The sequence below is a fragment of the Heterocephalus glaber genome, unplaced genomic scaffold (assembly GCF_053883595.1).
Source record: "Heterocephalus glaber isolate CG9 unplaced genomic scaffold, H.glaber_assembly_v1.0 deba00001497, whole genome shotgun sequence".
Taxonomy (NCBI): Eukaryota; Metazoa; Chordata; class Mammalia; order Rodentia; family Bathyergidae; genus Heterocephalus; species Heterocephalus glaber.
In genome coordinates, this window is record NW_028258320.1 from 15,547,108 (window position 1) to 15,763,596 (window position 216,489).

The 216,489-nt window shown below is 37.6% G+C and overlaps 1 protein-coding gene, 2 long non-coding RNA genes, 1 other non-coding gene and 5 pseudogenes across 13 annotated transcripts; 4 read left to right on the forward strand and 5 right to left on the reverse strand.

Moving 5' to 3' along the window:
* Positions 1-1,913: 1,913 nt before the first annotated feature.
* On the forward strand, positions 1,914-3,793 carry LOC110349534 (uncharacterized). The gene is made up of 3 exons (XR_002395554.2): positions 1,914-2,151; positions 2,389-2,526; positions 3,189-3,793. It is a non-coding gene; the product is annotated as an uncharacterized LOC110349534 (long non-coding RNA).
* Positions 3,794-4,448: 655 nt separating this feature from the next.
* On the forward strand, positions 4,449-5,125 carry LOC101724182 (AP-3 complex subunit sigma-1 pseudogene; annotated as a pseudogene).
* A 6,917-nt stretch (positions 5,126-12,042) lies between these two features.
* Positions 12,043-214,042, forward strand: Micu1 (mitochondrial calcium uptake 1). 10 transcript variants are annotated; one of them, XM_087185432.1, is made up of 14 exons: positions 12,043-12,226; positions 50,008-50,169; positions 65,461-65,635; positions 65,721-65,774; positions 73,207-73,369; positions 86,267-86,310; positions 86,873-87,049; positions 111,070-111,184; positions 135,507-135,589; positions 137,769-137,966; positions 170,748-170,885; positions 182,809-182,917; positions 211,842-211,931; positions 213,090-214,042. In XM_087185432.1, exons 2-14 carry the CDS (start codon positions 50,009-50,011, stop codon positions 213,245-213,247), a joined length of 1,665 nt encoding a protein of 554 aa, XP_087041558.1. In that variant the 5' UTR covers positions 12,043-12,226; position 50,008; the 3' UTR covers positions 213,248-214,042. The 10 variants fall into 10 exon arrangements, with proteins under 10 accessions (XP_087041558.1, XP_021115260.1, XP_087041560.1 ...); XM_087185433.1 differs by lacking the exon at positions 12,043-12,226 and adding an exon at positions 53,511-53,617; XM_087185434.1 differs by lacking the exon at positions 86,873-87,049 and having other exon boundaries at positions 12,044-12,226.
* Positions 74,381-74,833, reverse strand: LOC106009499 (large ribosomal subunit protein eL33 pseudogene; annotated as a pseudogene).
* LOC147825572 (uncharacterized) lies at positions 92,374-100,225 on the reverse strand. The gene is made up of 3 exons (XR_015440527.1): positions 99,631-100,225; positions 98,054-98,115; positions 92,374-92,467 (listed from the first exon to the last, which is right to left on the reverse strand). It is a non-coding gene; the product is annotated as an uncharacterized LOC147825572 (long non-coding RNA).
* Positions 97,479-97,585, forward strand: LOC147825573 (U6 spliceosomal RNA). Its single transcript, XR_015440619.1, has one exon. It is a non-coding gene; the product is annotated as a U6 spliceosomal RNA (small nuclear RNA).
* Positions 128,215-132,641, reverse strand: LOC110349547 (sorting nexin-19 pseudogene; annotated as a pseudogene).
* LOC106009498 (55 kDa erythrocyte membrane protein pseudogene) lies at positions 179,097-179,912 on the reverse strand (annotated as a pseudogene).
* Positions 179,910-181,593, reverse strand: LOC147825574 (55 kDa erythrocyte membrane protein pseudogene; annotated as a pseudogene).
* Positions 214,043-216,489: the final 2,447 nt, after the last annotated feature.

Genomic DNA, 216,489 nt, shown 5'->3' on the forward strand with positions numbered 1-216,489 from the left:
GTTGACTGGTTCAATTTTATCAAATCATGCTGACACAAAAAAGTCTAAGTTTCATTTATGTTTAGAGCTGACATTTTTTGGGAAATCAGGACATTTTAAGTTTCTGACATAGGGAGTTAGATTATAGGTATATCCAAACGAGGCCTCCATTTTAAATTTTCTTTAATATTTCAAACCCCTTGCCTTGTACAACATCCAATCAAAAAACTTTACCTACATTATATCGTCTACAACGTTAAAATGATATTTAAATGTTGCAATATAAAAAATTATTCTCTGTATTGTAGTAAAATAGTTCCCTTTTTCCTAGAGTGATTGTTATTTGTGAGTCCAGGTTAACAGGGAAACAAGCATGATGAAAATATAAATATTAGATAGATCTTTAGTTTAAGTGATAAAGATAAGGGATTTTCTTTATTTTTTTTGGTACTGGGGATGAAACTTGGGACCTTGTGCGTGCAAGGCAGGCACCTGAACCACTGAGCTAAACCCCTGGCCCAGGACTTTCTAAAGAATGCTACTTGGTGTGTGTGTGTGTGTGTGTGTGTGCGTGTGCGTGTTTGTGAGTGCACGCAGTGTTTGCATTCTATTATCTAATTAATATATTTAAGGAAAATATTTGTGAAGGAGATTCATTCTTTCAATTAATTTACCAAGTTCCCACAATGTGCTGGGCACTAGTATAAGTTGCAGAGTAACTGATGATCCTTAAACTGAGAAATGACACCAATTTGTTCTCACAAACCCCTTTAGTTCAGCTTTTCTTAGAAAGTGACAGCCTACTCATTTTGCCTGTTTTTTAAATTTTGTGACTCCTTCTCTCTTTTGGCTGCTTGATGAAAAATTTGTATGTGTTATTAAATCCTAGAACATGCTGTTTCCTTCTTTTTTGTGTTGCTGGGGATCAAATCCAGGGATTCACACATGCTAAGCAAGTGTTCTACCACTGAGCTACATCTCCAGCCCCATGTGTTGTTTCTTTTCATTCTTTTTGGGTATTATTGTGTAAATTATGCCTAATAAATAACACTTGGGACAGAAACCTGCTGAGTGCTTTTTGAAGAGGTGCCACATATGAAGAAATTCTAGAAAGCGCAAACAACCAGGTGAAAGTTACTATAGAAATAAACTGGTTTCCTAGAACCAAAGGATATAAGTCCCCTCCCTGAGGACCCATTGAGGGGCCATCACATTAAGCAAGAAAAAGGCTGGCAACATAGCACATGTACTGGGGGGAAAATGGAGAAGACCCTAAGAACTTTCAGAGAAAACAAACAAACAACACACAAAAGATCAAGAATCAAAATTACATCACATATGAGACCAACACTAGAAGCTAGAAGATAGTAATGCAATATCTTAAAATTCCTCAAGCAAAAGGATTGCTAATTAGACTTCTATACCAAGTCATACTATCAATTAAGCATACAGCTGGCCTAAAGAAAATTCCAGATGTATGAGAGCTCAAAAACTTTGCATTCTTCCTTAAGAGGCTACTACCAAAAGGAAAGAATAATAAAAAATAAATGTTCATTGAAAAACAAGGGAAAAAGCAAAAACAAGGCAAAGAGTTCAGGTACTAAGAGATCCATAGGAGGAAGGTGAAAGGAATTCCCCAATTGATAATGAGGGCCAGGTCATGATGAGAGCAAATAACAGGCCAAGAAAACAAATGGCAGGGATTGGGACAAAAAGATAGGGGTTCTGAGTGGGATAAAAGTTGGAAACTTTTCTGATGAGTGCAGACATTTTAAGAGAAAGGATATTCATTCACAATAAATATTTATTGAGTACCTGTTTGAGCCACACATGTGAAGCTACTTTCACAGACTCTTCATTTTGACAGAGGAAGATAATAAATTGTGTAATGTATTAGAAGGCAATAAAGGGGAAGAAAAAAAGAAAAAGTAAATTAAGGGAAAGAGGATTGAAATTGTTCTAGGTGTGCAAAGAGTAAAAAGTACGTATTACAATTTTCAATAGGGTAGTCAGTGTAGATGTGTAGACCTCATTGTGACATCTCAGCCAAGACATAAAGGAACTCTGGGAATTAGGCATGTGGCTCTGTGGCAGAAGATTTTCCAGGTGGAGAGAACTGCCAGTGAGGGTAGAGAATGTGAGAGATGGCGAGGAGAAGCAGTAGGTAGTGAGGTCAGAGAGGTACAGGGTGGGTGGATATGTTAGATCTGGCAGGGCCCCATAGAGTAACTCACTGTTACTCTAAAAAGAATTGAGTCATTGTTGGGAGGAAATCACTGGGTTACATTTTAAACGGATCACTTGCTGTCATTTGAGAATAAACTATAGGCAGACAATGGTAGAAAGGGGGGGGATAATAAGGAGGCCATTGTCTTGCCTAGTAAAGAAGCAATTATTCCAATAATTCAGGCAAGAGATGTTGCTAGAAGAGAATATTGTGGTACAACTGTTGAAGAATTGGAGGAAGAATTTGTGATAAACACAGGAAAAGAACTAAGCAAAAAAGAAAAAAAAAAGTCAAGAGCCAATTATTAACCCAAGGAAAAGGTAACTATAGTAGTCTATGTTACTCTTTTGTGAATAACATTTACACAGTCATAGCCATGTAAACACAAAATGTTAATTTAACAAAGTATGATCATATGGCTATGTTGGAAAGTTATGTGACGAAAGTTTGGCTAATTTACCCAACAAAGAGTTCCCACCTATCACTTTTTAAAAATTCAATTCAATAGGAAAATGTACAAAGCATATAAATAATAGACAATTCAGAGAAAAAGACAAATGGGTCTTAAACATATAAAAAGAAACTAAACGTCCCTCAAAATGAAAAAAAAATTATTGATCAATTGATTGTTTTTTGAGCGGGAGCACACAAGGTCTTGCTATATAGTTGAGGCTGGGCTTGAAAACACTACATACCCCAGTCTGACCTTAAACTCACAGTGATCCTCCTGCCTCTGCATGCACCACCATGCCCAGAAAAAAAAATTGTAAAGGAAAATCAAACTAGACTGAGATGTCACATTTCACTAATCAGACTGGCAAATACACAGAAGTTTGATAACACATTATGTTGGGAGGGCAATGGGCAGACATTTTCATACACTGCTTGTAGAGTGTAAATTGGTATGCCAACTTGGTGAACTCTATTAAAATGAAAAAAATATAGATATTCTTTTCAGACAGGTCTTGTTGCCCCACTGCAGGCAATCTTCAAATGTCAGCCCGTCAGCTGCAAAGAGTGGCTTCACTGGACATGTTTTTCCAGGGCAGCCTACATCGTACGACTGATATAAAGGCCTTGCCACATTCACCCAGCACAGGACAACTCTGATGAGTCATTTCAGCTCCACACCTTCCCTGTGGGGTTCATGAGGCTGTACGGGTGCACTACAGGTCAACTTCAGCCTCTGCCTAATTCCTCTTCCTCTTCCTCCTTTCTACAGCCGTTGGACCCAAGGGAACTCTCTAAAAAACATACTGAACTCAACATTTCTATCACAAAATCTGCTTCCTAGAGAAAGCTATCTGTGACACCTTTGACCTCACAATTCCACTTCTAGGGGTTTACTCCACAGACTCACACAAAGGCAAAGTGATGTATCTTCAAGATTATTCACCATAGGTTATTTGTAGGAGCAAGAACTGGAAACCACCTAATTGTCTGATTTCATAAATCAGGTGACTGATTAAATAAAGGCATATATACACAATGGAATAGTAGGTACCAATATAAAAAATGAAAAAAGCTTTTTACATAGTTATATGAAAAGATATTCAAAGTGCGTATGTGTGAGTAGATTTGGGTGTCTCAGGGACAAAAGCGGAAGGGAAATGTTTATATCTTGTACTTTTTCAATTTTAAACCATGTGAATGTGTTACATAATGAATGTACTAAATAATGATGAACAAAATTTTTACTAGTTGAATTATTTAACTTTTAAAGTACATATAAAAGTACATATGCACAGCTTTCATAAAATAAACATAAATTAACCTGTCAAAAAGAAACAACTATGTTGGACAGAATTATTTCCAACTAAAAAGACCTCTGGGGCCGGGGATTTAGCTCAGTGGTTTCACCACCCGCTGCTCAAACGCAAGGACCCGAGTTCGATCCCTAGTACCAAAAAAAAAAAAGACCTATGTATACATATACATAAAGTTTAAACTGTTTTTATAAAGAAAAACAATTAAGGGTTAAGGGTTCCCCAGTTTCTCTCTTGTACTTCATTTTAAAATGGGCAAGGATGTTCATTAACCTTTTGTTTTTACCTATTTTATTTCCACTTTCACAGTCAGCTGCTTCTTACCTTTTGTAATTTTAGTTGATTAAACACTGCCAATAAGAAGAAAAGCAGGCTGCTCGTGGGCGCGGGCGCGTGCTTCCGGGAGGGGGCGGGTGGGGTGCTTGCGGGAGGGGGCGGGTGGGAAGGGCCGCTGGCTAGATCCCTAGGCGAGGCTCGCGTGCCGCCCCTGACCCGGCCCCAGCGCCCACCAAGTTGGCCCGGCCCAGCCATGATCAAGGCGATCCTCATTTTCAACAACCACGGCAAGCCGTGGCTCTCCAAGTTCTACCAGCCCTACAGTGAAGATACACAACAACAAATCATCAGGGAGACTTTCCATTTGGTATCTAAGAGAGATGAAAATGTTTGTAATTTCCTAGAAGGAGGATTATTAATTGGAGGATCTGACAACAAACTGATTTATAGACATTATGCAACACTATATTTTGTCTTCTGTGTGGGTTCTTCAGAAAGTGAACTTGGCATTTTAGATTTAATTCAAGTGTTTGTGGAAACATTAGACAAATGTTTTGAAAATGTCTGTGAACTGGATTTAATTTTCCATGTAGACAAGGTTCACAATATTCTTGCGGAAATGGTGATGGGAGGGATGGTATTGGAGACCAACATGAATGAAATTGTTACACAAATTGATGCACAAAATAAACTGGAGAAATCTGAGGCTGGCTTAGCAGGAGCTCCAGCCCATGCTGTATCAGCTGTAAAAAATATGAATCTTCCTGAGATACCAAGGAATATTAACATTGGTGACATCAGTATACAAGTGCCAAACCTGCCCTCTTTTAAGCAAAATATAAAACAGGCCACTCCCAGGTAAAATCCAGGGGGAAAAGTCATCTAAGTTTACCATACAGTTGCTTACCAAAAATAGAGGAGGAGAGTCTTAACTTTTGCTCTTGGATTTAAGTCAAGGTACTGTATAGAAGTTGTGTAAAATCAGTATGAAAGTTCAATTTTGCTTTTCTTGCTCAGTGATTTTAAAGAAATTGTATAGTTCCGGTGTGATTTTTTTTTTCTTTTCTAAACTGCATTCCTATGCCCACCTAAAGCATGCCTCTATGTATTGGCTATTACAGTATTTTGAAAGTGAGGTATTTCTTTAATTATGTACAACCCAAAATGTTGGTGTTTTGTATGGATCACAAGTGTATCAGTCGTTTCTTTTTTTGGTACCAGGGATCGAATTTGGGTCCTTGGGCTTTCGAGGCAGGCAGCGGAACCACTGAGCTAAATACCCGGCAAAAGGAGAGTAGGCCCAGCAATTTGTGGTTTGTTTTTTTTTGGTACTGGGGATTGAACTTGGGACCTTGTGCTTGCAAGTTAGGCAGCAGAACCACTGAGCTAAATCCCCAGCCCTATCAGTCCTTAATTCTTTCTGCTGTTTGTCACAATTGTTATTTAAAGAACCAAGTATGTATTGCATGAAAACATTATGACCTTTTCCTCTTAGTTTAAATAAATTCAAAGGTAACTGGATTTCTAAAGCACCTGTTTGCCTCCTACCTACTTTAACAATAATTGTTTTTACTACCCTCTGACTCAAAAAAGTAAATAAAGGTATATTTTATCACTGTTAAAAAAAGAAAGAAGAAAAGCAGCAGAATTTACAAATGGCAAAAACGTTGTATTGCTAGAGTAGCAGTGAATTATAATCCGCTGAAGAATATTTATACCAGATTTGGCCAATGAGAAGACCTTCAAGCTGGCTCCTTTTGACAAGGATGAGCACAGTCTTACTTTTGGCCACAATAAGATGTTCCAGGTCACCTTGTACCATTCTGCCCTAGCCCTGAAATCAGCCAGTTCTCCAAAAAGCTGTGGTTCCTTTTGGTGGTGACATGATTATAAACAAAAATCTGGATGGAGATTCTTTAATTTTGAAATAAGCTTCAATCATAAAATGAATATATTTAAATTTGTATAAACCATCATGTTTATAGCTGATTTAGCCCCCGTTTCTCTTTGTGGTAAAAAGAAAGAAGATATTTAAGCTTTAAAAATTATTTTTTCTTATTTAAGTGAATATAATTAATTCTGGCCACAATTATTAGGAAAGAACATTCACCGCAACAGCTAAGTTAGCTACTATAGTATAATATATTAGCTAGTTAGCTACTATAGTATAATATATTCTCAAAAGAAATTTATAGTCTGGGCTCTGCTGTAAAGAAGGATAAATTTGAATCATTTGTAGGAAGATGGATGCACCTTGAGACCATAATGTTTTGTGTTTTTTTTGGCATTGGGGAGCGAACTCAGGACCTTGCACTTGCGAGGCAGGCGCTGGAACCACTGAGCTAAATCCCCGGCCCTGAGACCATAATGTTAAGTGAAATAAATCAGACACACATGCTTAAATATCACATGGTTTCTCTTAGATGAGAAACCGAAAGTATAAATAAAGAGCAAAATAAAAGACAGATAATAGAAAACAAGGACATAGGTCTTTTGCAAGTGGGAAAGAACTAAGAGATGGAGGGAGGAGAGAAGTGAATGTAAAAAGAATTAAGATGCACATGTACCAACTCCCCATGAGGAATGCATTCATTATGTACTGCAAGCATGTGGTAATAAGAATAAAAATTTAAAAGAAAAAAAAAATTTGTGGGCGGGGGATGTAGCTCAGTGGTCTAGCACTCACCTAGTATGCACAAAGCTCTGGGTTCAATCTCTAGCACTGTGGGAAAAAAAAAGGAATTTGTGATGAAAGACTGCATAGGTTTTGAAGGAATATAATCTACAGAACCCTGAAGATAAATATAATAAAATATAGGATATTGCATTGAATTCATTTCTTTTTTTTTTTTTTTGTGGTACCGGGGATCGAACTCGGGACCTTGTGCTTGCGAGGCAGGTGGCGGCACCACTGAGCTAAATCCCTGGCCCCAAATATTTCCCTCATCTTTTTTTTTTTTAATTCATTTCAAAGAAATAGAATCTTAGCTTTATGAAATTACATTTTTTTGAAGTCAGATATGAGTCACAAAAGAGATTTTTCTTTTTACAGGTGTAATGTGTTGGAGAATGCTGTGGTAACTCCTCACATCATTTTTATGTATGTGATAAAGGTAGATGAACTAGAAAATATTTGAAATAAGAATAACAATTTCTATCTTAACTGAATGAAATAAAATGCTGTCTCGATAACAGATGGTTTAACACAATACACCTTTGAAATACTGAATGTAAAATAAATAGAGATGATATTCTATGTGATGGAACTGGGGATAAAGACCTATTCCATTTCTTTGTCTCACACATGGTATTTAGTATTCATTCTCAATCCCATCATTGCATGGGAATCACCTGGGACTTTTATAATTCAGGTTCCTGAACACCATTCTGGTTCACTGAAACAGTGTACAGTATCATATGATTCAGGATTCAGTAATTTGTATTTTTAAAATATTCCCAGATAATTCTGAGGCATTTGATTATCAAACTGGTTTGGGAACTATTGGACTTGGCAAAAACATCTATCTATCTATCTATCTATCTATCTATCTATCTATCTATCTATCTATATTTTTTAAAGTTTCTTTCTTCTCTCTTTCCTTCCTTCCTTCTTTCTTTCTCTCTCTCTCCCTTTCTTTCTTTCCCTCTCTCTCTCTCTCTCTCTTTCTTTCTTTCTTCTTTCTTTCTCTTTTTGAGACAGGGTCACACTGTATAGTCCAGGCTGGCTTCAAACTCATGGCAAACCTCCTGCCTCAGCCTCCATACTGCTGGGATTACAGGTGTGTGCCATCACACCCAGAAAAAAGATACAGTATATTTTTACTTAAGTGGGAGTCTTATTAGAGGCAGTTGGTCCTCTATATCTGTGGGTTCTGAATCTGCAGATTCAACCAACCAAGTATTAAAAATATTGTGACTGCCCTCAACTTCTGCAGACTATTTTTCTTTCCATTATTCCCTAAACTAGTGAAGGTGATGATTGCCCACATGACCACCCAAAACCCACTTATTTATCACAAAGTACCAACACTGCAATTAAACTGGAATACTGAGGTTTTAGTTTAGAAACAATTCATACATTAACATCCTTTGTCCTACAAGAAAAACAAATAATATGCGTGCCATAGGTTGACCACCACTGCCTAAACAATACAGTACAGTAACTATTCACATAGCTTTTAGATTGTATTGAGTATTATAGAGATGATTTAACATATACCGGGGTATAGTCACATATCATATGCAAATGCTATGCTATTTAATATAAGGAACTTGAGTATCTGCAGATTTTGGTGCACAAGAGGTCCTGAGAGCATCCTCCCATGGATACTGAAGGAAGGCTGTATATAAGCTACCCAAGGGCCGGAACTGAGCTTATACATTTTTGCAAGTCCACCACTTTTTATGAGACTTGTGTACAGTAGGTATTCAATGTATGCTAGTGAAAAGAATTTTGACTTCAAATTTTACTGGTCATGAGAGGAGTTTGTATACATTAGTTTGTATACATTAGTTTGGATAGGGGACATAAACCCTGGTTAGTGATATTATACATTCACATGATAGAAAATCACCTTGCACAGAAATCTGAAAGACAATATTGGATTAATGGACTGATTTCTAGTATGGAATGTTGGGACGGGGATTTAGCTCAGTGATTCCACCACCTGGCTCGAAAACACAAGGACCCGAGTTTGATCCCCAGTACCAAAAACAAAAACAAACAAACTAGTATGGAATGTAGCTGTATTTGGTTATGTCTTGTGATTTTTTTTTTTTGGTACTAGGAATCGAACTCAGGACCTTGCACTTTCAAGGCAAGCAGCGGCACCACTGAGCTAAATCCCTGGCCCGGTGTTCGGTTATGATCCTGAATTCTGCTAGCTTTCTCTATGCTCTTGAAAAAAGAATATTCAGATTTATGAGATTGGTCTAGTCTATAGATTAGCTTTCCACCAAATGTTCTACTTGATATCACAATGACTAGACAAAAATTATAACAGCAAAGAAAAAAATTACAATAGCATCTAACATTTGTATGGCTTAAAAAAATAGTGGTTCGCGCCGGGGATTTAGCTCAGTGTTTCCGCTGCCTGCCTCAAAAGCGCAAGGTCCTGAGGTCAAAACAGTGGTTCTCAAAATGTGGTTAGAGGACTCCTGGGGTTCCTGAAAGCTTTTCCGGTGATCTATAGGGTCAAGACTGTTTTCTTTTTTTTTTGGTACTGGTGATCGAACTCAGGTCCTTGCGCTTGCGCAGCAGGCGGCGAAACCACTGAGCTAAATCCCTGGCCCCCAAGACTATTTTCTTAATAGTAAGCTTGTATTTACTTTTATCACTTCATTTTCTTCATGACTGTACAGTAGTTTGTAGAGACTATCTACTGTGTGAAACATTTAATTCAGAAAAGATAATCAGTTTCCTTCTATTAAGCCAGATATTGAAGAAATTTGCAAGAGTGTAAAACCGAGCCCTCCTCCTCTCTTTGTGGCCCTGGGGATTGAACCCAGGGACTTTGAAGTGAACTACAACCCCAACCCCTTTTTATTTTTTATTTTGAGAAGAGGTCTCACTAGGTCACTAAATTGCCCAGGCTGGGCTGGAATTTACAATCTTCCTGCCTCAGCCTCCCAGAGTGCTGGCTTTACAGGCATGTGCCTCTATCCTTGGTGCTACTCTTTTTTAAAAGTTATTTTTCATAAAAAATATAATGGGTTATTATTATTTTTAAATTACTAAGTAAACATTAGCAATTTTAAATTTTAATTTTCAATATGGTAAATACTGATAGAAACCTATAAAAGTTCTTTGGAGTCCTTAATAATTTTTAAGAGTGTGAAGTGGTCCTGAGACCAAAAGATTGAATAACTAGTGACTATATTTTTACATGTATTTAGTAATTAGCTCAATTGGTTATTTAGTTTTTAATTTGTTTGTTTGTTTTTTGAGCCAGGGTCTCACTATGTAGTTCAAGCTGGCCCTGAACTCCCTATGAATCCCAGGCTGTCCTTAAAGGAAATCCTTCTCCTTCAGCTTCCTGAGCGCTGGGGTTATAGGCTTGCGCCACCACACCCAGCTGGCTATTTAGTTTTATATAGACAATTTTGGCCTAAAATCAAGAATAAATTTTACCAATTCTTAAAAGTTGATTTTTGTTCAATATTTATATATTGATTTAACTTTCTTTTTTCCTCATTCTGAGAAAGTTAACTTAGTTACTACTTGAGGCTCCATGAGCCTCCAAAGTATTCTATAGTAATTTATGACACAACTTGAAATTCCCATCATCAGAGTTAGTGGAATGCTGTCAAGGATAACATGCTAAATTTCTATTAATATATAGAGAAAAAAAATTTTCATACCAGACTTCTCACTTCAGAGAGAGCAGAGTCTCAGAAAAGGTACATCTTGATAGCTACAAATCAGTAAAGATTCCTAACTTCGAAGCAGGTAGATTCAGAAGACAATAGATTGAAGCACACTGCTTTGGATCAGGAGTGCCAGGCTCCAGCATTTACTGCATTACATAGGGGACTTAGCCTATTTCCTCACCTGTAAAGGAACAATTTGTATCCATTCCACAAGCTGGTTGTAAACCAACATTGGATTGTATGTAAAGTGCTAGCAGAGTGCCATGAACATGATAAAACATCTGCTCTTCTTAGGTCTCTGGGAAGAATCATTTCAGAAGAAATGGAGAAAATATTTTGCTTACTTCACAATTTAACACCAGTGACAGTTGCTTTAAAATTTTATTTTTAGTGCAGAAGCTTTTTTTTTGCTTTTGCTTTTTTGGGTATCAGGGATCAAACTCGGGACCTTGCCCTTGCAAGGCAGGTGGCAGAACCACTGTGCTAAATCCCCAGCCCTTAAAGTTTTATTTTTAGAATGGTGTGTCACTGCTCCCCAGGCTGGCCTTGAACCCCTGGCCTCAAGAGATCTTCCTGCTTCAGCCTTCCCAGCCCAGGGCTGAGATTACAGGCACAAGCCACCAAGCCCAGCTCAAGTTTCTTTCTCTACAGCTGTTAAACAGAGTAACTGTTTAACTTTTATTTTAAAATTCTGTTATGACCATATTTTCATTTTATTTCTGTAGCAGGAGAATTCATCCTCATCCTCACTTCTCACAGAAACACTTTCCTGAGTGAAAAATGTTATTAGTAGCTTAAGGGGATAAATTTTGCAATAGTAAGGGAAGTGGTGAGAGGGTTTCTAAATCCAAAACTGCTTCAAAATTATGAAATGGGGCTTCCTCTTATATGAGAAACCCAAAATATAAATAAAGCACAAAGTCAAAGATAGATAATAGGAAACTGGGAGCTAAATCTTGCGCAAAAGGGAAGGCAACCAAGAGACAGAGGGGAGGGGAAAGGGATGAAAAAAAAGATGTGTATGTATATGTACCAACTCCCCACGTGGAATGTGATCATTATGTACTGCAAACACGTACGTAATAAAAAAATAAAATTCAAAAAATCCAACATGAGTTTTGGTCAAAAAAAGAAAAAGATTATGAAATGGAGAAATTTTACTAGAAGTTTAAACTGAAAGGCAGTTCGAAACAATTCCCCACCTTACTATGGTCCAGTTTTCTTTTCACTCACGGATTTTTGCTTAGTCAACACTAAAACTGATACCAAGCCGAGGGGGCCGAGCCCAACACACTACACCTCTGCGCCTACAGCCGCGGAAAAGCAGAAGAAGCGCCTGAGGGCTTCTGGGAAGCCTCGCGCTTTCCCGCCTAAAGAGGGACGGGGCGAGGCCGAGTTAGGGGCGTGGCTAGTTGCCCCACCCCTCCCCTCTTCTCCTAAGTCTCTCCGCCCCGTTCGTTTAGCTAAAATCCCGACAGGCCCAGCGACTAGGAGAGTCACGTGAGGGTGTGAGGTGGAGGGTGAGGCCGGCCTCTTGGCTCTTCGTCTCTATGGTTGTCAGAGGTGGGCGGCTTCTACCCAGGACCTGCTGAAACTCCAGCGTGAACGGGTGAGTCCAGAACTCTGAAGGGTGTAGTGGGAGAGCCATTTAGGGAAGGCGAAGAGGATTGCAGAACAGGTTTAGGGACCTGGCCTCCGGGCCAGTCTTTTGTCTGGTCCGGGGATTCGGGGACTTCTCGGTACCAGCGGGATAGCTGTCTGTCCCTGACACACTCAGCTCGGGGTGCTGAGAGGAGTCCGTAGTCCTGCCTGCTTCCCATTCCCGGCTTTCCTTTACCCCACCCGGTCCTCTGTCCCTGTCCCGGAGAACTTCTCCCAGTGCCGGGTTCCCAGTCGCAGAGTTCCCTGGGCCCCGACGTCCCTGTGCTCGCTGGCAATTAGGGGCATAGGCCCCTTGACTGTTCCCCGGGAATTTGTGGATGTGGTCGGAAGCGGGCGCGGGAGTTTACAATTGGATCTCCAGTAGAGAACTATAAATCACTGACTCAAAAAAGTGGAAAATCACTAGCACTTTGAAGGAGCAAAACGAAGTGTAGGTTTCTCGGATTGTTCAGTTTTTGTTTTCCAGCGCCTCTGGGTTCTCGTTCTCTCATCCCTTTGTGTGGGTGCGTGTCTGTCTCTCCACTTCTCAACCCTTCTTTCTCTGAAGTTTGCTTCTCACCGTCTCATACTGGACCTTACGATGTTTTGAGAATAAGCCAGGTATTATTGGCTTTATGTGAATATTGAAAGATTTTAAGACAGACTGGGCTTGCCATCTCTGTGATCTTAGAGTTTATAGATTTCTTTTTTAGTTACCCGAAAAATATTGTAAATATAAGTGGAATAAACATTTTATCGCGAAGAGATAAAAGTAAAATGTTTTATCCTCCCTGGCATACCTTGGAAAGACACATTTTCTCCCATTATTTTGTAAGTCCATGTTGTTATCACATCTTTAGGGTGGCTTCTTTGACATCTACGCCTTTGTTTACATTAAAACATCCTTTTGGGTCAAGTGTAGACTTGATCTGGTTATATTAGAAAGGAGTTGACAGATAAGGTGAAACAAGTTTGGGTTTGATAGTTTAGGAGAGTTTAGGTTTCATTGAACCATATGACAAATTAGTAAGATTTCAGCATCTTGAGACAAAAATGTTGACCAGGATGACTAACTTGGTGGATTTCTGGTGTAGATAAGGTAATACATTTGTTGAATATTGCCTTATCCTAAAAATTTTAGAATGTACTGCCACTTGCCCGGGAGCTAATCTTTTCCTCCTTGCTTGATAAGTCTCTGATTATCTCTTCTGCTTACAGGACATTACACTGGCCATCTGCTTATGTGAAGAAAGTGTCATTGATACCTGGATATCCTACTGAGGGTCACAAGATACAAAATAATATTAACAAAAAGCACAGATTCAGAAATAGCTTGTGTGCTAGGGATAAAAGGGAATGAGTGATAGGAACCAATAAAAGCAAGAGAACAGTGTTGTACTCTATAGAATATATAGGAATACACCAACAAAGATAGCCTTTATCACTCTCTTCCTATATGGTCTATAAAGAGTTTACTAAATTCAGTAAACTTTTTATGTGTTTTTTTTTTTCTGGTACCAGGGGTCGAACTCAGAACCTTGCACTTGCAAGGCAGGCAAGGTGCCACTGAGCTAAATCCCCAGCCCTAAATTCAGTAAACATTTTTTTTTTTTGGTACACCAGGATTGAATTTGGGTCTTTGTGCTTTCCAGGCAGGCGGTGGAACCACTGAGCTAAATCCCCTGCCGAAACTTTTTGTTTTTGAGACTAGGTCACACTGTGCTGTCCAGGCTGGCCTCGAACTCCTAGACTCAAGCAATTCCCCTGCTTAAGCTTCCAGATTAGCTGAGAATACAGGTGCCTGTCACTATGCCCCACTTTATTCAGTAGATCTTTTTATTCCTCCAAAGTGTGCATCTTGAGACTGATTTTTCTATATTTAAAAAACCAATGACATGGTAATTTCTCCCATAATTCAATTTTATGTAAAATAATTATAAATGAAATATTTAACTGACCAACGTCTTCAGAACTGGGGCTTGAACCCAGGGCCTCATTATTGCTTGGCAAGTGTTCTATACTGAGCAACATCCTCAGCCCTTTTTATTTTGAATCAGGGTCTCACTAAGTTGCCATCAGGCTGGCTTTGAAGTTGTAATCCTGCAACCTCAGCTTCCTTAGTAGCTGGGATTATAGGTGTGCACCACCATCCTGGGATAGGACTAATGTAATTGATAATTTTTTTTAAATACAATTTTTCCACTTTTAAACTTTAAAGTTAGTTTAACCTCTTGAGTGATTTTCTGATGGCTGCAGCACTTGGTAAACATTAACCGTTTTCCCCATATATAGAGTTTTAAACTATATTCTTTTTTTTTTTTTGGTACCAGGGATCGAACTCAGGGCCTTAGGTTTGTGAGTCAGGCTGTGGAACCACTGAGCTAAATCTCCAGTCCCTATATTCTTTTTTATACGTGAAATAGTTTTTTAAAAAAGATTTAACATTCACAACTTTTTCCCCCACTCAAAATAAAAATAACTATATTTTGTCCCAAAGGAAAAGGGTACTTCTTTCTTTTTTTTTGGTACTGGGGATTGAACTGGACCTTACACTTGCGAGGCAGGTGCCAGAACCACTGAGCTAAATCACCAGCCCAGTACTTCTTTTTAGATAGAACTTCTATTTGATTTGGTAAGTTATAAGAAAATTGGTAATACTTTTAGACATTAAATATTATAATCAGTATATTTGAGAAGAAAACACAGGGATAATATCTTTAAATGTTTTATAATTCCTATTATAAGACTAATATGTGCTTATTTAAAAAAAAAAAGGAAGCCAGGCATAGTGGCGCATGCCTGTAGTCCCAGAACTTGGGAGGCTGAGGCAGGAGGATTGTTGTGGGTTTGAGGCCAGTCTGCTACATAGTGAGATCTTGTCTCAAAAAAAGAAAAAAAAAGAAGGAACATTATAGAAATATAACATTGAAAGTCACATCCTAATTTATCTTTTCCTCTCCCAGCAGGGAATCACATTCCTTTTTCATATTTGGGAATCGGTGTGGAAAAGTAGTCTGTGGTATCAGATTTGCTGGGAAGGTTTGTAGCAAAAGCACCAGGCTTACATCCTTAACCTCAGAAGCCCCAGAAGAAAAACAACTTCCCTTTTTCTACAATTCTAGCAAACTCCAGTAAGGTAGTCTCATTGGCTTGAGCTGGGTCTTTGCCTATCCTAGAAGCAGTTCCAGTGGCCAGGATGATGGAATGCTTTGTGTAGCCAGGCTTGGATTTTGTTCTACTGTGGACTGGGGCAAAGAGGAACATGGTTTCAAACCATGTGATATAAGGGTGGGAGATACTTAGTTCCTCAAGGAAAAGTCAGGTGTTATTTCCTGGCAGGGTTGCCGGATAAACAAAAACAACATATGTTTACATGCATTTGTTTTTTTGTGTTTTTTTTGGTACCGGGGATCGAACTTGGGACCTCTCACTTGCCAGGCAGGTGCAGTGCCACTGAGCTATATCCCCGGCCCTGCATTGTATTTTTAATTCAGAGAACTTTTTTTTGTTATATAAATTAATTTATAGTTTCTGAGTTGATTTTTCATTTTTAAGTGTCTTACAGAACTTGAAATTTAAACTCTTTAGTGTCTGTATTTGTATTGTCATTGCATGTATAGTGCCTTTGTAGTTTAAGCTCTTATATTGCAAATACTTGTATTGTTTCTACATGTCTAGTACTGTACCTTTGCTCTGGAGTATTCAGGTTATTATGTATTTATGCAGCACTGGGGATTGAACCAGGGCCTTGCTCTGAGTACATTCCCGGCCCTTTATATTTTTTATTTCCAAATCGCCCAAGCTGGCTTTGAACTTGTAGTCCTCTGTCACAGCCTCTTCAATAGCTAGGATTACAGGGATGTGCCATGGTATCCAGCTGGTTTTGTTTTTTGTTGTTTTTTTTTTGCTGTGCTGATGATTACACACAGGGCCATGTATATGCTAGAAAGAACTCTAACCCTAAGCTACAACCCTCAGCCAAATAGTCCAGGTTTTATAACTAACTATATTGCATATCTGGCAGTTTGTTAAAATTGAACATTGGTTTTCTATTTTGTTTTGTCTTATTATCTTTTTTGGTGCTGATAATTGAACCCAGGGACTCATACATGCACTGTACCTCTGAACTATAACCCTAGCCCTATGATTATTGGCATTTTTACTACTGTGAGTGAACTTGACTAAGAAACTGTAGTTTTAACCATAAATAAAATGTTTTAAATATTTAAAATATGTAGTTGATATGATTAAATGCTTGATTCTTTTAATTATTTTATGCTTAATTAATTAATTAATTGTTTGGGTTTTTTGAGACAAGATCTCACTGTGTAGTTCAGGGTGGCCTTGAAATATATCCCAGGGTGGCCTCAAACTCATGGCAATCCTCCTGCCTCAATCTCCCAAGTGCTGGTATTATGGGAGTGTGCCACCACACTCGGCTTATTTTCTTTTTATATTATTATTATTATTATATGTATTGTTTTTTATTTTTTGAGACAGAGTCTCTCTATGTAGTTCAGGTGGCCTTGAACTCACTCTGTAGCCCAGGCTGGCCTCAAACTCAGGGCAATCCTCCTGCCTCAGCCTACCGAGTGGTGGGATTGCAGGCATGCACCACCATGCCTTTCAATTATTTTATGTTTAAAAGTCAGTATAGAAACCGCATCATCTTGAGCACTGTATGAAAAATAAATCACTATTAACTGTCACTAATGAATGTTTCTGGGTATTAACTTTAAAACTATAATTAACATTAATGTCTGGTTTTGTATCTTTATGTATTATTCTGATGGCTCATTATGTTTTAAGAGAAAATATAATTAAGGCAGCATACTGTTTATTCCACTATCTTTTTTTTTTTTTTTTTTTTGCTACTGGGGAACGAACTCGGGTCCTTGCACTTGCAAGGCAGGCGGCAGAACCACTGAGCTAAATCCCCAGCCCTACTGCCATTTTTGATTGAAAGAAATGTCAGCAGCTCAATTCAGTGGATATTTGAACTTTAATTGTTAACTCTAGCACAGGCTAGAGTTTAGGCAAACAGATCTGTATTCTAAAACCCAACTCTATCATTGAGCAAGATACTTGTTCTTTGAACCTGTGTTTTTTCCAGTTGCAAATGTAAATAATGCTTATCTTCTAGGGGTGGTGTGAAGATTAAGTTAATTAGGATATGCCAAGTGCCTAGGATGTAAAAGGTTCTTACTAAATGTAATTGTTAGTGATAACAACTAAAACAAATAATGCCTTAAGTGAGTATATTTTCCCAGTTTTAAAATGTTTAGTCCCAGCCTTTTCCTACCTTTTGAAAAAGAAATGTCAATACCTTACTTGCCTACTATCCTAGTAGGATTGAGTTAGTACCCTAACATGGCACAGAGAGTCGTTAGAATCTCCTTTGAATGTATGTTCTAGTTTAGCTCTTTTGTCTGTGCTTTCCCTTTCTATCTCCTCTCCCACATTCAAGTCATAAAGAAATACTTTTTGTTCCCCCTATAAGCCATGTCTTGTGCTTTTTTGTTTGTTTGTTTGTTTTTTGTTGTTGTTTTTAGAGACAGGGTCTCATTATGTAGTTCATGCCGGCCTTGAACTCACTATGCAGCCCGGACAAATTTGCAGCGATCCACCTGCTTCAGCCTCCCAAGTGCTGGGGTTACAGGCATGTGCCACCATGCCCAGCACCATGGCTTGTGTCTTTATGTCTTTGTATATACTGTATGTTGTACTTGGAATGCCTTTTCACCTTCTTGTCATCGTTCAGGTGGTGAGCTGCTATTCATCTTTCAACCAGATTAATGAGTTGTTCAGTATGTAAAACCTCTTTCCACCCTCAGGTGATTATCTTCCATGCTGGTTTGCATCATTTATTTTACCAGTTTAAAATAGTCTTTGTAGAGTAATTGTATGTATTTTCTATGAAATTGAGTGATTCTTGACATCAGAAAGTGGGTCTTACTTTTCATTATATCCTGAGATCTGAGTAGTTGAGGTATCTTCAAGCTCAGAACATATTTGGTGAGTAAATAAGTAGAAATTTCATTTGTTTTATAAATCAAAATAGAAAAAAGGATACATTCCACTGGTCTGTAGTGTGTAACTTTATCAATTTGAGATATTTAGAATCTAAAAAATTCTACAAACACATTCTACCTCATATCCATGACCTGTGTGTAAGTACCAGGGATCTGGAGATGGAGATGAAAAATGTATTCCCTTCTTCAGTGAACTCTCAGTCTAGTCATGGAGATAGTCAGATTAATTATTATAATTAAATTATTACAATATAAATTATTACAATAAAAATTAAAGAAAAAATTAATCTTCTCAGTTTCACCAGACACATTTCATGTACTCAGTAGTAACATATGATTTACTGTCTACTGCATTGGATAGCACAGGTATAAGATATTTCTACTTGATAGGTAGTGTAGAACATTGTGTATTATTCATTATGTGGATTTTGCAAAATTGCATCCTGTAATTTGAGATTATCAATTTATATTTTGCCCATGTTTCTTACTTTTCAAATAAAATTTACTTTTAGGTTAGAAAATCATATTTTAAAAAATAAATTTTCTCAGGTCTTTACCCTGTGATAGCATTTAAATTAAGCATTGATATCATATGACTTCATATGTTGATAATTCCTGAAAGGATTTGGAAGCATAATAGATAAGAGCAGTACCTTTGGTGTGTTGTATACCTACAATGTACCAATAAAAGAATTTAATACACACACACAAAAAAAGAGCAGTACCTTTGGGATTAGAGAGACCCACATTTGCTGTCTACTAAAGCTTTGAACTCAGCACAATGGGAGTATTAATAATAATAATACTTAAAGCATTACTGAGTCTGTACAGTAATAAATGTCAAACACTTAGCATAGTACCCCTCACAGAATAGTGTCCATTAAAATCTAGCATTGAAGAGAATTTTTTAGAAAAAAAGTTTTAGAAAGTGGAGAAATTGTAATATGGACTGGGTAGTAGATCATATCAAGGAATTATTTATCATTAAGTTTATTATGTATGAAAGTTACATAATTACGTGGGGAAACAGTCTGTATTTTTGGACAGACGTACTGAAATATATGTCAGTTAAACACTGTGTTATCTGAGAGTTGCTTTAAAATAATTCAGAAAAACAGAGGAATAGAACCCCCCCAAAAAACTGGTCCTCTATTTCTGATGAAAGAGTAACAGGGACCAGATTTACCTTCTTGCTGAGAACATCTAAAAAAGCAAATAAAATATACAAAACAGTGGTTTTCTAGATTTGGACATTGTATAACAAAGGAGAATGATACCTAAGTGATGGGAAACAAATAAGGTAAACTCTGTGATTGCCTTGGCTTGCTGCCTAGAGTTTCCCAGCTGCAGAGAAGGAAGGGAGAATCCAGACAGAGCTGTGGTTTCCCTCAATTGAGGGAGGCTGGTTATTGTGTGGTCTCCCATCCCTGGGACTGGGGTTTGAACCCAGAGGTGTGTACCTTCTAGGTAAGTCCTCTACCACTGAGCTGCATTCCCAGCCCTCTTTAAAAATTTTGTTTTGAAACAAAGTGTTGCTAAGTTGTCCAGGCTGGCTTTGAACTTAGCCCTTCTTGCCTCAGCCTTCCAAGTAGCTGAGATTACAGGCTTGTGCCACCTGGTCTGACTTCTGAAGGGCCTTGTCCTAGTAGCATGGTAAATGAGCCATAAACTAAATGGTGCTCTGGCCCAGTTTGATAAAGCTAAAAAGCAAGACCTGAAAAGGTCAGACTATTTCTAAGTAACTTAAGCATGTCCCAGAAGAAAGCTTAGGAGTATTTTCAGGAATACGGAATTCTCAATGTCTGATGTCCAGTAAGAAATTACTAGGCATACAAAGAGGTAGGGAAATGTAGCTCATAATGAGGGGAAGAAAAACAAAACCAAAACAAAAGTGCCACATGATATAATTAAGAGAGCACAATGTTAACCAATTTTATAACTATAAAATTTACCCACATTTACTGAAATTTTTACTGCAACAAAACAAAAAGACAGGACATGTTAAGCAGAACAAGAACATAGAACAACAAGAGACATAGACAAAATTTTAAAAAGACCCTCATTGAACTACTAAAGATGGAAATTACAGGGCCTGAGATGAAAAAAAATTTTTTTGTTTTTTGTTTTTTATTGTTTGTTTTTTGAGACGGGGTCTTGCTGTGTGGTTCAAGCTGGCCTTGAAATCACTACGTAGCCCAGGTTGGCCTTGAACTCATGGTAATCTTCCTGGCTCAGCCTTCCAAGTGCTGGAATTACAGGTGTGTGATAGCACACCTGGCTGAAAAATATATTTGATGAGATTAATGGCAGATTAGACACAAGAGAAGAAAGTCTAAACCAAGGCTCATGTATATAAAATAACCTATGCAGAATTCTTAAAAAAACTCATCCATACTCTGATCAAACTTTTAGGTGTAATTCCTGTTTATAGAAAGTAAATGGGATAGAGAAACAATTTAATGTCACAATGAAGCAGACAAATCCAGAATGTGAGACGTGCTGCAACATAATTGCTCTCTTCTTTTCAGAAATTAGTATTATATTGTGATGCACATCATGGTCAGTGTACATAATGCCACTGAATTGTATGCTTAAATGGTTAAAATGGCAAATTTTATATTTTGTAGGTTTTACCATAATTTTTAAAAAATTACTATGTTAGTAATGTATAAGTGTACAGTAGCATTAAGTACATCCACATTTTCATTTAACCACACTGCCAGTAATTTCCAGAACTTTCTCTTTTTTCCACCTTGAAACTCTGTACTAATTATACACTAGCTCCCCACTTTCTCTTCTTCCCACACCTGGCAGCCTCTGTTCTGTCTCTTTGACATCACTACCCCAAGTACCTCATATAAGTCACACAGTATCTGTATTTTTGTTAACTGGCTTATTTCACTTAGTATAACGTCCTCAAGGTTCATTCATGTTATAGAATATGCCAGAATTTCCTTCCTTCTAAAGGGTGAATAATACTCCTTTTATATATTACATTTTGCTTATTCATGCACCTTTTCTTTTTTCTTCAATACAGTGGATTGGACCCAGGGCCTTTGCAGTGAACTACTTCTTTAGCCCAGTTTTTTCTTTTTTCTTTTGAGAGGGTCTCACTAAATTGCTAAATTGCCCAAGCTGGGTTAGAACTCAGTCCTCCTGCCTCAGCCTCCCAGAATTACAGAGGGTGTGCCACCATGCCCAGCTTTACCCATTGATGGACACTTAGATTGTTTCTGCTTTATGGCCATTGTGAATAATGCTGCTTTGAGCATGACTATATAAATATCTGTCCTAGTCCCTGTATTTAATTCCTTTGAATACCTACCTAAAAGTGGAATTGCTGAATCACATGGTAATTCTGTATTTGAGGAACTACCATGTTTTCCATAGTGGCTGACCATTTTACATTCTCACCAGTAGTGAACAGAGTTCCAGTTTCTCCACATTCTTGTCAATATAGTAGTTGTTATTTATTTTTCTTTTTTTAAATAGCTATTCTAATGAGTGTAGGTAAATTTTATATTAAGTGTATTTTAACATACAAAACAAGGTTGTGAGGAAGAAAAAGATTGTATGTGGAATAACTATTGTAGATTAACAGAGATAACAAAGGTAATGCATGATATTTATGTGGACCTGAAAAATCAGCTGTATGTTTTGGGGAATTTGAATATATCCTAATACTAGAAGATATTAGGAAATTACTGTTGATTTGAGCAAATTTGATAATGGTGTTATAGTTATATAGGAAAATATATCTTTACAAGTAAAGTGTCCTGATACCTATGATTTATCTTGAAAGGGTTCAGCAGAAAAATATAGCCTGATTGAAAAATAGATGAAGTACATATGGAAAAATGTTAATTGTTCAATCTAAGTAGGGCACTTATGATGTTCATAATATTTTCTGAAATTTATATTTAGAAGTTTTAAAATAAGTTATAAAGGTTTGGTATTAATCTCTTATGAAAAAGAAGCTATTTAGAAAAATTTGCTTTTACTTTTATAAATAATTTATTCTAATCCTTAATAGCACCACTCCCACCCCCCAATTAGGGCTTGAACTCAGGCCTTCTCTCAGAGCTACATCTCTAGCCCTTTTTATTTTTTGAGACAGGGTCTCTCTAACTTGCTAAGTTGCCCAGGCTGGGCTTGAACTTGCCATCCCCTGCTTCAGCCTGTCATTGTGCTGGGGTTATAGGCCTGTGCCACCATGCCTCACTTAATTGCTCCTCTTTATAATTAATCTTATGGATTTTGCCTTCCAGATACTGTAGCTTTAAATTTTTTCACTCTTTTGTGTGTAATTACAAGTCTGAATTTTAAGAAGTGAGTCTTGTGTCATCTTGACCAGTGGAGTATGCATTCTTCATGTATATCTGAGCTTTTAAAGAAGCAATTCAACTCTGAAGACTTTTTCATGCCTACTATTCCTCTTTTAGCCTAGAGCTTTTAATTTCATGCTCCATAGAAAAATGCTGCTAACTCATTAATAATTCTTTTCTTGATTGAATATTTTCTTTATACTCAGATTAAAGTCTCTGGTGAACTCCTAAATACTGTATATTCTATATTAAGATTAATGAAGTGTTTATTTTTTTCTGGTTATGAAGGTACACGGCAGAATCTTTAGTGTTACAGGAAATCTGGGATTTTACTATAAGAAATTATACATTCTAGCCTTATGAGTCTCGACTTTTTTTAAGCCTGTTCACTGGTTTAAAAAGCATACCCAGATTTATTTCTGCAGCGTAATATGATAAGAAGACAGTCATACCAGGAGTTTTTAGATCTGGTTTCTGTTTCCCAGTTTACCACTAACTAGCTTTGTGTTCTTGATGAAGTTCTCTCTGACTTGTTCCTTTCATGTTGAAATTTTGAAAATTTCTAAGATCTAAATCTCTTTCTATTCTAATCTTTTTTTTTTTTTTAACTCAGTGTTTGGGAGTTTTGGGGCTTGTAATGAATCCTCTTGTCAAAAGTGTATGGGTTTCTTCGCTTTTTTAAAAGAACAACAAAAATCTTTATCTTTTTAACCTGGTTACTGCTCTGCTTTTTTGTGGCAACAGGAACTTTTCTTTGTACGGAAATATAATTCTTTTGACTAGTAAAATAGAAATATGAACTAAAGTAATATGTTTTACTAGATACTGTCTACTTGTCCTTCTATATTCACCTTTTAACCTTCTCTACCCTGTTTTATGCCCCTGGAAGCTGATGTTTATATTCTACATCCACAGGCTCTTTTCCCTCTTCCTCCATATCCAGGAGGCTTGGGGCAATCTGGAAGGTGAGAAGAGAGTAAGGCCTGGGTATTTATTTCCCTGACTCTGTGTTGGTTGGTTGGTAATTGTTGTAGTCCTCTGCTGAAGGGCACGCTGCTCTTGTTAGGTAGCTCTCTCTCAAAGCTGTAGCTACAGTTGATTGAGTTTGGATGAATTACTGTCATCCTTGGCTCATTAAAACCTAGTGGCTTCCTACTGTTCTTATGTCCAGTGGCTTCCCACTATTATTTTTTTTTTCAGTTTTTATTTTTTATTAGTACATGTTTATAGTGCACGATAGCTTTCCGTGTGGGGAGTTGGTACATATATATTACACATATTAATTCTTTTTAAATTTACTTCTCTTAAAGTAAAACTCAAGTTTGTCCTTTTTGGCAGAGTAGTACTCCATTCTGTATAAATACCACATTTTCTTTATTCATTCATCTGTTAATAGACATATGGGCTGCTTCCAAGATTTATGCTATGAATTGTGCTGCTATAAACATGGGTATGCATGTAATATTATGTCTAACTCTTTTGGGAGAATACCTAGAAAGATTAGAATAGCTGGGCTGAATGGAATTTCCCATTTTAGTTTTTTGAGGCATCCCTATACTGATTTCCATAGTGGTTGTATTAGTTTACATTCTCACTGACAACGCAGAAGAACCTCCACCCCACCTGTACCACCACACACACCTGCATCCTCACCAGCATTTGTTATTTGATTTCCTGGTGATGGTCATTTTTTTTCTGGGTAAGATACATAGGGGTTTTTTTAGTCAAAATACAAAATTTCTCAGAAATGGCAAAGTGATTCCATGGGGTTGAAATGCTACTAAGGTTAGGAGAAAAGGTTCAAAATGTTTATTTCCTTAATTAAAATAGATAAAACAAACAAACCAAAACTGTATGGGAAAAGCTTACATACTCTCACAGACAATATTTCACTTCTGACACCGTATTTGTGGATATATTGGAGTAGAATTCTCAATCCCATCAGACTTGAAGGAAATTTAAACTTCTCAGAGTATTATTTTGAATCTAATGATAGGAGCAGTTATTCTAAGGAACACTAATGAATAGTAGGTATGTGAAACATTAACATGGTTCTAAGAGTCAGAGAAGTGTTATTCCTGTGGAACCCCATCTACCACACCATAATCTCTCAAGTCTTTGTAAAAAATGTTCCTCCCAACTCCTTGTAGGTAATCAATCTCCATTAGGTATTTTTTTAAATAATTGTAAGATACATACAACATAAAGTTGCCAAGTGAGTGCCCCCTTGCTTTTGTGTTGGAAATTGAACTCAGGGCCTCACATGGGGTCTCACACAGGGTCTCACATGTGCTATACGAGTGCTCTACCATGGATCCACACCTTTGGCCTCATGTCAGCTACTTTTAAATGAATAGTGTAGTGCTATTAAATACGTTCATAACATGCAGTCATCACCATCATCCATCTCCATAACTTAGTTATTTTATGAAACTGAACCTTTATGCCCATTACACAACAATTTTCCATTCCTGCGTCCCCCTAGCCCCAGAACACCATCATTCTGTTTTCCCTCTCTAATTATGACTACTATGAGTACCTCATATGAGTGGAATCCTACAGTGAATCTTTTTTGTGACAGCTTTATTTTCTTTAGTATAATGCCCTTAAGCCTCCTCGTGTTATGGTATATGTCAGAATGAATTTCCTTGTTAAGGCTGCTTTATATTCCATTGTTTATCCATTCATCCATCAAAGTGTTTCTATTTTGCAGCTATTGTGAATAATGCTATTATAAACATGGGTGTATAAAGACTTTGCTTTCAGTTCATTTGAATATATATTATATATATATTTATATATTTATATATATCTCCAGAAGTGGAATTGCTGAATCATATGATAATTCTATTTCTGACTTTTTGAGGCACCCCCACGTTATTTTCTATATAGCTACATCATTTTACATTCATCCTTACCAACTGTGCACAAAGGTTCCAGTTTTTCTGCATCCCCTGTAACACCTGTTGTTTTATTTTCTTGATGTTTATCCACCCTAGTGGGTGTGGTATGGTATGTTATTACAGTTTTGATTTGTATCTCCCAAGTGATTAGTAATGTGAGTACTTGTTCAGATGCTTATTGGCCATTTATGTATCTTTGGAAAAATATCTATTCAAAACTTTTGCCCATTGTGAGTATGGTACTTTTAAAAACTAAGTTCTTTCTATATATTGGATGTTAATTCCTTATCAGAAATATAATCTGGAAATATTTCCTGCCATTCTGTGGGTTGTCCTTTTAGTCTTTTGACAATTCCTAGCAGCATTCAACCACTGAGCTACATCCCTGAGCTTTTTAGTTTTTTTGTTTTGTTTTGTTTTTTGGGACAGGTTCTTTGCTAAGTTGGCAGGCTTGCCTCAAACTTGAGATTCTCTTCCTCAGCATCCCTAATAGCTGGAATCACAAATGTGCACCACTTTGTCTGGCTCTGACAGTGTCTTTTAATACACAAAATTTTAAAAATTTTTATGAAATCCAGTTTATCTATTTTTATTGCCTATGCCTTTGTTGTCATATCCAAGAAATCATTGCCAAGTCCAGTTGTCATAAAGCTTTTGCCCTATTTTACTTATAAGAGTTTTATGACTTTGCTTCTTATATTTAAGTTTTTGCTTCATTTTGAGTTTTTAAAAAAATCTGTTAGATAAGGATCCAACTTCATTCTTTTGCATATACATATGAGTTTGTTCAGCACCTTTTGTGGAAAAGATCGTCCTTTCTCCATTGAATGTTTTAGCATCCAAAAATCACCTGAGTGTATATGTAAGGGCTTGTTTCAGAGCTCTGTATTCTGTTCCATTGGTCTGTATGTCTGGCTTTATGCCAGTACTACACCGATTACTCCAGCTTTATAGTAAGTTTTGAAACCAGGAAGTGTGAATCTTCTTGCATTGTTCTTTTTCAAGATTATTTTAGCTATTCAGTCTTTTGAGATTCTGTATGAATTTTAGGATGGCTTTTTCTGTTTCTTCAAAAAAATGTCATTGGTGTTTTGATGGGATTGTAGATCACTTTGGCTAATATATCTTACCAATATTAAGCCTCCAATCTGCGAGGATGGAATGTGTTTCCATTTATTTATATCTTATTTTTTTCAGCAGTGCTTTAAAGTCTTCATGGTCTACAAGTCATTCACCGCCTTAGTTAATCCTTTTGGTGCTATCATAAATGAAACTATTTTTGTAATTTCTGTTTCAGATTGTTCATTCCTAGTGCATAGAAATACAATTAATTTTTGTCTTTTGACTTTGTATCTGGCTACTTTGCTGAATTCATTCATTAGTTTTAACAGTATATATTTGTGTGTGTAGCAGTAGTCACTTTCTGGTTGCTGGGACAAAATACTTGCAGCTTAAAGGAGGAAAGGTTTATTTTGTTTAAAAGTTTCAGCAGGTTCAGTTCATGATCAGTAGGTTCCAAGGCAGAAACAGCATGGCAGAACACTTAGTGGAGAAAAACCGTTCACCATACGGTGACTAGAAAGCAGAGAGAGAAAGGAGCATGGGCTCAGAGCACACATCCCAGTGACCCATCTCTTCTGACCAGGCCCCACCCTCAAACAGGAGACTTTTGGGACCTTTTAGACCTAAACCATAACTGTGTGAGTGTGAGTGTGTGTGTGTGTGTGTGTGTGTCTAATTCTCAAGGTTTTCCAAATATAAGACCATGTCATCTATGAACAAAAGTGATTTTATGTTATCCTTTCTGATTTAGATAACTGTGGGTTTTTTTCTTGACTAATTGCTCATTTGAACTTCTAGTACTACAGTATGTTGAATAGAAGTGGTGAAGTCTTTTTCAGCATTTATGGAAATGATCATAAGATTATTTTCTGAGATCTACTAATGTGTATATTATTAAAAATATTCCTAATTTTGGAGAAGGTATGGCTTCCTGAAATATATCCCACTTTGTTATAGTTTATTATTTTTAAATTTTGATGTTAGATTCTGTTTACTGACTTTTTTTCATATCTTTGCATTAATGTTCATGAATGACGTCTACATTTTTTTTCTCTATATTTATGAGGGTAAGGTATAAATATTATATTTCCTTTATGGAAGGAATCAGGAAGTTTTCTTTCATTTTGATTAATTTGGCACTATTTTGACTTCAAGAATTTGTTAGAATTGTCCTGTGAAACCTTAATGGCCTTTTGATTTTTTTAACTGGATAGTTCTGTAATTGTGTGTTAATCTTCTCTATGGAAATTCATCTATTTAAGTTTTCTAACACTAATGAGGTCGGTGTTGTTCATCTTTGTTTCTCTAGGTAATTTCTATTTACCTAGGTTTTATTTATTTATGTATTTAGATGTTAAAGTTTATTTGCAAAGATCTGTAAAGTAGTCTTGTGTGCTTGTTTATTTATTTATGAATGATGGGGTGTCAGACTCCCAGGCTCAAGTAATGTTACTGCATAAGCCTCCCAAGTAGCTGGTACTATAGGCACATGCCACCCCACTGGCTCTCAAAATATTTAAATTTTCTTCCTTTTCTTTTTCTTTCTTTTTCTTTTTTGGTCCTGGGGATCAAACTCTGGTCCTTGTGCTTGCGCAGCAGGCGGCAAAACCACTGAGCTAAATCCCTGGCCCTTCCGTTTCAAAGATTATTTCACCTTTATATATCTGAGCTTCCCCCCCTCCTTTTTCTTGTTAGCTAATAGTGTGTTAACTTTTTTAAAATGAGATTTTAGCTGGGCATCGTGTCGCACACCTGTAATCCCAGTACTTGGGAGACTGAGGCAGGAGGATCACTTGGAGTTTGAGGCCAGCCTGGACTACTTAGTGAGTTTAAGGTTAGCCTGAACTACATAGTGAGACCCTGTCTCAAAAAGAAAAAGAAAAAAGAAAATGGGATTTTAATTTATTAATTAAGCTTACCATTTTTGTCTTCATTTATTTGGGCTTTTATCTTTATTTTTCCTTTCTTGAGACTTCTTTTGGATTCTTTTTTGGTCTGGAGTTTAGTTCATTAATTTTTATTCTTTCAGTTACAACGATAATATTCAGTTCTATGTATTTTCCCCTAATTACTGCTTCACATGTATCCAATGGATTCTGATAATTGATATCTTCATTATTTATTTATTTATTTTCATTTTTGGTACTGGGTATCAAACTCAGGACCTTGTGCTTGCGAGGCAGGCGGCAGCACTACTGAGCTAAATCCCTGGCCCCCATCATTATTTTAAAAGGGAATTCTTTAATTTTAGTTTATATTTTTCCTATTTCTCTAGTGTTGTTAATAATTGTTTTCATTTCTAGGTGATTGGACCTTTTTGTTATTAATTTCTGGTTTTACTGTATTTCTGGATAATGTTGTTTGTAATATTTCCTGTGTCTTAATATATAATCTGTTTTTGTTGATGTTTAATGGACATTGGAAGAAAGGTACATTCTGTATTACCAACTTGTATTATTTGGCATATATTTATAAGGTATACTTTACCAATTAGGTTGTTATATTGTTTTCTTCCCTTAAAAATTGCAAATTTTGAAGGCAGCTTTTCCAAATTACGTGCACTTTTTAAGTCCCCTCCTTGGTGTAGTCCAGTGATGGCAAACCTTTTAGAGCTTTCAAAGATACAGCCTTCTGTGGCTTTTGTGATGTAGGTTCACCACCACGGCTAGTCTATCCACTTTTTAAAAAAAAAGTATTTTCCTTGTGGTAATTCTGGAGTAACCTTAAATCCTATTGCTAATTATCTTCTTCATTCTTTATGACTATTTCTCTGTTTTTTTCTCACCCTAGAGCCTTAAGGTAGGAGAGGGATTGGAGAGGAGGATGAGAATTCATGTAGTGGGATTTGGTGCTTTTCTCTTCTTAATACTATTTGCAGTTTAGGTGTTCTGTCTTCAAATTATGCTGAGGGTATGTTTTTCATGCAATGTTATTTTTCCTTTTTTTTTTCTTTGGATTGTTTTTTGGAAAAAATATTGGGAGCTAGGAACATGAGCGTATGACATTATTTTCAGTTAAGCCCATTGTTTTAAAATCACATTTATACAGTGTAAAGCCACACACACACATCTCATAGCAAATCTCAGCCTAACAAATTAACTTCATATTTGGTTTGATGATAAAGATTAAGGTTAATATTCTAGTATTCTAGGAGAGTGAAGTTTAGGAATCCCATGTGAATAATCAAATACTGGCAGTATCCTATTAGACTAAACCTAATTAAGAATTGTTTAACAGAAGCTTTTTTTTTTTTGGTACTGGGGATCGAACTCGGGACATTGCACTTGCAAGGCAGGCACTGGAACCACTGAACTAAATCCCCGGCCCTTTATTTGTGGTTTTTTTTTGGTACCAGGGATCGAACTTGGGACCCTAACAGAAACATTTTAAATGAAATTTTTTATTGCTTTAAGATTCTGTTATTGCCAGTTTTGCTACAAAATATAGCAATATGATAAATAAATATTTGAATCTTAGATAATCTAAGGGCTTGATATTAAAATGTATCATAATTTTAGATAGAAAAATTATTATAAGCCAAAGATTGGGAGAGAAGGAGAGCAAAAATAGGTTTCCATCAATGCTTCTTCTGGATCAGTGGTGGCGAATCTATAGGCAGGCATGCTGCAGCAGACTGTTTGTATCATTGAAAGTTCTAAAAGGTTCGCCATCACCCTTCTACATTATTCTTCCTTTTCATTTCTACTCATCCTGACCTTTTTCTTATACAAATCAGTACTTTCTGGGCACTAATTTTCTTTGGAGCAATGTTTAAACTTTCCTTGTTTGATAGCTAATTTTTTTCATCCTGAAGTTTTCTATTGGTTTTTAAGTACTTTAAAAGTACTTATTAATCACGAAAACTCTAGCTACCTAGTTTCCTCTGCATTGAAAATTACCTTGGAGATAATGTTTTGTGGGAATTTTAAACACTGAATGCATATTCATGATTTCAGTATATTAGCGCGTTCTGCAGGTTTTAGAAAATTTATATTGATCATCATTTTTTTTTCTGTAACTTCCTGGATGGTGGTTTGTTTTTGTTTGAAATAGACTGTTTTTGTTGGTTGATTTGTATTTTTTCTTTTTTCACACTTGATTCTTTGTGCAGTTACTTGGGGAAATTGTCACACTTCTTCCTTTATCATCCACAAGTTCTATATTTTATTGCAGCAACAAAATTCCATTTTGTATGTGTGTGTGTGTGTGTGCACATGTGTGTATGTGTGTGTGTGCATGTGAAAAAACAAGTAAACTACGGAGGTACTTGAAGGTCTGTTTCAGAGAGTATACCAAGGTGAAATACCATAGAATGTTGACTTGATTTCAGTAGCAAGAACATGTACAGAACTTCTGTGTTAAACCTAACATTTTTGTGAAATGATTCGTGTTTCTGCAATTATTGTTTTATACCGTTAGAGAGATGGATGACTTAAATTAACTTTACAATCTCATCCAGATCATTTAAAATAGCTCTTTCTCTGCTGTTGAAAAATATTTTTCAGAACAGGCACAGCTGAAGTGCGAGCTTTCCTCGTTTACTCTTTAATGAGCTTTGAAAATTCATGTTTGCTAGATGTGAACATTAATCTGTATTGTATTTGGCAGTCATGGTGGTACCTTCAATGCAGACCTTTGACTGATTCATTTTATCTAAAAGAAATATATGAAGATATTTAAATATTATTTGACATAGTCAAAGTCTAATATAGGGCTGTATTTTGAGCAGTATCATAGTTGTGCAATAAACATTATATTTATGATAGCTTCCCATTCTTCAGATAATTTCATTTGTTATCATCTGTGCTAAAGTGACAGCTAAATGCGTTCAGCCATACTCTTTTGTAAAGTATGCTTATTTAGCTTTTTCCTACTTTAAGCAATTGAATCTTTTTTTCTTTTTGTTACCAAGGATTGAACTCAGAACCTTGTGCTTGCGAGGCAGGCGCAGTGCCACTGAGCTAAACTGAATCTTCTTTCTAGACGCCTTTCTTGAGCACTTTTTACTTTCTAACCTAATGTAATTCAAGCCATGCTAATATGTTCTTGTAGTCTTTACATTTTTTCCTGCTTTATATTGTGGTTATCTTAATAGGTTTTTTTTCACTATGAAATTACAAGATGTCTGTGGGCAGGATCTGTGTTTTGTTCATTTTTATGCCTCTTGCAATGCCCTCATAATGTCTTACTCAGTTTATAGCTAATGATCTGAATGAAATAATAACAGTTTAGAGTGTGTGAAATTTGCTCAAATTGGTAAAACTAATGTCAAGTGTTATTATATATAGCCATTCAGGATGGTCTTGTTCCTCCAAAACATAAAAAATACATTCACATTTTATTTTTCTGAAACAATCTTTTAAAACCAGAAAAAGCTTACAAATAGGTATTGCTAGTAGCCTGCATCTTCCAAAATTTAGTCTCAGGAATAAGACGGCTTTTGCTGGTCACATAGTCAGTAGGGCTAGAAGGTGAGCCTAAGTTTTCTGTGTCTACTCTAGTGTAATTGAACAGTAATACTTGCTATTACTATTGTTAAAAACTTGAAATGCATTAATTGACACTGCGGATACTTTAAGCTTAAAACATACTTCATGTCTTTAGGTTTTCAATCATCTTGGCAAATCAGGTTTATTTAAAAAATGACTTCATAAAAAAAGGCACCATAATAATGGTACACAATATTAATTTTATGGAAATTGAGAGGAAAAAAATCAAGAGTGGCAATTTTATGTTTTTTATGGATGAGGTGGGTTTTCAGTTGAACCTTAAAAAGGGCTGATCCAAGGAATAGTATAAAAAAGTAATAGTGTTTGTTATGTTGCATGGCTAAGACGTGCATCTAGAAATGGCGATAAAACCAAGCCAAAAACTTGACTATACTCATTTACAGACTAACATTCTACTGTATTGTCATTTGAAATTGTTTGGCATTATTCAGCTTACTGTGTTTTTATTTCTATCAATAATCATTTGAGTATGTTTAATACCTAAAGTATTGTACTAGATTTTGTGCCTTGCCACAGTATTCATATCTCAGCTTTCTTGCAGTTACACAAGCCTTGTTTAGTGAGCTGGACAGGTATATAAACTGAATCTGAAGTCAGTTATTAAAATATGTTAATTATAGTAATTCTTGTAGCCTTCACAAGGAATAACTTGGCTGACTAACTGAAAGCTCCTTAAGTCTGCTCTCATAATCTCATAAACCTTAAATACAGCCATACCAGATGCACATTTTAAATTGTCATTTGTTCTAGGTTTATAGCAACTATTGTTTACATTGATTGCACATGTTTGAAGGATAACATATACTGTTTGCAAAGAAGAATAGCAAGTATCAGTGAAATAAATGCACTTGTTTATATTTGCACTACAGCCTTATGTGAATTTAATGACTTTTTCTAGGTTCCACTTTTGTATAATAAATTAACAAAAAGTACATTCATCCATGTGATATGAAACACTTAAGTAATTATGTCACTATGCCTCAGCTGAATTGAATTACTATAATTTTTAGTATGGCATTTGGCATCTTGTTTACCATTGTAATTCCTTCAGATTTTCAGTTGTCTCTTTTTTTTTAAATATAGCAAAAAATTTATTCGTACATTTTACGCATATATAATGATAACACTCATAGGAAATGTACACCTGTATATGGTACATTCCACCCCTTTTTTCCCATGCCCCCCCAAATCCCTCTGCTCCCTGTGTACAAAAGCTTTGTTTCCATTTTTTCTTCTATTTTCACTTTTTTTCTTATCCCTTCTTTTCTCTCTCCCTTCTCCCTTGTTTCTTTTCCCATTTGAACTTTTTCTTTCCATTTCCCAATATCTATTATACATTTTTTTTTTGGTACCAGCGATCGAACTCAGGACCTTGTGCTTGAGAGGCAGGTGACGGAACCACTGAGCTAAATCCCGGCCCATCTATTATACATTTTAGTCCTTGTTTCCACTTTCGGTTTCTCACACAATGCAGTATTTAAACATGGGGGTCTGACTTATTTCACTTAAGAGTATGACTTCAAGGTCCATCCATTTAGCTATAAATGTCTGACGCTCGTCCTTCTTTACGGCAGAGTAGTACTCCATTGTATAAAAAACCCCACATCTTTATCCATTTGTCAGTTGATGGGCATTTGAGCTATCTCCAAGATGTAGCTATTACAAACTGTGCTGCCATAAACACGGGTGTACATATATCACTGTGGCGTGATGGTTTTAATTTTGGGGATAAGATACCAAGAAGGAGAATAGTGGTGTCAAATGGAACCTCTAGTTTAACTTTTTTGAGAAATCTCCATACTGATTTGCACAGTGGTGTACCAGTCTACACTCCCACCAACAGTGGAGAAGGGTTCCTTTTTCCCCATAGCCTCTCTAGCATTTGTTATTGGTTGATTTCTGATAGCAGCCATTCTTTCTGGAGTGAGATGGAATCTCAGCATTGTTTTAATTTGCATTTCATGAATGACCAATGATGTTGAACATTTTTTTCATATATTTGCTTCTACTTCTTCATCTGAGAAATGTCTTTTCATTTCAGGTGCCCATTTTTTGATTCAGTCTTTAAATTTGAGGGGTCTGATTTTTTTGAGTTCTTTATATGTTCTAGAATAGTAGTCCTTTGTCTGATGAATAGGTGGTAAAATTTTTTTCCCTTGCTGTGGCTTGTGTCTTCACTCTGTTGGTGGTTTCTCTTGCTGTGCAAAAGCTTTTTAATAAGATGAGGTCCCCGTTGTTGATCTTTTGTAGTATTTCCTGTTCGGTCTGGGTTTTGTTCATGACGTCTTTGCCTACTCCTGTGTCCTCAAGTGTTTTACCCATTCTCTCTTCCAGCAGATTTTAATGTTTTTGTTTTAATATTTAGATCTTTGCCAGGGATTTAGCTTAGTGGTTCCAGTGCTTGCCTCGCAGGCGCAAGGTCCTGAGTTCAATCCCTGGTACCAAAAAAAAAAAAAAAATTTAGATCTTTGATCCATTTTGGTTTTAGATTAGTGCATGATGAATGATATGGATCTAGTTTCAATCTTCACCATGTGGAAAGGCAGTTTTCCCAGCACCATTTATTAAAGGGCTATCTTTCTTCCAGTGAAGGTGTTTGGCCCCTTTGTCAAAGATTAGGTGGCTGAGCATGTCTGGAGTTCCTCAGGTCAGTACCATGCTGGTTTTTTGGGGTTTTTTTGGGGGGGAGGGTACTGGGGATTGAACTCAGGTCCTTGTGCTTGTGAGGCATGCAGCAGAACCACTGAGCTAAATCCCCAGCCCTGCCATGCTGTTTTTATCACAGTAGCTTTGCAGTATAATTTCAAGTCAGGGATTGTGATACCCCGTGCCTTGCCTTTGTTGCCCAGAATTGCCTTTGCTATTCTAGGTCTCTTTTGGTTCCAAATGAATTTTAGGATTGCTTTTTCTAATTTTGTGAGATAAGCTGTTGGAATTTTGATTGAGATTGCATTAAATCTGTATAACAATTTTAGAAGTATGGCCATTTTCACTATATTGGTTCATCCTATCCAAGAACAAGGGATACCTTTACATTTTCTGATATCCTCTTTGATTTCCTTTTTCACAGTAGTGTAGTTTTCAATGTAGAGTCTTTTATTTCCTTCATTTAATTGGTTCCTTGGTATTTCATTTTTTGGATGCTATTATGAAAGGGGTTCTTCCTCTATTTCTCTCTTAGTGAGTTTGTTATTCATGTACAGGAAGGAAGGCTATTGATTTTTGAGTGTTGACTTTGTATCTAGCTATGCCATTGAATTTGGTTATCAAATGTAGAAGTCTTTTTGGTGGAGTTTTTGTAGTCTTCTATGTAGAGTATCATGTCATCTGCAAATAATGATAATTTAACTTCTTCCTTTCCTGTCCTTATTCCTTTTCTTTCTCTTGTCTAATTGCTCTGGCTAGTGGTTCCAGAAAAAAATATATATATGGTTTTGTTTGTTTATTTGTTTTTGTACTGGGGATTGAACTCAAGACCTTGCATTTGCCGGGGAGGCACTGTACCACTGAGCTAAATCCCTGTCCCTCCAGAACTATATTGAACAAGAGTGGTAACAGTGGACATCCTTGTCTTGTTCCTGATTTTAGAGTGAAAGCTTTTAGTTTTTGTCCATTGAGTATGATGTTGTCTGTTGTTTTATCATAGATGGCTTTTATCAGATTGAGATAAAGACCATTTCTATCAATTTTCTGTAGGATTTTTACCATGAATGGGTGTTGTACCTTGTCAAATGCTTTTTCTGCATCTATTGAGAGGATCATATAGTTTTTGTCCTTGGCTCAGTTAATACAGTATATTACATTTACTGATTTGTGTATGTTGAACCATCCCTGCATCCCTGGGATGAATCCAACTTGGTCATGGTCATCATCACCTTCCTGATGATTTTGCTGCATTCTGTTTGCCAGTATCTTACTGAGGATTTTTGCATCCATATTCATTAGGGAGTTTGGCCTGTAATTCTCTTTTTTGGTTGGATCCTTCTCTGATTTTGGAGTCAGGGTAATACTTGCTTCTGGGAATGAATTTGGGAGTATTGCTTCCCTTTCAATTTCATTAAAGAGTTTGAAGAGTAGTGGCATTAGGTCTTCTCTAAATTTCTTACAGAATACAGCAGTAACTCCATCAGAGCCTGGGCTCGTTTTTTGTTGGTAGGTTTTTAATTACATCTTCAATTTTATTGGCTGATATTGGTTTATTTAGAATATTTATATCTTTTATTCTGTTTTGGTAATTCATATGTATCTAGGAATCTGTCCATTTCTTCTCTATTTTCCATCTTATTAGAATACAGGTTATTGAAGTAGGTGTTGATGATCTTCTGGGTTTCTTCAGGGTCTATTGTGATTTCACCCTTTTCATTGCTAATTGGATGGATTTGAGTCTCTTCCTTTTTGTTTATAAGGTTGGCTAAGGTTTTGTAAGTTTTATTTAATCTTTGATTCGTTGATTATTTGTGTTGAGTTTTAGTCTCCATTGAATTAATTTCTGCTCTGATTTAATTCACCATTTTATTTATTTTTCTTTTTTGAAAATAAATTTTATTTTGTCCCATTCCCCCCTCCAGCCCCCTCCCTCCCTATTTGCTCTGATTTTTAAATTTCCTCCCTTGTACAAATTTTAGGCTTGACTTGCTTTTCTGTTCTAGAAATTTGAGATTCAACATTAGGTTATTTGAGGCTGCTCTATTTTCCTGATGTAGGTATTCCCTCACAGGACTGCTTTCATTGCATCCCATAAGTTCCAGTATGGTGTATTGTCATTATTTTTTAATTGTAGGAACTGTCTGAGTTCTTCTTTAATTTCATCTGTGACCCACTGGTTGTTCAGGAGTGTGTTATTTAATTTCCATGTGTTTATGAAGTTCTTGTGGTTTATTTTGCCATTGATTTCCAGTTTCATTGCACTATGGTCTGATAATATACATGGAATAATTTCAATTCCTTTGCATTTCCTTAAGCATGTTCTATGAGCTAGTAAGTGGTCTATTCTGGAGAATCTCTCATGTGCAGCTGAAAAGAATGTGTATTCTGATGTTGTGGGAACAGTCTGTAGACATCTACTAAATCCATTTGTTCAAAAAGTTTGGTTCAGTTCTAATATTTCATTGTTATTTTTTGTCTAGTTGATCTGTCTATTTGTGACAGTGAGGTATTGAGGTTCCCCTGTTACAACTGCATTAAGGTTTATATGATTTTTCAAGTCCATTAATATTTGTTTTATATAATTGGGTGCACTGTTATTTGATGCATATATATTTGATTGTTATCTCTTCCTCTTGGATTATTGCGTTTACAAGGTTGTAGTGACCTTATTTGTCTCTTTTAATCAGTCTTGGCTTGAAATCCACTTTGTCTTCAAATAGAATAGCTACCCCTGCTTTTTTCCAGGTTCCTGTTGCATGGAATATTGTTTTCCATCCCTTGACTTTCAGTCTATGAAATTGTTTTTTAGTATATGTGCTGCTGAAGCAAGCACTATGAATTTGTTTTTAAATTAAATGTGTTTCTTCTTTTTTTTTTTTTGTACTAAGGATCGAACTCAGGACCTTGCACTTGTGAGGCAGGCACGGTACCACTGAGCTAAATCCCCTGCCCTTAAATGTGTTTCTTGTATGCAGCATGCTGTTGGATCTTGCTTTTAGATCCATTCTGCCAGTCTGTTTCTTTTAATTGGTGAACTGAGATCTTTTAACACTGATGGTTATAAGTGATATGTATTGTCTTATCTCTGTCATGTTATTTTCCTGTTGTTGGCTTCCTTCTTTCCTTTTCTATTTAATTTCTTGCCTTGCCTGGTGGATTCATTCTGTTGGGGTTCATGAAGTTGTAATCCTTGTTGTCTCTTTCTGGAATATCCTTCAGAACACTTTGGATTGCTGGTTTGGTGGTCATGAATTTCTTCAGGTGTTCTTTGTCATGGAAGTAACGTACTTCTCCATCAATTTTTAAAGATAATTTTTCAGGGTACATCAGTCTGGGTTGGAAGTTGTTTTCCTTTGGGGCTTGAAATACTTCACTTCAGGCTCTCTTTGACTTGAAAGTTTGTTTTGAGAAGTCTGCTGTGATTCTGATGGGCTTTCCTTTATAGGTGATTGTTTTTCTCTCTTAACAGCTTTTAATATTCTGTCCTTGCATTGAATTTCTGGAATCTGTGATAACTATTAATTTGCTACCTTTAACTGTATGAACTAGATTTGTGGCTATATAACAAAATCTAGAATGAATCTAAAAGTTGTGTCCAACAAATAAGCCCTTAAAATGGCAATTTTACCCTTAGAAGAGAAGATTGAAAAGGGGTTGGGGAAAAAAACAGGAAGAGAAGAAGAGGAAGAGATCAGAAGCAAGGCTGGAGGACAAAATTTAGTAAACTGAAGAAGGCAGCTGGGAAAGAGAAGAGGAAAAAATAAGAACAGAACAACAACAAAAACTAGAAACTGTGTTCAAACAATCAAGAAAAAACAAAACAAAACAAGAACCAGAAAGGAGGAAAAACGAAGAAAAAAGGGAAAAAAAAGAAAGAGAATAAAAAGTCCAATTCAAGATGTGTCTCTGCTGTCCCTGGTAGTCAACGTGAGCAGAGTCCAGAGCCAAATTGATTAATACCAGCAAACCAGTTGCAGCTTCACAGAGAAATAGTGGATAATCCTAGTCAGTCTGCCCATTTAGTTCCTCTGAAATTCAGGCTGGTTTCTGGCTATGAGGCTCTAACCAGATTCCTTGAGCCTATAACAGTCTTTGTGCCTCCTGTCAGTTTGAACTCTGTTCCCTGACCTCCTGCTGACTTGAACTCAGCACCTGCACCAAGACACCAGGACCACTAGAAGGGGTCTGCCTGTAGCTGTTCTGAGTTCTGAGCTCAGTTGGGCCCTCTCCAAAATAGCTATCAGCCAATCCCCCTCTCCTGGGTGAAGTCTGAACCTGGAAAACTTACCAGCTGCTGCTGTCCCATGCATCCACTGCTCCATTCCACTGGTGCAGTTCCCCATGGAGGTCTCTGGGGTCCCAGTAGTCACCATGTGTCTGCAGGTTTGACCCGCCATTCCCATGCAGTGAGTCTGGGCTCTGGGCTAATGCGCTGCTTGCCACCTCCCTCCTCTTTGTTAGAGTCTCTCTGTTCACTGTCCCTGTGGACTTTAATTCTTGCCTCAGATCCTTCCTGGGTCCCAGGGACCCACTTTCCTCCTCCTTCTCCTCCTTACATGGCTATATTCCAGAGTCAGGACACCAAATCTTAGAGAGGCTCTTTCTCGGCTGCTTACCACTCTACCATCTTCCCAAAAGTCCTCCAATTGTCTCTTTTCTTTTTCTGTTTTGAAAGATAAATATGGCAAGAATCATGTGTAATCTTGTCATCCAGTAGTGTGTGAAGGTGAAATATTTGTGGACTATTTTTGAGACCTTTTTTGCTGTTTAGATGAACTTATTCTTTTTAGTAATGTAATGAATGATAGTCTATTCAGGTGTTTTGAGCATATAAGGAGCCATTAGAAAACAAAACTTTGGATGGAAAAACAATCTTCCTATTCAGTACTGGTGTTCCTTTATCAGATTGACTCAGAAAAGTATTGAAATGGTTCACATTGAAAAAATTTCAGCCCTTTTAGGTTGGTGGTATAGGATTGTTTAATAAAAATAACATTACTTGGTAGTGTGATAGTACACATCTGGTGGCCCAGGGCTATAATCCCAGGGGTGTAGCTCAGTGGCAAATTCAGGGCCCTGGGTATAATCCTCAGACACACACACAAAAACACACACATGTATTTCAAATTTTAAAAATATATGTGTGTGTGTGTGTATATATATATATGTATATGTGTGTGTATATATATATGTGAAGTTTTCCTTGTTCCATACAAAACTTCTATCATGTCCAGCAAATCACTATTTTAAAAATTATTTCTCAATCTTTAGATTCTTCATTTATTGTCCTCCACAAGCCTGATTATTATCAGGCCAAAAGGAAAATGAATGTGGTTCCCCATATAAAACTTTGGGGGAAAATATCATTGCTATCTGTCCAAGGATAGAAGTTGGGGTGAAGTGGCAAGGCAGAGGGTGAGATGTCACAATCCAGGGTCTGACTCTTCAACCTTGGCAGTTCCAGAGAAGCTTCTTTAGACTAATTCTCTGGGAGACTAAAATTAAAAAACAGGTTGCTGATTTACTACTTTGCCACAAGCTGTCATGAAAGATAGATATTCTCATCTCCTGGTCAGCATATTTTCCCTCTGAAGGGAGTCTACATAGGGACCTACATTAAAATCATAAAGTTACTTAGTGAGGATGGAAAGAGAATAAAAGAGAGTTAAGTATATAATTCAGATACTTAATAGCTGAAGCCCTGCTAGACTACTGAATCCAGTTCTTTCTCTGTGATGGATAGGTAGAGCCCTTGTCTCAGCACACCCCAGAGCTGATTTTACAATTCAGTTCTCAGAGAGCAACCATGTTTCCAGGTACACAGGGCACCCTGAACTGTTCACAGCCTATATATGAGCCAGATGCTCTTTTCCTAGAAATAGAGATATAAAGGATATTTGGTCCTCCTTTTTTCAGTCTCTTTGTTCATGTAAATTAAACACTGGAACCTTGCTCTTTTATTTAACTGAGATCTAGGTTTTGTTGATGGCCATATTTGGGTAGAAGTCAGAAAAGTATCTTGGCCTCTAAAAGTTAGCAAATGTTCCAGTAGTAGTAATAGTATAACGGGTTTATTTATGCCTGTGCTAGGTTTGGAAGAGACAAGCAGCCCTCCTTCAAATGTACAGTTGTCAGAGGTCAGAAAAGTATAAGCAAGTATTATAAGTCAGGAGGAGGATGTGGTGTGGAATTCTAATACTTTGGTAAATTAAATTAAGATGCATTGATAATCAGAGAGTTGGATATGAACTCTATTTCAATAAGGCTTTTTCTCAGTAGGGAAACAACATAATATGAGTGGATGGCTAAGGCATTGTTGGGCCTGATTTTAATAGTAGGGCAGTAGTAAATGAGAGTACTTGGTTGAAAAGAATGCAACATCAGCCGTGTGGGCCTGCCTTTATTTTTATTACTTTTTTTTTAAACAAAAAAGCAGCACATTTTATTTGCATCGTGTAAACTTTCTTAATAAAAGAACACGTGCATATATATTATTAATGTTATATACTTCTCATTTTTAATATTTATAAACTATTATGTTGTTATATCATTGTTTATCTTTCTATAGTTGGACATTTGATCTTTTTGTTGTTTTGTTTTGTTGGATTTTTGTTTTGTTTTATTTCGTTTTTGAGTTGCTGAAACCCAGGGCCTTGTGCATTCTAAACAAGTGCCCTGTCACTGGCCTGCACCTTCAGCCCCTTAATCTTTTACAGAGTGACTATTCTGCTAAGAACAGTTATTAAAAGGTTATTTCTTGTTTTATTTTTGGGAAGTTAAACATTGTAAGATCTATTGTATTTTTTTAACTTAGTAGCTGTGAGCAAACCACATACCTTACCTGGATCTTAATTCCTTCTTCTAAAAAAATGAGAATATATATTGAATTAAATGTGTTCCTGGTACTGCTACCCTTCGAAATATACCAAAAGCAATAAGTTAAGTTTAATAGTCTTAACATAATAGATATGGATACATATCAGTGATACACTGTTACAGGTTTTAAATAATCTTGTTTCAACAGTTTCTTGTTGGATACATAATACTTTTCTTGGGTAGCAAAATTATCTTTCAGTTGCCTGTCTTGACATTTCTTAGAAATATTTCTTTATTGAGAACTACAGACCAATCTCCCTAATGAACATAGATGCAAAAATCCTCAACAAGATACTGGCAAACAGAATACAGAGTGTCATCAAGAAGATCATACACCCTGACCAGGTTGGATTTATCCCAGGGATGCAAGGATGGTTCAACATCCGTAAATCAGTAAATGTAATACACTATATCAACAGAGTCAAGGACAAAAACCACATGATCATCTCAGTAGATGCAGAAAAAGCATTTGACAGAATCCAACACCCATTCATGATAAAAACACTACAGAAAATTGGGATAGGAGGTCTTTATCTCAACCTGGTTAAGGCTATCTATGAAAAACCAACAGCCAACATCATACTAAATGGTCAAAAACTGAAAACTTTCACGCTAAAATCAGGAACAAGACAAGGATGCCCACTATCACCACTCCTGTTCAATATTGTTCTGGAAACATTAGCCATAGCAATTAGAAAAGAGAAAGAAATAAAAGGAATAGATAGGAAAGGAAGAAGTTAAACTGTCATTATTTGCTGATGATATGATACTTTACATAGAAGACCTACAAAACTCAGTCAAAAGTCTTCTAGACCTAATTGACAGATTCAGTAGAGTAGCTCGATACAAGGTCAACACTCAAAAAACAATAGCCTTCTTATACGCAAATAGCAGACCCATTGAGAGAGAAATTCGGGAAATAATTCCTTTTACAATAGCATCTAAAAAAATGAAATATCTAGGAATCAACCTAACAAAGGAAGCAAAAGACCTCTACACTGAAAACCACAGCACTCTGAAGAAGGAGATCAAAGAGGATATAAGAAAATGGAAAGATATCCCTTGTTCCTGGGTAGGAAGAACCAATATAGTGAAAATGGCCATACTTCCAAAACTACTATATAGATTCAGTGGAATGCCAATTGAAATTCCAACAATATACTTCACAGAACTAGAGAAAACAATCCAAAAATTCATTTGGAAACAAAAGAAACCTAGAATAGCAAAAGCAGTTCTAGACAACAGAGACATGGCTGGGGGCATCACAATCCCCAACTTGAAACTATACTACAAAGCTACTGTGATAAAAACAGCATGGTACTGGCAAAGAAACAGACCTGAAGATCAGTGGAATAGATTAGAAGATGCGGAAATAACTCCAGACATACTCAGCCACCTCATCGTTGACAAAGGAGCCAACCACCCTCATTGGAGGAAAGATAGCCTATTTAATAAATGGTGTTGGAAAAACTGGATTTCAACCTGTCAGAGATTAAAACTAGACCCATACCTATCACCATGCACTAAACTAAGATCGAAGTGGATTAAAGATCTAAATATTAAGACAGAAACACTAAACTTGCTGGAAGATAAGTTAGGTAGAACTCTTGAAGACATTGGCATAGGAAAAACTTTATGAACAAATCTTCAGTAGCAGGAGAGCTAGCACAAAGACAACTGGGATCTCATCCTATTAAAAAGCTTCTGCACTGCAAGAGAAACTACCAACAGAGCTAAGGGACAACCTGCAATGTGGGAAGAAATATTTAGCAGCTGTAGCTCAGACAAAGGTCTACTATCGAGAATATATAAAGAACTGAAAAAAATCAGACCCCCCAAATTCAAAGACCCAGTTCAAATTGGGCATCCGAAATGAACAGACATTTCTCAGACAAAGAAGTAAAAACAACAAATAAATATATGAAAAAATGTTCAACATCACTGGTCATTCGAGAGATGCAGATGAAAACAACACTGAGATTCCACCTAACCCCACAAGGAATGGCTGCTATTAAGAAATCAACCAATAACAAATGCTGGCGGGGGTGTGGAGAGAAAGGAACCCTTCTCCATTGTTGGTGGGAATGTAGTTTGGTGCAACCACTGTGGAAATCAGTATGGAGATACCTCAAAGAACTAGGACTACAGGTCCCATTTGACCCAACTATTCCCCTACTGGGAATCTTCCCCAAAGAATTAAAAGAATCATACCACAGCGATATATGTGCACCTATGTTTATAGCGGCACAGTTTGTAATAGCTAAAGCTTGGAAACAGCCCACGTGCCCATCGACTGTAAACTGGATAAAGAAGATGTGGGTTTTTTATAAAATGGAGTACTGCTCAGCCATAAAGAATGAGAAACTAGAGACATTTATAGCTAAATGGATGCATATTGAGGCCACACTCTTAAGTGAAATAAATAGGACACACGTGTAAATACCGAATAGTTTCTCTAGTGTGAGAAACTGAAAGTGTAAATAAGGATGAAAATGATTAAAATGAATAATTGATAATTTGAAATAAGAAAAGATCCAAGGGTTTGGGGATGGTAGAAGGGAAAGGGGAAAGGGAAGAAGGGAAAGGAAAAATTATGAGAAAAATAAATGGAATCAAACTGTGTAAATAGGGAAGGGTGGAAGGGGTGAAGGGTGCACAGGTAATGGGAGAAAAAATAAAAACTAAGATACAGCATGTTCTGGTACAAATACCCAATGATAAATGTAAATGTATTTTATACCTAAAATGTACCAATAAATATATATATTAAAAAAAGAAATATCTCTTTATCATTTTTCAATTTATATCAAAGATATTTCTTAAGAGACATGCCTTTTCTAGGGAGGGGGATTGAGAGCAACTTGAGGGAGAGTGGCAGGGTGTTGGGGAAGAAAAATGCACAGCTGTTGACTTAATTTATCCCATGTCATTAAATGTGTATGTTAATCTTCATTACTCCAGAACGGTTGCAAATTGACCTAGTCAATTTTCCAGGCTCTGTTGGAAAACTGATTTCCTTAAATTTGTTTCTCATCAAAACTTAACACGTCAACCAGTTATGCTATTTCTTCACCACAGCCTTTTATCAGTGGATTTTTACTTACTTGGCATCTATGAAAATTCCACTAGAGAAGATATTTAGGTACATCTTTTGGTGTATACATTGAGGAATGGTATTAAAACCAGCAGTGAGCCGGAGATTTAGCTCAGTGATTCCGCTGCCTGCCCTGGAAGCGCAAGGACCCGAGTTTGATCCCCGGTACAAAAAAAAAGGAATAAACTCTTAGCCGGGGATTTAGCTCAGTGGTTCCCCGTCTGCCTTGCAATTGCAACGACCTGAGTTTGATCCCTGGCACCAAAAAAAACCCAGCAGTGAAATGAGGTGTAGACACTAACATTTGAATTGCAACATCAAAGTTAAGTGGAATATTAGTAAAACTCTGAACTTCTGGTTTGAAATTCCCTACAGCCATACGTAACACACAGAAATGGATTTTCAAACCTAACAAATCTTAAATATATGATATGATCTTAGTCCCTTTACCCATTAAATAGATTATATTTTGCTATGGTGTTTTTTGCTAACAACAAAGAACAACAACAAAAAATCCAGTGTTTCTCATAAGAACATTAAAGAGACAAAAAGAATCCTAAATTCATCTATGCAATTTTTTTTTTTTTTTTTTTTTTGCCATTGAAAGAATTTATTTTCTGGGAAAAACAGGCAACTGCAAATTTTAAGATTCCCTCTGCTCTTCTGCTGGGGACAGAAGTCCTGCAGTTCTTTGACCATTGAGTGAAAGGCCTTTTGCCCCAAGGATGGGAGATGAGCTTCTTTTGTTATAGTGGTACCTCAGTTCACAAACTTAACTGCATGATTCTGGCTGCAAACTGAATTGGTTGCAAACCAAATCAGATTCATTGGTTAGGTTCAATGTTGACCTCATGGGGCATTTGGATTCAGTTTGTAGCCAATTTGATTTGTGACCAGAATTGTGGAAAGAATTAAGTTTGTGAGCCGAGGTACCACTGTACTCTGTTGTTGAGCAGTAGAGTTGAAACTAGATCTTAGGATATTGGATTTCTAGTTCATTTTAGTTTCTACCTTATTACTTATTGTTGTTGTTATTATTTTAATCCCTTTACCCTTTTATCATCTACATCTCCTATGTACTTAGATATTGATACATGTTAGATATGGGTGGTATCTGATCATTTTCTATTTGGCAATTTTTTGTTTAATTCTATTTTTTGTTTCTGTGCTTAGCCTAGGCATTCATCATCATCATCTAATCAACTGATACCTAAGGATCCTGGTTAGCTCTCTGCCTTTGATTCTTTGCAGTTTGTTCCCTGCTCTGCAGATAGATAGATAGATAGATAGATAAATTCTTTTTTTTTTTTTCTGGTACCAGGAGTCAAACTCAGGACCTTGCGCTTGTCCGGCAGGGATGGTGCCACTGAGCTACATCCCTGGCCCAGATAGATATTCTTTAAACAATATTTTGATCATGTTCTTTTCTACTTTAAGAACTTGAGTGCCTTCTTATTAATGTATGCAGTAAAAATTCTGTTTGACATTCCAAGGATCTCACATGATTGTGGCTTACCTATTTAATCTCATGGCTAGTTACTGCTCAGATCTGACCAGATGTTACAAATTTGTCTTCTACCTTTACATACAACTTTTGGATTGGTTATGTTATGTGTTTTTTACACTGAAAATTTCCAGCAGCCCTTTTCTTTATGTTGTCAGTGATGATTATTTCTTCTAGAAATACATGTTGTAGTCATGCACATTTTTGCTGTAGCCAACAGCAATTCTGTTTATGTGAATGCACATGTGAATTTGGAAATGTTAATTTAAAAATGATCCAGAAGTTGTCAGAAGTTTCTAGATTATATTAGGGTACATACAAGCAAATAAGATGATTTCTGGGATTGGGAAAGGTTGTAAACATTGTATTACTGAAGCTTAAGTCATAGCAAATAGAAAAAAATTAATCATTTTCCTACTTTGTCCATAAGGGCAAGATTTAGCCCCAATTTAAAAACCAGACGTAGGTTGGATGAAGGAGGGTAGGAGCAAGATTTGCTTTAGCAATTATAAGCATAGGTCCCAAGGAAGAGTCAGTAACCTGCTGAGTGATATTAGGAGACAGCTAAGTAGCTAAATCTGACTTGAATTCAAATAATAAAAGACATGGTTTTTTAGTAAATTAAAGGATTGAGAAGTATACATGAATGCTAGGAGCCAGTATGTACCTATAGAGTTTGTACCCATTTTTCAAGTGAAAGTAAAATAGTTAAGAGATGTTTTTGTCATAATAGCTAAATCTTGGAAGCAGCCTATATGTCCATCAGTAAATGAATGGATAAAAAAAATGTGGTATTTAAACACAAAGGAGCACTGCCCTGCCATAAAGAATGATAAAATTGAGTCATTTGTAGGAAAATGGATACACCTTTAAACCTTAATGTTAAGTGAAATAAATCAGACACACAAGCTTAAATATTGCATGGTGGCCGGGGATTTACCTCAGTGGTTTTGCCGCCTGCTGTGCAAGCACAAGGACCCGAGTTCGATCCCCGGTACCAAAAAAAAAAAGAAATGTTAAATATTGCATGGTTTCTCTTATGTGAGAAACCAAAGTAAAAATAAAGACCAAAATAACAGATAATAGGAAGAAGGGAGATAGATCTTTCTCTAAGGAGAGCAGGGAATCAAGAGATGTATGGAAGGAGAGAAAGGGGATGTTAAAAAGAATTCCAGTGTATTATGTACATGTACCAATTCCACATGAAGAATGTAAACAAGTACAGAAAACATTTACAAAAAGGAAAAAAAAGAAAGGTATCAAGAGATGAATGGAGGGGGAAGGAAGAGAAAGGGGAAGAAAAAAGGAATTAAGATGTATTAAGTACATGTACCAACTTCCCACAAGGAATATAAACATTATATACTACAAACATATACTAATAAAAAAATTAAAACGAAAGATATTTTTGGCACCTGTAGTGTAACAAGTCCTATGTTTGACTGTGTGCTTACAAAGAGGAAAAAATTGGTCTTGACAAAAGTTCAAAGCTAAATGCAGAAGACAACTTATGTGTAAACAAATATACTGCCACAGGAAGATATACACTAAGTACAAGGTAATTTAAATTAGGAAATTGTACTACTGGTATATTTTGAGAAAAATGAAGAGGGAAGACATAGATAATTTGTATGATGTGAATGAATCATCCCTATAAAATGATTGTGGAACCAGAAAGGATGCCTCTCCTCCTTAAGCCTAACTAGGGATGGGAGAGTGAAAGACCATACTGTGGCCTCAGGGCCACCACCATTGTCTAGTCGCAGTGATGGTGAGCTTTTTAGAGGTTTCAGTGATACAGATAGCCTGCTGCAGCACATGTGCCATACATTCACCACCATTGGTAGAGAAAACAATCATTTCTCATAAATTCCTGGGTGAAGGCATCCAAAATGATCCAAAGGCTTTTGGGGTGCTCCTGACATGTCTGTCACTTGATCAAAATCTTACACTATTCTGAGGCATAAGACCAAATAAAAGCCTTTGGCTGACTAGTCTAGTCTCAACATAGTCTTTCTTTTAATTTTCTATCATTTATAATATTTTATATCTCTTTAAGATACCTTTTAAGAAATACATCATTTTTTAAAAAAGAAATATATCATTTTAGAAATGTTTCAGGTGTACCTTGCCTAATAAGAATGAAAAAATTTTTGACCTTTTAGATCTCACACAGAGTGACAGCTTTCCAGTAATTCTCTTGGATGTTGAATTAGTCAGTTTTTGCTGTAGCAGCAAACAACCCCTACATCTCTGTGGCTTATGATATCAGGTGTTTTTTCTCACTTTACTCTGCAGTTCATCTGTACTCACTGGCCCTGCTGGGCTTGACAGTGGTTTGTCACATGAGATCTCATCATGGAATCCAGGTTGAAGAATCAGTGTCTTCCTGGCACATGATCATCTCTTAGTAACATTAAGAACATGAACATCAGCACTGCTTAACTGTACTTCATGCCATGTTCTACTGGTCAAAGCAAAGCCCGTGGCAAAACACACACTAAAAATTAAAAGTGAGAAAACAGTCTTTGGCTATAGGATGAGGGATGGAAGAGTGAATGTTTACCGAAAAATAAAATGGAGCAATACAAGGGGTTTTTTTGGTGAAAAAAATATGTTTAGAATTAGCCAGATGTGGTGATGCATACCTATAATCCCAGCACCCAAGAAGCCGAGGTAGGATGATCCTGAGTTCTGGGCCAGTTACATAGTGAGTTCAAGGCTACCCTGAGCTACATGGTGAGACACTGTGTCCCTCCCCCCCGCCAGCTGGATTCAGCTTAGGTGATTTGGCAATATCTGAAAGTGTAAATGAGGACTAAAATGTATAATAGATATTGTGAAATAGGGAGAAATTGTTCAAAATAATGCCAAGTATCAGATGTGTTGGTAATAATTAAAATGTTTTATGTCCCCCAAAAAGGTATACGGGAGGCTGAGGCAAGAGGATTGCTGTAAGTTCAAGGCCACCCTGGGCTACCTAGTGCGTTCAAGGCCAGCCTGAACTACATAGTAAGACTCTGTCTCAAAAAAAACAAACAAACATAGTTTTCTTAGATGAATTGAGAGATAGATTAGCAATTGAAAATATATTCTTTTAAGATCACGATGACAGTGTAGTTACCATTGTTACTGTATTTTGTTACGAAATTTTTTCATAGAAGTGTTTTTATATATTTTTATTAATATCTACTTGTATTACATTAAAATTAAAAACACATAATTAGGAGCCAGTTGAACATATACATCTCCCCATGGTGGCTTTTCTTGGTACCTGAAAGGCTGCCTTCCCAACAAATTCTTTTGGCATGAACTCTCCCAGTAGACAACTTGGTCCAGCATCACAGAGAGTGACTTTCTAGTGAATTCTACTGGTGCAAATTTCTCAAGCTGCCCTGGTTGTGCCCTTGCCACAAGATCTAGATCTAAGCCCTGGTAAGAGTGGCCATTTTACAGATGTGGCACTTTCTTGGTGCTCCGCATCAACCCTAGCAGTAGGGGCAGCTTCTTCTGTGTTCTATCTCTACTCCTGAGTGGTTAATCTCCTGTTGTAATTAGTAATGTTTCATATTGAACTTTCCTGTTGAAATTGTCATGTGGTTTCTGTCTTTTAATGTTGCTTTGATATGTAGCAGTATATTTCTATAATGTTCTGAGGATTAAACAGGATAATGCATGCAAAGTGTTTAGAATAGTGCTGCCATAGAGTACTTATCAGTGTTTATTGGTGATGTTGATAGCATTGTCACTGCCACCACAGACACTAGCTGAGTGATGTTTCTCCTTTTTATCCACAGGATGTTTCGTCTTAACTCACTTTCTGCCTTGGCAGAATTAGCTGTGGGTTCTCGATGGTACCATGGAGCGTCACAGCCTGCCCAGACCAGGCGAAGACTAATGGTGGTGGCTTTCCTGGGAGCATCTGCAGTAACAGCAAGTACTGGTCTCTTGTGGAAGAGGTGAGTGTTATCTGGTCATCTTGTTCCACATGTCTTTTTTTTTTCTTTTTCTTTTTGTACTGAACTGCATCCCCAACCCATTTAAAAATTTTTTATTTTGAGACAAGATCTCACTAAGTTGCTCAGGCTAGGTTTGAACTTGCAATCCTCCTACCTTAGCCTCTCAGAGTGCTAGCATTACAGTCACGGACCACTGTGCCTGGTATTATGAGAAAGGAGTTGATTTTTGGCTTTACTTTATGTCAAAATTTCTTGCCCAAATCATTTGGCATTGACAATATTGGTCTATGAAATGTTTCGGGCCAAGGCAATAGATAGGAAACAGTGCTTCAAAGTCTGCCTGTCTCTTCTGCTAAACACTTTTTATAATAATATAGAAATGTCAGTAGTCATTTTAGAAAATAAATGTTTTCTGAATCTTCAAAATCTCATGAGCATAGAAAATTAACTAATGAACCTTAGTACTCTTGTGTCACCTGATAATTTCCTTGCTAGTTACTGAAACTTCCCTGAAGGGAAAAGAAAAAACAATGATCCACAGTCTTCTTTCTTAAAATACTGTACACAGGTACTATTTTTCTGACTTTTCCATTCTCTGGTTTTTATCTTTCACTTGATTCACCCTGTCTTATTAAATTACTATCATTATATTTGGCTTCCTCACAAAAGATTACATTTTTTCATTTTAATCAGTTCTATTAAAAAATAATCTATGTATAGCAAAATGAAGCCATTTCAAATATACAGTGTAACGATTTTTGACAAATATGTATAATTGTACAACCACCCCCAAATGTTTAAGATACAGAACAAGCCATGTGTGGTAATGAACACTTGTAATCCCAGAACTTGTTCAGGAAGAATGAATATTTTTCCTAAGACATAAGATTTAAAGTTATTTTTTAAAAGGATTGTATATAATTTAACTGGATCAACGTATTTGACCTAAGAGTCTAATACAGAAGTAACAAAACTCTTTTCTCCATCCTCAATTCCTTTCTTAACAAAATATAAGTATTTAGTGATGTTGTTATAGACAGTTTTCAAATATATATATAATATACAGGTGAATAGTAAAGTATTCGATTTGGAATATTTGCAGACAACAAATGAATATTTTCATGGACAATTAGGTAATGTGTAGAAGTCCAGATATATGATCTGTTTTTAAATCTCTGGTATTAATTAACATTAATATTATTCTTGGAAAGCATATTAGAGTATGGTCAATGAAGCAGTGTTTTCCACATTTTTGTTTTTTTCTTGCTCAAGTTCAAAAAAAAGAACTAAGGGGCCCAGGATTTAGCTCAGTGGTTTCACCACCTGCTGTGCAAGTGCAAGGACCCGAGTTAGATCCCTGGTACCCCCCCCAAATTTCCATATCAAGTCCATATATATAAAAAATGTACTATAGTCACATAAAATAAGCATATGTGACACATATGAAAATATATATAAGCTCCAAAGTCCAAGGTGGCTACTTAATGAGGGTAGGTGTATGTAAAGTGGTCTTAAAAAAAAAGAACTAGGGAGGATTCAGGATTTTCTGTTTGCATATCTATATTCAAACCCTAGCTGTGAACTTGAGCAAACAGTTAATTTGAGAGTTTAGGAATTACCTAACTGATTCTAAAATGAAGGTTTCAGTACCTTAGAAAGCTAATAATGTTGGTAATTTGTATCTGCCTTCTTTTTTCCCTTTTATTGTATAAAGAAGGCTTTTTTTTTTTTGGTACTGGGAATCAAACTCAGGACCTTGCACTTGCCAGGCAGGCATGGTGCCACTGAGCTAAATCCCCAGCCCCAAGAAGGCTTTTTAAGAAACCAGCTTTTAGATTCATTGATTTTTCTCTATATCTTGTATTTATAGTCTTATTTTTATTTCTATTTTGCTTATAACGAGTTTTGCTCTTTTCCTAGTACCTTAAATTGAAGTCATATCACTGATTTGAGACTTTTTTCTTTTCTCACATATACTTTTAATGCTATAAATTTTCCTGTAGACAGTGCTTCAGTTCTGTTTCCCAGATTTAATATTTTTTAATTTAATTCACAATATTTCCTAGTTTCTCTTGTGGTTTTTGTTTTATTATTTAGTTATTTGGAAGTCTTGCTAAATTTTCAAAGACTTAGATATTTTCTAGATCTTTGGGGCTTTTTGTTTGTTTATAGTTTAATTTCATTGTACTCAGACATTTGATGTGTGATCAAAATATACAGTGAATGTTTGAATTTAAAAATTATTACAGTAAAAGATGCATTGCCATTAATCTTCCTCAAAATACTCCTTCTCCCTTCACACTTATCCCATCCTTCTTGCCACTTTCTGGAGCAGTTCTGGAAGTCCTCTTTAGTGTCCTTATGAAGTGTGATCAAGACAGTGAATGCTTCTGCTGAGTGCTATTGAATGGAAAGGCGGACTCATAAAAACATTGTGTGTCGGGGTGGGGATTTAGCTCAGTGGCATCGCACCTGCCTTGCAAGTGCAAAGTCCTGAGTTCAATCCCCGGTACAAAAAAAAACCAAAACCTGGTCAAAAACATGGTGTGTCCTCATCCACCTTATTCACCAGATCTGGCACCATGCAACTTCTGGGTCTTCCCATAAGCTGAAATGACCATGAAAGGTAAACATTTGGAGTTGTTTTAGAACATTGAAACAGCCATGACTATGCAACTAAAGACACTCATGAAAGAGAACTTCCAGAACTGCTTTAGAAAGTGGCAAGAATGATGGGGTGTGTGTTTGAAGTAAGGGAGTGTATTCTGAGGGGGATCAATGTCTATGCATCTTTTTACTGTATTAAAGTTTTAAAAATTAAATCTTCACTGTATTTTTCTATCTTACCTTCTCAAGTTCATTTACATTTGTTTTAAATGGCTAAATCTTTATATCTTGATGTATATTCTATTTGCATTTGAAACAAGTAAATATTTTGCTATTATTTAGTGGAATGTTCTGTATATGTAATTAGTTTAAGTGACTAATAGTGGTGTTCATATTTTCTTTGTCCTTAACTAATTATGTACTTGTTCTGTCAATTACTGAGGGTGAAATGTTGAAATCTATAATTATAACTGTTGATTTGTCTGTTTATCCTTTCAGTACCATAGATTCCCCCCAACTATATGATTTATTGTCTGCTAGGTGAGAGACACATTATCAAGTATAATAGAGAATAAACAGTAAAAAATACTATAGTTCTTGAGAAAGAAGAGAATAAATTTATTTTATATTTAATTTTTATTCAATCTGGTATTATAACTTAATTGAAACTTCAGCTAAATTTATTCGGGGGGGGTCAAGCTTTTTTAAAAAATTTTTTTATTTTTTGGTACCAGGGATCGAACTCGTGTCCTTGAGCTTGCGCAGCAGGCGACGAAACCACTGAGCTAAACCCCCGGCCTGGGGTCAAGCTTTTTTAAAGGAAGATGGCTTATATAACAAAGTATGTAATCAAGATCAGAAGATTTTATTTAAAAAATCAATCATGAACAACTGTGCTCTTCAAAATTAATCTTTATTATCTCCGTTTAATACATTCCTGCTGGCTTGAACCACCAGCAGTACATGCATGACTGTCCTGTTGGGTGGCTTGTACCACTCAATGGGACTGTCCTATGCCACCTGATGAGACAGTCATGCATGTAACCACTGGGGGTTCAGAGCCGCTGGGCAGCGAGATGTATGAATTGCGTCCCTGTTGTGAACATATTAAGCCCTATGATGGTAATCACAGGGTTAACTTCACTGGTTTGAGTGCCACCTAGAGAATTGGTACAGCATGACTTCCTAGGTGTCTGTGAGGTGTTTCCAGAGTATCAATGGCTGTGGATCAGTGAACTAAGTAGGGAAAATCCATCCTCAATGTAGGCAGGCACCATCCAAACTGAGTAGAACAGAAAAGCAGAAGAAAGACCTCACCGCCACCACCAGTTCTTCCTCCACAAGTAGGATGTACCTTCTTCTGTTGTTACCCTTTCAGACTTCAGATTCTTTCACCTTTGGACTCTGTGACTTGCATAAGTGGCCCTTGGAGGTTCTTGGGCCTTTACTGTCTGACTCTGACTGTAATATCATTCTCTCTGGTTCTGAGGATTTGGCTTCTTGACAGTGTATTTTTTTTTTTTTTGGTACTGGGGATCGAACTTTGGACCTTGCACTTTCAAGGCAGGCGCCAGAACCACTGAGCTAAATCCCCAGCCCAAAATGTAGTGATGGACAACATGAGTCTTCCCTTTTTTTTGGTTCTGGGGATCGAACTCGAGTCCTTGTGCTTGCGAGGCAGGCAGCGGAACCACTGAGCTAAATCCCCAGCTGGCTTCTTGGACTAAATCATAACTACTCTCTTCTTTTGCTATAGCTTGTAAATGGTCATTGTGTAACTTTTCAGCTTCTGTGATCATGTGAGCCAATTTCCTAATAAATTCGTCTATCTAATCTTTTTTTTTTTCGTCTCCTGTTGGTTCTGATTCTCTGGAGAATCCTAAAACAAACCTAATAGTTTGTGGGGGTTTTTTTTGGTATCAGGGATTGAACTCGGGTCCTTGCGCTTGCAAGGCAGGCAGTGGAACCGCTGAGCTAAATCAACAGCCCAAACAAACCTAATCAATATTGCAGCTTTATTTTTGGAATGTTCTTGCCCATAGAATAATTTCTAACTTTTCCTACCCAATAGCTTATGGAGGGAGGCTTCCTTTTATTTTATTTTGTTTATTTATTTTTTATTTATTTATTTTTTTTGGTACCGAGGATCGAACTCGGGTCCTTGGACTTGCGCAGCAGGCGGAAAAACCACTGAGCTAAATCCCTGGCCCCGAGGCTTCCTTTTAGTAGCAGTTGCTACTTACTGAATCCAGCCCTCTTCAGTTTGTTCCTCTATTCTTGAGTCAAGATGCATCTTTCTTAAAGATGATCACTTCACCCTACATGTGTGTCTTTTAGCTCCTGGACTCTTGGTATTTCATCTGATTTCTCTTTGTAATGCAACATGACTTCTGAATTTTACTACAGTACTTTCCAAAGTGTCTGGAAGTGAAAAGTATCAGTGTCGATGGCCATAGAGATTGCAATTCCCTTATGGGAACTGGCTTTAGTTGTAGAGTTCACTGTAAATGTTTGAGCAGATTTGTGGCCCACCTCTGACTCCAGAGATTCTTCTTCCATATCCGTGGATATCCTTTCATTAGATTTTTGTGGATGAGAGACCTTCTTCCCTAATCTTATAAACCTTCAGATATAGTATTATAAGTTTTTGCTTTATTTCTTTTGAAGCTCTGTTATTAGGGTTGTTATGACCGCTTGAAAAATAAATTTAATTAACATTGTGAAACTTCTCATTTTGTCTCTAGTAATATTCCTAGTCCTGAAATCTATTTTGTCTTATATTATTATAATCTTTTTAGATTTCTCTTGATTTGGGTTTGTATGATATAACCATCTGTGTTTTTGTCTTTAAAGTTTCTTTCTCAAAAACAGCATGCAGTTGGGTTTTGTTTTTTGTTTCATTAAAAACATTTTTTGGTGATACTGTTGATTAAACCCAAGGATGCTCTACCCCTGAGCCACCGCCACAGCCCTTTTTAATTTTTAGACAGATCTTCATTAATTTGCTCAGGCTGGCTTTGAACTTTCGATTCTTCTGCTTCAGTTTCCTGAGTAGCTGGGATTACAGGTGTGCACCACCACTCCCACAAACCCCTGTCTTTCATTTGAGGTGTTTCGACCATTCTCATGTAGTGTAATTAGTGAAATGATTGTGTTTACATCTAGGATCCTGGCATTTGTTTTTCTTGCATCTATTCTTTATTTCTTTTACCTAATTTTTTTTATGACAGTTGTCTCTACTAGTAGGTATAAGAAGATATACATACCTCTTAGTTTCCTCTTCATTCTTTTATTTCTTTCTTTTATTTTTCTTAACACATTAACTGTACATATTCATGGGTTCAAGGTGATATTTCCATACATGCATAGCATGTTTTGATCTCTCATTTCTATCTCTGTCTCTTTGTCTCTATCTCTGTTTCTGTCTTTCTCTCTCTCTCTCTTTGTCCTTCTCTTTCTATTCTGGTAATAGAATCCAAGGCCTTGCACATGCTAGATAAATAAGTCTCTATTGATCTTTTTCTTTGTTTCTTTTTTCTTCTGTCACTTTTTCTCCCTATGTTTCTTCCTTCTCATTTTAAAGTAGGATTGGCAAGTATTTTTTGTAAGGGACAAGATAGCGAATGTTTTAGATGGTACAGGTTGTAGTCTGTGTTACTGCTACTATTATAGTGTAGAAAAAGCCATAGACGATACATGAATGAATGGGTATAATATGTCCTAGTAAAACTTTATAAACTCTGCCATTTGAATTCTTATAGTATTCATGTATCATGAAATAGTCTTTTGATTTTTTTCAACCATTTAAAAATGTAGAAGCCAGGGGCCAGGGATTTAGCTCAGTGGTTCTGCTGCCTGCCTTGCAAGCACAAGGACCGGAGTTCAATCCCCAGTACCAAACAAAAATGTAGAAGCCATTCTTTTTTCTTTTTTTTGGTACTGGGGATCAAACTCGGGTCCTTGGGCTTGTGGGGTAGGCGACGGAACCACTGAGCTAAATCCCTGGCCTAGAAGCCATTCTTTTTTTTTCCCATTAAGTTTATTGGTACATTTTCAGTATAAAATACAGTTACATTCATCATTGGGATCTTGTACCATTACATGAGTATCTTGGTTCTTATTTTATCCCCCATTCCCCTGCCCTCCCTTCACCCCCTCCACCCTTCCCTACTTGCAAAGACTTTGTTTCCATTATTTTCCTTTTCTCATATTTTTTCTTTTCCCTTTTTTCCTTTCCCCTACCCCTCCCACTTCCCCTGCTACTTTAGAGCTTTTCTTCCTATTACACAATATCAATTATACATTTTTAAAATTACAATATCAAGATCTAGGAGACATTACCACAGATTTTACAGAATTTAAAAGGATATAGAAAGCATATTACAAAAATCTTTTTTGAGATAAATTTGACAACTTCTAAGAAGTACCTTGGAAGACAAATTAATGAAACTAACTCTGGAAGAAATATAAAATTTGAATAGCACCTATTAAAGAAAGTATATTCCTAGCTTGAAAACCTACCTGTATGACAACAGCAGACTCATATACATTTTAACTGATAAATTATATCAAACAATTAAAGCAGAAAAAAGAAGGAACACTTCTCCCCTCATTTTAGGAAATCAACATTGTGCTAATCCTAAAACTGGATAAAGATAATAGAAGAAAAATGTATGACCATAGATAGAAATTTGTTTAACAAAATAAACTCTTAGAAGTCAGATCTGGCAGGATGTAGAAAGTGGTTTTGTTATAGGGATGGCAGTGTTGGTTCAGCATTGGAAGATCTACCCCCACAAGTCATCATTATAACAGAGGAAAGGAAAAAGCCATATGATCCTGTCACTAGTTGGAGAAAAAGTATTGGACTAAATTCTGCAGCTGTTCATGGTAAAAGCTATCAGGAGACTAGAAGTAGAACAGAACCTTCTCAACAGATTAAAGACATGTACTCCATACTTCCAGCAAAAACGCCTTATATGAATGGAGAAGATACAGTGCTTTCTCCTTAAGGTGGGGAACAAGGGCAGATATGCTTACTCTATATCTGTCCATTAAACTTTGAAACCTAGGCCCCACCAAAATAGTCTGGCAATAAAATGACACGATTAGGATAGGATTGGCAAGGTAGAAGTAAAATCTTTATATATAGATGAAATGATCATCTACAGAGAAAATTCTAAGAAATCTCTAGGAGCCCCTAGAACTTGTATTTGAATTTAACTGGATTAGAAAACACAAGATATATATAAAAATTCAGGTCTGTATATACTTGCTATAAATGAAGAATTGGATATTGAAATTTAAAAGTTATCTAGGAGTACAAAGGACCTAGAAAAGTTAAAAAAAAAAAAAGGACAAAAAACTGTGTTGAAGACATTTAGTACCTAATTTTAAGACTTCTTCTAAAGCTACAGTAATCAAGGCAGTGTTAGTGTAAAGAAAGACATATAGATCATTTGAATAAAACAGAGAATCTAGAAATAGAACCACACATATATGGTCCACTGAGTTTTGAAAGATTATTTAACATTAACATTTTATAGAATATAAACTCAATTCAAGAGCTGAGGAAGAGATAGTGTTTTCAGCAAATGGCACTAGAACACCTGGTATCCGTATATAAAAAATTAACCTCAACCCTTTATTTCCATACATGAAAATAACTTGAAGGGATCTATGAACCTAAATATGAAAGCCTAAAAGTATAAAACTTTAAGAAGAAATTATAAGGGAAAATGTTTATGAATTTAGGGTAGGCAAGAACTACCTAGGATACAAAAACATCGTGTATAAAAGAAACAAATTGATAAATGGGATTCCATCAAAATTTAGAACTTTAAATGACATCATTAAAATGAAAAGTAGTCCTTAAAGAGACCATATTTACAATGCATATAACCTATGACCAGAATACATAAAGAATTCTTAGAGCTCATTAATAGACAACCCAATTAAAAAGTAGACATAAGAAGATGCTAAATAGCCAGTACAGCACAAGGAAAGGTGTGCAACTCTAGAATCAGAAAAATACTAATCAGTACAAATACAAGATTGAATTATACACTCATTAGGGAGATGAAGTTAAAAGTTTTAAAAGCCTTGTCATGACTTTTTCTTTTTGTTGGATTCTCCCCCTTTGCGTTTAATTTGTCACGCCCAATGGATTCATTCTGCTGGGTTTCCTGGGGTTGTGATCCTCATTGTCTTTTCCTAGGGTATTGTCTAAAATTTTTTGGAGTGCCAGTTTGGTATTCATGAAGTTCCTGAGGTGCTCTTTATCATCAAAGTATCTTATTTCTCCATCCATTTTGAAAGATAGTTTTGCAGGGTACATCAATCTGGGTTGGAGGCCGTTTTCCTTTAGGGCTTGAAATACATCACTCCAAGCTCTTCTTGCCTTGAAGGTTTGCACTGAGAAGTCTGCTGTGATTCTGATGGGCTTTCCTTTGTATGTGATTTGTTTCTTTTCTCTCACTGCTTGTAGAGTTGTGTTCTTCTGTTGGATTTCTGGAATCCTAACTATTATATGCCTAAGTGTAGATTTTTTTTGATCAAGGCTAGTTGGAGTCCTATATGCCTCACTTATCTGTATGTCAAGTTCTTTTCCCCTGCTTGGGAAGTTTTCTGCCATCACTTCTGTGAACAGTTTTTTTATGTCATCTGCACGCTCTCTTGTTTCTTCATTGACTCCAGTCAGTCTTATGTTATTCTTCTTTCCATCATCTGGCAGCTGCTGGATTGATTTCTCACGTTCCCTTACAATTTTAAAGCAATTTTTCTTTCCCTGATCACTAATTGCAATCTTAGCTTCTATATGTGAAATTCTATCCTCACATTGGTTCATTCTGCTGGGCAGACTTTCGATGGAGTTTTTATTCTCCTGGAAATCTGTTTGCATCTGTTTTACGGATTCCATTTGTTTCCTATGTTAGGATTCCATCATGTTCCTCAGATCCTCTATTTTTTTTTTTTTTAGATCCTCTTTTTTTAATCTGTGTCCTCTCTAGATTTATTAATCATGTCTTGCACCATGAGCACAATCTTTGCTGTTATCTGAGTAATTATTTCTGATTTCATTTTTCCCAGATCCTCTTTTTGTTGCAAGTTCAGAGAGTCCATGTGGTTTAGTATCATTGTTCCATCTCGTTTCCCTTTGGGTTGCTGTAGGTGGTTCGGAAGTCTGTTTTTGAGGCTTGTTTACGTATCTTCTCATATCCAAGATATGATATGGGGGGGGTTGCTGCTGGTGCCTGCACGGCTCACCTCTCCCCTAGGAGCATGGGATGGCGGCATGGAAGTTTCCTTATGGGTGCTGGGACTGGCTCACCTTCCACAACTGTTTTCTGAGCTCATGAATGGTGTGTAACAGAATCTGTCACATAACAGGTAGAAGATAGTCAAGTAAGTTTCCTTCTGTGCCCTAAGAGCGTGGGATGGTGGCGGGGGAGCTTCCTTCCGGGTGCTGGGACCGGCTTAGGTTCTCTGCCCTAGGAGCGTGGGATGGCGGCGGGGGAGCTTCCTTCCAGGTGCTGGGACCGGCTCAGCTTCTCTCCTAGAAGCCATTCTTAAGTCAAGAACTTTAACAAGTGAGGAGCTGGATCCTATAGGCCATAGTTTGCCAGTCTCTGCTGTAGAATTTATACTGTGCATGTTGAGCTTGTCATAACTTACTTTCAGATAACATTATATGTTATATATGAGATCCCAGTTGTTGATTCTTTATGATATTTCCTGTGCAGTCAGGGTTTTCTGTTCATAAAGTCTTTGCCTACATCAGTTCTTCAAGAGTTCTACCTATTCTATCTTCCAGCACATTTAGTATTTGTTTTAATATTTAGATCTTTGATCCATTTTGATTTTAATTTAGTGCGTAGTGAAAGATATGAGTCTAGTTTTAATCTTCAGCATGTGGAAAGCCAGTCTTTCCAGCACCATTTATTAAAGAAGCTGTCTTTCTCCCAGTGAAGGTATTTGGCTCCTTTGTCAAAGACAGATGGTTGAGTATGTCTGGAGTTGTTTTTGGGTCTTCCAATCTGTTCCATTGATCCTCAGGTCTTTTTATTTTATTTATTTATTTATTTATTTATTTATTTATGTATGTATGTATTTTGACAGGACCATCCTGTTTTTATCACAGTTGCTTTGTAGTATAATTTCAAGTCGGATTATGATGCCTCCTGCCTTGCTTTTGTTGACTAAAATTGCTTTTGCTCTCTTTTGGTTCTAAATGAATTTTAGAATTGTCTTCTCTAATTCTGTGATATGCTATTGGTATTTTGATTGGGATTGCATTAAATCTGTATAACAATTTTGGAAGTATGCCCATTTTCTGGTATTCTCCTTTTTCAGAGTATTATAGTTTTCGTACTTTTTCTTTTTTTTTTTTTTTTTTTTGCTACCAGGGATAGAACTCAGGTCCTTGCGCTTGTGCAGCAGGCGATGAAACCAGTGAGCTAAATCCCTGGCCCAGTATTATAGTTTTCTATGTAAATGTCTTTTACTTCCTTCATTAGATTGATTCCTTGGTATTTCATTTTTTGGGGATGGTATTGTAAAAGGTGTTATTTCCTTAGTTTTGCTCTCTGAATTTGTCATTCGTGTACAGGAAGCCTATTGATTTTTGAGTATTGACTTTATATCTATTCTACTGAATTTGGTTATTAAATCTAAAAGTTTTTTGGTGGAGTTTTTGGGGTCTTCTACAAATAACTTTTTGAGTGCCTGCTTTCACTTCTGTTGGGTGTATAATTAGAAGTGGAATTGCTGAATCATATTTTCAGCTTTCCTCTGTAAAGCCAGTAGTAATACTTACCTTTGTTTTCCTGTGTGTACTGTACTTTAGCTTACTTTTATGGCTTTCCTTTATCACTACTTTTCAACAATTTATGATGTATTTTGGTGTGGTTTTCTTGGTGTTTATATTGTTTGGGATCTATTGGTTTTCTTGGATCTATAAATTTATAGTTGTCATGAAATTTGAACATGTCTTGTCTATTATTTCTTCGTGAAATCTTTGTGTACCCCCCATGCACAAACTTTCTTGAACTACATTCCCTCACATACTGGACCATCTGATATTGTTTCACATGTCACCAAGGTTTTATTTATATCTTGTTCATGCTTTTTCCTCTCTGTGCAACAGCTTTGTTAGTTTTTATTGCACTGTCTTCAAGGTCTTTGCCCCTGCCCCAGCAATCCCTTATCTACTAAGCCTATCCAGCAACACCTCACACTCTTCATGCCCAAGAAGTAGCTCCTAATGAGAGTGGTTTCCCTCAGTGCTGAGCTGTACCCACTTAGGGGAAGAGTTGATGCAGGTGAAGTGAAATTTTTCTTCTTACCTGTTTCAATGCAGCTGCTCTCAGGTTTATTCTTTCCTAGGGCAGTGCACCTTGTTACCTGGCTTCTGGAATTCTCATAAAAGTACTTTTGGTTCTTTTATCTGCATCAAACCAATGTTTCTATGAGGGAACAAAGGCTTCAAGTCATAGTCCACCATTTTGCTAAAGACTAATAATATTTTATTGGATATTTTACACTCTGAATGTTAACAATGTTGAGTGTGTGGATTTTGTTATTCTTCTTTACAAGTGTGATTTTTTTCTTTGGTTAAGCAGATGGGGAACAAACCTGATTATTGATCTACCAAAACTTGCTTTAGAAGTACCCTTTGTTCTAGGGCTTAAAAAATTTAGCCCTGCTAACATGGATTACTACATGCCATGGGCATTCAGGGAGGTTGCCTTACTCTTGTCAGAACTAGAACATTTCCTGCTTGTAACTTCTAGAATTTTTTAGACTACTGCTCCTTGATAATTGCTTTGGATAGTTTCATTCTAAGGACGCACTGCTTAATGTTAAGTCATGAATCAAGGGCACTCCATAAAGATTTTTGGTATTCTTTTTCTGCATGACTTCTTCTTGGACCCTCTGCCTTATGAAATCCAGGCAACTCACTTTCTCCAAACTTGGATTGCTGTCACTTCATCTTAGCAAGATCACTGTATTTTTCCTTGAGTTCTTGTTAATGGTCTGGAAAATGTCTCTAGGCAGAAATTTTAGGCTCTTAGAGCCCTCACTTTTCTCAGAGTTGCTTTCTCTATTGTGTTGTATCTAAAAATGATTGTTTTGTATATTTTGTTTAGTCTTCTTTATTTTTTCCCCCATAGCAAGTTTAACTTGCTGTAGTTATTCCACTGTGGCAAGAAGCAAGTCCTCTTTTTGTACATTATTTCATTTAATCAGTTCTGTGATACTTAATATTTTATTAAGATATCATTATGGCAGTGGCTTCAACTATCAGGAATAATTTTTAGGGAAAAAACTTATAAGCAAGCAGCTAGTTTGGAAAGAATTGCATGAGCATTCATAATATCTTGGACATTAGCTTGTAAGTTTTTCAGAGAGATTATGAAGGCTGGTTAATTAATTGAATAAAAGCAATGTGAATAATAGAATTACTGTTATACCAGATGATTTTGAATTGATGTAGCTTTTCTTTTGTAGAACTTTTAAGTTTTTTAGAAGATAGCTCATAAATTCTGCTTTCCAGGAAGTTTTTCCTGACCTTCTGATCTATCTTTACTTTTTCCTTTATCACTTTGTCTTCTTTTTCTAATGACTGTGAACTTGAGGATTGAGATGATCTTATTCATATTTTAACTTTAGAACTAATGTGGCTATAACAGCTCTTGACTTTTGGATTGCGTGAATGCCGTCTCTTACCTCATGATAAATGGCTTGGATCTCCACTTTAGCAGCCATCAAAGTTTAGTTACAGGAGTCTCTTTTAGTTATAGGAGGCTCTTTAGAGGGAAATAAAGCAATGATCTGGTCCAGTGCATCACTTGGTCAAAGTTAAAAAGAAATTCAAACTAAGATCTAAAGATTGCTTTTGAACCATATTTGAAAGAAGCTTAAGTCAATGTGATATTTCCTGTTGCTTTTTTTTTTTGGTACCAGGGATCAAACTCGGGTCCTTGTGCTTGCAAGGCAAGTGACAGAACCACTGAGCTAAATCCCCGGCCCTCCTGTTGCTTTTTAACTATGTGTTTCATTTTAGGCTTTATTCATTTTAAAAAATCAATGATTGTTTTTACTTATAAATTCAAATAATTATTTGCCTTTATTAGTGTTTAGAAAATATTATTTGCAAATAAAATAAAAACTGTTGATTAGAGTCTTCTCTGAAGAGTCATGTGAAACAAACATTAACAAATGTTAAGAATTTTTCCCTACCGCAGAACTTTAATCCCAGCATACTCTTCTCCACCTCCTTTCTGGTCAGCATAGTTGATAACTTCTGTTGGTATTCCCTAATAAGCCACCCCCATGCTTTCTTTGTGTAAGGAACTGGGTGACTAAATGAAAAATACATATATTATCTAGTCTTCTTTTAATGATGTTATTAGGGTGAACCATACGATGCTGCTGATACTTGACAAATTTTTATTTGTAAGCAACAGTGTTATTCTATTCCACCTAATAGTTGAAGAGCAAGATGTATTCTAGGACAACTTAAATAACCATATATAACACTAAATTATATGTTGTAGTTCAAACACTAAATGGTGTAGGAGTTTGAAGGAATAAAAGCAGAACCTTGGCTCAAGATGTTTAGAAAATCTTCATAGAATAGATTGCTAGTTATAATCTCTAATCAGCTAAGAAAGGCTCCTGCTGAACATTTAATTTTTTCTTGCCGATAACTGAATGAACCTGAAAAGACTAGCAGATCAGTTGTCTTCATGTAGAATTTGTATATATGATTGTGTAAGTTTTTATATGACTACTTGTATTTTATTCTTTTGGGCCCTCATTTCTTCTTTATGTACTTTATTGTAGTTAGGAAACACATAACATAGAACTTACTATCTTAATCATTATATATTTCCATCACATTAGGTATAGTCTTACCATTGTGAAACAGGTCGCCAGAACTTCATTTTACAAAAATGACTTGCTATATCCATTAAAAAGTAACCCCCTGGGCTGGGGATTTAGCTCAGTGGTTCCGGCACCTGCCTTGCAAGCGCTAGGTCCCAAGTTTGATCCCCGGTATCAAAAAAAAAATAAACAACTTCCCCATCCCCCTTTCTATCCATCTCCAGAACTTTGTTCATCTTCCCAAACTAGAACTCCTTAACCATTAAAAAGCAATTCTCATTTCTTGTCTCCCGAGCTCCTGGCAACTGCCATTCTACTTTCTGTTTCTGTGAGTTAAACTACTCCAGGTAACTCATGTAAGTAGAATCATGGACAGTAGTATGTCTTTTTGTGACTGGCTTATTTCACTTAGCTTACCATCCTCAGTATTCATCTTTGTAGCATTTAACAGATTTCCTTCATTTTTAAGGCCAATATTTTGTTATATGTATATGCCACATTTTGTTTATCCACTCATCCACTAAAAGACACTTGGGTTACTGCCATATTTTAGCTATTGTGAATGGTGCTGCTATGATACAAATACTTCTTAACGACCTACTTTCAGTTCTTTTAAATATTGCCAGAAATGGGATTGCTAGATCGTATGGTACTTCTGTTTTTAGTTTTCTAAGGAATTTCTTCATGTAGAATTATGACGGATTTCATTACTGTTGTTCCTGCTAACCTGCATCTGTGAGAGTTTAATATGATGAACTTTCATGTTTAATCTAGATTTCTGTTTTGTATATCTAGGGCTCATGCAGAATCTCCACCATGTGTAAACAACTTAAAAACTGACATTGGTGATAAAGGGAAGAATAAAGATGAAGGGGAGGTTTGTAACCATGAAAAAAAGGCTGCAGATACTGGTCTTGACTCTTATCCCGAAGAAAAGAAGAAGAAACGTTCTGGATTCAGAGACAGAAAAGTATGAAACAAAATCTTATAAATTAATCAGAACTGTATCCTACAGTACAGTAATGCAGTTCAGTGTCTTTTATTATATATTTCAGATGGTTCATATTCACTTCCAAATTATTTGCCTGTTTGCCATTTTCCATCATGTTGTAAGTCAAAGGTACTCTTTTTTTTTTTTTTGGTACCGGGGATCGAAAGCAGGTCCTTGTGCTTGCGAGGCAGGTGGCAGAACCACACTGAGCTAAATCCCCAGCCCTAAAGGTACTCTTGAAGTTAAAGGGGGTGGTTAACAGATGTATGGTTGGTAACAAGGATTATCATATTCTTTCTTAGTTCCACTGCCTACAGCGATTCTTGCTTTCTAGGAGAATAAAATCTCCTTGAAACATAATTTCAGAAAATTAAGTAAATTTGAGGATAGAATAAACTTCAAATGACTGTCCTATTTCATGTAATTAATGAAACCTACTGGTATGCAGCTTTACCTCAGAAAAGTTTCACTTCCACTATAATGATGCCTGTGTTCTTAGACATTTGAGTTCAGCAGACATGAGTAATATACAAGCAAATGAATATCTTAGATGTTAGCTTGTTTAGATTGAAATTCACGAGTTGGCTTCATCTGCTAAACTATAGCCTAATACTGCAAAAAATTGATTTGAATTATTTCCTTGTTGTGTGCTATATTGTATTTATTTGCAAGAGTTCCTCTGGGACATTTAGATCTTCTTTCTGATTGTACATTTTAGATGAAGTTATTTATATATCTTTTTTCATTCCTAAGTCCATTTCTGATAGAAGTGAATTAAACTACAGTTATATATCACATGTAAATCAAGTGTCCTAGCTTTTTTCTGTAGACATTTATTTATTCTTTAGCCTTGAGTGAATTCAAAGAAAGCTCAACTTTACCTTGTGTTAGCAGTTTCATTTACATATTTTCCTTTTTGCAAAGTAGAGTTAAAATGACTAAATTAACATTTATTTTAACCTGCTTGTATTTTCTTCTCCTGGTTTCCCCTTAGCAGATGACCAGTCTCATACTTCACAGAAAAAAATAAAATTATCAGGGCAGTTTACTTAATTTCTAGACTCCTAACTTTTCCTTTCCCTTCTTTCCTTTCCCCTGACCCTCCCACACCCCTACCCCTTTGGACCATTTCTTCCTATTTCAGATTATCAATTATTTGTTTTAATCCTTTTAATCCTTATTTACACTTTCAGTTTCTCACACTAGAGAAACTATTCTGTATTTACACATGTGTGTCCTATTTATTTCACTTAAGAGTATGGCCTCAATATGCATCCATTTACCTATAAATGACTCTAGTTTTTAGATCTTTATGGCTGAGTAGTACTCCATTTTATTAAAAAAACACATTTTCTTTATCCAGTTTCCAGTTGATGGCCGCTTGGGCTGCTTCCAAGCTTTAGCTATTACAAACTGTGCCACTATGAACATGGGTGCACAGATATCACTGTGGTGTGATTCTTTTAATTCTTTTGGTAAGATACCCAGCAGGGGAATAGCTGGGTCAAATGGGACCTCTAGTCCTAGTTCTTTGAGGTATCTCCATACTGATTTCCACAGTGGTTGCCCCAGTCTGCACTCCCACCAGCAATGGAGAAGGATTCCTTTCTCCCCACACCCCTGCCAGCATTTGTTACTGGTTGATTTCTTGATAGCAGCCATTCTTTCTGGGGTGAGGTAGAATCTCAGTGTTGTTTTCATCTGCATCTCTCGAATGACCAGTGATGTTGAACATTTTTTCATATATTTGTTTGCTGCTTTTACTTGTCTTTTCATTTCAGATGCCCATTTTTGAATTGGGTCTTTGAATTTGGGGGATCTGATTTTTTTCAGTTCTTTATATATTCTAGATAGTAGTCCTTTGTCTGAGGTACAGCTGCTAAAGATTTTTTCCCATATTGCAGGTTGTCTGTTAGCTCTGTTGGTGGTTTTTTTGCAGTGCAGAAACTTTTTAATAAGATGAGATCCCAGTTGTTGATTCTTTGTGCTAGCTCTAGTGCTACTGAGGTTTTGTTCATGAAGTCTTTTCCTATGCCAGTGTCTTCAAGAGTTCTACCTAACTTATCTTCCAGCAAGTTTAGTGTTCCTGTCTTAATATTTAGATCTTTAATCCACTTTGATCTTAGTTTAGTGTATGATGATAGGTATGGGTCTAGTTTTAATCTTTGGCAGATTGAAATCCGGTTTTTCCAACACCATTTATTAAATAGGCTATCTTTCCTCCAATGAGGGTGGTTGACTCCTTTGTCAAAGATGAGGTGGCTGAGTATGGCTGGAGTTATTTCTGCATCTTCTAATTATTCCACTGATCCTCAGGTCTATTCCTTTGCCACCATGCTGATTAGCCAAAATCTTGCCTGTAGCTTTATCCATGATTCTGCTTCAGCTATTCAGTATCACATAGAATGTCTGAATTTTTAAAAAAATGTTTTACTCTATAATAAAGCATAGATATAGGAAACCATAAAATAATTTTAATTTTAAAAATATTTTGATTGGTATGTTTGTGGTACATAATAATTATATTCATTTTGAGAAATTGGTACATACATATATTGCACCATTTTCAATATTCTTTTCTTCTCCTCCCTCCCTACCTTTCTCCCACCTTCCTTTGATCCCCTTCCCCATCTACAAGAAGTCTATCTTTCTATTCCCTACTATCTCTTTTTTTAATACTTTCATTTATTTACATATTGGGTTTTTCATAAAAGAGAAACCATCTCATAATCTTTTTCATCTGGCTTTTTTCACTTAATGTCACGGTTTCAAGGTCCATCCATTTTTCTTCAAATTATTCAAATTTATCTTTATGGTTAAATGATATCCCATACTGCATTTTTATAGTAATCATTTCCCTTTTTTGGGAGATTTTTTAATGATTTTTTGTATATAAAACTCAACAGTATATGTTTAACCCAATGTAGTAGTCAGTTCTTTAGCCTTTGTCCTTTTTAGCTTGGCAATGCGAGGCATGGATTTTGGGTCCAGGACATTGCCTCCCCAGTGACAGCAGAGCTAGTCATATCTCTTATAATTGATACCGACACTTTCTACCAGCTAAGCAAGAGCACCATTGGGCTCAGAGTTAACCTGGACAAAGGCGATTGTGATACTGTTCTTCCTGTGCACCAGACATCCCAGCCTGGCCTTCCTTTTGATGATTCATTAGGGAACCCCCACTTGCATGCCACAGGGCAGGCAAGAAGACAGCCAGGTGAAGAGGATCATTATGGCCTGTGTCTAAATATCCCCCCAAAGCCTCATGAGGTCATAGGTGGGCTTTTTCAAAGGTGGCTGGATCTAGAGTATGTGATACTGGAATTGATTCATGGTGCAATGCTAGGCTCAAGGGCACTAGGATTAAGGGTGTGAGTGCTACCTGCCCTAAGGAGACTGGATAAATATAAGTGGTTGTCTCTTGTTGCTTTTGCTACCTTCTGCCTGCCATGAACTGTTTCTCCTCTGCGATGCCACCCCTGCCTTGGAGCCAGCTGATTATGGACTGAAAGCTCTACAAACTATGAGCTAAATAAACCTTTCCTCCTTTAACTTTGGGTGTCGGGTATTTTGTGTCAGCAAGGAGAAAAGTAACTAAGACAAGGATCCATGGCATACACAGTCGCCCTCAGCTGAGCCTTTCTTGTTCTTCACCAGGGTGATGACAGTATTAATCCCATTCGAAGGATGGGTAATCTCTTAGTGGTGACATCCATTTTGCTGGCAGCTTTCTTCTCAGTCCAGGACAACAGTCTCTACCTCTTCTCTTACTTTGGGCCAGCTTGACAAGCTGGTAGCTGTTTGACAGTCCATGATCTGAATGAACTGGCTAATTGCAGGAGGCACTTTAAGCTCCTTAAACATAGCCCTTTGCCACTACAGATGGATATGGTAGAATCTTTTGACAAAGCCAGTGAAGTTCCTTTTGGACTGAATGTCCTGTTCCATGCCAAAATTATTAGGCCTTTTCTCAAACAAGAGATTTATCAGGGTGGTCTCTAGCTTCCTTATAACAGCAAGGCTGGCAAGGAAACCACTTTCTTCACCTTGACCATCTTTCCTTTCAACACGTGGGAGGCTGGAGGAGAGAGAGTTCTCCCTTACCTTTTCCACCCAAATGTCCATCCCTAGACATCTGTATCTTAATGCTGCCTGCTTTGATTTATTGTTTTATTTTCTTTTGGTTGGTGTGGGCATTAAACCCAGGGCCTCACGCATGCTACACATGCACTCTGCCATTGAGCTGTACTCTCCAGCCTGATGATATGTCTTTTGCTCTTTTTTTTTTTTTGGTACCAGGGATCAAACTCAGAACCTTGCGCTTGGCGAGGCAGGTGGCGGAACCACTGAGCTAAATCCCCGGTCCAGATGATATGTCTTTTAATCCTCTTACTGTATAGGTGACAGAATCCAGGCCATTTAACCTTTAAAAGTTTTCTGTGGTGTGGATTTTACTGATGATTATTCTCAGTGCCAATCAGTATGTTCCTCTGTTGTTTATATTACCTGAATATTGGCAACTGAATTTTGAGGCTCAAGTAGACCCAGGTTTGATCCCTGCAGTAAGACTAGATGTAATATTTTCTTTTTATCAAGAAACACCTAGTGTCTAGTTACTTTTCCATTTGTCATGTAAGCAACTATGGATGTTCAGTGCCTAGATCTGTTAATTCATTGTGGTTGCTTAAAATGTTGATATTTGAATATTATAAAATTTTTATTTATTTATTTATTTAATTTTTGGTACCAGGGATCAAACTCGGGACCTTGCACTTGAGAGGCAGACAACGGAACCACCGAGCTAAATCCCCAGCCCTTTAATTTATTAATTGAAATATTTTATAAAGAGATATTATTCTTCATTTGCTACTTTTGGTTACAAATACTACTTGGCTACTCATTGGTGCAGTTCACTTAGGAAAAATAATGCCCGGATTTAATCCATTTAAGTTTAACAATTTTATTGAAGACAAGTGTCTTAACATAATTAATGATCTCTAAGAAAGTTTGGTAAATGAACTATGTTAATTCTTAATAAATCTTTTCTCAGGCCAGGGATTTAGCTCCATGGTTCTGGCTCCTGCCTCGCAAGCTTAAGGTCCTGAGTTCCATCCCTGTACCAAAAAATAAAGAAATTTTTAAAAATAAATAAATCTTTTCTCTTAACATCCCTAAATCCTTCAGCAGTCTATTTCTGCTTTAAACCTTTGCAATCTTGGATGAGGTTCCATTTAGTTTAGTTGCTTAAAAGGAGCCAGCCTCCGTATCATTAGGTATGGAATGATCTTCAAGGTATAATATGAAATTTTTAAAAAAGTGAATATATAGTATGTAATAGGTATATACCAAATTCTACCAGTATGGGAGTACCATAAATCTATTATGTTCCTTGGCCTGTTGTTTCAAAATAAAGCTTTATAGCTACATAAAACCACTGGTTTTTATTAACTTTATAGCAAAGTATATATATATAATGGCCTAAATTGTAATCAAATTAATAATATTTAGCAACATAATTTAATAACTCATAACAATCAAGGAATCTGACTTTCAGTCTTAAAAATCCTTAACTTCTATCCTGTTACCTTTTACCTTTGTTTGACTGACTTAATTTTTTAGTTCACAAAGCCCTTTGTAAGTAGTTACAGTTTGTATACCTTACCATTCCAATCTCAAGCTGTCTCTTATCTCTGTCTTTTTTCTCTGGTGAGTTGTTTTGTTTTTGAGACAGGGACTCACTAGGTAGTTCACGCTGGCCTTGAATGTACTATGTAGCCCAGGCTGACCTCGAACTCACAGTGATTCTCCTTTTTCAGCCTCCTGAGTACTGGGATTACAGTCATGCACCACGATGCCTGGCTGGGGGTTGTTACTGTTCAGAGCAAGTACCAGAATACAAGTGGCTTAAAAAGATATTTCTTCCATAGCCAATATTACTCTGCAGATAGTCGTAGTCTAATACAAAATGCCTTTGATATAATACTTGTAGATCAGTCTCAAGGCTCCTTATTGTGTTTGCCACATGCTCAATCTTTGGATAATGTCTCCTTTGAAATCTGTTCAGATTTTAATGGAAGTTAGCATTGAATTCTTGTCATGTGTAGTTATAAATGGGGAGCCCTTTCTCACTTGCTAAAAGCACATCTGGTGGTGAAATAAGACTATTGTAAAACAGCTGCTGCCAGTGACCTCAGAGTGACATTTAGCCAAGACTGGCAGTTACAGTAATTTCTATGTTAATGTGGCAAATTAAAAACATTAATAATTTTTTAATATATTAGTGAATTCCTTTATAAACATGGGGCCAATGAGTTTTTAGGTTTGATTGCCATGATACATTTTCTAGCTAGTTATTTATAGTATATATTTATTATTAGCTACCTCAATGTATAAAATTCAGGTATAAGAGAAATTCTCACCAAAATATTATGTGATTGGTATTATACTTTATATTCCATGCTCAGACTTGGGACTTGTATACCAGATAAGGGTCTGAGCAATCATATTAACATGACATACTTTTACTAAATATATGCCATACCTGACTTGTTGCTGTTCAAACATTTTCTTGTGTACTTTCCAACTCCACTGTTTTCTACATACGTTGTATGTAAAGAATTTCTGGCAGTTTATTTTTTATTATTTATTTATTTATTTTTGGTACTGGGGATCATACTTGGGACCTTGCGCTTGTGAGGCAGGCAGCGGAACCACTGAGCTAAATCCCCGGCCCTATGGCAGTTTTTGTTTTTTAGTCAGAAGTCTTGCTTCAGACTTATTAGTAATTGAGTTTCCATGATCGGGAATTTTATTTTTCTGTGCCATCATTTAATGTACTTTTTTTTTAATATACTTTGTTTTTGAGCGCCTGCTGACTATTCAAACTTAAGAAATCTCGAGTCTGTTTTAGGATTCAGGAAATTGAACAGAACTAAGAACTATAAAGTTAATGCCTTTTTAAAAGGTAGTATTTAAGAACAGTAGGCTACTCTTTTTACATAGCATTGTATCTTGTTATGGAGACCTTCTGAATTCTCTTAATGATATTTTTCAATTTTGCTAGCTTTTAATTTCTTAACAAATTAGAATCCAAGTGTAGTTGTTCATGCCTGTAATTCTACCACTGTGGGAGGCCAAGGCAGGAGTATTATAAGTTCCAGCAAAGGAAGGCAGGAAGGAAGGAAAAGAAGGGGAGGAGAGGGAAGAGGAGGGGAGGGAAGAGAAAAGGAATTAGAAAAATCCTTCAAGAAAGGAGTACTAGGGCTGGGGATTTAGCTCGGTGCTGCCGCCTGCCTCACAAGCGCAGCGAGTTCGATCCTCGGTACCAAAAAAGCTACATCAGCATTGTGCCAGTTGGGGTATAAATGGTGTATTGCAAGAAAGAAAATTTAAAAATGTTTGAAGTTTATTTATAGTATAAAAATCTAATAATAGAAAAAGATATAAATGAAAAATATATGACATGAAAAACATATGAGAATTGATAAGTTTGATGATGAGAGTGTATGAGTATTGCTTAATATAGTAACACTTCAAATTTCTAATTTTAGGTGATGGAATATGAAAATAGGATTCGAGCCTACTCCACACCAGACAAAATCTTCCGATATTTTGCCACTTTGAAAATAATCAATGAGCCTGGTGAAACAGAAGTGTTTATGACTCCCCAAGATTTTGTGCGATCCATAACACCCAATGAAAAACAACCAGAACGTAAGACACTAAAGTGAAAAATATGACTCTGTTAATAGGCCTCTTTGCTTCTTTCCATGTATTGCCTAACTGTATTGGTCCACGCAATAATAATATTAACTGTGTCACTTTTGACTGTTGGGCATTGTGCTGGACCATAGGAGTATAAACAGGAGCCTGTGGTCTGACCAGTGTGGCAAGGGGGCAGGATTCAAGAGATCATAGCCCTGTGGGTGAAATTCATCACCGTAAGGAGAGTGTTCTTGAAGGTAATGCAGTGTACATGTGACTGTTGCAAGGTTAGTTCTTTGTGAAGGAGATGAAGACAGTAATAGGTAATTTGAAGAATGTGGAATTTATAAAGGAATATTATGCAGAAATCCTGTGGCAGAAAAGAGAAGATACATTTAGCGCAATCTGAAAGTTGGACAATGCTTTCTAGACAATATGTCCACATTTGAATAAAATTTAGGTAAGCAAAGAACTGTGGAAAGGATGTCTTGCTTAGAGGAAACAGCTTGAGCAAACAAGGTTTGTAGACAGAAAATAAAAGGCTTCAGGTTAAATGTAACAATTTAACAATGTATTTGCAAGGAAAAATGATGGAATAGAGAGCTCCAGGATTCAGTCTTCTACTGAAACAACCATTAAGCTGACAAAAACAGACCAGAACCTTTTTTTTTTTTTTTCTGGAACTCTGCAATCTAATTAGCATACAATCAAGGCAGTGCTTAATGGAAAAAGAAGTTCCTAAATTTTGGCAATTGGTACTTTTGCCTACTGTGCCCTATTTCCCAGCCACCTGGTCAACAGCTACATTGCTGATAAGGCTCGCTGTTTGGGAGGCAGAACTGTGGGGAAGGGAGTTGGGCAGAACTGACCTTGTTCTCAAAAATTATGGCTGTACAACTTGACCTGTCTAGCACTAACTAGTGCAAAAGCTTGCTTTTACTTCATCTGTCTAGGGTTTGAGTAGCTTTGCATGGGTCATCTACCAAAAACAATTTAAAGACATGTAGTATACTCCCTGTAGTCACCCAGGCCAGTGAACAGCAGATAGGCCTGGGAAGGGTGAGCATGAGGAGAAGGATATTTAGAGGAATTTTTTATTTTTTTGAGTACAAGTCTACTTTATTTACTTTCCTTAGTTTAAATCCTTGAGGAGTACAGCATCATGCATGTTATGCATCCAGTGGCCTTACCAGGAAGGTTGCTTTGGGATTTGAACCACAATACTATTTCTATACACGAATTACCTTTCCCCGTATTACCTTTCCCCATATTACCCTGGTTTTGTTTGGTTTGCTACCAGGAAACCATTGTGTTATTTTTTGCTTTGTACACATAAGTACATCTCTTGCGCAAATAGACTTCAATTCCATCTCTGGCATAAGCACCTTCAATTTTGAGAAGAGATGTGTGTTCCCTTTGGTTCCAGAGACCTTGCTTATTACCAGCAAAAAATGGCCTGTTCCACATCCTTCCAGACACATTTGTGTTTTAGAGATCCTGTTCCCAGCAGGATTCTACAGGCTGTGAGGTGGTGGAAAGAACAGGATAGAGCTATGAAAGGTTATCACACAAACTGAGGAATGTGGAGAGCAGCATGCATGCTCTAGATCACATATTTGGTAAAGACTTGCAAGTTAAGGCAGAGATATAGATAGCCTGACTAAACATTGAACCTGAGCTCAGGACCAATCTGCAAACACTGAGTGAAGTTTTGTTTCATTTTCCATTCTTTTTGGGGCCAGCATTTAAGGAAATCTTTATCAGTTAACTTGCTGACTGCTTAGATAACAGAACAGTGCTGGTGACACACAGCAAGGAATACAATCATTTGGAAAAGTCACTAAGCCAGGCACAGTGGCACATACCTGTGATCTGAGCTACTCGCAAGGCTGAGGCAGAAGGATCACAAGTTTGAGGCCAGTCTGGGCAACTTAGTGAGACTAAAAATGAAACTTTTAGGGGGCAGGGATTTAGCTCAGTCGCTCCACTGCCTGTCTCACAAGCGCAAGGTCCCAAGTTCAATCCCCGGTACCAAAAAAAAGAAAACTTTTTAAAAGGGCTCAGTGATAGAGTACTTGCCTAGCATGTGCAAGGCCCTGAGTTTAATTCCCAGTACCAACAAATCAAAATAAAACAAAACACATATGACTGCAGTCTTCAACAAGCAGCAACACCAAACCCCACAGAGTAGGTTAATATCAAAATGCCAGTTTTTAATAAAATACACAGTATAATATTCAGAATATCCAGTTTTTAATAAGACATTAAACAAAATATCAACAAACAAGAACATTTAACCAATAATAGAATAGAAACAACAAAAAAAATATGACAGAAACCATCCCTGAGGGTAGGATGCCATGCAGTATAGTAGCACACACATAGTAAGAGTACCAGAAGGAGAAATTACAGTATTTCCAGATAAACAGAAGCTTAGGTAGTTTGTTCTTCATTGATATGACTTACATGAAAAGCTAAAAAGAGTGCTTTAGGTTGAAGTAAAAAGATACTGGACAGTAACTTGAAGTTACATAAAAAAATATAAAATATTAAATACCAGTAACAGTAACTTTATAAGTAAATATAAGAGCCATTACAGGATAAGGATCCTTAATCTAAAATCTGTAATCCAAAATGCTCCAAATCAAATCTTTTTTTGAGTGCGAATGTGATGTTATAAATGGAAAATTCCACAGTTGACCTGTGCCTCATAATCAAAATGTAGATGCACTACAAATATTGTATGAAATTACCTTCAGACTGTGTGTAAAAGGTGTATATAAAACATAAGTGAATTTGATGCATGTGATGTACATATTGTATTTCCTCTTCAGTGTGTTAAATGATGAATTCTGATACACAAACTATGATTTCTCAGGTAGTCCAAGGGTAATTGAGCCCTGATTGTCCACAGTGGTAATCAGCTCCCCTTTAGTTAGCTTCCCACATCCTACTTCACTTTCCTCATACCTTCCACACCGATCCCTTGCTTTTAAAGAAGTCTAAACTAAGCCAGATGTGGTGGCGCACACCTGTAATCCCAGCACTGAGGAAGGCAGGAGGATCACCGCAAGTTTGAAACCAGCCTGGGCTACATAGTGAGTTCAGGGCCGGCCTGAACTACAAAGCAAGACCCTGTGCCAAAAGAAAAACAAAAGAAAAAGAAAATAAAGCAAGACTTTAGACAGACCACTAAAGAGTATTTTGTCATTTAAAGAATATTATTTTTGTCCCTTTGGAAATCACTATATATTCTAATTGCTTCCATATTCTGGCACTTAACTTTATAATGTTTTGTTTTTGTTTTTTGGTACCAGGGATTGAACTCCTGTCCTTGTGCTTACACAGCAGGCGGGCGAAACCACTGAGCTAAATCTCCAGCCCTATAATGTTTTGTTTTGTAATTTTCTTTCCTGGTGCTTGGGATCAAACCCAGGTCTTTGAGCATTCTGTGCAAGTGCTCAGCCACTGAACTTTATCTCTCTCTTTTTAAATTTTATTTTGAGACAGGGTTTTGCTAAATTGCTTAGGTTAACGTCAGACTTGCAATCCTCCTGCCTTGTCCTCCTCAGTAGTTGAGATTACAGGCATATGTCAGTGTACTGGCTTCTGGCCTCATTCTTTTAATTATTGAAAGACCTTTTACATAAACAGAATAGTTATTAAATGTGTAATATGCCAAGTACATTCCTGGTTTTCTTTTTGGTACCAGGGATCGAACTTGGGACCTTGCGCTTGCAAGGCAGGCGCTGGAACCACTGAGCTAAATCCCCGGCCCCATTCCTGGTTTTCATAAAAAGTCAAAATAATGAATAATTTTCTTCTAAGATGATAGCTATGAGGGAAAATTCTAATATATTAAAATGAAATTCAATGAGAATTTGGCTTCATTTTCATTTACTCATTAGCAAGAATTCCCACAAATGTTGATACAGCAGAAGTAAAGTATATATTACTCCTCTATGAGTTGAAATAAAAGAGTTTTGTTGTAGATTTTTTATAGTTTGAATTTATCATCATCAGATGCCTGGACTATAACCAGTAGCTCATATTTCAACTTTGTTTTGTCATGACTTCACACATACTGTATCCCAGGATACCCAACAGATTTAAATTTGTAAGTTTTAGTTTTAGAACCGTTCAAAAATAAACATGAAGCACAGATTACATGAAGCCCGAAATTTAAGCAGTTTTAAAATGAGTAGAGAGCTGATGAGTTTAAGAGTGAAAAGTTGACTAGGAATACTGCTGTACTGTAGAGTAGCCATAGTTAGGGAGGAAGCCTTTTAAAAGATAAAAAATTTTTGTGCCTGTGTCACTTGAGCATGTCTCATCTCCCTTTCTGTAAAATGTGTGTATCATTGCCATCCCTGGGTATTGTGAATCAGGCAGTTGCTTCAGTATGGACTTAGAGTAACTGTCCCTGTTACTATAACCAATTCTGCGTAGCCAGGCAATGATTTAGGTAACAATAACAATGGGGAGTGTTTAAAAAGTTCCATGTGGGAAAACTTGAACTTTGGTTAGAGCAAAGCATACCTTATTGTAAAGAAGATCCCTGTTTCCTTTCCACTACATCCAACTGGCTGACTCTATTCATCTTGATGTGATTTTATCTACATGGGAGATAAAAATAAAAAAGGATGTGAAAAAGGGGAAATATACATCTTATTGTTATTTAGTTCTCCTGAAACCCATATTCTCTCTAGGATGACCTTTCATGCCTTCAATCATAGTCTTAACCTAAAGCATTTTTAGCAACACACAAGTTTGTACTTGATTAAATAGTACAGTGGGGCCAGGGATTTAGCTCAATGGTTCTGCCACCTGCCTTGCAAGCACAAGGACCCGAGTTTGATCCCCAGTACTAAAAACAAAACAAAACAAAAATAGTACAGTGAATATATTTTAAAAACATTTCCACAGTAATGTTTTCTCCATTTATCTACTGTGTTCTGCTTTTATTTCAGCTTCCCTGTACTGCTCTTTCTGTAGGACTAGGAGTTGGCCAATTATAACCCTCTGTTTCTGTATAGTCCATGAGCAGAGAATAGCTTGTACATTTGTAAATTTGTAAATGAGTAGGGGGGAAAAAATCACAGGAATAATATTTTGTCACACCTAAGAAGTATATGAAATTCAATTTTTAGTATTCATAAGATGTTTTATGGACATACCTATGCTCATTCATTTATGTATAGCAGCTTTTAAGCTATACCAACAGTTGAATAGTTGGATCAGAGATAGATATGGCCCATAAACTTGAAGTCTTTACTTTCTGTCCATTTGCTGAAGAAATTTGCTGTTACCTGGTGGAGAACAGTATGTGGGAGTTAATACGTGGGCTGTATTTACATGGAATATGGGAGTTGTGGTATTCTTTTTTTCCAAAAATTAATGTGTCATGTATTACCACGGGCTTCTAGTACAAGAGTTCTGAAATCTAAGCACCTTCAATACAGTGGAAGGTTTTTTTGGTTTTTTGTTTGTTTGTATTAGAGAGAGTCTCCATATACCACCATCATCCTGCTTCAGTCTCTGGAGTACTGGGATTATAGGCATGTGCCACCACTCCCAGCAGCAGTGCTTCTTTAGACATTAGTGATATGCCCTGTCAGCAAAGGACAGCAAAGTTTTTCTCAAAGGCCAGATAGTAAATAGTTAAAGCTTGGCAGGCTGAGAGGCAAAACAGTGAAAAAAGAAAAAAAAAAGAAAAAAAAAGACTTAGCTCTTAGGCTAGGGAAAAAAAAAAAGAAGAAATGAAAAAGAAAAAACAATGGAATAGATTTGGCCTGAGGACTATTATTTGTCCACTCTTGTTCTGTGTGCTTGTTAAGAGGACTGAATGAAATAATAATATACATTAAGAACCGTGTCTAAAACAAAGCAAGGACTCAGTAAATGTTACCTCCCTCCATGACTTGGTACTTGCTGATGTAAGATTTCCGAGCATTTGATGAACATAATCTAAGAGGATTAAAATAATAAAGTTGAAGCCAAATAGGAAGATTGAACTAAATTAGTTCTTGGGTCTGTTACAGTTACAGTTCTAATAATTTTATCCAAATAAAAGTGTTGAGTTTAGATATCTGATAGCCACTGTGGCCTGGATTCATCAACCATAATTTTCATGACCTTTTGTATACTAATTCAAAATATCAGACCTACATTTAAAAGTTAAATTATATATGAGATGTTACTGAAATCTGAAACTGAGTCATCTTTGACTATATAAAGATTAACACTTAGTAAAAAAAAAAGACTAAGAAATATGTAGTTATAGACTAAGCTTATAGAAAATAAAATTTTATCATTCAGACTCTGGACTCTGCTGAAGGACAGACAAATTTTAATGCTTAAGACTAAAATAATACCCTATTCTTCTGGATATTTTATACTAATTTGAAACAGTATAATTTAATTATATAGTATGTGTTACACAATAAATATATCTTATGTGAGCCACAGAAAATAGGTGTCATCTAATTATGAAATGCCTTGAAGTTTGTCAGTCACAGCTTGCACATTCTGAATTCATTAAATGCCTACTTTTGACAATCCAAGTTAATAATTTGGGCCTTTGAATAAAGTCAAAATGGTTAAATTTTGCTGAACGTGTGTAACAAATGTTTAGTAACAGTGCCCTAGCTTGGACCAGATTTCACAGTTAGGCAGAGATATTTACTGATTTATGTTTCCCTGTTGTCTTCTTGGTGAACTGGTTTATTTTAATACTAGAATGGCTTAGTTTTAATTGTCTAAGCAGGTGACAAGAGTTAGAGATTTGAAATTGATCTAACTCCCAACATGCTAGATGTCAGATACACCAAGTTTGTGTTCCCTAAAATCAGAGAATGAATTGTTGAGGAACCACAGAATTTAAGAGTAGCAGGGCCGGGGACTTACCTCAGTGGCATCGCACCTGCCTCGCAAGTGCAAGGTCCTGAGTTCGATCTCCAGTACCAAAAAAAAAAAAAGAGAGAGAGTGGGAAAAATTTATTGAGAGAAATAGCTCCTGAGAGACAAGAGGGGACCTGAAAGTAGGTTGTCAACAAGCCCATTTCTCAAAGGAAATTTTATAGAGCAAAATCACGAGGCGGGTTAAAACTATGATCAGCCAGTAAGATTACAAGTATAGCTGCTTAGGTAATATTGATCCAGTGGAGAAGCAGGTCATGTAGCATGTGAAGAACAAAGAGCTTTTTAGGAAGGGATGGATCAGGAGATCCTGGTTACCCACCTGGGTGACTGATGCCTATCTAGACTTTATTGGACCAGGTGATACCAGTTACAGTATAATCTTCAAGTTATTGTTTATCCTTCAGGGAGGCATGTAGGCCTGGTCATTTCATCCTTGTCTTGAGGCCTGGCCTTTGACAGATGCACCTGCAGCCCCAGTAGTAATGTGTTCTTATCTTCTGCACTGATTCCCTTGAAGTCCTAGTCCTGTCTGATTGCCTAGAATATTTCTGCCTAACTTAGCTGTCTATAATAAAATAAAGAAGGCATAATGTTTTGGTTTCTGTTGTTGTATTCTTACTGACTTTTCTCTTAATTGTTGAGAGAAGAGCATTGATTTCTGACTTTAGTTGTATATTTGTCTAATCATCCTTTCAGTTCTGTCAGTTTTTTGCTTCATGTGTTTTGAAGCTTTCTAATTAGGTGCATACCTGCTTAGGAAGTTACATTGTTTGGTGAATGGGCATGCTTCTGTTTACGTAATTGACCCTCTTTATCTTTGATAATATTTTTTTGCTGTGAAGTCTTTGTAGCCTAATATTTATATAACATTTCATATTTCATTTGGTTAATTTTTTTCATCATATGTCTTTTTCCACTGGTACTTTCAAATCTGTACCATTATATTTAAAATAGGTTTTTTGTGGACATATAGTTGGATCTTAACTTTTTATCCAATATAATGGCCTTTCTTTTTTAGTACACTCATATTATTGATATTTAACATAATTATTGATATGTTTAGATCTAGGTCTACCCACTCCTTTTGTCTTCTTTCTGGATTATTTGAATATTTTTGGTGTATTCAATTTAATTAATTAATTAATTTATTTATTTTGGTACTTGGGATTGTACTCAGGACCTTATGCTTGTGAGGCAGGTGGCAGAACCACTGAGCTAAATCCCTGGCCTGGAACTTCTAAGATAAATATTTTAGAGATAGGCACAATAATGATAAAATTAGTTCAATAAGAAATGGGCAAGAATATATGAAAATGATTCGAAGAAAGTAGAAATACAGATGTGTGATCTTAGGCAAATTATTTAACATCTCCAAATCTTTTTTCATTTGTAAAGTTGAGGTGATAATAATAGCAACTAATTTGGTTATGAAAATTACTTTAAATATATATATATATTTATCACCCATTTTAGGGATACAACAAATGCTCAATAAATAGTAAGTTATTACAGTGGTTATTAAGACAAAAGAAAATCTAGTAACTATAATATCTGGGTAAACTACAACTATACTTCTTTTGCTAGTTTATATTAGGTTACATTGCTGAAAAATATCATTTTATTAAAGTTATAGGATAAATTCAAGTGTTAAGCTGGAAAATGAATCTAAATTTTTGCGAGGTAGCTGGGACTTCAAAATTATCCAGTTTCCTTTTCCTGAAACTCTATACCTTATCGATCTTGAAATAATACATTTGTTCTGTTTCCCCTTTTGTCCTTTGACAAAATGAATTGCATAAGATCAATTACTATCATCTTTGAAACAAATTTTCCCCTTTTTTCTGTTTTTTGGGTTTTTTTTTTTTGGTACCGGGGATCAAACTAGGGACCTTGCGCTTGCGAGGCAGGCGGTGGAACCACTGAGCTAAATCCCAGGCCCCAAAGTTTCCTTTTAAATGTTTAAGCTGAGGCTTAAACTGAGACCGTTCTTTTAAGAATTTTTATACTTTAAAAATTTTTTTTCAATGGGACTTGAAGTAACTGCTATAATTAAAAATTGTTAGACTTATCAAAAAACAAGCATTCAATCTTTCCCAGCCTCAGCTTCCTCATTAACAAAAAAGAAAGACAATATTTAATCATACAGTATGGCTATTAAATGACTTTAAAGTAAAAGCCTAAAGATCATAGGAAGCACCTTAGCAAAAACAGTATAGTATCCATTGTTTCTAAGCTGGAACCAAAGATTTTGGGTGAAGAAATGAAAGGTGAACTATGTCACTGGAAGTCACCTGAGTAGCAGTTTCAAACTACACACACTGGTTTTTTATTTTATTCTTAATGTTCTCCTCTAATCTGAATAATTGGAACTGATAGAGTAGTAGTGAGTAAGCTTGTATGATGCCATCTTTCCACCTTCCTCAAACATTACTTCTAACCATGTAAAGAACTGATCTAAACTGGGTGTGATGATACACACCTGTATTCCCAGGACTCAGAAGGCTGAATCAGAAGGATCACAAGTTCCAGGCCAGCCTGGCCAATTTAGTGAGAATCTGTCTCAAAATTCAAAAAGGACCAGGGCTAGGGATTTAGCTCAGTGGTTCCGCCGCCTGCCTCACATGTTCAAGATCCTGAGTTTGATTCCCATTAAGGACTGGAGATGTGGCTCAGTGGTTGAGTGCTTGCCTAACATGTGCAAGGCCCTGGTTTTGGTGGTACAGTACCACCAAAAAATAAAAGAAAAAGAAAAAATATAAAACAAAACTGATCTAATTCAACCATCCACTTCATTTGGCAGGTCAAGAGCTAAAAATCTTAAAGTGAAATAATAATTTCTTCTAACTTAAAATTATGAAACTCTTGGCTTACTTTATGTCAGTATTTGCTTATAAATAACAGGAATTCTCAACAAGATTCAACTTGTCCTTCTGTTGACCCCCTCTGATTTTAAAACACACATGATAAAACATTTCCTAAACTATAATGAAGAGCATAAGAGGGAAAACATAAAGCTTTTTTATCTTTTCATCCTCCAAGTTCATGTCACAGAAACAATGACTTTTTTTCCCCCAGTACTGGAGATCGAACTCAGAACCTTGTGCTTTCGGGGCAGGCAGGGTGCCACTGAGCTAAATCCCCAGCCCCAGGAGCAATGACTTTTAAACTTTTAACTTAACATTTCTAGTTCTTCTAGCTACTGTGTTAATCCTGTAACTTAAAATCTATGCCATTTACAGCTGGACACAGTGGTGCAAGCCTGTAATCTCAGCATTGAGAGAGGCTGAGGCAGGAGACTTGTGAATTTGAGTCTCTCCTGGGGAACTCAGTGAGATCCTGTCTCAAAAAAAAAAAAAAGGGATGGAGATGTAGCTCAGTGGTAGAGCATCTCTGAGTTTGACCCCCAGTATGTGCTGCCAATAAATAAGTAAGTAAATAAATAAATAAAGTCTATGCTATTTAGTATAATAGCTTGAAGCCACATGTGGCTGTTGATACTTGAAATGTGACAAGTCTAAGCTGGAAATGTGTCATAATTGTAAAATACACTCTAGATTTTGAAAACTTAATAAAGAATGTAAAGCATCTAATTTATATTTTATCTTGATTACTACTTGATATAAAGCTATTTTATTTATTTGGGGGGTGTTGCGGCAGGGTCTCCCTTTGTAGTTCAGGCTGGCCCTGAACTCACTATGTATCCGAGGCTGGCCTCAAATGTGCAGCAGTCCTCCTGCCTCAGCCTCCCAAGTGCTGGCATTACAGGCATGTGCTACCACACCCAGCCTATATAAAGCTATTTTAGATACATTCAGTAAATATATTATTAACATTAATCTGTTTCTTTTTATCTTTTAAAGGTAACTGTTAGAAAAATTTCAACTACACATGACTTGTATTTGTTGCTCATCTTTGTCTCTGCTGGGCAGTGCTGCTTGTTTTTTGTGGCTTTTTTTGGTACTGGGGATCGAACTCTGGTCCTTGCGCTTGCACAGCAGGCGGCGAAACCACTGAGCTAAATCTCCGGCCCAACTTGTTAAAAAACATATACATTGTATCACCCATCATGGATGAATCAAGTTTTACTCATGAGACATCTGAGTCTAAGCTGATGCTTATTCCTTTTCAAGAATGTAGAAAAAAAAAAAAAAGAATGTAGAAAGTTATTATTTCCTTTGAACTTTTAGGAATTTCTTTTCCTTGGTATTCTAAAATTTCACGAGCATACTCTGAATGTAGGTTGGTTTGTGTTCATCTTGCTTAGAACACATGGTAAGGTCTTTAGTTTGTCTCTCCAGTTCTGAGAGTTTCTGTTAATATTTTTTGAATTATTTCCTCCATATTTGTGAATGGGAAAAGGTCTTGTAAGGTATTAAACCTCTTGAATTCTCTGTTTTTCTATAATTTTCTCTTATGTTTTCTATTTTTCCATCCTGATGTCTTTTTGTCAGTGGTCTGAAAGGTTGCCTTATCCTTATCTATTGATGGTATCGTGAAAAATAGAGGGAGATCGGTAATCAAAGTTTTAATTATCTATAACTCTTATTCTCTGTTTTATCATAGAAGCTTTTTTTTTTTTTGGTACCGGGGATTGAACTTGGGTCCTTGCGCCTGCATGAAGAGGCTTATTTTTTTGACTGATACCTTTCCAGAGTTTCAAATTAGAATTGTTTCTAAAATTCCTTTCCATTTCCTGAATTATGTTTCATTTTACAGTCAGTGGTTCAATTTGTTCAGGGTGGGATTCTAGAAGACAAAGCACCTTTCAGATAAGGAGAATGTGTAACCAAACCTTTACAAGTAGAAATGTGAACAGCTTCTTTTGGGAGCAGAGGTAATCTGATTATGGACATACTGTGGGCAGTGTACTCATGCCTGAGTTCATATGAATACAGTCAGAACTGAAAGAAAAGAGCTGAGTAATTATGTACAAAAAATTATATTTGGGAACTGATGTCTCCTCTCTCAAAACTCCTACAATACCCTCTTATTGAACCAATTGTCTGCTCCCTTATAATGTCAATTATTATATCCATGTATTTCTAACAGAATTGTGATTCTTCCAGACAGGAACTGTCCACTATTCATTCTTTTGCATATATTTATTGATCAAGCACTGTTCAAGTGCTGGCGAGAAAGCAATGTGCAAAGACAAAAAAAAAATCCCTTCCCTTAAGAGCATTTAATATATTTACTTGTATCCTTCAAAGAGCTCAGAATTCAAAACTAGGTATTCCAGAATAAAGGTAGAATTAGGCTGGGTGCTGTGGCACACACTTGTAATCTCGGCTACTTGAAAAGCTGAGGCAGGTGGATCACAAGTTTAAGGACACGTCGAGCAATTTAGCAAGACGCTGTCTCAAAAAGAAATAAAAAGGGCTGAGGATGTAGTTCAGTGGTAGAGTACCCCTGGGTTCAATTGATTGGGAGGAGGGTAATAGTAAGATTGGCAATTTGTGTCTATTGAGTTTGTTGCAAAAGTTCTTTTTGGTATTGAAATCTTTTCTTTAACTTGATTTAAAAATTTTTTATGCATTCAGATTAAATTAATATCCCTTTCCTTAACTAGAGGTGATTTAATGGAAAGAGCACCACCCTGGGAGGGGTCTAGAGGTCTAGTTTGGCTCTACCATTTAATAGGCCTTGCACATAAGACTGTTACCACTACAGAGCCTCACTTTTCTAATACATAAAGTAAAAGGGTTGGTTTTTTTGGAGGGGTACCAGGGATTGAACTCGGGACCTTGCACTTGTGAAGCAGGCAGTGGAACCACTGAGCTAAATCCCCAGCCCTGGTTGGTATTGTTTTTTTAGCACTGACACTTGGAGTCTGTAAGTGGTATAAAATATTCATTTGTGTGGATTTTAAATAGATGTTGACATTTAATTGAATGATTGGAAACAAAACTAAGAGCAGTTATTTTATATGTTTCATTTGAATTACTAGTGACTAAATAAATTTCCTTTTTTTTTTTTTTTTTACAGACTTGGGCCTTGATCAGTATATTATAAAACGTTTTGATGGAAAGGTGAGCAAACTGTGACACATATATATATAGATATATCCTGTTGTCTAAGAAGATTTTCAAGTTCTTCTAGTCTTATGTATGAGAGATTCCAGAACACTTGTCTCTCTTGTCAAAAAAGTATGCATAGGTTAGGAGGTCTGTGCCTTCACATGCTCCTATACATAGAATCAAGCAGGAGTTTCTTTTATATTTTTTCCATATGAGGTAACTTTCATCATTACCTGCTCTAATTCAGTGTTGTTGACTCTTGCATGTTAACTCAATAGTTGTCATAAAGATTAAGTCCCACGGTATTAATTTACATTTCTTATAAGACATCTGATTTGACCTTTCTTAAACTTTCTGAAAGCATATAGCAGTTATCCTATTAAATTACAAAGGTTCTTATAGTACTTTTGTATCCATTATGAAAAATATTCCAAATTTACATATATTTGCATTATACTTACTTTTGATTCTTTATTTTATGCCTGAATAAATCATGTAATGAATCATTTGTAGATATAAAAAATGAAACTTTCAATTTTATTATGAGACAGCCAAATGTGTTTTTCCCTTTCAGGCTAAATTCTTCAAAGTGAAAAAGAAAACATTACACAGGGTCAGAAAGAAAAGTAAAGTGTCAGTTTTACAGAGGAGGAGGAAAAAAGTACATCAGGAAGAAGAAAGAGCCAGGCCTGGCTCCACAGAGGATAAAGGGAAAGAAATCAAAAGGAAAATCATGGAGTGGCTGGAAAAGGCAGGATCATAAAAGAGGATTTAGATGGGTGGAGTCGGCTTGGTAGTAACTGCTTTTAAAAGGAATGTGCCAGTTACCACATTGTTACATAAAACCCCATAACCTGGTGAGGTGAGGATATGAGTTAAATTTTTACACAGTGAAAAGAATGAGTGGCTGCCTTAATATTTGAGAAATCTCAGCCAGGACTACCTACATAAAAATTACCTTCCACATTCAGGTGTCACAGTGTAGCAAATGCCTCCATTTGTATGTGTCTGCTTTTTAGTCTGTGTTTTAAAATAAATAATGAGAAGAAGGAAAGGGCATTGAACTAGATGTTAGGAGACCTCAATTTAGAGTCCTGGTTGCGCTGTGTGACACCCACATCTTCTCTCTGACCCCTTAGTGGTGTCTTTGCTTTATGTATGATAAAATGCCACATACCATTTCAGAAGTGATTGTAGGCACTGATGTCAGGGTCTGATTTCAGAATCTGTGGCAGGTCAGGACCCTGTCTAACCTGTCTCTGTGTCCAGATAGGCTGGAGGGGACCAATACATGTTTGATGACTTGCTAAATATCTACTTGTCTATCATATATCCCTTCATTAAGCGAATAATATCCTAAAACAAAGTCAATTTAACAAATAACTTTTTTTGGTCACTGAAGGAATTTAGAGTAGCATGAGAATATTGTCCTCTCTTGCTACGTATGTAAATCTAAAACCATGGAAAGAAGTTGAATATATAAGACAAAAATGGGACTTTCTGTGTTTGGAAAGCAGACTTCACAGGTTAGAGTTACAAACATTTACTATACACTAAAGTATAAAATTCTGAATTGGAGTAAGAAGGGCAAGTTTAGGAACGTTAGTGTATAATGCTTAAAAGTATAACTTGTATGAAAGTCAGAAATTTGAAAGTTGACTTTATGGTACCAGGGAAACAGGTTCTGAAAGAGAAAATAGGAGATTCTTCTTAGGTGTAGAATTGAGCCAGTGACCCTTAGCCAGCCAGCTCATCCCCTAGCAATAACTAAACAATCCAGAGTTCCCATTCATTCACCTTTTGATACGTATATTGTCTCTCCCAAATTTTTCATTAAAATTTTACATTAATTTTCATAAAATACATTTTTTAAGAGAGAAAAGGTTTATTTTGGCTCACACAGTGAAATACATACTTGAGGTGTTGTTTTAAAGAGGTTGGGCTTCTTAAATAAGATTTTTATACTGAGCTTCTGGTTTATCTTTTTGAGTACTCTTTTTTTTCAAATGAAATTTAATAAGGTAGTTTCTATTTTATTTTAAAATGCTAAATGATGAGGTATGCAAACTCATTAGTGTTTGATTAGTTTAAAAGATTTTCTGGGAATTTTGTTACATATAACATCCTTCACTTGATAGTTTTGATAAGGTTCATTACTTACTCAACTGTCTTATTATTTTTTTGTGTGTCTTAATGACTCTTGTTTCTTGGTTAGAAAATCTTTTTTTTTTTTTTAAGAAAAATCTTAAATTTTAAATAGCACCTTCTAGAGTATGTACACTTACAATTTCCTGCTGAAAAGCTAGATATGTGTGGGTAATTAAAGTAAACTTTATGCATTATCACCAGAAGTATAGTTGAAAAACTAAACATCCTGGAAGAATTTCTTTCTAGATTTGCTTTGAATCTACAGCCCCCTCTTCCTCCCCCTCCCCCTCCCCCCTCCCTCTTGCAAGATAACTGGCTATGACATGCTTAGAGAAAGTTTACTTCCATCATTAGCCTCTATTACTTAGGCTGCCATTACTTTAATTTTAAATATAACATTCAGCAAACTCCATTATTTGACCAGTAACAACCATTAGTTTATCTTATTGCCTTAATTGAAACCAATAACAAATCTAAAATAAAAATAACATTTTCCTGGGGTGTTTTTCATTTATCTCCAGATGCCAAGTAGAAAAGAATGGCCAAACTATATTGACAAATAATTGGGTAGTTGTTTCTTGTTTTGCTATCTTTTGCCCTATTCTGTTTAACTAGCAAGTTTTCTGTAAGTAATAGGTGGAATATTCCTATTTGAGCTGATAGTGAAACAGTTTGATTAAGCAGCTTTTGAATTTGGGCGGGAATCTTTTTCCAGAGCCTATTCCTATCTTATGTTAATGAATTTTTTAAGGATTATATAAAGCTATAAACTATATTATTACCAGAAACTGCATCATTATTGGATTTCAAACTTTCTACTAACACAGGTCTTATATAAAGAATGGTAGCACCCCATAATCTCTCCTGTTTAGGAGGCTGAGGCAGGAAGATCATGAGTTCAACGCCAGCCTGGGCAACTTAGCAAGACCTAGTCTCAAAGTAACATTTGAAAAAAAGGGAGATGTAGCTCAATGTGCTTGCCTTAGCATCCTTGAGGTCCTGGGTTCATTCCCCACTAACCACCTTCCCACCTCACCCCCGACTGTGACAGCTACAGATGCAGGTTTTATGAATGTGTTTTGTAGGTAAATGATATTTTTTTAAATATTCAGACTAGATTTAAAGGTTTTTAAAACTTTAAAGCTAGAAAGAGTTCTGATTTTCTCTTATGAAATATTTGAAAATTATTAATATCTTGCTAGCACTATTATTAAGATGGTAATACAAAATACAAGGGGTGATCAAAAATATAGTGAATGCTATATTTAAAAGTTTTTTTGTTTTTTTTTGGTACCGGGGATCAAACTTGGGACCTTGTGCTTGCAAGGCAGGCAGTGGAACCACTGAGCTAAATCCCGGCCCTAAAAGTTTTTTATAGTAAGTGACACATTGCCAGGAATCCTTCTAAGAGTAAACTGCTCCCCCTCAGTTTGAATACATTTATCCAATCATTCTTGTCACTTTCTGAAGCAGTTCTAGAAGTCCTGTTTAGTGCCCTTACAAGGTCTGATCACATAGTGAATGCTGCTGCCAAGTGCCATCCAGTGGAAAGGCAGCTCGTAAAAACATTACAGTGCATCCTCATCCACCTTATTCACCGGATTTGGCACCATGCAACTTCTGGCTCTTTACCAAAGTGAAAATGACCATGAAAAGTAAACGTTTTGAGTTGATGCAGGACTTTGAGGCAGCCAGGACAGCATAACTAAAAACTCACAACAAAAGACTTCCAGAACTGCTTTAGAAAGGGGCAAGAATGATAGGAGAAGTGTGTTTGAGGTGAGGGGGATTAATGGCAGTGTGTCTTTTATTGTAACAGAATTTCTTAAAATTTAAACACACTATTTTTCAATCACACCTTATGTAGTTTGGCTTTATCTTAATGTAAATATATCATAAGTTTTTTAATCTTACCCCATAATATCCATGTATTATGCTGTTAATGCAGTCATTTCATGTACTTTATATTATTTCTTTAAAGAAAACTATATTTTTCTTTAATTTTTTAACATCTATTAATTGGCCTATAAAACAAAGCAGTTATTTCCAAATGGAGCCTTTATTTTACATTATTGTCAAATATTTTTCATTTAATCATCTAGTTGACATATTTTGTTATAGCTTATGTCAGTTGGTTATAACCTTCATTTTTTTCGTACTCTTTTTTTTCTCACTAACCAAATATAGAAGTTTTGTATTTTCTGTTCCTCATACATACAATAGATGACTTTCTCCAAATCAAACACTGCAGTGTTTTTTTTAAGTCACAGTAGAAAGCTGCATGGTCTTAAGCAAAATTGTTTCTTAAGCAAAGAATAACAATTTCTAGAATTTTGATGTAATCTTTTTCTCTTTTCTAAAAACTATGAAATTATACCCCATTGTCAGTAAAGTAACAACAAATTGACCATTGAAACTAATTGTCCATTACTGTTATTCCACCATTTATCTTCCTTCCTCCCTCCCTCCCCCTCCCCTTTCTCTAGTGTCTGCTTTCTGTCTTATTTTCTTTGTTGAAACTCCCAAGGCCTCGGGTATGCTAAGTGTGTGCTTTACCACCAAGGTATACTCCCAGTGATGAAAGACCTTTTTAAAATACTGACAGATGAACTAAAAAATATCATTCCTGCCCGGGATTTAGCTCAGTGGTTCTGACACCTCCCTCGAAAGTGCAAGGTCCCGAGTTCCATCCCCAGTACCAAAAAAAAAAAATCATTTCCTTTGGGGGAAAGTTTCAGTTCCTCTAAGGAGAATATAAGCCCATTTCTTTTTGTATTGTAATAATGTTAATGCTTTTAGTTGTGATTATTTATATCATATCACAAATAAAAGTCTGATATAAAGTGAAGTTCATTATTACTCTTTAACATGTATAGTAAGTTAAGGGATATCCTATCTTTTAAGAGTGAAATGTGCCAGGCGTGGTGGCACATGCTTATAATCTGAGCATATGGGAGGCTGAGACAGGATGATTACCACAAGTTTGAGACCAGCTTGAGCTACATAGTGAGTTCAAGACCAGTCTGGATGCATAGCAAGGTCTTGTCTCACCCCTCGCTTCTGCCAAAAAGTGAAGTGTATTGAAGATGGAAGAAATGTAACTTAGCAGATGTAGACTGGAAGTCCCATGGGGCAGAGTGTAATAACTTTCCATATATTTTTACTGCCTAAATTCTCTTCAGTTTAGGTAGGCTGTAATGTTCTTAAGATAGGTAATTCTGTTTTGTGTCCCCTCCCACTTTTGAGAGACTTGAAGCCAGTCATGTCCAAATTCTTGTTGAGTTTATTATATATTTATTTCAATTTCTCTGTTGCTAAATATGAATATATAGATAGAATTTTATTGTTTTTGCCTGTGATCCTGTTTTCATTTACCCTATCAATCTCATTAGTAAATAAGGCATATTACTTATATTCTTTTTCTTTTCTGATAAGGAAATTCTTACTTTTAAAAAAATAACAGATTCTAAGAGAATATATAGTGTTTCAAATCCTTGATTTGATCCCACAAATATTTCATAGTTGAATTTTGGGGGGGGAATGATGATTCAGCATTTTTAAAAAACCCAATGACATATTTCCTTATTGTCAGAGGTTTGTTTTTCCACTTTACAGTGAAATTTCTAAATGAAAATGCGTGACTATATTTGTCATAAGAGGGAATTATTACCAATAATAATTATTATATTATATAGAAAGATGATAGTTGAAGCTTTTCGGTAATTTATTATGTACCAGGCAGTTTTCTGTATGCTTACACATAACTAGTTCACACAATCTTGCTATTAGATAGCTATCTATCTGTATCTTTTTTTTGGGGGGATACTGGGGATCAAACTCGGGGCCTTGGGCTTGCGAGGCAGGCAGAGGTACCACTGAGCTAAATCCCTGGCCCTCTATCTGTATCATTTTATGAATTAAGAGTAGGATCCTGTAGTGCATACCTGTGATCTTATCTGCTCAACAGCCTGAGGCAGGAGGATCATAAGTTTGAGGCCAGCCTGGGCAACATGGTGAGGTCCTGTTGATAAAGGCAAATAAACAAACAAGAACCAGATGAAGAGAGGAAGGCACAGAAAAGTCAAGTAACTAACCTACAGTCAGACAGCCAGCATGTGTTAGAGCCAGGAAACTAAATTAGTAGTCTGGATCCAAAGTCTACACTATTAAATATTATGCCTTTCATATATCTAAGCTGTTTTTCTATATGGCCTATAGAATTTCCCTTATCAAATAATTCTGTTATTTCACTGCCTTACTTAATGCTGTTTGCTCAAAATAACTTTTTTTTTTTTTTGATAGTGGAGATCGAACTTAGGACCTTGCGATTGTGAGGCAGGCACGATGCCACTGAGCTAAATCCCTGACCCTCAAAATAACTCTTGATCTTTCATGTTCTTTTTGGTAAGAGCTGTCAAAGTTCATTTTTTTTCATTTGGATAAAGTATCACTAGAAACCCATAATAAACACAAAACCACATAACATTTTTATTTTAAAGAAAGGAAATGAATTACACAAATTTTGTTTTTGTTTTTTTGATACTGGGGATTGAACTCGGGACCTTGTGCTTGTGAGGCAGGCACCGGAACCACTGAGCTAAATCCCTGGCCCCATTTACACAAATTTTAATACCTAAACTTAGAAATCAGAATGTCAGTTTTACTGTTGCCTATTCCATTATTTTCTCATGTACCATGGGTTACCAAATAGTATTTTGAAAAGTGCCTTTTTTAAAAATTAAAACATCCTCTTAAAGTGAGCAGCATCATCTGTATTTGAGAAATCAGATCTTTGCTGATTATAGTCAGGCTAATAGAGAAAATAATGTTTCTGTTAAAAGCTAAACATATTTACCTTTTAAAATACCGATTAATGTGTGTTAAATGTAGCATCATTTGAACAGAGCTGCTTATTATAGTCTTGATGAGCAGATATTTAGAATGTAATTGCGTGACCGTGGTGAACTCAGGTGCTGAGTCAACACTGAGGAAGTCCTTTGGGCTAGCAGGGCAGAGCTTAGTGGTAGAGCACATGATTAACATGGGGAGTGCCCTGAGTTCAATACCCAGCATCCAAAAAAAGTTAATCCTTTGACCCCAGCTAAAATTTTGTTTTATTTTTAGTTAAAGAATTTATCATTTTCTTCCACACTCAAAGTTCTTTAAATTATTTCAAAACATTTTCTCAGTTTTCTCTCTTATTACAAATTAACAACTTTTTTTCCACACAATAGCCCTAAAAAAAAGTCTTGCTTTGCTATCTGGAATATTTTCCAAGGCATTTCTATTTTAGCATCTCAGTATTTGACAGCCACGTGTAAATGATTAGTAGATGTTATGAAGCGTGCTGAATCGGGCATGAAAAAATACAACCTTGTGGACTGCTATACTTACGTGTAATAGAGTAGGATGAAGAGAGTGTGGACTATAGAGATAATCGTGTACTCACTTAAGTGTGGACTCTGCTGCATAGTTGAGTAACCTTGGAGAAGACACTAGTTAACCTCTGAGTGCCAGTTACCTTCTCAGTAAAATTGGAAAGTGTGTAGAATCTGATTCTACAAATTATAGGTATTTTCCATGACTTTGAGCCCTTTACTCAATTTATAAAATGAGTTACTTGCTATCATATATCTAATCCTTCTTGCTTTATATGAAATGCTACAGAACAGCATACCCTGTGCATAATTGTTCTCTTCATAGTTGTTTCCTTCCCAGTACAGTCAGCTATAAAAATCTCATAGTGGGCCGGGGATTTATTTAGCTCAGTGTTTCTGGTGCCTGCCTCGCAAGCGCAAGGTCCCAAGTTCGATCCCCGGTACCAAAAAAAAAAAAAAAATCTCATAGTGCTATCTCTGTAATAAGAAATTTGCCTGGGCTAAAAAACCAGAAAATTAACCAAAGAGAAACCTGTGGTTTGATTAGTCATATCTGAGCTGCCCTGTGTTCTTCATAGCAGTTCATCTCATGCTTGTGCTATAAAATCCTTTGGGCCTCTGTCATGTCAGTCCCAGCTGTGTATTTCTAAATTACTAATAGCATCTCTTTTTCAGTCTAGGTCTTCTATAGTGCTCGTAAGCTTGGTTTGAAAATGATAGTAAGTTTGCGTCAAATTTTATTTCACAGCCGGTAAAATTTGTTTAATGAAAAAAATCTTTAAAACTATTTGATCCTTAAACTTGAGTCATTTGTAGGAAAATGGATGCACTTTGAGACCATTATGTTAAGTGAAATATATCAGATACAAGCTTAAATATTGCATGGTTTCTCTTATAGAAGAAACCCAAAATATAAATAAAAAGCAAATTAAAAGATAGATACTAGGAAATAGGGAGATAGATCTTTTGCAGAAGGGAAAGGAACCACGAGATGGAGGGAGGGAGGGGAGGAGAGAGGAAGGAAATGAAAAAGAATAAAATATGATATGTTATGTACATGCACCAACCTCCCCACTAGGAATATAACCATTATGTACTGCAGACATTTTATTAAAAAAGAAAAAACATTAAAAATAAATAAAAACTATTTGATCATTGAAGATATTTTGGAGTAGCCAACTAAATTAGATAATTTACGTAGCTACTCAAGTGCCAGCTTCTATGAAGGCATTATCTGTGTGGATAATCCTTTACTTCGTGCAACATAATTTTTGGAGGATACCTGTTTCTCAGCAGCCATTTTGAACCCTTCCTTTGAGTAAACAATAATCTTGAACTCATCCATATTTGGTTACTTATTTGTTAATGTAGGTGGCAAAGCAACCAATTTGCCAGGAAGTTAAAAAAATATATGCATGAAATGTGAAACATTCTGAGAGTGAACCTTAATTTAAAAATGCTTTGACCATCAATAGGAAAAAAGAAACGTGTGCATCCCTTTTCTTTAAGAAAGAGATAATTATTCAGGTATTTTCTTTTTATAGAAATAGGAAGATTTTATACAGCCATGTGTTTCATTTTGGTGAGGTTGGGAATTGCATTGCTCAACTGATCCTTTTATTGTGCCTAACAGATAATATCAAAACATTTCTGTGTGTTCCTCATTTTTTATTTCCAGGTGTTCGGTGATGTTTTTACAGGTTTTAATTGCTCCTTATATGTTATATTTTGTGATATGTATATTTGATTTGTGGATTTTGTTCATATAATCAAACAATGTCAATTTTTTTTCTTTTTCTTATCTTCTGATCAGGATTTCTGGCAGGTACCGACTCAGCAGCATGTGCTTTAAATTAATGCTCCAGAATCCGTAGTAATGCTTCAGAGACCAAAGTTCAGTGCATGCTCATGTCCTTTCCCTGCTCCCTTCAGAATGATTCAGTTCCTGTCACTTTAAATTAACATTATCTTTAATACAACAATTCAAACAGTGCACAAGTCCTTGAGAATATAGTACCCAATATAACTGAAAAGGAAGTTTTAACACATGCTGTTACACAGAAGGTCAAGAAACTTACTTTTAATCACTACATCCTACAGGGATTAATTAATTGGGTCATTTAAGTAGTTTTATTTGGGATGTTATGTTCCTACTTAAACTGTGCTAATGGGAATGGAAGACAACAGTAACTTCATGTTATAAATTAATGAATTTTTTCTTTTGAAATTTCTTTCTTTTGGGGGGATTACTGAGCTTTTGGTCTAAGCTACATCCTCAGTCCTATTTATTTATGAATGAGATAGAGTCTCACTAAGTCACTTCAGTTGCCCAGGCTTGGCTCAAATGCAAATCTTTCTGCCTCAGCCTCCCAGGATTATAGGTTTATAGGCTAGGATTATAGGTTTATGCAACCATACCTGGCTTTGAAATTTATTACATAATAAATGCAGATAACCAGTTGCTTAGTTGCATTTTGCTCTTTTGAGCTAATATAACCTTTAACTTGGAAAAGCAAGAAGATACACAGAAAAACCCATGGAAGGAATATATAGTTACAAGGTGGCAAAGGAGATTTTCAAGGACACTCTGGTCAAGTGCTTTTTATTTTTTTTGGTACCAGGGATCAAACTTGGGACCTTGTGCATGCAAGGCAGGTAGCAGAACCACTGAGCGCCTGCCTCATAAGCACAAGGTCCCGAGTTCAATCTCTGATACCCCCCAAAACCAAATTTATTCATTAAAAATTACCCTTGCAATTTTGATGGTTGGCAGTCTTAATAAAAATATAAATTAAACTAAATTGAACTTCTTTTGGGTTGAAATAATTAACGATATAGCTAATGAAGATCACAGAGTGCTCTTTATTTTTACAGCACATTTTTTCTCCTTTGTTTTTAAAATGAGATATATTTTTTAGTAGTTTCCATACCAACCCTCCAAACCAGTCATCCCATTATTAGTGCAGTAAATTATCTTCTAAATGCCTTTGCCTTTATTGCATTCTGAAACTAACAAATTCTTTAATAATTGCATCAGAACAATTTCTTGATGATCTCATTATCAATGTTTCTAATCCTGGGAATTCTATTTTAGATGAGTAAATCAGTTGAGATGCTAACACCTGTGACTAGGGACAGCCACTTCCATCTCGCTAATTGTAATAGTACAGTTTGTAGGAGGCAGCTAAAACCTTTTAACCCCGTGAAGTGGTGCATCCCTGTAATCCCAGCTACTTGAGAGACTGAGGCAGGGAGATTGAAAGTCAAGGCCAGACTGAACAATACAGTGAGGGCCTATTTCAAAATAAAAAACGTGGGGTTGTAGCTCAGTAATAGAGTGGCCCAGGGTTTGGCCCTCAGTCCAAAAAAAGAAAAGGAAAGAAAAAAAATAAAGCAAAATAGAAACTTCTTACTCTTTTTTAATAATTGTATGGTTTAAGACTGAAAGATTTAACATGACTTGCCCCAGATAGGAGTCTTTACTGCAGAGGAGTGGAGAAGAGAGACTAGAATTAAATGCTCAGAAGTCTGGAATCTGCCCCACTCATTAGTCAGCTACCATAGACGAGTAAGAGTATCAGTCTTCTTTAAGCTTTAACTATTCAAGGTAATATTTCCAGTTAATTAAATCAGTTGACAAAATCAGCTTTTACAGTGCTTGCTTCAGCAGCACAGATACTAAAATTGGAACGATACCAAAAAGATTAGCATGGCTCCTGCTCAAGGAGAACACGCAAATACATGACGTGTTCTGTATTTTTGTAGCACTAGTATTTTCCTGTACCTGTACGGGGTTTTTTTGGGGGGGAGGGGGGCTCATTTACTAAAAAGTAACAGAAAGCAATACCTAGAAACGTTTTCATTAAGTAACAAAGTTTGAGGTATTATTCTTTTAAAATGAAATGTTACTGTATTCTTAAGGGTATGTGAGTAAACATCTTATATTTATTTAAAAATAATTTTTTTCTAGGATAGGTAGTGAGAAAATTGTTTGTCTACATTGGTTTCTATAAACATCACCCATTTTACTAATGCTAGTATGAATCCTTTAAGTTTCCAAAGGTCGATAAGAAGTTACTTTATACAAGAGGCCTTCCTTGCTTGCTTTCTTGCAGGAATTTGTTCTTTGCATGTTAAGTTTCTGTTGCCTGTGGAAAGGCCAGAATCAAAGGCCTGAGAGCAGAGTGCTGTTCTTCAGATGCAGCTTATTAATCATATCAAGTACTTACTGTGTTGCTGTGAGGAGTATCCACAATGTCTCTTTCCAGTCTCTAGAGTTCCACCACTAAGTCTGTTGATTTAACACATGTATTTGATTATTCACATTGAGAAAAGAAATGATAATGTAACCAAAACGGCTCATTTTGTGCTGTTTAGTTGGTTATCCCAAATATTCCTTCCTATTAATATGCCTTTAAATACATTTTTATTTTAGATTATGTTGTGTTTGAATTTGAGATCAGTTGAACCCATTTGGTTCATCATTGTTGATTTGAAGCATAAACATGATTAACCATTACATTTATAACACTCCATATGTAGCTTTCTTCATAAAACAAGATTTGAAATTCAATTAGACATAAGAGGACTTTGTTACAGACTGACTTTTCCATATTACTTTAATGCAAACACATAAACATTTTTTTTTCACATAAACATATTTTAAAGTTACAAATAAAGTTCTGTAAAAGCTACTCAGAACAAGTAGCTCCTATTCTGGTAAAACAGGTTCTCAACTCAGCCTAAACATCTGTTGGATCATTGGTTGTAGAGAATGTATGAGGATAGGTCTTGCTTTCCATATTTGTCTTTGGCATAATGTGGTTTCAAAAATTCTAAGCTTAAACAAAAAGCTTTTCCAATTTCAGATTAACCTAATGTATTAATTTTTAAAATGAAATTAGAAAAATTTTATAATCTTGAGGTTCATTTTAAAAGTAATTAAAAATATGCATTTGAATAAGTGAAGGTATAAAAAAGCACACTTAATCATTAACTCAGACTTCTTTCCTCAAGCTAAGTCTTAATGTTAATATTTTGCAATACTAAACTAAATTTTGCTTCAAAAATATTCAGCCATCATTAATATTTTCAGAAGTTGCAAACAATATAGATATCCTGTGTGTTCTTGTACATACAACGTCACATATAGTGGTTCATGACATGGGCTCTGGAGTCAAACTAGGGCCTCTACTGCCACTTAATAACATTGTCACCTTGGGCTACTTAATTTCTCTAAACCTGAGTTTTCTTATCTTTAAAGTACAGATAATAATATTACCTACCTCACAGAGTTTTGATGAGAATTTAAATGAACAATAAAAATATAAAGTGCCTAGCACAGTGCCTGACATAAAATATGTGAAGTATAATTCTAAAATTCTTGACAGATCTTTAGTGGCCCACGGTGTTCAAGTGATACCTATAAATGCTTGGTTTCAAAATTAATTTTAAAATTCTATATCTAAAGGATTTCATGGGAGATAATAGTTACTAGAATAGTGTAAATCAAAGGTATGGGCAGTGACCCTCAGAGTGAACTTATTTTTTCTTTTAATAATTTTTTTCCACATGAGAGAAAATGAAATTACTATATTGATTTAATGTTTCAAGATCTGTACCTGAGATTGTTTTTACATTAAGTGCCAGGGAGTCTTTTATAACCCATGTAGTTAGCACCAAGACTATTGCTAAGCTCAGGACTGTTCTTTTTAGCACTAATCTATTTGAGTGGCAAAAGATCAGAATTAAATTATTAGATCTTGAGAGCAGATAATCGGTAATGATGGAGCATAAATTTACTCACCCGGTGCTGATTTGAAGTATTTGTATAGGCATAATGTGGTAGAATATATTAAAGTTGATTTTTGTCTTTCTAGAGTTTTGATAGTATCTCATCAGATGCTGAAGAATAAAATAAATCATTTCAACGTGTATCATTTCGTTGACGTTAATACCATTCCAGAAGATTTTTTTAGTTTTTATTATTGCTGTAGTCCAATCATTTGTCACTGTTATTTTTTAAACATCTTCATTTGTTTCACTTTCTCTGAAGCCATCTAGTTAAGGCAGTAGGAAAACATTTGTACTGTAGGTATTTGGAATTATTCTCAGTGCTAAAGTGGTTAGAAATGGGACTGAAAAGAGAATTGCTTTCTGGCAGAGTGAAGTTTACACTATCTTAAGCATTTACCTTCCTCAGTTTGTTGCACAATAATTTATGTTTGCCTCAAATGTAATATACTTTTGAAAAGCTTAGAAGAAAAAATCAGAAGAAGGAAAAATCAAATTTCTTTGAATTAAAAGCATTTCAATTTTTATCTGACATATACTTAATTTCTGCCCTTCTGCAAGGTATGGAGTGGGAAAAAGGAATAACATATTTTAGCTGTGCAACATTGTCTGTTTGATTGGAAATAATGTGATTGTTTAAGATTGATATCTTACCAAGGCTTTGACATCTATCTATGCAACAACTGGGTAATGAATTGTGAGCATTAATTGCATGGGAAAATTGCTGGATTTTTTTTCTAACACCCTCCTTTTCCCTGCCCTAACTCCAGCTTTAGGCCAAAATACTGTTTGTCATTTGGAAATGTTATGCCCAAGTTACATTTTCCAGAAGAAGCATATTATTGTCATTAATGTTTTTGAAGTACAACCTCAAATATTAACTTGAGGGATCTAAACTATATTTCAGCAAGATAGAGAAATGTTAAAGTAATGATGAATATTAATACTAAAATAATTCAAAGATTTCAGCTGCATAAAGGATGAAATCTTAATTTAAATGGTAATACCGTGTTCTTTAAATTTTTTATAGACCAGAGATATTTTGCATTTCTAGCTGATATACGAGCATATATTTTCCAGACATAGTCTTTTGTCTTCTGTTAAATAGAAAAAGTTAAACTTTTGAACTTGAAAAGTGGGTTTAGCTAGAAGTAATAAGATTAAATTTTTGGTATAATTTTTCTCTTTGTTATCATCTAGTTGAGTCCAAGAAGGCAAAATTATTGACCCTATTTTGATCAACCCTGCCAAGTAGTTAGTACTCACTGTTTGAGCACATCAAGTACTAATGAGTTGGAATTGTGTCCGAAAATCCCACCCCCAGATCTCCCTCGTGGCACTTACAACTTTAGATTTTTAAGTTTACATGATTGGTCAGAAACCAATGTGTGAATGCTTCAGCCCAAAGCTGATCAGGGAAAACAATCAGGTTTTAGACTCACTGTGAAGTATAGCAACTGAATACGTATAGAGTAGGATTTGCTATATAGAAAGCTCTTACATCTTTCAACTTATCTAAAAAGTAAAAATATTCCGGATATGGTACAACTGAGACTGCTACCAGACCTCTTACAAGGGTGTTTATTTATCTGCCTTTATTGGGGTCAGTAATTTGAATGTCTTAGTGATAGTAGGTCTATAATGTGTTTTAAATCTTGAATATTTTTTCATGTACTCAGTGAGCTCATTGCTTTGGAATATTTTAATTTTATTCTCCAGAAGAGGGTAAGATGGGTCACTAAATTGAATGGAAATGCAATTCTGTTAAGTTGACCTGCATTCTGCTTTTACACCTTTAATTTCAGAAATTCAGGTGATTGTAATAGAACCCAGTGTGTAACTTCTAAGCACTTTAAAATAACATAATGCTTTATAAGATATCTGCAATTACAGTCTCTTTTAAAAATACCCAGTTCTGTTTAAATAATTTTCACCCTATGTACTAATGTATTGCTAAATCTTACCCCAGGAATTTTAAGATGAAACAAATTTCTCATACATGCTTACCAAGTTTTCTTAGTAAAAACTACATATTAATGTAAATGTTCATTAATAACAAAAATATAAATAACCACCTATGGACAATGAGAGAAAATAAAAATTTTTACCAATCTGATAGGGAACATGATTTTTTCCTTAGATTTTTTTTTCCCTTCTTTTAGCCCTGAGGAGTATAAATGGTGATTAGTTAAGGAGAAAAATGACTTAAAATTTAGTGCAACATTAAACATTACCCAGAAGATTAAGTGGAAGAGTATTTTACTGACATTTCCAATTTACAAAAATGAACATTAATAAGACTTTCAGGGTAAGAAAAATGAACCAAAACTGTTGTTCCTTCAATCTTAATTTTCATTTTCATCATACTTTGGGATTTAAAATTTATTTATTATCAAACTCATATCTTTATTTATACAGCTTCCATATGTGCCACGGCTACTTGATTTGAGCATATCATGTATAGTAGAAATAGGTCTTTGATTTTTAAAAAAACAGCAAAAAGGCAACCATAGACACAAAATATTCTTAACAGTTGGTTTTCTGGTAACTCCCATTTCCTCCCAAATTTTAGCATACTTATTTAATGTGCCTCATAGCTTTAAATAATTTGAGATAAAATTTGATGGTTATATGATAATTTTTGTATCCGTGATTAATATGAATTTTGTAAGAATCTTACTTGGAGTTCAGGATACTCAAAAAACCCATTAATAAATTTTTTGAATAATAACTGTATAATCCTAAATGTACCTGAACCATTCTTTAATAAGTGAATGCCTCAGAAAACATACAGGTTATCTCTCTCTCTCTCTCTCTCTCTCTCTCCCCCTCTCCCCCTCCCCCTCTCCCCCTCCCCCTCTCCCTCTCCCTCTCCCTCTACCCCCCCCCTTTCTTATCCCAGTTCCAGAAGCATGGAAGAAACAATGTAAATCTTTACTAAAGAATTATTTTATTGAATGGCACATCACAAAGCATGAGGAATTTTTAAATCCTCCTTAAGCATCTTTTGTTTTCATTTTTAAGGAGCTGCTGCATACTCTGTTTGTTCCCTCTCTCTGCCACACGTATACATCCTTACAGACATACCTTTCTCTTTCCTCTACTTTCATAACTTTGAAGTTTTCTAGCACTCTCTGGATATATCTTGCCTTTTGTTCACATTTCTAGAGTCCTTGTTTCTTACATATCTTTCCTTCCAGATGTTTCCTTCTACCTCTTCCAGTATAGAGCAATTTGACCTTCTTTTGGTCTCTCCTGTTCCATGTCATTCTACTAATTATAGCAGAAGTCTCACACATAGCCACACAACAAGAAATCTTCCTTTAGGAGACAAGATTATACGTAATTTATGTAGTGCAGTACTGGAGAGGATGCCTTCCTGGAGAAAGACACACTGCCTAAATTAGCACTGTAGGGTATTATTATAGCCCCTATGGAGATATGGTCTGGTAGTAATTCATTTCTCCAAATCAGTATTCTATTTGAACGTCAGTTTAGTGATTTTTTTTTTTCTGAAGACTTTATAGTTGTCCTAATGGGGAGGCAGCTAGCCCTAGACCATGACCCCACATGCATCTTTTGTTCATTCTCTCAGGCTATCTTATTACCATTCAAATTCCATGCCTGCTTTTGCTGTAGAAAACAGTCATATCCTGTGCTAAGAATCAAAAGGGATTTCAAAAAGTGGGATAGTAAAAGTCAAAAATATCATAGAAGAGTAATCCACACTTATATAGCCAATTGATTTTTAGCAAACGTGTCAAAATAATTCACTGAGAAAGTGTCAACAAAGCTTAGAAACAACTGTATATCCATATTTTTAAAAATGAACCTTATCCCTTATCATATACAAAATTCACTTAGAAGGGACCATAGACCTAAATATAAAATCTTTAGCTATAAGTCTTCTAAAGAAAAATATGAGAATAATATTTTATGCACTGGAAAGTCACAAAATCTATTAGCATACAGAAAGCACTAATCTTAAATTTTGATAAATAGACAAGAAAAATTAAAAGCTTCTGATTATCAAAGCAAAATAAAAATTACAAACCACATACTGACCAAAAATATTTTTAATATATGTATTTGACTGTAGTCAGTATCTGTTGCTGCAAAATGAACACATCCATAGCTTAGTGTCTTTAAACAGTAGTGATCATTTCTTATTTCTTGTGCTTCCTGTGAATCAGGAAGAAGGGAGCAGTTCAGCTAGATAGTTCTTGCTCAAGCTTTTTCATGCTGTTGCATTCACATATTGGCTGGGGCCTTAGTCACCCACCTTGACTGAGAATGAGGATTCATTTTCAAGGTAACTCACTTGTATAATAAGATGGTAGGGGCTGTTGATGAGAACCTCAGATCCTCCCACTCTCTCTAAACAGCCCTCTCTCCACAGGCTTGCTTGAGTGTTATATTCAGATGACAGCTGACTTGCCTCCAGCAAAGCAAGTTGCCTTTTATAACCAGGCCTCCAAAGTCACACGTAATCATTTAACTATATTTTATTGATTATATAGACCAACCCAGATAAATAAAATGTGGATAAATAAAGATATGGATGCCAGGAGGCAAGGATTCACTGGGGTCATTGTGAAATCTAACTGCCACACTTACAAAGGCCTCGTAGAATATTTGAAAAGATACTACATATTAGAAACAGTGTAGTATCCCAGTTAATAATGGCTAAAATGGATATAGTTGTACATAGCTATGATCGTAGCTATTTGGAAAGATGAGCCAGGAGGATCACAAGTTTGAGGCCAGCCTGGCCAATTTAGCAACACTATCTCAAAATAAAAAGGGCTGGGAATATATCATAATGATAGAGCACTTGCCCAGCATGCTCAAGTCTTTAGCTCCACAGAAAGTGGGGGTGAAAGTCTCGAACAGATACTTCCCAAAAATAAACAGTCACCAATAAGTGTTCAACAGCTTTGGTCACTGGGGAAATGCACAATAAAACCCCAATAAAATACCACTGTATGCATAGCTGAGTCGCTACAATTAAAGAGATTGACAGCACAGATGTTGGCAATGGTGTGGAGCACCTGGACTTTCACCCACCGATGGTACAGGTAAAAAAGGTACAGCACTTTGAGGAAAGTCGTAATTGTCAAAAATTGTAAAGACCCTAGATGCTTATGAATAAGGAACAAATTGTGGTATTATTTGTATATATTTGCATTATACATGGTACTATACTCAAATTATTGTAAAATACAATGTATTGTTTTATTACTAAGCAGTATAAAATACTACTTAGCAATAAAAATGAACTATACTGATCATTGTGTATTGATGAATCTCCCCAAAACTGCTTAACCAAGAAGCAGGACCCCATTATACTGATAATTCCATTTATATGAAGTTTTGAGCTAATCCATGGTGAGAAAACATGGTGGAAATTAACTGTATAGGGCATGGAAGAGCCTTGAGGAGTGATAGAAATGCTATATATCTTAATAAGGATGTGGATCACTTGGGTATATGTATTTCAGAACTCATTGAACTGTACATTGACTTGTGCATTATGTGATGAATAGATTTTACTTACAATGGCAATGGATACTGAACTCCAGATTGTATATTTTCTTTCTCAGAGGTATGAATATGAAGCCACGTCTTATGTACTCTGAGTTTAAGCAAATAAGTAAATATGTTGAAGAGATATTTCTTATTGTTAGAGAAGGAGGTAATGAATATGTAAAGGGTAAAGACCATGTTGTACCCTAGAATGGAATTAGAGGTATCAAAATGAATTTATAGTTTTAATAGATGTATATGAATGTAGTTATAGGAAGTATCAGTGTAATTAAAAGTGAGGGGTATTCCACAATGTAACTCAACAACTTTTTTTAAATTGTCAAGGTAAAAAGTACAAAGGGTGCTCAGGAACCCAAGGCAGGCAGATTGCAAGTTCGAGGACAGCCTGGGCATGCACAGCAATACCCTGTCTCAAAACAAAACAAAAAACAGAGACCAAACCCCAAAATAGCAGAGTAGGGTGCTCCAAAACTCCATCTGTGTTAAGCCAATGATTAAGCTGCAGAAACTGTTGACTCTTTTTCAGATCTAATCAAAAACTTTAAAATAGCTAGGGGAATGCTTAAAGAAGAAATAAGCTGCTGAAATTTGTTGAGAAAACACTGTATTTTAACTTATATAATGACCATCCTCTGCTTTCCAACATGGTGGCAGCTGAAAAGGCCCATGTTCTTGGTATGGTTTGCTGGTTCCAGAGAAGGAGCAGCACAGACCTTGCTTTTGAAGTGCTATGGATGTCAGCATTGACAGGGTGGTGGCTCCCTAAGCAGTCAGTGGGGGGGGGGGGGGCTTGCTTTTGTTTTGGCTACCTCAGAGCTTTTAGGGGCTGGGGCAGCATTTGTCAGAATCCTTTAAAGATAAATATACTAACTGTAGCAACCTGAAACAAACATTGAACAAACTGTAAGTATAAGAAGAGAGGCTGTGAAAGGGGATACAAGGAGTACAAAGGTTTTGAGATATTCCACCATATACTTTGAAATCTAGACAGCCCAGGGCTGAATGCATACTCAGAAGAAACCTTAGAGGATCCTAAGCTTTCCCTTATGGCTGACACTTAGGCTCCATGCAAGCAGGAATCTAAGGCTTAGGCAAAGTTGTAAATGATCTGGCCAGGCATAAAGAAATGTTCAATAGAAAGCCAATCTACAAAGACCTAGAGAGTATTTCTTCCTCTTTTGCTCCAAGCATTTAAGACAGTCTGTTCAATTCCTTGCTGATTGCTAAGGTAACAGAACAGAAGCTTAAGCATGACAAAGAGTATAGTCCTTACAAAAAGAGTGTAGAAGAGTCATTAAACCGACAACTACAACTCACGACAAAACAATAGCAACAAAAGAGTAAGAATCCAATTTTCGGAGTTAACCACATAATGATATATAAAATGCCCAGTTTTCGGTTGGCCATGGCCTGCACACCTGTGATTCTAGCTACAGTACTTGGGAGGCGAAGACAGGAAAATCACATATTTGAAGCCACCCCAGGCAACTTGGTGAGACCTTGTTTCAAAATTAAGACAAATAAACAAACCCAAAGGGCTGGAGATGTAGTTCAGTGGTACAGGGCCCTGCATTCTCTTTCCCAGCCTGGGGGGTGGAGGTGGGGGCAGTTTTCAACATGAAATAACACATGCACAAAAACAATAAAGAATGACCCAGTCACAGAAAAGGAAAAAAAAAAGGAATATCCTTGAGGAAGGACAGACATTATACTTACTACTCAAAGATTTTAAGTCATCCTAAGTATTGTCAAATAGCTAAAACAAGGAGAATTATGAACTAATGGAGACTATCAATAAAGACATTAAAATTATAAAACAACACCAAGTAGAAATTCTGGAACTATAAAGTACAGTAGCTGGGGTTAAAAAAAATCGGTAGAGAGTTGCCACCGCCGGATTTGAGTAGACAATAGAAAGTCTCAGTGAACTCAGATCAGGTCAGTTAACACTCTCCAGACTGAAGCAGAGAGAAAAAAAGAATGAAGGAAAATCAGCAGAGCTTAAGAACAGCTACTCTTTAAAATGGTTACAATGGAAAAGTTTATATGCATTTTACCCCAACTTTGAAAACTTTTTAAAAGGAGGGGAGATAAAATTGAGAATCTTTGAGAATCTGGAAGTAAACCCCCACATCAGTGATGACTTGATTTTCAACAGGTTTGCCAAGATCATTGAATGATGAGAGCGTAGTCTCTTCAACAGGGACATAGGGCCCAAAATGAAATGCAGAAACCATAAAAGAAAAATAGGTAAATTGGACTTTACCAATATCAAAAGCCTAGTCATTAAAAACCTAATAATAAGACATTGCCAAAAGATAAAAAGACTACACATAGAATGAGAGAAAATATTTGCAAGTCATATGATAAGATTCTAGTATCCAGACAATACCAAGAACTCTTACAAGTGGACAAAATGATAACCAATTCAAAAATGGGCCAAGGACTTGAGTATACATGTCCAACAAGCAGGTAAAAAGATGCACAACATCACTAGGCACAGGGAAAATGCTAATCAAAACCACAGTGAAATACCATCTCACACCCATGAGAATGGCTATAATTTTGTTTGTTTGTTTGTTTTTGGTACAAGGGATCCAACTCAGGACCTTGTGCTTGCAAGGCAGGCACCAGAACCACGGAGCTAAATCCCCGGCCGATGATGGCTATCATTTTAAAGAGAAAACAAGTATCAGGTGTTGGCAAGGATATGAAGAAATTGGAAACCTCTTACATTGCTGGTAGGATTGTAACTGGTATAGCCACGGAGAAAAACAGTTTGGCTGTTCCTCAAAAACTAATATAGAGCTACCATATGATGGAGAATTCCACTTCTAGATACATTCTGAAAAGAATGGAAAACAGGTACTCAAATACTTACTTGTACAGGAATGTGCATATTGTAGTGGCACTATGTGCAGTAGCCAAAAAGTAGAAATAACCTAAACATCCTTCATCATATGATGTGGATAAACAAATTGTGGTCTATATGTACAATGGAATAGTGTTTGACAATAAAAAGGAATTAAATACTGATTCATGCTACATTAGTAAACTTATAAAACATTTAAGTGTTAGAAGCCAGACACAAAAGACCCACATATTGTTAAACTGTGAAAATGGTAAATTTATGTGAATTATATTACAACTGTACATAATAAACTTCAAAAGGAAAAAAAGAGAACAAGGATAGGCTATTTCAAATTAATGGAGACTAAAGATACATGAGGACTAAATGGAGTTTATTTTTAATACATCGTGAAATAGGAAAATACCTATAAAGGAAATTATTGGGATGGCTGGCTAAGTGTGAAAATTGGGTTAGATAATAAGATGTATATCAATATTACATTTCCTGGTTTAATTACATTTATACTATGGTATGTAAGAGACTGTTCACAGAAGTATTTAATTGTAAAAGCATGATGTCTCAAATATACTTTCATAGTGGTATAAAGAAAAAATACATGTCTGTAAAGCAAATGGGGTAATATGATGGTGAATCTCAATAAAATGTATGTGCTAGTTCCTTATAGTAATCTTTCAACTTTTATGTGAGTTTGAAGTTATCCAAAAATTTTAAATTACCAATAAAGTTAGATTTGTCTTTTTGTTATCTTCTGAGCAGCCCTGTGGCCCAGGTAATTGTTATAAAAATAATGTAAGGTTTGTGGCTTCAGCTCAGCTGCCCCCCTTTCACTCTATGAGTAGACTTTTGTCTGTTTCCCAGCTTCTGCCTTCCAGTATATTATTTATTTTAATTATGTGTCAGAATCTCTCCATATTACTACAGTATTAATTCCACAGATCTTATACACATTTATGTTATGCCTTTGAGTGCCTATTCTCATATTACTTTTTCCTATTCACATACTTTATTTTATAGCATCTTTGATTATATGAAAATGTAACTATTTGTTTCTTTTATTTTGAGAAATTTAAACATTAACTTCTCACTAAATGGTTCTGCTGCCCTAGTTTTCCTTCTGTAGCTTTTTTCATGTAAAAAATTTTTTTCAATCTCTTTGTAAAAAATCAAGTGTGGCTTAAGATCTAACCTTAATTAGGGCATTTTGGACTGTATGTTCATTTTTATTGTCAGATCAAAGAAATAATCTCTGAATGCCATCATGCAGGCCATATCCTCTGTCAGCCACAAATGAAGTCAGAGAAGCTCTTTCGGTTTTTTTCTTTTTTTTTAGAGAAGCTCTTTCTTAGATAGCATCTGCAGTCAAAATCTAGTACTGTTTTGGGCCGGGGATTTAGTTCAGTGGTTCTGCCACATGTCTCGCAAGTACAAGGTCCCGAGTTTGATCCCTGGTACCGAAAAAAAAAAAAGTTCAAAATCTATTACTGTTTTGTTAGCATTCACTTGTGGCTTTTTGGTTGTCGCTGTTTCTTATGTATAAGCAAGTATCTAGTAGGAGCTATTTGGAATGATTTCATCGAGAAGATCATGAGAACTGACTTCACGATGATTCACGTGGTACTTGAGTTTTCAATTGGTTAACCAGTTTTCTTTCCTTTGTGGTATATGATGACATCTCCACTAGACAGAGGTAACCCATTGGATAGTTGTGTACCTGGATGCTGGTGTGATGGTGTTTGTTGGTGTAGTTTTCATGATACTCCTCCTGAAATTATGCCTGCAATGCCGCCTCTTATTTTGTGCTTGCATGGGATTATTTGATTGCGCTTTGTTAGTTTGAGTTTTTAAAACCCTTTTCTCTTTTATGTTGGTACTCAGAATAATTCCTTAAGTATCTTTGGTTGGTCCAGAACTTACGGAAATTTGTTCCAAGTGTAACTCTTTGATGGATCCTTTTCAGTTTTTGAAAATATCTTTAGTGTTATTACTAAGCTTATGCTTTGGTTAAAAAACAGGATAAGGGGGCCAGGGATTTAGCTCAGTGGTTCCACCGCCTGCCTCGCAAGCGCAAGGTCCCGAGTTCGATCCCTGGTGCAAAAAAAACAGGATAAGTTTGGTTAAACACCTGAGAAGAGACCACGTGTGAGACAGCCTATTCCTGAAGCTAAGATTTAATTCTCCTTACGATTTACAGGTTGAAGAAAAGGAAGATGTATTTAGAGTAAAATCTAAGTTTTAGGAGACAGCTTTATTAAATAGCTAAAATTTGAGCTGGGGATTTAGCTCAGTGGTTCCGGCATCTGCCTCGCAAGTGCAAGGTCCCAAGTTCGATCTCCGGTACCCCCCCCCCAAAAAAAAAAAAAGCTAAAATTTAAGAGCCTCTAATAAGGTAATGGTAACTATGATTGAACTAAATTGTGCCTAAGCCTTGCCATGCATGTCTGATTTGGCATTACATTTCAGAGATGATACTTACCTTATATACTATTCTGTATTCCAAAAACTAAGATTCTTGAAGTCATAAAGTAAAAATTTAAATTAGTATCTCAGAAATTAGTTTTCTGAGTATTATTTATATGTACCTTGGAAATATGTAGTTGCTTACCTCTTCATTTTTTCATAGTTTTTCTTGGCCAGTTAGGTCTAATTTATTTTACTCTTTTCCATTTGTTTTGATTTATTTTCTGCCTTCTATACATTTATACAATAAGATAAATTCTTTTTAAAGCTAAGAAAACCAATTCTGAAGTAGGTCTGTATATGTTCAATGTCAGGGGACTATAAAATCAAAATTATTTTCTAATATTCATATTAACCTGGTATTTAAATGAAAAAATTCAACTTTTGGTCTTGGAACTTTTATGTTGAAAACTGTAAAGGATCCATTGATTTTTTTTTTTTTTTGAATGGCCATCAGAAATGCTTAGGATAAATGGCATAAAATTGTGAGTTAAATGGTGATTATTGCTTACTATTTATATTCTAACTTAATTTTATCTTCTTTTTATATTTTGGTGGAACCTATACATTTAATAGAAAATTTCCCAGGAACGAGAAAAATTTGCAGATGAAGGCAGTATATTTTACACCCTTGGAGAATGTGGGCTCATATCCTTTTCAGACTACATTTTTCTTACAACGGTCCTTTCCAGTAAGTAGTTTTTTTCCTTTTATTTGTTTGTAGGGATTTTATAGGATTATTAAAAAGAGGTAAATTGATTGAATGGGAAAGCAAGACAGGTTGGTAGAGTTAGTGAATTATAAATTACATAAAATTTCATTTGTTTTGGATTTTCTGTAATTCTTGTGTAGAGTCAACTGAAAGAAAAAGAAAAACTGAAATATTGGGTAAAATTAACAAAAACTATAAAGTTTCATTTACTTTTAACTAAAGCTTTCTGTCAAGATGAATTATGCATTGTGTACTCATGGAGCCTTCATTAATTCTACTACTCTAATAAAATGCATTTTGATCTATTATTTCTTGCATTAAGGAAGAAAAATAGTCTCATTTGTCCTAATTGTACTGTGTGTGTGTGTGTGTGTGTGTGTGTTTGTGTGTGTGTGTGGTTGGTTTTTTTGAAACAAGATCTCATTGTGTAGTTCAAGGTGGCCTTTAACTCACTATGTAGCCCAGGCTCATCAAAAGCTTTGCTAGAGAGTGCTTTAGGATTAGGGAATGTGTGGTAGCTAGAGAGTGCTTAAGGATTAGGGAATGTGTGGTAGCATGTCTATTCATCTGTTAAACAGGAGGGCCACAGAAAACCAGCCAGAACATTGTAGAAAGAAAGCATCACTCAGATGATATAGGACTGTCATATTTCAAATTTACTCTTTTGATTTGAAATCAGTGTTCTCAATGTTGTTCAAGAAATCACCATCGTTTTAAGTAATATGAACACTGCTCTAGTGGCTTGAACTTGGAACACCAGAATACCTTACAAGCTCTACTATGATGTCTAAAATAAAATTCCACAGCTATAGCAAATAATTCTTTTTCTTCTGATTTATCATTTCTAAAAATAAAATTAAGAAAGCTGCCTTTCTAAAAAAATAATCAAAGTATATATATGTAGTACAGTTTCCCCCACTGAGTAGAGTTAACTCATTGAAACTTTGTGGTTAATTTTTCTAAATAGGAACAACCAATGTAGCAGAAACATTTTGCACTTAACAATAAATGGCATGAATTTCTGATTCCTCTCTGTACGTGATCTGGATAATGGGCCTTCCTAAACATTTAAACATCTTTTATTCTGTCTCATCTACACTTTTATACATGTACACCTCTTAAACTCTTTTCTTGCTTTATTTTTTTTCCTGGAACTTATCATTGTTTCATATTCTATGTAATTTATTTGTCTATTTTCCAACCTAGAATATAAATTGCCTAATAGTGATCATAAGTTTGTAATGATAATCACTACAGATATATTTACTATATAGAGAGTATTGTGGCAAGAAAACACAACAAGAATATTAAATATGTTGGATTTTTTTTCATCTCATCAAAAAAAAAAAAAAGCTTTGCAAACCTAAGACTTGCCTTTGCTGTTGATACTACCCTAAATTGAGAATAGACCTTGTAGATACCTTTTTTCTATTGCTGGTACTAATTGAGTGAGAGAAATGTATTTTTAATTAATGTATTTTGAAACAGTCTTTGTTTCTTATAGTTTAGAATTCATCTGTTTGTATCCTTCCTTAGTTCTAATTTATAATTTCTGTCGTTTATATTTCGTTTCTCTGACCAGCTTTGACCAATTAACTTGAAGGAGTTTGAGCAGGAGCATCTGTGTTAAGGAGAATATTAAATATTTGAGGGCTATTCAGACCCTCAGCTACTTGTTGAGGGAAACAATGGGGAATAAAAGAAAGAGACAGAGACAATTTTCAAGATACAAGGGAGGGACCTGGAGGAAACCTGCATCTAGTATACAGACTTGATAAACTCCACGGTTGGCCTGCTTTTATTAGCCAGTGAGAAGTGCAGGGGGAGCAGTAGCACAGTTTCGTGGAACAGCAACTATAGAGAATGGGTGGATAAGGATTAAATTAGTGAGGAAGCAGATTTTCTCTATACTCAGATACCTGTATACTGACTACTGTCCTCGGCAGATGCTATCTTCCTCAGGAATGTTGGGTTATCAGCATTTCGCCCATAGCCAGGGGGCATGAGGCCTTCCCCATATTTCCCTATTCCTGAGATAACACTGACCTCAAGACTGTGATATCTGAGTTATGTAGCCTAGTCCCCAACAAATAACTAATCACTAACAAAATAAGATCAGATTCACTCTAGGCAATATGAAGAGATGATTATCATTTCCACAGAAGGTGTGATCCTTAAAGTAGTTAATAACAACTGATCAGAAACACACAAACATAGCTGTTAGTGGCTTAATTCTCTATACTAACCAACCACAAGGTTAACTGATGGCCTTCCATCTTATAATAGAAGTCAGAAATTTTTTCCCCATAAGTAGGTATTTAAAATGGTTATCAAGATTTATCTGGAAGGCTGAGCATGATGGCACATGCTTGAGGCTGAGGCAGGAAGATGGCCGTGAGTTCAAGGCCAGCGTAAGCTACATAGTGAGTTACAGCCTGAACTACATAGTGAGACCCAGTCTCAAACAAACAAAAAAAGATTTATCTGGAATACTTAATATTATTCATTGGTTTGGATATTCTTACTAATACTACAATTCACTAGGGAATGACAGTACAACTTAAATCTGGACTATGTCCATTGACAGTTATGAAATACTTATTTTGTATCCTTGTCTTCATATGTGTTCTAATTAAAGTTACTAACCCTGTAAACTAATAACATTAAAATAATTTTAGATGAGAGATGGGGTATAATAATAAAACACTTGTTAAAAGTTGATCATTAACCATTTTCCTTTTTATTTACTATTAATCCTTGAAAAGCCAGCAGAAGCAGAACATGCTGTGGCATGTTCAGTATCCAGGGTTTTCAAGTTTGGTTGTAGACCTAATGAAAATTAGGCATAAATTCAGTGCATTCTGATTTTGACTCCTTCAGATTTCAGAGAATCAGTGGAGAAAATTGGTGTTTTCACTATAGCTGAATTTGATTTACTAGAAATTAAACTACTTCAGTGTGCTGCATCTTTCTCACAAAAATACAAACCCTTGAGAAATTACAGCAGTGTTCAGGAAAATATTCTTGCCATACTGAAGTCAAGAACTGATCACAAAGTACATGTGACTTGGAAAGTGTGATGCTAATCAGTTCTGCTCCATCTAATGGAAATGACCTTATAGATGAATACATTTTTCAGATTAAGTGATCTGTTGAAAAATATGGGCAAGGCCTAACAGTTGAGATCTATCAAAAGATATAAGGAACTTTCAAATATTTCCCGAGTCAGTTGGGAAAATTATAGAGAAAATCTGCTTTAGCTTATTATCTTCATACTTTTTTTATGTCTGAGAATTGCCTGCCACTGCTAAATTGAAATTATGAAGAGTAAGACAAAGAAGATGAAAAACTAATCTTTTCTTTCAGTGTTATGTGAACCTATATGAGTTGCTTAGAATCCCAAAAATACTTACTTGCATGCTGTATTATTTATCAGTAGCTTCCTTCTCTGGCATTAACCTGTTTCTGTGGTTAATCTTCATTGGTTTTATAGTAATGCAACTGTCTGTTAGTATAATGCTTTTAAATATATCAAATATTTATAGATGATATTAAATTCATTTTGAGGCAAATGTATTTGAGAACAACACTGTGTCATTTCATTAGCCCTAGCTGTTATAAAAAGTTGAAGTATTTACTTCTTTGTATCAACAAGAAATAATAATTCTTTCTTCCAATATATACATTTTATTATAAAGAATATTGGATTTCATCGTGGCATTTTCATACATACATATAACATACTTTGATCATACTCATCCCCTTATTATTCTCCCTTCTTATCCCCTCCCCCTCCCCCCAGCCCTTTCCTCTTCTCTAGTAATTTCCCTTTTACTTTTATATCATCTTCCCCACCCTGGATTCCACACTATAAAAACCCTAAACTTGTCCTGATCCCAGTCTCTTACAGCTTTTCTAACTTCTGTTTCATTTTCCCTCAGGGCCTACCTTGTCCTGTTTTGTTGATGTTTGGGTTAACTCTGTAGGAATTAAGCCTTCAATGATTGATAATGCTTAACACTTTCACAGTGGGGACCATAATTTGTATGTCTCACTGCCAGGCGGCTCTCAACTACTGATGGTACATGGATGACTACCCCATTAGGTGGCATGGGACAGTCCCATCAGGTAGTACAAGCTGCTCGATGGGACAGTCGTGCATGTACCACTGGTCATTCAGGCCAGTGGGAACATGTTAAAGACCTGCACAAGCTGGACTTGAATCAAACATATTGGTCCATCTATATAGCTGAACCTTTCCCTGAAACCCAGAATTTAATAGTATTTGGTTATGCTTATGCTTCATTATGTGTTACCTGCTCCTGGAACAAGATTTTAAAGTGTTTATTGAAGGGTACACAATATGAATCGAGGCAAGAAATAGTAGTTGTCATGGAATTATTTGCCTAATTAGTTCTTGTACTGAAGAAGGTATCCAGCATAGCATCTGACACATAGAAGTATTTTTTCTATGTATGTGTGTTGGCGAAATAAGTATCTAAGAATTTTTTCTGAATAGTTACTTAGTATATGTGTATGTGTGTATACTAAAATTTTACATTGTTCCAAGTACCACTTACATCTTGCTTAATATTTAAAATTGTTTTAAAGTAATGAAGGTAGCCAGGCATGGTAGCATACTTCTGTAATCCTAGTACTTGGGAGGTTGAGGCAGGAGGATTTCCATGAATTCAAGGCCATCCTGGGATACATAGTAAGTTTAAGGCCAGCCTGAACTACATAGCAAAATTCTGTCCCATAATAACAACAAAATAATAAAAGTGATAGTTAACTGTCTATATATACATGATGAACGCTAGAAAATTAAAATAGCTGAAAGTTTTCTATTTGGACATCAAATTGAAAAATAAATAGTTTGGGTGAATGGCATATCTAGTCACATGTAGAAAAAGTCCTTCAAATTACCATAAGTAACAAAAGTCCAACTTACTCCCTGTCTCTCTCTCTCTCTCTCTCTTTTCTGGTACCAGGATTGAACTGAGGACCTTGCGCCTGCAAGGCAGGTGCGGTGCCACTAAGCTAAATCCCAGGCCTCCCAATTTCTTTATTAAAGCAGCTAGATCTAAGCATCAATGAATTAAATTACATCTTGGCATACAGTGTTTCTTTGGCTATTATTCAGTACATGATTTGGAGTGAAACCACATGGAATGAAAAGAAAATAAAGTAGGTGAATTTTTTTCTTTTAGATCTCCAAAATCAGGAGTTGATGTCTGTCAAACAGGCATATGAAGTTTGGGTACAAAATAGTAATCAGTTTGAAGAAAGTAGGTTCCTAAAGTAGAACATGACCTTAATGCAAGGGTATAGCACAGCTTGCCTTCTAGAATCTCTCTCCAGGAACCCCTGGGAAAGCTTTTTGACATCTGTGACATTGAATGCACTTCCTGTACCACAGCTGTCAAGTAACAGTGTTAGAAGACCAATTCAAATGAAGACTTTCTGGCAGCTCTCTGAAAGTCATATAGTAACTGGCTGAGATAAAGCTCGAAGATAGCATTGTGCTATATACTAGTAACATCAGCTATTTCTTTTCTTCACATATGAAATTATTTTTTTTAAGAATCAAAGCTGAAATATATTTTCTAGAAATAGAAAAACAGTTGTTAGAAGGATCAAGTGCCTATAAAACTGAAGCCTTGCTGAAGAAATTCCTTAAAAAGTTAGACTATTTTAAAATTTAGATTCTTAACATACAGTATTTCATATTATTTAGAAAACCTTACCAATTGCCATTAAATTAATCACACTAAGATTCAATAAAGAATGAAGAGCTCTTAGGATTTTCAAATGTAAGCAAGAGAGAGTAAATACAAATTTTAAGTCTGTTCTGAGAATATACTAAATTTCTAAGAGTTTTTTCTTTATATTCAGAATTTGTAGTTAGAAACCTGGGTCTTTTGCCAGAGGTCGAAAGAAGTGGAAGAAATAGATAATAGGCATTTAGTTTATTGCCCCTTCCCTCATTTGACTAACAAATCCAGTGTTCCCAAAACCTATTTTATACTCAGAATTAATTGGATTGATGCTTAAATTTAATTGATTATATAATATTGGTGAGCATAAATTATATGCATAACCTTTTTAAAATCTTGGCGGTATTTATCAAACATTTATATAAAGTATTTGGCCAAGCAATTCTTTTTTTTTTTTACATGGTACTGGGGATTAAACTTGGAACATCTTCAACCTTTCTTTTTCTTTTTCTTTTTTTTTTTTTTGAGACAGAGTTTCATTAAGTAGCACACACTGGCCTCAAACTTATGATCCTCCTGCCTCAGCCTACCAAATAGCTGGGATTACAAGCATGTATTACCACACCTGACTTTGGCCTAGTAATTCCTTTTTTGGAGGTTTAGGCTAATAAAATAACCACCTGTATAATGACATTGATGGTCAAAAATTATAGTAAATTGGAAAAAACTCAAATATTAAACAAATGGCTGAACCAATTTACAGTAAATTCAGTACAGTTCTTAATATATGTAATACTGAAATTTACCAGCAAAGAAAAATATTCATTTTATATTTTTTCTTTCTTTTTGGTTTTTTGTTTTTTGAGACAGGAGTTCACTATGTAGTTCAGGCTGGCCTCAAACTCACTGTGTAGCCCAGGCTGGCCTCAGACTCAGTGATCCTCCTGCCTCAGCCTCCTGAGTGCTGGGATCACAGGCATGTGCCACCATGCCCAACTTGTTCATAATATATTAATGAGTCAAAACCTACCTATTACATGATTCCATTTTAGGAAAAAAATGTGTGTGTGTTTATACATTTAACAAATAGTCTGAATATTTATATTTCTAATTTGTCAGCAAGTCCTGTCAGTTCTACCTTGAAATAATCTAGAACCCCACCATTTTTACTATACTCACTCTAACTGCCCTTATCAATGACGTTCTCATTATTTCACTGAGATTTTTAAATAGCTTCCAGATTGGTCAGTGTTCTTTCACTCATGCTTGTCTGTAGTCTATTTGCAGCACAGCAGCTAGAATGATCTTCCTTAAATTTAAATAAGATTGTGTTATTCCTCTGCTCACAATCTCTCCTAGGTAGAGGCCCTTTGTGCTCTCCCCACCACCATCCCTTCGAGGAAGAGGGGCACTGACACTCACTGCACTGTTTTTCAGTTCTCTTGTAGCCACATCACTACTCATTCTCAATAGTAGTTAGGATGTTTGGGGTGGCAAACATGGTTTATTAAGCTTTTCTAATGGGTTTTGAAACTTTTTTTAACACCTCAAAAAATTTATCTTTAGTGTTTGCGAATCCTTTTAGTCATGTCTGTGTTTAGTGGCACTATAGAATTGCAAAAGTCCACTTTACTAACAAATAGTCTGTTGTATTAATATATAGAATGAAGAAAGAAAGGATATTAGTTTATGTTTTGGGTTTTGGTCTTTTTGGGAGGGTGGTACTGAAGCAGGAAACAGTGAGGACACCGGCACAGATAATTCTTTGCATGAAGATAGGAGCAAAAAGTGGCTTTATGATGCAGGTGGCTCAGCAAGTGACTCCTGTCAGTCTTGAGAGCCTCGAATTGAAGTTTGTGCTTCCTTATGTACTTCATTTTACATATATATATTTATATAATGTGTAAGTAGTTATATTTTTTCTCTTCTAATATGTATATTTTATTTCATTATATTTTTATGTGACTTCTTAGAACTTTCAAATTAGTAGCAATAATTGGGAGCATTTCTACTTTGTACATTAGGTTAAAGGAAATATTTCTGGCATTTTGAAATTAAGTATATTGTGAGTCTTGGTTTCAGTTTGAATTTTGTGAAAAACCTTTTAGACATCCAGCCTAATTGTTGTTTTACTCCACTGACCTAGTTTTATTGCTATAAAATGCTACATTTGTAATGTCTTCTTTTACTCTGTTATGTAAGTTTGTATTTATATGTATGTGTGGACTAATGTATAATTAGTCTTTTTTTTTCACTTTATATTTATTTTGCCGTCCGAAGATCTCATTGTGAGAATATTAGAGATCAGTTTATCATGGGTTGTTCCCAGGATCTGAGGTCATTCAGTTATCGCTCCCTCATTTGTTGAGTACCTACTATATGCCAACACTGAGGTTCAGTATATAAAGGGAACATAGCATAGCTTCCACCTTCTATTTAAACTAAACAAACATGTAATGTGAACATTAACAAAGCGAATGTAAGCAAAGAAATTTGTATAGTATATTCTGGAAGCTTATAAGAAAATTATCTAATCAAAACTGCAGAAAAGATTGATGGAAGAGTGATGTGAAAGTATTGACCACTCAGTTATACAGTGGACCCTCAAATTACAACAGGCCTGACATATGAACAACTTGAGTTACAACCATCATTCTAGTTTTAACTTACAAACAGGGTCTTGAATTATGACTTGTGCTTTCAGATGGTCTCAGATACAAATTTAACCCTTAAAGAGTTCTAGAAGGAACATTACAACATTACAACATTATCCTTTCCAGTGTGGGATTAATTGAGCAATCCTGGGTCAATGTCTCTCTAAGGACACTGAGATCTGCTTGTATACAGGAGAGAGACTTTGAAGGCTGTGTAGAGGACCCTGAGCCTTCAATTGACCAACTTGAGTTACAGCCAGCCATTGAGAACAAATTAAATTCATAAGTTAAGGGTCCTCTTAACTTATTAAGTGATGAATAGAATTTAGTTAATTGCCAGGGATATAATCAGTCTTTATAAATATTTCTTGAACATTTAGTCTGTTTTTACCCCAATGCAAAGGTCATTATATGTATTTATTAAATTAAAGCTGCAATTTGTGTTATGTAAAGTCTCCATGGCCTCATCAAGTTTTCTATAAAGTATATCAAAAGATTAAGGTGTTTCATTAATATTTTGTTAGTTTCTCATTTATAGTTGATGTTTGTTACATATTTTGATATTATATTGTCTTGTACCTAAAAATACATATTAGTTCTTCATTATTGTTGGTGCCTTTAGCAATATGAAAATGGCCTTTGTCCTAATTAATCTTTCTGCCTTTGGTTCATTTCTATCTGATATTACTATCTTCCTTTTTCCTATTTTTGTTTTCTTGTACTGTACAGAATTTCCACTTATTTTTATCTTCCTAAGTTATTTTGATATATTCTTATAATAACATAGTTTGTTACCATCTGAAAGCATTTGTTCTTTTTTTATGTTTGATACTGAGGACTGAACTCAGGACCTTGCACTTTCGAGGCAGGTGCGGTGCCACTGAGCTAAATCCCTGGCCCTGTTCATTTGTATATAGTAGCTAAAAGCATACTCTGGTAGATTGGATTTTATGACACTGAATACCTTTTGTGACACTGAATATCTCACTCAGTATCTTATTTTCCTGTTTTTTTAAAAACAGGATGGATATTAACAGTACCAATGTCACTAGGTAGTTGAGCAGATTAAATAATTCATATAAAGTGCCTGCTACATAATAATCATTTCCCAAGTATCAATTGTTATTGTTATTACTACTGTATTAATTACCATTATTTATTCTTAACTCTATTTTACTGATTTTATTCATCATTTCTTAATTTATCTCATTTTCCTGTCTTTATTTTGGTTGATTTCATTGTTGGCTAAAGAATTTCCTCAGCAGGATTGGCGAACTTTCTTAAAGGGCTAGGTAGAAATACTTAGGCTTGAGGGCCATAGCTTCTCTGTTGCAGCTATGTGACTCCGCCCTCCTGGACTCAGAAGCAGTGAAATGACTAGTCACCCAGGTCCATGTTTATCAGACCTGTTACTATTTCTTGTGGAATTTTATTAGGAATGGTATATGGATTTTATAGTTTCAGTGGCTTTGCATGTCTGCGATATCTTCCCTTGCAAATATAGGTTAGTGATGACTTCAGTGTCATGGAATTTTTAGATAATGAGTATTTTCCCTCAAGACTCTTTAAAATTGCCTAGTTTCCAAGTATTGTGGAGAATAATGATATAGCCTACTACTTTTTTTTTTCTTTATCTTTGGGATGTTCACTTTCCCAGGGGAATTATTTTTTCTATTCTGTTTTAAAGGAACAAAGTTAAGAACTAGATTAATTCTTCACATATCATGAACTTTAGCTACTTTAGATTTCCTTATTGTATTGTTTCCCCATTAAATAAATTTCCCCACTAAATAAATTGTGCATCATGTGAAAAATAAAGTGTCTTAAATGTCAGGATGCTATTTCACATTATGTAGTTTGGTCCCCTCCTTATAGTATAGTTTAATTGCATAGCCAGAGAAAACATATTCAGGAAATCATCTAATTAAATTACCTTGTTTGAGTATATTCAACCACTAAATGGTAAAAAAAAAAAAAATTTTTTTAAAGCACTAAAAATTGCAGTATACTCAAAAAGCTGTTGTTGCAATGTTAATTGTAATTCTAGCACAACCAAAAGAAAGAACCTTAAACTTTCCTAATGATATCTTCTGTAGCTAGTTATAGTCCAGGTGGGTTTTATTGTTGTTGTTTTACATTTGCTTTGTTTTTCTTGTGCTTTAGAGGTGTCAAACAGAATACAAAAAGACCTAATTGTTAAAGGGCAGAAAGTGGCAAAGATTAATGGATAGTTTAATATTAATATAGTCATCAAGCTATGAATCTAGGAAAATTATTTAATTCCACACCATCTTATGGGCACAAGTGGAAATGTGAAAGTTTCTTTTAGTTCTTTTTGGGGTTTTGGTTTGTTGTTGTTTTGGGTGTTTTTGTTTTTGAGACAAGATCTCACCATGTAGTTCAGGCTGACCTTGAACTCTCTGTGATCCTCCTGCCTCAGCCTCTCAAGTGCTGGCATTACAGGTATGCACCACTATGTCTGGTGTGAAAATTTTAAAGTTTGAAGTATATAAGGTTCCAGAACAAAACATTCAGCAGCAGAGGACTACCTAGACAGAATATGATCAGTGTTATGCAGTACTAAACTCCAAAACTCCTAAAAATTAAAAGTGGTGAGGAGAGACCCTCAATGCTGCATTTTCCTCCTCTGTTCCTGCTCACAAACCAACAGACCACCATAATCAGGGTGACTGGATGTGAAAAACAAGCAGGCAGAGGCAGGCTGAGGCTGGGGAGACTCCTGACTATGAGAGAGAAGAGAGAAGAGAGATATGCTGGGAATTGAACCCAGGACCTTGCCCATCCTCAGCAAGTACTACAACTGAGCTACATCCCCAGTTCCAAACTCCTGGGTTTGGATGGACTTTGATAGATGTGGTTTCTCCTCCACTGGGGGCTGCAGAACCAAAACCTCCCAGTAACAGCAACTCACAGTGTGGTAGCTAGCTGCCACAGGCCACTGCTGTTCTCACTGTCAGGGCTGCTTTGCACTACACAGCATGTATGGGTGCACAGGGCCACTGTGCTCTCAGGCAGCAAAGATGCTGTGGACAGCACCAGGGCCATCTGGAATGCTCAGAGGTTCAAAGCCTAAGGTAGCTGAGCTGGGAAAACCAGTGGCAGACTAGGCTCAAGGGAGCTTCTGCTATTGGTAAAAATCCCTTTATTGCCCCTCAAGCAAACTACAAGAAAGGGGACATTTCTTTACCCTTCCTTTTTATCTACTGTGTGGGTCTGGATCTCTGAGCTGGAGATCAGCATGGAAATCAGCAAGCCCTTCTTTCTTTTGTTGTTTTGTATTAAATTCTTTTATTGTACATTGTAGGTATACAACACAATTACATTTCTCATTGGGAATTGTACCTTTATATAATGCATCTTGGTTCTTATTTTTTCCCCATTCCTAGCCCTGCCTTCACGCCCTCCACCCTTCCCTATTTACAAAGACTTTATTTCCATTTTTTCCATTTCTCATCATTTTTTCCTTTCCCTTCTTTCCTTTCCCCTGCGCCTCCCACTAGCCCTACCCCTTTGGACCTTTTCTTCCTATTTTACATTATCGATTATTCATTCTAATCATTGGTACATTTTAGGTATACAATATAATGGCATTCATCATTGGAAATTTGCACCTTTACATAGTCTCTCTTGGTTCTTGTTTTTCACCCTTGCTCAGCCATCCCTTCAAGCCCTCCAGCCCTCCCTATTTACAAAAATTTTGTTCCTATTTTTCCATTTTCTCATATTAATCCCATTCCCTTCTATCCTTTCCCTTAGCCCTCCAACTTCCTTCCCCTTTGCCCCTTTTCTTCCTATTTCACATGACCTATTATACATTTAGTCCTTATTTACACTTTCAGTTTCTCACACCAGAGAAACTATTGGGTATTTACACATCTGTGTCCTATTTATTTCACTTAAGAGTATTGCCTCAATGTGCGTCCACTTAGCTATAAATGTCTCTAATTTCTCATTTTTTATGGCTGAGTAGTACTCCATTTTATTAAAAAACCACATTTTCTTGATTCAGTCTCCAGTTGATGGGCATTTGGGCTGTTTCCAAGTTTTAGCTATTGCAAACTGCGCTGCTATGAACATGGCTGCACATATATCGCTGTGGTATGATTCTTTTAATTCTTTGGGGAAGATCCCCAGCAGTGGAATAGCGGGGTCAAATGGGATTTCCAGTCCTAGTTCTTTGAGGTATCTCCATACTGATTTCCACAGTGCTTGCACCAGTCTACACTCCCACCAGCAGTGGAGCAGGGTTCCTCTTTCCCTACAGCCGTGCCAGCATTTGTTATTGGTTGATTTCATGATAGCAGCCATTCTTTCTGGAGTGAAGTGGAATCTCAGCGTTGTTTTCATTTGCATCTCTCAAATGACCAGTGATGTTGAACATTTTTTCATGTATTTATTTGCTATTTCTACTTCTTTGTGTGAGAAATGTCTGTTCATTTCAGATGCCCATTTTTGGATTGGGTCTTTAAATTTGGGAGGTCTGATCTTTTTAAGTTCTTTATAGATTCGAGATAGTAGACCTTTGTCTGAGGAAGAGCAGGTGAAGATTTTTTCCCACATTGTGGGTTGTCTCTTCACACTGCTGGTGGTTTCTCTTGCTGTGCAGAAGCTTTTTAATAAGAAGAGATCCCACTTGTTGATTGTTTGTGCTAGTTCACGGGCAACTGAGGTTTTGTTCATAAAATCTTTTCCTACACCGATGTCTTCAAGGGTTCTACTTAACCTCTGTTCCAACTGGTTCAGAGTTTCTATTTTAATATTTAGATCTTTAATCCATTTTGATTTTAGTTTAGTGCATGGTGAGAGATACAGGTCTAGTTTTAATCTTTGGCAAGTTGAAGCCCAATTTTTCCAGCACCATTTATTAAAGAGGCTATCTTTCCTCCAGTGAGGGTGTTTGGCTCCTTTGTCAAAGATGAGATGGCTGAGTGTGTCTGGCATTGTTTTTGCATCTTCTAATCTGTTCCACTGGTCCTCAAGTCTGTTTCTTTGCCAGTACCATGCTGTTTTTATCACAGTAGCTTTGTAGTATAGTTGTAGATTAGGGATTGTGATACCCCCTGCCATGTCTCTGTTACCTAGAATTGCTTTTGCTATTCTGGGTCTCTTCTTGCTCCAAATGAATTTTTGGATTTTTTTTCTCAAGGTCTATGAAGTATGCTGCTGGGATCTCAATTGGAATTGCATTAAATCTATATAGCAGTTTTGGAAGTATGGCCATTTTCACTATATTAATCCTTCCTACCCAGGAGCAGGGGATGTCTGTCCATTTTCTGATATCATCTTCAATCTCTCTTTTCAGAGTGCCATAGTTTTCAGAGAAGAGGTCTTTGATTTCTTTCATTAGGATGATTCCTAGGTATTTCAGTTTTTTGGATGCTATTATGAAAGGAATTATTTGCCCTATTTCTCTCTCAGTGAGTCTGTCATTGGTGTAGAGGAAAGCTATTGACTTTTGTGTGTTGACCTTGTAACCAGCTACTTGACTGAATTTGGTTAAGTCTAGAAGACTTTTGGTGGAATTCTTGGGGTCTTCTATATAGAGTATCATGTCATCTGCAAATAATGACAATTTGACTTCTTCATTTCCTATCTTTATTCCTTTTATTTCTTTCTCTTGTCTAATTGCCGTGGCTAATGTTTCCAGAACTATATTGAACAAGAGTGGTGATAGTGGACATCCTTGTCTTGTTCCTGATTTTAGTGTGAAGGATTTCAGTTTTTGACCATTTAGTATGATATTGGCTGTTGGTTTTTCATAGATGGCTTCTATCAGTTTGAGGTAGAGACCATCTATTCCAATTTTTTGTAGGGTTTTTATCATAAATGCATGTTGGATTTTGTCAAATGCTTTTTCTGCGTCTATGGAGATAATCATATGGTTTTTGTCCTTGGCTCTATTGATATAGTGCATTACATTGATTGATTTTCGTATATTGAACCATCCCTGCATCTCTGGGATGAATCCCACTTGATCAGGGTGTATGATCTTCTTGATGATCTTCTGCATTCTGTTTGCCAGTATCTTATTAAGGATTTTTGCATCTATGTTCATTAGTGAGATTGGCCTATAGTTCTCTTTTTCGGTTGGGTCTTTCTCTGCTTTGGGGATCAAGGTGATGCTTGCTTCCAGGAATGAATTTGGGAGTATTGCTTCCCTTTCAATTTCATCGAAGAGTTTAAACAGTAGTGGCAGCAGTTCCTTTCTAAATGTCTTGTAGAATTCAGCAGTGAAGCCATCAGGGCCCAGGCTTTTCTTAGGTGATAAGTTTTAATTACATTTTCAGTTTCATTGGTTGATATTGTGTTGTTCAGAATTTTTAGGTCTTCTTCATTCAACTTTGGTAATTCATATGTATCTAGGAATCTGTCCATTTCTTCTGTGTTGTCCATCTTATTGGCGTATAGGTTCTGGAAGTAGGTATTGATGATCCTCTGGATTTCTGCTGGGTCTGTTGTAGTTTCACCCTTTTCCTTCCTAATTGCATGGATTTGGGCCTTTTCTTTCCTTTTTCTGACAAGGTTGACTAAAGGTTTATCAATTTTGTTGATTCTTTCAAAGAACCAACTCTTGGCTTCATTGATTTTTTTGTATCGTTCTCTTAGTCTCCATTGCATTGATTTCTCCTCTGATCTTTATAATTTCCTCCCTTGTATGAGCTTTGGGGTTGTCCTGCTCTTCTTTTTCTAGAAGCTTGAGGTTCAGCATCAGGTTGTTTAATTGGGCTTGTTCTGTTTTCCTAATATGTGTATTCACTGCTATGAATTTCCCTCATAAGACTGCTTTCACTGTGTCCCATAGATTCCGATATGTTGTATTGTCATTGTCATTTAATTGAAGGAACTGTCTGATTTCTTCTTTAATGTCCTCTGTGACCCATTGGTTATTCAGAAGTGTGTTGTTCAATTTCCACATGTTTATGAAATTTTTGGAGTTTCTTTTGCTATGGATCTCCAATTTCATCACACTATGGTCTGATAATATACAGGGGATAACTTCACTTCCTTTGCACTTACTTAAACATGTTCTATGTGTGAGTATGTGGTCTGTTTTGGAGAATGACCCATGTGCAGCTGAGAAGAATGTGTATTCTGATTTTGTGGGGTGGAAGACTCTGTAAACATCTGTTAAGTTCATTTGTTCAAGAGTTCGATTGAGTTCTAGTATTTCATTACTTATTTTAGTCTAGTTGATGTATCTATTCGTGACAGTGGGGTGTTGAGGTCCCCCACTACAATTGTATTAGTGCATATATGGCTTTTCATGTCCATTAGTATTTGTTTTATATAGTTGGGTGCACTAGTGTTTGGTGCATAGATATTTATGATTGTCATCTCTTCCTCTTGGATTCTTCCCTTTACAAGGATGTAGTGTCCTTCTTCATCTCTCTGAATTAGTGTTGGTTTGAAATCTACTTGATCTGCCAAGAGGATAGCTACTCTTGCTTTTTTTCGGGTTCCTGTCACATGCAGTATTGTTTTCCACCCTTTAACTTTCAGTCTATGAGTTTCCTTTTGAATTAAGTGTGTTTCTTGTATGCAGCATATTGTTGGATTTTGCTTCTTGACCCATTCTGCCAGTCTATTTCTTTTGATTGGTGAATTGAGACCATTAACGTTGATGGTTATAACTGAAACGTATTGACTTGTCATTGCCATGACTTTTTCTTTTTGTTGGGTTCTCCCCCTTTACATTTAATTTCTTGTCCTGCCAGATGGGTTCATTCTGCTTTGCTTCCTGGGATTGTGATCCTCAATGTCTGTTCCTAGGCTATTGTGTAAAACTCTTTGGAGTGCTGGTTTGGTATTCACGAAGTTCCTAAGGTGCTCTTTGTCATGAAAGTATCTTATTTCTCCATCCATTTTGAAAGATAGTTTTGCAGGGTACATCAATCTGGGTTGGAGGCTGTTTTCTTTTAGGGCTTGGAATATGTCACTCCAAGCTCTTCTTGCCTTGATGGTTTGTGTTGAGAAGTCTGCTTTGATTCTGATGGGCTTTCCTTTGTATGTGATTTGCTTCTTTTCTCTGACTGCTTGAAGAACTTTGTTCTTCTGTTGTGTTTCTGGAATCTTAACAATTATATGCCTATGTGTAGATTTTTTTTGATCAAGGCTATTTGGAGTCCTATATGCCTCACTTATCTGTATGTCAAGCTCTTTTCCCCTGCTTGGGAAGTTTTCTGCCATTATTTCTGTGAAGAGATTTTTTATGTCATCTGCACTCTCTCCTGTTTCTTCATTGAGCCCAATCAGTCTTATGTTATTCTTTTTTGCATCATCTAGCAGCTGCTGGATTGATTTCTCATGTTCCCTTATAATTTTGAAGCAATTTTTCTTTTCCTGGTCACTAATTGCAATCTTATCTTCTATATCTGAAATTCTGTCCTCACACTGGCTCATTCTGCTGTGTAGACTTTCAATGGAGTTTTTCATGTCCTGGAAATCTATTTGCATCTGTTTTATGGGTTCCATTTGTTTCTTATGTTGGGATTCCATCATGTTCCTGAGCTCCTCTCTAGATTTATTAATCATGTCTTGCACTAGGGGCACAATTTCTCCTGTTATCTGAGAAATTATTTCTGATTTCATTTTTTCCAGATCCCCTTTTGTTGCCATTTCAGTGGGTCCAGGTGGTTGAGTATCAGAGGGTTCCATCTCATTTCCCTTTGGGGTTGCTGTAGGTGATCTGGAAGTCTGGTTTTGAGACTTATTTATGTGTTTTCTCATTTCGACTGGGGCGGTGGGCTGTTAGCGCCTGCACGGATTACCTCCTCTGAGCTGCGTGAGGTGGGACAGGGGCTGGGAGCAGTGGTAGGGATGGTGACCGGGAAGCCCCTTCCTTTGGACCAGGAGCAGTGGGACGATAGCTCAGAAGCCCCTACCTCTGGGCCGGGAACAGTGGGACTCAGTACCTTGGTCTGGTGGTCTGTTGTCCTCTGCGCCTTGGTAATGTGGAATCAGGTGGCTGCCTGTGTGCAGTGGGGTGATTCGGTGTCTTCCGCGTGACTCAGGACCTCGGTAGGGCGTGCACAGACCTGCCTGTCTGCAGCGGGCTGATTCGGCGTGTGTTCCGTGCGACTGGGGAGCAAGCCCTTCTTTGTTTCTGTCCCCAGACCTTCCTCAGCCTCTGCTCCTATAGTTTCCTTACATCCCTCACCCTCTGTAGGCTCCAGAGCCCAGAAACCCCATACGGCATGAAGGGCATCCTGGATCCTGTCACAAAGGAGTTTTCCTGGGGTCCTGAGCATGATGGGGTTTTTTGTGCAGTGCAGATAGTGGGGACTCCAACTCAGAGTCTTCATATTGGAACAGGGGGCCTCAAATCCGGCTTTAGGAAAGGAAATGAGTTGTTTCCTACTTTTCTTTCTTCAGGCATCCCACTCAAATCTGCCTCTATAGCTGTGTTGGCTTCTTCAACTTCCGGGGAAGGGCCTGATGCCCTCTAGGCTCACTGCAGTTTAGGAGCACCAAAGCTGCGACTGGAGAAGGGTTCTACCTCCCAGAATCTGCCTCCACAATCAGTGGCAGAGATGAGGGTCCAGAGGCTGTTCAAGGGCATCATTTGAGCAGAGTGGTTTGCTCACTTGTGCTGGATTGTTTCTGGTCTTGGAAAAGGTGCCTATGAGCGTAGGGTGGATTTAGTCAGGGTCTGACAGCTTGCTGCTCCGTGGTTAGACTGCATTGCAAGTAATAAATTCAGTCACTACATGGTATCCTGTCTGAGTCTCCAGTGGAGCTTGAGCACTAGTCCTTGAAGCAGCACATCCATACAAGGTGACCTCAACACTGGAGCTGTGCAGGATGTGGGGCAGTAACCCAGCAGTTTGCCTACTAGGCCTGGGAGGGCTCAACAGGACCACTCTGCTCCTCTGCATGGGCCTCCTATTCCTGAGGCTAGCTCTGCAAGTGACAGCCACAGAATCAGAACCCTCTGGACAACAGCATGACTGCCCACCATGCCCATCCTCCTCTGAAGCTCCCAGACAACCCCTTTCAGGGGCCCCTCCTTTCTTCTTCAAAAGCTGGCTCCTGGTTTACTAAGTGATATTAAGATAACCCAAAGTCCTGAATAATCACCTGGATGGGGTGGTTGATATCCTGTTCCTCCTGCTTTCTGCCTCAGGCCTTGAAGGGCCAGTGGCCATTGGAATGAGACATTCTTAGGTGCCGTCCACTGAAACAACCTGCTGTGGCATTGGAGCCCTGCTATCCTCCCAGCGCCACTAAGTGCAGTGCAAATGGAAGACAGAATTCATACCCTGACCAGAGGTGGGTGACCAGGAGCCAGCAGAGCAAGATTCTTCCAGCCAATGGCTTCTGTCTGCTCAATGAGTTATTGAGGCTCCAACTGGACCCAGTTGAGTTCTTCTGGAATGGGGGCACTTTCTTTGCCTTCATGGCTGAAATGACTGGGTGGCTGTCCTCTTTCTGTTTTACTTCAGAGTTAGGGAAGAGGACACCAACTGTGTCCTGAATACCAGGAAATCTGAGGCACTATTCAGGGAACAAGCCAGGGCTCTAGATCTTTGTAGTCCTACCAGCACCAAAGAGGAATTCAGCAGCCCTACTTCTCCCCCTCACTACTGCCAACAGAGCCCTCCCCCAGGCCCCTTCCAGCAGAGATGCTGCTTTGAGGAAAGCTCCAAAGAGCCTAATAGATAAAATAGTTATTACCAGAAATGAAGTCAGATTGCAACAAGCCAACTTAGGTCAGTGAAAAGAGAATCAGTGTTTGTTGCTTAAGTGTTGTTTAAGATGTTAAAATGTGTTAGGATATTTTCTTTTTGTGTACCATTCTACTGAGGCTAAGTCACCCTAATGAAATGCTCTACTACAACTGTGGGAACTTTTCTCCCACTCTGAAAAGGACAGGAAAATTTCCTTCAGATTGTGCCTAGCCCATTGTACCTTGAAGCATTCGGAAAAATAGAGGGAAGGGCATGTTTTTTTAAAATCTAATCATATAGGTTTTCTATTCCATCCTCCAACTCGAGTGTTATGTAGAAAGCAAGACACCAGGACCTCATGTAATAATGCTAGTCCATTATTCTGCCAAAAAAAAAAAAAATGCAGTTCCATTGTTCTGAAAATCATGTCATGTCCAGAGTTTATTATGTTTTGGATATTTATGGGAGGCATTGGCCATTTAAAATAGTCCACAGAAGGCTCTAAGAATGTTGAGGATCTGGAAGCAAGTTATGAGAAACCTCAGTAGAGACATGGTAATAGCTTTGTATTATTTATAAAATTAAATTATGACAGTTTGTAAGAGCTAGACAGATTTAAGTTCTGCATAAGAAAGAAAATGTGATCAACAATGCTTAGGCCTCAGAAATGGTGACTTCAGTCTCAATCAGACAGAGGGTATGTGATCACCCATACCAATTTAGTGGAAAGGTTGATGATGGAATAGAGGATAATATTCTAAAATTTTTCCTAACTCAGAATTCTCTGCTACTGTATATTACTTATACTTTATCCTGTGGCAACATTTTAATACAGGAATGGTATAGGTAGGAATTCTTTGGTTGGCATATTAAACCAACAGAAATTAATAAATGTGTTTAAAGTGTAGCCTGTTCATTTTTATCATTCCATCAGTACTTCCAAAAAGGAATTTAAGACAGCAAGTGACTCATGTTGGAAGAGCCAGAATTAGAGCGCTAGTCTTACTCATTTTCTATTAAAGAATAGTAAGTGAAACAGATGCAAAGACTTAGGACAGCTAGTGGTGTTGCTGTCTGATTATTTGACTTACTATACATAGAAAAGGATGCTTTTTTTGCTTAGTACTAAAGCAAAGTAGAAAAATCTGCTCTGGGAAAGTCTAGAATTGTTATTGCTGTCATTGTTGATAGTGGTAGAATAATATTACAAAAATGGATTTTTAATCCAGAAAAGACCTCATATAGCTCCATATCATGGTAGCAAAGATTATCATGTAAATTTTAATCATTTCCAACATATGGTAAGACCATTTTGGAAATCATGTAGAAAGTAGATTATACTGTTTTTAGAAAGGTTGTAAGCCTCCCTGTTCACTCTATAAGTAGCCTGGGCTTCAAAGAATTTCTCTTTCAGAACCTTTCTGTGGAAACAGGTCATGAGTTAGCATAAACCCAGGACATCTTAAGCGTTCCCGAATAGCTAGATTTAAAAATTACTGTAAAGCCTCCATTTAAAGGGAAATAGGGAATTACCTGACAGCATATTTTATGTAGAATATTGAACTGAAAGCAAGCTGGTTTGGGTCTTGTTTGTCTCATATGCTTTGACCTCAGCAGATAAAGACTGAAACAATTGAGACTGCTCCCTCTGGAAGCCCTTCCCTGAAAGGCTGGCAAAGCCACTGCTGTCCAGCCTGGCTCAGCAGTGACCAGAGCACAAGAGTGTAGCCTCTGGGATATCCTCACATGTATTTTAACAAGCACTCCAAGTAGCTCCACATACAGTGCATGCTCTGTGTGAAAGTAGCTGGGATAAAAAGAGAGAAAGCTCAGGCAGTACAGGCTATGCTTTGTTGTGTAAAATGCAATTAACCTTGGCTGTAGGAGGAAATTTAACTAATTTGCTAGAATAACTCATTCAGTCATTTAAATGATCTGGGCACATGCCTTCACAGGACTCACAGGACAATAATGAAAAATGAAAAAATATGATAGACTGAAATTTTAAGCACCCTTTATAACCTCTGTCATCCGTGGAGATAAAGATTGGGAATGCTGCTTTAATCCATGTATAGGAATGTACTGACTTCGCTGTCACTTTTCCTATTTCTATTAATTTGGACTGTATTCCTCCTTCTAAGGTTGTGATGCCACCTTGTCTCTCCCTGCTTCTTTTGTCTTTCCCTGCCCCTAAAATATTGACTTTCACCTGCATTCTACCCTTTACTCAGCTTTCTCCTCATCCCTCAGTTCCCTTTGGGCAACTTCATTTCAGGCTCTTTGTAGCTAACTACATACATGCCAATAGCTTCCAGCTTTCTTCTAACCTTTGATCGTATTTCCACTGTCTCCTGAACATCTCCATCTGAATATGCATGGGCCCTTCAAAATCAGCAGATCCCACCTGGATTCATTGTCTTTTTCAATTGTTTTCCATCTACTTCATTTCTTGGTAAGGCACATGCAAGCTACACAGTAGTCTAAACCAGTAATACTGTCATTCCTCTTCACTTTCAACCCATCACAGATAACTAATCATTAAGTTATATAATTTCTGCCTCCTTAAGGCATTTCAAATTAGTTTCCTCCTCTCCATTTCCATTGTCATCACCTCAGTTCACATTTCCAACATTTATAGGAGCCAGAAAAGTCCTTTATAAGCCAGATTGTGACACTGTCCTACTTAAAACTTTCACTGGGTGCCATTGCTTCATATTTGAGTATCTGCAGAGATTAGGAAAATAATGTATATGAGTGAAATGAACCAAGTGTGACACAAGAGGGAAGAATGAGAGAATGCACTCCTGTCTAAAAAGATTCACATTCAGAATTTTGAAAGACAAATAACAATCTTATCAGAGTCTAATTTGCCAATGGATCTCCAGTTAGTACAGCCAGGTCTAACCTATTGAGTATAATATGCATAGCTTCTTTGATATCGAGTATCTCCTTGAGATAACAACTTGAAACTCCCAACTTTTGCGGAGACTGATGCAACCAGTGAGTTATGTTTTGTTGTTTTGTTTCTAGGTCAAAACATATAAGCATAAAGAGTGACATGTTTGTCATGATAAGTACCTCTGTATTCATAGTAGAGGCTGTGGAGCATAATGAAACATTTATGGGCTTCAGTTCCCAGTTCTTCCACATATTAGCTGTGTGATTTTTTTTTTTTTTTTTTTTTTTTGAGACAGGATCTCACCATGCAGTTCAGGCTGGCCTTGAACTCACTATGTAGCCCAGGCTGGCCTCAAACTCATGGCAATCCACCTGCCTCTGCCTCCTGAGTGGTGGGATTACAGGCATGTGCCACCACACTCAGCAGCTGTGTGATTTTGAGCTAGTTATTTATGTAATTGCTTTGAGCCTCAGTTTCCTCCTCTGCTTAAAAAATAATAGAATCAAAACTTTCATAATTGAGGGCCGGGGATTTAGCTCAGTGGTTTCGCTGCCTGCTGCGCAAGCGCAAGGACCCGAGTTCGATCCCCAGTACCAAAAAAAACAAACTTTCATAATTGAGAGTACAAAATCAAACAGTACACAGTCTGAAATTATCTAGCTCAATGCTTGGCACAGAGTAACTTCTCAGTAAAAGATTACACTAAAACAAGTAGGAAAAAACTGAGAAGTGGCAGTAAATATACAACGATCTAATTCTCCCAGCTATGACCTTCCCAGCAATTGTAGTTCTAGCCTAAAGAAGAGCAAATCTTTTAGAAGCCAGTATCAAGTGAAGCAGACAATTGGGAGCTGAGAGGCACATGGTTCACCTAGACAACAAAAAAAACCAGGAATTTAACCAGCCTAGCTGGCTAGCTATCTGAAAATGGAATTTAAGCCCAGAAGATGTTGATATTGACAAATTCATGGGGATATGGATACTCCACAGTCATGCATAATATTAAAGCTTGTTCATTTTTTTCTCTATATATAATCTTTACTTTTTTATTAAATATAATATTAAGTGAAAATTTAATTCATTGGAGTTAGAATATGTAGAGTACCTATTTTGGTTTATTATCTAAATCACTGTAAATTTGAAGCATCAGAGGAAGGAACTAAGCAACTTAGTTTTTTTTATCAGAGCATTTAGCATGGTAAAGGAGAAGAGCTGTTAAGTTTGTTTTATTCCAGTGCACAAAATATACTAATTATATTTTGATTGGTCCTGGAACACCAAAGAAGTATTGTGGAGCTTAAGTGAATAATTATTCACTTAAGGGAAAGAAAATATGTACCATCTTGTCAGGCATTGCATGTTTTTATGATTTAGTTTTGTGATGCTGGAGACTGAATCCAGCACCTCATGCCTGCCAGGCATGTACTCTGCTCCTGAGCTATGTGCACAGCTCCCCTATTTTGTTTCTTAAACTTTAGGTTAATTTTTCCTCTTAAGGGTACTTTTACTCAGTAATTTATGTTAACATCTGTGACATGATCAAAATAGGATGCTAAATAGCTCACAGTATGCTTTTCTGCTCTTCCAAAGAGCAGTGGTAAGAATGAGTAAACTAGTATAAAACTACTGGAAATGCCTGCTGGTGGAATGACATACAGAGAACTCCTGATTGTGCTTAGAACGGAGAGAGTAGGAAAAAACAAAGTAGAAAGCCAGCTTGATTTAAGGGCAAGACAAAGACTTAGACTTCCAACTTCTTGCTTTGCAGCAATATCTTACCCAAACAGACTTTCTTGCCCAGATAAACGATGCTGTATTTAAGCAACAGAGCAACAACATTAATATTACCCAGCTTTAGTGGTAAAGTGTGTGCTTAGCACGTGTGAGACCCTGGGTTCGATCCCCAGCCTACAAAAAAAAAAAAGGGGGAAATGGAATATCACAGCAAAGAGGGTGCTGTCCAAAAAGCAAAGTATTTAAGAAAAAGTGTTGAAACAAAGATAGACAAGTGCTGTATTTACTCATCACAGTAGAGTTTTCTTTGAATATTAAGGAATATCACTAAAAAGCTGATCTAGATAAACATCATATCATTTTCTGACTTAGATGTTATTTTAGTGTTTAACCATTTTACTTTTCTTTTTCTTTTTCTTTTTTTCTTTTTGGTACCGGAGAGTGAACTCGGGACCTTGCACTTGCAAGGCAGGCGGCGGAACCACTGAGCTAAATCCCCAGCCCACCATTTTACTTTTCTTAAAGAAATTATTTGATTTTGGCTAATGGCTTCCAAATAATTTTCTTCTCCCTCCCTCCCTGCCTCTCTTTTTCCTTCTGTACTTGTAGCTCCTCAGAGAAATTTTGAAATCGCCTTCAAGATGTTTGACCTGAATGGAGATGGAGAAGTAGACATGGAGGAGTTTGAACAGGCAAGTTGTGCTAGCGAGTTTCTTAAAATATATTAATAATTAAAATACATTTCATATGCTTTGGATTTAATAAAGGACTTAATAAAGTTATATCATCTTGTACTCCTTTTAAATCTAAAATCAGTGATGGATTTATTTCTAAGTCATTATGATATTAAGATTAAGTGTCTAATCAAAATTGGTAATAATAGCTATCATTTGTTGAATGCTCTTTCTGTGTAAAATTCTTTATTTTAGGAACAGTTGTATACGTTATATTTTATCCTCACAACAACCTTGTAAGTGCAAGAAATATTGTCCCCATTTTACATCAACTAAGAATCAGAGTAACTGAGAGTCAGAGGGGTTGAGTAACTTGTACAAGTGGACATAGCTGGAAAGTTGTGGATTTGAAAAGGACTTCAAAGGTTTTGTTTTCTACTCCACCATGTTATTCTGTTGAAAGAGTACCCAAAACATTAGGAACATATAAAGACTTGAATTTGTTAGTAAATGTGTCAAATTGACCCACCCTCTCCAGAGAGCTATTTGGCAGTATGCATTAATATTTTAAAATGAGCATACCCTGCAGTCTTTCAATTCTTCTAAAACTTTACTGTGAGGAAATAAATAGACAACCCAAGAAAGTGTAAAATGTTCATTGCTGCTTTGTTCATAATATCAAAAAAGGAGAAACAAGTTCAATGGTCGTGAGTAAAGGATTGGTTAAATTCCATACAATAGAATGTTGTATTCTTAAAGAATACCAAAAAAGTAATTATTGAAGAAAGTCACATTACTAATATAAGTTAGAGTAAAATCTTACTTATGGAAAACAATGTCTGTGCATATATACATACATATGCACATTTATGTAGTATGCATGTATATATGCATATATAAACAAAAGATGTTTCAACAGTTTTCTTGTAGAAAATTACTACTTCCTATTTTATTTCTTTATTTTTTGCCTTTATTGTAATAAACAGGAATTAATTTTATAAAGGGAAAAAAATATCTTTAAAAAACCTAATTTCTTTAAATTTTTATAAGTAAATCTGCTTTTTTATAAGTAAATAACTTACAAATCTTAAGGTTTTAAGTATCATGCTTTTTTTATTTTAGAACTGGGAATTGAACAAAGGGTTTTGCCCTGAGCTACACCCCCTGCCCTTTCTTATTTTTTATTTTGTGACAGAGTCTTGCTAAGTCGCAGAGTTGCCCAGGCTGGGTTCAAACTTTTGATCCTCCTCCCTCAGCCTCCCAGAGTGCTGGGATCCCAGGCATGCAGCATCACGCCTGGCTAGTATTATGCATTTTTAAAAATCATCACCCACAAAGCTGTATGTATTGTTTCTATAACATACCTTTATTATTTATTCTAACCTATCTGATTTTTAATTATTCTGAATAGCTGATTTTATTTGCTAGAGAAGAGATGAAAGTGGTATAAAAACTTAGCAATCATAGACATGCCTGAAAGCCCTCATTTACTAAGGCCACTGTTACTAGTCCCAAAAATTACCCTTTCTCAAAGATTAACCAAATTTCCTGTGTTTCTTGGAGTATTGTTTCATACCAACTTTGCATTTTATGTATCCTTCTGTGGCTTTTGTTTTTGTTTTTGTTTTTTTGGTACTAGGGATCGAACTCGGGACCTTGCGCTTGTGAGGCAAGTGGCAGAACCACTGAGCTAAATCCTTGGCCCTCATGTATCCTTCTGATAAATGTATTATCTGTTGTAAAGGTCAAGACTTTGCCTATACCTCTGCTGCTTCTCATCCCAGCTGGAGAGGCAATAGTGACAAATGTGGGATTTTTTAAAAGTCTGCCAGAATATAGAAGATATCATTGTGAAGTGGATGATTATTCTAGTTGTGTGAGAGAGGTATTAAGCCACCCAAAACAAATGCTTACTCTTTTCTGAAGAGGAATTTTCTAAATGGATCCCTATTATAAAGATGTCATTCTGTCTGTTTTAGAATCCTGGTTCTGCTACTTGCTAGCCACTTGACCTTGAACAAGTTATTCAACTCTGTGTGCCTCAATCTCATAATAATAGGGCTTACCTCATAAGATTGTTGTATGCACTAAAAGAGATAATTGTTGTACAGTGTAGGCACATAGTCAATGGTAGTTATTTTTTCACTGCTTTTTCACTTCTGTGATTTATTTTCTGGATATGGGTTTGTTGTTTTAGGTTCAAAGCATCATTCGCTCCCAAACCAGTATGGGAATGCGTCATAGAGATCGTCCTACTACTGGCAACACCCTCAAGTCTGGCTTATGTTCCGCCCTTACAACCTACTTTTTTGGAGCTGATCTCAAAGGGAAGCTGACGATCAAAAACTTCCTCGAATTTCAGCGTAAACTTCAGCATGATGTTCTAAAGCTGGAGGTAGGACTTCAGGAGATCCATCACATATGTACACAGAGCCACTGGGTTAGGAGGGCCTGTAATAAAGCATTCTTTCAGTCTCTCTCCAGCTGAAAGAACTGATTGGTTTGAACATTACTGGTGACTAATGACCTAGCAGCAAGTAAGAAATGATATATTCTGTGAAAATGTCATGGAGTAATATGGTTCTGGAACTGAAAGTCAAAAAAAATCTACCTTGTAAATCTAAGTTGTTTGGAGACCCTGCTGGAGGAGAATGAAATCCAGGGATCAGGGCAGTTCTCACCCTGAGTGTGTACCCCCAGTTGCATGTTCACTGTATGGAAGGCACCAGAAAGTTGAGATAAGGATATTAAACAGTTCTTCCTATGAAAGTTTGCAGAGTTAACAACAGCTGGAGACACCAAATGCTAGAATAAAAATGTGTGCTCAGAGTTGCAAAGGTGTCTTACTTTTTTGGGGGATTTACCAGCTTATTTATCCCCTCAGAGTTAGACAGTCACGCTGTTCAGTCCCTGGACACTACTTCCTAAAATTATCATTGCATATACTAACAGATATACTTTTTGAGTTATGTGCATTTTGAGTTTATTGGCAGTTGTTTCTATTCAAAACACTCATCAGATGCCTTCAGTGTGTGCTTTTATCTGGAGACAAAAAATTCCCTAATTTCTTGAGATTTTAAAAAATTCCATTAGACTACTTTTCCTTGGCCTCCTTTCCAATACATACCCTACTTTAATATTACTTGGAATTTCAAAACATTAACTACTGTAACTGAAACACATGAAAATATTGGAGAAAAGCACTGCTTGGTTTCCAAATTATGTATATCACTTCTCTGTCTTTTCTTCCATTTTCTCCTGATTCTGACACACTGCTCCCACCTTCTCCACCCACCACACTCAGTTAAGACAGTTTGGAAAAATCACAACTGAACTCCAGTTATCCATAAGAATGCTGTTTGGTATTCTTCATAATCTTGGGGAAAAAAACAGAAGGATGAATAATATTTAAAATCAAATCAAACTTTGAAATATATTTTTACTTGTTTTTTTAATATAATGCAATTAATATTCATAGAATTTACCTTAAAAAAAATAATGGATTTCTACAATAAGTCAGGCTTCTTGTGGAGGCTCTTGAGGCCCCTATAATAAGTGACAAGAACTGTACATCATAGTTAAAAGTCAGTAAATTTTTACTATGCTAAAAAGCAGCTTAGCTTTTTTATTCTTACTCCCTGAGCACTGCTGGGTAGGTAATAGCTTTCTCAGCTTAGCACAAGGCTAAGTAAGCATTAGGAAAGTTGACTAAGTGTCTGCATTTCAAAGGTATTTCCTGATGTACAACACATCAGCCTAGCAAATCACTGAACAGATTTGAACAGTAATTAAAGCAAAAGTGATTAGCTAGTCAGCTGTCTTTAACCAGAAATTCTATCATAAATTAATGATAATACCTCAATTTCTAAATATTATAGTTGGCATGTTGCTTTTGTTTAGCTATTTGCAAGAGGCTTTCTCTTCAGAAAAACCACAGTACTCTGATTCATGCCAGTTACCTTGCTACAGTTAACTGTTGCAGATAATAGAATTCAAAATGGGATTTCATAGAATGGAGAAAATTAATGCATTTAGTGCATGTAGCCATTAGGCTTCTAGAACTTTATTTGGAAATGTTAGTGTTGGCACAGGTGTGAGTATCCCTTATCCAAAATGTTCGGAAACAAAAGTGTTTTGGACTTTGGAATTTTTTGGATGTAATATATATATATATAAAATGACATACCTTGGGGATGAGACTCAGCCTTAACATGAAATTCATTTATATTTTATATACACCCTATATTCATAACCTGAAGATAATTTTACACAATATTTTTAGTGTACTTGCTTCTTGATTGTGACCCATCAAATGAGGTCAAGTGTGGAATATTCCACTTGTGGTGTCATGCTAGGATTTATAAAAGCTTCAGATTATGAAACTTTTCAGATTTTAGATTTGGGGACTAGGAATGATCAGCATATTTTCACTTAATGGAAAGCAGATACTTCTAGGTAGTAAATTTTACTTTGCTCACTGATTTACAATTAGTTTAATATATATAAAATATACTAGAGATGCTACTAACAGAGTCAATATAGATATATAGATATAGACAGATATAGATATAGATCTCTCCAAGTATAGAAGAAATAGACCTTATCCAGAAATTTTTGTGTAAGAGTTAGTATGTACTAGGCTATAAGTCATGTGTTCTAGCATGCATACCCAGACTGGCTTTCTTCAGAAACATTTTAACATAATGTAGGAATATAAATGATTTAACTTATTAATTATACAAATATAATTTAACATAGAATATAGATCGATAAAATGTAGTTAGAAAGTAAAGTACAAAGTATTATGATACTTTTAATAAACTTTGACAAACAATATAAAGTCAACCCAGAGGGCTGAGCAGGTGCCAGCCCACCACATTGTAGCCTAGTACTCATTCGTGCAAACACAAGTGGGAGCCTAAAGAGAGAGAGAGCATGGGCTGTTGGACTTTCATACTGAGATCCTATAGAGCTGAAAGCGCACTAATGCATTGTATAGATCACCTCTGGAGTAGAAACTTGTGAAGCAGATTAGGGATTTCACATATATGTCGCTATACATACACTCAAATGCAGAAGAAAAGAGATGTCAAGGTAATCCTATCTAAGGTACTTGTTCTAAAAGGTTCTATCTATTGTGCTTTCCATTGATTTAGGATTATTTGTAGGCTTTGGGTCAGCAGTTCCTCAGGTGAGGGGATCAACGGTCTTTTTTGTGAAGGAACCTAGCCTAACATTTAGTAAGTGTTTTATAAATGGTTATTAATCCTGAATCTTATTCTTTCCATATGATGATGCATGTCATGTGACTAAATGCCTCCATATACCTAGCCCCTTTTTGAAAATTTCGTCGGTCAGTAACATATCTTTCCAACTGGATTTATATGGCTTCAAAGACATGTGAATAGCAGAAAGAACATTAGCCTTGGTGCTATTTAGGCCTTGGTTAAAATTTTGGTTCCACCACTTTAACTGACTGTGTGATATTTGATGCATTATCTATTCTCTCAGGGCCTAACTACTCATTTGTAAACTGAGCAGTGGTTAAATGAGATGATGTTTTCTTACAGGCTGAAATGTGTTCCTCTAAAGTGTATACCCCAAGATCTTAGAATATGACTACATTTAGAGATAGGGCCTTAAAAGGAGTGATTATGATAAAAGGAGGCTGTTAGGGTGGTCCTGATCCTGTCCAGCTGGTTCTTTATAAGAAGAGAAGATCTGGACACACAGGGAGCCCCCAGGGTGCGGGTGTAAGAAGGCAGTCCTGTGAAGAGGCAGCCAGAGGGCAGCCTTCTGTCAGCCAAGGGGAAAAGCCTCCAAGGAAACCAACCCTGACAGCACCTGGTTCTTGGACTTCAGCCTCCAGAACTTGGAGAAAATACATTTCTGTATTTAAGCCACCCTCCATGTAATCTTGTTGTGGCACCCCTGTCACACTAAAGTAACACCACCTGGAATGTAATATGCCTTTTAAAAAGTGTTCTCACCTTTTTTTTTTTGTATGCACCCTCTGTGCCATAGCATTATGCATACAGTAGGTGTCTAAACAGGTCATCACAGCTGAATGACTGAAAGGCCTTACTTTGACTTTGAAGTTGTTTTTTCATAAAAACATCTGGAAAATGGCAGTAGTTTTTGTTCTTATGATACTTTGAATTTCACTTTTCAAAGTTTGGGTGATTTTTCCTTTCACTGAGTATGAAATATAATCTCATCATCACTAGGAAGAAAATAGAAATGGTTAGTAGTATCTTAATAACTTTCATATAGGTTTTATCTTTCCATCATTCTTCCTATCTCTTTTTATTTCATTACTTATGTACTGTAAAATTTCAGATCAAGGAAATTTATTGTTCCATTTAGTTATTTCTATCTTTATCTTAGCCCAGTAGATTTGAGAGTAAAGAGAAGCTGTTTATCTGTCAAACTTAATTTCCAGAGGGGTCAGGGAAGAAGGAAAAGGCCATGAGCATTTACTGAGTGCCTCCTGTGATCCAGGCACTTTACATATATTATAGGCTTCTTTGTTTAATTTCTTGCTGACCCTATCAGCTTTAATCATATTAACCCCATGTTCCAGATGTTGAAACTGAAAGAGGTAAAAATCACATAACTATTAGAGTTAGGATTCCAACTCGTGTCTGTTTCACATTGAAGTATTTCTGCTCTTTATTTGATTAAGCTTTTACTTTTAGTCTGAAATAAGGTTTCTGTGCCTGATTTATTTAGAACTCAAATTAAGTTTGAATTTAGGGACAAAAAATGCCAAATGTCTTGAATATCCATAGTCTTATCTTCTCCATTACCACCTTTTTCCAGTTCCCTTGCTGCTCAAGTGCCTCTTTTATGACTGAGATAAAAATACTCTGTTCTTTTTGGTTTGTAAGATATTACCCAAACTGCCATTTAATTGCATTTAATAGTGGGAATCACTAGCTTGTTAAATTTTTTTAATGTTTTAACATTCTTAATTCTGACCATATTTGTTTCATTCTACCCTTCTGTCTCTGCTTGGGAACCCAAAAAAAACCCATAGATTTAAGGAACTATTAAAAATACAAAGTTTCAGGCTGGGGATTTAGCTCAGTGGTTCCGCCGCCTGCCTCACAAGTGCAAGGACCCAAGTTCGATCCCTGGTACCAAAAACAAAACAAAAAAAATACAAAGTTTGTTTTAAAGCCTCTTTTAAGGTTATTAAAAATTCCATCTGAGGCTACCAGGAACTACTGAATTGAGTTCCTTGGAGACAGGTGCCAAGTCTAATTCCAGTTAATATATTCACTGATTTTTTTTGAAGACACAGCAAGTAAGATGTCAGTCAAAAATGAATGGTAATAGAAAATGCTTTGAAATATTTGGTTAATTTTAATTTTGCAGGAGAAGTGGAAAAAAAGGAGCTGTCATGTCAAAGAAAAGTAAAAATTTGAATGAAGAGTCTTAACTCTAGAATATACAACAAAAAAACTAAAAAATAAGTTTGGGTCTTATTGTATAGCCAATTAAATTATCACATTTTAAGAAGGCATGAGTATCAGTTATCTAAAGTAAGATGATTCAAAGATAACAATGACTGTCTTTTATTTCCAGTCTTCAAAAAAATATTGAAGTTAACTAGATTTGTTCAATCAGGAAGAAAAATAAAAGGGAGATACAAAGAGCTATGCTAATTATTCCCATCTTTCAAGAAGAATAGAGAAAAAAATAAGGGTTAATTTTTTTTCCTTTGCTGGGGATCAAACTCAGAGCCTCATGCATGCTAAGCAACTGCTCTCCAACTGAACTGTACCCCCAACCCCGGTAGGTTAATTTAGTTAAGTACTTAAGGAACTTTTAAAATACTTATAACTACAACTAGATACTTAAAAGTGCCTAAAGAGATTCTAGAATCACCTTCTCCTTAAATCATTAAGCTAACATCTTTGTTCCCATGTCTGTGAAGTAGAATTAAATCTGTCTGTCTTCTCCTGATGTCAGGGCCAGAGTAGGGGACAGACTTCAGCACCTTTTCTGGCCAGAAGAGTATGGAAAAGGAAGCCAGAAGGCCAGAAAGCTTTCAACCAAACACTTGCTGGAACTAGAACATTCTGGAGAGTCCTCATAGCCCAGTTTTTTTCATTTATTTGGGGGGAAATTGACTCTATTATATAAATTGAGAGATGAGAGTTCACTCTTAATGAAATCCAAGAAACAAAATGGAATGTTCAGTGGGATTTCCTTTAATTTTTTTCTTCAACTTTTGCCTCTATAAAGCATTATGTGGATAATAATAAATTTATAGTTTCTTATTCCCTCCTTAGATGTTTTTAACTTGAATTTTCCAGAAATCAACAGAAAGGCTTATTAAAGGGTACTTGTCTCTCTTAAATTTGGGGGGATTTGTTTATTTGTTGATGGTTGGAATTGAACCCAGGGCCTTGACCCTGAACTACATCCCAATCCTTTGTTTTAAGACAAGCTATCATGAGGGCCGGGGATTTAGCTCAGTGGTTTCGCTGCCTGCTGCACAAGCGCAAGGACCCAAGTTCGATCCTCAGTACCAAAAAAACCAAACAAAAAAAAGACAAGCTGTCACTAGGTTGACTGAGTTGGGCTTGAATTTGTGATCCTCTTGCCTCAGCCTCCCAGAACCAGCACTACAGGCATGTGCCACCATATCCGGCTTTTTTAACTCCAACAAACCAAGTATATGTTTAAAGTTTCTTTTAAAAAAACAATACCTACTGTGATAACAGTAATAATCTCCACTACAGTAAATAGCAGTTGGGTCAGTAACTTGATCCATACAGCTAGTAATCTGTCTTTGACTGAGGAACCAAGGGATTTTTTTTAAAGACATGATCATTGCTTTAAAAAAAAAAAGGTACTGTATATGTATGACAATAATAGAATAAGAACTTAATTTTCCTCAACAGTTTGTTATTGTTTCTTCTCTCCCCCTCTCCCCCTCTCCCCCTTTCCCCTTCCCCCTTCTCCCCCTCTCCCCCTCTCCCTCTCTCCCTGTCTCTCCTCCCCACTTCTCTCCCTCCCCCCTTCTACAGATTGTGTTGCCCAGGCTAGCCTCAAACTCCTAGGCTCAAGCAGTCTTCATGCCTCAGCCTCCTGAGTAGATGGGACTACAGCCATGAACCACTATACCTATGTGGGCATAATTCATGAAAGGCATTAGTACTGCTGAACTTGACCTTTTAGATTGACCATTAGAGTACAAGTAACTGTTAGAAATTGGTATTTTTTTCTTGCTTTTCAGATAACTTTGCAATTTCAAAGTCAATGGTGTGTTAGTAACACCTTTATAATCTTTGGTAGTTTCCAGGATTTTCCTGTCATCAAGTATCTTTAACATTACATTCTAAGTTCATTTTAAACTCGCCACAGGAAAAAAAGGAGCTCATAAATAAATCATGAAGATCTGATCTTTCTCCAGGGAAACCCTGTCTTGAATCTATCATTCAGGTAGTCTTAGCAACCATTTTTTAGTAGAACACAAGTGCTTCTCAGCTTGTGAATGAGCCCTGTGCCAATGTTTAAGAGGTCGATAGGTCATTTATTTGGAATTCAGAATTTAGGCATAGTTAAATTTTTAATCTCACAACATACGCATTTAACTTATAATCCAGTTGGGTTGCAATATAATAAAATGAAAAGTGGTTTAAAGGATGATTTCTATAAATTTATAGTTCAGTGTTTACACATATTCTTCTACCTGCAGCAATCTACAGGTATAGATCTATAGCAAGCTTGAGCATTTTAACAAAAGTTTGATTACATACTACATAATAAAAGTATGAGCCAACATTTCTTAAGCATTTACCATGAGCCCAGCACTATTCTAAGTGCTTTATTGTGGCTTATTTGATCTTCACAACATGAAGTTGGTATTATAATTATCCACATTTAACAGGTGGGAAACCGAAGTACAAGGAGTTTAAATAATTTGCCCAAGGTCTCACACAAACTAAAGATGGGGCATTAGCCAGGCGTTGATGGCACACATCTGTAATCCCAGCACTCTGGGAGGCTGAGGCAGAAGGATCCCAAGTTTGAGCCTACCCTGGGTGACTTAGCAAGTCCCTGTCTCTAAATAATAAATACAAAAAGGGCTGGGGGTATGGCTCAGTGTAAAAGCCCTGAGTTCATCCCCTAGTGCCACAAAATAAATAAACATGGGACTGAGATTTGATTCCTAGCAGCCTGGTGTTTAACTACTAACCTACCACTAGCTTTCCAAGAACTGTACTAAATGTTCAAGATGCAAAGATGAACAAAACATTGTTCTACTCCCTAGAGGCTTATAAAGGTAAAATGAGTGAACCAGAAATTTTTGCAGTGCTATACATAATGCGCAGTGGGGCCAGGAATGTAGCTCAGTGGCACTATGCCTGCCTTGCAAGCGCGAGGTCCTGAGTTCGATCCCCAGTACCAAAAAAAAAACTAAAACATAATGCACAGTGGTAGAGATGTGCATATGGTACAATTAGGGTTTAAACTGGGACCTCTAAGTCAGTCTGTGAAATGAGAGGGCAGGGAACTACTCAGGCATTTCCCAGAGGTTTCATTATGAAAGTCAATCCTAACTCCGAAACTTATTCTATCTAAAGAACAAGGAAGTGCGTTTTCATTTGTTCTTTGTTCAAATGAGAAGAGGCAAGGGAACACCAGTACTGGGACTGGATCCAGGAGAGAGTGGTAGAGAAAATGACCTTTCTTATCAAGTTTGCCACCAGACTTGAATTGATATATCCTCTAGGTATTCTCATATTGGTAAAGGGACCCTGCACCCTCAAGGATAGCTCTGCAGTGATCATAACAAAAGATGAAAACTAGGGGACAGGATCAAAGATGAGACATTTTCTCCAGGTTTCTCCAAGACCTAGCTGGGCCTCTATAGGCAGACCGTATTGGGCCACTCAGACTTAAAATGAGGAAGCTTAAACAAAATGTCTAAGGTATCTGAGTAGATTGATCTTTCTTTTTTCTCTTTCTTTCTTTTTGTCTTTTTCTTTCTGTTTATTGGTGCTGGGAATTGAACCCAGGGCCTATGCACTCAGCTACACCTTCAACCTTTTTAAAAATTTTTTGCCCAGAGTCAGGGTCTAAATTGTGCAGGCTGGGCTTGAACTTGTGATCATCCTGCCTTGGCCTCTCAGAGTGCTGGGATTATAGGCCAGCATGTCCAGCTTGGTCTTTTTACTTTTATCCCTCTTCTAGCCATCTTTAGCTGCCAGGGCCTTTCAGAATTATAGTCTTTAGATTTTAAAGGGAAATTTTTTTTAAAAATAGCTTTAACCTCTAGTCTGTCCTAGAGCCTTAGAGGAGTCTAGGGAGTCTAGACAAATGTCTCAGGAATCAGAGCCAGCTTTGCAGTAATTTGCAAATAAATAATGTATTACATACAGCTTGTTGAATTCATACTCTGAGAAAATGCCACTTCAGAGGGTCATATATTACATCAGATTATTAGCCTCTGAATTCAGTTAATAGCACAGAAATGATTATCAAGTCTCTTTTGTTTCTCAGTAATTTTTCTTATTGAGTCTCTTTTTTTTTCTCCCCACCCACATTCTTCTTGTTTTCTATCAGTCTACCACAACATTAGCATGAGTGTTTTTTCTTATTAAAACTTGGACTAATGAATTTTAAACTTTGCTTTAGTCATTTCTTAGCATGAGAGAGAGAGAGAGAGAGGGCTATGGAAAAGAGAATAAACAAAAAAATGCATTCAGGGAAAGAACATCTTCAAAGAAGGGAAGAAAGAAAAGATGGTGCTTCTGGGAAAACAAAAACAGAAGGCAGCAGCCAGGTCATCAGGTGTTTTGTAGGCTGCATTGGAGAGTGTGGGCGCTAAGAGCCACATAGGGAACCATTGAAAAGTTTTAAGAAGAAAGGAATATGATCAGGTTTGGATTTTTAGAAAGATCACTCTACCAGCACGTATAGATTAGCAAAGAGGGAAAACTTACATAGTTATTGTATTTGTCAAAGGGAAAAATGAAAAGGTGGTCCTGAGAAAGAAGAGAGAGAAAGGGGTGGTTTGAGATTTTAAATGAAAGGTTCTCCAGGATTTTGCAATTGCTATGAAAGCAAAGAGTTCCAGGTAATGCCACTGTCTGAAATCAGAGACTGGAGAAGTAGATTGATAAAAAGGAAAGTGTTGAGTTCTGTTTTGGGCATTTTGAGTGAGGTATTTATAGACTTCTCAGAAGGTTGGTCTAGAAGTAGTTGGATGCACAGATTTGCATTCAGACCAGTGATATGGTCGAGATAGAAATGCAGGATTCAGCACATAGGCGTCTTCAGATGCAGTGGGAACTGATGGCCTCATTCAAGTACAGCATTTACCTGATTTGTTATTTTTTCAAATAACAGAATAACAACTTACAATGGGAAAGATTTATTTTAGCTGATGGTTACAAAGGTTTCAATCCATGGTTGACTGACTCCAAGGCAGAAATATGACAGAGGCTGTGGGAGACTATGAGAAAAAAAGCTCAGAGCTGAAAAAGAGCTCAAGAGGAAGGGGCCTAGATCCGACCAGAGATAGTCCCCAAGGTCACACCACCATGGTCCACTCCTTTCACCTACACCCCATTTTCTGGTTCCATGACCTCCCAAGAATGCCATCAAGTCACAGTTTCATCTGTGAATTAATCCACTTGATGAAGTTAGAGTCCTCATGATCCAGCCTCTTCCCAGAAAGCCCATACACTGGCAACTAAGCCTTCAGCACATGCATTCTAGAGACATTTCAAATCCAAACCATAATACCTGAAGAAGAAAAAAGGCAGCCAGGGATTAAAATGCTGACCTTGTGTTTATATTGTGTAGAATGAAGTAAGAGGAGCCTCAGAAAGATGAAGTTAGCCAGATGACCCTCAGGTCCAACTAGGGAGGTGGAGTACAAGAAATTATCAAAAAAATACAGTGAATGTTTAAATTTTAAAATTTTATTACAGTAAAAGATAATTGCCATTAATCCCCTTCAGAATACTTCCCTTCATTCCAAACACACTTATCCCATTGTTTTGGCACTTTTGGAAGCAGTTCTGGAAGTCTTTTATCATGAGTGTCTTTATGAGGTGTAATCAAAAATATAGTGAATGCTGACACCAAGTGCCATCCAGTAGAAAGAGGCTTGTAAAATATTATCGTGTATCTTCATCCAACTTATTCACTCCATCTGGCACTGTGCTACTTCTGACTTCCCCAAAGTTAAAATGACCGTGAAAGATAAATGTTTTGAATTGATTCAGTACATTACGGAAGCTACAACAGTGAAACTAAAGACATAAAAAGGATTCCCAGGGCCGGGGATTTAGCTCAGTGGTTTCGCCGCCTGCTGTGCAAGCACAAGGACCCGAGTTCGTTCCCCGGCACCAAAAAAAAAAAAAAAAAAAACGATTTCCAGAACTGCTTCAGAAAGGAGTAAGCATGGTGGGATAGGTATGTTTAAAGTAAAGGGGAGGAATTTTTAAAAATATTATTTTATTGGTACATTTTAGGTATACAGTATAATGACATTCATCATCGGAAATTTGCACCTTTACATATTCTCTCTTGGTTCTTATTTTTCCCTATTCCCCTGCCCTCCCTTCAACCCCTCCATCCCTCCCTGTTTACAAAGACTTTGTTTCCATTTTTTCATTTTCTCATATTAATTCCATTCCCTTCTTTCCTTTCCCCTACCCCTCCCATTTCCCCTTCCCCTTTGCCCCTAGTAAAGGGGAGAATTTTTGAAGGCCATTAATGTCAGTGTGTCATTTATTGTAATACTTTTTGTAATTTAAATACACACCATATTCTTCTATCACAGGCTGTACAAGAGTAAAGGAATGAGGGCCAGGGATTTAGCTCAGTGCTTCCACTGCCTGCCTCAATTCCTGGTACCAAGAGAAAAAAAAAAAGGAATGAGGAGAAACTGATGGTACTGGTGAGATAGTTTTAAAGAGACAACTACAGAAAGTGTTTTCAGCTTCAGTGTCACATTCTTAGAGCAGCCTTCCTTGACCATCCTATTTAAAATTGGCTCTTTCCCCTATCCAAAGGTTCGTGAGACATGAATTGTCTGACTACCTCACCTTTTTATCCCTTGGACCATGTTTAGCACAGAGTAGATGCACAATAAATATTTATCAAAAAAAATAATCAGTATAAATAATGTTATTTGTATTTTTTTAAATGGATCTGAATTTGAATTTTACTGCTCTGACCTTTTACCTTTGATATGTGAAGTTGAAATAACACCTACTTCACAGATTGGTAAGGAGGACTTCCTGAGGTAAGAAAGCTCCCTGCACAATACCTGGCACACACCCAGCACTCTTGAGGATTTCCTTATTTATTCAGTCACCCTTGACCACTCCCTGTCACCTTGCTGTTGACTGTTACACTCTCCACGGAGAACCCTCCCAGAGACTGCTGGTGTCTCCTGCACTTCTTTCATCATTAGAAGAGGAAATGAAGGAAGAATCAGTGATCTATACTTCCTGGCATTTTGTCCATTCTTGGTAGTCTTTTCAGCTCTGTAGCCTTTAAAGTTTGAAAGTCTTCCAGAAAACTGCCAACTACAGTCATTATTTTGATTAGATTTTTAATCCCAAGTGAGTGATTTGCAGTATATCGAACTAGAAAAATAAATGAAGCATATTAAATTCATTGAGCTGGAAGGTATCAATCAGTGAGATGTTTTGATAATATTTTTCAAATTTCCATGTGGATATATTATGGAGCATGATATCAGAAATTAAGGAAGAGCCAGGCACAGTGGGGAACACCTGTAGTCCTGGCTGCTCAGGCGGCTAAGGCAAGGATCATTGGAGCCTAGGAGTTCAAGGCCAGCCTAGACAACATAATGAGATCCTGTCTCTAAAATGAACAACTATATAAAAAATTAAGAAAGAAACTAGTTTCCTTGAATACAGAATTTGAATTGATCATTTTCCTTTATTGGACATCATATATAGAATCATGAAAATGTTGCTATCATCACTGCTAAGGATATTAACATGCTGCTGTTCTTTCAGTATAGAAATGGTTTTCATGAACTTTCTGTACTATTAAGGTTGACAAAGTAAAAAATTCTAGAAACATCTCACTTGCTATAGTGGATCTTACCTATTTAGTGGGGTTTTTTTCTTATGGTGATTATTCATATTCTCTCTCTCTCTTTCTCTTTCTCTCTCTCTCTACCTCTCTCCCTCTCTCATTAATTGAGGTGAATTAAAGTTAATAGGGTTAATTCAGTTTAACAGCTGCTCTTATCCAAAGTAACATGGTTGAGCCTGGGACTCCAGATCTGGTATTGATGTCATCACTAGTAGACATTCCTGCTTAGGCTCTAGTGATTGTTCATGTTGGAAGTTTCTAACCCCTTTCCTTTAAAACTAAAAGACTGCATCTTTGTGTTAATTAACCATTATTGCATGAGAAACTACCCTAAAACTTAACACTTAAAACAACAAACATATAATTTCTAAGGAACAAGAATCTAGCAGCAGCTTGGCTGAGTCATCCTAGCTGTCTCTCACAAGATTGTGATCAAGATGTCAGCCAGAACTACAGTCCATTAAAAACTCAACTAAGCTGGGGGATCCTCTTCCATGCTCACTCACGTGGCCAGGTGCAAGAGGCTCCAGTTCCTCGCTCTACAGACTTCTTTATTGGGTCCTCATAACATGCATGGCAGCTGGCTTCCCACAGAGCAGAGAAAGTTTGACCAAAGGGAAAGCTACACTGTCTGGTACAACCTAATCTCAGAAGTGACACACCATCACTTTGCTGTATTCTTTTTTAATGGTACCAGGGATCAAACTTGGGTCCTTGCACTTGTGCAACAGGCGGTGAAACCACTGAGCTAAATCCCCAGCCCTGCTGTATACTTTTGGTAACACAGACCTATCCTGGTCCATTGTGGGAGGGGACTACACAAGAATGTAAATATTAGGAGTGGAGTAGGGGAACACTGGAGGGCATCTATATATGGGCCACCATGTGTGTGTGCACTTATACCTCCTGAGAGTTCAAGTCTGGCCTTTGGGAGGCTGTGCCAAGACCAGTTCCAGTGATATCCTTTCTCCAGTACTGCTGTCTCATGGACCTAGCACCATCCATCCCTTTCCCAGCCAATTTCTCTTTATACTGGTGATGATTTTATTTTAGAGGCTTCATTGTCTTTCTGTACCAGCTGGCACTGCTCAGAGTCACTGCAGTCCTCCTCCACAAGTCTCATTAGCTGTGAATCTAGTGAATAGAGAAGTGCGGCCACATTCTTTTCTCTCCAGAAGATACTTGCGTCCTACTAGGTTTTAAGCACTATCTGTCACCAGTTTCCTCCACAACACCTGACACCCATCACCACGTCCTTGTGATCCAGACTACCTTAAGAGCTTTTTACATTCCTGGCCCAGCCCCTAGCATCTCAAAAAATATGTCCTGCTAGGCAGCTTTTGAATTGATGCCTCCAGACCTCTAGGATTCAATTTTTTTCCCTGTTATGCTATGCACCGTGGTTTATTTGTGCTGTTAGTGGCAGAAATATTGGACATTTTAAATAAATGTCATTTAACAGCAGAAACAATAAGATATATTTTAGTTCCTGTGCTTGTGATTTGTTCCTTCAATTTGAGGAAATGTCAAGGTCCATTGTGAAAGTACCTTGTATTTTTTTCTGTAATATTTTATATCCAGTTTGGAAAATTCCCACTGTGACATATTGGCAATGTGCTTTAAACCCAGCAATTCCCTTTTTACTCCAGATTTAAGGAATTATGTTCTCATGATAGGTGGAACATGATACTTACAAAAACACCTAAGTAATCTATCATTTAATGAGTGCCCTCTGAGTATCTGTAATTTTTTATTTCTTTGGTCTATTGAACTTTGAACTTTAGCAGAAATAGTAGCAGGAACTAGCTACTTTTTGGTTATACTTATATAATTTCCAGTTTTCATTTAGATACAAATTCTTACCTGTGTTACCCCAAAAAAAGGGGAAAAGTCTCCTGTCCATCAAGAATTCCCCTATCCACTTACACTGAACTAGACATTTCACAAAATTCTAGCATTTCTCATTAAGTAAATATGTACCAGGCTGAATTTGATTGAGACTAGTTTTTAAATTTGATTCTAAAGTGATGCTGGCATTTTCTTTTTTCCTCTACCAGGAGAGGTTAAATTCTCTTAGTTTATTTCCACAGCTGTCTTAAAGAATACTGCAGTATATGTTTGTGCTGATTAGGGATATGAATTAAGTTTTGTTTGTTTCTTTGCATGCTTGCTTATTTGCTTGTGGTAGTGGTTACTGAACCCAGGGCCTTCACACTGAGCTACATTCCCCAGTCCTTTTTTATTTTTATTTTAAGGCAGAGTCTCACAGAGTCACTAATTACCCAGACTGAGCTTGAATTTAGGATTGTCTTGCTAAGGCAAGATAGAGAGTGCTAGTATTATAAGCATACCACCACACCCATCTTGAATTAGGTGTTATAGTTTACCTTTTTGTTTTCCTTCTGGTGCTAGGTATTGAACTCAGAGCCTAGCCATGCTAGGCAAACACTACCACTGGGCAACATCCCTAGCACCTGTAGTTCCCTTTTAATATATGTCTTTATGACCTGACAGGGTTATGATAGCAGAGGGAGCAATCTCTTTGATTTTCTTCACTGGTGAGTATGTGTAACCTCAAAGTGATGTTATTGTGGTTTTTGCATCCAGTTTCTGCCAGAGAGAAATAAAAAGTTGTGGAATCGCATGATCCAGTGTGTGCACTAAATCCATTAATTTGAACATGCAATCATTAACTCCCCAGAGCTAGTCACATTTTACATATACTCTGTCAACCATGCCCAGGAGTCTGCTCTGCCTAGTGAAACAATTAATTTCAAACTGATGTAATGGGACATAACCTTCTAGTCCCCTCTAAACCTGCTTTACAGAGGTTGTCAAAAAAGACTTACCTTCCCACCCAGCTGTTCCAGTTCATTTTAGAGGACTCACTCGATGGGGCAGATCCTGAGAGCAGAGTAAAAGTTGCATGATTTCAGCAAATGAATATGCTAGGCTATAATTAGTGTGTGTCAAACCCTAGTTACAAGATAGCTTCAAATGTTTGAAATATCTGCCTCTCTTTCCAATGTTAGCTGGTAAATATGTGACAAAAGAACATGCCATTTCCCTCATTGTTACCATGGTGGTATAATTTTAGTGTATTTAGTTGATTGGCTTTGATGTAAAGTACTGATTAACTTCCTCTCTGCCTCCAAAATAAAAGTACTGTGACATAGTTTTGGCCTGGTGTTTCTGTGGTAGCGTTCTCTGGTACTGCAAGGCTGTACATAGCTTGTACACTCTCTAGATGATATGAGTGTGTTATTGCTTCACGGCTGCATGACAGCCAGAGAAGGAAGGATATTTGGCTTGTAGTAAGGAATGGAATTAAGAATGACTAATGTTAATATCTTTGTCTTCCTTCCTACATCCAGCTCTTCAAATCAAATACCCTGAAAAGTCAGGGATCTCTGTTATTTTTGAGCATTCTAGGAGATAATACGAGCAGCTTCTTTAGTAGTTGCCACTGTCCATATTGATGTATTAGTATTGCAAGTCTACTGAGACCCCAAGAAGAAGAGACATTAAGAGCAATTTAAGGATTAAAGGAAGTATGATCTCAAACATGAGAACGTTCTGCTAGCACCAGTAAGAGAAGTCCTGTGAGGCATAAATGAGGAATTGTCTTTTTTTTTTTCAGTAAAGGCTGAGGGTTAGCAGTGAGAAACCCAAGCAACTTTGCAAATAGAGTCACATTCTGAGAAATGTGTATACCAGAACCTGTTGGGCACAGATATCTTCAGTTACACCCATTCTCACAATCATTGTCAGAAACATCATCTCCTCTGATTGCTACTCTCTGTCCCCTCTACCATAGTCTAAGCTACAGCTCTCCCATGTTGTTCATAGAATGAAGATGTGAACCTGTGCCCATAGACTCTGTATAATTTAACCTCTCCCTCTTCCTCCTACAGGTTCTTCTTATACCAATCACTTTTCCACCTGAGGACTTTTGCAGTACTGTTGATTGGCCTGGAACATTCTTTTTTCCCCTTCGCCTTGCTACCTCCTCCTTATCCCTCAGAGCTCATTAAAAACTCAATCATGGGCTGGGGATTTAGCTCAGTGGTTCCGCCACCTGCCTTGCAAGCCAAGGACCCGAGTTCGATCCCCAGTACAAAAAAAAAAAACTCATTCATGAAAGCCTTTCACCACCTCTCCATCCCAAACTGGATCACATGTTTGTTACATATCTCTGAAGTACCCTGTGCTTTTTCTTCACATCATTTATATAATCATCCAATTGTTTGTTTAATATCTGCCTCTAAACACTCCATGAGAACTTTTGAGGAGTGTTGGGCTCACCATTATTTCCTTAGTGCCTGGCACAGCACCTGGCACAAATCAGGGAATAGCATCTGTGTTAGTCAGCTTTCTGTCACTGTGACAAAATACCTAAGAAAAATAGCTTAAAGGAGGAAGGGTTTATTTTGGCTCATGGTTGCAGAGAGTTTAGTCCATGGTTATCTGGTTCCATTACTCATCATGGTAGAAGGGTGTAGTAGAGGAAAGCCGCTCACTTAATAGCAGCCAAGAAGCAGAGAGGAGGAGAGAGCTAGAAAGAAAGGGGCTAGGAATCATATATAGTCCCCAAGGGCCAGGGATTTTTAGCTCAGTGGTTCTGTCACCTGCCTCGCAAGCGCAAGGTCCCAAGTTTGATCCCCAGTACAAAAAAAAAAAAAAAATTATATATATATATATATATATATATATATATATATATAGTCAGTCCCCGGGCTAGGCCCCCATTATCCATTCCCTTCAACTAGGCCCCATCTCCTAGTTCCATCACCTCCTAATAATGCTATAAAATTAGGACCTCATCAATAGATTAATCCACTTAATGAATTTAAGAGTCCTCATAATCCAGTAACTTCCCAAAAGACGGCCAGAACCAAGACTTTAACACAGTGATCCCTTGGAGGAAGTGGCATTTTGGATCCCAACTTTAAACTGTTTAGTTAATAAATATCTCCTCAGATGTGGACAAAAGCCTGTGTGCACACTCCCTTCGTAGCATTCTCTGGTACATTTTGGACCAGGCTATCTGGCACCTTTTGGGGTAGCAACAGTTGTCAGCAGTTCCCTTTTCTCCAAGGACTTGTTTACTCCACCTTCCACACATAGATGTGAGCTTCTGGAACCATGTTTGTACTCTGACGCACATCCTGCCTTTCCTTGTCTTAGCTACATAAACCAAGAGTGGACACACAACCCAATTTGGACCAGTCAGAATTTCTTCACAGGAAATGTGAAAATGTGACTAGTTGTACTATAGCATGTAACCAGAGCTCCAGGATTACTGTCTTCTGTCCACTGTGCAATCTAAGAAGCATAGGAGGGAAACGGCTGGCAGAAAACAAAGACTGAAACGGCTTCTGTAAGGCAGTGAGAGTCTTGCCCTCTTTCTCATCCTGGCTTTCAGTCCTTTCCCATTAATGGGTTGCCTTTATCTCTTGGGCTTCCTGAACTTCTTTTTCTGCTAAAGCTGGCTTGGCTTAGGTTTTTTGGGATGCGGGGGGGTTGTTTTTGTTTTTTGTCTTAGTTTTTATTATGTGTGTACTGCCAAAAAGAAGCCTTACTACAACCTGAAAAACTAAAAACAATGACCTCAGAACATGCCTGACTTTATGAGAAGAGACTGTGAGGTCACCTAACCCATGTAGACTACAAATTTCAGATGACTTCCAGATGCTCAACAAACAAATCAAAATAACAGTTAATACAATCTTAATTAGCTTGGTGACTTTAAAAATAAAAACAAGCTGGGCATGGTGGCACATGCTTGTAATCTCAGATCTTGGGAAGGCTGAGTCAGGAGGATCACAAGTTCAAGGCCAGCCTATATAATTTAGCAAGAGGCTCTCACAAAAAGTAAGGTCTTGTCTCAAAAAAATGAAAAGGACTGGGGATGAAGCTCAGAGGTAGAGCACTTGCCTAGCGTGTAAGAGGCCTTGGGTTCCATCACCAGTACTGCCAAAAGAAAAAAAAACTTCAGTGCTGAGGAATTTAACACATGACCTGACTTGATGGTTTCTCCTTGGCACACTGAAAAACTTAATTGGCCAGCAGGGACCAATAGGTTACAGAAATACAAAAGTCTTACAAGCTCTGGTTTTCACAATAGTCATCAAAAGAGCTTAATGACTTTCCTGTTCTCAGGGAGTAAATATTTTCTTTCTTTTCTTAATGAAAGACAAATGGTACTGATACAGTCTGCCCCACTGTGTAGTCTGGCTTCCACCTACCTGTGTTTGTACTGTTTCTTCTTTTTTGTTTATCAAAGCTTTAGTGAAGTACATGTTTCTGAGCCTCAAGCTCCTAGTTTGTCAGTCACCTTAATCTGAATTTTAACTTCTATATATTGTTTTTTCCTCTTTAGCTGTTTGTTTTCTGCTCTTAGAATATTGGCGCTTTCCAGTGGAAATATTCCATAATAACTAGTGAGAAAGAGCTTATTGCCTATGCACAGTGGCTTTCTGAATAGTCAGAATTAAATAACTGATAGATTTAAGACAATCTAGGCTGGTGGTGGATGTGGCCCAGTGGTAGAGTATATTCTCAGCAAGAGATTGGTTTTAATCTCCAGCACTGCCAAAACAAAACAAAAAAAAAGATTAAGCCAATCATTCATTCGTTGCAAGAAGTGAGATCAGCTGAGATTTGAGCTCTGGAAACCAAAGAATAGAATGTTTTGCTAATCTTACAGATAGTGTCCTCAAATGGTAGTTTTTCAGTACAGATAAAAATTTCAAAGCATACAAATTAATGTTTAGTTCAGCTCATATGTGTAAAAACAACCGTTTTATTGAGTTTTTTGTGTTTTTTTATTCATTAAGTTTATTGGTACATTTAGGTGCATTCATCATTGGGAATTTGTGCCTTTACATGATATATCCTGGTTCTTATTTTTTTCCCCATTCCCCTGCCCACCCTTCAGCCCCTCCACCTCTCCCTAATTACAAAGACTTTGTTTCCTTTTTTTCCTTTCCTCATGTTTAGTCCTTTCCCATTTTTAAATAGACCTTTGTTTCTCTCATTTCAGCTATCCATCTTTTGTAGAGCATAGAGAGTTATCATGATGTATTCCTTGAATAGGGTCATTTTTCTAACTGAGCTACAATTGATTTTTTTTTCATGTCTTAGATCTGTGATATTGTTCCTGTAGGAAACTTCAAGAATAACTATTTTTGATGATGCTGTCTCCTATTGGGTATAAACGAGTAGTTTAACTTATAATTAACTACCAAGGGGTTTTTTTTTTCTAACTAATTAGGAACATGTGTACTTATATGATCTGACAGTCAGCCTCTAATCGTGGACTTAAGTCATTTTTGATTTTTTCGATAGTGGGACTCAAACTCAGGACCTTACACTTGCGAGGTAGGCACAGTGCTACTGAGCTACATCCCCAGCCCTAAATCATTTATTTGTAGAAACAGTAATACACAATTTTGTCATGGATATAATCATGCCAGCAATATATATATATGTATACAGTGGACTTTAAAATCTACCAGACTATTGTAGGCATTGCCCTATTAACCCTTGAAAACTCAGGTCCCTTCTGTAAGTGGAAGTAATAGCTATTATGCCTATTTTAAAGGTTAGTATGAGGCTATAATGAGAGAGTAAATAGAAAGCATTTTATACATAATTATCTCACATCCCATTAATTTGTGCCCTGTATGTAGTAAATGCAGGACTTACACTTTATTCTTACAGCTCCTGTTTCCATAACATTTGTAGAATTCTACTTTTTATAGAGAAAGTGAGTTTTCCATGCCCTAAGCATAGTTCTCCTGCCTGTCTCTTTCCCTTCTCTTTTCATAAACACAGAAAATGGTCATGTAGACAGTGGGAAGGAAAAGATTAAAAGAATTACTTAGTTTTAGTTTTTCCTTTCTCAGTGTTTTATTCTATGTTGTCTTCATAAATGACAATTTTTTTTTCTGTTTAAATAGAGCTGAAGTTAACCGAAGCTGTGTGATCCCAAAGCTATTATTATTTGTAGCAAACATTCGTTGTTATTATTATTATTAATTAGGCAGCAAACATGTACTGAGCTGTTACTGAGTACCAGGCTGTGTACTACCATATCTTATTAAATCTAAAAAATAAACATTGATAAGATAAACCACTGTTTTATCATTAAGAAAAAATTTCTGTTGAATAAAACATGACAAAATGCTTTCATTGCGGCTGGGTGTGGTGCTGTGCTCCTGTAATCCCAGTACTCTGGAGACTGAGGCAGGAGGATTGCCATGCATTCAAGCCCAGCCTGAGCTACATAGTGAGTTCAAGGCCAGTCTGAACTACATAGCGAGACCCAGTCTCAAAAAAAATGCTTTCTTTGCAATAAAAATATTTAGTTAACATCTATTAAAATACTCCTTTAAAGGCTGGGGATTTAGCTCAGTGGTTCCAGCACCTGCCTCACAAGCACAAGGTCCTGAGTTCGATCCCCAGTACCAAAAATAAATAAATAAAATACTCCTTTAAGCTTGAATCTTCATTATGTCATTCTTATATATACATAAAAAGAAAATTCAAGTAAAATAAGTAAGTTGACCTAAAACTTATTTGCATGCATAATCCAACTCTTCTGAATTTCTTTTTGACTCTGAATCATTAATATTTGTGTTTTCCCCACAATATTGTCCTTTGGGCTGTCAGGGTTATTGGTGATATGGCATTTCTTACAAGAATGCCCCACTACTATCTGGGATTTTCTTCCAAGCCACTGGTGCCCATTCTGCAAGCTTTGACTACAGGTAATGACAGCAGTGTCACAAATGCTGCCTAAGCAACTGCGGTTGTAAGAAGCATATTGATTTCAGAGATATTAAAATCTAAAAAATCCATCTTAGGAAAGATTAATTAGGCTAATTATTTCACATGTTATCTAACTTAACACAATAATCCCAAGAGGAAGCACTATTATTATATCTATTTTATAAATGAGAAACGTGGCACATGGCTGTAGTCCCAGCTACTTTGAGAGGCTGAGGTAGGAGGGTCACTTGCACCCATGAGTTCAATATGAGCCTGGTCAGCTTAGTAAGACCCTGTCTCAGAAATAAAAATTGTAAGTGAGGGAACCCAGGCTTGGAAAGGTTCGATAGATTCCTCAGAAGTTGGTATGTGGCTGAGAAAAAGAAAAAACTCAAACCCAAGTCTGTCTGACTGCAAATCCTGTATTCTTGCCATTATACTATACTGGCTTTATATAATCTCTCCAGAGAACTGAGCATATATAACACTGTAAGTACTTCCCAGAGGTTACCAACCTAGAGGTTTAGTGAATAAAGACTTAAATGAAAGGACTTCCACAAGTATCCTCCACTGAATACAATATACTGCTTAGTTTTTATTCTTTTGCTTTTTTGTTTTCTTTTTTGTGGTTCTGGGGATCCAATCAGGACTTGATACATGCTAAGCAAGTCTACCACTGAGCTCTATACCCTTACCCCTGCCAGTTGAGTATAGATTCTGATTCCAGATTCTTACTTAGCCAAGTGGATCCCTCTGTGTTTTGATAAAAATATTCTCATTTTCCTAATGGGCTACAATGTGATTCTAATGATTTTCAGACACCTACCATGGCTTGAATTTTATCAAAATTGATGACATGGTAGTGTTTTCTAATATCAAGTGACAGAAAAGGGAGAACTTTATTTTTTTTAGGAGAACTTTATTGATGGATATTTTGGTTTTCATTTAAATGAATAAATGTACCTGCTGTTCTCACCTAATGTATCATTCCAGCATGGTTTCAGACTCGGAGTACAAATTGTTTTGGCTTGCAAACTCTGGCACTGCCTATCCTGTCTGCAGCTTCCTGTATGCTTGTTGATTTACTTCATGGTTTTTATTGTTTCTTTTATTCTTGTTAGATGTGAGCTGAATATTATTGAGAAGTTTTATGTATAAGTGGACTCGGCAAAAGGAAACAGTGCTTCATAGCACAAAGATCTACAGACAGTCATCTCATTGAAACTTTAGGAGCAACTTTGAGATTTTTCCCCTGGGAATTAATATCAGTTCTAAAGAGTGGCACAATTTCTCCTTAGGCACTTGAGAAGGTGGGCTGAAAAGTGTATCATGTGCTCCCATTAGAATTGCTAGGAGAATTTTATAAATGAGGAAAAGACTTAGTCAGCCAAAATTATTTATTGAGCATATGCTATGTAGCTCAGCTCTCTGCTTGACACAGTAAAAAATATAAGGCATAGACTATTCCTTCAAGAAGTATATAATGGGCCGGGGATTTAGCTCAGTGGTTCTGCCACCTGCCTCAAAAGCACAAGGACTCAAGTTCGATCCCTGTTACCAAAAAAACAAAACAAAACGAAGTATATAATGAACTGGGGATTTAGCTCAGTGGTTCCGCTGCCTGCCTCACAAGCGCAAGATCCTGAGTTTGATCCCCAGTACAAAAAAAAAAAAAAAGGAAGTATATAATGAAAAAAAATAAAGTATATAATGTTGTATGAAAGAGATATTTTCAAAAATAAACCGAGCATGATGATGCACACCTGTAATCCCAGCTTCTCAGAAGGCTGAGGCAGGGGAATCATGAGTTCAAGACCACCCTGAGAAACTTAGTGAGACCCTGTCTCAAAATAAAAAGCTGGACGTAGCTTACGCAAGGTCCTGGGTTCAATCCCCAGTACCACAAATAGAGAGAGACAGACAGACAGACAGAGACAGAGAGAGAGAAAACACAAAGTATACTCATGTTAGAGTTAGACTTTACCTACTGAAAAAACTCAGAAGATTCGGGAATGTTGAATATGTTTTGAAATCATGAATAGGGCCATAAAGAAAGAGTGAAGTTCAGAGGACAGGGTTTGTACAAGTAGGGACAACATCCCAGATAGGAAAAATGACATAAAGAAAATGACCTAAGTGCTTAGCATAAAACAAGTCTTCGTCTACAGCTACGAGTTATATTCCAAGTCCTGTCACAGCTGATGAAAGCTTCCTTTGGAATACGGACAGTCTGAAATTGATTGGATTCTCCTTGCTATAAGAGGCTTTTATGTTTATATTTTGTTGCTGTGAAAAAGCATTAGGTTCGTGATCAGCACAGCTTGGGAAGTTTCTGTCCTGTGTTCTGGTGAGTCAGCTAATCTGCACCATGCTAAGCCCACTAGAAATGTACACCTCCTTGCTTCTATCAGACAGGCCTTGATATTCTGATCATCATTTTGATATTTAGACTTACAGAATTTTCTCACTTTATCAATAGTGGTGACAGGTTGAGACATTTACTTCTGTCTCAAAGATTGCTTTTTAAAGGTATTTGACCTAGCTGGGCATGATGGCACACGCCTGTGATCCCAGCACTCTGGAGGCTGAGGCAGGAGGATTGCCCTTGAGTTCCAAGCTGAATTACAGCGCAAGACCTTGTCTCAGAAAACAAAACAAACAAAATAAAATAAAGGTATTTGACTTGGCTTTTTTTTTCATTTTTATTTTTCTTTACTCAGTCACTCACTCACTGTGACGAGGAAGGGATCAATAATGAATCACCAGGGCCAGGGATTTAGCTCAGTAGTTCCGCAGCCTACCTTGCAAGCTCCCAAGTTCAATCCCCAGTACCAAAAAAATACATAATAATAATAATGAATCACCAAACCTAACATAAATTCTGTATCATTATGATCATCATCATCATCGTTTTTTAACAGCCTTTACATCAGCCACTCACTGCCTTGCACAATTTGCTACACCCTTAAATAACATGAGCTCATCAAGCCTGGTATAGGAGTTATTAAGTATTGAATAATAAACAACCTAAATCTCCAACTCTGTTATGATTGCTGTTGACAAGCTGTCAGCACTGCTAGGACAAATAGATTATGGGAATTTATTGTATGTTCACCTAGACTGTAGATCCCAAGGACTCTGCAGAAATGATGGAGCCAGAGAAAAGCAAACTGACATTCAGGGAAGAGAAAATAACAGTTTGCTTTCCTATTGCAATTAGTCCTCTGGTCTTACCTCCTAAAATTGGATCTTTTATACTATTTTCCCCACAGTCTCTGTTTCCAAAACTCTTGTGATCACACATGAAAATAAAACCATCCTTGAACTCTGAATAATATTGGACCTCTCAAATCTCAGAGGAATATATAATGCAAAGCTAAGGCTTTTTCATGTTACTGAAAGCAGAAATTGGATATAATAAGATCTACTTCTTGGTAAAAGAGTTATCTTAAAGGAAAAATAGCTTGAAATTTTTAGCAGTTTCATATGGAAACATTAACTTAATAGATTGGTTAAAATATTAAATAGTAATTTCATCAGAGTTTATTTGTTTTTTGTTTTTGTATCAGGGATCGAACTCAGGTCCTTCCACTTGCGAGGCAGGCACCAGAACCACTGAGCTACATCCCCGGCCGTCATCAGAGTTTAAAGCTTCTTGTTGATCAAGTTCCAAATGAAATATAATAGATTTTATATAATTTAAATATATTAACTCATTGCTATATGAGTTAGTGTATAAAATCATATTGGTACCTCAGCTCATGAACTCAATTCTCCACAATTCTGGCCCCAAACTGAACTGGATGAGAGCCAAATTAAATTTCCCCATAAAGTCAAAATTGAACCTACCCATTGAGTTTGATTCAGTTCTCATCCAACTCAGTTTGCAATCAGAATCATGGGAAGAATCAAGTTCATGAATCGAGGTACTATGGCACTTTGAACAGGATCTGTCACATAAGTGCCGTGTAAGTGTTAGTTGTTATAAATGATAATATATGAATTATTTCTTAACAACTTAGGGAATTTTTCTAACTAAGGTTAATAGCTCTTTTAGGTCTTTTGTCTGGAATTGAATTGGGGTTTTTTTTCTTGATTTTTTTCATAATTCTATACATTTAAACAGATGAAAGAAGCTAGCTGGACTGAATTTACCTGAGATTATTCTCTCAATGGGGAATTTAATTAGGCTTAAATGATCCAAACCCATTCTAGTTTAAATTCCAATACATGTGGATGGACTAGAGATGCTCTACCACTGAGCTACAGCCCCAGCCCATTTTATTTTATTTTATGTTATTTTATTTTATTTTATTTTATTTTATTTTATTTTATTTTTTCTCCAGTACTGGGATCAAACCCAGCTGAACTACATAGTGACACCTTGTCTCAAAAAACACCCCGAAAGAGTGTATACTGGTATACCCACTGTAGAAATCAGTGTGGAGATTCCTCAAAAAATTAAAACTAGAGGTTCCATTTGACCCAGCTATTTCCCTTCTTGTTGTCTTCCTGAAAGAATTAAAAGCATCATACCACAGCAATATATGCACACCCATGTTTTTAGCATCACAGTTTGTACTAGCTAAAGCTTGGGAACAGCCCAAATGCCCATCAACCAATGAATGGATAAAAAAGATGTGGGTTTTTAATACAGTGGAGTACTACTCAGCCATAAAGACAGATAAACTTGAGACACTTCTAGATAAATGGATGCACCTTGAGACCATACTCTTAAATGAAATAAATCAGACACACATGTTCAACTATTCCTTTTTTCTCTGGTGTGAGAAGCTGAAAGGGTAAATAAGGGCCAAAGTTTATAATAAATATTGTGAAATAGGAAAAAAAAAATGTTCAAATAAGAAAGGGAACTAGCCGGGCGTGGTGACACACACCTGTAATCCCAGCACTCAGGAGGCTGAGGCAGGAGGATTGCTGTGAGTTCGAGACGAGCCTGGGCTACATATTGAGTTCAGGGCCAGCCTGAACTACAAAACTTTTGTACAAAAGGAAGGGAAGAGGGCCGGGGATCTAGCTCAGTGGTTCCGCCACCTGCCTCGCAAGCGCAAGGTCCTGAGTTTGATCCCTGGTACTCAAAAAAAAAAAAAAAAAAAAAAAAGGAAGGGAAGAGAGATAAAGGGGAGGGAAATGGGAAAAAAAGAAGATATATTATGTACAGGTACAAATTCCCTATGATGAATGTTATTATTGTGTATATCTAAAATGAACCAATAAAATTAATTTTTTAAAACCTAAAAAATAATAAATTATAGAAACTCTAGGTCAATATTTAATTAGCTTTTACCTAACCAGGAAACAATTCTTAAATATAAAACAGTGAAAAAAGATCTGTACATTTGACTTTAGTAAAGATTGAAAGCTTCTGCTGGGGATTTAGCTCAGCGGTTTGGCCACCTGCTGTGCAAGCGCAAGGACCTGAGTTTGATTCCTGGTACTAAAAAAAAAAAAAAAAAAAAAAAGATTGAAAGCTTCTATACAAAGAACAGATTTAAACAAATAAAACTTTTTGAGACAGGGTCTTGCTATGTCCCCAGCCCCCTGTTTTTTAAAATAGACAACATTAAAAATTTCACAGAGGAAAAAATATAAATGACGGATACAAATGCTAGAATAATGATCAACCCAGTCATGAAAGAAGTATTCATTAAAATGAGTTACCATTTTTTCTTTAGTAAAGCTCTTTTTGCTATCATACTTGATGTTGTTGAGGGTACTAAGAAATACGTATTTTCATACTAGTGGGATTGTAAATTGCTACATTTTTCAAGAAATTAATTTTGCAAAATATATTAAGAGCATTACAGAGTTTATATCTACCATATTTACACCCAGGAGATCAGCAAACAATTAAATCTGACAATAGCAAGGGCTGATGGAGATGTGAAGCAATGGGAACTCTTAATCATAGCTGATAAAAGTATTGAAGTATAAAAGTATTGGGGTATGGCTCAGTGGTAAAGTGATTGCCTAGTATGCACAAGGTTGTGAGTTCAATCCCCAGCACTACCCCCCCCCCAAGAAAAAGACTGAAGTGTTTGGGAAAATAATTATTACCTTAAAAAAACCAACCATTCCAGTCCTATATTCATAGTCTAGACTCAACTCTTGTTCCTGTTTCTCCAAGACACTTATACAAAAATGTACTTGCCTGGCTGGGGATGTAGCTCAGTGGTAGAGCATGTGCTTAGCATGGGTGAGGGCTGTTTTTAATCCCCAGTACCATCAAGAAAAAAAATTTTGAAAGAAAAATTTTTTATAACCACATTGTTATAATAGCAAAAAAGCTGACAATAACTCAGAAGTCCATTTAATAGGGAAACTAATAAACAGTTCTACTTTCTTTTTCTTTTTTTTCCTAAATCAACATTTATTTTTTTAATAGTACTAGTTTTCTTTTGATAGAAATCAAAAGAAGCACAACTAAATATGTCAACATGAATGAATCCAAAAAATATAATATTGATTGAATAAAGCAAATCACAGAAGAGCACATCCAGTAGGGTGCCATTTATAAAGCCAGGCAAAAATAAACCAACTTAAAAGAAGGAAAAAGAGAAAACTAGAATTAAGGTTAGTATGAAAAACAAGTCATAGGGTCTCCAGTATTGCTAGAGGTGGACAACAAACTTAACTCTGAGCTTTCTGATAACTGGGATAAAAAGAAAAACATGATCCATTATACCTTTAAAATAAGACCAAATCAGCTGTTTTGTTACTGAGAACAGAGAGAAATTTCTCCCCAGATTAACAGGGTGGCAAGTTATTTAATTTCTCTCTGCTTATTTTTCCTTGACTGTAAAATAGAATAAAAATAGTACTTGTTATATAGGATTGTGAGAATAATAGAAGATAAATTCGTAGAACAGTACCTGTCAAGAAGTAAGCACTCAGATACAATTATTAGCCATACATAAAAAATGTTATTAGCAAGACTATCCTTACAGAAATCTGTATCATATATTATAAAGGGGTAAATGGAGAGATATTCATTGCCTCAAGTAGGAAATCGTCTCAGCAATAGGACACAGGTGTTGTGAGTTACTGTTGTAGTGTTTTGTCCATGATCACTCATTAATGAACTTGTTATGCTAAGTTTCCTCTGGTAATTATGGCAAGGATACAGGACTTAAGTTGGTGTTCTGCTTTAGCCAATTCTAAGTAGTTTAATCTTGAATTCATTCACGTGTTGAATAATAAAATTTTTGCATTTACTTTTTCTGCTCTTCAAATGTGCAGATGGTATTCTGTAAACAAAGACTGGGCAAAAAGAATTATGAAAAGAATGAAAAATAGTAATTGAACTTAATAGTCACTATGAACAGAAAAATCAATGGAGGCTATATACCTTCCTAGGAAGTGATATCATGGCAATAAAAATATCAGTTGCAAAATAAAATATTCATTACTACAATTATTGAATGCTAACTAGACACCAAACTCTGTGCTGAATTCTTTACATATATTTTCTCATCCATACAGCAGTACATTGAGATCACAAATATTATCTCCATTTTTTGGTAAGGGGATCTTGAATCTCTAAAGGGCGTAAGCCTCTTGCCTAAAGTCACGGCCAGTAAGTATGGATTTAAGTCAGAATTTGGACCTAGATCTTGCTGATTTTAAAACACATATTGTTAGTCACTTCAACATATTGCCTTATGTGGAATGAAACTAAAACTTATTAAGCTTGAAACTCTTTGATCAAGAGAGATCTAAAATAATTTTTCCCTAACACTCTTAGGCAAATATGTTCTGATTTTTATTATCCTGTAATAAGATCATTCATCAGTCTTATTATCTTCCTGTTTGGGGCTTTCAGACTATAAGGTCAACCTTTTAGTTAATTGATTTGATTTGATCACCACCCTGAACTTTTATTTTTTACTTGAGGCAGGTTCCTACTCTGATACCCAGGCTGGTCTCAAATGCTTGATTCTCCTGGCTCAGCCTCCTAGCTAGCTAGGATTACAGGTATGTGCCTGGCTAAAACAATTTTTAAATGGAAGTGATGTTTGGATTTGAAGTAGAAAAGTCTAGCAGTTTAGGTGGGAGAGTGTAGCTCAGTGGTAGTGTGCTTGCATGTCATGCAAGATCCTGCATTCTATCCCCAGCATCACCAAGGGGAAAAAATGGAAAAATAAAAAGCCTAGTAGTTCATTTTCATATTCTGTAATTTCGTGGTCCAAGTCTAATGGATTGTTTTGGCCTCTCCATTCAACATTGTAGGTCTTCTTCCTTACCTCACCAAAAGACAATCAGATTAGTGTTGACAGTGAAGATGCCTCATATTTAAAGATCAGGGAAATTCAGGCTCCTGCAATCTGGCATAGAGCTCTGCAGTGTACTCATCGAATTGTAGAAACAGACTTCAATTCAAACTATGAAATATGTATGTCATGCTCAGTGGAAGTGACTTTATAGTAGAGAACATTGCCTGTGATTGGTTTTCCTTTTGATGGACCTGATAGACAGGGAGATTCCTGACAGAAGCAACAGTGGCGTAGTTAAGATTTCAAAAGCCACCTCTGTCAGATTGAAAAACATAGATGTGTTCAGCTCAGTGACTTGAGATCACTATACAATCTCTTATCAGTTTAGAAACTAGAAATAGCCAATCAAGAAATTTATCATTCTGAAATATTTAGATAATGGGAGGATCTACTCCGAGGGATAAAGTCTGAAAGGTGATTATATGAAACAGAACAAGATTGAAGTTAACATTTGTTGAAACACATTAATTCCAGAAGTCTTTAATAAATGAAGACCCACTTGCAGATACTGATGTCATTTTCTTTTTACTATTTTTTAACCTTCATTTTGGCCTTTGTTCATAATGCATGTTTTCTCCTCTTCTTGGCTTCTTGTCTTCCTCAAATCATTTCATACAGATATATGTAGACCATCTGTCTTTCCAAAAGGCTATCCCTTCTCTCAGCAAGGGGTAGGGGTAGGAGTGAGAGGTAAATATGAATAGAAAGCCAAGAAAAAGCTTGCAGACAGTTTTTTGGCTCCTCTTTTATGGCCCTTCTTTGCCTGCTCTGCAGCCGCCTGGGGACCTACAGGGAGACAACAGCTTGCATCCATTTGAGAATGCAGCAATGGCTGCAGAAAGGAAAGTGCTAGGCTGGTCAGCTTTCCTTCTAAAAACACAAAAGTGGCACAGATGGTGTGTGCCATGCATTCTGTACCACAGGATCAAATAGAATGGAGTTTCTTCCTTGTCATTGGAGTGGAACCTGAGAGATTCCAGCATAAGTGGATCATACGTTTGGCTAAGTAAAATGCAAGCCACTGATTCAAATTGCTTCCAGGCCCTCCCCTGACCTTGGGGGTTGAGTGCATGTACACAGCATTCTGGGAGAGCACTCACAAGATTGTCAAGGTTTAAGATGCACACTTGAGGGCCAGGCATTTAGCTCAGTGGTTCCACTGCCTGCCTCACAAGTGCAAGGACCTGAGTTCAATCCCTGGTACCACAAAAAAAAAAAAAAAAAAAAAAAAGATGCACACTTGACCCCTACAGCTATGGAAGGCCTAGCTATTGCCCTTGAAATTTGAACCCTGATGAAGGTGCTTGAGATAACTGCTCTCAAAACTCCTTAACCTTAACATAGACAGTCTTGAGTTTAAAACGCTGAATCAATGGGACATTTAATTCATACTGTTTCCATTAGCAGTTGTGTGTGCAAAGAAAAACAGCTCTCCATGGCCCTCTCTAGTCATGTTTAAGACCTCAGAAATAGGCAGGACACATAGCTCAGTAGTGGAGCACTTGCCTGGCATGTACAAGGCTTTGTTCAATCTCCAGCACTGCCAAAACACAGAACCAAGCCTTAGAAATAAAGCAGCCTTGCCTCAGAAGACTGCAAACCTAGAGAGTTGCTACCCAAAATCAAATTACAGAGCTGAACTAAGAAGCTTTGGAGTGCTCCATACTACACAGATGAGCTGAATTTTATAACTTTTAAGCCCTTTCAGCTCATTATTTAAAAATAACAAAAATTTTAAAAAGAAAGAAATAGAATAATAAAAATAGGATCTATTACCAAAGGCTAAGTCTGAGTTTTCAAAGAACAGTAGTGAAAATGCCAGCTTGAATGTTGAACTTATTACTTAGGAATCTCCACTAAAAACTGTCTTTACTGCCTTTGATACATAACAGAGGAGAAGCTTTGTCCCGATGGGGAAAAGAGAATTAAGGCCTTCATAAGCCTTGAGCAAGCTGCGGTTGCTGCCAGTGTTCTGAACAAGAAGGCTTTCAGCCTCAAATCTAATGGGATAGAACTGAAAACTCATCCAGTGCAAACATCCGGGGTTGCCCATAGCTGTGAAATCCTTCAGCTAAGGGGAGAACAAACACTCAGTCCTTATAGACTGGCCTGGTACAAGGGCCACTGCTTTGTTTCAAGAGACGCCCCTGGTTGAGCTGTGTGCAACTGCAACTTTTGTCCAGGTGTCAGATTTCACTGAAAATCTGTTTTAAACACTGCAAAAAGTATCCTGTTTGCAAAATTTTGTCAGCTGTTTGTTTCAGGATAGCAAATTAAGCCATAAATCAGACTAACATTGAATCCTGAAAACTTTTGGTATTGTCAAAAATTAATCAGCTCTAAAGAAGTGATGTTTTGACAAACAAGCAATATTGAGTAGTTGAGTTGAAAAAGCCTTTCAGTTAATATTGATGATGTTGATTTCATTGGAAATAGTCTCGCTTCTTACTTAAATATGACTTATAAGCCCCATGGCTGTATTAGTTTATCCGAAACAACATAGTGCAAACCCAGCACTCAGGAGGCTGAGGCAGGAGGATTGCCACAAGTTTGAGGCCAGCCTGTACTACAAAGCGAGATCCTGTCTCAAAAAAAAAAAAACATCCAGCCTGCATGTATACTACTGCTTAAAAGCAAGAAACTATGATGTTGAGAGTTTTTGGACCCACACGGGGCCAAGTTTGAACCCCAGCTCTGCCACATGTAGCTGCATATTGCTTCAATGTTCTCATCTGCAAAGTAGAACTAATGGCTGTGTGTAGGAGTGCATGCCTGTAATCCTAGCAGTCTGGGAGGCTGAGGCAAGAGTTGCCTTGAGGCAAGAGGATTGCAAATTTGAGCCCAGATCTCTGTTTCTTTGTAGTTTTTTAAATTCTTGCTCAAAATCGTAGCTCAGAAATACAGTCCCAGCCATCAGCTATGTTTTGCCATCTAACATAGTTGCTCTGTGTCAAAATAGTTTCCATCTGACTCCAAGAGTGCTGTTTCTGTTTCCCCCTCAGTTTGAACGCCATGACCCTGTGGATGGAAGGATAACTGAGAGGCAGTTTGGTGGCATGCTGCTGGCTTACAGTGGGGTGCAGTCCAAGAAGCTGACTGCCATGCAGAAGCAGCTCAAGAAGCACTTCAGAGATGGAAAGGTAGGTTGCTTTGGCTGGAGGAAGAAAAGAAAACAATGGAACAGCTGCTTATTGCAAAGGGACCAAACTAATGATGGGAGAGTATCATGAGCTAAGGAGTACAACTAACTCCTCCATGCACTTGAGCCCCAAAGAGGAAGAAAAGTGAACAGCAGGCAAAGAAGAGAGTCCAGAGTGATCCCAGATTTCTTGTTCAGGCAAGAGGTGGCACCATGCACTGAGATTGAGAATTTCAAAGGCTAATTTGGATGGGAACGTAAAGAGTCGCAGTTGTGGATGTCTTGTATTTAAGATACTAGGTGACTATTCAAGTGTATAATCAAGAAGCAGCTGAATATTTATCAGTACACTGTTAGAATTAAAACGATGAGAATGAAAGAGATTTCCCAAGGTGGATATTACACAAAAGAAGAAAACAAATATGTGGGCTAAGGAAAGAACCCAGTGGAACAGTAACATTTAAGCAGCTAAGAAAGGAAATCTAGAAGATCCAGAGAAAGATACCTAGATAGGGTAGTGAAATCAAAGCTAGGGAAGAGAGGGTTCAGGAACTGAGGGTTCTAACGTCACGTTCGACAGAAAGGATCCAGTAAGATAAAGATTAAAACATCTGTTGGTTCAGGAGAAATGGAAGTAATTGGTGACCTTTGGGAGAACTGTTTCATTGCAGTGGTCCAGTTGAAAGGAACGTTTGATGAGAAGTAAGGAAGAAGAGAAAGAAAAGAGAAGCAGAAGGAAAAAAAGGCCCTAGACAGCAATATTACATATGCAAAACTTTGAGGCAATACACTCGTCTATTCTGGCTGCTATAACAAGATACCATAGACTGAGTGGTTTCAACAACAGAAATTTATTTTCTCACAGTTCTGGAAGCTAAGTGTGCTCACATGAGCTTTTGTGTACACACAGAAAAAGAGAGGGAGTTCTTTCTTTCTTTCTTTCTTTTTTTTTTTTTTGGTACTGGGGATTGAACTCCGGTCCTCATACTTACAAGGCAGGTAGCAGAACCACTGAGCTAAATCCCCGGCCCTGGTATTTTTTCTTTTAAGGACACTAACCCTGTTGCATTAGGGTCCACCTCTATGGCCTCGTTTAACCTTACTTTCTTTGAGGCCCCATCTCCAAAGATAGCCACACAGGGAATTAGGGCTGCAACACATGGATTTAGGGAGGGAAGGTAGAGACACAAACTAAGGGCAGGAAAGACAAAGCTGGCACATGTGAGGAACTGAAAGGGTGCTAGTGTGGTCCAAGCTTACTGAGCAGGGAGGAAGATGGCCTCAGTTAGGTCAGAGACATGTGCTAGGCATGGAAGCAGTGTGCATAGTTTATTCACAGGGCAGCGAAAAGCTACTTAGGGGTTGAACAGTGAAATGGCATGGTTGTATATATGTTTAAAGAGATAACCATCACAGCCTTCTGGAAGAGTGCAGAAAGGAACAAGCGTAGAGGCTCAAAGACATAATGTTGTTAGAGAATTTGAAGGGATGATGTTTTCTTTTGAGCTGATACAGGAAAACAAAAGGGCAGATAGTAGAACTGAGTCGGTATTAGGGTTTTTGCTGGTGACTACGATGAACAAACTATAGCAGAGACCAATTAAAAGATCAGGCCTCGGGCCAGGGATTTAGCTCAGTGGTTCCGCTGCCTGCCTTGCAAGCGCAAAGTCTCGAGTTTGATCCCCGGTACCAAAAAAAAGATCAGGCCTCTAAAAGATCGCGCATCCATGGACACACACACACACAGACACAGCATTGCTTGGGCTAAAGTAGAGTGCAGATCTTCTTATTCCCCAGCCCAGTACCCTTCCCACTGTATAGTGATTAGCATTTAGCCATGACCAGAAGACTGACGTGGCACTAAAAGTATGCTGCGAGAGATCGCCACTGTACTGTGGCATAGTGGGCATGAAGCTTCTTAGATGACTTGAGTTGAGGTCCTGACCCAAAGCTTTCCATGGTCATTAGAGACAAATCAACCTTATGGCCTCAGGAATTGAGAAGTTTGTCCCAGTTGCTCGCCATAACAACCATTCTACCTTTAAAGACTCAATAACTGAGCAGAAATCCAATTTAGTTGAACGTTTCTTACTCAAATTGACTTAATCAGTTAACAATCACAGAAACTAAAAGAGAAAAAAAAGTCCAAAAAGGGAGGAAAAAAAAACCCCAAGCCTTCCAAAATCTCAATGGAGAGAGAAAAATAATAAAAATTGAAAAAAACCCAAAAGATTGAGACAAGAAAATTTTAAAATAAATAACTGAGCAAAAGAAATAGGCTGGCTAGTATTTGTCCCAGTTTTCTCAGACTTTGTGCAATAAATCTTGTATGAATAGCATTGCCCCAAGTTGGTGGAGAGTGCTTCTCAGCCAGACTTTTTCCTCCTTGCCTTGCATGTGAAAAAGCTGAAAGGACCTCTGAGCCAGTTGTTGACTGCAGCTGAAGACAGAGTGGGGCTCTGAGAGATGCAGCCTTTCCCCCAGCAGGTATTCTCTTGGCTGTGTAGGAAACTTGTCATTAATGAAAAGTGAAAGAGAAAAGTATTTCTCTCCCATAGAGCACTTCTACACTACCAATGCCTGGCTTATATCTGCTGGAAATTGTAATTTCAGAAAATTGATTACAGGTGTGGATTTTTTTTTTTTAGCCCCTTTGATGGAAGCATGGTGTTTGCATTGGGAAACACTCCTTCCTTTTGATCAGACTTATTTTTAAAGGTTGGTTTATCATGAAACCCTAGTTCACATTTTTTTATAAATTTATATTTAAAAGCAATAAACTGGGTGTCGGAGACATCATCCTGAAATGAATAAAGTGTTTTAGCCCTGTCAGGAGTTAATTCAGGACCCAAAGACCTTGCAAAAGAGCTCTGAAGTTAAAGGACAGATTTTGTCAGATGAGGAAAATCTGGGGTGCTAAATTACTCCTGGCCAGAAACTCTAGCCTGCTTTCACAAGGAGATTAAGATTGATTGTGCTTTGGTGTTGATTAAATAGTTGTGAGCATAGCAATTAACTAAAATGAGAGTTAATGAAGGGCCTTTGCTCCTGAGGTTACCAGTCCATCTCTCTAGGACCATTTTGCTTTAAAGGGGAGCCACCATCTGCTTTCTAATTGCTTCTTTTAGGAGATAGAAGTTTTTATTTGGCTCCCATTAATTAGTTTCTGTGTCAAAATATCAAACCAGATCCAAAAGATTGAAGGTCCTAGTGGTAGCATTAAATAAATATTTGCATATAACTTAATGACCATGCAATGCTTCATAGCCATTTTTCCCTTTCTGTCTTTGTACCAGCCTTGTTAGATATCACTGTGTCTTTGGGCATGTGGAGACAGAAAGAAAAATTAATGGCCCACCTGGAGTCTAGACCAGTAATGATGAACCTTTTAGACCTTTCAGTGATACAAACAGCCCACTGTGGTACATGTGCCATAGGTTCGCCACCACTAGTAGACTATAAAGCAAGGATTCCTTTTGCAGGTCCTTTCCTTCTCATAATGCTATATTTCTCCTAACCATACTATTTCTCTAAAAGTAGTGCTTCTCACTCAACATTAAGAGCACTTGGAATTGTCAAGAAATGTAGTTGTCAGGACCTTCTTAAAACCAATTCAATCAGAAGATCAGTATGTAGGTACAAGCATGTGTTTCCTAAAGGCTCCCCAGTTTCATTTACCTCAGCCTTTCCTGCTTCCTATCCCTCATGCCTAATGAGAGAGTCTGCTGTAGCATTTGATAGAATAAATTCATTACCACTAGCTCTGTAATAATGAACCTGCTAGCTTACTAAGGACTTCTCCCTGCCAGTCAGTATAACTGAGTATTTTCTGTATGCTAAATTTTTTTATTTAAATTTTTTGATCACTTTATAGTTCAGGCTCACTATATATATGGCCTCGAATTTACAGCAATTATCCTGTTTCAGCCTCCCAAGTTCTGAGATTACAGGTGTGCGCCACCTCTGTGGTAAACTTTTTATGTATCTTCTTTTCTCCTCAGTTACCACAGCAGTCCTGCTTGGTAAATAAAATCCTCATTTTTCAGATGAAAAACATTCTTCTGAGCCTTATTTATCAGAGATCTCATACTGTCTTAAGAGGTGGCACGAGGATCCAAAGCTAAGAATGTCTTATTTTATGGCCCATAATCTTCTGACTAACCATTGCCAATCCTTGTTCACCACTTTGAATAATAATCCTTGTTCACCATTTTGAATAAACGCAAAGTTTTGGTAAAACAAGAAATCAATGTCACCAGACTCCAGTCTTAGGTTCTTAGGGAGATAGCTAGAAAGGAAAGTTGTGGAAGCAGAAGGTTGAGGACCTTAAATCCTAGACTAAGAAGTTTGGAGATTTATCTGGCTGACAGTGGGAAATCACTGACATTTCATGAGCAGGAGAGATGAAGATAGAAAGAAAGTGATGCTTCAGGAAGATTAGATACTTGCACAAATGTAAGTAACAGAAATGGTGTAATTTCCCCTGCTGGCAGGCAGCAGGTGAAGTGAAGCCTAGGGTTTGCAACAGGAAGATACTTTATGAAGCAGATTGAACATAATTGGTGAGAGTAGTATTATATAAGGAAGAAAGAAGGAGGCTATTTTATATCTTTTCAATGGACCATAGAGGAAACTTGGGCAATTGGATTGACTCCTGGCAAACGAATTTGCTGTGACTGATTTAAAAGACAGAGCTGGGGAATCATCCATTTCAGTGTATTTGCACTCATCCATGGCCAGTCATCACTGGATATTTGGCTTTGCAGCTGACTCCAGAGGAAGCCAAATTTTCCTTACCCCTTTTCTCATTTGTTCCAACTGCACTTTACTTTTAAAAACAGCTTTATTGAAGTATAATTTATATACCATCAAAACCATCCATTTTAAGTGTAGAGTTCAGTGATTCCTTGGTAGATGTATAGTTATGCAATCATCAGAGCCATCCAGTTTTAGAACATTTCTGTCACCCCAAAAAGCTCCCTCATCCTAGTTCTCAGTTAATCCTCATTTCTGCCCTAGCCCCTGGCAACCATAAATCAGCTTTCTGTCTCTGTAGATTTGTCTTTTCTGGACACTTCATATAAATGCAATCATATAATGATATAGTCTTTTTGGGTCTGGCTTCTTTTACTCAGCAAAAAGTTTTTAACATTTATGCTAATGCTTATATTAATAGTTTATTACATTTCATTGCCAAATAGTAACTAGTATTCTATTGTTCAAATATATTACATTTTGTTTATCTGTTCACCAGATAATAAACAATTGGATTGTTTTATTTGGAAGCTGTTATAAATAATGCTGCTATGAACATTTATATACAAGTCTTTATATGGACTTGTGTTTTCTTTTCTCTTGATATTTCTAGGAGTGAAATAGCTGAGTCACATGGTATATTTACATTTAACTTTTTTTTCTTTTGTGGTGCTAGGGATCAAACCCAAGGCATCATGCATGCTAGGAAAAGCACTCTACCACTGAGCTGCATCCTCAGCTGTATATTTAACTTTTTAAGAAGCTGCCAAACTGTTTCCCAAAGTGGCTGTACCATTTTACTTTTCCACATGAATTGTATGATAATTCTAGTTTTTCTACATCCCACCAAAATCATTATTGGGTAATTTTTTTAATTGCAGTCACTGTAATAAGTATATTAATGGGGTTTTAATTTGCATTTCCCAATGACCTATGGTGGTGGACATCATTTCATGTACTTATAAGCTATTCATTTATATTGTTTGATAAAATGTGTATTCAGTTGGGGGAGAGGTACTGGAGATTGAACCTAGGTCTACATCCCCAGGCCTTTATAATTTATATTTTGAACACAGTTTCATTAAATCACTAAGTTGCCTAGGCTGAGATGGAACATTTGATCCTCCTGCCTCAGCTTCCCAGAGTGCTGGGATTACAGGCATGCACTACCATACCTGGCCTCACATGGTTTTATGAATGCTAGGCAAGCACTCTACCACTGAGCTGTATCCTCAGGCCCAAATCTTTTTTTTAATCATTGTTGATCTTTTAAAGCATAAGATTTTAAAATTTTGATGAAATCTAGTTCATCAATTTTTTTCTTTTATGGATTATGCTTTGAGTGTGTTATTTAAGAGCCCATGCTTCATTCAAAGTTATAAAGGACTGGAGGTGTAGCTTAGTTGTACAGCACTTGCGTAGCATACACAAGGGCCTGGGTTGTTTAATCCCCAACCCTAGAAAAAACAAAAACAAAACAACTTTGTGGGCAGAGGGTATAGTTCAATGGTAGGGTGTGTGTTTAGCATGCACAGGACCCTGGGTTCAATCCACAACACCGAAAAGGAAAAAAAGTAAAAACAAGATCATGAAATTTTTCTTATATTTTCTTATAAAAGTTCTATTGACTGATTTTAATTTTGAAAAAGTATTAGTTGCTTAACATCCTACTAATGTTAAATACATTTTTACACAACGCAAAAGAAGTCTCTCATCCATTTCTTTTGTGAGTCACCTAGAGCCCACTTTTATATAAGCCCATCTTCCCAAAGGTAGGAAGGTAACTAGTTTGTCATGGGAGATGACTTCTCTATTTTCTTCCCCCCCCCACTGTAGGTTAAGAAAATCTCTTTGATGCCAAGCCTAAGGAGAAGGTTATTTCCTTTTGACTGCTATGTCTGCAGTTCACATCACCTGCCAATAGATTATACATAAGCTGTATGTAGTCTTCTAGTTTGTACTCAACTTGCAATAAGCAAACACTTTCAGTTTTCATGTTAACATTCACAAAGCTCATGTTATAATCTTACTTTAGTTTTATTCTAGTAACCCTCTGAATTTTTTACTAAAGTAGGTGCTAAAAAATAAGAATTTGTGACTGGCGTCTTTTCTTCCTGAAATTATAAACTCCATAAAATCAAGGCCCCTGTCCAATGCAATTTTATTCTCTCACTGTTCTTGGCATGGTGCTGAGTAGTTAGTAAGTGCTCAATAGATATTTTTTATTATATCTATGTAATAAAGCCAAAGTGTTATATATTTAGATTTTTTTTTTTGTACCAGGGATGGTACTCGGGACCTTGCGCTTGCGAGGCAGGTGGTGGAACCACTGAGCTAAATCCCTGACCTATATTTAGATTTAATAGTGACATAATGTGATTTGTACCCTACTGTTTTTCTAAATCATCAAATAAATAGCACTCGGTTCAGATTGTTCTCTCACTCCCTCTCTCTCTCTCTCTCTGTCCTCAAATAATTCCCAGCATAAGCAGTCTGGTCCTGCACTGTAGTATTTGATGTTTCACAAAATATTAACTAACAAACATTAGAGTGTGAAATATTCCCTCTAGTATGGCCTTTCTGTTTTAGGGATTTTATGTTAGCTAAAAGACCTCAAAAATACTTTCAACAATTCAGTCCTCCACGGCCCCATCCCCTACAGAAATCTGTGCTTTAATAAGAAAAGTTTTTTTAAATCTTTAGCATGTATTGTGTATGTGTCAAAATATAGGTGTGTATTTTTGTATATAATATAAAAGTTACCACTTGAACCATTTTTAAGTGTACAATCAAGTGGCATTGAATATATTTATATTGTTGGGCAGCCATCACCACCATCCATTATCCACTAACCAAAGTGCCCCATTCCCTATCTCCCCAGCCCCTAGCAACCACCATTCTACTTCTTGTCTCTATGAATGTGACCAGTCTATAAATGCAGCCATACAATTTTGGTTTTTGTCCTTTTGTGGCTGGCTTATTTCATCTGTGTAATCTCAAAATCTATCCATGTTGTGCCTTATATCAAAATATCCTTCCTTTCAAAAGCTGAATAATATTCCAATGTGTCCGTATGTGGTGTGTGTGTGCCACATTTTGTTTATCCTTTCCTCCATCAATAGACATTTGGATTGCTTTCACCTTTGCATGTCATTTGATGGAAGGGAAAGTAAAGTGGTCTCAATGTATCTACCCATAAGCAGTGGGATTGTAGACCCTGTGCTTCTGGTCCAAAAGTATACTTTTTTTTTCCATTTTAACAGCAACATTTTTATTGCTTTTGAGAGTTTTCCTAGAAGCAGATAACTATTGCATAGCTGTTTCATTTTAGCGTTTTAGAAATTTCCAAATGCTTTCTCCAAAATAAAGACAAATGAAAAAATATCTACTGTAGTTGAAGGATCTCAGGCTTTCAGAGGGATAGGGCCCATTGCATAATCTTTGGTTAGTAGTTGCATTTTGCTTGTATTTCTTTCTCCCACTTTCCAGGCATCTTTCTGAAATCCAGATCAATAGGACCCCATCAGGAAAACCAAACCCACCCTTTCAGGTGCCTGAGAAGGAAGCCTGGATCCTATCAGCCTATTTAGGAAAGTTGCAGAGCTGATACAGAAATAGTTGAAGCAGCCCTGATTGTCTTAGAACAGGGGAATGGACTTCCAAATGCAGGAGAGGGGCGCACAATAGTTGCCCCATTCTGCAAGTTTAGTAACCCAGGAGATGGACACCCACTGTGGAGAACTGCATGCCTGGTCAAAGACGTCTGCAGTTTCTTAAGGATTTCATCACCATTATTGACAAGTGAAAGGTCAGAGAAATGAGCATACTGGCTGCGAATAGCCTTGCAGTCGTGCTGCAGGGCTTTCATCCAAGCACCTTGGTCAGGAGATGCAGTGAACATGATGAAAAGTGAAAGTGCTGCTGTCCAGGTAATCTTTAGGGTTTGGGGATCGGTGTCAATGATGGCAGTCTTGTCCTGCTTATGAATCTGGTGCACTGTGTCAAATTTGCCACAAAATGTGTTGCCCTGGTATCTGCCAAACTCCAAGAACTCACTGGCAGAGAAGTTCCTTGTCTTCTTCTCTGTTGAAATGAAGTAGCACTCCTTCCCATCCTCCTCACTCTTCCTTGGTGGTTGTGCTGTATATGAGGCAGGGTATACACACTTCTCTGGATTCTGGCCAAGTGGAACATTCTTGATGTGGCTGGGACCCACCCTGCTACCTCTAATCAGCACCGAGGTCTTCTCTTGAACATAAGAAGCCAAACAACTTTCTCATAAGAAACAACATCCCGGGCCGGGGATTTAGCTCAGTGGTTTTGACACCTGCTATGCAAGCGCAAGGACCCGAGTTCGATCCCCGGTACCAAAAAAAAAAAAAGAAAAGAAACAACATCCCACTGGTCAGAAACTGAGCTGTACTTAGCCATGTACTTGTCTTGTATTTGGTCTTCTTCCCAAAGGGACTGCAGCTTGGGGTTTCACTTGAAGCAGGTTGAGCTACACTCTCCACTCGCCGTTCCTGTAGTTCAGGGGAAGGAATCAATCTGCTGACTCCTTGGAGGAACCTTCCACTGTCCCGGCCACCAGCCACTGTCATCCTTGTTGATGATTTAGATAATGTCCCCAATGACAAACTTTAGTTCCACCTCCTCACAAGGGATCAGACTGTCCTTTGTGGGATCATAATCAAGCTGTGCTCTCATGAACATCTGAAGGGCAGGAAGACAACTTTGCTGGTTGGGAATTACATTTAATGACATCATTCCTTTGGTTTCTTCGATCACCTTCTGCAGCTGACCCACTAAGCAATTTGTCACATATGTGTTATTGATTTCTAGAATCTCATCCCCCACGGGAAGGGAGTCTTATCTGTGAATCATGCCAACATGAAGAGTTCTGACCATACCACAGGAGTGTTTTGTATTTAGTTTCAGAGTGATTCCCATGGGTTCTCCTGTGACCTTCTCAAACTATATGAGATGCACTTTCCACACCTCCTGCCCCCTGGCCTGGGGCAGCAGACTCAGTTACAGCATTCAACTGGTGAGTCACAGCCTCTGGCCAGCTGCACTTCTGCAACAAGGGCACCACATAGACATCAGAGAGCACCAAGTATGTGCTGCCCCTGCCTCGCCCTTGCTGGACCTGAGTTCATTTCCAAGGAGCTGGGACACCAGAATGTGGAACCAGACACCATTGGGAACCAGGCCTGGGCCTGTTGGACAATGGAGGCGGTGGGGACATGGTGCAGCTGCCCTGTGGTATTCTGCTCTCTAAGATTGAGTCTAGCCTAGTGCCTACACTGACTAGCATACTACAGCATCCATTATCTTGGACAATGCAAGTCAAGGCCAAGGGAATGACCTCAAATGAGGGGGAAAGGGACTTGAAGTCTACTGCCAATAATTATGGCCCTTGATATATAGTAGATACAGTACTTCATAAAATGTTTGAATGAATGCTTAAATATGTATGCACTACTCTTCATAATTTCCAAAAGGTGGAAATAGCCTGTTTGAAATAGATAAACAAATTGTGGTACATTCACATAGAATACTTTATAGCAGTAAAAATGAATAAATACAGACATACACAAAAACATGAACAAATTTTAAAGACAGAAGCCATATATAACAATGCGTACTGCATAATTCCATTTATAAAATTAAACTGTTTCTGTTTAAGGATGCATAAATTGGTAGCTATACTATTTAAATTTTTTTAAATCAAGGAAATGAACCCCTTCAAGTCAGAATAGTAGTTATCACTGGGGCTGTGGGTGGAGCTGGAATTTACAATTGGGAAGGGACGTGTTATGGGAGGGAAGGAGGCTGCTGGGATGCTGACAGCAGTTTGTTCATTAACCTGAATGCAGATTCTATTGGTATTCATTTTATGGCAGTTTGTTGAGTTGTACATTCACATTTTATGCACCTTTCTCTATGGTCATGATGTTCATAATAAAAAGGGTTTTTAAATTCTTCAATTCTCAAGGGAAAAATTATATAGGATCATATGACAGAATCATACAAAAACAGTATTTTAGCTTTCCACTTGGTAAAATGAGAAAGTACAGTTGACCCAGTTTGGAGCATACCGAGAAAGAACTGTGGATTGTCTGTATTAAAGTTTCGTTACTGCGATCCCGGTGTTGGTTCCCAAGCTGATTTGTAGTTTGGGGAAATGAAAATCAAAAGAGAAGCAGCACTAAATAGAAGCTTGTCAACATCTGCAATCCATTAAGGGTCTGATTTGTCATTAAAAGCATCTACACCACTCTCCAGTGTCTTCACTCCTTAGAAACTGCATTCACTTCCACCACAGAATGATGTGTGACAAATGGGGGACAGCAAATAGGACAGCTCTTCTACTCTGCAAACCAACTCCCCACTGTCCCTATTCATGCAAATACTTCCTTTGAGCTACCATAGAAACTAGAATTCAGATAAGCAAATCTTTGGACAGCTTTCAAAAACAATTTCTTTATTCACAAAATTTCATCCTTTTAAAATTAAGGGGCAAATTATTTTGTTAGTAGCTTTTAAACTGAGATAATGAACAGCCTCCCTGGTCCTTGGATTGTGCTAAACACTGAAACCCTTCCCCTACATATCTCTGACTTTGGTGATTCTTTAATTGGCTTAAGCCTCAAAAAGCTTAACTGGTCTGTGAGCAAATTATTCAAATGACAGTCCCAGTTCTAAGATGAGTAACAGATCAACTGGGCATAGCCCACTTAGAAGTGTCGTAATAGTGTGATTAATTGGAAAACACTCTCTGAAATATTTTCATTAAAGATACCCAGCCATCACTGCAAGCAGCTTTATATCAGATTTTGTATGTGAGGGGACAGCAGTTAGCCACTTTGCTTTTCTCAGGGTAAAACTCTACAATTTGATATTCTTTGACCATTTTATTCAGTCTCTGTACAGATTTTGGTTTTGGTTGGTTGGTTGGTTAGTTGGTGGTCTGAGACAGGCCTTGAATTCATTACCAGTATGTAGCTGAGCTTGAATTCACAATCCTCCTGCCTCCACCTTGAGTGCTGGGATTGCAGGTGTGCACCACACCTGACTTGAGCACAGATTCTGAGTTGCAGAATTTTCAGCATTTCGAGTTGCTTTTGCTACACGTCTTCCTTACCTTTCTGTCTCTCCTCTTTCAGGGTCTGACGTTTCAGGAGGTGGAGAACTTCTTTACTTTTCTAAAGAATATTAATGACGTGGACACTGCATTGAGCTTTTACCATATGGCTGGAGCATCTCTTGATAAAGGTAATTAAACCCAGAAGTTTTTTCTTGAAGATATAAACATTGAATCTCTTAATTTATTAGATAATTCCGCCTCCTTAACAGTAAAATGTCTGTTATTCTTGCCATTGTCTTTTGATATATTTTGTTGGCACTGTATGAGCCTTGCATTTCACTTTGAGATGCCAAGCTCAGCAAAAACATTTGATTGTGCTAAGGGCTGTAGTCTGGGAAGATGCCCATCTTTAGATGTTTGGGTTTGGAAACAGTCATCTAAGCAAAGGCACAGTGTGTGAAACTGCACACTCTCTCACCTGAGCCAGAGTCAGGACATAATGAGAAACTGAAGTCATTCTGCAGGTGAAGTATATGCATTTGATAGGAAGGGATGGTGTGGTTTATTTCTTATAGTAAAGATTTTTTTAAAGATACAGTCATGACTCTAAGAATAGGACTCCCTGTCAACTTCATATAAATTCAGTTGTAGTTTATACAGGCAATGTGAGAGAGCAGAAGATTGAAAACACAACTTTTTTCCTCAACATTTTATTATGAAAATTTTCAAACATTCAGAACAGTTGAAATAATTTTTTGTTTTGTTTTTTTGGTACCAGGGATCGAACTCGGGACCTTGCACTTGCAAGGCAGGCAACCGAAGCACTGAGCTAAATCCCTGGCCCTGAAATAATTTTTTAAAGAATATCCATGGCTGAGAGTGTAGCTCAGTGGTAGAGCATTTGCCTTATTGCCCTGAGTTCATTCCCAGCACAGAAAGAGAGTCAGTCCCTCTTGAGTCTTTTTGTTTGTTTTTTGCTTTTCCTCGTACTGGGACTTGAGCCCAGGACCTTCACAATGAGCTATATCTCCAGCCATTTTTTTATTTTTTATTTCTTATTTTGAGATAAGGTCTTACTAAGTTGCTAAGTTGTCCAGGCTGGGCTCAAACTTTCTATCCTCCTGCCTCAGCCTCCCAGAGTGCTAGGATTACAGGCATGCATCACCATGCCTGACTCCTCTTGTGTTTTGATGTATTCAAAGTAAATTGCTGACATAAGTGTACTTCACTCCTAAATATTTCAGTGTGGATATTACCTAAAGTTTGCAATTTGTTTAAAGTTGCCTCTTGCATTTTCTCAGTCAATTACTGCCCCTACTCACCAAGAGGTGAATATACATTAATCTGTATACTTTCAGAGGTTAATTATTCTTGTTCTAGAACTTTATACAGTTTACACATTTCTAAGGTTTTTCCGTATGTGTTTTTGAGATCCACATAATCCATTCAATGAATACCCCATTTATCCATTCCTCTATGGACACTGGTTGTTTCCAGTTATTGGCTGTCTTCAATAAAGCTGCTTTGAATATTCTTTTAATTTTTTTTTTTTTTGGTACTGGGGATCAAACTCAGGACCTTGCACTTGCAAGGCAGGAGGTGGAACCACTGAGCTAAATCCCTGGCTGCTTTGAATGTTCTTGTGCAAGTTTTATTGAAGATTTATATTTTCATTTCTTTTAGATAAATACATAGGAGTAGAATTTCTAGGACCAGGGGAAGATGATTATTTCATTCATAAAAAGCATGGACGTCCAGAGCTGGGAATGTAGTTCAATGCCAGAGCACCTGCCTACATAGCCTGAGCGAGGCCTTAGGTTCCATCTCCACACCACAGAGATAAATAAATAAAGTGGATACCCAGTTTTACCATCATTATTTGTTGACAAGATGCTCCATTGATTTGATTTAATATATTTGTCAAAAATCAAATGACGGGGCTGGGGACATAGCTTGGTGGCACTGTGCCTGCCTGGCAAGCACAAGGTCCTGAGTTCCAATCCCTTAAGCGGGGGAGGGTCAAATGACCATTTAAATGTGGCTCTGTTTCTGAACTCTGTGTTCTGACATTTATCTGTGTGTCTGTCCTTATGGCCACAGCTACTGTCTTCATTACTATAATTTAGTAGAAATTCATAAAATGTCAGCTGGTGTAAATGCTCCCAACCTAGTTCTTCCTTTTCAAGATTGCTGTGAATATTCTACCTCCTTTGTTTTACTATTTAAATTTCAGAATCAGTTGGTCACTTTCTGTGCAAAAAGAGATGGGATTATAGCTGGACATGGTGGTGCACACCTGTACTTCCAGCTACTCAAGAGCCTAAGGCAGGAAGATCATGAGTTCTGGGCCAGCATGGACAATGTAGGGAGACCTTGTCTCAAAATTTTAAAAGCTGGGGATATAGCTTAGTGGTAGAGCACTTGCCTAGCATGCTGAAGGCCCTGGGTTCAATCCCCAGTACCTAGAAGTGAGAAAAAAACAGGAGAGATGGGATTATGATTACAATAATCCTGACTATATATATATATCAGTTTGGGGAGAATTGACACCTACATAATACTGAGCATTGGGCTGGGGATTTAGCTCAGTGGTTTCGCTGCCTGCTGCACAAGCGCAAGGACCCGAGTTCGATCCCCAGTACCAAAAAAAAAAAAAAAGAAGTTCCCATAATACTGAGCATTCCAATTTATAAACATAATATATCTTTCCATATTTTATGTCTACAGTTTCTTTCTCATTTTTTTGTACTCTGAAGCATACAAGTTTTGTATATTTTTTCAATTTATGCCTAAACATTTTGTATTTTTGATGTTACTATAAATGGATTTATTTCATTTCCAATTGTTTGCTGCTAAAATTAAAATATAATTTTTATATAAACTGATTTTGTATTCCACAATCTTACTAAATCCTTCTAGTTGTTTTGTGGATTCCTTAAGGTTTTCTATATAAACAATCATGTTATCTGCAAATAGTTTCATCTTTTTTATTTTTTTTTTCTTACCTTATTGCACTAATACAATATCGAGTAGATGTAGTGAAAGTAGACATCCTTCGCTTCTTCCTGATCTTAGGGGAAAGGCATTCAATATTTCACCATTAGGTCAAATATTAGATTTTTCATAGATACCCAGATGTCATATGATGGAAGTTCTTTTCTGTTACTAATTTTTTTTTTCAGTACCAAGGATCAAACTCAGGACCTTGCAGTTGCGAGGTAGGTGGTGGAACCACTGAGCTAAATCCCCGGCCCTTCTCTTACTAATTTTAAAAAGGCTTTTTATTATCAATGACACACACACACACACACACACACACACACACACACATATATATATATATATATATATATATATATATATATATATATATATATATGGAGAGAAATGATTCCATAGCTTTTTACCTTTATTCTTTTATTATGGTAGATTACATTAATTATTCCTTATAGCCCTGAAATAAACTCCATTTCATCGGTGTGTTAGGCTTTTTAAAAAGCTAGATTTGATTTGCTAATATTTTGTTAAATACAAACAGATACTGGTCTATAATTTTCTTTTGTTGTAATGTCTTTTTAGTTTTTTTATCAGAGTACACAGACCTCATAAAATGACTTAGGGAGTTTTCCTCCTCCTTGTTCAAGAAGTGCTTGTGTAAGATTGCCTTTATTTCTTCCTGAATTATTTGATAGAATTCAGCAATGAAACTATCTGGGCCTGCAGCTTTCTTTGTGGAAAGTTTGATAATTTAATTTCTTTAATAAGTATATAGGTATTCAGAGTTTGTGTTTTAGCTTGTGTGAATCTTTTCAAGTTGTATTACTAAGGAATTTGCCCGTTTCATCTGCTATTGAATTTATTGATATAAAGTTGTTCATAATATTTCATTATGATCCTTTTTTATGTAGAATCTGAAGTCTCATTTTTTATTCCTACCACTGATAAATTGTATCTTCTCTCATTTTTTATTTCTTTGTCTACCTAGGGGGTTAGCAATTTTATTACTCTTTTTAATTTTCTCTGTGATCTGTTGTCGGTAGATTTCTGCTCATATCTTTATTTCCCTTCTTATACTTATTTTCAGTATATATTATTTTGCATTTCTTTTTCCAGCTTTTTTAAATGGAACATTAGCCTGCCTTTTCTAAGAAAACATTTGAAACTATAAATTTCCCTCTAAACACAGCTTTATATACATCCCACAAACTGATATGTTGTATTTTCATCCGGCTTAAAATATTTTCTGATATTCCTCATGATTTGTCTGGTAGATTTCTGGGTTATATAAGAAAATGTTAACTTTAAAATATTTTCAGTTTTTTCCTAGATATATTCCTGTTAGGGTTTTTTCTTTTTCTTTTTTTCTTTTTTTTCTTTTTTTGGTATGGGGGATCAAACTCAGGACCTTTCGCTTTCAAGGCAGGTGGCAGAACCACTGAGCTAAATCCCCGGCCCTATTCCTGTTAGGGTTTTATTTTTGGTGGTTGTTGTTGTTGCTTGGAAATACTAGAGATTCAACCCAAAGTCTTGTGCATGTTAGGCATGCACTCCACCATTGAGCTACATACCCAGCCCTTTTTATTTTATTTTGAGATGGTCTCACTGGGTTGCCCAGGTTGGCCTCAGACTTGTGATCCTTTTATATCAGCCTCCTGATTAGCTGGGATTACAGATGTGCATCACACCCAGTTTAATATTTGTTTTTCATTTCTAATTTAATTCTATTGCCAGAGAACACATTCTTTAAAATCTCATTTCTTCAAAGTTAATTAAGCTGGGCTTGGTGGCACACGCCTATAATCCCAGCACTTGGGAGCCTGGGGCAAGAGGATTGCCATGAGTTCAAGGCCAGCCTGAACTACCTAGCAAGACCTTGTCAAAAAAAAAAAATGTCAGGTTAGGTCAAGTGATTGATAGTGTTTTCAGATATCATTAATAAGTAAATGTTTTTTGTTGGTTTTTTTTTTGGTACCGGGGATCAAACTCAGGTCCTCAGCTTACAAGGCAGGCACCAGAACCACTGAGCTAAATCCCCGGCCCTCAAATGTCATTAATGACTTTTTGTTTGGTTGCTGTTATCAATGGTAGAAGAGTGTTAAAATCTCCAAGTATAATGTTTTATATATCCACCTATAATGTTTATAGGTTTTTCTGTTTTTCCCTTTAAATGATACCAGTCTTCATGAATTTTGAGCTCTGGTACTAGGTGCCTACGTACTTGTGATACTATGCTTTCCTGATGATTTGGCTCTTTTGTTATTATAAAATATTCTCCCTCTATCTTGTATAATATACCTGTTGAAACCTGTTTTGTGTGATATTAATATAGCCAATTAGTGCTTATTATTTGCATGGTATAAATTTTTCTCTTCTTTTATGTTCAGCCTATCTGTGTTTTTAAAGTGTATCTCTCCTGGACACACTATATTTTATATTGTAGTAGTTTCTCTAAAAATTAAAATACAACCTTTTATGGCTTGCTTAGAGTTAATATTGATTGTACCACTGTAAGTGAAATGTAAGAATTTTACAATTTTACAGTTATGTTTAGCACTAGCCCACTTTTATGCTATAGTTGTCATTTATGTTTTGTCTGTATACAGTATACTCTTTAATACAATGTTAGGATTTTTGTTTTTGGGCCGGGGATTTAGCTCAGTGGTTTCGTTGCCTGCTGCACAAGCGCAAGGACCCGAGTTCGATCCCCGGTACCAAAAAAAAAAAAAAAGGATTTTTGTTTTTAACAGTTACACAGGAATTTAAGAGAAAAATAGTCTTTTACACTTACCTACATATTTACCACTTTGAATACTTTTCATTTATTCCTAAAAGAATAAATTCTGAAGAACTTCCTTTGTCATTTTTTTTAGTACAGATCTGTTAGCAATAAATTCTTTTCATTTTTGGTTTATCTGAAAATGTCTTTATTTCACCATCAGGTACTGTAATGTATATTTTTAAATCTCTCCAAAGCACTGACTGAGCTTTTATAAACACAGTCTTACTTATTCAGTACTTTTCAGTGGATTCCTTAAGAATTTCTCATTTAAGGGCTGGGGATTTAGCTCAGTGGTTCCACCGCCTGCTTCACAAGCTCAAGGTCCTGAATTCAATCCCCAGTACCAAGAAAAAAAAAAAAAAAGAATTTCTCATATAAGATCTAATATATGAAATCTAAAAAAGTTAAACTAATAGAAGCCGAGTAGAATGGTGATTGCAGGGACAGGAAGGAAGACTGGAGGACCTGGGGAGGAATTGATCAAAGGATACATGGTTTCAGTTATGCAGGATTAATTAATTCTAGAGAGATACTGTACTATATGATGACTGTGATTAATAATATTGTATTATGTACTTAAAGTTTACTAGGAGAGCCAGGGATTTAGTTCAGTGGTTCTGCCACCTGCCTTGCAAGTGAAGGGACCCGAGTTCAATCCCCAGTACCAAAAAAAAAAGTTTACTAGGAGAGTAGATCTCATGTGTTCCTTACCACACCCATATACAAAATGGTAACCATGTGAAGTGATGTAAATGTTAATTAGCTTGATTATGGTAATCATTTTGTAATGTGTACATATGAAAACATCACATTGTATACCTTAAATATGTACAATTTTTACCTCATTAAAGCTGGAAAAAATAGAAGATTATCTCATCTGCAAATAGAAGTCTCTTAGCCAGGCATGGTGCGGCATGCTGTAACCCAGCTAATTGAGAGGCTAAGGCAAGAGGATTGTAAGTTTAAGGCCAGCCTAGGTGACTTAGCAAGACCCTGTCTCAAAATAACATTTTTTAAAAGGGCTGCCACTGTAGCTCAGCTCTAGAGCACTCACCTAGCATGCACCCTGGCCTCAGTATGCAGTACTGCAAAAAAGTAAAAAGAAGAAATCACTTTACTGTTTTCTTTCAAATCTGGTTGCCTTTTATTTCACTTTATAGATCCACATAACTCTTTACATAACATTTGTTTAAAATAGCAGTGTTTAAAATAATACCTCCTAAGGGCTGGGGATATAGCTCAGTGGTTCTGCTGCCTGCTTTGCAAGTGGAAGGTCCTGAGTTCGATCCCTGGTACCAAAAAAAAAAGAGAGAGACTAAAATAATACCTCCTCTGATCTTTGTAGAATTGGGGCGGGGGATGACAGGGAGGTTGGGGAAAAGGCATTACCAGGTCAGTTCTCTAGAATAGCTTGAATTCTATTGCTCCATTTCACTAAACAGGATTTGACAGTACAGTATCCACAGATCCAAAAGTTTAAAAGTTAAAGTTACCACTTACCAAAATAAAATTAATAAGCTCTTTTTTTTGTTTTGTTTTGTTTTAGACAGGGTCTTACTGTGTAGTTCAGACTGGCCTTGAACTCACTATGTAGCCCAGACTGGCCTCAAACTTGAAGCAATACTCTTGACTCAGCCTTCCGAGTGCTAGGATTATAGGCATTACAGGCATCTGCCACTATGTCTGGCTCCTCTTTTTTTTATAACTTTTTTAAAGAGCTAAACTAAAGAACTACTATATAGAATGAATCAGTATCTGTGTTAAAATTATAGGTTGTACAAAATAGAATGATTCAGGGTAGTGGTAGCAAAGAGAAATGCAACCTAGTGATTAAAAATAAAGAAAAGGAAATGTGTTTCTTTCAAATGTTTGCAGGTCATTTGCTGAGATGTTTAAACTTCATATAGTCCATGCGTCGTCATCCTTGCTAATAGAGACAGTGCTACAAATTTTGCTTTGAGGTATATGATGTTTTGCCATTTGCTTTGACTTCTTAGTTTGTTTTAGCTATATAACATTGGATTGCCTGAATATATAATGATAGATATCTAAGGGAAAATGTTCTAGATTCATGCTAGGTTAACAGGGAAAACCCACAGAGCTGCTATAACAAATTGCCACAAACTTGATGATTGAAAACAACAGAAATTTGTTCTCTCACAGTTACAGTTTTAAAGACAAGAAATCTAAAATTAAGAAGTTGGCAGGGCCACAATCCCTCTGTATTAGTCACCTTTCCATTGCTGGAAAAATACCTGATGAATGCAACTTTAAAAAGAAAAGGTTTATTTTGGCTCACAGTTTCAGAGGTTTCTGTCCATGGCCAGCCACTCCAAGGCAGAAACATCATGGTGGAAGGGTGTGATGGAGGAAAGCTGCTCATCTCATGGCAGACAGGCAGTAGGAAAGAGCAAGAAAAGAAAGAGCCAGGGACCAGACACAGTCCCCAAGGTCACGTCCTCATGACCCACCCAGACACACTCAGAAGTGTACTTTAATATTCTAGGTGTCTTGGGGCCGGGGATTTAGCTCAGTGGCACTGTGTCTGCCTCACATGTGCAAGGTCCTGAGTTCGATCCCTAGTACAAAAAAAAAAAATTCTAGGTGTCTCTCAAGCCAATCAAGTTGATAGTCAAGGTTAGCCATCACACTCTCCAAAGGCTGTCAGGGACCATCCTTACTTGCCTCTTCTAGCTTCTGGTGGCTCTAGGTGTTCCTTGGCTTGGTGGATGCATAGCTCTGGTCTTTGCCTCTGTCTTCACATGGCCTTCCCTTTCTCCCTTAATCTCTCTCTCTCTCTCTCTCTCTCTCTCTCTCTCTCGTGTGTGTGTGTGTGTGTGTGTGTGTCTTATAAGGATACTTACCATTGGATTTAGGGCCCAACTGGGTAATCCAGGATAGTCCCATCTCAAGATCCTTGACTTAATTATATCTACAAAGACCCTGTTTTTAAACAAAATCATATTCACAGATTCCAGGAGCTCAGATGTGTACATATCCTTTTAGGGGCCACTGTTCAACCCACTGTAGCAGCCAAGAACTAAAAATTACTCATATGCATTGCAGTCTGAAAAAAAAAAGTGAATTTTAAAGCTTAATTTTTTTTAGAAACCCAATTATAATCTTTACCTAGGTCACTTTTTTGTTTAGCTTTCAAGTCTCAAGTCAGGTGTTACTTCCTAAGAGAAAACTTCCTTGATGTTTTAAAATATTGTCCATAACCTTTTTAATTAAAAAAGAGAGAATCTAACCTAAAACTCTTTGCCTTCAACTGCTGTCATCAGTTCCTAATGGTAAATTATGAGCATGGGCATGAATTTCCACAAATACGGCTCATGAGCAGAACACAGACTTCTGACCACAGTATTTGGTACCTAGATGGTAAGCTCCCAATAGATGTTTATTAAGTTAATTATTCCCCCACATATGCAGAAGCTCAGACAAACAAAATTAAGCATTATCCTTGATATCTTACCACCCCCACTTCCACATTTACTTCTTTAATAAACCCTTATCTTTAACTCCAAAATGTACCCTAGCTGCTTTTCTCCCCATCTCCGTGACAGCCATGGTCTCTTCACTGTGGCTCATAAAGGGCTGCATGTGCCACGGGCCTTGTGTACTCTCATAGTTTATCCAGTATTGCTTTCTTCCCAGTTGGTCTTTTTATATTCCAGATATACCAAGTGTTCCCATCTTCTACCATAAGTACTCTTTCCCAGGCTCTCCATGTGTTTGCCTCTTTATAGTTCAGGTCTCCTATAAAGACCTTCCCATTCTAAAATAACTCCATCATTCTGTATCATGTCATCCTATTTTTCACCACCTGATATTTTCTCATATATTTATGTGTTTATCTGTCGCCCCTTAGAATGCTTATATGTCTTGCTTTGGTTGTCTCCCTGGCGCCTGGAGCAACACTGAGATATAGCAGGCACTCAGTAAATATATGACCAATAAGTGAATAAGTGAATGAATATATTGACATGTGAACAAGACATGAGATTCTAAACTAATAGGCCAGGCGTGGTTGCACACACCTATAATCCCAGCATTTGGGAGGCTGAGGCAGAAGGATCACAGCAAGTTTGAGGCCAGCCAGGGATACATAGTGAGTTCAGGGCTAGGTGCTAGGATTAAACCAAGGTTAGGATTAAACCCAGGGCCTTCAAACTGAGCTACATCTTTTTTTTTTTTTTTTAAAGAAAAAATTGCTCTAAGTCACTAAGTTTTCCAGGCTGGGCTTGAATTTGTAATCCTCTTGCCTCAGCCTCCCAGAGTGTAGGGAGTATAGTATGTACCACTATGCCCAGAAGAACTATGGCATTTTACTGCTAACATGAATCTTAAAAGAGAGGGGGTGAAAGTGTAGTGGTTAAGAACACAGGTTCTAAAGTTATACTGCCTGGATTTACGGCTCCATCATTTATTAGTGAGGTTACTTTGGGCAATTTCTGAGTTTTATTTCTGTGTTTTTAAAATAGCAGGGCTGGGGATTTAGCTCAGTGGTTTTGCCACCTGCCTCCCAAGCGCAAAGTCCTGAGTTCAATTCCCAGTACCAAAAAAACAAAAAACAAGTAAAATAGGATAAAATACTCACCTCCTAGGGATAGTATGAGGATAAATCTACACAAAGCACTTAACTTTGTCCCTGTCTTATGATGAACATTAATAAATGTCAGCTGCTTCTACAATGAACCTGATAATGTAAACAAAATACAGTGTGGCTTACCCAGTTTTTCAACCAGCAACACAGGTAGTGCTGGGAACGGGGATCCACCCTTGAGAAGCTCTCAGTCTAATGGAGGAGAAAGATAAGTGGACAAGCAGTTCTGGTTTGGTGTGATAAGTGCTGATCAGCCATATGAGGATCTAGAGGCTTAAAAGTGCAACTGGCACATACTAGGGGTATGGAAAGAGGAGGCCAGGGGTCGAGAGAAGAGTACTTTTTGTCTGACTTCTGCTCTCAAGATTAGTTGCCCCCAGTCTCTGCTGTCTTCATTTTTTCCCAGAAGGTTAGGGCCTTCAGATATTGGCACTTTTTTTTTTTTTTTGACACCAGGAATAGAACTTGGGATCTTGTGCTTTCGAGGCAGGCACCAGAACCACTGAGCTAACTCCCCAGCCCACATTGGCACCTTTGAGAGGCTCTGGTACTGCCTCTTCCTTGGCCAGTTTAGAGCTTAACAAATAAATCTTTAGACATAATTCAGCACAGAATTTCACAAACAGCATTAGGAAGAACACTCTATACTGCAATATGTTAATGATTCTCTAAGTTCATGTTTTTTAAGAAGTGTTCCATGATTCAAATAAGTTTGGAAAATGCCAAAGTTATATAGAACTTCTCTCTGCAGCACTACTCCTGCCAGGGCTTAATATGTATTATTAATCTCCAGAAAGGAGTAATGCTATCAGTAATGTTACCTGTCCTGTACTGGGGCGTGTCTGGAAAGATTATAATTCTCCAAAAGTGAGATACAGTTCCCAAATTTAATTTGCTTCAAACTATCTTTTTTTTTTTGGTACCAGAGATCGAACTCAGGACTTTGCACTTGCAAGGCAGGTGGTGGCACCACTGAGCTAAATCCCTGGCCCTGCTTCAAACTATCTTTTAATGCCTTATAGAGTTAAAGTTCCTCTGAACAGTTTGAGAGACCCAGGCAGGTAGCAGCTGCAGTTACCCTAACAGAGCATGATCCAGCTACTAAAATTGGAAGTTTCTACAAGACTGTGTCTTTAGTTCTATATGCCCCACATGATGAGGACCGTCCAGGTGAGAATGAAGTATCCTTGGTGAATTCTGACCATGGAAGAAAGAACCTTTCTCCATGAAATATTACTAGTTTCCACCATAGATCAGCTCTTCTGTTTAGCACTCAAAAGGAGCCAGTTCTTTTGCTCATTGTACACACACTGGGCATAAAATTAGATCTATGACCTCTCACGGGCTGTCTGGATTATTTAAGTAGTCTGCTAAAGAAGGTAATGGGAAATTGAACACTTCCTATGATGAAGTAGTTCAAAATTACTTGAGCTAGAGCTCAAGAATGAGCTATGCCCTATAAATCTCAGAGTATTGCAGGTTCTGAAAGAAGAATTAAAAGTTTCCAGGTACAGTAAAGCCCCTATGAAAAGCACCGCAGGATATTACAGACTTGGTAAACTTGTGGGTCCAGTTGTGGTCCCCTTGTACTTGGAACTATAATACAGGAAAATAATGACACTAATATAGTTCATGACCTTTACGATTCATGTGTCCTTAGATTCTACTCAGATTGGAAGTTGTAATGCATAGCATGGTTGCCCTTAATTCTTCAAGCCATTCATGTATACATTTCTGATGGGCCACTAGAATAGTAAACAGGATGCCCTCTGCAACCCCAAGGATTTTTTCAGAAGTATCAGTCTCGCTATCAAAAGTTCTCAGTTTCTTTTGTCTCTGAGGTGACTTGGATCACATGGATCACCTCTGAGAACGCTATGGCTTTCACATCCTTTCAGTTGAATAATTTAGGGTTAAAGACCTGCTCTCTTGACATTTAGGTCCCTACTGGGTTGTTGGAGGAGTCAGAAATAAATGATGGAGTAAGCAGTTTCTAACACATGACAAACTCATCCCCCCCTCCCCAGGTACCGGGGATTAAACTCAGGAGCGGCGGAATCACTGAGCTAAATCCCTGGCCCCAAACTCATCTATTCTGACCAGTCATCTTGAACAGCCCAGCTGACACCTCTCCTGAGCGGGAAGCATACTGTATCATTGCCTTTTCAAGGACCCTGAGGCACAGTGCTAAGTGTTTATGTACATTATCTCTCCTAATCTTCAAAATCCAAAAGGTAGGAGGAATTAGCCCTGTTTTATGGATGAGGAAATAGCAAAGGGATCAGCTTGCTCACAGTTAAACAGCGAAACAGGGTACAGCCAGGATGCGAGCTCAGGACTCCCTGATCCCACAGTCTGTATGTTGCCTGTCAATATAGTTTAAGATTCTGTTGGAAATTAAAAATCTTTGTGAAGCTCAGTCCAGGAGGCAGTGCAGGTTCACCATTTTAGACTGTGCTTCTCAGTAGCTGGGGGAACAGCCTTAATACTCTTTCCTGCCCTGACCTTTTTTTTTTTTGGCACCGGGGATCAAACTCCGGTCCTTGTGCTCGGGAGGCAGGTGGCGGAACCATTGAGCTAAATCCCTGGCCCAAAACAAGCCTTTTTTTTCTTTTGGTACCGGGGATCAAAGTTGGGTCCTTGCACTTGCAAGGCAGGCGGTGGAACCACTGAGCTAAATCCCTGGCCCTAATACTCTTTCCTTCTGGTTGCCTTTGGCTAAGAGTTGACCATTCTTAGGTAAGAATAAAGTCTTTTTGCCGGGGATTTAACTCAGTAGTTCTGCCGCCTGCCTGCCAAGCACAAGGTCCCAAGTTCGATCCCCGGTACCAAAAAAAAAAAAAGAATAAAGTCTTTTTGGTAAACTGTGGTGTTTTGAAGTTAGCATCATTCTCCTAATTATGAAATATGACATTTCCCCATGCAGTTGACTGTTCTGTTAAGGAGCACGTTGTCCAGTTCAACGCCACCTGGCATCTGTAGTGCTTACCTTACAGTGACAGAGCCTCAGAGTGATCCACTCTAGCTTCATGTCCCATGTAGAAACATCTTAGCAGACCCATCAGTGCCCTTCACTTTTCTAACTTTATCACTTTTCCCAAGGAAACCAAAACAAAAGCCTAAAGTCACTTAAATAAAATCGTGTAGCCAGGAGAATTGGTATCCCTTAAAAGGAAACCACTTGGCTAGGAATTTAGCTCAGTGGCGCTGTGCCCGCCTTGCAAGCGCAAGGTCCTGAGTTCCATCCCTGATACCCAAAAAAAAAAAGGAAACTACAGCTCGAAAAAGGACAGCATACTAAGCTGGAAGCTTCTCAACATCAAGTCCTGGGCACAAAGGCAGACTTCTCAGCTTCTAATGATCCAGATGTTCTTCATCACATTCACCCATCAGTGTGTTAATGACTTATTATACTTTTCAATACTGCTCTAATATCTAGCATTTACTGAGCAGTAGTTATATGTAAGAAATGATGGTAAGCATACATTTTGGTTTTACATTCAAACCTGAGGTTGAGGACCTGCTACTCACTAGTGACCTCAAACAAATCCCTTAAGTTCACAAAGCCTCAGATGTTTTTATCTATAGAATGGTGATATTACAATACTTCAGAGACACTGTGAAAATTAAGAGATACTATATGAATATGCTAGATGGACATTATAACCATACCCAGGTGCCTGTCCTGGTTTTCAGCCCCTAAGTGCCTTCTCCTGCCTGCTTATCTTATTAAGGGGTTAATAGACCAAAACCAACCCACCTCAATATGATAATTGGACAAAAAATTATTTTTAAAAAAGGGTTGGGGGATATAGACCAGAGGCCTTGGGTTTGATCCTCAACACTATATAAACAAAAATACTTTTAAAAAATATTCTAAAAGACCAGATGAGGCCTACTTCTGTTCTCTGGGGAGGCAGTCTCTACGGTATTTTTTTTTTTTTTTTTTTTTGGTAATGGGGATCAAACTCAGGACCTTCCACTTTCGAGGCAGCTGGTGGATCTACGGTCATTTTTTAAGATTCTTATTAGTGTAGAAGTTCTAAGTTTGTAATTTTTTTTTCCTGTAGTTCAGGCTGGTCTTGAACTCACTATGTAGCCCTATGTATGTAGCCCAGGCTGGCCTCGAACTCATGGCGATCCTCCTGCCTCAGCCTCCTGAGTGCTGGGATTACAGGCCTATGCCACCACACCTGGCTCTAAGTTTGTAATTTTTTTTTTTTGGTACCAGGGATGAAACTGGGAACCTTATGCTTGCAAGGCAGGTGGCAGAACCACTGAGCTAAATCCCCAGACCCAAAGTTTGTATTTATTAATGAGGACTGATGCTTTTAGCTTCTTCTAAGTTTCACCATTCAGTAGATATGAACTATGCTTTCTACATATTTGTGTCCTACTCAAACCTAGACCAGGGCCAGGCATTTAGCTCAGTGGTTCCACCACCTGCCTCACAAGCTAAAGACCCGAGTTCGATCCCTGGTACAAAAAAAAAAAAACCTAGACCAGTGGTGGTGAATCAAGGGTACACATGTTGAAAGTGGCTGTTTATTATCATTGAAAGCTCTAAAAGATTCACCATCACTGGCCTAGACCTTCACCCCACACACAAAATGCTGGGAATGGAACCCAGGGCCTTGTACATGCTAGGCAAGTGCTCTACCGCTGAGCTACATCCCTAGCCCTTTTTATGTTATTTTGAGACAGTCTTGTAGTGTTTCCCAGACTTGTCTTGAATTTAAGATCTCTTGCCTCAGCCTTCCAAGTAGCTGGGAATACAGATACACGCCACAATGCCCAGCTGACAACTCTTTACATGCAGTAAATATTCAGTTAATGTAGAACACATGAGTGAAACAATTCAAACATGGTCAGATCCTGGAAGGGACCGTGAAATGCTCCAATAAAAGCTCAGGATGAAAGCTGATCACAGAGGCCCATGCCTGTAATTCCAGCTACTCAAGAGGCTGAGGCAGGAAAATAGTAGGTTCGAGGCCAGCCTGGGCAACTTAGCAAGACTGTGTCTCAAAATGCAAAAGTAAAAATGGCTGGGATGTAGCTCAGTGGTAGAGCGCACCTAGTTTTGAGCCCCAGTAGCAGAAAAAAAAAACCACACCAAGAATAGGGTGAGAAAGAATGCTAAGACTATAGCACTGTCGCATGTCATTGACTTCCTTTGGCAGTTTGATCGATACTTCTCTGAACCTCAGATTGGATTTTTATTAAGTATCTCCAGGGGTTCTTCCAGATTTGAAATTCTGTGACTATAACTAAATCAGCTTTTTTACTGAGTATAATAATATTCTAGTTGACTTGTTATGGCCTAAAGTTGTATCCAAATCTATGTGAAAATGAACTTTTTTTTCTTTTTGGAACCAGGGATCGAACTCGGTCCTTGCACTTGCACAGCAGGCAGCGAAACCACTGAGCTAAATCCCTGGCCTAAACTAACTTACAATTATCAGATACATTTGAAGTCAGAGCAAAAACCATTGAATTCCCAGAAGAAAAGTAGCAGTTTTAATTTACATTCTTGTTAGGAAATTTGAAACTTAATTAAACTTTGGCTAATGCCTCTGTAAGATCTAATTTGTGTGGTTTAGTACTTAGTTGCAGAAGAGTATAAAATGCACCTAAAAAATGAGAGCAGCTACATAAAAAGTATGATTTGAGGAACTCCAAAAGCACATTCTCAGTGGTAAACACTTTCCTCACGGGCCAGCTCCATAGCTTCCTATTGCTGCATAACAAGTGACCACAACTTTAGCAGCTTGAAGCAGCTCTTTTGTATTTATGATCTCACCATTCTCAAAGTCCAGCCTGATGCAGCATAGCTGGATTCCTTGTGTCTTACCAAGGCTGAAGTCAAGGTGTTGGCATGGGTGCATTTTCATCTGACATTCGGGGTCCTCTTCATGCTCACTGAAGCTGTTGGCAGAACTTAGTTCCTTTCTGTTGTAGAACTGGGGTCCCCTTTACCTTTCAGCTGTGACTCTCCACAGCCCCCTGCAGGTCCTTGCCACATGGCCTATCCCAGATGGCAGCTGAGCTCTTCAAAGCCAGCAGGAGCATTGTCTCCCCAGTCTGAGAAGATGGGTGCTCAGTAACATAATCATGGGAGTGACTGTCCCATCCCCTTCTCCACATAGAGTAACCTTGTCTCAGGAGGGATCATTTATCAGGGTCACAGATCCTGCCTACACCCGAGAAGAGGGCATTACACAGGATGTGTGGATGGAAGGGTGGGAGTGTCAGGGCCACCTCAGAATGCCTACTACACCAGCCCTAATTCCAGAAATCCCCACCTTTACTTTTATTTTTTTATTCCCTGAAGATATGGCCATTTTAGCTGATTTAAGGCATTATACTATTTTAAGGCCTGGTGTGGTGGTGCATCACCATATAATCCCACCGCTTGGGAAGCTGAGACAGGAGGATCACCACAAGTTTGAGGGCCAGTCCGGACTAGATAGTGAGTTCAAGGCCGGGGATTTAGCTTAGTGGTGCCACTGCCTGCCTCTCAAGTGCAAGGTCCTGAGTTCAATCCCTGATACCAAAAAAAACACAAACAACAACCTGGCTGCCATAAAAATTTTAAGGCTGCAAGAGAATTTAGAAATCATTTTGTTTAAGCCAGGTACGGTGGTACACACCTGAAATCCCAGCACCCAGGAAGCTGAGGCAGGAGGATCAGAAATTCAAGGCCAGCCTGGACAACTGAGTAAGACCCAGATTCAAAACAAAATGTAAAATAGGGTCATGATGTAGGTCAGTGGTAGAACACTTGCCTAGTACTTGCAAGCCCATAGGTTTAATACTAAGTACAAGGAAGGAAAGAAGAAAGAGAGAGAGAGACTGACCTTGGTGGCATACACCTGTAATCCCAGCACTTGGCAGGCTGAGGCAAGAGCACACCACAAGTTTGAGGCCACCCTGGGCTACATAGCAAGACCTTGTCTCAAAAAAAAAATTGGAAAGAAAATCAATCATTGTATTTAAATTCTTCATTGTTTTTTAAGCTACATGAAGGAATCTGACTTGCTCAAGTCACAGATGGAATGACACAAAACAGACCAGAAATTCAGGTGCAGTGACTTCTACACTTCTATTCTCTTTAGTATATGGCAGCCACTGCTGCTAGTAGGAGCTGTAGTATTATGGAGGGAATTAGAGCTATTCTGTGACAGCAAAAACAGAAGGACATTGAGAGCAGGGCTGCCTGAGACAGCCAAGAAGGCATGAAGGCAGGATGTAGGAGCATCACAGAAGTGTGTGGGCACAAGGTTCGGAAGGAAAAAAAGCTTCTGTTTTATCGATTATTTTAAAACTTTGTGGGAGGCAAACCCCTGCACTTCAGTTCATCACTGCATTTTGTAAAAACATTTATATGTGAAGAGGATTGTTGGCCAGGATTCGTTTAAGACAAAGTCATCAATTTTTAAGGTAAAATTATTCAGGATGTAGGCAAGGAAGCTCAAAATCTGAAATAAATGTTTCCTTTTGAGGCATTTTCTGTGCAAAGACCTGGTTTATTTCCCTAAGTTTAAAGTCACTTAGCATTCTGAAGATTGATTCTGGCTTAACTACATCACTTTGAATATATTATGATTTAGTAAAATTATATAAGCGCCCAAGGAGGAGGAAAGCGGTTTTAAGGATTCATGATTACCCTGGGAAACAGAGGAGGGTAGGAAAAAGTGCCAGAAACCTCCAAATAAATAGACAAGTAAGGACAAAATCAGCCAAAATTACATCCCCCTGAGAGAAAAGACTCCAAAATATGGTGACAAAAATTACACCAATATAGCCAGGCACAGTCGCACACACCTGTAATTCTGGCATCTAGGGAGACTGAAGCAGGAAGATCAAAAGTTCAAGCCCACCCTGGGCAATGTGACAAAATCTTATCTCAAAATTTGAAAGATAAAAAGGGCTGTGGATGTAGCTCAGTGGTAAAGCATCCCTGTGTTCAATCCTCAGCATGACAAAAAAAAAGTGACACCAATACCAGGAAAGTATGGAGATTAGTATTTATTATAGGCACACTCTTGAGTGCTAATAAGACACCTGTAAAGGTGAACAGTATCTAGTCCTTTGTGTAATTACAACAAATTGAGTTTAAATGTATCAGTTGCTCTCAGTATAGCCATCAGACTACCAAGTAAGCAATTTTATAAGGAGGACAGAAAGGACCTTCTCCTCAGACTGAGGTTAGAACAAAAGAAAAACTGGTTAAATGGATCCTGATATGTCCACTCAGTGGAATGAATACTCACTCTGCAGCTATTAAAGGAGACTGTTTGTGTGCTGGGATGGAATTCTTTCTCAGACATGGTACTGAGTAAAGCAAGGCATTATATTGCTGTACCACCATTCTTGTGGGAAAACAAAGAAGTGAAAAATAAGTACATGATTTTAAACTGGTCATGGTGGCACACACCCATAATCCCAGCTACTCAGGAGGCTGTGGCAGAAGGACTTCAAGTTCTAGGCCAGCCTAGGTAGGCAATTTAGCAAGACCATGTCTCAAAATTTTAAGAGCTGGGTATGTATGTAGCTCAGTGATATGGTGGTTGCCTAGCATGCTCAAGGCTCTGGGTTCCATCCCCAGTACTACAAAAAATACTTTCATACACTTCATACTTGATTTTCTATCCACAAGGTATTTCTGCAGAAACTCACAATATTGATTGCCGCTGGGCAACTAGATGATAATGTTGAGAAGGTAGACTTTTACCGTTTAAACTGTTTGAATTTTGAAACAGGTCACTGTATTATCTAATCAAAAGTAATTTTTCTGGGCCAGGGATTTAGCTCAGTGGCACTGCATCTGCCTTGCAAGTGCAAGGTCCTGAGTTCTATCCCCTGTACCAGAAAAATAAAAGGTAATTTTTCTAAGGGTATAGTTTAGTGGTAGAGCATGTGTGAGGCCCTAGAATCAACCCCCAGCACCAAAAATAATTCTCTAAAAGTGAAGAGAATGAATATCCAAAGAGTAGGAAAGGGGAAAGCAAGTTGAGACAGTAAATTGAAAAGCCTGGCACCTGAGTCAGCTGCTCAAGAGGTTATGCTGGGAGGATCACTTGAACCCAGGACTTCGAGGCCAACCTGGGCAACACAGGGGGACCCTGTCTCAGAAAAAACATGCGACAGCCAGGGATTTAGCTCAGTGGTTCTGCTGCCTGCCTCAAAATTGCAAGGTCCTGAGTTCGATCCCTCGTACCAAAAAAAAAAAATATGACATATTAGTCTCCAGATGAGAGCTGGCTTGGGATAAAGGTTCCTTGCAAGGAGCCTCAGCTGGCACCTGTGCAAGCTCTCCTGATGCATTGTTCCCTGGCACCTTCTGTTTCCACTGTCAGTCGGGCATTAGCAGCCTTCCTGCTTTCCACACTGTATTCAAACTGACTCCACCCAGCTCCGCGTCACCCACTACCATACAAACACAGATCTAAAACTACTTCTTTCGGGCCAGGGATTTAGCTCAGTGGTTCCGGCGCCTGCCTCTCAAGTGCAAGATCCCAAGTTCAATCCCAGGTACCAAATAAATAAATAAGTAAATAAAACAACCTCTTTCCTCTTTCAGAATTCTGACCCAAAAGAATTCTCCTACTAGGGGCCCGGGGATTTAGCTCAGTGGTTTCGCCTCCTCCTGCACAAGGACCCAAGTTCGATCCCCGGTACCAAAAAAAAGAATTCTCCTACTAATATATACTATTCCATTGCAACCCATTGTATGTATTTCTATCAGATATTTCTCCCATGTATTTCTCAATCTTAATGGTATTAGAGGGTCCCCTGCTAAATTGGGGTTACCCTCTGCGTGTAGCAACTGAAACCACTGAGTGCCTAATAGTTCTTGAGAAATGATTACGCAAAGCTGGATGTGGTGGCAACTGAGAAGCTGAGGCAGGAGGACCACTTGAGCCCAGGAGTTTGAGACCAGCCTGGGCATCATAGCGAGACTGCAGGAGGAAATACTTACCTCTGTGGAAAAGATGTGATGAGGATTTTTAATGAAGCTAGATACAATAGTGGAAGATGGCAATAAATGTTACTACTAAATCCTATTGAAGCAGTCATCTAGAATAACAGTGCTCTGATTCAGGAAACCTGACTGCAAATTTTCTTTCTTATGGTGTATACCCTAAGTTAGGGACCGGGACTGCAGGTGTCAGCCCAGACAGGCAGGCTCCCTGGACCGAAAAGCGCCAAGCAGAACAAGGAGTTGTTACCATTTTCATTACAGTGGACCCCTGAGTTACAATCGGCCTGACATACAAACAATTTGGGATATGACCAGAATTTTAGTTATAACTTATAACCAGTCTTGATTTATGACCCGAATGCCAGCCACTTGTGCTTCCAGATGGCCTCAGATACAGATTTAACCCTTAAAGAGCTCTGGAAGGAACATTACAACATCCTTCCTGTGTGGAGTTGAGAAATCTGGGCCAATGTCTCTCTAAGGACACTGAGATCTGCCTGTATACAGGAGAGAGACTTTGAAGGCTGTGTAGAGGACCCTGAGCCTTCAACTGACCAACTTGAGTTACAACCAGCCCTCGAGAACGAATTGAGTTCATAACTCAAGGGTCCACTACTATACAGTACTGCATTGCTCTTGGCTCCTTAAATTTCCAGTTCTCCTAAATGCTATCCTTTCAGATTATATTGTGTATGTTATACTGTATTTGCCAGGTTAAAATGTGTGTGTTATACTGTATCTGCCAGGGGTCTTTGGAGAAGATACAAGAGAAAAGACAAATATTTGTCAAGGAAGAATCCTCCCCTTGGTCCACTCAAAGCTGCATAGAAGCTAAGACATTTGTATCACAAGCCTTTCCAGGGCAGAAGCACAATGTCTCCCCTAACTTAACCTTGGCATTCATAAGCCAGCTTTTGATTTTTTTTTCCACTGCAGTCCAGTAAGGCAGAAATAATCACATGGCCACACAGCTAAAGATTGGCAGCCCAATTTGTCAGATCACCTTTCCAACACCTTCACGTTAGGAAGAGACAGGCAGCGTCTATCTGGGTCACACTGGTGAAAGCTGTGTCTGCGAATCAGAGGCAGCTGTGGAGAACAGCTCCCAGGGCTACCTTTGTTACATGTGCTTCTCTTCAGTTGCTGTTTAGTACACTTTTTAAGTTGTCCCTGTAATTGTCAGTATGAGTTCTAATGCGGTGTCTCCCACTACATAGAACAGTGGGCCCTGTGGTCAGTTTATAAAGCTGGCCCCTCACAGCTCCCAGCTATTCAGTTATTTATCCCTGAACAAAAGCACTGAAGTGTTCCCCAATTTGGCTTTTCTTTCATCTGAACTGTTTCTCTTCAGGGTGACAGACTCATGGAAGAATTGGTATCATCCACATAAAGGATCAAGTGGACCTAATGTATATAGGGAAAGAATATTGAGCTCCACACCAGATCAGCTCATTACCCGCTAGCTTTGTGACCCTGGGCAAGTTATTTAACTTCTATAGATTTCACATGTCCTCTACAGTCACTTCTAGTTCTAAGGTTCTCTGATTCCAAGTGGACATTTGGGCCCTAATCACTTCTGAACTCTCCTGCTCAACTGTCATGGTGACTTGTTTTATTCAGTGTAGCTTCTGATATTATATCATACAAACCCAGGATGTGTTTCTTTCTGCTGTTGAATTGTCCAGTCGTGGACCATGCCAGAGAGAAAACTGGGGACCTGGCACAACTCATATTCTGCCTGAGCTATTCAAAAAGCCAGATGGTACCAGATTTTTCCAGTGCCTGCTGAGCCTGCTTCTACAAATTCCTTCTCATCCCACTCTAGTAGAAATCACCCAATCTTATCCAGGGACCTGAGCAGATTGGTGCAAAAGGAATACATAAGCTGAGTGTGGTGGCACTTGCCTGTAATCCCAGCACTTGGGAGGCTGAGGCAGGAGGATCATCTTGTTTGAGGCCAGCCTGGGCTACACAGTGAATTCTACCACTGAGCCACACACCACCTCCATAGTTCCAAATGTATGATTGTGTGACTTACACAGTGAATTCAAGCCCAGCCTGAACTACATATCAAGACCCTGGAGAGAGGGGGGTGGGGGGAAGAAGGGAAGAGAAAAGGAAGCAAGGGAGGAAGGAAGGAAGGAAGGAAGGAAGGGGAAGAGAGGGGAGGGAAGGGAAGCAAAAAAGAAAAGAGTCTCTGGAAACCCAAGCTTTCTCATTTTCATGGTTCCTTCATGCTCTATGTGCACATTTTACAGATTAGAAACTGGAATCCCAACCACCAATCAGCAGCATTCTGAGATAAAACAGTTTTTCCTCTGCTCTCACAGTACAATAATAAACAGAAGATTATTCAATCTCCGGTACTGGGGGGAAAAAGCTTGAATTTAAACCGAAGATTTCTGTGACCTGTGTAGATTTCTCCCCACTAGCAAGCAAGCGTTCAGTTCTACAGCAGACAGGAGCTGGGTATCCTGTAATTCAATTTATTGGATGTTATCTACCTGGAGACAGTGTCAGACCCACAAGGCTCACTTGTCCAAGACCTCCCCCATCCGATGCCAGTAACAAGCCCCAGGCAGTTTTACCTGTCTTCTGGTGGCCCTGTAAATGCAGGTTCCCGAGACTAGCCCTTTGAGTTGGGTCAGTTTGTGAGAGCTGTTTACAGGACTCCGGGAAGCATTTCTGTTCACTGGCTTATTGTAAAGGATATGTCAGGATGCACAGGGCAGTTTGGAAGAAGGAGCGCAGGGCTTCCATGCCCTTTATGAGTTCACCACCCGTGTTCAGTAGGCTGGAAATTCTCTGAACCCTACGCTTTGGGTTTTTATGGACCTTTCATTGAAACTTTGGCCATTTGTGGTCAACTTTCGGGCTGGAGGGTAGACCCGGAAAGTCCCAGCCTTCTAAAAATCATGCCTTGGTTTCTCGTGTGACTAGCTCCAGCCACCAGTCATCTCATTAGCATACAAAAAGACAGCTCACTTCGGGGAGTCCAGGATTTTAGGAATTTTATGCCAAGAAACAGAAGACCAAATGCATATTTCACAATATCACAGTCCTCAATAGGGAAGGCCAAAATTCCAGTGCCAATAGCTGATCCACATAGGAAAGTTGGGACCTGAGGGGAACTATTCTGCTTGCTGTGATTAATTATGGCTTTGTGATTCAGAGATGTTGGAAGCAATTTGAATGAGCCAACTCTCAGGACCAGCTGTCAAGCACTTACCATGTGATCTGCTGTCATCGCCCTTATCCCAAGAGCTCTGGGTTTGACAGCTCACCAGCTAGTTAGTTTCCTCCTGCTATGATTCATGCCCTGGAGGCCCGTCTGAGGATCCCGGACTGTGGTGGGCCACCCCAGCTAGACTGTTCCCTGACTGTTGTCATCCCAATGATTTGAGTCACAATGACTTAGCAGCCTTGGTTTTCCCTCTGTCATCCAAAGGACACCAGCGCCCTCTCCACATGAGACAACATAATCTATAGCTGTTCTGTGAAGAGATAGCATTTGTTTTTTTTGTTTTGTTTTGTTTTTGGTACTGGGGATCGAACTCGGGTCCTTACGCGCTTGCGTAGCAGGCAGCGAAACCACTGAGCTAAATCCCTGGCCCAGCATTTGTTTTTATTTTTGTTTTTTGGTACCAGGGATCAAACTCAGGTCCTTGCGCTTTCGGAGCAGCCAGCGAAACCACTGAGCTAAATCCCTGGCCCTAGAGATAGTCTCCAGAGGTTCCTATTCTACAACCACTTAATATCAGTTTAATGAGCTGCTCACTAAAAATTGTCAAGAGCTCTCACTGACATCACTGAGTATTATTTAATGGTTTATTTAGAGGAAAGAGCACCATCTTCATGAGGGGAGGCTGAGACTCAGAAAACCAGGGCAATCCTGCCCCGGGAAAATGGAGGAAGTGTTTGGAAAGAAAAAAGATAGACGATGGTCAGTTATCACAGTTAAACCATGAGATTGATGTGATGTACAGAAAAGCAGCCACTGGGCATGGAACAGGTTCCCATCCCCTTCTCAGGACACACTTCTGTGACAGCAGAGGGAAATCCATAGGTGATTGGTTTGAAAGCAGTTTCTTCTGCCCTCACTCCGTCTTCACTGAGTGCTCTTCTGAGTTGTAAACTGACCTTTCTGTTTCCTTCTCTGGGCAGCTCAGTTAGCAGGAATCAGTTCTTCCTGGGCCAAATCAAGTATCTGGGACTACAGGGCTAAATCTCCACACCTTAGAACTCTGTAGTCATTCAAGGCCCCAGAACTCATCTCACATCTTGTAAAAATCCTCCACAGTCTGTTCTGACTGAGTCTTTTACTTCCAAGGAGTATTGATTCCTGCTTCACCCTAACTCACATCCTGGAGGAAGGGCAGCATGAACCCAGAGCTATAGGAAGAAGCACCTGGCTCTTCCCACCCCCAACCCCCGACAGCCTCATCCCCCTCAAGCCAGAGGTGCGTGCGTGTGTGTGTGTGTGTGTGTGTGTGTGTGTGTGTGTGTTACTGAGAACTGAACTGCAGCCCCCCTCCCTTTTGTATATATTTTTGTTTTGAGACAGATGCTCAATAAGTTGCCCAGGCTGGCCTCCAAAATGCAATTCTCCTGCCTTAGTCTCCCAAGCAGCTAGGATTATAAGCATGTGGCATCTCTTAAGAAATCAAGCAACTCCATCAGGGTCACACTGCAAGTTGGCAGTGGAGGCAAGCCTGGGCCCTGGTGATTTTTCTGCTGCATCCTTGCTCCTCCACATGGCTCTGGTATTTCTGTGCTGACCTTGGGGGTACTGCAGTGAATATGTGAAGGTGACCAATGTGAAGAGAGATCAGATGCAGAAAAAGTGGCCAGACAGGCTGGTGACAGGAACAGAAATCACAGGAATGAAAGGAGGACAGAAGGCATGCTGACACCAGTTTTAGTTTAAGTTTACATTGCTTCTAGAAGAATATAACCTGATGATTATGCAGAGCCCTTCATGGCTGATTGATTCATAAATAACAATCAGTCCTTTTTTTTAGTGAATGTTTCACTTCCCCTCAAAGTGTGTCTGTTAGCAATAACATTGGACCAGGTTGGAGGATGGGAGAAGACAGTGGAAATTGCCTCATCCTTCCCAGATTGTCTTTCATGAGAAGCCAATTCTCATGTGACTGCTAGTATTTAACAGGAAATGTCACAGAGAGAATAGCAAGAGAAAAGATTTTCTACTGAGGCCAAAAACAAAATTTTTTGAAACTGCTTACTGGCCAGGCATGGTGGTACATACTAGTAATCCCAACATCCTGGGAGGTTAAGGCAGGCAGATCAAAAGTTCAAGCCCAGCCTGGGCAATTTAATGACTTAGTGAGACCCTGTCTCAAAGAGAGAAAGAGGACAGACAGACAGAGGAAAGATATTTTTTTTAAAAGGGGGTGGTGGCTGGGGATGTATCTCAGTTCAAAGGCCCTGAATCCAGTCCCTGGTACCACCAAAAACAAAACAAAACAAAAAACTTTGTACTGATCTAGTAAGACAGGAACCACTGGGGCCAGGGATTTAGCTCAGTGGTTCTGCCTTGCAAGCACAAGGTCCCGAGTTTGATCCCCAGTACCAAAAAAAAGACAGGAACCACTGCTTTGCTCAAGGGGCACAGCTGGAAGAAGACAGTAGGGAGGAAGACGGGACCTAGTGGACTTGGGGCTCCCTGCGCAGGCGCTCAGCTATCTGCCACGAAGTGAGATGGGAAGTCTTCTCGGGCACACACTGCGAGTGAGCCTCCTTGGCTCCCACTTCCCCTTCCTTTGGCTGCCTGCTTATTTCCTTGACTTTTTCTATCACATTATTTCCAGTAGGATGGAAATGCCAAGGAGACTATAGCAATATCAGTGGGTTTTTTTTTAAGGAACTCTTCTGATAATAATTTATTAGGAAAGTTGCCACTTACATGGATGTTCACTTTTTAAAAAAAAAAGAAATTGATAAAAACCAGGCAGGTTGGTGCATGCCTTTAATCCCAGCATTTGGGAGGCTGAGACAGGAGGATCCCTCCAAGTTTGAGGCCAGTCTAGGCTATACAGTGAGTTCAAAGACAGCTTGGATTACACAGTGAGACCCTGTCTCTAATATATATATTCCTTATAACTGAGAAATTTGTTCTTTTTTTAAAGCCAAACATTTATTGGTACATTATAGATATACATAAAGATAGCATTCATCATAGGGAATTTGTACCTGTACATGATAGATCTTGCTCCTTTTTTCCTATCCTCCCCCATCGACCCCTCTTCCTCTCCTTATTTACAAAAGCTTTGTTTCCATTTACTTCTTCTATTCTTTTTTTCTTGTCCCTTCTTTCCTTTACCCCTCCCCCCACCCTTGTTCCCCTTCTCATTTGAACATTTTTTTCCATTTTCCAATGTCTGCTATACATTTTGGTCCTTATTTCCACTTCCTTTTTCTCACACCAGAGAAAGAATGCAGTATTTAAACATGTGTGTCCAATTTATTTCATTCAAGAGTATGGTCTCAAGGTGCATCCATTTAGTTATAAATGTCTCAAGCTTATCCTTTATGTCAGAGTAGTACTCCATTGTATAAAAAACCACATCAGGCCAGGGATTTAGCTCAGTGGTTTCGCCGCCTGCTGTGCAAGCGCGAGGACTGAGTTCGATCCCCAGTACCAAAGAAAAAACACATCTTCTTTATCCATTCATCAATTGATGAGCATTTGGGGTGTTTTCAAGATTTAGCTATTAGAAACTATGCTGCTATAAAATGAGTATGTAGGGCTGGGGATTTAGCTCAGTGGTTCCAGCGCCTGTATCGAAAGTGCAAGGTCCTGAGTTCAATCCCCAGTACCAAAAAAAAAAAAAATGAGTGTGTGTATATTGCTGTGCTGTGATGTTTTTCATTCTTTTGGGAAGATACCAAGAAGGGGAATAGCTGGGTCAAATGGAGCCTCTAGTTCCAGTGTTTTTAGAAATCTCCACACTGATTTGCACAGTGGTTGCACCAGCCTACACTCCCACCAACATTGGAGAAGGGTTCCTTTTTCCCCACGGCCCCACCAGCATTTGTTATTAGTTGATTTCTTGATTACAGCCATTCTTTCTGGAATGAGATGGAATCTCAGCATTGTTTTAATTTGCATCTCTCAAATGACTAGTGATGTTGAACATTTTTTCATATATTTATTTGCCATTTCTACTTCTTCATCTGAGAAGTGTCTGTTCACTTCAGATGCCCATGTTTGGATTGGGTCTTTGAGTTTGGGGGAGGGTCTGATTTTTTTTAAATTCTTTATATATTCCAGATAGTACTCCTTTGAAGAACAGCTGGCAAAAATTTTTTTCCACACTGTGGGTTGTCTCTTCACTCTATTGGTGGTTTCCTTTGCTGTGCAGACGTCTTTTAATGAGATCCCAGTTGTTGATTCTTTGTGATATTTCCTGTGCAATCGGGGTTTTTGTTCATAAAGTCTGCCTACATCAATGTCTTTGAGAGTTCTACTTATTCTGTCTTCCAGCAGAGTTAGTGTTCCTGTTTTAATATTTAGATATTTGATCCATTTTAATTTTAGTTTAGTGCTGGATGAAAGATATGGGTCTAGTTTTAAGCTTTGACAAGTGGAAACCCAGTTTTTCCAGCACCATTTATTAAAGAGGCTGTCTTTCTTCCAGTGAAGGTGTTTGACTCCTTTGTCAAAGATAAGGTGGCTGAGTATGTCTGGAGTTGTTTCTGCGTCTTCTAATTTGTTCCATTGATCCTCAGGTTTGTTTTTTGGTCAGTGACATGCTGTTTTTATCACAGTAGCTTTGTAGTATAATTTCAAGTCAGGGATTGTGATGCTCCCTGCCTTGCCTTTGTTGCCCAAAATTGCTTTTGCTATTCTAGGTCTCTTCTGGTTCCAAATGAATTTTAGGATTGTTTTTTCTAATTCTGTGAGATATGCTATTGGAATTTTGATGGGGGTTGCATTAAATCTGTATAACAATTTTGGATGTATGGCCATTTTCTCTATATTGGTTCTTCCTACCCAAGAACAAGGGATACCTTTCCATTTTCTGATATCCTCTTCGATCTCCTTTTTCAGAGTACTTTAGTTTTCAATGTAGAGGTCTTTTACTTTCTTCATTAGATTGATTCTTAGGTATATCTGTATTTTTTTAATGTACAAGTCAATGGCATTAATCACATTCACAATGTTGTAGAACATTTCCAAAACATTTTTGTTAGCCCAAACAGAAAATCTGTCCCTATTAAGCACTAGTTCCCCAAACCCTTGAGCTCCTCCTCTACTTTCTGTTTCTTTCTTTTTTCTTTTTTTTTTTTTTTTTTGGTACCAGGGATCAAACTCGGGACCTTGTGCGGCAGACGGCAGCACCACTGAGCTAAATCCTGGCCCTCTACTTTCTGTTTCTATTAATTTACTACCAAACATTCTTTGCGGGGGGGGTCGGTAATCAGGGATCGAACTCAGAACCTTGTGCTTGTGAGGCAGACACCGGGACAACTGAGCTAAATCCCCGGCCCCACTACCAAGCATTCTTAATCAACTGCATGAGCCTCCTAGGCAATAGAAAAGAATGGAACCTGAGGTGAAAAGGAAAAGGGGGTTGTGAATAAAAAACCAAATTCTTGTTTTCCTTAACATGACTTAAACACAGTTGGAAACTTCTGGCTGAGTGGTTTGTGCCCACATTCAGAAAATCCTGATGGAAGGCCCTCTGCACAGCTAACTGAGTATTTCTCATATTCCAGTGACCATGCAGCAGGTGGCCAGGACCGTGGCCAAAGTGGAGCTGTCAGACCACGTGTGTGATGTGGTGTTTGCACTCTTTGACTGTGACGGTGAGTGGGTCCTCCAGAGTCGAGAGGGAGTCCTGAGCCTCGCTGCCCTTTTAGCTTTTGTGACCAGCATCAGTATGCGAGGCCCATGCTGCTCAGTAGCTCCTGAGACTGAGAAATACAACCCCAGGTCCTGGTTTGCATTTTCCATTTCTTATATGTGGGGCTTTTTGTTTATTTTGTTGTGTTTTGGGGTGCTGGGGATTGAACCGAAGCCCTTGTGCATGCTAGGCAAGCACTCTACTCTTCTTGTAATTCCAGTTTGCCTATAGGCCTAAATTAATCTATGACCGAAAGGATCTTAAACAGGGAGCACATTTTCAAGATTGCTTCATGTGTATTTTCACCAATTGCAATCCTAAGTGGCCCCAAATAAATGTAAATTTTCTTAGAAAAAAATGGAAACAAAAATATTACACCCAACTTTCTCCTTAGTAATGTCTCCAGAAAGTACATAGTACTGATATGTCTCTGTAGAATATAGCAGATGCTAAACCCTCTGCCAGATACTGAGAGTCGAGATAGAGGAAGATGTAACCCAGGCGGGGCAGTGCAAGCACGGGTCAACGGAGGTTTACCGGAAGTGTCTCCAGAGCTGAATTGCAAAGAGTGGGCAGGAATTGGCCAAGTAGAGAGGAGTGAGATGGAAGAAGTGCTCCAGGTGGGAACGTGGCATACACAGAGGCACAGCCAGGGACCCAGACTGGGGACCTTGAGTTCACTTGCATCCTCACCTCTGTGTCCAGCAGGACCTTGTTACTTGTAGTCCTGAGCAGCCGCACTGTTTGCCCTGTGCTCCACAGCATCCTCTGCTAGCCCCCTTCTAGCCCTTTACTCCACTGTGGACATAATTCATCTCTCCCACACCCCAGGAGTATTTCAAGGGACAAAATACGAAGCTTCTTTACTTCTGTATTCTCAAAACCTGGCACAGGCCCTGGCATACATGAAACTCTCATTCAGCTTTTGTCACACCACAATGAACTGTCACTGAGCTGCGGGTGGAGACATCAAGCAGACTCATTTATCCTGAGCCTAGAGAGCCGAGTTTGGCTCTGAGAGTGTGCTGGGCTACGCGGTGTCGATGTCGATGGTGGCATTTTCTTGCTAGCTATGCTTGAAAGCTTCCACTTACACTGTTGTGCTTGTCTCTTCCTGTAGGCAATGGGGAACTGAGCAATAAGGAATTCGTCTCTATTATGAAGCAGCGGCTGATGAGAGGCCTGGAGAAGCCCAAAGACATGGGTTTCACCCGCCTCATGCAGGCCATGTGGAAATGTGCACAGGAAACTGCCTGGGACTTTGCTTTGCCCAAATAGAAACCCAGACTACAGAGGGGTCAACTCCTGCACCCCAGGCACACTGGAGCCCCTAGAGCAGAGCCTCAGCTCTTCGTGCTGCTGCTTCCAACAGCAGTGCTCCCTTCTCTTGCGAGCAGCCTTCCACGGCTTCCCCTGTCCTCATGTTCCGCTAGGCTCTGACTTCCCAGTGACCATGCCCACTGGTTCTTAGAAGCCCAGACTCATTTTCAAAGCCCAGACTGTGGCTCCTGCATCAGCCCTCCCCATGCGGGAAGCCTGTGGACAAAGAATCTAAGGAGCCCTCCACACACCTGCCAGCCCTGGGAAACAGCCAGTCCTCAAGCCACTTTTGCCATGGATTTACCTTAACAAGAACTTCCTTGCTCTTCCTCCTGCTGGTGTTTTTAAGCTGCAAGTTGGGAAAAGTCTGGCAGGCAAAAGGAAGTCTGTGATGGATGATAATGACAATGACTTGGGCACCCTGAGCTGGCAGGAAGCCTGGGCCAGAGGAAGGTTCTGTCAGACGCAGTGAATCCGAGCCAAGGCCCGCTACAGGAAGGCAATGTGCTCAGTGGGAGCAGATTCTGAATTTATAGCAGTTGCTCCATGGCCCTTTCTGCTCCCTTCTTTCCTCGGGGCTAAGAGTCCATGCTTAAGGAGCAGCAATGATGGAGCTCCTTTTCCCTGCAAGCGCCATCTCCTCTCCAGCACGGGCCTCTAAATCCATGGTGTGGCTCACGGCCTCTCTGCCCTCTGTCTTAAACACTCATAAAATATCACTTTAATGGTTTGCAATAAAGACCCCCAAAGGCTCCTGTCTGCTTTATTTTAGCTAGGTTTTTTTTTTTTTTTTGTACCAGGGATCCAACTCGGGACCTTGCACTTGTGAGGCAGGCAGTGGAACCACTGAGCTAAATCCCTGGCCCCCAGTCTGCTTTATTTTAGGATCCTCTGAGCCCTTTTCATTTTTCATATCCACTGGCTTTCAGATCCCACTAGCAGCAGACCTGTTTTGTTCCTTCTAGAGTCAGTTTCTTTCTGATCAAAGGAAACCTGAGACACAAAGTGAGGGTATTTGGAGGTTGGCGGAGGCACTGTCCCTACAGTTTGGCTAAAGTATCAAGGGGTGGTGGGGTACATGAGGAACCATGTGATATGGTGAACCTGAGTTCGAAGAAACATAGCAACCAGTGTTGTGTGATGGACCCAGCTTCGCTATCCCCTCACTTGTTAAGAGATAGATTGAGCTAAGTGGGCTCCAAGGTTCCTTCCAGGTCTGAAAGCCACTGCCTCAGCTCTCCAGTCCTTGCAACCTCCAGAACCTCCAGGCAGTGCTCCCTGGTGACACATAACAGAATGGTGACACCCAGAACGTTGTGCTTCCACCAGAGAAAAACAGAGGTTTCCTCCTGCACCTGTGGCTCCAAAAGATGGTACCAGACCGAGCATTTCCACCAGAGCAATTCAGCAGCCACGTTTCTAACATGCTTTCAAACTCTCTCCAAGGAGTTTGCTGTTCTGCCCATCTGTCCTTCACTCTCCCTTTTGGACTATACCTAGAGCCCAAATGTAGGATTTGCACTGCTTGTTGTCCTAAGCCTAGCAAAATATGAGCAGTTCTTAAATTGGGGAAGGCAGGGTAGTTTGAGACAGGGTCTTACTGTGTAGTCCAAACTGACTTCAAATTTGCAACAATCCTCCTGCCTCAGCCTCCAGAGTGCTGGGATTACAGGTATGCACCATCACACCTGGCACAGTTCTTAAGTTTGTCCCAGAATCTCCAAATCACTCTCTCCCATTCTCCTTTCTCTACCCTGAAAGAGAAGGCCCTTTCGCAGACTCTATGGGACGTTGATTCCCCTATAAGAGGAGACCTGCCCATGGTCTGGGTGCACTGAGCCAGAAAGTGATGGCATGGTAGGGAGAGCACCCGTCTCATCTGTAGCAACTCAAAACCCAAGGTCAAGTGCACCTGTCTGGAAGGTACATACAACTCCACTTCAACTTGTCAGCTCCTAGGATTGCTGGAGGGAGAGGGGTACTCAGGCAAAGTGACAGCCACACCCTGGCACATGGGGTTAAATGTGCAGTGAAAGGTACGAGCTGAGCCATGCAGAGTGCTGGCTCCCACTGAAGTCCTGTGAGACAGGTGAGTCGGCAGCATGCTGAGAGGGAAAATCCTGAGAGCTTGGGTGTGAGCTGGGAAGCATTTGAGAACACATAAAGCTGATTTGTGCTGTCTTTCAAATTCAAATTGGTTTTTTCCCTAAATAGAATAACCTCCCTCTTCCTTGGGACTCAGCTCCAACTGTCCCCTCCTTAACCCCTCCTTGGTTCCATGTCTTTTTTGTGAGATGGTCACCCACAAAGTTTAGACCCAAATAACTCCTAAGTGAAGGAACTGACACTAGCAATGCCTCGATAAATCCTTCCCACACCCCCACAGCCACCCTCTGCTTTGGTTGTTGCTGTCTACTTTAAAAACAAACCGCTCTTCCTCCTGTAAGACCGAGGACCTTACCAAACGCTCCGAGGAGCTGACTATAGTGAAGCACACCCAGGAATCCCAGCGGTGCCTTCAGAATGTAAGACCAAGAGCCTTACCAAACGCTCCAAGGAGCTGACTACAGCGAAGACCACCCGGGAAGGAACACACCGGCCAAGTTGGGAAACAGACCTTTATTAGTCTGGCCAGACGGCACTCCGGAAGCAAAATAGCTTAGAGAGGCAACTGGCTCAGAATCCGAGGCTGTTTTTATAGGGGGTTGAGGGGGAAGTTAACATTGCAAAGAAAAGGGGACAAAGGTTAGTGGTCGACTGTCACATATTGATGGTTAGCAGACATCTGCAGCTTGTTCTAACAATTGTGGTGCCTGGAATATCAGTTCCGGATAAACAAAGAGTTGAGTAGTTTACTCTGGGACCCTAGGTCGGTTACAGATCCCTATCTAGCGTCTCTAGACTAACAAACATCTCCATCCATTAACTCACATTTTAATCACAATGGGGCTGGAGAAAAAGGGGCAAAGGTTATGCAGTCCCACACTCCAACCTGTGTGTGCCTTCAGGGAGGGAAAGAAACTCAGGACCCAGGCTTCGGGGCTTCCTTGACCTGGGGTTCAGCATCACCCAAACAAGCAGGGAGAATATGAGATTATTACTAAGGAAAAGCGGACTTGAGGATGTAACATGATTTTTTGTGTGTTTTTGTTTTTGGTACTGGGGATCGAACTCAGTCCTCGCGCTTGCACAGCAGGCGG

Bases quoted from the DNA above. Each gene is read 5' to 3' on its own strand.
- Micu1 (XM_087185432.1), top strand. From the start codon at position 50,009: ATGTTTCGTCTTAACTCACTTTCTGCCTTGGCAGAATTAGCTGTGGGT. The intron at 65,775-73,206 runs GTAAGTCAAAGG...TTCTAATTTTAG, and splicing joins TTGCCATTTTCCATCATGTT to GTGATGGAATATGAAAATAG. The intron at 182,918-211,841 runs GTAATTAAACCC...CTCATATTCCAG, and splicing joins TGGAGCATCTCTTGATAAAG to TGACCATGCAGCAGGTGGCC.